Source organism: Bos mutus, chromosome 2 (assembly GCF_027580195.1).
Source record: "Bos mutus isolate GX-2022 chromosome 2, NWIPB_WYAK_1.1, whole genome shotgun sequence".
In the NCBI taxonomy this organism is placed as follows: Eukaryota; Metazoa; Chordata; class Mammalia; order Artiodactyla; family Bovidae; genus Bos; species Bos mutus.
Genome location: NC_091618.1, coordinates 94,520,943 through 94,809,300, shown reverse-complemented (window position 1 = coordinate 94,809,300; position 288,358 = coordinate 94,520,943). Strand labels below are relative to the sequence as shown.

Below are 288,358 nucleotides of genomic sequence, written 5' to 3'. Positions count from 1 at the left end.
TTTCCTGCTAGAATCAATATAAATATTGATGTAAATCAATGTAAATCACTCAAGGAAATAATTATTTGCCCTTCTGTTAAAAGATCTTTTGAAAAATAGACCTCACATTCTTGTCATTCTTAATTTTATCTCCAACTAAACTGGAGGCATTTCCATAAATGTGAATTCCAGCAGAAATATTTACATCAGTTATTATGGACAAATTTTACACATAGCATAAAAATAGGACTGTGATGACCAGGATGGCTTTTAGAAACTTGTGAAGCATTAAACAAACAAACAAACAAAAAAAACAACAACAACAAAATAAAAACCAAAGCTTTTTAGCAAATAGGCCTATCCAAATAGGAAGAAAGTTTTGGACCACGTGAAAACTTAAAATTCAGTACCTCTTGATGTCACATGTTTAAGATCAACAAATACTTGGCCTAACAAGAACATTTTTGGCCCTTCTAAATAAGTGAATTTATTACCATTCCTTCTAGCAGCTCTTATTATTGTTTATTGTGATTCAGTGTGTTTATCTGTTTATTGCTAGATACAAACTGCATTGTCCTTGCCCTTACATATCTATCACTTGCAAAATATATTTTGATTGATTTTGCATTCTATTCTGCTTTATGATGAAGAAGATACAGTGGTGAAGCTGGAATTGATGACCAGGAACAAGAAAGGCTGGGCTCCTCCTTTCATCAGCCAAGGGTCTTTGTTCTCTCTTCTAGGTGTCAGTTTCTTCTTTTGATAATGAGGGACTTTCAGGCAGCATTTCAGGTTTTTTTTACTGATCTAATAGTCTATGAACTTTTCCCCCTGTTGGGGAGTTAAAAGGTGGATGAATGTGTGTACATCTCTGCAGACAGGCTGCTTTTCCTACTGTAGCATTCATTATTGTTTGCCTCTCCTGGTACAAGAGATGAATGATGTTTAAGTAAAGATCTCCACCTTGCCAAATGACTGTTTCATTTTTGCTCTAGGCTGCTATCTTCTGTTTATTCTATATCATTTGAAATATTATCCATCAAGTCCACTTTTCCTTCTATTTAACTTGAATAAACTCATTTTTTTTTTCATGGATTAGAGAGGCTGAGTTGTTTTCATCTTTAAAAAACACTAAGTAAATTTCCAAGACTCAATACCATTAGCTGATATTACCCAAAAGAAAAACCATAAGTAAAATCTTTTTTACTTGTTTGCTTCTTCACTGTAAATGCTGATTTTACCACTGGATAAAATAGATAGCATAGCTTTACTTCTACATAGAAAACATATTTATGTAACTAAGTATCAATCATGATAGTAAAAACTTGCCAATACTTCTCTTTACAATACATTGTTTTCATATTTCATTCTTTTAATCATTCAACAAATACTTATTGAGGACCGACTTTCCCCTAGACTAGGATTGTAGCATGAAACAAAATGGACAAAGATATTGCTTGGGGATGGTTATATTATAATAGAAAGGGTAATATATTTGTCAGATGGTGATAAGCATTATGAAGAATAGCACAACTGAAGAAGAGAATAGTACTGAGGGAGTTGTGTTCCTTTTTTAAATGCTGAAGAAAGAAATCTCTAATAAGATGATATTTGACCAGATTCCTAAAGGAAAGAGAAAGCCAGGCAGACACAACAAAATGTATAAAGATTGAGGCATGAGCATTTTTGTGTGTCCCATGAACAGCATATGTGCAGGTAGGAAGTGACAAGAGATGAAATAAGGGAGCAAAATATGTGGCTTCCAGTCCCTAAAATATTTTGGATTTTACTCTGAGTGAGATGGGCTGCCAAGGCAGTATTTTGAGTTTGTAATTACATATTATACAAACAACTGAAATTAACCAACTATACTCAGCATTTCTACACATATGTACACAGGTATTCTTTAAATTCATTATGTGTGTGTGTGTGTGTTCAGTATGTTTTAAAAGCACTACTATAGTTGGTGAATGGAGAAAAGACTGTAAAGACTCAAGAGTATAAAAGGACATTAAGATGATGTACACAGAATATGCGGAATATGAGGGATAGTATCATGCATTCTTCTGTATTTGAACACAGAACACACAAATGCTCACAAATGCTTTAAAAATTTAACTACATGAATAAGTTACCTTAGATAAGTATGCAGCCTGATGATTTTGAAATTTAATGCTGCAGTTTTTAGAGAAGTTTTAGGTTTACAAAAATTAGGAAGGCATAGAGACTTTCCACACATGCATAGTTTCCCTCACCAGCATGGTACATTATTTACCAAGGATAAATCTATATTGACACATATAATCACCCAATATCCATAGTTCACCCTAGGGTTCACTCTTGGTGTTGCACATTCTATGGGTGTGGACAAATAGGTGATGACATATCTATCATTATAATATTATACACAGAACTTTCATTGCCCTAAAATACTGTGTGCTCTATTCATCTCTTCACCATCTAACCTGGCAACCACAGATCTGTTTATTATTACTATAGTTTTTCCTTTTCTAGGTTGTCATATAGTTATAATCATGGAGCCTTCTGTATCCTTTTCAGATTGGCTTCTTTCACTTAGCAATATACACTTAAAGTTCCTCCATGTCTTTGCATGTCTTAGCAGCACATTTCTTTTCAACACTAAATAATATTCTATTGCCTGTATATATTGCAGTCTATTTGTCTGTTCAATTATTGAGGGACTTAACGGTTGCTTTCAAGTTTTGGAGATTATCAATACAAATGCTGCAAACTCCACGTGCAGGTTTATATGTTGTCATAAGTTTTCAACTCATCTCAATAAATATCAAAGAGCCAGTTAGGACACATGCATTCCAATTGCTCCAACATATTCAGTTCAGTTCAGTCAATCAGTCATGTGTGACTCTTGGTGACCCCATGGACTGCATCACGCCAGGCCTCCCTGACCATCACCAACTTCCGGAGTTTACTCAAACTCATGTCCATTGAGTTGCTCATGCTATCCAACTATCTCATCCTCTGTCGTCCCCTTCTCCTCCCGCCTTCAAACTTTCCCAGCATCAGGGTCTTTTCAAATGAGTCAGCTCTTCCCATCAGGTGGCCAAAGTATTGAAGTTTCAGCTTCAACATCCTTCCAATGAATATTCAGGACTGATGATTAAGGATGGACTGGTTGGATCTCCTTGCAGTCCAAGGAACTCTTTCAAGAGTTTTCTCCAAAACCACAGATCAAAAATTCTTTGGCACTCAGCTTTCTTTATAGTCCAATTCTCACATCCATACATGACTACTGGAAAAACCATAGCCTTGACTAGATTAACCTTTGTTGACAAAGTAATGTCCCTGCTTTTTAATATGCTGTCTAGGTTGGTCCTAGCTTTTCTTCCCAGGAGCAAGCTTCTAATTTCATGGCTGCAGTCACCATCTGCAGTGATTTTGGAGCCCCCCAAAATAAAGTCTGTCACTGTTTCCACAATTTCCCCATCCATGAAGTGATGGGAACAGATGCCATGATCTTAGTTTTCTGAATGTTGAGCTTTAAGCCAACTTTTTCACTCTCTTCTTTCACTTTCATGAAGAAGCTCTTTAGTTCTTTTTCACTTTCTGCCAAAGGGTGGTGTCATCTGCATATCTGAGGTTATTGATATTTCTCCCTTCAATCTTGATCCCAGCTTGTGCTTCATTCAGTCCAGTGTTTCTCATGCATGTACACTGCATATAAGTTAATTAAGCAGGGTGACAATATATAGTCTTGAGGTATTCCTTGTCCTATTTGGAACCAGTTTGTTGTTCCATGTCCAATTCTAACTGTTGCTTCCTGATCTGCACACAGGTTTTTCAAGAAGCAGGACAGGTGGTCTGGTATTCCCATTTCTTGAAGAATATTCCAGAGTTATTTGTAAGGCCTCCCCAGACAGCCATTTTGCTTTTTTGCATTTCTTTCCCATGGGGATGGTCTTGATCCTTGTCTCCTGTACAGTGTCACGAACCTCAGTTCATAGTTTATCAGGTACTCTGTCTATCAGATCTAGTCCCTTAAACCTATTTGTCACTTCCACTGTATAATCATAAGGGATTTGATTTATATCATAACTGAATGTCCCAGTGGTTTTTCCCTACTTTCTTCAATTTAAGTCTGAATTTGGCAATGAAGAGTTCATGATCTGAGCCACAGTCAGCTTCTGGTCTTGTTTTTGCTGACTATATTGAGCTTCTCCATCTTTGCCTGCAAAGAATATAATCAATCTGATTTTGGTGCTGACCATCTGGTGGTGTCCATGTGTAGAGTCTTCTCTTGTGTTCTTGGAAGAGGGTGTTTGCTATGACCGTGCGTTCTCTTGCCAAAACTCCGTTAGCCTTTGTCCTGCTTCATTTTGTTCTCCAAGGAAATTTGCCTGTTACTTCAGGTGTTTCTTGACTTCCTACTTTTGTATTCAAGTCCCCTATAATGAAAAGGACATCTTTTTTGGGTATTAGAAAAGGTCTTGTAGGTCTTCATAGAACCATTCAATTTCAGCTTCTTCAGCATTACTGGTCAGGGCATAGACTTTGATTACCATGATATTGAATGGTTTGCTTTGGAAATGAAGACAGATCATTCTGTTGTTTTTGAGATTGCATCCAAGTACTGCATTTCAGACTCTTTTGTTGACTATGATGGCTACTCCATTTCTTCGAAGGGATTTTTGTCCACAGTAGTAGATATAACTATCATCTGAGTTAAATTCACCCATTCCAGTCCATTTTAGTTCACTGATTCCTAAAGTGTTGACATTCACTCTTGCCATCTCCTGTTTGACCACTTCCAATTTGCCCTGATTCATGGACCTAACATTCCAGATTCCTATGCAATATTGCTCTTTACAGCACTGGACCTTGCTACCATCGCCTGTCATATCCACAACTGGAATCTGCCCCAACACATTTTATACTGGTGTTTTTCATGAGGGTAAAAGAGGAGAGTGAAAAACCTGGCTTGAAATTCAACATTTAAAAAACTAAGATCATGGCATCTGGTCCCATCAGTTTATGGCAAATAGAAGTGGTAAAAGTGGAAGCAAGATCAGGTTTTGTTTTCTTGGTCTCCAAAATCACTGCTGACAGTGACTGCAGCCATGAAATTAAAAGATGCCTGCTCCTTGAAAGAATAGTTATGACCCACCTAGTCAATGTAGCAAAAAGCAGAGACAATACTTTACTGACAGAGATGCATATAGTCAAAGCTATGGTTTTTCCAGTAGTCATGAATGGATGTAAGAGTTGGACCACCAAAACTGCTGAGCACAAAAAATTGATACTTTCAAATTGGGGTGTTTGAAAAGACTCTTAATAGATCTTGGACAGCATGGAGATCAAACCAGTTGTTTCCAATGGAAATCAACCCTAAATATTCACTGGAAGGACTGATGATGAAGTTGAAGCTCCAAAACTTTGGCCTAAGTCAGAGATAATTTACTGGAAAATACCCTGATGCTGCAAAAGATTGAGGCAAAAGGAGAAGGGGGAGGCAGAGGATGAGACGGTTAGTTAGCATCACCTACTCAATGGATGTAAATCTGAGGAAACTCCAGGAGACAGTGAAGTACAGGGGAGCCTGGTGTGCCATAGTCCATGGAGTCACAGAGTCAGGCATGACTTACCGACTGAACAATAACAATGTTTTTTTAAATCATAATTTCAACTAAGATCTGTTCATTTAATTAGCAATGCTTTTAGTAAGCTAAGATGTATTGTTATTTTTAATCAGAAAATAATTTGATGCATACTATATGAACTAAAATATATTATGGCTAATGTATATGTATGTGTGTATATATATAAAAAATCTATTACATATATATATGTTGTTGTCGTTTAGTCACTAAGTCATGCCTGACTCTTTGGTGACCCCATGGACTATACAGCCCACCAGGCTCCTCTGTCCATGGGATTTTCCACGTATATATACATATTGGTACACAGAGACACATTACTTAGAAATATTTAAATATACTTGTGTGTCTACCAAGATTTTTAGAATGTTTTAAAACTTCACTTATTTCTCCATTCAGTCATTTTTTCCTTCTTAAAATACCTCACACAAATCTCTAAACACAGTGCAGGCTCAATTAAGGTAAATGATTAGCATTTAATCACATGCTTCTGAATATTTGGATGACACATTCACTCTCATCATTGTTCAAAAGGGAAATATCTTATTCAATATTTTGCCCACATAAAATTCATATGCCACTCAGAATGCCTTTAACTTAATCTCAGATTTTTTCTTTCCCAATTAGTAATAAAATTTACATCAAAAGGAGGATGGCAAAATTTCTACCCATCAATCATTTCCTAAGTTTCCCACCTCATAGTGTGCTTATTGAATGAAAGTATATACCCAAAAGCGCTATGAAAAAGAGCTAAACAAATGTCAATTATCATTTTCAGAAATGTCTGTTAAATTTCAACTCTGCTACCTAACTAGATGCATGACTCTGAAACATCCTTAAAGTGATTGCCTATATCTAGAAACTGTTTCCCAAACTTTCCATATGTTTGGGTCCTTCTTGTTCTTTATGTTTAATCTTTATTAGCTCCTCCTCAAGGAGAGGTTCCATGGTTCTTCAAAATCAATTAGTTTCCTCCTAGTATTCTTTCTTCTGGAATCCTTTTCTTTTCTTTTCATACCTTGTTGTAGTTCAAAGATATATAATTTTTTTAGCTTTCTTATAGGACTATAATGTCCATGAGTCTGAGAACCATGTCATTAAAAAAAAAAAAAAACACTGTATCTCCAACACTAATCACAAGGCCTGGCTCAGAATATTTGCCATTAAATGCTGTCATGATGACCAAATGAGGTTATTTATGTTAGAATGATTCACAAACATAAAAATAGGCAACTTTAAGGTGTGATGCTTATTTTGAGGAATTAAGCTTAAAATATTATCTCCACTCTGTTCTCCACCAACTACCCTCATTTTGAAGTACAAAGTGTGCATGGCCCCAGATCAATAAAAGAATGTGTTTCATCATTCTGGTCTTTGGCTTAAAATTCCAACGTGCAATCCTGGGAGAATACCAAGATCATGTATAGAATAGCTTTCCTAAAATGGGAGGTAGGGAGATGAAAGAGAAACGAGACCTAGTTTCAAAGCAAGACCACTGACCACCATTGCTTGTCCTTCTTTAGCTTTAATGACTTACGGGGGTTGGGGGTGTGGTTAGACTACAAATACCAGTTAATCTGAGCTTTCATGAACAAATGAAATTCATTCTGGTTTCTATTAATCTCTTCTACTTTGGAAATGGCTTATTATACTCCTATTTATATATGAATACCGTACATGTTTCCATTTCTATCTTGTCCAGATCACACTTTTTGGTTACTGCTTCAAACACTTTTGTGTATATCATAGTAGTGCAAAAGTATACAAGATTGAAAATCTTAAATATCTTTCTATAATTGTCAAGTGCATGGCTTTATTACTGAATCTCCATCAAAGATATATACACATAGTGTTGTTTCTCCTGTTAACTGTCATACTATTCGATACTAGTGCTGGAAGTTCAGGAATCTCAACTCTCCTTTACTTCTGCAAATTACTTCTATCTGCTGGCAATAGAAATGTTTTACACGATGTAGCAGAAAGAGGGAAAATAAAAGAAATTACCTAAACTACTATGATTTTGGGAAGTCAAGGGACAATTTATGGGAACAGGAGTACAACATTAATGATGGCTATCCCCCTTTAGGGTAACTTCCTCTGTTAAAATCATGTGCATCATTCACTATCCCTAACTGAACATACAGGAAGTTATGTTTACATTTATATTCCTATTTATATGTTGGCAGATGTAGATACTTTAGACAAAATTAAATGCATAATTTAAGGCAATGAAGCATAATTGAATTCTAGAAAAGAAGATATCACTTGTGGTTTGAAAGAATAGGCAATGCTTGTTCAAAATGATAGATGGTGATATTTAATTTGGAATGTCAAGACTCATGAGATCATAAGTGTATATCAAGAGGAGGAATATTCTAAACACATGAAATAAATGTCTAGTGCTTTCCTTTGGGGATGTACAAGCATTCAATTTAAAATATAAAGAAGAATAGAAATAAAGAAGGACATAAAGGTAATTTTAGTCTGAATACCAAAGTTATTTAACACGAAGAGGAAATGTGACATTTAAAGTAAAAAAGAAAACAACAATTGATCCCAGTATTTTGAACAATAAATTAGAACAATTAATGCTTTAGCAAAATCAATCCCACAGCTATGATTTAAAGTGAGAAGCAACCAGAAACAGAAAATTGAAATTTTCAACAATCAAGAACAGGGTCAGATAAGAATGGCTAAGAATAGTGGTTGTCCATATATTCTAAGACAGAAGAACTCCTAAAAGGTTTCTCACTAAGAATGTGAAGTTCAAGTTCAAACACAAGTAAAGATCAAATTTCATAAATTTGTTGAAATTTCTATATTCCCATGAAATGCAGCATTTAAATTTCCTATCAGTTGACAAATGACAGCAATTCAACAATTTTTATTAATTAAGACACAATCAATGCCAAAGCACACTACTGTGTTCTCAGAGAAACATACTTGAATGCACAAAAGAATGATACACAAGTTAATTGAGACAAGATGAGAAAAATGGAAACAGCTGTGGATGAGGAGTCAAGAGAGATTTTCTCACAAGTCAATATGCTTTTATGGACTTCAATTCATTATCTATGTTATAATAAGTACGGACATGCTGTTCCATGTAACTTCTTCCGTCTTTCTTAAATTTTGTAAACAATGATTCAAGAATTGTGGATTTCAAACTAGGTACTTAGATAGTTCCCAGCTATAAAATTATATTTCTACACATCTAGATTTTTACATGTTTTGAAATTTTTAAAATCTCCAGTTTTCTTAATTTTGTTAAATTTACTGATAGTTGGATTAAGTTTAATTGAAGTTTCATTGGTAGTATACACACATCGGAAAAATACTGAGTTGATTGTTTCTAATATTAACTTCAATCACCCCTTCTTAACTTTATTGTATTACAGTTGAAATATAATGAACTGCACAGATTTAAACTATATAGTTTGATACATATTTACAAATCAACATATCTGTGAAATGATTATCAAAATCAAGATAATGAAATACTGATCATTTTAAAAAGTTTCCATGAGTGCCTTTCAATGACTTTCTCCTGTCTACCCCACCCACTTTATCCCTAGGAAACCACTAAGTGTCTTTCTGTCACTATAGGTGTGCTGATACATTCTAGAAATTATATAAATGAAAACATGAAGAAAACATGAAGCTCTGAAGGGCTTCCCTCATAGCTCAGTTGGTAAATCATCTGCCTGCAATGCAGGAGACCTGGGTTCAATTCCTAGGTCAAGAAGATCCCATGGAAAAGGAAATGGCAACCCATTCCAGTATTCTTGCCTGAGGAATCCCATGGACAGAGGAGCCTGGCAGGCTATAGTCCACAGGATCGCAAGGGTCGGACACAACTTAGCGACTAAACCACCACTAAACATGAAGAACATAATTTTGGTCTAATTTCTTCACTCAGGATACTTATTTTGAGATTAATCTATGTTGTATCATGTTTTGAGAGGCCATTTATTTTCATTGCTGAGTAGTATTCCACTGTGTGGCTATACCACTGCTTGGTATATATTCACTTTTTTATGGACATTTGTTTGCTTCCAGTTTGGTGATATTATAAGCCTGCTATGCATACATCTATAAGTATCTGTAGTGATATATACTTGTAGTTTCACTTACAAAATGTGTCAGCCTTAGTTTTGTTCCTCTGTATGTAAGTTATTTACATATGACTGCTTTTAAGATCTTCTCTTTATTACTGAGTATGTGCAACTTTATTATGATGTACTTTAGTTTCTACCATAGTTCTTGTCCTTAGCATTCATTGAGAGTTTTGAATCTGTGGGTTTATATTTGTCATCAAATTGGGGGAAATTTCAGTTACTACTTCTTCAAATATTTTGTTTCCTGACCCTCCTCTCTCTCTCCTCTTTCTTCTCTATTCTTCTGAAGACTAATTACATCCATGTTAGGCAGCTTAAAGCTGTCCCACATTGGCACTATTCATTTTGTTTGCTTTATTCTCTGTCTCTTATTCTTTCCCAGTTTGGATCATTGATTCTCACATCATCAATTTCACTAACCTTTCCTACAATATGTTATCTACTATTAATGCAGTCTATTTTCCACCTCTCACTGTATAGTTTTCAACTGAAAAAGTCAAATTTTTTTCCAGTATCTTTTCTATAGATTCTTAAATGTTAGAAAAAATGAAATGCAGTAATAATGTTGTTTTATTGCCATTGTCTGCTAATTCTAACATTTCTGTCAGGTATGTGTCAGTTTTCATCCACATTATGGTTTGCATTTTCCTGTTCCTTTTTACTTTTGGTAATTTTCAAGTGGATAACAGAAGTTATTAATCTTACATTGTTGGATTTTGAATATTTTTGTATTCCTATAAATATTCTTGATTTTTGAGAGAAAATTAAGTTTGTTGTAAAGAGGTTAAACATTTTGTGTTTTGCTTTAAAGGTTTACTGGTCAGAATCAGAGCAGTGCTGTCTTTAAACCATGTTCTGTTTACTTACTGTGTCCAGGTATTCTTGTCACATGAAAAAATGGGGTGCATCATTAGCATGCCTAATGACTAAAAACTTATATGTAGAAAATCATAAAATCAGTGCTTTGGAAATGCACTTACCATGATAATGTCCACGGCGAACAACAAATGTCCAACTAGAATTAGTGCAGAATATGAATTTGCATTTATAAAAATAGATTCAAACATTTGCCTTGAGTTGTTAAATTTTCCACTATGTCTTAAACAAGATTCAGTTTGAAAACCACTTTTTTTTCTACACTCAGTTCAGTTCAGTTCAGTCGCTCAGTCGTGTCCAACTCTTTGCAACCCCATGAATCGCAGCACGCCAGGCCTCCCTGTCCATCACCAACTCCCGGAGTTCACTCAAACTCACGTCCATTGAGTCGGTGATGCCATCCAGCCATCTCATCCTCTGTCGTCCCCTTCTCCTCCTGCCCCCAATCCCTCCCAGCATCAGAGTCTTTTCCAATGAATCAACTCTTCGCATGAGGTGGCCAAAGTACTGGAGTTTCAGCTTCAGCATCATTCTTTCCAAAGAACACCCAGGACTGATGTCCTTTAGGATGGCCTGGTTGGATCTCCTTGCAGTCCAAGGGACTCTCAAGAGTCTTCTCCAACACCACAGTTCAAAAGCATGAATTCTTCGGCACTACAGTCAAATTTTGTATGATGAAAATTATTGCATCTACCATGGGCTTAGAAATAATATTACATTCCAGCTACCAAACTGACATCTTCAACACATTTATAAATGTTTTACAAACCATTTAAGCAATTTCAGGCATTTTTGTTTGGTTGAGTCATTACTGTGCACTTATCATTTTTGTGACACAAAGAGAACTTTGAATTTGGATGACAGATATTATTATTGGATTTTAGTTCAATGTTATAATTTGTAAAAACCCATTCATGCTTTTCTATATTTGATTCTACAACATTCAGAAATGCCATAATTTTCTTAGGTTGCAGACATCTGCATTCCACAGTCTTTTCATAATACTAGATTGTCTTTCTTGTATTTAGAGATAATGTTACTGGATACTAATGAGGCTTCAAAGAATTTTGTGTCCAGAAGTTCCCTTTATACCACTGAGAACTCTCTAGTGTTTTGGTAATAACAATGCAACTGAAACTAAGTTGACTGTTTTTCTTGGGGTATCTATCACTATGTTACTCTTATCCTGTTTGTTGAGTTTCTTTGTTTGTTTTGTTTTTAATCTAATGGCCATTCAAATTGTTATATTATAAACAGTTACCTGTGTGCTCTGAAACTGATTTCTTAAAATTTAAACAGTTACTTGATGAGGGGAGAAAAAGAAAATGCATAATTTTGGGGAGAACTGAGGTTACAAATGTTTAATATAGTTTGCTGAGTGTTGGAATTTTTATGACTAATCAGTTGCCCCATTGTTGCTTGTGATGTTTTTGTGCAATTATTACTAGATAATATTTCTCTGTATATATTTATATTTGTTGAAAGAAATTAATTTCCCATACTTACATAACAATAACAGCACAGTAATTCATATTAATGTTATTACATTATCATTTGTTCTTTTTAAGTTGAAATTATCATACGGAATACTGATAAATTTATGAGCCCACAAAAAATATGCATTTTGTGTTTGATTTGCCTATGTTTTTCATCTATAACTTACCTTTTTTATGCTGTTATTTTAAAAACTTGAGTTTTACAATTTAACACATCATTTTAATCATTTATTTAAGGTAACAGACGCCATAATGTTCTTTAAAGGTGTCAGCAAATTAGTTCCTAGAGACTGTGCTCTTTGCATTAGGTTGAATTGGTATGAATAGAATTAGATGACTTATTATCAATGAAGACACAATATATTTTTTTTTAAAGTTGTGCTTCTGCCAGGAGCAGAAGGACATTTCTCTGAGGCATTTTAGATTGCTTAATTCCATTGTGAGAACTCCTCAAGCTGTCCAGGGCACCTTTTTTTTTTTCTTTAAACATAGTTATAAAGTAACAGATGATATTGACAGAATTGAAAAAATAATACAGGCATAGAGACAAGCTTTGAGCTTTGCCCTGTGGGCTGGACCTGAGAAAATATTAACAGTATATGGAGGCAACTCAAAGTGTAAGATGAACAACAATATCAATGGAAAGCTCCTTGTGTTTGTTTCAGCATTAGAAAAGCCCTGGTATTAAAGCCAACAGGGAAGTAGCATCTTGCAAGAATCTATGATGAAACATTATCACAACTACCCCTGAAAAACCTGTAAGGTAAAAGAAAAAAGAATACCCACTGAAATTTAGAAATGATACTAAGTAAAAGAAGTTTTTCCCCACTAACTACAGAAATATCAGACTCAGTTGAAGAAAACAAGTTACCTACTGAATATGAAAATGGAGAGCTATTCTTTGATGCTATGAATTATAACTCTTAGGTGGTCCAAGCACTGATTTCTAGATCCAAGTCAGTACTTCTGTTTGTAGAGAAAGCTATTCCCTTGGGAACAGGGGTGGTAGAGGAGGTGATGACAGGGCACATATGTTCGTAGGTACATGTAGGTGTTTGCTGGGAGATAGCCTTCTGATATTTTCAAGTGCCCCAGCATTTCAGAGTGGTGGAGTATCAAACTGTAGGTACAAGAAAAGCACTTCAGAGGAACAGAGGGAAGTTGGATGAATGCCTACTGAGACCTGGAAATTTTGCTAGGAGATTTGCACATAAACCTTCCCTCTACCACCCCCCATTATAATTCTAGGAAGAGAATTTAACTAGCACATGATGAGTGAGTCCACAAACAGGCAATCAATAAGAAATGCTGGAGGACAATGAAGATATATCAGCTGAAATATTTGTTCTATGTTCATACAATTTTATATCCTTCCAAGTTGTTTTTCTTGTGTAAAAGCGATACTTGAACATTTCCAGAAATTCAAGGACTTAGGGAACATACATTCTCTAGGAGAATAATATATATCTCTTAGGGTAATGGGAGAAAAAACTCAGGATTTTCACTTCATCAAAGCAAAAGAATTCTCAAACTTAAGTTAAAAAAATGCAAACAGTGGACATTAAAAGCCATTAAAATCTCTTTTTCAGGAAACTTGAAAATGTGATTAACATGGAAAACAAAAGTAAACAGTTATATTTGAAGAGAAGACAAATAATAGAAATGGTTGTGATTTGGTCACAGTCATTTGGATACCAGCTTTCAAAGTAGGTTAACAAATACTGGGTAGAAAGATGAACAAAACCAAACTTAATAAATTTTATACACAATCAAAACCATAGGTGAAGGCAAAAGGCAGGTAGAATAACTGATGGTGAAGAAAGATAGAGAAGGAATGTATCAGAAAGCAAAAAAAGTTCCAGTAACTTATCCTCCCTCCTCAAATTCATGGGAAAGTACACAATAAATATGCTTTTGAAAGTAAAATTAGGAGAAGTACATAATACCAATATCACGGTAAGAGTGTTGAGGATATTCTAGATGGAGTACAGCAGATGATTGTAGGCTGAGAGCAAAATCTATTCAAAAGAACACAACATACAACCCGAAATAGAAACCAAAGGCCAGAGGCATTTAAATAAAAGAAGAAAGAAAATATGAACAATAACAAAACACATTTCTCTCCCAACAGAATGCTCCAGAGACCTAGGAACAGAGGAAATGAAGGCTGGCAAATGTGAGATGTAGTCAAAATGAAATTAATTGGCTATAACTCACCCTTACTCTCAGAGCAACAGACTGGAGAGCAGGGACCCAGCTAAAGGAGCCAGAACTGCCTGAGGTTGGAGTCTGACAGGACACCCCCAGAGTAAGCTGAGAGCTGGAGCCCAAGAATCACAGCAGTGCCCGTGACAAGCCATCAAGTATATTCTCTCTCATATCCATATTCTCTCTCAAATTATCACCTCAGAGCTTTAATATAATCAAAAGCTACAGTGGGTAAGGAGCATGATTCCTTAGAGCTCAAGAAATAGAGACCGTTTTTCAAGTCTATGATTTACTTTCCTCTCCACAAGTACAAAGGCAATCACTACTCTTTTGAGAGATGTTAGAAACAAATCAAAGAGACTCATCAATATCAACAAATTAGAAATCGAAATCAACAGGAACAATTTATATAAGACTGTTAAAATTAGTAAAATGGATATTTCTGGAGTGACTCAAGAAAAAAAAAAAAATCACATTCTGAAATTAAAGCCAGATCCTGAAATTCAAGAAGAGCAAAACAAAACAGAACAATCTTCATTACATACAGTTGAACCACTTGTAGTTCTTGTTTTTAGGATGTTAGCTCCTTATCTCATACCTCGTGCAACTGTTACCACAACAGATTGAATGCTGCATTGATTTTTTAAAAGTAAACTATATAAGCAGTAGAGAATTTTCAGTTAAAGGTTTTGGTTTTATGATTATGTTGCAGGAGATGTTATGTTTTATGAAATGTCTGGACCATCCAAAATCCAACTCCAAGAGTTAAGCTGTGCCCACCATCAGCCCTCACTGCACTATGTTAGTGACCTTCTAGTGGAGATGTCTATTCAGTTTCTTCTGTTTAATCCATATCCATCTTTATTTTGGGGGGTATTCCTTCCCCCCATTTTCTGAGGTTTCACATAATTAGTTACTATTAGGGAAGTGAGAGTGGGTGGAAGATGGCTATTCCCACTGTACCATTTTACAAATGAGGGATCTCCTTGATTAAGTCCACAAAACATTCTGTCAATGATCTCAGGGGGGGAAAACTAGGTTTTGCTAAATTCTCTGAAATCATGTCTCTGCAAATCTGAATAAGAATTTGGGAATTGACAGTCATAGGAGGAAAATAACGTGGCGCCTAGGAATGTTCTAAAATTCCTCTATCAAACAAATTATACTAGGTCTCCTGGGCATACATTTTAAAGATGAAAATAACTTCTCAAACAATCCTAACATCAGCTTCAGAGAAGGCTAAATAAGGACACTTTGTGCTTGGACTGAACCGGTCCTGTCTCTCCTACTCACTATGTGCATTGTCTTCCCTGAACACCTGATTTTTTGAGGGGGGAGAAAAATGGTTTTAAGGAGGAATAGGTAGAGAAGAACAAAATCTTTTCACTGATAGTTAATATACTCTGAGTAAATATACATTTATGTATTTTTAAAACATATACATGACATGAGTTTGCAATGAAAAATATTGAGGAACTAAAAAGTGAATAAAAGTATCCATCTGTTTAATGATTGCTTATTTTATTTTTGGTTATATATATCTATATATACACTTATCCATATTCATGTTTTTTTGATGATGCCTTCAGAAAAATTTTAGACTCTTCTATGTCTAGATGCTTAATCAATCAGTACCGTTAGATTGATATATTTCTTGACTGTAGGTATAAAAATATATATATGTAATATTTTTGTTTACTTACAGAGGTTTTAATTATGTCCTTCTTTAAAAATCTACCAATTAGAATGTTTCTATTTTATTTTTTAGTTTTATAATTCTTAGCTGAAAAATATACTAATAATTTTGCATTTTTCACAGACAGCTTTCAGCAATCTGAGATCATTTTACCGAACCAAGGAAAAGGACAATTCTATGAATGATTTTGTAGGTAGGTATATGGAGCTATTGATAAGGCCCTTAATGAGGCTTCAAAGGGGTTATTATTCAGAATTTAGCTTTGTTAGCTATTATTCTTATTAGTTGCATGCAGCCCCGCAGGGATAACTAAATACTTTTTTTTTTTTTCTCTTTTAAGGAAAGAACCCTGGAGTATATCGTGAGGAGTGGGGAATAGATTTAGAATGGAAAAGAATCCCATGTGATAGAATGTTATAGAACACATAGAGAAGAAAGGAGACTATGTTTAGCCATTAGGCTTGCTGCAAAAAAAGGAAAGAAAAGAAAATGCAAAACAAAGCATCAGGAGAAAAAACTAATCTAACAGTAGATAACCTCCTGGAATATCACTATGCTGTTACTGCTGCTAAGTCGCTTCAGTCATGTCCGACTCTGTGCGACCCCATAGACAGCAGGCCACCAGGCTCCCCGTCCCTGGGATTCTCCAGGCAAGAATACTGGAGTGGGTTGCCATTTCCTTCTCCAATGCATGAAAGTGAAATGTGAAAGTGAAGTCGCTCAGTAGTGTCCGACTCTTAGCGACCCCGTGGACTGCGGCCTACCAGGCTCCTCCGTCCATGGGATTTTCCAGGCAAGAGTACTGGAGTGGGGTGCCATTGCCTTCTCCGGGAATATCACTATAGGTCACTGCTAAAAAGCAGGGAGTAAGGAAACCGATTTGGATATCTGAATAATTTTTAGCATACTTTTCCTCATTTCTAGGTGCAAACACAGAGAGAGGCAAAGAGAGGAATTGTGTTTCAATGCTGCCAGTTAATAAGAGTATGGGGATGGTAAGCAGACCCAGGAAAGAAGACAATATTCATCACCCATTTTGCTGGCATCTTTTGGGTTCACTCTTACCGACATTTCCTTCCAACAGCTGAAGGAAAAGCTAATCTCCTCCGTCAAAAACAAAAAGCAAACAAACGAAAAACCATTTTAAGCCTCATCAAGAATATGAGCTGTAATGTGAAGGAGTTTATCCAGTTTCTTCTTGAAAGAAGCTTTTGGCAGACTGAGGATGGAGAACGTAAGAAAGGAGTGTAACACAGAGTGTCTGGAGGGGTTGGAGTGGGAGGGCAGCGTGCGACTGGGCAGAAAGGCAGGGAAAACACAAATTTGGATGCCAAATATAAACTTGGCTTAGATCTAATTTTGCCTAAGTGACACACAAAAACCTCACCCCCGGCACATGCAACATCTGATCACCTTGAGATGAGAAATTGCCTTAAAAAGGCACATAGATTCATGCATTAACAGAATATGTGAAGAGCAATTCTGCCCTTCTTCATTTATTTCTCATTATCCTAGAAAACCATGAGATCTTCAATTCAATCGTCTCTAGGCTCTATTTTACAAAAATGCATATTACATGGCATGCTTCCAGGGTCACAATTTCATTACAAAAGTTCTCTGATCTAGACTATCTGTAGAGATGTGGAGATTATAATACTATTGTAAATTCATAAAATGTACTCACCTACTTAGACAGACATAATGTACTGGCATTAACTCATTCTGATCCCAGAAGGAAGGAAGAGCTACGGAAAACATCATGTAAGCCAATTGGACTCAATTAATAAGCTATCTACATTTCTGTGGTTTTATCAATCTCTGATTGAATCTTTGAGTTTTGCAGTTTAAAATCTAGTTAGTACTTCTGTCCCCTATAGTGAAATAGATTTTCGAAGCCTGTAGAGGGTCTCTGGGTTTCTCATGTGGCTCAGCTGGTAAAGAATCTGCCTGCAATGCGGGAGACCTGGGTTCGATCCCTGGGTTGGGAAGATCCCCTGGAGAAGGTAAAGGCTACGCACTCCAGTATTCTGTCCTGAAGAGTTCCATGGACTATATCATCCATGGGGTCACAAAGAGTCAGACATGACTGAGTGAATGACTTTCACTTTCAAAGCGTCCCTAGAATGAATTACTACCACATTCCGTTGTCCAACCAATCTTCTATGATTCTGTCAAATCATCTGTTGGATTTTAACTTTTTATTATTCATATTTGTCTCACTACTTGTTCAGTGAATTATCTGACTTCAGTCCAACTTCTTCACAATTCCAATAAAAAGAGCTTGTATTTGCAATAATTATGGGAGGAAAGCAGAGGAAGAAAGTACCTGCAGCCTTGAACTGAGACTTCTTTAAACATATAGTTAGCAGTACCATAGAATAATACATGAGAATAAAAGGAATAGATTGCTCCTAGAACTAAGAAGTTTTTAGTTCTAGGATCCTTTTTGAGTTCTTTGAGTGCACACCTCGGTTTCCTCATGCAGCAAGACTTAGACACCAAATACAGTAAAAATTACAGCAGCCACCTCACATCTTGAACTTGCCTCTATTCCTATACACTAGGTTTTTGGTTTGAGGAATGAACATCCATACAATTGCCCAATCTTCAAATATAGGAATTATAGTTTAATTTCTTGGTTTCTTTCAATTTCCATATCCATGCAGAAATCATTTTGTCATTTCTAACTCCAACATATCTCTATAACCCAGCTCTTTTCTATTTTCATTTCCACTACTTTAGTTTGTATCCACCCCATCCCTTACTTAGGTTATTACTGATATAATTGCTTGTCAACTTAGCAAACATTTACTCATCCCTTCAGATTCATCCAGGTATTGCTTCTTCAGTCAAGTCTACTCCTGAATCCTTCTCCTCAGGGAAAAATGACCCAGCCACAAGTCTATTAAATAATTCAACATATTACAGTACGCTGTACCCTCATCATGGCTTTAATTTTCTCAGTTTCAGTTATCCATAGTCAACATAGATCTGAAAATATTAAAAGGAAAATACCATAAAAAAATTTTGTAGGTTTAAATAGAGTAGTGTGATGAAGTGTTTCACCCATCCCACCTACTTCATCCCACTTAGGATCCTCACCCATCAACACTGTCTGCCCCTGACAGCCAACCATTGCTGTCATTGTGGTTTATTGGTCCACATCATATATTGTTTGGAGGTCAAAACAGCATAACAGTATATCACAATGCTTACGTCATTCATCTCCCTTCATCTTAACATATAGGCATTTAATTGTCTTACATTATCACAAGAAGAAATGTGAGTATAGTACAATAAGATCTTTTGAAAAAAGACAGACCACATTTACATAACTTATATCACAGTATATTGTTATAGGTGTTCTATTATTAGCCATTGCTGTTAATCTCTTAGTGTGCCTACATTATAAATTAAACTTCATCATAAGTATGTATTATAGGGGGAAAAAAACATGATAAATATAGGCTTTGTTACTAGCCAAGGTTTTAGGCATCTACTGGAGTTCTTGCAAAGTAACCCCTGTGAATTGGGTCGGAGGGGAGAAACTACTGTATTAAAATTATTCCTGTGTGATTGCTCTCCACCAGTATCGAGCCCTATGAATTCAGAAACTAGATTTTACTCTTCTTGGGTTTTAACACAGTGCTTCATGGGTAGTAAGAATGACACAGCTATTTGTTAAGAGTATTTTCTACAGTCATTACAAACAAGGTATTTTTGCAGACACAGTCACTCTCCTTATCCATGAGTTGCACTTGCCAGATTCAATCAATTACTGACCAAATATATTTGAAAAATAAAATTCCAGAAAGTTTCAAAAAGTGAAGCTTGAATTTGCTGCATGATTACAACTATTTACATAGCATTTATGTTGTATCTATAACTATTTATATTTTATATTGTATTCATATTTTATTGTACTATAAATAATATGGAGATAATTTAAAGTATATGAAAGGATGTGCATAAGCTATATGCAAACTACTATGCTATTTTATATAAAAGATTTAGTCATTTGTAGTTTTTCATGTCTATGGGAGTCCTGGAACAAGCACCCTACAGATACCAAGAAACAACTGTACAATGGCTTTTAAATCCAGGTTTTCTTATTCATGTATATTGTTTCAAATACTTTTTGTATATCTCTTATTAATCCCTGCATTTTAATTTCTTATTTTTATAAGCTTCATAAGGAAAATAGTCCCTTAAAGTGAACTGTTTCATTATACAAACCCCACTGTACATCACAGTTTTGTTGACTCTCAGAAGGTGCCTGCTGAGGTATCTGAATGGGACAGTGTTAATAATCAACACTTTCAACCACTGTAAATTAGAACTAGCTCAAGAGAGAGAAATTGAACCTTAAAAAGATTTTTTACCAGAGAATCATCTGCTAAGAATCCATTTCTGGAAAATAATCTGTGATAATGAGAAAAAATAAATGAAGAAAAAGTGGGATGTGTGCTTTACTATTTTCAATTCTTTGTTTTGCTTTCAACAAGGTGTCTCTAATCCTTGCTGTGAATATTGTACATGCTGTCTGGGCCTCACACTCTGAGAACTGCAAACAAAATAATGCCAAGCCATGGCATGTCACATATGTAGGAAGAATAACCTAAATCATTAGCTTAAAGGCAATTACCTCTGGAGATCGTTCTGCTGAAAACAAAAGACACACTAATTTGTTTTACTATTTTGGACATACAAAGCTCTAAAAGAAACATTGCAGACTGAATAAACAAGCAAAAATAAGGTAAGCATTGACACATAATTTCAATTATTAGCCATCTGTGTGTTCAGACCCTAGAAAGAATGGGTTAGAGAATGCAAACTCCTTGACTGTCTCTAAAAAAAAAAAAAAAAAATACTAGGCTGCACTGACTCATAAAATAATGATTTTTTAAAGCCAAAAATGCCATGAATTTCAGTAGACTTGAGTGTAAGAAAACTTGTCATTTACAGCTTTAGCTTCAAAAACTTTTCTCCAAATCAAAGTAAGAAAACTCAAGCCTCCTTGTATCTCTCCACTTATCTTTTTCCTTTACAGTTCACAAATAAATTAGTAGCTATTAAACCTTTTTCAGTAGTTAATTTTGTACAATTGTTGCTTCACTGTACATGTCTCCTATAAATAAATGAATAAAATACATTAGAATCCACTCTTCTTACATTAAATATCTAAATAAAAGTATCCTTTTATCCCTTTGTCATTTCATTTTGTGACACAAATTATGCTATAAATCATACAATCCCAGAATACAATGAAGCATAGCTAATACTTTTGTGTTCAGAAACAGCGCATTTTTTAAATTAAAAAAAAATAGGAAATAATCTCAGATATGTCTTTTATAATGCTAATACCTTTCCATACTCGTTATAAAGGTCTAAAGTGGTGAAGTGAACTTCTTTTAGTATTATGTAGCCAAAATATAAGACATTTCAGATATTTTTCTTTTCCTGGTGAAGTGATCTGTAAAGATATGACTCTTCCAATTTATAGATCCAGGATGTTGATGGATAACTAAGCTGCCCAATAACTCACTGGAATCAGGCTGTTCTTAGCTGTCCTTATCTGCCTTCATGAACCAAAGCACAGATTGATGGTACATTGTTATGCGGAAGATACTGTTGTTCTGTCATCTATACACCATTTCTGTGAGAATAAAAGGAACTTCATGACAAAAAACCAAAATTATAATTCCACTATTATGCTGCTCATAAACTTTATCTCTGTACCCTGCAAAGAATATTTCTGTGCCCTTAACTTCCTGGATAATTTTAACACAAACATCTTTTTATTAAACCTGATGATGGAAATTTCCTTTTTTTATTCACCCCTGATACTGGCACACCAGCATATACATGTATAGAAATAACTGGGACATTGTATAAGATATACATTATGTATTATTCCTAATTTACATTTGTTCAAATGAGAAAACTACCACTCTAAAAGTTATGTAATGTGACAGACATCGCCAGGAATAGAAGTGGTAATCACAAGATTTGAATAAAACTCTTGTCCTTCTATTAGAACTGCACAGTCTAATATGACAACGGCACCCCACTCCAGTACTCTTGCCTGGAAAATCCCATGGACGGAGGAGCCTGGTAGGCTGCAGTCCATGGGGTTGGGAAGAGTCGGACACGACTGAGCGACTTCACTTTCACTTTTCACTTTCATGCATTGGAGAAGGAAATGGCAACCCACTCCAGTGTTCTTGCCTGGAGAATCCCAGGGACGGCGGAGCCTTGTGGGTTGCCGTCTATGGGGTCGCACAGAGTCGGACACGACTGAAGCGACTTAGCAGCAGCAGACACATGTAACTATGAACACTTGATACATAGCTAGGTTGAAATGAGATGTTTTAAAAGTGCAAAAATACATATCAGACTTTGAAAACTTGACATATAATAAACGTAAACTATCTCATTAATAATTTTCATATTGATTGCATGTAGAAACAAAAATTTTTGTATACTAGTTATAGAATTAAAATGTATCCTCCTCCCTGTGAATGCCCTGATGGCCACCCTGTCCATAACCAATTCCTGGGGTTTAATCAAACTCATGTCCATTGAATCGGTGATGCAATCCAACCATCTCATCCTCTATCATCCCTGTCAACTCCCACATTCAATATTTCCCAGCATCAGGGTCTCTCAAATGATTCAGTTCTTCCTATCAGGTAGCCAAAGTATTGGACTTTCGCTTCATATCAGTCGTTCCAATGAATATTCAGTACTGATTTCATTTAGGATGGACTGGTTGGATCTCCCTGCAGTCCAGTGGACTCTCAAGAGTTTTCTCCAAAACCACAGATCAAAAGCATACACTCTTTGGCGCTCAGCATTCCTTTAGTTCAACACTCACATCCATATATGATTACTGGAAAAATTATAGCCATGACTAGATGGACCTTTGTTGGCAAAGTAATGGCTCTGCTTTTCAATATGCTGTCTAGGTTGGTCATAACTTTCCTTCCAAGGAGTAAGTGTCTTTTAATTTCATGGCTGCAATCACCATCTGTAATTTTTGAGCCTCCCAAAATAAAGTCTGCCACTGTATCCACTGTTTCTGCATCTATTTGCCATGAAATGATGGGACCAGATGCCATGATCTTAGTTTTGTGAATGTTAAGTTTTAAGCCAACTTTTTCACTCTCCTCTTTCACTTTCATCAACAGGCTCTTTAGTTCTTCTTCATTTTCTCCCATAAGGGTGGTGTCATCTGCATATTTGAGGTTATTGAGATTTCTCCTGGCAATCTTGATCTCAGCTTGTGCTTTATCCAGACCAGCAATTCTCATGATGTACTCTGCATTGTAAGTTAAATAAGCAGGGTGAATATACAGCCTTTACATACTCCTTATTCTATTTGGAACCAGTCTGTTGTTCCATGTCCAGTTATAATTGTTGCTTCCTGATCTGCATACAGATTTCTCAAGAGGCAGGACAGGTGGTCTGGTATTCCCATCTGTTGAAGAATTTTCCAGTTTATTGTGGTCCACACAGTCAAAGGCTTTGGCATAGTCAATAAAGCAGAAATAGGTGTTTTTCTGGAACTCTCTTGCTTTTTCCATCATCCAGGGGATGTTGGCAATTTGATCTCTGGTTCCTCCACCTTTTCTAAAACCAGCTTGAACATCTGGAAGTTCATGGTTCACGTACTGCTGAAGTCTGGCTTGGAGAATTTTGAACATTACTTTACTAGCATGTGAGATAAGTGCATTTGTGTGGTAGTTTGAGCATTCTTTGGCATTGCCTTTCTTTGGGATTGGAATGAAAACTGACCTTTTCCAGTCCTGTGGCCACTGCTGAGTTTTCCAAATTTGCTGGCATATTGAGTGTGGCACTTTCACAGCATCATCTTTCAGGATTTGAAACAGCTCAACTGGAATTCCATCACCTCCACTAGCTTTGTTCGTAGTGATAGGCCCATTTGACTTCACTTTCCAGGATGTTTGGCTTTAGGTCAGTGATCACACTATTGTGATTATATGGGTCATGAACATCTTTTTTGTACAGTTCTGGAAAATCCCATGGATGGAGGAGCCTGGTAGGCTTCAGTCCATGGGGTCGCTGAGGGTCAGACACGACTGAGCGACTTCACTTTCACTTTTCACTTTCATGCATTGGAGAAGGGAATGGCAACCCCCTACAGTGTTCCTGCCTGGAGAATCCCAGGGACAGGGGAGCCTGGTGGGCTGCTGCCTATGGGGTTGCACAGAGTCGGACACGACTGAAGCGACTTAGCAGCAGCAGCAGCCTGTGTATTCTTGCCACCTCTTATCAATATCTTCTGCTTCTCTTAGGTTCATACCATTTCTCTCCTTTATTGAGCCCATCTTTGCATGAAATGTTCCCGTGGTATCTCTAATTTTCTTGAAGAGATCTCTAGTCTTTCCCATTATATCGTTTCCTCTATTTCTTTGCACTGATCACTGAGGAAGGTTCTTATCTCTGCTTGCTTTTCTTTGGAACTCTGCATTCAGATGCTTATATCTTTCCTTTTTTCCTTTGCTTTTCACTTCTCTTCTTTTCACAGTTATTTGTAAGGCCTCCTCAGACAGCCATTTTGCTTTTTTTCATTTCTTTTTCTTGGGGATGGTCTTGATCCCTGTCTCCTGTACAATGTCACGAACCTCCATCCATAGTTCATCAGGAACTCTATCTATCAGATCTAGGCCCTTAAATCTATTTGTCACTTCCACTGCATAAATATAAGGGATTTAATTTATGTCATACCTCAATGGTCTAGTGGTTTTCCCTACTTTCTTCAATTTAAGTATGAATTTAGCAATAAGGAGTTCATGATCTGAGCCACAGTCAGCTCCTGGTCTTGTTTTTGCTGACTGTATAGAGCTTCTCCATCGTTGGCTACAAAGAATATAATCAGTCTGATTTTGGTGTTGACCATCTGGTAATGTTCATAAAGAGTCTTCTCTTGTGTTGTTGGAAGAGAGTGTTTGCTATGACCAGTGTGTTTTCTTTGCAAAACTCTACTAGCCTTTGCCCTGCTTCATTCTGTACTCCAAGGCCAAATCTGCCTGCTATTCCAGGTGTTTCTTGACTTCCTGCTTTTGCATTCCAGTCCCCTACAATGAAAAGGACATCTTTTTTGGGTGTTAGTTCTAAAAGGTCTTGTTGGTCTTCACAGAAGCATTCAACTTCAGCTTCTTCAGCATTACTGGTCAGGGCATGGAGTTGGATTACCGTGATATTGAATGGTTTGCCTTGGAAATGAAGAGAGATCATTGTGTCATTTTTGGGATTGCATTCAAGTACAGCATTTCAGACTCTTTTTGTTGACTGTGATGGCTACTCCATTTCTTCAAAGGGATTCTTGCCCACAGTAGTAGATATAATGGTCCTCTGAGTTAAATTCACCCATTCCAGTCCATTTTAGTTCACTGAGTCCTAAAATGTTGACGTTCACTCTTGCTATCTCTTGTTTGACCACTTCCAATTTTCCTTGATTCATGAACCTAACATGTTTATTTTTTCCTTTTTTTTTTCACTATGTGGCTCTCAGAAAAAAATTTAAATTCCATACATCGCTCACATTTTATTTGTATATTTGAAATATTTGTATTAGATAACTTTGTATTCAGTAGACCATACAGACAATTTCTTAGTTGATTCTTTACTGCCTTTTTAAGAAAAGTAAAATATATATTTAAAAAGCAGATTGGTATTTTAGACTCAAACTTACAATTATACTCCTTTGTATATACAATAAGGCTGATCACACTTGAAAGAAATTCACTTTTCCAAGGAATGTGCTACCCAGTTTCATAGACACCTGAAACTGAAACTTCCCAGCTTGCAGACACAATACATTCTGCGCTCTGTGTAGGTGTCTTTTCCTCTGAAAGGATTTTACTCTGCTATACTATTGAATATCATCTATTCTTGTGAGGATCATTTGTGCTGCAAAGCTCTCAATGGCTGGATGCTCTGCATGCCTAGACAACTTCTCCAGATAATCAAAAGTGTTGGGAAATATAATCTCATCTTGTGGGAATGGCACAATCACAATCATTTAGTGGCTGATCTCACATTTTAGGGTACATAACAATGATGAGAGAATCTTAAGATGATAAGTTCCCAGGTTCCTACTCCCATTGTATTTGATCCACATAGTTTAAATGGCAGGCAAATATTCATTTTTCAGACTTCTCATGTGTTCCTGATGGGTAGAACCTCTAAATTATACTTTGGAAAGCATTTGTGTAGAGAAAAGGCTGTGTGTTCATTTGAAAGCAAGAATATAAATGTCTCAACAAATGGTGTTGATTTGGTCAGCAAAATCCAGCTCTTATTTTTATGTATTGTTTGTAAGACTATCTATATGTTTATATAGCCCCAGCAAAAATCAGAGTCATGTTAGGAAATAGAAATTAATCACAGATGGAGTGATAGTGGATACACAGGTTTCGAAGCTGTGGGTTGGAAATGGACAAGTCTTTTATAGTCTCTTAAATTCTAGTTTCATCATCTATAAAATGAAATCAAATTACTTTTATTATTATAAACTCTGTAAAATGTGTTATTAATTATTTAAAATTTATACACCAATTATAATTTAATTAGATAAGTATCTAGTAAGATCCAGTATGTAACTTTCACTGTAGCTTGAAGAAAATGCAATCTAAGGTAGAAATCTATCAGAAGAATTCCCTTGCAGTCCAGTGGTTAGAACTCTGTGCTACCACTGTAGGGGAGGCCAGGTTCAAACTCTGGTCTGAATCTAAGATCCCATAAGCCAAAAGCAAGGCCCCAAAAAACTCCAAAACAACATTCTGATATTTATTCAGACTATACATAGTGACAACTTTCAAATAATGAAGAGGAATTGGTATTTTGAAAATAATCACTTAACAGAGAAAACTGTTCTTTCTCAATAGAGAGAGAAGAGAAAGAGAGTCATTGTATTACATTATTTTGGCCTTATGATGGTAATTTATTGTTCTTTTGTCATTTGGCATTTACTGATATCATGTGTAAAATTCATACGAGGGTATTTCCGGATATTTCGGGGTATTCCGGGTATTTCCCAAAGCGATCCAACTTTTGCATTATTCTATAATCAGTTACCAAATTTTGCTATTTATTAAAAAAAATGTCAGTTGAACACTGAATTGACAAAGATGTGGCATGAGTATGATGCAACATAAATGACCAGTTTCCAATAATAAAAGATCAATACATACAACATAGAAAAATGTTGTTATTCCATTTATATTAATAATATCTACTAACCCATCTCCTTTCCTGTTTTATCCATCAAATCATAGGAGACCAGAAAATGGTAAAGTAAATGTATTAAAGCAATTCTTTCCCAAGCATTATTTTCAGGAGAACTGAGTGATCATAATGTGTAAGACATTTTACTAAATAAGTTATTATGAGAAAGTGAAAGTTGTAGTCTATGCTTTGCAATATAAAGACTGGCAAATAGAAAACCATTTGGAATATGATCAGCATTCATTAAACAATTGATGAATAAGTAAGCAATTTATGAGTTAATAAAAAAAAAATAAATGAACAAACAGAAATGTAGTGAAATAACTCTGTCCAAACAGGAAGAAGACAAATCCCTAACTACCAATGCAGTCTTATCAATATATATGAAACATTACTTCTCAGATGTCAAGGGCCTCTCCCTGTGGAGCAGGAGGAAGACTTTTGAAGGCTACGTTTAATTGTCATAGATTTCACTATGTGTGAATATTATTTTTAAAAGGCTGCAGACTTCTGTAAATTCAAAAAACAAACAAACAAACAAACTCTACTTGCCAGTTATGCAGGTGGAAACTGAGAAATAAGGAGAATGCATTTGGAATGTCAGGTTCACAATAAGAAAAACACTACTAGATAACACAAAATTTAAAAAAGATGAAAATCTTTCAGCAGGTAGATTTTCACTAGAGCAGAGGTATGAACAACAACATATCTCTGACATACCACTAACATTGTTATACCACTGACAATATTCAGTGCTTAAATTGACAAATTAGCTTTAATAGATATCCCACCAATATCCCATTCAGGAATAAGACTGATTGCATCAGAATAAGGCAAATGGGGAAACTAAAGAAAGGGGGTCCAGCATTTGTTGAGCTCTTATGTCCTAGACCCCTTTGTTCTGCTCTCTCAGTTAAGCCTGATACTAACTCTGAGAGTTATATATATAACTCTCATTTTTCAGCAAAGGAAATTGACCTCCAAGATCCCTAACTATCTAACAAAGCCATATGGTAAGTAAATGATGAAGTCAAAACCAGCCATCTTAAATCTTCAATTTCCTGTGCTTTTTCTTTTTAAGGAAGAATACTGCTTCAGGGCTAAATGAACAACTCCTGATGTCACTGATTATAGTTTAATTTCGATCCAATTAAAGGAGCTTCTGGTGTTTTCTAATGTCACATACCATACAGAAAGCAAATATCATTAGGAAGAGGACAATGGCCTAATGTTCAATCCAAATGGACTCTGCATTACTAAACAAGGTGGAAGTTCAAGGAAGATGAGTCTATGATATAAACAGAGTTTAATAATGTGGGCAGTTTGGAACATTCTATCAGAGGAGCCATCTACCATGCTGATCACATGCATTTCACTACAATGAATTAGAGAGGTAAGAGGTAAATAAATAATTAGCACTTTGGCCAGTCCCAGTGGGTTTTTCTAGATATATGCTTGTTTTGGTTTCATAGCAAGTTTGAAACTGTGAAAACAGCCATAGAGTGAAAAAGAACATTTAATTGAGTGCCCTTAAACTGTTCACATTCTGTTATATTTGCGCAGTCTGTAAAGAAAGAAGCTACTTTACTGAAATGAAAAAGAGCTTTGGAAGAAAATACAGGCATTTATATTCAAGAAGAAGAAAGACCAACTGCTCTGAGAGGGCAAGACTTAGAGGAGTCTTGATTTGGATAGGTGAGAAAAGCTACATAATTGATAGAAACTGATAGGGCTCTGGGAAGTCATATCTTTGGAAAGTAGACACCACTGTGCAGTGGATATTGAACCTCTGTGCAGAGATACCTGGAAATTCCTTTCCAGTAAGCTGAACTGAACTATTCTGGAACCAATAGAAAGTGCCGTCTATGTAAGCAAATCATATTCTGACTACACCTCCCCTCTGCAGTGTTATTCTTTTCCTTTTATCCCCACTCCTTTTTCTTTTATCCCCACTTTTATCCCCATTCCTTTTTCTTTTGCAATATACCTTGGGAACATCTCTGTTCTTGAGCTTTCTGTATTCCATAGGAATCACTCATTTACATGTTCATCTTCTATTTAATTATGAACTCTTGAGAGCAGTAACCATAGTTCCTTTCTTTACTCCTTTGATCTTCAATACCTGGAGCACAATGCCTGGCATGACTGGAGCATAGTACTTTCAGCCACCAATGTGGCCCACCACCATATCCATACAGACAGTCCTCACTAAAAATCAACTACTTGGTCCAAGGTCTGGGTCCTCCACCATGTCCCTCATTAAACTTTACACTCTCTTCATGTTTCCATAAACACTTTGGCTCCTGTTCTGCTGTCTGTCTCTTTTGTCTGTGGTCTCATATGATCTCCCTTTACATTTCATGCCACATCTATAATGATCTTTTTCATTTATATTCCATTCAGGTTGGTACTTTTGGCTTGAATTAGTTTTACTTTGCCCACTTGGGAGGGCAATCCAGCCTCATCCACCCTGAAACTATACATGAATTGACCCATAGATTTAGCATCAGTGACCAGGCTTGACTTATTCATGAGACATGACCAGACATATATTTAAGTGGCTCAGTCACGTCTGACTCTTTGCGACCCCATGGACTGTAGCCTACCAGGCTCCTCTGTCTGTGGGATTCTCCAGGCAAGAGTACTAGAGTTGGTTGCCATTTCCTTCTCCAGGGGATCTTCCCTATCTAGGGATCAAACCAAGGCCTCCTGCATTGCAGGCAGACACTGTACCCTCTGAGCTACTAGGAAAGCCCTAGACATACAGTTGGCACTCAAAAAAAAATATTGCTAAGTAAATATTTTAAATGCAGGAGGACTTATAAAGGCCAATGATAATATCATACAAAGAAACAGAAATTAAGATACATCCAGTTCAATAATGTGTACCTGACATCTATGAAGAAAAAAAATCTTAACAATCTCAAAATAATTTAAAATTTACTGGTCTTTCTTAATATACCAATTTAAGGGAGAAATTTAAAACACACACATACACACAAGGCAAGAAAACAAAATCTGTCATCATTTTTGAAGATTCCTATGCCCAAACACAGGGAATTACGATATGAATTAAACCTAAATTAGTTGTAATTTGCATGGGATCACAAAGCCTCATACACAATTCTCAGAGCTGTATACAGCAGCATTTCCAATAAGGGTGCATCAAGCTGATTTGGTTTCTAGGCTGCCCCAGTGCTTGTTTTGGATTTGTTCACACACAGATTCAGATGCATTTTAATCTCCATCTCAGCCCATATGGTCATCCCTTGAGCATTGAGAATAATTCTCAGGTAACAGTCACTCAGCTCTAAAACAAAAGTAAGAGCATGTCAGGCATGTAACTTATTCATCATTTCCAATATAGTAATTCATGAACCTCAGAGAAAATGGTACAAACTCTAGTGAAGCCCATTAATTTCCAATTCCATCTAATAGCAGGATCAAAAGCTGCTGCTTCTCCCAATGTGAGGGGCATGTACGGTGAGAGAATGGATACTAAGAAATGTTTTCACCACCGGGCTGGGGTAGGAAGCTTCCATCTGAGTAGGAGTTCAGGATCTGTTCTGTGATTTCTGTTGCTAGGCAACTGCTTCCTTTGTCTGCTTTGTTCAGAACAGTTGCTTTATTTATACTTGGTTTAAATGATGCAGATCATAATGTGAAATTATAAAATAGGGAAAATTTATATTAAAATTGTTCCAGGGAATTGGTAATTCTGTATGAAAACTAACGAATGTTGATGCAAATAAAGCTCCCACAAAAAAACCAAAGAACTCTAACCCAGTAGGTTCAATCTACCTGATACACTTTTGGAATAGACTATATAATAACCTAAAGTTAACTTTTGGTATCACCTATGATTGACCAAATCTGGGTTGACCAAAACCTGGGCAATACTTAAATAATATAAAGTACATCTTGAGGGCACTCTTTGGGAAAAAATACCATTTTAGTGTGAAATGCTGAAATAATTTGGAGATTAAAGTGTGTTCAAAATCCAAAATAAACTGAGAAACAAAGAAAAGAAAATATGTAATAAGGCTAATGGATACAGGAGAGGAGAGGTATATTCATAAACTTTCCACAACTTGAGGATCCTTGAAATATGTTTGTAATAAATTTTCCTGTAACTCTAATCTGCACATACTATAAGAATTGAACTAAATAATCTTCTTGATTGGAAAATATCACCTTTAATCTATTATAGATACGTTTTTTAAATTGTTCTGAATATATTATTGTAAATGTGATTTTTAGATGAAGCAAAAACAATGGATATGTTCTGCCCATGTTGTTACTTAAAATTTGCCAATACTTTAACTATTCATCCCTGTTCTCATTAGCTAGTTTTTTTTTTTCATTTTTTCTTCACCCACTAATAACAATAAACCATTTAATACCTACAAGGATCTGATGTTTTAACACTTCACAGATCGTAATTCATTTGATCTTCAAATGATCCTACGATAAAGTACTGCTACTATTATCATCACCATTGTTAGCACAAGAGGTGTGAAATGACATTCCCAGAGGTGTCCAACTAACAGGTGGGAGATCAAAGATTCAAACACACATACTCTGGTCTGGATTCCACCTGCTGAGGCACTAATTTATAAATTGTGATTTTATTTTCCCCCTGTGACATGATTTTGTGATTGACTATGTTCTCTCTTGGAGAAGGCAATGGCACCCCACTCCAGTACTCTTGCCTGGAAAATCCCATGGACCGAGGAGCCTGGTAGGCTGCAGTCCATGGGGTCACTGAGGGTCAGACACGACTGAGCGATTTCACTTTCACTTTTCACTTTCATGCATTGGAGAAGGAAATGGCAACCCACTCCAGTGTTCTTGCCTGGAGAATCCCAAGGACGGGGGAGCCTGGTGGGCTGCCGTCTATGGGGTTGCACAGAGTTGGACACAACTGCAGCGACTTAGCAGGAGCAGCAGTATGTTCTCTCTGGACAACTTCCTTGACTTGGGTTTTAGTAAAATAACCAGCTACTGTCTATCCCCATTTATTTTTGTTCTCAAGCCAGGTTATAAACATTATAAACTTTTGCATTCTATTTATAATAAGCCCTTGCTAAAAATGTGTTCCATTTGGGACTTCCCTGGTGGTCCAGTGGTCAAGAGTCTGTGCTTCCGATGCAGGATGTGCAAGTTTGATCCCTGGTCAGGGAAACTAAGATCCCACATGCCACGTGGCCAAAAACAAAAGAAATTTTCTTCAACTGAATAAAAATGAAAATGCAACATATCAACTTAAAATATTTTAAAAATTAAATAAATAAAATGTGTCCCATTCATGGTATTAATTTTCTTGTTTTTTCCACTGTTCCCTATGGTCTTGAGTTTTCCTGTTCTTACTGTAAACTAACATGCTTGCATACTTATGAAAACCTTCAGGCCCTTGGTTTCTCCATTATGCAGAAAAGTAAAAAAATAAATAAGAATTTAAACCACAATATATAAGTGCAGACTATGTGTGAAGTCTGTTAATATTGTAGCTAATGAAATTAAGCTTTTTTTCCTAACTTACACTGAGGTCTCAGTATGATTTTTTTTAATGCCTTCATATTACAAATTCTTTTTTAAAAAAAATTCTATCTCATCATTATTCCCTAAAAAAACAGTTTGTCAGATTTTTGAAGCAATAATAACTCTGATGTCATATGTTATCTGTTACTCTGATAACTATATAAACCTTGAATGTGAAGAAAGGCTCACTTTGATTTTACCCTAGGCAGAGGGAAAATAAGAATAGGAAAAGCAAAGAGATTCTGATGCTAATGGGATTTGTTGTTTTGAGACTAAATTTCAATAGAGGTCAATCTTGCTTTATTCTACATGCAACTGGAACCTGATAAGATTTTCATCTCTAAGTCAATAGTTCTCAAACCATGCTGTTGCTGCTGCTGCTGCTGCTGCTAAGTCGCTTCAGTCATGTCCGACTCTGTGCAACCCCATAGATGGCAGCCCACCAGGCTCCCCTGTACCTGGGATTCTCCAGGCAAGAACACTGGAATGGGTTGCCATTTCCTTCTCCAACGCAAGAAAGTGAAAAGTGAAAGTGAAGTCGCTCCATCATGTCCGACTCTTCACGACTCCATGGACTGCAGCCCACCAGGCTCCTCCACCCATGGGATTTTCCAGGCAAGAGTACTGGAGTGGGGTGCCATCGCCTTTTCCATCTCAAACTATGAGTCCTAGGCAAATAAAGAACTGTCTAAAGTTCATTGTGATCACTTGCTTCTTCATTGAATGGAAACGGAAAAGACAAAACAAACCAAGAGGTACTCGCCAAGATGAAAGGACATTAAATTTCCTTAAGGCTTGTAATTTTCATGAGATTCCATCCAATGTTATTTTAAACCACACAAAGCATATTTCAATCCATTTACAAAATTATAATTTTTAGGGTACAATTTTTCCCTATCAATAATATATTAAAATAAAATATCATTTTTATATATACTGTAAGAAAATTATTATTGCGCTTTAAGACTGTTCCTTGGAATAATTTGTTGTTGTTTAGTTGCTAAGTCATGTCTGACTTTTTATGACCCCAGGGACTGAGCCCACATATCCATGGGATTTCCTGGCAATAACACTGGAGTGGGACAATGGACTGTATTTTTATATAAAGTAATCATCTCAATAGCTTTCATAGTTCCTAAATAATAATACTTTTAAAAAGTACTAACTTTTAAAAATAATTTAAGTATAGTTGCCGTACAATGTAAGTTATTGGTGTACAATATAGTGATTCACAATTTTTAAATGTTATACTACATTTATAGTTGTTACAAAATATTGGCTGTATTCTCCATGTTTTAAACACATCCTTGTAGCTTATTTTATACCAGTTGGTTTGTACCTTTTACCCCTCTACTCCTGTGTTACCCTCTCCCCCTTCCCACTGGTAACTACTAGTTTGTTCTCTGTATCTATTAGTATGTTTTTTTGGTTATATTCACTAGTTCGCTGTATTTTTTAGATTCACATTTAAGTGATATTATACAGTATTTTTCCCCCTCTGTCCATATTATTTCACTAACCATAATGCCTTCCAAGTCCATCCATGTTGCAGCAAATGGCAAAATTTTATTCTTTTTTATGGCTGAGTAGTATTCCATCATATATGTATATAATATCTGTATATATACACATACCACATCTTTACTCATTTGTCTATTGATGGACACTTAGGTTGCTTCTGTATCTTGGCAAATAACGCTGCTATTGAGGTGCATGTATCTTTTGAACTATGCTGAAGTACTCTCAGCACAGGTTTGAAAATAATTTTGAAACATAGAGCATTTCAGAAGTGAGTTAATTAAAAACAAAGAACAGAGATAAAGTGGGCACTGTGAGCCCAGCAGGCCAACCTCCTGACAGACCAAGGATAGTGGACAGTTTTCATGGGTTAATAGCCAATGTTTATAGTCTCAGGACAAAGAAAATTTCCTGCAGGAAAGTTGGTGTTAGGTGATTAGTTGGGGCGTTTACTATAGGGTGTTTACTGGAGTGGGCATCTTTGCTTAATTGAGAGTCAGGAAGCTTGTTATTGATTATCAAGGGGCTTTTGCCAAGGTTACAAAGTGGCTCAGTCAGCTTCGGAGATAACTTGACCTGGGCTCTGCTTCTGAGGCCTTGCTGTAAGGCCTCATACGTGTGACCCCAGGCAGGACTCAACCAATTAATGGGCTTTTCTTGATTTTCATTTTTGTTTTTTCAAATACATAACCTAGAATGGAAGGACTGGGTCACATGATATTTTCATTATTAGTATTTTGAGAAACTTCACAGTTTTCCACAATGGCTGGAAAGCACAACTTACATTTCCACCAACAGTGCAGGAGGATTCCCTTTTCTCCACGTCCTCACCAAGACTTTGTATTTGTTATTTTTTATGGTCGCCATTCAGACAAGTGTGAGGGAAAGGATAGTAGAGCCTACCTTCAGGAGCCCCACAGCGCTGGGCGAAGCAGAGACTTCCTTTCTCTTGTGTGTGCTGCTGCTAAGTCGCGTTAGTCATCTCCGACTCTGTGTGACCCCATAGACGGCAGCCCACCAGGCTCCCCCATCCCTGGGATTCTCCAGGCAAAAACATGGAGTGGGTTACCATTTCCTTCTCCAATACATGAAAGTGAAAAGTGAAAGTGAAGATGCTGAGTGGTGTCCGACTCTTAGCGACCCTACAGACGGCAGCGTACCAGGCTCCTCCGTCCATGGGATGTAAATGCACACAAAATCTCATGTACATGGAGACCTAGGGCAAAAGTGGTAATCTGATGGCAGCAGGGGTCAGACCCACCTGCTGATCTTGAGAGGAAAGGAGTAGCTGCAGCTTGTCCTGGAGACAAACACACAAGCAGCAGCCTCATTTGGGAGCTCCTTTGAATGAAGACTCTGGGGCAGCCGCCATCTTGGAATCCTTCCTCTTGCTCATCAATGGTCAACACCTGGTCCTTCCCAACAGCCAATAGGCACCAGGGCTGGGAGCCTCAGGCCAAATAGCCAGCCTGGTGAAACACAGCCCAGCTCAGCTGGCAGAAAGTGAAACTGAAAGTATTAGCCGCTCAGTTTAGTTCAGTTCAGTCGCTCAGTTGTGTCAGACTCTTCATGACCCCATGAATTACAGCACGCCTGGCCTCCGTGTTCATCACCAACTCCTAGCGTTTACTCAAACTCATGTCTCTTGAGTTGGTGATGCCATCCAACCATCTCATCCTCTGTTGTCCCCTTCTCCTCCGCCTTCAATCTTTCCCAGCATCAGGGTCTTTTCAAATCCCTGTGCAACTCTTTGCGACCCATGTTCTGTAGCCCCCGCCAGGTCCTCTGTCTATGGTACTCTCTAGGCAAGAATACTGAAGTGGGTTGTTATTCCCTTCTCTGCCTTCTCCCGGGATCTTCCCAACCCAGGGAACAAACCAGGGTCTCCTGCATTCCAGGCAGATTTTTACCAGCTGAGTCACCAGGGAAGCCCCATCAGCAGAAGGGGTGCCTAAGTGCTTCCAGAGCCCAAGTCTCCGACAGAAGACCACTTCTTCAGGATTGAGAAAGGTAGCTAACTTACCACATACGTAAACATACAAATAAAAACTTAGGCCAAAATGAGGAGGCAGAAGAACATGTCCCGGATGATGCGACAAGATAAAACCTCAGAAGAGCTAAGTGAAGAGGAAACAAGCAATGGACTCAAGAAAGATACTTTTTTAATATATTGAAATATATATTTTTTGAATAAAATGTGTGATATATGTTATAAAATAATAGCTCCAACAATAAATGTATTTTTTAGTTCACAATGGCACAGAAAATACACAGGGTTCAATCAAAGAATAGGGAGATTTAGTACAAAAGCCTGTTATCAGGAGTAACAGTGTCTCAGTATTCACAGACAAGGGGTGAAAGTCACTCAGTCGTGTCTGACTCTTTGTGACCAGGCCAGAATTCTGGAGGCCAGAATACTGGAGTGGGTAGCCTTTCCCTTCTCCAGGGGATCTTCCCAACCCAGGGATCAAACCCAGGTCTCCCACTTTGCAGGCGGATTCTTTACCACCTGGGCGAGCCACAAGGGAAGCCCAAGAATACTGGAGTGGGGTAGCCTATCCCTTCTCCAGCAGATCTTCCTGACCCAGGAATTGAACCTGGGTCTCCTGCATTGCAGGCAGATTCTTAAACAACTGAGCTATCAGATACATTACTTATTTATATTTGGATCCATCAGAGGGCACAGAATTACATGAGATCCACCTTCATTTCAAACCACTTTTTATTATATGAGGTTCAGATTTACAGTGTTAAAATTCAATATCTATATGCCCTACAAAGTGAGGACCACCACAAGTCCAGTTACTGAATCACTATAAGTGTTAAATAATCAAAAATATTTTATCATACTGAGATGCAATACGTAATTCTAAATAGGGGCAGTCATACACATGTAACTGTTTAAACTGATACTATTTATGGGTTCATAATGAGGCTGTTCAAAAGGAAAAAGTGTCACTTGTGACGGATAATAAATTCATATTAGTTGAAATACAAGAAAAAAAAATCTTATCCTGGTGAGATTCATTATATTTGAAATATTGGTGTGACTATGAAATATGAATTCTATATCTGCTATTGCAACCCATTTTATCCCTAATTTTACCTTTTTGTCTAACTGGGAAAATTAGAGCGTCTATTGCTTTTTAAAAATTTTTCTAGCAGTTTTCTATCAAACAAATATGAGAATTTCATGCTAATTTTAAGTGCATACAATGAACGTTTATAAAAACAAAAAACTAAAACTCAATTCAGGAAATAATCTGTTTTTTTACACACTCTTTAACAGAATCCAAGATTTTGTTTTTGTCCACAAGCAAACTGCTTAGAAGTAATTATATGATGATCTTAAAGATAACTGGATTCCTCCTTGGAACATTGTTTTATTCTTTTTCCCTATTGTTTAGTTATAAGCTCTGTGCCTGCAGGATTTTTAAAACTTGGTATTTTAATGATTGTGGATTAAAGCCACAGCTATTTGGCACACAGAGAAGGTTTACTACATCGCAGGAGGTACCATCAGCAAGAACAGCAGGGGTGAGCTTTATTAAAGTACTTGTGCCACCCTTTGTCTATAAAATTCAAGCTGTTCTTAAACATTAGGCTTAGTGTAGGTTGCTTTCTAGAAGTGGAATTCTTTGCAGACTTTCGCATTGCAAGTTCTTGCCCTGGGCATGTCAGTGGATTTAAAACAAACAAAACAAACAGGAACAAAAGCAATAACCAAAAAACCCTCTTATTGATTCTAAACATTCTAATATTCTTTCTCTGTTTTCCATTTCTAATAAACATATGTTGTTGCATTTAAATGCAAACAGTAAAATTATATTTTAAAATACATGTTAACACATTATGTGCTTTTGCTCTATATCACATTTTTTGATCCAAGTTTCATACAATTTTTTAGTTTTAGCTTTAGGTTTAGCTTTTCTGATACTTTACATTCAATAACCCCTTTTTGTCATAATTAAGCCTGCTTTTAGGAGATGTTTAAGATGTTGGATAATAGCATCAATAATAAATGGATGGGACCCAATGATTTTTGATAAGCTTTTAGACTGACCAGTTCTCAAAGACTGGTTGGGTCTTGAGTGTTCATTAGACTGAAATTATCCTGAATTTCTAGCTTTAGCTTTCTATATCTTAAAGGTTCATGGCATTAAAGAAACAAGTTATTTTTGAACATTGTAAATTTTCTGGTGATGCTTTTGGATGGGTGCTTAATTTGGTATGTGGGGAAAAAAACAAGAAAATAGAAAATCAGAGAAACAAGATTGATTGTGCCAAATTCACCTTTTTTTCCTACCTTTATATAAAGTTCTTGGAGCATTAAGGGAGGAAGTGTCTGATTTGTCCTTGTGGATATCCATTAGAAAGCATTGTGTATTCAAGGGTTGGTTTTTGAATTTGCATTAAAGCGGTTAAAAAAGAAGAACTGGAGTAAAATGGTAGCATGAAGCACTTAAATAAAATTTAAAGAAGAATTTTACAATTCTTTAAGTTGTAAAGAATTTTCCACTTCTTTAACTCACATTTAAGTTTTTGACCTCATAAAGCTGAAAGGTAAATTACCAATCCACATCTCTCCCAGCCTAACCAAAAGAAGATGAGACTACAGAGTATTAGAAAATCCTTTGCCAAGAACAACTGGGGTTTGGAAGCAGTTTCTCATCCTCTTGCTAGAACAAAGCAGCTACAACCTAACAGAACTGAGATGCAATGGGAAACATCGGCCTTAGGTTAGTAGATTCTGCCTAAAGATTCCCCACTTCCTTGGTTCATATATCTTAATCTGTATACTGGTCAAAGAGCAAGAGCTCTTTCACTTCTTTTCTCTTGTCCTTTACCTTGTTTCCTAGTTCTGATTTTTTCCCTATCATTATTGGGACATCCCTGTAATCAATAGAACTTAAATTTGGTTTGAAGTAATGCGGCTTGAATGTTGAAAGATACATCATTTTACTTGCCAAGCCCTGAATTCTCACCTATCAAAGTGGTTCCTCTAAATGCCTGAAGTCAGCTTGTTTGAAATTATTTTACTTTGATTTTAGTTTCTCTTATCCTTTTGAATCTTAGTTTCCTTCCAGAACAAAGAGGTCACCTGCCCAGCTGAGGTGTTTCTCTCTTCCTTTTGCTTACTTTTCCCTTGAGCCACCATCCCCCTGTGGATTTCACTACCCTGTGTGGCTGACACCATGCCTACCAACAGGGAGCAACAGCAATTATGGAATCTGGTTGTGATAATTTTATTTTCCTGGAAGGTTATTAAAGGATAGCGATCTTATGTTTGTGTCTTGTTATCAGTAAAAAAAAAAAGTCTCTACTGCTTAGTTATATCTGAAGAATAAAATTGTATATGTATTTTATTCTTAGTCTCCCTAAGCAAGATAAAGTAATATACTAACAATAATTGGATACTCAACATGACTCTTAGCTGTAAAATGATAATGAGAATTAACCCCCTCCCTACAGTGAACAGGTAAGAAGGAATAGGGGAAAATATTACTGTATGATTATTGATTTGCCATCCCAGAAAGGCTTACCACAGTACATCTTATCTTTTTACATGACACCTTGAGGACTGACACAACTTCTGTATTTTCCTAGAAGAGCGGTTTTGAAAATTTTCCAGTGTCATCTGGACGTAATTGAAAAAGAGTCCAGATATTGAATCCAGCACTACCATATTCATTTAAAAGAAGCTGGGAAGGGAGACAGGTGAGCAGAGTTACAATTTTCATGAATTCCTTTTGACATTGGCAGACTGTTCAAATGTACTGCCTTCCTTTCAGTCACAAAACTTTCCTAAAAGTACACAGAAGGAATACACTCTGAACAGCAAAGAGAGTGGAAAGGAGTGATTACTAAAGGATAAGACTTTTAAAAACTCTAGAAGATACAAACCAGAGGCTGCTGCATGAATGCTAATGAGGTGGGGCCATGCAACTGTTGGTGACAACCCAGGAGAGGCTTGAGTTTCTAAAATTAGCAGGTATGTGAAGTAAAGTGAAGGTTTGTCTGTGAATTAATTGCATTGCTCAGGGACAGTGACATTAGGATGAAATTGAACACGAGCATACTAGTGATGGACAGTATTTACCTAATCAAAATATTAAAGTTATCCTCAAATTTCAGAGCCAAAATAGAGACACAGATTTAACTGTGTGATCAAGGATATAATATAATGTTAATTCCCTTGACAATGTAAACTTAGAAAAGAATAAAAATGGTATATGAAAAGGGGGAAGAAAAGAGAAAGAATTTTAGAGACACTATTATTATCATATTCAACATAAGGATGTCACTAAATACTTCAGTGATTAAAACAGTACATAGAAGTGCAATTATACTTTTTAAAGTACCTGGCAAACTCCAGGAGATGGTGAGGGCTAGGGAGGCCTGGTGTGCTGCAGTCCATGGGGCCACAAAGAGTTGGACATGACTGGGTGACTGAACAACAACAAAGCAATAAATACCAATAAAATAATAATATAACTATCAAACAGTGGGAAGATGAGAGAACAAGAAGAGAAGGAATAAAATGAGGTAAATTGTTAACTTTTAAGATGTAGTCAAGAAGTGCTGCCTGAAGTTGATGGAATAAAAAATTGACATAAAACAATGCTATCTACAAAGATGGGAGAAATCACGAAAAGAAACTAAAACACAGACTGTTAGAATGTTGCCTCAGGATAGGAACACTGGAGTTGGAAAAGCTGGTCTTAAAGGCATGATCTTGACTATAAACTCTTTTAGAATATTTGGTTGATATTTATTACATTTTTTATTGCAAACTAAAAATGTCAGACTTAACTCCGGATTTAGGTATAACTGTAACATGTCTTCTTCCTAAGCCACAGTTTCTCAGGTCAAAATGAGATAATGAAATAAACTGGTTAGCATTAGGCCTCTTACCTAAACATAAAACATTTGTCATTAATATGATTCTTCCCTTTATTCACATCATTTTCCTTTTAGGAATGGCAGGGTGGTTGGTAGAGAGGAAGAAATAAGTAATAAATGATGTGGTCATACATTCAGATGGTAATAACTAGTAAATTGGAACTGACTACTAGAAAGTAAATCCCAGATATTGGAAACCTGGGATCAGGAAAGTCTCATTCCTTCTATCTTGTGAAAACTTGTATAAAAATCTTACTAGTCTGTTCTTAAACTTCTCTGCCTGCCATTAACACCATTGTAGAGTTTTGGTTGCCCCAGGCAGAGATATGAGCTGGAAGTAAGCATTAACACAATAAGTCATAAAGGGTTATTGCACCTCCTTTTAATATCTAACCTGTGAAGCATGGAGAGGATTCAAGCCATTCTGATTCATTTCATATAATTTTTACACAGCCTACTAATAGGAGATGATATTTTCCATACTGCTTCAAATTTTAATTCGAAGTATTTTCTATTTATTAAAAAATAAACTTCTGTTGTTTTTTTTAAATGCATTGTTCTATTTAAGTGTAGCAGGTTTTGACTGGAGATGACATTAATTATAAGTAAGGCTAATTTAGCAGATGGATGGTGATGAGATACACGGAATCATCAATTGAGAGAAAAATACACACTTAGAGAAAAATGTGCCGAATGTTCACTGGACATTTGTAGGCTGTGTATCCAGTATCTTAAATAATCAGATTTAGAATACTATTATATTTATTAGGTAGTATCTCTTTATTAGGTAGTTTTATATATATATATATACACACACATACATATAAATATATGAGTTATGCTTATACATTTGTCCCCCCTTATCTGCTGTTTTGCTTTCATGGCTTCAGTTACCTATGGTTAATTAAGGTCTGAAAATATTATGAAAAGTTCCAGAAATAAACAATTCATAAGTTTTAAATTTCAGGCCAGGCCATTTTGAATAGCATAATAGAATCTCATGCTACCCTGCTCCTCCCACCTGCTGAATCATCCCTCTGTCCAATGTATCCTGCCCATTAGTTACTTAGCAGTCATCTCGGTTATCAGATCAGCTATTGTGCTATATCAGTGTGTTCAAGTAGCCCTTATTTTACTTAATAATGACCCCAAAGCACAAGAGTAATGATGCTGGCAATTTAGTCACACCAACAAAACAGTAAAGTGCTTCCTTTAAATGAAAAGCAGAAAGTTCTCTACTTAAAAAGGAAAACAAAAGCATATACTGAGGTAGCTAAGATCTGTGATAAGAACAAATCTGAACAAATCTGTGAATTTGTGAAGAAGAAAAAAGAAATTCATGCTGGAAGATGGTGGAGCAGGAAAATCCTAGGCTTGCCTCCTCCCACAGACACACCAAAATTACAACTGCATGTAAGCAACTATCTCTGAGAATAACCTGAAGACTAGAAGAAAAGATATTTTGAAACTAAGGATAAAAATAAAAAACCACACTGAGATGTTTAGGAGCAGTGGAAACCTGGTCTCGCTGGAACTCACACTCCTGGTACTGTGAAACACAGGCAGGAGGAATGCACAACCTCAGATGTCCTTCCTGAGGAGTGAGGGCTCTGCATTCCACATCAGGCTCCCCAGCTTGGGGACCTGCACTGGGAAGAGGAACCCCCATATGTCTGACTCTGAAAACCAGCAGGACTCGGGGAGCTGGCGGACTGTAGCAAATGCAGAATTTTTTCTGGAAGTTCACATGCAAAAACTCACTTGCTCCAATGACCAGTACAGAAGCAGCAGTTAACAAAGTGTCTGGGTCATGAATGAATGGAAATTTTTCAGCCTGAAAAAGAAGGAAATTTTGATACATGCTACAACATGAATGACATTAAGTACTAAGACATTATACTAAGTGATATAAGTCATTCACAAAAGGATATATACCATATGAATCTATTTAATAAAGTGCCTGAAATAACCAAATTCGTAGAGATGATTCAAGAAGAGTGGTGGTTAGGGGCTGGTGAAGGGAGAGGATCATTTTATTGTTTAATGGTTATGAAGTTTCAGTTTGGGAAGTTCAGGAACTGGATGGTGATGATGGTTGCACAATAATATAAATGTGCTTAATGTCACTGATTTATACACTCAAGTTTTGAGAATAGTACATTGTATGTTATGTATATGTATGTATGTTAGTGGCTCAGTTGTGTCCAACTCTTTGAGACCCTATGGACTGTAACCCACCAGGCTCCTCTGTCCTTGGAATTTTCCAGGCAAGAATACTGGTGTGAGTAGCCTTTCCCTTCTCCAGGGGATCTTCTCAACTCAGAGATCAAACCCTGGTCTCCTGCATTACAGGCAGATTCTTTACTGTCTGAGTCACCAGGCAAGCCCCATGTTATGTATAGTATATATAAGTATTTTATCGTAATTTTAAAAATTAAATTAAATTGAAAATAAAGCGTTTAGAGGGTATCTAAACATTATAAACATAAAATTAAAGGAATTTTTCTAAAAAGAGCATTTCTTTAAAATATAATATTTTAATTATTGAGGGGGGAGGATTTCCTAGGGGTCATGACAATCATCAATATTGTAGTTAGCACAAAATGGAAAATATGTTGCAAAACATATAAAAAGGAGCTAAAATGGACTTTTCGGAGGTGATTCTTGTTTTTAATGTTTTGCAATTATTGGTATAAAAATCATTAAAACTGAGGAAGTGATATTCCAAATGCACAGTCCCAAAAATAAATTGTAGATAGAAAGGCATAGCAAAAGCGCAATCTAGTCTAACATACATTTATAACTCTCAGAACTCCAAATTTTTAGAATGAATATTTATATATTTTCTCTCTGCTGGGACTCAGCCTGAGATGCTTGAGGACATTAAAATTTTTTTTCTTTCCTGAACATTCCTCTGTTTTATAATCAAAAAAATTGTTCTTCTATATAGCATGTAAAATTTTCTAACTTATATCAGGATACAATGAAGTTAGAACATAGTAATCTGCTACCTTTCTTTTCTAGTACATTACAATATCTCCTGAAACAAACAGTAAAACTTAATCTTGTACATCTAAACACTGGTGAGCCACAGTTTTGTGTAATCAACTTTATTGAGGTATAAGTTGCATTATACAAATTGAACCCATCTTGAGTGGATAGTTCAAGAGTTTTGTCAAATGTACACACCTTTTAACCACTAACAGAATCAAGATATAGGAGATTTCTATTCTCCCCAAATGTTTCCCCTACCCTGCCTGATTAATTCTAACCCTCTCTGTGGCCTGACAACCACCAAATCTCCTTTTTATAACCATAGATTTAGTTTTTAAAATACTTCAGGTGTGAGAGTATACAACATGTTCTGTTTAGTATCTGAGCTCCTAAGAGTAGAGAATTTTCAGGAAGAAGAACAGATGTGGTGGGAGGAAGTCAGGGATATTTGAAGGACCAGAAGGACTTGACTTGCTAGTCTGAAGATGGATGGGCTCCACAGGGCATCAGAGAAGATGGCTTTAAAAAGCTGAGAGACTCCAGTGCTGTCATACGACAAGGAAATGAGGGTGTCAGCCCAACAGCCTCAAGAAACTGAATGGTGTCAATGATACAAATGAGCTTAGAAGTAGACTCTCCATCAGGCAAAAGCCCAATGAGCCAACCAACACCTTGATTTTCTCCTTGTGTGGCCATGAGTAGAGGAATCAGTAACACTCACCTGAGCTTCTGACCTACACACCTCTAAGCTAATGTGTTTTTAAGCCCAAAAGCTTGTGGCAATTTGTTATAGCAACACGAGAAAACAAGTGTGATATGTAAAGCAAAAAGAAGAGAAATAATGATAATTGTAAGAGTATTTAAAATAGAAGAGGATAAAAAGAAATACTAAAAAATAGAAAAACAAGCCTCTTTGAAAGCACTCACAAAAGAGAAAAGACAGTGAGACTGATTTAGAAAACAAGAAGCCCACATGATTTTAGAAACATAGAATAACAATGCTAAAGACTTAGACTAATAAATATTAACATCTAGAGTTACTCAATATTATTATACTCAAGACAGGGTGATTTGGGCATAAGTCTAGAAAAAACAATCATTGGAACAAAATAGAGTCTGTAAATAGACACAAACATATACAAGGACATGTTTTATGATCAAAAAAAGTGCTGCGAGTTGGTGAAGAAACAATAGTCTTTACCAAAAAATGGTGCTCCGTCAGTTAAACATCTATTTAAAAAAAGAAAAAGTATAGCAAAACTTGGAGCATAACCTCAAAGCACGAATAAAAATGAATTAGAGACAGATCTTAGGTCTAAATGTTAAAGATTAAAAAAAGTAGCCACAAAAAGAAAATCCATGACCTTGGGTTAATAATCATTTTTCTTAAACAAGACACAGGAAGTATTAAACATAAAAGGAACAATTTTAAAGAATTTTTGTTCATCAAATGTTAAAATAAAAGAATAAGAAGAAAAATTGCAGACTTGAATAAAATATATCCAGACAATTGTCCAACATGCATGGGAAAGTATGCATAACATCATTAATCATCAAGGAAATGCAAAGTAAAACCAGGAGATAATTATACCCATCACAAAAGCTATAATTAAAAGAGCTAATGATACAAGGTGTATGCCAAGGAAAAACATCTAGAACTTTCATATGCTTTTGGCAGGAGTTTAAATTGATTTAACCACTTAGAAAATTGGGTGCATCTATATGTAAAAATTTAACAAGTCATACGGTTATGACTAGTGTATATGTTAGTCTTCAATAGAAAGTTAAAAAGTAATGCTAGAAATAAAAAAAGACAGTTAAAAGAAAATAATTATAAGTAAGTATTACAAACTACATTACAAAAATAAATTTGAAAAATAATTACTTCCTTAATCTAAATTGTGCATTTTTAAAACTGAATCAAGAGGATATTTTTGTCAATGCAATTAATTAGTGAAAGAAATGAGATTTAAGGATTGAAAGAAAAAAACAAATCTAATATTCATAGATGTTAGATGTTTAATCACAGAAAATCCAAAACCAAAACTAATTATAAAAATTCATGAGAAATTTCAGCAATGTCATCAGCTATAAAATGATATAAAAATTAATATATTTAATATGCCAGGAACAATTTTATAATAATTTTTAAAGTCTAACTATAACATAGCTATAAATAAGGAAATCAAATGTTGTCCATGTCCAACATCTAAAAGTATAATTAAAGTATTATTAGAGGACAAGAAAGATGAGAAATGTAACATTTTATGGAAAAAAATCAATATTTTGGAGTTGTTTCTTCCCAAGTTACTCATAAATTTAACATAGCTGCAAAAATGTTCCAGCAGAGTTTTTCATAAAACTTACCAAGCTATCTAAAAGGTATATAAAGAAATGCAAGAGTAGGCAAGACAATTTTTAAAAGTTATAAATAACACAAACTTGTCCATCGGATTTCAAATTTTATTGGCTAATTAGAACAATGTGGTTTCAGAGAACTGTTAGCCAAGTATATAGTTATGCTTCAAGATAGACTAGTAAAACACACACACACAAAAATTCATGGCATGTGGCATAAACACCCCTCTGAATATTCTGAAGGTGATTTTGGCAGAAGTGCTGTGCATCAGCAAGGAAAGGACACACTTTTCCAGTAAATGATGCTAGGACAACTGGTTCTCCATATGGAGAAGGATAAATTAGATACCTACCTCACACCATACTCAAAAATAAGTTCCAGATGGGTTAAATACCTGTATATAAAAAGCAAAACATTGCAACATTTATAAGAATATGTGTGAAAGCATCTTTGTGACATCAATGCAGAAAGATTACCAAAAAAAAAAGAGGGGGGGGGAATTATCCCATAAAATTAAGAGAAAATCAACAGTCTGAGAAAAATACTTGCAATGCATATAACCAATGCAATTTTGGTAGTCATTCTGCTTTAGAAATACAACATGTACACAAGGAGAGCTGTGAAGAATGTTAGATGCAGCATTGTTTGAAATAGTGTAAAGAAATGAAGCTTGGAAATAATATACACACATCCCTATACATACATGTGTATACACACATATGCACATGTAAGTATACATTTTATGATGCCAGATTTAAATTCAGTTTTACTTAAGACACTGTGTTTTCCACTTAGAATAGCGTGCTTAAGATGTGAACATCATTCAGTCATGTCTCTCTTTGTGACCCCATGGACTGTAGCCTGCCAGTCTCCTCTGTCCAAGGAATTCTCCAGGTCAGAATACTGGAGTGGGTAGCCATTCCCTTCTCCAGGGAATCTTCCCAACCAAGGGATTGAACCCAGTTCACCTACATTGCAGGTAGACTCTTTACCATCTGAGCCACCAGGGAAGATGTAATGCTATGTTATAAATTTGGATCTTTCAGTGCTTCATTGTATGGGAAAATGTTAAATCTATGCTAAGGTTGACTTAACTCATCAGTGGTGGGCCCAGAGAAGGCCTCCACGGATAGAAGAGCTCCACCACCAGGATGTCCTCTGGCATGCCTCCTGAACTCTGGAGTCTGGTAACAATGGAATTGCAGACTTTCTAGCTCTTTCTACAAGTGTTCAGATTCTTTCTCTGAAGTCTCATTCTTTTCAAGCCAGTTGATTTCATCAGACTTACTAAGAATTTTTGTTTGCCTTCTTTGTTGATCTTGCCTTGAAGTTTTTCATCATCAACGGCTTCTTTCATGCATAAGATTCAAGCAAATACTTGGAAAACACTTTTTTCCCCACTCTTTCTAAACTTTAGCTTTGTACTTCTCAGCTTTCTGGACCTTATGCTCCATAGCTTTCTTGCTCTTATAAGTATACGTATATGTACGTATGTGTATGTATTTCACTTCTTGGAGTACATATAGGATAAGCACACACATATCTATTTATATGCACATGTATACTCATTTGTATATATTTATGACAAAGCCATAAATTGTAATACTATATGAATTAACTAATCTGATTTCTATAATACTCACAATCTAAAAAGATACTTCTTAAATACATAGCAAAAGGGCAACAGACTTGTGGAGAGAAAGAAATAGATTTAAAATTTATGCATAATGTTCTACTTTCATGAAAAAATTGAAGGAAATTACATATTAACCTTTGACAAATATTAGTAGGGCATACTTGGATTCAGTTACACTTTATTCTGTATTTTATTATCATTGCTATTATTTTTAAAGTATCAAAATAAAAATGCTTTAAGTGTCAGGCTTCATCTCATAATTAATTTCCCTTGTGTATTAGATTTGGTAGTTTCTACTTCAATCAACAACTACATATAAAAGGTCTATCCTGAGCAACTTTATTTGCAAGGAGAAAACATTACATATAAAATATTATCTTCATTCTCAAGCGATACTACATCATTATAAGCAGTAAATGTCATGATCTGTGAAATACATATGACACGAAATGCAATGAAATGTGAATGTGAAATACAGATGCAATAGGGGAGAAGAAACTGACACAAATAAAGACAATTAAACATGCAAGAATTTGTAATCTCAAATAAGCCTCAAAAATCAAAGTATTTGATAAAAGCAAGCGAAGACATAACAAGATAAGGAAACAAGATAAGTTAGGGAAGTGAACATTACTAAGGTTTATTTAATGAGGAGCTTGATTTGGAAGGAGCAGATTTTGTATTCCGAAACAGTGAGAGATAACCAGGCATTTAGAAGACAGTATTAGAGACTAAATGGGCCTTGAAACTTGTCAGAGACATTATTAGTTGATGTGTATATATTTCTTACTTTGAACAAATTCAGTCTTTCTTTATTAGGCATTAAGTGTGTTAGTTGCTCAGTCATGTCGACTCTTTATGACCACATGGACTGTAGTCCACCAGTCTCCTCTGTCCTTGGGAATTCCCAGGCAAGTATACTGGAGTGGGTAGCCATTTCCTTCTACAAGACATATTCCTGACCTTGGGATTGAACCCAGGTCTCCTGCATTGCAGACAGATTCTTTACCATCTGAGCCACCAGGAAAGACCAGTCTTTCTTTATAATTGTACTGTATTTGATTGGTCCCACAATGGATGTGGCTCCAGAGAGGGTAAATTCTGGTATCGATTACTGTTGTCCAGGAGCTTCATCACTAGATATAGGATAGTGCAGAACGAGAACAAGGATGATATCATTAGGGCTTCTACTTGCTAATGATATAAATCTTGCCTAACTTTCTACTCCCCAAATCTCTTTCCCACTAGAAATACAGCTCTGTATCACAATGGAAGTTTTACACTTTCTTGATTAAGGAATTGAGATTATTCTAGAACACTACAATGTGCTTGAATTGGTCCGAGTATGTTTTTAGCCCCTCTGAGGCATGTGGGAACCTTCATTCGCTGACCAGGGATCAAATCTGCACGCCCTGCATTGAAGGCACAGAGACTTAACCATTGGATCACCAGGGAAGTCCCTGTCACAGAGTATGTTTATTACCTGATCTCTCCTTTTCCAGGGCATTTGTGGGTTTATATCTGATTTGGATATTCCCCAGGCCTTCAGAAGGTCTCCTACATGGTCTTCCTTAATTTCCTCACTCCCCACTCTCTGGTTTATACTTGATATGAATTTTTTTTTCATATACCTATGACTCTATATCTCCCAAAGAAGGTTGCAGATGCTTTTAATTGGAAACCAGACTGCCTGGATTGGAATATAAATTCTGTTAGTATCCATACAACCTGTGGCAAGTTGTTACATTCTTACATTCTTGGTTTCCTCCCCTTACAATAAAAGATGTCAGAGAATTTTTCTGAATATTAAAAAATTAATATTTGTTAAGCACATATAATAGAGCCTGGCGCAGAAAGTAATTAACTGTTTGCTGCTTTTCTATCTAATATTTCTTTTACATCTCTTCTGGTGACCTCCTACTGATTCTCTAGGAAGAACAGTCTATGTGTTTCTAGAGGGAAGACTCCACTTCTTTCCATAGGAGTGGGCAATGGACTGAGGCCTTACCTATTAGAGTAATTCAGTATTCTAGCCATAATATAGGTTTGGGGCTTGGCATCTGGTCCAATAAGGGGCAATGAGAGGGAAGGAGATTTTTGAGGGAGATATGGAGTGAAATGCTGAAAAATGGACAGGTGCCCCTTTTCTTTTTACATTCATGAAGTTGCGAAAGTGTAAAATGAAACTTACTGGTAGTTGTTTCACTATAACAGAAATAAAACTAGGACTGTATTTCTTATAACTTGTAAGAAATACTCTAATTCAAATACTTGGTCTAAAAGGCTGAAAAAGATAGCTGCCTTCCTACACTTAGTTAAATCACAAAATCCTTTCTCCTTAACATTTACAGGAAGAGTTTGGAGAAGAAATTGAGTAAATGTCTTATTCTTAATCTTTTATATATATATATATCTTATCAATCTAAAAAGCACTAATGAAAATAAATGTTCCTAGAAATACACATTTTCTCTCTCAATCCTTGCTAGTGATAACACCAAGCAGGGCTTTTGGCTAAAGAGCAAGGAATTTATCACAAAGAATAAATCTAATTATGAACAAGAAGTAGGTCATCTTCTCACCATTTGGTAATAGTTCATATATTAGGCATTATATTTGTTTAAAACTATAAGTAAGGTTTTATATCTCATTGCAGTTGATGAGACAAAAGCAATAAGTTCATAAGGTCTTCCATTACCATAGTCATAAATAACAAGGCACTGAGACTAATTGATGAATTTCATATTAGAAATAAAGGTAAAACCAGAAGAACGGAAAAGTTTGTAGTAAGTCTATCTAAATTACAGAGCATCCATAGATTGCAAAGTCTGATTCAGCATGAACATTAAAGAGATTCAACAAAAAGGTGATTTTAAGTATGTACTTGACTACACCTCAGTAAATAAACTGCTTTTGTTAGTGCTTGGATACAAGTTCTTCATCAGATAGGTTATTTTGTAACTGTTTTCTGCCATTCCACTGCTAATGTTTTAATTTTTACAGTGTTTTCTGAAGAGCATACATTTTAAATTTTGATAGCTTAATGTATTAGTTTTTCTTCTTTATGGTTCATGTTCTTTTGTTCTAACAAATATTTGCCTAAGGTACAAAAAGTTTTTATGTTTTGACTAAAATTGTTAGTTTGTTTTATATCTATTTATTCAAGTTAATTTGTATATAATGTGAAGTAAAAGTAAAAATGTACTTACTTTTGTGTATGAAAGTCCATTTATTAGAGTACCCTTTGTTCAAAAGACAATTATCTTTCCCTCTGAATTAATTTGACCCCATTGTCAAAAATCAATACACTTATATATGTGGGTATATTTCTGGACTTTGTTATATTTCATTGGTATATATGTCTTTTCTAAAACAATACTGTCTTGAATTCTCTTAGCTTTTTTTTTCTTGATATCTGATAGTTATCTAATTTATTTGTTAGTTTTTAAATTTGTTTGGTTGCTCTTGTGCTTTTCCATATGAATTTCATAATTGAGTGGTCAGTTTCTACAAAAACAATTTCAGGAAATAGGTTGATATTGCACTGATATTATAGATCATTTTGGAAGAAATTCAATATCTAAACATACTATTTTTTTCCAATCCCCAATCATGGTACATATTTGCATTTACTTGTTGTTCAGTCACTAAGTCATGTCTGACTCTTTGTGATCCCATGAACGGCAGCGCACCAGGCTTCTCTGTCCTTTATTATCTCCCAGAGTTTGCTCAAACTCATGTCCATCGCATCAGTGATTCCATCCAACCATCTCATCCTCTGTCGTCCCCTATTCCTCTTGCCCTCAATCTTTCCCAGCATTAGGGTCTTTTCCAAAGAATTGACTCTTCCCATCAGGTGGCCAAAGTATTATCTTCACAATGTTTTGTAGATTTTAATGGGTAGAAATCTCTAAATATTTCATCTTTTTGTTATTATTATAAAAAGTTTTGTTTAATTTAAATTCCCAATGACACATTATAGTTTTCAAATAAAAAATCTGTCTTCCTCTCCAGCTGTGATGTCTGTAAGTAGGTTGGGGATGGAGGTTAATGCACAATAGGAGGGACTGTAGCTAAATGCATAGAGAATTTATTTATAAATGCAGAACTAAAAAATAATAGTATATGAAGCTCATTATTATTTTCTATGATCTTTTATAAGTCTACTTTAAAAATGAACTCAAGAAAATATAACGATTTACATACTGATCTTAGGTATAATTCTGTGCCAAAAAATCAAAATGATCAGCAGTGATAGGTTAGTATATCAAAAAAAATTTAGAGTCTACATTATATCTCATTCAAATACAAGACTTTTAACATGTAAATAATACCACATTTATATTCTGCATTTTAGCGAGTAATAACATGTTTTAGAAGAATCAGCTTTCATATTTAGAAATTGATAATGAAACACCCTAAAATAAAATTAATGTAAAAATTATGCAATATTCTATCAGTACTTTGAGATAAAATTCTCATCAGTCTAGGTGTGAAATAAAGTTAAGTGGAATAAATATCATCTAACAGTTATAAGCTATTAATAATGTATCATAAAAGAGATTGAGTTCAGCAGAAATATCCCACAGAATAGTAGTGTCAATAATTATATATTTTATCTCTTGCAATGTAAATTTTAGTCCATCTAAGTATTTTTGGCTAATCTGAATTTCTTAGGTCTGGGTGTATTATAATTTTATTTTCTAGCCCATATGACTCCACACTATTTTTGCCTAAATAAGAAAATTACCTAAACTGTTCTAAAAACTAAGATTTGATTATGTCTGTATGAATATTATTATTTTGATTTAGGATGCTAGAGTTGTTGCTAGAGTTGTAAATCTAAATGTCATAAAGAAAATAGAACAAAATTATGAAAAAAATGAATAGATGTTTCACCGAAGGGAATACAAGATGAAACAAAGAACATCAAAAGAAGTTTGACACCATTAGCCATCAAGAAATGAAACTCTCAGTGAGCTATCACCACACACCTATCAGGATGACTAAAATTAAAATAAACAACAAATGCTGGCAAAGATAAATAGTGACAAAAACAAATGCCACTGGGAAATTCCAGAAAACTCACACTTTACTGGTAGTGACATAAAGGAATACAAATAGTCTGGAACATAGTTTAACAGTTTCTTTAAAAAGTAAACTTGCATCTACTGTAACTGTGTTTGCATTCACATAGGGAAAATTATTTAACAATTAAAAAAAACACTTTTGATTCATGTAATGACTTGAATGCATTTTCAAACAATTCTGGATAAAAAAACAATGCCTAAAGGTTACATATTCCATATTTCTATTACATTTTCATGATAGCAAAATTATACAACTGGACAACAGATTAATAGTCACCGAGAGTCAGAGATGGAGCAGACAAATAAGGAGGTGATGTAGTTCTGAAAAGGACTTCCCTGGTGGCTCAGATGGTAAAGCATCTGCCTATAGTGTGGGAGACCCAGCTTCAATCCCTGGGTAGTTCTAAAAGCTCAGCATGAGGGATTTTTGTGGTGATGAATATATTCTGCACCTTGACTATATAAATGAAATATATCTTATGCACTTAAAAATACACTTGTCACATCCATTTATTGAAGAAATATATGTATATTCAAGTATAAATTGAAAACTACATAAATTTTATTGATCTGAAGAGATAATTTGCCATATGGATTCTTTGCAATATTTTTGTAACACTGATGTTATGTTATGCTTAAAGTGGTAATTTGTATGTGGCATTGTTAGTTTTATTAATAGTATCATTCATATTAACAAAAACCATTCAGCTTTTAGTAAATATTTTTCCCAACTATTACAAATATCAATATTTCTTTGATGAATATCCATTCCATATTTATTCATGCTTTCTTCTGTATTTTTTGGGAGATGCATTTCCATAGGAAAATTGCTTAGGAAATAAGTATGTCCTAATTTTTAAAATATATTTGGAAATTGCCATTCAGTATAACTTGTCCTAGGACTTGTGCCATCAAAAATATGTGAATGTTTCCATTTATCCAATATTAGTTGACTTTGAGGAATGTCCACTAGCCAGGAAACTCACTTTGACATACACAGTGCTAACCATTATTGAGATAGAGACTAGGAGTATTCAAGTGGTGAAAACCTTTTTCAAGTTTGAATAACACAGAGTGAAGCAGAGAGATGTAAAGTGGGAATTTGCACTGTTTAAATACCTAAAGGGAAATTCAAGCCAAAATGGTGTAAAGTCAATGTAGTTTAAGGAAGGGTTGCTTTCTTCAAACAACAAATGCTTACATTGCTTCAGATAAGTTCATATAACAAAAAAATCATCTGTGTGTTATTGTTTCAAATTAGCAATGTGTTATATATTTTCAGCCTATATTTTCAGGAGCATAATTCTGATGAATTTAATTTTAGTGCCAAATGATTCAGCTGCCAGCTTACATTGGCCATGTCCCAATTCATCCCTCCTAGAGCTGTCTACATGTACCTGTAGGGCTAATGTCCTGCTTTGCTCCACATTAGACAGCAGGTATTTTCTGAAAGCCAAGAGATTTTGAAAGGGACAGACTTATTGTAGCTCAGCAAATCCCAGGGAAGACAGAAAGACACCAAACAAAACTCACTGGCTTCAAAAAATATCATCAAGACAACGTGTTTAATCCTTCAAATGTAGTAGACAATTTATTGATAAGAAGCTAGAGTTTGTCATTCTTTGTTTTGAACAGATACAGCAGTTTTGGCAGTTCAATCACATACAAATTACTTAGATAATCCAAGAAAATAAATTTTACACATACAAGTTGCCTTTACATTATTATGCTCTGAAATATAGTTTCAAGGAATAGAGAGTGACATGTAACTCATGAAGTTGTAAACACGGTCAGCTGGCCTTGGAATGTAATCTTGACTCAAAACATCCTTTTTGCAGCTATAACATTAACAAGCTATCACCTCTTTAATCTTCCTTTTCGTTATCTATAAAAGCCACAAGAAAACCAGCCTTACAGGGTTTTTGTTGTAATTAGAGATAATGTCATATATAGTGCCTGACCCAAAAGAAGTAAGGAGTGACTACTATTTAGTGTTTATCATAAAGTTGGCCTTGCAGATAACACCACCTAACAAGCTGAATTATAGTTAAACACTGCATTATCTATGTCTGCCCGCTAAACTGTGAGTTCCTGAGTGCAGAAATCATGTCTTATCTCTGAGCCCCATTATCTAATACACAGTTGTTACTCTGAAAATGTTTCCTGGGATCAAGGGGAAAATTCCTCAAGTTCCTAAAAACACCTTATATCAAGTGCATGTGAGTACGCTAAGCTACTTCAGTCGTGTCCGATTGCGACCCTATGGACTGTAGCCTGGACTCTGTCCATGGGATTCTCCAGGCAAGAGTACTGGAGTGGGTTGCCATGCCCTCCTCCAGGGAATCTTCCTGACCCAGGGATGGAACCAGCGTCTCTCACTACTCCAGCATTGGCAGGAGGGTTCTTTACCCCTAGAGCCACCTGGGAAGTCCATATCAAATTCAGGGATTACAATAATCAATTTAAGGATATGAATACAATGTTTATATGAGTAAGATAGACCACAGATTTTATGTAATTCAATTTACTTCTAGTGTAATATTTTATAAAGCCAATCAATGTATCAAAATAAAAGTTAATTTTTATCACTCATTCTTATATGTAATTATTAATATCTTGTAGTCTTACAAGTCAGAGCTTGAGAAATGTTTCTGAATTTAGTTGCATATGGGTAACTAAATTTCAACATTTTAATAATTTCGTGAACTACTTTTCATATATCATGAAGAAGCTAAGCTATATGTTAAAAAATCATAAAAGAAAAATATTTAAACTCTAAATATTACAAGAGAATGGAGAAAAATGATTGAGTATTGAGATTCACAGGTGAGAAATCAACCTTGACCTCCCTGTATTAATATTTCTCTTTAATGATGACCTAATGTAGATGCAATACTTTTGGCTAACAAACTGATACCAGTTGTAGTTAGTCCATATGAACATGTCTAAATACTATGTCTCTTTGTTTACTATTATATATTAATTATATTACATATGGCATAATTATAACATATTACTTGTTATACTAATATATAATATTTAACTATTTTACATGATGTCTATTGATTAGATACATTTTTCTTCTTACTATTATAAACTGTCTCCTATTCACTTGCCTAAATAATCAGCACAGACCTACCAAATGAAAGTCTGAGATCTTATTGACCCTCATTTACTTTTTTATGAGTTTTAATTTACTCATCACTTCCTCTATCACTTTATTCCTAACTGTTCATTGTATATGTGTCTGTCTATTGGTATTGTCTCTAGTTTATCTGCCTCCACTTTCCACCCTCAGTAAAGTCTGCTTCTTTTCCTGTGAGAGCTGAAGACAGCTCTCACAGTGCTGTCTTCCGTACCTAAATCCTAAATATGTCTTATGGTTTATATTTCCAAGGTTCAGTTATTAAGTTATATTTCAATGTGATGATTAATGTGATGAATTGTAGTAATGTATTCTTACATAGAAATGGCAGGTGACAATCATCCACATGAAGGTTATTCCTATGCATTTTCAAGTGACCTTGTAGAGTAAAGGTCATCCACATTGCTGAGTGTTTCAGGCTAGAGAAGAGAAGTTAGAACTTCATGTCAGTTTCACCATCTATTAAACATCATTTAGCTAGAAACACAGAAGTCATTCTTTCCTCATGTTTCTACATTCACACCATGTAGACAATCATGTAGGCTGTGACTTTTCTCCCACTTACATATTTCTTAAACCGCTTGTCTTCTCTCCCACTAGCTTCCCTTAATCAACAATCTCATCACCATACTTTGCCTGAATAGCCAACAGCTGCCTCTGTGGTTCCTGGTACCTGAGTCCTTCTGTCATCACATCTTGCAGGAAGACCCATCATGTAAACCACATCATTGTAGCATCCTTGTTCAAAATTCTGCAATGGTTCTTACCACCTGAAAGAGAAATTTTAATGTTTACTACATGGCTCTCACAGCCTTTATAATTCCACCTCCCCTTGTTCACCACCAGCATCCCCAAACTTTATGCTACAGGAATTTATAATTATTTGCAGTTTCCAAAGCACAATTCACATTTGCAGCAAAATCTTTGCATTGAGTATTTTTTCTCAGAAATACCCAAGCTGACTTATCAGAAAAATCTAACTCTTCTTTCAAATCTTAGATTAATGTTGCTTGTTCTGTGATGGTCTATGTTGTGCTTACAAATCAGCCTAATAGCTTCTTCGATTATTTTCCCACCTCTTCTCATATATTAGACTCATTATTATTAGTGTTTTTATAATTAGCTTGCCTATCTAATAAACTGCATACTTTCTTGTGGATGTGCTAAGTCGCTTCAGTTGTGTCCGACTCTTTGCGACCCTATTGACTGTGGCCCACAAGGATCCTTTGTCCATGGGATAATCCAGGCAAGAATACTGCAGTGGGTTGCCGTGCCCTCCTCCAGGGGACCTTCCTGACTCAGGGATCAAAGTCTCATCTCACACATCTCTTGCATTAGCAGAAGGGTTCTTTATCACCTGGGGATTAAATATTCTCATCACTGTGTTCCTACACACTAGCACAGTCATAGTACATATTGGATGGACATGCTCAGCATGTCTGACTTTGTGACCCCATGGACTGTAGCCTGCCAGGCTTCTCTATCCATAGAATTTTCTGGGTAAGAATGCTGCAGTGGGTTGCCATTTCCTCTTCCAGGAGATCTTCTCGACCCAGGGATTGAACCCACATTTCCTGCATCAGCAGGCAGATTCTTTACCACCTGAGCCACCTAGGAAGCTATTTAGTACATATTAGGAGCTTAATACGGAGAAGGCAATGGCACGCCACTCCAGTACTTTTGCCTAGAAAATCCCATGGATGGAGGAGCCTGGTAGGCTGCAGTCCATGGGGTCGCTAAAGTCGGACACGACTCAGTGACTTTACTTTCACTTTTCACTTTCATGCATTGGAGAAGGCAATGGCAACCCACTCCAGTGTTCTTGCCTGGAGAATCCCAGGGACGGGGAAGCCTGGTGGGCTGCTGTCTACGGGGTCGCACAGAGTTGGACACTACTGAAGTGACTTAGCAGCAGCAGGAGCTTAATAAATATTTATTGAGTGTATGAGTGCACTTCCCTGGTGACTCAGATGGTGGAGAATCCTCCTGCAATACAGGAGACCTGGGTTTAATCCCTGGGTCAGGAAGAGCCCCCTGGAGAAGGGAATGGCTACCTATTCAAGTATTCTTGCCTGGAGAATTAGTGACTAAATTATATTGCTATCTAGGGAAACAATAGTCTCTAATATTTGTCATTCAACATTATCTAATATATAATGTTTCTAATATTTAATATTATCTAATGCTTTCTATACTGGGAAATTTCCTAAAACAAAACAAGATAAAAAATACATTCATATATTCTCAGATGGCACTAGAGGTAAAGAACCCACCTGCCAATGCAGGAGACAGAAGAGACGCAGGTTTGATCCCTGGATCCGGAAAATCCCCTGATTTCCCAGGAAAAGGAAATGGAAACACTCTCCAGTATTCTTTCCTGAAACATCCCATGGACAGAGAGGAGCCTGGCAGGCTACAGTCCATAGGGTCACACAGAGTCAGACACCACTGAAGCAAGTTATCACTCACACAGGCAGGTTAACTCAGTTAATGTGTAGGTGCTACAATTACCTCTATTTTATAGATGAGGAAATTGAGGGAACATTTTGTGGTTTGCCTAAGAACCTACAGAAAGTAAATGGAAAAGCAAGTATTCAAACCCAGGCAATGTAGCTTTAGAAACCTCTCTCCCAACCACACCACTGTATCACTTTATAATTGGATATAATGTTACAAGATTTTGATTCTGCTTGTTTCTAGGCTTGTTTGATAAACATTTGGAGAGTCCACCAGGAGTTATTTGCAAGATGGATATTTTTAAAACCTAAAAATAAAATTAGGGAAAAATTTCTGTGTTTCAGATAGCATGGTGCCTGCCTTGGATAATAATTCCCCAGCATGGCCAATGAACTTGTGCTTGAGGGCCTAAGGAGAGAGAAACTCTAGGCTAAAAAATAAAAAGCTGTTTTTACACCAGGCACAAGGCATAAATAGTGCTCAGATGTCCAGATGAGAAATCATGGATTAGCATTTATCTCACTTCTGCATTGGGTACAGCATGGATTTGGACCGTCAGTAACGTAGGGTCGGGCTTCTAAAACTTTAACGCACTTGGTTACACCTGTGGCACTGTTTAGGTACAGGGAGCTTGTTCACAAAGTAACAAACAAACCCACATCATCTGCTTGAATCTTTGAGTTGATTTCAATTTCCAGTGTTATTCAGAAACAGCGAGAAGTTTTCCTTAAAACGTTAGCAAAATTTTGACAGTTAATATTTGCATGGCAGTTATAAGTTACCAATTCTGGACTCTGATAAACTAATTCTTTCCATGAGCACTTACTTTCTACCTTACAGCTTTAACCTAGACAGACAATGGAATCACTTTTGCTCATTTTTTCCCAAGCTATTGCATCCAAAGTTAGTAATGCATGGCAAATTTTAGTGAAGATTTTGCATGGTGAAAAACTTTTATATGTCAGAAATGCTTGCATGTCCTGTTATCCTTAAAAGTTCTTTGGCCTCCTCATAGACCATTATTTTTGTCCGGCCGCCCTTCTCCAGAGAGAGCCCAGCCTTATGTGCCTTGTTGCCTGCCTACTTCCCTTCCCCCACTCCAATTTCTCCCTTCTTACAGCAAATTACAAATTCCTTATCAGTGTTTTATGATAACAGTATGGCTATATTTCTTTGTTTTGTACAGAACAAATCATCCAAGTCCCAGACTTGCCCTCCCATCATAGTTGATCAAAGTATATCTCTCAAATTAGAATCAATAAGTAAATTTGTAAAAATTCCTTCTTCATAGATTCTCTTGTGGCAATAGTCCAAATAAATTTTTACCAAATCATCGATCTTAATTGTCAAATGAATGCATAGTACAAACCCATATGTCTCACTTTGCAAAGAAGAATTCCACTGGCTCTCACTCATTATTTACAGAGAAACTGTCTCTCATCTAGGCTTTAAAATTAATTTGTGTTTTTAATTGATTGATCTTAGCTTTTAAATAAAATATAAGCATTTTATTTTTATGTATATTATCATATATATTTAAATGTACCTGAATGAAAACTGTAACCACATACCAAATTGCTTTTATTTTTGGACAGTATTTTTCTTTTTTCTTCCTTTTTCCTTTAATCTTACTTACTCCTCTCTTTCTTCACGATATTTTTGAACCCATATTTTCACTCTACTTGTCTAAATACAAGTGACTGTCTTTCCGTATTATTCACTGGAATGGAATGGAAACGTAAACAGAACCATGTGTTTATGTACATACGCAGAAGAGGAGAGACCAGTCATCTTCTCATTCAGATACGTTCAGCACAGGACTCTACAATCTCATAGAGCTATAATTAAATAATTTTAGTGGTATCTATATTCAATATTAAAATTTATACATGAGCAGAAAGGTAAAGATCTACAAAATGACCCTTTTTCAAAAGCAATGAATTCATCCCCAAGTAATGCAAGCCGCAGTCCCCAACCTTTTTGGTACCAGGGACTGATTTTATGGAAGACGATTTTTCTACAGAGGAAGAAGGTGATGGTTCAGGCAGTAATGTGAGCATGGGGAGTGATGGGGAGCTACAGATAAAGATGAAGCTTTACTCATTCACTGGCCACTCCCCTCCTGCTCAGCAGCCCTGTTCTGATCAGGGGGTTGTGGACCCCTGTCTTAAAAGATTTCACTATACTTTGTGGTTTAACAACCAAAAATTAAAATTATTGGTTACTGTTAACTTTACTAGTAGAAGGCAATTATGTTTTCTCTTGGAAAGAAGCATTGTTTTAGAGATCAAGTTATTTACAACTATGTTGTGAAAAATGCATTTGGAAGACTCATTATGCCCTTCTTGTTCTTTTGTATTGACATTGCAAGGCAATGCAAAGATTTTTTCACTTCTTAATCAAAAATCATAAATAACTTTCTTAAAGTTAGAACATTATTATAAAGTCATAATGAGCCACAAGTATCATGAATTGAATGCAGTATGGTTTATTTAAAAAGTCCTCTGCAAGCAAGGTATCATTAATAACTCAGTAGGCACAGTGCCAACTAATCTCCGTGACCTAAATGGAAAAGGTATACAGGTTACATTGGGCTGTTAGAACAATGCAAAGGACTATGCTAATATGTCCAGCTATAGGATGATTATAGTAGTAATAATAGTGTTAGTCACTCAGTCATGTCCAACGCTTTGTGACCCCTTAGACTATAGCCTGCCAGGCTTCTCTGTCCATGGAATTCTCCAAGCAAGAATACTGGAGTGAGTAGCCATTCCCTTCTCCAGGGGATCTTCCTGACCCAGGGATTGAACTGGGATCTTTTGCACTGTGGGCAGATTCTTCACGGTCTGAGCCACCAGGGAAGTCCAAAGATGATTATAGGAGGGTTAAAGGAAGATATTAAAAAACAAAAACAAAAAAAAAACACCAAAATTGCCAGAGTCAAATTACAACTAATACAGCATGTTATATGAAACTGTTTAAATAACAGCCACCTCAGGAACGGAAAATAAATGTTTCCTCCTTTCACAACAGTAATTCATTTTTAAGAGAATAATACAGATAATCACTGGGTTAGTAAAGAATGTCTGACTTTATATCTCAATGCCTATTTTCTAAAATCTCCTGATATTGAATTTTTGCACAGAGCATGTCAGTGCTCTGTGTGTTGGGATGCTGGAAAGTAAACGGAACTGCTATGGACGTCTTTATAGGAATCTCTTGTTCCAGGTCTCAGCTTAGCCCTTGGTCTTTCTTTTCACAGTAGGAAAAATATTAATACTAACTGTGCTATCTTTGCCTCAGGGGCCACAAGGACACACCCACTCATTTGCTATTTATCCCTCAGGCGTCTTGCCAATAAATGCTCTGTAGTGCTGAGATCCTAACCTATGGTAACATTTTTCATTTCAAAGATGGAGTCAACAATACTAATCTGGAGAAAATTAAAGAGATGGGGACAGAAAAAATGGCGAACAGGTGTAATGAAAGTGAAGTATAAATGAGAGTAAACTGGGAGGCAAAGAAATTAAGTGACACAAAGTGTAAGAAATGGAAGATTGAAAAATAATGAAAGCATTAAAAATGTAAGGGCCACTGTTGAGAAAATATTCTCCAGGACCTTGAGGCTCTCAATTCGTCTTCCTCGCTCAACAAATCTGACCTGTCACTGGAAATCCGTACTCCTTTCCCAAAACTTTTTCTGCAAATGCTGAGGTCAGTAAGTCTGTTCTCCAATAAGATAAGGACATATACTCTTTGTTATTTCCATTTTTCACATATTACTGTTGGTCATGACACATGTGCACATGCACACACGCACAAACACACACACATACTCACAGGAAAGGAGCGTTTTTCATGAAGTTACATTAGTATTTTATAATATGCATTTGTGTGTAATTTTGACCTTAGGCAATTATGCAGAAGAAATACATTGAATGTAAGACAAATTTACAAGACAAACATAAGGTTAGTGAAGCTATTTCAGTTCAGTTCAGGTCACTCAGTTGTGTCCGACTCTTTGCGGCACCATGGACTGCACTTTGCCAGGCTTCCCTGTCCATCACCAACTCCCAGAACTTACTCAAACTCATGTCCATTGAGTCGGTGATGCCATCCAACCATTTAATCCTCTGTGGTTCCCTTCTCCTCCCACCTTCACTCTTTGCCAGCATCAGGGTCTTTTCAAATGCGTCAGTTCTTCGCATGAGGTGGCCAAAGTATTGGAGTTCCAGCTTTAGCATCAGTTCTTCCAATGGATATCCAGGACTGAGTTCCTTTAGGATGGACTAGTTGGATCTCCTTGCAGTCCAGTGGACTCTCAAGAGTCTTCTCCAACACCACAGTTCAAAAGCATCAATTCTTTAGTGCTCAGCTTTCTTTATAGTCCAACTATCACATCCATACACAACTACTGGAAAAATATTAGCTTTGACTAGATGGACGTTTGTTGGCAAAGTAATGTCTCTGCTTTTTAATGCTGTCTAGGTTAGTCATAGCTTTTCCTCCAAGGAGCAAGCCTCTTCTAATTTCATGGCTGCAGTCACCATCTATAGCGATTTTAGAGCCCAAGAAAATAGAGTCTGTCACTGTTTCCACTTTCCCATCTATTTCACATGAAGTGATGGGACCAGATGCCATGATCTTAGTTTTCTGATTGTTGAGTTTTAAGCCAGCTTTTTCATTTTTCTGTTTCACTTTCATCAAGAGGCTCTTTAGTTCTTCTTTGCTTTCTGCTGTAAGGGTGGTATCATCTGCACATCTGTGGTGATTGATATTTCTCCCAGCAATCATGATTCCAGCTTGTGCATCATCCAGCCCAGTGTTTTGCATGATATACTCTGCATATAAGTTATTTAATCACACCAAATTACATCTGACCTTTATCATTTATCCAAAGCAATGAAGTAAAATGCTCTTGTCAATATTTCTGTTTTATTTTCAGTTTTGTTCATGCAACTTAGTGTATTTCTTATACAGGTCAGGAAGCAACAGTTAGAACTGGACATGGAACAACAGACTGGTTCCAAATAAGAAAAGGAGTTGGTCAAGGCTGTATATTATCACCCTGCTTATTTAAATTATATGCAGAGTACATCATGAGAAACGCTGGGCTGGAAGAAGCACAAGTTGGAGTCAAGATTGCCAGGAGAAATATCAATAACCTCAGATATGCAGATGACACCACCCTCATGGCAGAGAGTGAAGAGGAACTAAAAAGCCTCTTGATGAAAGTGAAAGAGGAAAGTGAAAAAGTTGGCTTAAAGCTCAACATTCAGAAAACGAAGATCATGGCATCTGGTCCCATCACTTTTTGGGAAATAGATGGGGAAGCAGTGGAAACAGTGTCAGACTTTATTTTTTGGGGCTCCAAAATCACTGCAGATGGTGATTGAAGCCATGAAATTAAAAGACGCTTACTCCTTGGAAGAAAAGTTATGACCAACCTAGATAGCATATTGAAAAGCAGAGACATTACTTTGCCAACAAAGGTCTGTCTAGTCAAGGCTATGGTTTTTCCAGTGGTCACGTATGGATGTGAGAGTTGGACTGTGAAGAAAGCTGAGTGCTGAAGAATTGATGCTTTTGAACTGTGGTGTTGGAGAAGACTCTTGAGAGTCCCTTGGACTGCAAGGAGATCCATCCAGTCCATCCTGAAGGAGATCAGTCCTGGGTGTTCTTTGGAAGGAATGCTGCTAAAGCTGAAACTCCAGTACTTTGGCCACCTTATGTGAAGAGTTGACTCATTGGAAAAGACTGATGCTGGGGGATTGGGGGCAGGAGGAAAAGGGGACGACAGAGGATGAGATGGCTGGATGGCATCACCAACTCGATGGACGTGAGTTTGAGTGAACTCCGGGAGTTGGTGATGGACAGGGAGGCCTGGCGTGCTGCGATTTATGGGGTCGCAAAGAGTCGGACATGACTGAGCGACTGAACTGACTGACTGATACTGTATTTTCATGTCTGACAGACTGCACATTCTTATGTTTATTGATATTATCATTTAAAATATGGCTTCTCCTCATTTTCTTGGTTGCTTGGGAGAGTATTTTTTTCTTACTTTTATGCAGTATACGGTACAGTGTTCCTTAGTAAAATATTTTTAAAAGCTTTTTCTTTCTTCATATATTTCCAGGGTGTAGACTCAAACATAAATTCACAGTCTGATATTTGGTTTTATAACTTGTTAATTCATTGTTCTAGTTTAATAAGAATTTATTTGAATCTTAACATTATTTTAATTTGCATTTCTTCCAGTAGTAGAAAAAATCATCTTGTGGTGATTTACCTAACTGTACACCTGTTTTAAGTTATTCATACACTTTGAAAACTTGCTCAATCTAAAGCTACACTAACATAGACCATCTGGGAATATCATGAGAATACACAAGTAGATCAATAGAACAGGTTTGATAATCCAAAAATAAATTCTTACATTTGTGGTACATTGATTTTTCACAAAGTCATCAAGACAGTTTGATAGGAAAAAGCCGGACTTTTCACCACAACATCCTGGGACAGTAAGATATAACAATGCAGATATTTATCCCTATCTCATATCACGCAAACATTAGCTTAAAAGGATAACAGATTTAAATGCAAGAGCTAAACTGTAAACATTTTATAAGAAAACATAAAGAAGATATTTTCATGACTTTGAATTAGTCAAAGATTTCTAAAATATGATTAAAAGCATGACCCATAAAATAAATACAAAAAATTGAACTTCATAAAAATTAATAGCTTTCTTTCTAAGGACGCCATTTAAAAAATGAAAAGGAATAGGGAAAATTATAATTCAGATATGATAAAATTACTTGTGTATGTTTTTTGCTATTTGGTCACCAAGTTGTGCCTAACTCTTTTTGCAACTCCAAGGGCTGTAGCCTGCCAGGCTCCTCTCTCCATTGGATTTCCTAGGCAAAAACACTGTCAATTCAGTTCAGTTCAGTTCAGTTGTTCAGTCGTGTCTGACTCTTTGTGACCCCGTGAATCGCAGCATGCCAGGCCTCCCTGTCCATCGCTAACTCCCAGAGTTCACTCAGACTCACGTCCATCGAGTCAGTCATGCCATCCAGCCATCTCATCCTCTGTTGTTCCTTCTCCTCCTTCCCCCAATCCCTCTCAGCATCAGTCTTCTCCAGTGAATCAACTCTTCTTATCAGGTGGCCAAAGTACTGGAGTTTCAGCTTTAACATCATTCCTTCCAATGAACACCCAGGACTGATCTCCTTTAGAATGGACTGGTTGGATCTCCTTGCAGTCCAAGGGACTCTCAAGAGCCTTCTCCGACACCACGGTTCAAAAGCATCAATTCTTCGGCGCTCAGCTTTCTTCACAGTCCAACTCTCACATTCATACATGACCACAGGGAAAACCATAGCCTTGACTAGATGGACCTTTGTTGGCAAAGTAATGTCTCTGCTTTTGAATATGCTGTCTAGTTTGGTCATAACTTTCCTTCCAAGGAGTAAGTGTCTTAATTTCATGGCTCCAATCACCATCTGCAATGATTTTGGAGCCCCCAAAAATAAAGTCTGACACAGTTTCCACTGTTACCCCATCTATTTCCCATGAAGTGATGGGACCAGATGTGATTATGGGTAGGATTATTTATAGTCCTCTTTTATTTTCTGTACTTTATTTAAAAGGGGGTGGTTCTTGGATGTTTTATCTTCCAGGTATCATCTTTACAACTTGATATGTTACATATAAATGGCAGTTATCTATAAACCCCATAAATACAAGGATCACATTTTTTTAAATTATCAAATCCATAAATATTTCAGACTTGTCGGAGTTGCTTATTGAGAGGTTTTTGCTACCAGTAAATTCTCTGACAGTGTAAAAATACTCCTTAGTTCATTTAGCCACTAGGACATTTTATCCTTTGTTTAGGAGGCTGAAAAAATCATGGCCCTCTTGTACATAGTGATCTTATGCACCGATATCAGTATGTTCTCTTGGAGTAAAAAAGATTTGGAATGACAGACTAATTATAGCTCAAGCAGGCAGATCTCTTGGCTTCTGTCTCATCCGAGCAAGGATTCAAACCAACAGATTGGTTACAGCTCAAACAGATAGAACTTGTACCAGTCACCAATCAGGAATGGAAATGTATACTGGGTGCATGATCAAGGTCAATCAGGAAAGACGGCATGTCTGGGTACATGAAAAATAAGGCTTTTACATATTCATCTAGGCATGGACTGAGAGTTTTGATTGACAGTTGCGAATTATATAACAACAGACTCTACTGCACATCTTTCCCATAATTCAGTCTGTTATAATCAGATGTATGTATATATAGAATATTGATGAATGCTTAATGGGGCTCCTGGGTGCCTAAGGTTACTTGAGGACACAGCTGTGCATCCAGGGTACATGTGCTTGAATTGGAGAAGCCCCTGTGGTTACTTTGTACCACTGCATGCCCAGGGCACATGCTCAGAAGTTGGAAAAGTCTTTGTGGTTATTTTTCTAGCATATCTGTGAGCTCTCCTGGGCATGTCTAAGTGGGGATTAGAGATTCAGGTTGCATCCTTTTCAGCTAGGCCACTTCTTGTGCTTGGGCATAACTTCCTACCCAATAGAACCATGGACAATTTGAAGTGCTTTCTTAATTTTCAAACATATAAAAACTTCTAGTTACTTTTGTTGTATTGATTAATAGCTAAATTTTGCTATGATCAGAGAGCAGATCCTTTGATTTTAGTAATTTGAAATTTGTTGACCTGTTTCATGACTCAGTATCTGATCAAATCTTGTGAATGATCCATGTACTTAAATAGCATGAAAGTGAAAATGAAAGTCGCTCAGTCATGTCCAACTCTTTGCGACCCCATGGACTGTACAGTCCATGGAATTCTCCAGACCAGAATACTTGAATGGATAACCTTTTCCTTCTCCAGGGGATCTTCCCAACCCAGGGATCGAACCCAGGTCTCCCATATTGCAGGCATGTTCTTTACCAACTGACCTATCAAATTATTTTTTGTTCCTTTTTTTTTCCTGCAGTGCAAGGCCTTATATAAAGTCAGTGCATTTATTATAAATCTTACTTTTCTAATATCCTTAATAATTTGTGTCTATTTTTCAATTGATTACTGAAAGAGCTACATCGAAGTTTTCCATAGTAATTGTGAATTTGCCTATATCTTCTTTAAATTTATTAACTTTTCTTTATATAACTTAGTTTATATTTTAGGTCATTGTGGCTGAAAGTGTATTTTCTCATGATTAATGCCTTTAATCATCTTTGGAAGAGTTATTTTCCTTTAAGTCTGTTTGCCTGTTATGAATACAGCTACCCCTGGTTTATTTGGGGAAGCATTACTATGTTTATGTTTAGATACAGTGTATCTACTTTTATCCTTGACTTGCATGTCTTAGAAAATGCCTAGAGTTAAATTTTGTCTACTGTATAAGCATGTAATAGCATTAATTGACAAATCCATTATTTTATTTTATTTTATTTTATTTTTTTGTCATGTTGATAAAGTCTCTTTTAATCTGGAACACTTTTACAGCCTTTCTTTGTTTTTTATGATATTGTCATTGTTAAAGAATACTGCCCCTACTTTGGTTTTTTTTTTTTTTTTGACAGCTTTAATTTTTCAGCACTTTTTTTTTTTTTTATTTGATAAATTTAACGCCTTTTATTGCCATACCTCATTTTACTGTGCTTTGCTTTAGTGAGCTTTATAGATACATGTTTTTTTTTTTTTTTCCCCTTGTTAATTTTCTGTTTAGTTGATCTATCCATAAGTGTGAGTGGGGTATTAAAGTCTCCCACTATTATTGTGTTATTGTTAATTTCTCCTTTCATACTTGTTAGGATTTGTCTTACATACTGCGGTGCTCCCATGTTGGGTGGATATATATTTATAATTGTTATATCTTCTTCTTGGATTGATCCTTTGATCATTATGTAGTGACCTTCTTTGTCTCTTTTCACAGCCTTTGTTTTAAAGTCTAATTTATCTGATACGAGTATTGTGACTCCTGCTTTCTTTTGGTCCCAATTTGCATGGAAAATCTTTTCCAGCCCTTCACTTTCAGTCTGTATGTGTCCCCTGTTTTGAGGTGGGTCTCTTGTAGACAACATATGTAGGGGTCTTGTTTTTGTATCCATTCAGCCAGTCTTTGTCTTTTGTTTGGGCATTCAACCCATTTACGTTTAAGGTAATTACTGATAAGTATGATCCTGTTGCCATTTACTTTATTGTTTTGGGTTCGAGTTTATACACCATTTTTGTGTTTCCTGTCTAGAGAATATCCTTTAGTATTTGTTTGAGAGCTGGTTTGGTGGTGCAGAATTCTCTCAGCTTTTGCTTGTCTGAAAAGCTTTTGATTTCTCCTTCATACTTGAATGAGATCCTTGCTGGGTACAATAATCTGGGCTGTAGGTTATTTTCTTTCATCATTTTAAGTATGTCTTGCCATTCCTCCTGGCTTGAAGAGTTTCTATTGAAAGATCAGCTGTTATCCTTATGGGAATTCTCTTGTGTGTTATTTGTTGTTTTTCCTTCCTGCTTTTAATATTTGCTCTTTGTGTTTGATCTTTGTTAATTTGATTAATATGTGTCTTGGGGTGTTTCTCCTTGGGTTTATCCTGTTTGGGACTCTCTGGGTTTCTTGGACTTGGGTGATTATTTCCTTCCCCATTTTAGGAAGTTTTCAACTATTATCTCCTCAAGTATTTTCTCATGGTCCTTCTTTTTGTCTTCTTCTTCTGGAACCCCCATGATTCGAATGTTGTAGCGTTTAATATTGTCCTGGAGGTCTCTGAGATTGTCCTCACTTCTTTTAATTCGTTTTTCTTTTATCCTCTCTGATTCATTTATTTCTACCATTCTATCTTCCAATTCACTAATCCTATCTTCTGCCTCTGCTATTCTACTATTTGTTGGCTCCAGAGTGTTTTTAATTTCATTTATTGCATTATTCATTATATACTGACTCTTTTTATTTCTTCTAGGTCCTTGTTAAACCTTTCTTGCATCTTCTCAATCCTTGTCTCCAGGCTATTTATCTGTGATTCCATTTTAATTTCAAGATTTTGGATCAATTTCACTATCATTATTTGGAATTCTTTATCAGGTAGATTCCCTATCTCTTCCTCTTTTGTTTGGTTTGGTGGGCATTTATCCTGTTCCTTTATCTGCTGGGTATTCCTCTGTCTCTTCATCTTGTTTAAATTGCTGAGTTTGGGAGTCCTTTCTGTATTCTGGCAGTTTGTGGAGTTCTCTTATATTGTGGCGTTTCCTCGCTGTGTGTGGGTATGTAGAGGTGGCTTGTCAAGGTTTCCTGGTTAGGGAAGCTTGTGTCGGTGTTCTGGTGGGTGGAGCTGTATTTCTTCTCTTTGTTCAGTCGCGCTATGGGGAGGGAGGGAGGGATGCTGCAAACAAATGACACTGGCGCGCGCGCCGCAGTGCCTCAGCCACACTGGGTCTGCCCGCGCCACGCCACGTGTAGCCTCCCTGCCCACACTGCTCAGGCTCTAGGTTGTTCCGCCGGGAACAATCCGAGGCTGGGCCTGGGTTGCATGCACCTCCCAGGTCCAAGCCGCTCAGGTTCAGGCACTCAGGTAGTCCTCAGAGGCGCAGACTCAGTTGGGCCTGCGTTTTGTGCTCTTCCCAGGTCCGAGCAGCTCAGGTGATGAGGTGTTTGGCGGCGCCAATGCTGCGACTTATCGCCTCCCGCCACTTGGTTATCTGGGTGTAAAACCGCGCACCTTCTCAGGCAGATGTTGACCGTCCAGACCCCAATAAGTTTTAGTTAGCAAAGAAGCCAGTTTTATAGATAATGTCGCTCTGGGGCTGCGATTGCCCCCTTCCGCTCTGGCTGCCTGTTACCGGAGGGGGAAGGTTTGCAGCCGGCTACCTCTGTTTAGTCCTTTGTTCCAAGGCGCTGGCTGGCGGTGTCTTAGGTTAGGGCTGGCTTTTCGTATGGTAGATATCCCACAGTCTGGTTTGCTAGCCCAAATTATTTCGCTCAGATAGTGCTCAGGGTATTCAGGCCAGATTCTTACTCTCAGTGATGCAGCCCGCGCCACGCCTCCCTGCCCAGCCCCCGCTTGCTAATGGCGGATGCAGGCGTCTGCGCTGCTTCTCTGCTGGAGGAGTTACCGTAGGGCTGCAATCTGCGCAGTTTTAATTGTTTATTTATTTTTCTCCCTGTTATGTTGTCCTCTGTGCTTCCAAAGCTCGGCACGGATTCGGCAGTGAGAAGGTTTCCTGGTGTTTGGAAACTTCTCTCTTTTTAAGACTCCCTTCCCGGGACGGAACTCCGTCCCTCCCTCTTTTGTCTCTTTTATTGTCTTTAATATTTTTTCCTACCTCCTTTCGAAGAGTTGGGTTGCTTTTCTGGGTGCCTGATGTCCTCTGCCGGCATTCAGAAGTTGTTTTGTGGAATTTACTCGACGTTTAAATGCTCTTTTGATGAATTTGTGGGGGAGAAAGTGTTTTCCCTGTCCTACTCCTCCGCCATCTTGGCGCCTTCCCCCCAGACAAATCCATTATTTTAGAGCTTGTAATTTTAATCACAATGAAGTTAGGAGACCTGCCAAACAATTCCTGAGCTATGGAAGTATTAATTACGCCAAAGTGTGTTTAAATTGTCCTTTGTAACAAAATATAATACATTATTCACCAAAGCTATTTTTAAGGCCTACCTTCAGAATTTAATTAATCAGTTTTACAGTCTTATTACCTCTTAGCTATGACATTCTATTACATTTTTATTTGCACTGTATGAAGTATTGATGGATAAGAATAATGATTTTTTATTTAATTAAAGGAAAAATTACAGTAAAAAATGGGTACATATAGAAATACTTTTGAAATCATTTCACTTTTTAATACTTTCTACAGCTGCTGCTTCTGCTAAGTTGCTTCAGTCGTGTCCAACTCTGTGCGACCCCATAGATGGCAGCCCACCAGGCTCCTCCGTCCATGGGATTTTCCAGGCAAGAGTACTGGAGTGGGATGCCATTGCCTTCTCTGCTAATACTTTCTAACCAACCATATATCTTTTCCAAAATTATTCTTGCTCTCATTTTGTATACTAAACACTAACCCCTTTCATTGACTACATATTGTGCTAATTCTTGAAATTGCTAAGCCTTTCCTTTTATGTAGTTGGTTCATACTCCCATCCAATTTACAGGCAATTTTTTGCTAAACTCCATTTGAATATGTTTTATTACAATACAGATACAAATAAATGTATCCAACAGGGTTAACCTCAGTTCCTAAGTGTCAAAGTAATTTTCTTTCACAGGTGACTACATCCAGCATTTGAACATTGAAGATACACACAGGCCTGGCATCTCGGGTCATTTTAGTCACAGAGCTTTTTATACAGTCAGCAAAACTGTCATGGAACCTACATCACTGCTTGGCTTTGCTGTTTCCATAGATGCCTGAAGCACTTAGTAAATATCTCACACTAAATACTTTCCAAAGAATCTAATCTGTGACAGCAGACAAACTTGTAACTGTGCTTGTGCAAAATGGAATAAGCTCAAATTGAAGTTTCATAGAAGAACTTGAAGTGGGAGACTTTACCATCCACACAATCAGATCTGTTTCCACAGGAGGATGCAAAAGCTTAGAGATAAGGGGAAAAACTCAACAGAAAAAGCCAAAGGTTATAAACTGGACATGCACAGAAAAACAAAATGGACTTTAAAATGTGAAAATATGCTTAATTCCTCTTATAATGAAAGAAATGATACCTAAGACTGAGCATGCACACATAAAACAAACTGGCAAGAGTCTCTGCCTCAGGAGATGGGAACAAAACTGCTTAGTGAGAAAAGTACAGGAGTCCCACTGTTTACTACTCGTGCATGTGTGCCAAGTTGCTTCAGTCGTGTCTGAATCTTTGTGACCCTATGGACTGTAGCCCGCCAGGCTGCTCTGTCACGGGATTCTCCAGGCAAAATACTCGAGTGGGTTGCCATGCCCTCCTCCAGGGGATCGTCCCAGCCCAGGGTCTCTTATGTCTGCTACTGTCATACTGCACAACCCTTTAAGATGTCACTGGAAATGGATATGTGATTTAAAATTCAATACGAAATTTTTGAGTGGTCGGATTTTCTGGAGTTCTCTGAACATTTCTAGGTGTCCTGGCAGCTAATAACAGTTGTCTCTCCTAACAGCTAAGGCATTGTTTCTCATTTTCTTTATTCTTTTCATCACTTTCTCTCTTCTGAACAGCAGTTCAGTAATAAACATGGACATTTATTTTATTGAAAAACATAACATTTGTCTCTACTTCAGATAAAGACTTTAGTCATCGACTTTAGTCATCATTTCCTAATTTTTTTTTTCAACCACAAGCCTCTATCTACACGAGGTTAATGAATAGGAATATTTGAAGAGGTGATATGATGTGGTATCTGAGTTTGCCATCCAGGAATCCTCTGATTATCCATTACCTGTTTTTGGTTAAATTCATAAACTGTGTAATTCTGTTAATATGAACTAAAATATATTAGGAAAGCCAATATTTCTGCTTCTTTTGTTTATTTTTTAGAGTATCACAAGTATAGCACTTGAACCTGACAATAAGGATTCTGTCCTCTGATCTAGGATTAGTCATACTGGTATGATACTACTCAGTGCTTTCAAAAGCTAAGTAAATCAGCTCTTCTGTGAAAATTAGAAAAAGGAACTCTCTGTTCAAAGACAAACTGGATAAAAAGTTCCTCTCTGAACTGAGCAATTAGGTAAAAAGTTTCCCTATCTGGTAAGGAGCTCAGGGTACAACTTGGTATGTGTGCAGAGGGATGTCAGCCCCTTGGCCAGAGTACAAGCCACCCAACTCTGAGCAACGGGGCTGCCTTGGCCAGCCCAGGGATGGAGACAAAGGTCGGGTGCAGCTCAGAACTGTTATTCCACCTAATATAAGCTAACACCAGTTATGCCAAAGAAAACTGACACCTTGCCTGCCTTCACTTCGAATGAGCAGAGCAACAGAACCTATGTTAGAGAGGAATGAAAAAGAATTTTGGTTTCTCTGATAAATCAGTATATTTAAATAAATATAAATAAATAACCTTCTCCTCAAAACAGAGTAGTAACCCTATCTCCACTTAGTTCCTGTCTGCTAAATAAAGTCATCTTGAGCTTTACCAGAAACTTCTCTCAAGAAGCACCATTTTTCCTCAATTTTGGAGAGCTGATCTCTGAAAATCTCTGACAAGGAAAATAGCAGTTTCTATCAACAACTGGTTCCCATCAATAATCTTGTTATTGTTGTGGATTATTTTTTCAACACCTGAGATATTTTTATTTGGTGAAATCAGTACCTGTCTTGTAGACTTCTTTGAAAGCAAACTTTTTTCTTTTATATCTGAGTCTTGATAATTTTCATTTAAAAAATGGTGGGACAGTAAGAGTTATGAAATAGGTATGAAGCTTGATTTGTCATGTAATTATAATTGGGTTTCCCAGGTGGTGCTAGTGGTAAAGAATGCACTTGCCGGTTCCTGAGACATAAGAGATACGGGTTTTATCCCTGGGTCAGGAAGATATCCTGGAGGAGGGCAGGACAACCCACACAAGTATGGACTCCCATGGACAGAGGAGCTTGGCGGGCTACAGCCCATGGGGTCCAAAGAGTCAGACAAGACTGAAGAGACTTAGCATGCATATTATAACTACAATGGCAATCACATGCTACCATGCCAGCACATTTTGTCAGCTATCTTCAAAAATACAGAGTGCAACTACTTCTCACTAAATCCACAGCTGAATCCCTACTTCTTCTGTCAACATCTCCTGTATGGATTATTACAAACATCTAAATGGTCTCCCTGAGTTGTCTGTGCTCCTTATCAGTCTACTTTCAACACAGCAGGTAGTGTGATAATATTAAAGTGTAAATGAAATCAATGTCACTTCTTTGCAGAAAGTTGTCTCAATAAATTCTCAGTTCACATCAGTAAAATTCATATATGTGTGTGTATATACATATATATATATCCTTTCATCTGTTAATAGTCACTTAGATTGTTTCCATATCTTCTAAATAATGCTGCTACGAATATTTGGGCATATTATCTTTTTGAATTTGTATTTTTGTTTTAGTATTTTTGGATGCCCAGGAGTGAAATTTTGGGGTCATATGATAGTTCTGTTTTTAGCTTTTTGAGAGACCTTCAGAATGTAAACCTGAAGCAATTTACATTCCCACGGAAAGTGTGCCAGGTTTTCCTTTTCTCCACACCACCACCATTTGCTATTTGTGTTCTTTTTGATGATAGCCATCATCAAAAGGTGACATCTCATTGTGATTTCAATTTGCATTTCTCTGACACTAATAATGTTGAGCATCTTTTCATGTGCCTGTTGACCATCTGTATGTCTTCTTTGGAAAAATGTCTATTCAGGTCCTCTCCTCATTTTTTAATGGGCTTTTTTTTTTTTAATTGAATTGTATGATCTATTTATACATTTTGGATATCAACACTTTATCAGTCATATCATTTGGAAATATTTTCTCCCATTCAATAGATGTTTTCATTTTGTTGGTTTTCTTTGCTGTGCAAAAACCTTCAAGTTTAATGAGGTCCCATCTGTTTATTTTTACTTTTGCTTTCTAGCTAAATTGTTCTTGCTGTCTCTTGAAATCAAATTGCTAACCATGTTCATGTCTTGAGAATATGCCTACTTTCTGGATGCTTTCTTCTCACAGAGCTTCTGGGACCTCCTCAGGTCTTTATTCCAATGTCATTGCCTTAGTAAGCACTTCCTCTAGTAAGTGCCCCCTCTAGTACTTCCTACCATCCCTCCGACATTTTTATGTCTAGCAATAATCAGTGTATACAGATCTTGTGTTTAGTTGTTCAGTTGTGTCCGACTCTGCGATCCCATGAACTGTAGCCCACCAGGCTCCTCTGTCCATGGGATTTCCCAGACAAGAATACTGGAGTGGGTTGCCAGTTCCTCCTCCAGAGGATATTCCCGACCCAGGGATTGAACCCACTTCTCCTGTGTCTCCTGAATTGGCAGGCAGATTCTTTACTTTACCTATTTTAAGTTATTGTTTATATTTACAACAAAACAATACATGATTCTATAAAACATATTTTTGTTTGTTTTGGGTATTCAGTCTTCTGAAATGTATATTTGTTTAGGAAAGATATTTATTTCATTCATTGAACATGTACTTTCCTGAATTAAAAGAGCTACTTAATGCTTCTGTGTGTAATATTATCATTTTTAATACGAAGATAACAATTCTTTTAACCCATTGAATGTTTGTGAAGGTTAAAAAGAATAAAATCCCATAAGAATTGTCACTATCAGGAACATAGTAAGGACTCCATAAATACAATGTTGTAAGTATGATAATAATGATGAATGATTGTTTGTTACCTGATTCAGGGAATACTTAGCTGGATTTGGTCTCTTGAAATACACAAAACAAAATAAAAAGCTCATTGCCTATCCCTTAAAAACAGCTGGAACAACTAGAATCTGATGAGCTAAAGACTCACCATCAGGAGTTTGTTAGTATTGGCTGGTTATCCTACATTCATCAGGGAAGTCCATTTCAAATGCATAATTTGTCTCCTTCTCTACCTTGCTGCTTCATTTTATCATAATTCTCCTTCCTATATACACTGTCAAATCAAACAAATCATCTTTTGAAACAAAAGATTCTCCTTTCACACGTTTCATTATTCAAGCTGTGCAGTCTAAAACATAGAGGCAAACATTTTATTTTCTCAAGGCTTTAATTCTCAGAGGCAATTACAGCCGCTGGTCCCTGTTACCAAATCATCTCACTAAATATAACTTCTTTTTATAAGTTTTCCGTTTCAGGTGAATAAAAAACCACTTTCCCTTCCACATTATTGGGCTCTTATATATCCACACTCATTCTTATTGTTATCATCAATTGCATGTGTCTATTCTTTGCTTCACTGCTTAAAACTTCATTCTCTAAATAATTGGATATGATTGTTTTAGCAATTTAGTGATACTATTATTACTTTATCAAATAGGTTTACAGATACACATGTCAAAATTATTACTACCATTCTGCAATCAGCTTTATCTAAAGATTTACTAATTTTGAGGTACATTATCAAACAGACTGTCTTAAATATATTCCATATGAATTTTTATTGAACTTTGCAAATTAACTTTTCAAAATTTGATTTTAAAAACTGATCTTAGAAGCTGAAATATGAATATGGCCTATTTTTTCAGTAATTTTAGTCAACACAGTTCTAATATGCAAGGTAACAAAAAAAAAGTTACCTTGTTAACCCAGAAAAATGACGATTTTCAAAGTTATAATCAAAGATGGTTTTGTTTTTTAAAAAAATATTCTAGTGAAATAAACATTGCTAATATTTGTACTGTTAAAATTTAGTTGTACTTGAACCTTAACGCAAAGAAATGTATTTGTAGTTAAGCCAGTTTTTAAAATGCTTGCTATTTGAAAATAGATGGTGAATTCAGTGACTGAGTGCACTTGTATGCTTTCACTTATACTCATACTACAGTTACTTTTGTAGGAAAAGATTTTAAGGAGAAACAGAAAGCCCAAATTATCAAAGGAATAACTCTTTGATAAATTGCTCCCTTTTAACAAAAGCAGTATAATCTAAATACTCAAGACCACCAAAAAAATTTAAAACAGACAATAAGTCACATTTTTTGAAAACAGGATAATATTTAGTCTATGAATGTGCACAAAAATGACTATTTTCTTGTTGACCATTTTCATGAGAAATGCAATATCACATTTCTTTCTGAGTTTTTTAAGTGGTTATCCAAACAACAGTGTTGACATTTTCAAATTTTAGCTTGTGAGGTTTCGTTGTCATGATAGTGGTAGCTGCTATGTCTTACTACTTACAGATGGAAGCTACAGGATAAAGCTACACAAGCCTGGCTATTACAAAATGTGGTTACTGATACAGTTTGATTGGTGACATCATATAAGGTATCCATTAGGTTTTCTTTTGCAAAAAATTAATATGAAGTTAAATTTTTTTTCTTTTTCCTATATTAATATTATGCTTGCAAGATTAATGCACACTGTTATCTGTAGTCTGGTTCTTTTATTTTTATTACTTTATAGGATTTGATTGTATACATTTACCACAATTTATTTTTCCTTTCTACTACTGAAGGGCATTTGGGTCTTTTTATTTTTCAACATTATGGAAAATAAGATTGTAAATATTCTTTTACATGTACCCTGGTGTAAAAATATTCCTGAGTTTCTCTAGTGCTTATACATAGAAGAGGAAATACTGATTCTAGATATAGATAGTTCCAACTTTAATACATACAGCCATATTTTTCAATGAGGTTTTCTATATAAAAATGAAATAAATGTTCCTCATATTACTTTGCCGCAAACTCAACCCAAATTCTCAGCCCAATTAAAATACAATGGTCTTTTAAGTCACATATTTCTGTTTAATTTTTTGTTCTTTTCAGTTTTGGCATACTTCTGTGTTTAGATTTTTAAAAAATAATTTTACACTTTTACTGTATTTTAAAAACTATCTTAGATTCTCTGTGGTTAAGGATTCTAAACACAGGGAAAAGAATATAATTTAGTTCAGTTCAGTCGCTCAGTTGTGTCCGACTCTTTGTGACCCCATGAATTGCAGCACGCCAGGCCTCCCTGTCCATCACCAACTCCCGGAGTTCACTCAGACTCACGTTCATTGAGTCAGTGATGCCATCCAGCCATCTCATCCTCTGTCATCCCCTTCTCCTCCTGCCCCCAATCCCTCCCAGCATCAGAGTCTTTTCCAATGAGTCAACTCTTCACATGAGGTGGCCAAGGTACTGGAGTTTCAGCTTTAGCATCATTCCTTCCAGAGAACACCCAGGGCTGATCTCCTTCAGGATGGACTGGTTGGATCTCCTTGCAGTCCAAGGGACTCTCAAGAGTCTTCTCCAACACCACAGTTCAAAAGCATCAATTCTTCTGCGCTCAGCCTTCTTCACAGTCCAACTCTCACATCCATACATGACCACAGGAAAAACCATAGCCTTGACTAGACGGACCTTTGTTGGTAAAGTAATGTTCCTGCTTTTGAATATGCTATCTAGGTTGGACATAACTTTTCTTCCAAGGAGTAAGCATCTTTTAATTTCATGGCTGCAGTCACCATCTGCAGTGATTTTGGAGCCCCCCAAAATAAAGTCTGACACTGTTTCCACTGTTTCCCCATCTATTTCCCATGAAGTGATGGGACCAGATGCCATGATCTTCATTTTTTGAATGTTGAGCTTTAAGCCAACTTTTTCAGTCTCCACTTTCACTTTCATCAAGAGGCTTTTGAGTTCCTCTTCACTTTCTGCCATAAGGGTGGTGTCATCTGCATATCTGAGGTTATTGATATTTCTCCTGGCAATCTTGATTCCAGCTTGTGTTTCTTCCAGTCCGGCGTTTCTCATGATGTACTCTGCATATAAGTTAAATAAACAGGGTGACAATATACAGCCTTGACGTACTCCTTTTCCTATTTGGAACCAGTCTGTTGTTCCATGTCCAGTTCTAACTGTTGCTTCCTGACCTGCATACAGATTTCTCAAGAGGCAGGTCAGGTGGTCATAAATGAGTAAATAAGCAAGTAAAAAGAAAGGTTCCCTATTTATAACTAATATTAGGAAGGAAAAATATTAATATAAGGATAAATAGAAAATTACCTTTTCTAGTTACTGCTACACAACTTTTCTTTCCCTATAAAATTCTCACTTAACATCATGGGTAAGATCTGACTCAGAGGTAGACACACTTTCTTCAGGTCATTTTGGAAATCTTGATACTTCTGTAGGACTAAATAAAAGTGAGCTACTTAGAGGTCTGTGTGCAGTCCTACACATTTGATACTTTTTAAGATGGAAAGAGCAGCAGAGGATGCATTCTGGAAATTTTCTGATGACTTATAATTTTGGGAATTTATTTGTTCAGATTGTTAAATTCTATTCAAAATTGTCATAGTCTTCAAGACAGACCAAATAAAGAAATAAATCCCTGAACCCTATCTCCTGATATTAATGCTTTTATGTAATCTCTACCCTTAGAGTGTGGGCAGCACCTGTGGCTTGCTTACATAGAAAAACTGGAGGAAAGACAAAGGGATTTAGATAGTTACATAGATGTGATAGCACCTGTCTCTCTTTCTATTGCTGGCTTTAAAGAAGCAAGCTTCTTCCCATTGCTGTATGGCAGAAACTAACAAATATTGTAAAAATTAAAAAAATAATAATAATAAAAAGAAGCAAGTTTCCATTAATCCTACAGCCACAAGGAAAGGAATGTTTCTCACTTACCTTTTTCATATTACTTCTGAATAGCAGGGTTATTATAGTACATAACTTAATTATTATTCAAAGATAAGACAGACCCATATACTTCTCATTCAAGGGCCAGAGATCAAAAGAGTCAATTTAATTAGACTTTATTATGAAAATAGCACTCATCAATTATATTACATATTTTATGTTAGAAGCTACCATTGTGTTGGATGTAAAAGGAATGCAGATTAAGTAAGCGTTCAGTGAGCATATATCTAAAATCTTCCATAGGATGGTTGAAACAGTAGTTGCACATTCAATTCCATAGTTCTGGAAGAAAATGGGATGTAATTCACTATCAAATATATCCTCACTGGCATGGGAGTAACATATCAGGAAGATATGTTGTTGTTCAGTCACTCAGTTGTGTCTGACTCTTTGCGACCCCATGGACTGCAGCATGCCAGGCGTCCCTGTCCTTCACTATCTCCCAGAATTTGCTCAAACTCATGTCCATTGAGTTGGTGATGCCATCCAACCATCTCATCCTCTGTCATCCCCTTATCCTTCTGCCCAGCATCAGGGTCTTTTACACTGAGTCGACTCTTCACATCAGGTGGCTAAAGTATTGGAGCTTCAGCTTCAGCATCAGTCCTTCCAGTGAATATTCAGGGTTGATTTCCCTTAGAATTGGGAAATTGGTCTGGTTTGATTTCCTCATAGTCCAAGGGACTCTTAAGAGTCTTCTCCAGAACTACAGTTTGAAAGCATCAATTCTTCAGCATTCAGCCTTTATTATGGTCCAGCTCTCATATCTGTACATGATTACTGGAAAATGATTATCTGGAAGATGAGTATGGGGAAAAAAATGGTTCTACAGTTGGGCAAATAAGGGGTCACCTGTTTCCTGAGAACAATGAATGACAATTAAGTCACAGAATGAAGCAATCTGTTCACGTCATTCAGATTGTTTACATGGAGGCCTAGTACAAACTAGTTGCCAAATTCTTTGCATTATAATTAGTTTCCTCTTCTAGACTCAACTAAAATTATTCTCTGACCTGACTCTCTCCTTTATAGGTAAATACAAAAATAGTTTTCCTAATATCTTAAAAATTATCTGAATATTCTATTTTACATATTCTCTTAAAACTTGCATACTGATTTTGAAATCATTTATATACATGAATGCAAACATCTAAAATAATTATTTCTTCCATCTCAAAGAATATAATGTATAGGTCTGTATAGTCAAAGCTATGGTTTTTCCAGTAGTCACTCATGGATATAAGAGCTGGACCATAAGAAAGGCTGAGTGCTGTGATGTTTCCAAGTTGTGGTGCTGGAAAAGACTCTTGAGAGTCCCTTGGACAGTAAAATCATCAAACCAGTCAATACTAAAGGATACCAACCATGAATATTCATTGGAAGGACTGTTGCGAAGCTCCAATACTTTGGCCATCTAATACAAAGAGCTGACTCATTGGGAAAGACCCTGATGCTGGGAAGGATCGAAAGCCAAAAGAGAAGGGAGCAGCAGAGGATGAGATGGTTATATAGCATCACTGACAGAATGGGCGTGAATATGAGCACACTCTGGGAGATAGTGGAGGACAGAGGATCCTGGCATGCTGCAGCCCATGGGGTCTCAAAGAGTCAGACAGTCTGACTTAGTGACTGAATAACAACAAAGACATGCAAATATCTAAAATAATTATTGTAGTCTCTTTCTTCCATCTCAAAGAATATCATTTCCACATTTCAAACTTTATGGGAATATGTATATAGATATATATGTGTATATATATCTATCAGAAAAAATCAGGTCATTTTATTATTTTGAAAATATGATTTAGTTATTTTTAATGCACTGAATAGGCATGAATTCTAACATTAATTAAAGCAAGTACTTGGAATAGTGATCTGGAAATTTAGATTTTTAAAAAATTACTTTGAGATGGAGTTTGGTTGACTTGTTTTCTTGTCATCAGGCTTCAGATTTCCCTTTCAGGTTTTGCCAAGTCAGCTGCCATTAAGCACACTGAATACTCAGATAGCTCAGGAATGAGTTTCTTTCGAGAGAGCACACTAAGTTGAGGACTTAGTCTGAAAGAAAGTTAAAGTTAAACCTTTAATTAAAATTACAATTGGGGCTGGTGCACTGGGATGACCCAAAGGGATGGTATGGGGAGGGAGGAGGGAGGGGGTTCAGGATGGGGAACACGTGTACACCTGTGGTGGATTCATGCTGATGTATGGCAAAACCAATACAATATTGTAAAGTAATTAACCTCCAATTAAAATAAATAAATTCATATTTAAAAAATAAAATAAAATTACAATTATCTTAGTATGGCAAAAAAATGTCTGCCATGTTTATTTAACTTTTCACTGGATATAAATTAGACCAATTTACATGGTGAAACTGGGTGGAGATTGGCATTTGTCAAATGGCATTTGCCTAACCCAACCAGGATACTCAAGAGAATACATTGTATCTGTGCCCATCATCCCAGATATTGCTTAGAGTGGTCTATTAAATTCAATTTCTATTGAAATTTCAAATGATCTATATGACCTGGGGGAGACCAAGACATATACCACTGATTCTCTTTCCCCAGATGTGGGAAATTAGCTATATTATAGCAAAGTGAAAGTGAAGTCGCTTGGTTGTGTCTGATTCTTTGCGACCCCATAGACTGTAGCCTACCAGGTTCCTCTGTCCATGAGATTTTCCAGGTAAGAGTACTGGAGTGTGTTGCCATTTCCTTCTCCAGGAGATCTTCCCAACCCAGGGATTGAACCCGGGTCTCCCGCATTGTAGGCAGACGCTTTACCATCTGAGTCACCAGGGAAGCCAAAGGTAAGGCCCTACAAGTTAGCTATAAATTAAAATTGTAAAGCAGAAATTCTGACTTGTACCTCATCAAAGCTCACACAGTTGCAGGGATTTAACTATATATGGTTTGTGTATGAATATCAATCTATATGTGGTCTACATTGGTGCATCACTATGTTGAATCCCAAGGCTGAATGAAAGGGCCAATATATGAACATTTATTCCCTTGAGTGATGTTGAATAAGAATCAAGTTTTTATTTTCCTACAAATAATTATTTGAAAAATACATTTTGTTGCATAAATTTTAAATTCAAGTGATTTAACCAGTGAATCATTCATTATTAAACTTTAAGTAGTGGAAAATCTAAAATATTATTCCAGATGATTCTAACTTAAGTGCTAACACTCAATATTGTTTTTTCTTAAATTCCATCTTGGATTAGAAATCAGGAATTATTCCTCTGAAACACATACCTGATCCAAAAATCACCTCTTGATTAGCAAACGGCCAATATCAAAACTATTTTATTGTTTCAATATTTGCTTGTTCATAGTTTGCATTTTACCATCTTTCTTTAAATCAAGTTAATGCTCTTAAACGAAGCAAGAAAAGTAAAGAGAGGAAATAAACTTTCAAATAACATCTTCCTTTGGGGAACAGTTCAGGTAATTTGGAGTGCTTGATTGCAATGTTTGAGGAAGGAGACAATGTTGTGAAAATATAATGAGAGTTAAAAAGATCTGAAATTGCTGGCTGTTCTTTGGGGAAATGTTAGTGTTTTCCTTTTCAGGTAAGGGGAACCACATAAAGTGGTTCTCTTTTTCCTCCCTACTTTTCAGGAGAGAAATGTTACATCAATTACAGTATCTATATTAACCATTGCAATAATAATGTTTTTTTTTTTTTTTCTCACCTCTTATGCATTCAATCTTATTTGTATTTTATATCATTTTGTAAGCCCTATAAATTCTGATGGATGCAAAACTGTAAATAAAGTTTAGTGAGCAACATATTGGTTCCACTGAAATAAAAATTGTGAAGTCCTTTTATCCCATGTACATATTGGAAGAGTAAACTTCCTAAATTAAGTATCTGATTCCTCCATCCTTTTAAAATCTTTAAAAGTTGGTTTTCAACATAAAAACCCAACTTTTTTTGAGGATTATAATATTCATGAATGGGTCCCTATTTACCTCTCTAATTATCACCTATATTAATGTACTTCTCATGACCCAACATCTAGTCTTTCTGAACTACTTATATTTGAACACATAATATGTTTTCCAAACTGTATTAATCTATAACAGTGCTTCTTTTACTTCTTCTTTTCATTATCTATGTAATTTCTCCAAATCTCAGAAAATACAGTCCCAGTGTCCCTTGCTACAAAATGCTTTTCAAGATCCTCCCACATTGTTTAAACCCACCCCAATCCCAAACCTGATGAGTTGGATCACTTTCTTCCTCATTGTGCCCATAGTATCATGTATAGCTATGCTTCAAAACATTCAGAACACTGAATGTTTGAGATGCTTTTGTATAACTCTAGTGTATATCTTAACACCTACAACATGATAGGCACACAAAATTGATCAAACAAGTATTTACTGATTTGACTTTTAAGTTGATGGGTCTCTGTGGATATATCAACACTGCAGAAAATTTCAAACTGGATGAGTACCCAGAAAATTCATGTCAATGGACAAAAGGTGGCATAGATTATACATATGGTAAAATTGATTACATCATCTTCAAATAAGATCTTCCATATATAAAAGGCATGCTTGAGAACTTGGAAAGTATTAGAAGGGGGCACTGGGAAAAGAATCAAAGTAAAATATATAACCAATGGCTAAAAAATAATTTATGGATTCAGAATAGATTATTGGTATAAATACTGGTCATTCACAGTAGTGCTCCATTCCAACTTTACCAACATTAGATTCTCAGTGGAGAGGGAGACTACCCTCTTCAAGACTAACTGTAATGCATACTTTCCCAAAGGCTTCCCAGATGGTGCTAGTGGTAAAGAATCTGCTTGCCAATGCAGGAGACCCGAGAGATGCGGGTTTGATCCCTGGGTTGCGAAGATCCCCTGGAGGAGGAAACGGCAACCAACTCCAGAATTCTTGCCTGGGCAATTCCATGGACAGAGGTGCCTGGTAGGCTACAGTCCAAAGAGTCAGACATGACTAATCATCTGTGCGCAAGTACACACTTTCCCAAGCAAATTTTTTGTCCTCCAACTTGATCATCAATCATTATTTTATCCTCTAATAAGCGTAAAACTTGTGATTAATCCTTACTTTCGTTAAGAAACTATATATCTTATCACAGCATGCTACTGCTAAGTCGCTTCAGTTGTGTCCAACTCTGTACGACCCCATAGACGGCAGCCCACCAGGCTCTGCCATCCCTGGGATTCTCCAGGCAAGAACATTGGAGTGGGTTGCCATTTCCTTCTCCAATGCATGAAAGTGAAAAGTGAAAGTGAAGTCACTCAGTCGTGTCCGACTCTTTGAGACCCCATAGACTGCAGCCCACCAGTCTCCTCCGTCCATGGGATTTTCCAGGCAAGAGTACTGGAGTGGAGTGCCATTGCCTTCTCTGAGTGTCACAGCATAGATCTCAATTTACCAAATATCTGCCACAATGTCTTCTTTACTGTTAAATATCAACTCAGTAAGTCATCCAGAATGGAAAGTGTCTTATATTAAACATGAGTCATCTTAGTCAAAATACCACAGTTGGATGAGAGGGTTCATTCACATGTGCAAATCTAAATATTTTATTAATAAGTAAAGTTCTGAATAATGTGGAATACAAATCTTAGAATATAGTATAATAATACAGTTTCACACTATAAATTGTACGTATGGGGAAGTGAGAGCCAGTGAAGTCAAACCTTTACAGGGGTACAAAAAAAGTAGTCTATGATATCATTAATTCTCTTATTCTGTGCACTTCCCTTTTAATACAAATAGCTTATGAAACCAAGAAGCTATATCATCAATGAATAAGGGGAAGAGATAAAAGTTAAAAAAAAAAAAAAAGCAGTCATTTATTTAGGAAGCTTTAATGAAAAAGGAAGCCATATATCTCATACTTTAAAAATTTATATTACTGTAAGTCCATATCATTATAACAGACTACTAGTAAAAGACATGCTGTTACCTTTCCTTTACAAAAATAAACCTTAATGTAAGTGATATTTTCTGATTTTCCCTTCTCATTTAGTCAGCCACTGAAATATAATCTTGATCTTAATACAAGTCTCATGAGCCCATCTACGTGTCTGCATACTGTTCATTGATCATTTGGTTAAAATATTACAGGATTTATTTCTAAAATTAACTTCTAGGTCACAAGCTTTCATACATTTTAAGTGTCTATACGGCAGATAGTTTTCTGCCAACAAATACTGACACCAGCTTTTAGGTTACATACTGAAATGTAAATCCATTTTTGATATTTTTTTTAAGACCAAAGGATAGGGTTCTTACCAAGAAAAGTGACCTTGATATATAAGCTCAGATTCAGGACACTGAAGTTTTGGATGTTATTTTCAATCTATTTAATGAAACACTGCTTTGTTTTGTTTTTATCCTCTCTAAAGAAGTGGAAAATAAAACCTCATAGACTATGAGGCTTGCTCATAGACTAGGACAAAAATAAATTCCTAAAGAATAATTAAATAATGTGTTGTTAAATATGTTTTTTTACAAAGAAGGATGTTATTAATGAAAATAAATACTGCCTCTATTTTTACATATCCTGATACACTGGGAAAAAATTTTTGTTGAGACAATATTTCATTTGATACAAAAGGAGGAAAGAAGAAAAATTAGTGAGATACAATAATCCTCAAAGAAATCCACATCATAATCTATGGAACCTGCGAATTAGGCTACTTTACTTGGCAAAAGTGACTGGCATATGTGACTATATTAGGGACAGATATGGGAAGATTATTTCAGATTATCTAGGTGAGGCCAGTGTAATCACAACGGTCCTTAAAATTGGAGGAAGAAGGTAGAAGAATCAGAAGATATGACTATGAACAAAAGCACAGAGAGATGCAAATTTTTTGGCTTTGATGATGGAAGGAGAGGGCAATGAGCCAAAGAATAGGGATGGCCTCTAGAAACTGAAGACATCAAGGAAATTAATTCTCTTCTAGAGCTTCCAGACAGAACTTAAGCCCTGGTAACATATTGATTTTAGCCCAACGAGGCCTATGTCAAACTTCTACCTATAGACCATAGTATTATACATTTGCGCTACTGAGGCTTCAAGTTTGTAGTGTATGTGGATGTGTGCCGAGTCACTTCAGCTGTGTCAGACTCTGCGACACAGTGGACTGTAGCCCACCAGGTCTCTTTGTCCATAGGATTCTCCAGGCAGGAATACTGGAGTGGGTTGCCATTATCTACTCCAGGGGATCTTCCCAACACAGGGATGGAATCTTAGTCTCTCACATCTCCCTCATTGTCAGGTGAGTTCTTTACCACTAGCACCACCTGGGAATTATAACAGTGATAGAAAACTAATACAGGAAAGCTGGCCTTCCTTCTCCAAATGGAAGATTAACCATCAGGAAAGCTGGCCTTCCTTCTCCAAATGGAAGATTAACCATAAGTATTTATTACTGCTATTTTCTGAAACAATAGTAGAGGGATTTTCAAAGCATAGGAGAGTAAAAAGATCAGGAAAGGAGAGTGTAAAAAGAACTCCTTGAAAGTATGTTTAAAAAGCACACTTACCTTTGTTTTAATCAACTCAACTGGTTTTCAGAACAATGACAGCAAGGCACCTCTCTGTAGGAAGGTGATTAAGTGTCTTACCTGGACAATGTCATTGACTTTAAAGAAGTCTAAAGATACCAACTTCTGGTGAAGAGTTGAACCACATCACTGAAAATGGAAGTCGACAGACTTACTGCATACAATTGTGCAGAGTCTCAATAATCTTAAATTCAAAATATTAATAGATATTAGAAATAGAATATGTGCAGAATAAACAGTTAAAACACAGTCAAAAATTTGAAAGCACTAAAATCCTTCACTTATGATACAAGAAAAAGACTCTTAAAAAAAAAAAGGAAACCTTTAGAAAACAACAATAAAATGTTCTTAAAAATTAAGACTACTATAGAAGAATATCTTGGAAGATAAATGAAATCAAATAGATGCATATAGATGAAAGTTATGGATGATAAAATTAAGAAAATCTCCAAGAAAGTGGAGAAAAAAATACAAAGAGTTACATAGAAGAGAAAATAGGAGAATATTAGAAAATCATTCCAAGAGTTCTGACATCCAAATAATGAAGATTCCAGAAAGAAGGCTAGAGGAAGATGGAAATGAGTAAATAAAGGAAAAAGAACTTAAGAAAATTTTCCTGAATTTCCAGATTGAAAGTGCACAGCAAAATAGATTAAAATGAATGCACACTTAGGTAGAAATTTTGACATTTTAGAACACTAGGGAGGATTAGAATATCCTATTAGCTTTAAGAAGAGAAATCAGTTTTACACAAGGGACTAAAACTTAATGGTGTTAGACATCTAATAGCAACATTAGAGTCTAGCAGTAAAAGGAACAATGTTGCTGAAATTCACAAGGGACATAATTTCTATACTAGACCAAACTCTTAATTATTAGGGACAAGTTATCTTTTTTAAAGATATCAAACTTTCAAAAAGTTTACTTCTAGTTCCCCTACCTTTTTCTCCTGAGAAACGCCTGGAAAATGTGATTCATCAAAACTGAAAGAGTAAAGACTTCCCAGGCAGTCCAACGGTTACGACTCTACCCTTTCGCTGAAGAGGAATGGTTCCAACCTTAGTAGGAAACTAAGAAAGATCCCATGTGTCATGTAGCACAGCCAGAAAAACAAAAACAAGGAGTAAACCAAGTAAGCTATGTATTGATATAGAAACTGGGTTTCTATACCAAGAAAGACATGAATGGAATTCCCATGATTATAAAGGGAGATCCAAAGACGATAGCTGTGCACTAAATGGAGAAAGATTTACACAACTGAGCAGATTAGGATGTTTTGATAGAGATCATCAAGAAGATAACACTGTTCCAATATTTTATGTTTGAGGAATTAACAGGGAAATATTTATAATTGGGAAAGACACTATGGCTAAATTCGTGAGGTATGCCTGCGTGTGTTCAGTTGTGTCTGACTCTTTGTGGTCTATGGTCTGTAGCCTGCCAGGCTTCTCTACCCATGGAATTTTCCAGGCAAGAATACTGGAGTGGGTTGCCCTTTTCTCCTCCAGGGGATTGTCTCAAATCAGGGATCAAACATGCAATATGCATCTCTTGTGTCTCCTTCATTGGCAGATGGATTCTTTTACCACTAGTCCCACAAGTATAAGTATAAATAAGCAAAGGAAAAACACTCTACCAACTTTAGGGGGGAAAAGCTGTGAAGGATGAGAAAAATGATCAAAATATATGAATTCAAATGTAGTAGAACTTAAAACACTGCTAATTAATCTAGTTAAAAATATGAAAATATATAACAATATTGTAACTCTAGGGCAGGGTGTACATAGTAGGGGCTTCCCAGGTGGCTCAGTGGTAAAGAGTTTGCCTGTCAATGCAGGAGCCATAAGAAACATGAGTTTGATTCCTGGGTTGGGAAGATCCCCTGCAGGAGGAAATGGCAACCCACTCCAGTATTCTTGCCTGGATAACGCCATGGACATAGGAGTCCATGGGGATGCAAAGAGTTGGACATGACTGAGCAACAGAACATGCACATGTGTACACAGTAGAGGTGTGGTGAACAGCAAGTATAGAAGTAGAAATATATCTCCATCTACCACAATGTAAACAGATAATGCCCCAAATGGAAAATCCAGAAGCAACAGCATAGCAATAGAACCACCCAAGAAGGTAGGGACTCCTCAGCTTTGTGGATTTCATTTAATTAAAAACCCTCTAAGCAACCTCACTGAGAATCATTTTTATCAAGTGTAAAACAGGGATAATCTCCACCACGTAAAGTTGATGTAAAGATTCAATTTGCACAAATATGTGCAAATTTGTACACAAGTGATTGACTAGCGAAGCTGGGAAAGGATAAAGAGTAGTTAAATTGAATGCTGAATTTAATAAGTAATGAGGAAAGATAATGGGCCCTCCTATATCTTTTGTCCATTGGTCACACACAGCCTGAATATTCAAAAACAGCCATGATTTTGAGAAAATTCTCAGGTACGAAAAACCATAATTTGGAAAAAAATTCTACTGGATGATGCAGATCATCCTTTTTGAACTCCACTATGGCAGAATCTGTAGGAACATGACTTTGTGGATTAATTCTGTGAGGCACCAGAGACTTGAATATATGACGTATCATCAAACTCATCTGATCTAAAATTAGGAAAACACTGTTTCCTTGAAACACTATCAGAAAAAGTAAATGACCATTTTTCCAAAATGTGATTTGATATTTAAACAAAATTAGGAAAACTGTGTATTTGTCTGCTTTACTTACTGTGGCTTTTGAGACTTGGGTTCAGCAAAGGGTAAGATAGTCATGAAGCTTCTTCCAAGAAATGCAGGTCTCAAATGATCTGTATTAGTAAGTTCAGGTCCCATATTGCTGAAGCATCTCATCAGTAAGGAGCCAAAATAAAAGTAACCTTTGAGGAAAGGCTTGTAATGGACTGAATTATTGATTTTCAGTAGTTAAGAGTCTTATGATAGACCAAATAAAGCAATGTGAGTAATCAACTTTTGGGAAATAGAAAAAGGATGAGCATGCTATAAAAATTTAACCCAATCATATTTTGAAAGTTTAAAACAGTTTTTATAAAACTGAACTTGCAGTATTGAATACATAAGTTACTACTTTTGTAACCTAAATGACCTCGCACATTTAAATAATAATAAACTGCTTGCCAGACAATGCAATTAGCTTGATGCTAATTTAAATATGTACAACATAACTCAAACACAAATTCTGAAGTAGAGCTCATGGATATGCTGTGTTGTCAAGCTGAACTCTCTTCAAGGTATGAAATAGTAGAAACCTTCATTCAAATGGAATGTAAACCACCTTCCCCATAATCTCACTTTTCCTCCAAAAGAAATCACACTTTATGGTTGCATCCTATTTCTACAAAGTGTCTCTTGAGTACTGACACAACTAAGTACTTTCCAAAGTATTTAATCCCATATATGGATGAATTTAAAACAGCATAAGAATTTTTTCAAAAATAGTTAATGATAAAATATTCTAATTTTTAATTGAATACATATTTACAAAAAGTATCCACATATTCCTGAGAAGGATATTTAAATTGAAGATAGGCATTATCAAAATAATTGTATTTTCATTTACATTTTAATAAATAGAATGAAATACTTTACCATGAAAGAACTATCCATGAAAATACCATTAAAAGGGACTAGTCTCTATTAAAGTTGAATTATTCAGTTCAATGAATACTATATTTTGCTTTACAATAGTTGCCATATTGGTGGGCTGAAAATTATCTTGACTTAAGTTAACTTTTACTCCCTTTGATTTGAGCTCTTACAAATTCCTGAAATGGAAACATCAGAGATTTACCTTTTATTCAGTCAATAAAATGCGTAACTTTTCACTGCTAGGAAGACCTGTCCTGTACAGATTAAACAAATGTTACAGGAAATAACTTTGTTAAGAAGTCCTCCAGGAAGAAATATATGAAACTGAGATGACTTTGCTTGGAATGCCAGTGTCAAAAAAATCAGCAAAATGAGAAGAAAAAGCAATTCTTTATTTTTATCCAAATATATCAGACTTCATAATATAGTCTCAACAAAAATGTAGAGTCACCATATATCATCCAAACCAAGACATTATAAGAGTGAAAGGGAGTACTATTAATAATTACACAGGTACAACAAGTAAAAACTGGAACTCTCCTGGGTAAACCGGGACCAATGATCAACTTAGTAACAGGAGTTTAACTGCAATTACATGCAGAAATCATACCTTTCCCATATGTATGTGGGAAAGATAAAGGAATAGCAGTCACTAAGAAAAATTAATTTGGCAACAATGCTTCTCTCTCAATCATTCAGGTCTCTGTTTAAATATCACCCTCTCCCCCTTCCAAAATAATCAATTATTTCACCCAATCATTTTCCACTGTGTTAGTCTGCTTTCCTTCCATTAACTGATATTTTGACTCTGAAATAGTGTTATTTTTATCTCCCCTCCCCCCTCTCCAACTGATATGTGGTATTTGAATGAGCAATGATCACCTCTGACTTAGTCATATCCAAATCTATAGGAGCTAAAAATGCCTAGAACTTAAAAGACATGCAGAATTTCATTGCATGAATGATTGAATGTATTTGGAGAGTTTATTTTTGGTCCCATTTTCCCCTTGGCACCAAAACCAAACTCAAATTGGCTCTCCAAATTAAATTATGGCTTTTTAGTTTTAAGTGGTTGGACTAAATGATCTGTGCAGTTTCTTCCACTGATAATAAATATACTGTGCCCCTCGGGCCCCTTCTCGCTGTGCTACTATTTCATTTCCTGTATCCAGCAAATAAGAAATTTGGGGGTAAAGGGTTAGGTCAACCAGGTCTATTCACAGTGGATGGATGCCCAAAGTTGATCATTTTGCCAGTAACAATTCCCTGGTATATGTTTGCACCTGCAGAATTTGATTGATACAGAGGTAGCCAGAAGGTATTAATATTATTGTAGTCAATGATAGAATTGTTGATGTAATAATTTTCCAATATGAAAATCATCAAAGGATTGCTAAAAAGGGGGGAAATGGTGGGAGCCCAAACCAGCTATTAAGGATTTACATATTTATAAGGAGAAATAGATTAATTCTGGACAGACTTTAAGTACAACACCCAAAGAAGTTTTATAGGAAAGTCCATGATATTCCAATAAGGAGCACTTATAAATTTTCATTAAAATCTCTACATTCCAAATCTTTATTTCACCTGTATTCTTTTGAGGAATAGTTTTAATTCCCATTAATGAGTCATAAATATCAGACCTTTGGGTTAAAAAAATAGTACTGCTACACTTATTTTGGTAGGCCAGAGATCCAAGACACCAATAAATTGATTGTTTACTGAAACAAAACAAAGCAAAAAACTCACATGGGTAAAATATCTTCAAGTTATCTGATTTTAAATTCTCTCAGGTATGTACAAAACATTCTGTCTGAATTGAGTGACAGGTATGGGATAAAATAGGTTGCCCAGGTGAGGAAAAAATCTGTCCTGTTATAACAAATGCCACAAACAAGAAAATGGCATAAAATGAGAGACACAATTAGACATACATAATTTATGCATAAATATCTATCATCTATTTCATTGTGTTGTTTTGTCTACTCAAGGATTAATTATTGGTTTTTAAAATGACAAAAGTTCGAGAAAAAGAGTGAAAAATATTACCAATTCACTCAGCTTGAAACAGGGACCATTCATTATGCAATTTCACACAGATTCCAATATATTCAATATTACTTGGCCACTGACTATTACAATGACTCAGCATTTGTTCAGAGCTCATATTTAAATTAGATCATATACCAAAGAGATTTACAGACTTTAGTCCAGGAAAGGACCAACTCTCAAAATAAGCAATGTTTATTTTTTTCCCCAGTACTGGCAACTTTTAAAAATCATTAGAAATTGTCAGTGTATTAGTATGCTTCAAAATTTACATGTCAAATATATAATGGTTACATTTTTGCAGGGCCATAAGTAGCACATACTTGTGAGACTCCCTCATATAAAGTACAATTGAAAACCTTCCAGGTCCTTAAACAGCAGAAAACATTAAATCAGATTTTAAAATGACAAATAATTTAAGGCTAAAATATTTGGTATTAATAATTAATGCCAGAAGCTTTCCTAGCCTAATAAAGTAAACATGCACAAGAACTACAACTTTGAACAAAACATCACAATTTTATCAGATATATGTCTGTGTGTGTGTGTGTGTGTATATATATATGTACATATATATGTGTGTGTATATATAAAACTATGTGTACACACACATATATATAGTTTTATCACCCTGAAAGCTATCAACTCATGTTTGGCTTAATACATATGTTAGAAATATTGTGGATAGTACCACCCCTTTAAATATATATATACATTTTCCATAATATACAATATAAATATACCATATATAAATCATGCCATAAAACTAAATGCAAAATTTGCACATTATTGCATGCTTGATGTGATAATACATGCCCATTATTAAGAACTTCCTTCTGATGTCCTCCCTTTACAACATTTTCTTTCTGCGCAGTAGCAATGCTTGAAAAGGTAGGGTTCTCAAATATGCATATATGACTGGGAGAAAAAAATGTACCTTTCAAACTCCTTAGAGAGGATTACCTTATCAGCCAAATATTGGACTATTACTAAATCAAACAATAAATAATGCCTGAAGGGGTGTTTTGTTATGTGAATCTATCAGAGTTCATTTTTCTTAATTTTGCTGGAAGATTCCCTTCCATCCTGGTTGCTCCTGCTGCCATCTTTTGAAGCTTTGGTGGCAAATCAGCCACTGATTGGCTCATGGGATCAGACAACATTTTGGTGGTTTTAGATACCAGTTTTTCTTCTGAGTTGCCAGGAACTGAACTTATTCGTTGAAGTTTCATGGGCAAATCGCCCAAGCTGTAGGCTTTTTCAGAAGTTGTAGAACTCATTCTCAAGAGTTTTTTGGGAAAGTCTTCTCTTCCAGTAATTTTTTGCAGCTTAGATGGAAGTTTGGTACTAATGTCATCAAGTCCATCTAAGCATTCCACAGAGTTATGTCTTTCTTTGCTGTTAGTTATGGCTGGTGCTATTAAAGGAGATGACATAAGGAGCATTTCCTCCTGTTCTTTCACACTGTAAGGTGGGGTGGGGACTTCAAATGTTGCATGGAACTGGGAGTAATCAACTTTAAAGAATCCTTCTTCTAAGGAAATTACAGGGAAAAAACGATGACCCCAGAGAACTTCATCTTCGGTGTATGATGTTCGAGCTTGACAAGTCATCCCTGAAAGCAAAAAGAAAGTCTTTGATAAATTAGGCATAGTAGAAGCACACGTTCAGGCATTTTTCACAAAGGAATTCATTTTGCTTTCTTATTTAAGCTCTGGACTGTTTATCTGAGTAGACTGAACATAGAATATGTTCAAAGCTGTGGTGTTAATAACTTTGATACATATACTTTCTTCCCATAAAAAATGAAGGGTACATTTAGTGTTTACATTTGAAGGATAGTACGCCAAAGCATTACTAATTGTTTATTATCATAAACCAAAAGTAAAAATGGCACAGAACAGTGTCATAACGTATGTCTCTTCTGTAAGGAGGTAAGTGGAAAAAAAAATCACATAGTCATTTTCCATCATTGAAGAAGCAATATGATATATGAAACAAACAAACCTGACTTTGAATCCAAACTTTATGTCTGTGGAAACTTAAGGATATTTAGCTGAGTACAGCTTCCTCTTCTGAAGAGTAAAGCATAAAAAGCAATACCTATCTCCCAGGAATGCTATGAGTACGAAATAAAATCACTCATGTTGTTGTTTAGTCGCTAAGTTGTGTCCAACTCTTTGTGACCCCACAGACTGCAGCATGCCAGGCTTCCTTGCCCTTCTCTATCTCCTGAGTTTTGCTTAAACTCATGTCCATTGAGTTGGTAATGCCATCTAACCATTTCATCCTCTGTCACTGCCCTTTCCTCCTGCCTTCAATCTTTCCCAGCATCAGTGCCTTTTCCAGTAATCTGGCTGTTCCCATCAGGCCAAAATATTGGACGTTCAGCTTCAGCATCAATCAGTCCTTCCAGTGAATATTCAGAGTTGATTTCCTCTAGGATTGACTGGTTTGATCTCCTCGCAGTCCAAGAGACTCTCAAGAGTCTTCTCGAGCACACTTTGAAAGCATTAATTCTTCAGTGCTCAGATTTTTTTATGGTCCAAATCTCACATCTGTACATGACTACTGGAAAAACCATAGCTTTGATTATATGGAACTTTGTTGGCAAAGTGAGGTCTCTGCTTTTTAATATGCTCTCTAGGTTTATCATAGCTTTCCTTCCATGGAGCAAGCATCTTTTAATTTCATGGCTGCGGTCACCATCCACTGTGATTTTGGAACCCAAGAAAATAAAATCTGTCACTGTTTCTACTTTTCCCCACTCTTTTGCCATGAAGTGATGCAACCGGATGCCATGATCCTAATATTGTGAATGTTGAATTTAAGTCAGCTTTCACTCACATTTTTTCACCAGGTGAGCCCCAAAGTACTCATGCTGCTGCTGCTAAGTCGCTTCAGTCGTGTCCGACTCTGTGCGACCCCATAGACGGCGGCCCACCAGGCTCCCCCGTCCCTGGGATTCTCCAGGCAAGAACACTGGAGTGGGTTGCCATTTCCTTCTCCAATGCATGAAAGGGAAAAGTGAAGGGGAAGTCGCTGAAATGTAAAACATATCTTATAATGTCTAAAAATGGTTGCCTTTTATAAATGAGAGCATGATAAGCATCACAAGTATTTGCTAAATGAATAAAAGTTGAAAACATTTCTGTTGCATAATGTAAAGTTACTGTAGTGATTCCCATCTTCTGGACCTTTAAGGCCAGAATGAACTTTTGCTCAAGTTTTAGAAACCTATAAAATCAGTACTCTAGGCCACTGTGATGTTACAAGTTCTATTCTTGGTATAAAAGCTTTGGAAACTTGATGCTGCATATAAGATGTGAAATGTTGCTATTTGTATATTAATATTATGTTGCTTGGATATCATTTACCTTATGCTACTCTGATTTACTCAGCTCTGTTCTCATAAATCATATGTTAAGACTGAGTTACTGTTAATTCAGTCAACTTCAATATTCCTTTGTGAAAATTGGAAATATATGAATAAATTAAAGCCATAGATTTCAGTTTTATATTTATCAAAAGGTACAATTTTCTGTATCATTTGCAAAAGTCATTACTGTCCTCTAGCTTTACTATCAGACTTCTATTAAAGGCTATTAAAGTGTAAAATAAAAGATGAATTTTAAAAATGCATCTCTTCAGTAGTTAAGTATAATTTAACAAGTAATGACAGTCTTTCTTCTTTCATTTCTATTCTTTCTTTGCCACTTTATAAATAATTTCTATTGTGTTTAAGCCTGGAATAGTTTGGATAAAGAGATATTCCTTTTTTCCCCTGACTAGTAATCACACATATAATACTAAGAATGAAGATAAAAGGCATAATTCAAAAATCATATTGAAGAGAAATTAAATCCTTCACTGAAATCCTTCCAAAATCTTATCTTATAATTATTATCAGTTCTATATGGCCAGGAAATCAGTTGTTATGACAAATATATTGGTTTTCTCCAGACAGCTTTTAAAGAAACTTATGTAGAAAATAAATGCCCATCTCAGGCACTATGTGAGGTGCTCTCTCTCCATATTATCTCTAATCATCAATATTATCTTGCTAAGAAAATCTTCTTATGTCCATTTTAAAGATAAGGAATGTAGTTCTCAGATTAAATTTCTTGCCCTCCTAGTACATAGATCTAGGCAGCTGAAAAGAAAAGATGTCAGTATTATTCTAACTGATGTTTTTGTTGTTGTTTTTACTTTGCCATGATGTCTCTGTTATTTTAGTTAGGAACCTGATTCTAAACAACTTATCAATCTCACCGTTATGGTGTATATCTAATAGTGATCCAATATTAGTTTTCATAATCTTTATCATATCAAGAATAGCCCCCAGAAATATTTATTTATTTAAGCTGTGCTGGGTCTTTGTTAATATGCAGGTATTCCTCTAGTTGCCATGAGTGGGGGCCCCTCTGTAGCTGTGGTGCATGAGTTTCTCATTGCGGTGGCTTCTCTTGTTGTGGAGGGCATGCTGTCTTCAGCGGCTGTGGTGTGTGGGCTCAGCGGCTGTGGTTCTCAGGCTCTTGAGCACAGGTTCAATAGTTGAGGTGCACAGGCTTAGTTGTTCCATGGCATGTGGGATCCTCTAAGACCAGGGATAGAACCCGTGTCTCCTGCACTGGTGGGTGGATTCTTAACCACTGAACCACCAGGGAAGCACTCCCACCTCCAGAAATATGTACAGTGAAAATAACAAAATAGTTTAAAAATGATTTGTACATTTTATAGACATGCACACAGTAAGTAGTATTCTGTATTTCAAACATTTCTAGCCTCTGACTAAATATTTCATGACAAAAAATTATAGATCATCACTTATTTAAAATGATAAAATATATATTTCCTGATATATCTACTTGGTTTAATTTCAAGATGTTTAAATATTGAACAAACGACTTAGAAAAACAAATACTGATGTTCTTATCCATTAGTATCAATATAGGAATATTAAAGTGAGTTGCTGCTGCTGCTAAGTCGCTTCGGTCCTGTCTGACTCTGTGCGACCCCATAGACGGCAGCCCACCAGGCTCCTCTGTCCCTGGGATTCTCCAGGCAAGAACAATGGAGTGGGTTGCCATTTCCTTCTCCAATGCATGAAAGTAAAAAGTGAAAGTGAAGTCGCTCAGTCATGTCCGACTCTTCGCGACCCCATGGACTGCAGCCTACCAGGTTCCTCTGTCCATGGGATTTTCCAGGCAATAGTACTGGAGTGAGTGAGTAAATACCTTTTATTTGTTTAGTTTAAAAGTACCCTTTAATTTCTCTTTAAGAGCAATCATTCTCATGAATTCTTTATGAAAAGTTTCCAGTCTGGGGTATTAATTTAAATTAAAGAAAAATTATTATAAAAATATACTTATTAAGTGACAGTACTTCCCTTACAACCTCATTTTAATTTTAAAAACACACCACTGAAAATTGATAGTGGATGGGATTATCTGACAAGAGGGCAGATATAACTAACTCGGTATTTACTTTTGTAACATAGACCTGTGTGCTTGTCCTTTGATCACTATAAATGCATGTATATATTAACAGCTGAAGTAAATTCATATCATGAACTTTGTTCGATTATTTCTAACAATAGAGTACATACTGAAACAAAATTTGATTCCTATCATCATCTAAGCCCATATTTAGTGACACTTTTTTAACATTAGGAAAGGTCTATGAAATTAAAAAAATCAAAATTCTGTCTCCATTACTTATTATAATATACAGCATTGCTGATCCTCAATGCCTACCCTGAGTTGTTTATTATGAAGTTATCAGAAATCAGAGAGAGAAACTTAAATGGAAGGAAAAAAATAGGGAAATAAAATCTTGTGAAGATTTCACTTTGAGGAAACAGGACTGATAAGGGTGATGTGACATCTACAATGGAAACAGGTATTTCAATTTCAGATATTTGTTTGCATAAAAATACCTGTAAGCTTTGTTACTAAAATGCCGGTGGTTAATTCTGACTGAAAAAAAAAAAACGGTGGTAATTTTATTCTACTACATGAAGTTGACTTTACTTCCTTCCATAGGGAACTAATACTTGTGAGGCAACATCTTTATATAATTGAAAAATATATAAATTTGGCTGCCTAATACACTACTAAACAGCTTGTAGAAATCAAAGCTCTCTGAGCTTCAGTTTACTCTTCTACGTATAAGGATAACAGTATCCTCTGAGCTATTGAGAGTTTGAGATAAGTGAAGTGTCTAAAACAGTGCTTGGTATTACACATTGCTCCATCATAACTATTTATTTTAAATCATTCTGTGGGTGATCCTTTGTATTTATGTTTTTCCTAGACATTAGTGATAAATCATTATTATAACTGGACAATTTTGACATATTAGTAATTTGTCCCATATTAGTAATATAGAACGGAGAAGGCAATGGCACCCCACTCCAGTACTCTTGCCTGGAAAATCCCATGGACAGAGGAGCCTGGTAGGCTGCAGTCCAGGGGGTCATGAAGAGTCAGACATGACTGAGCGAATTCACTTTCACTTTTCAGTTTCATGCACTGGAGAAGGAAATGGCAACCCACTCCAGTGTTCTTGCCTGGAGAATCCCAGGGACAAGGGAGCCTGGTGGGCTGCCGTCTATGGGGTCGCACAGAGTCGGACATGACTGAAGTGACTTAGCAGCAGCAGTAATATAGGAAATTTACTTAAAAATTGCTAGGCATCACACCGCAATTTTCTTTTGAAATGGTGAATTAAATATCTGAAATATTTAAAATGCAGAAAAAGATATATTACTCATCTTCCCAATTTTTAGGGTTTCTCAACATTTTCCACCTAATTATCTAGAATAGCAGAGGAGACTAAGAGTGAAAACTTGCAGTATACTAAAAAGGCCTTGACAAGGTAACTGACTACAATCCACTATAAACTTTGGTAATGAAGGACATTTGCCAGCACTTTAACCTTTGTCTGTTCTTCTTCTGTTCCTTGGCGGGTCATGGTGGAAAGGTCTGACAGAATGTTGTCCACTAGAGAATGGAATGGCAAACCACTTCAGTATTCTTGCCTTGAGAACCCATGAACAGTATGAAAAGGCAAAAAGATAGGTTACTAAAAGAGGAACTCCCCAGGTCAGTAGGTGCCCAATATGCTACTGGAGATCAGTGGAGAAATAACTCCAGAAAGAATGAAGGGATGGAGCCAAAGCAAAATCAATACCCTGTTGTGGATGTGACTGGTGATAGAATCAAGGTCCAATGCTGTAAAGAGCAATATTGCATAGGAACCTGGAATGTCAGGTCATTAAATCAAGGCAAATTGGAAGTGGTCAAAATAGGAGATGGCAAGAGTGAACGTTGACATTCTAGGAATCAGCGAACTAAAATGGACTGGAATGGGTGAATTTAACTCAGATGACCATTATATCTACTACTGTGGGCAGGAATCCCTTAGAAGAAATGGAGTAGCCATCATGGTTAACAAAAGAGTCTGAAATGCAGTACTTGGATGCAATCTCAAAAACGACAGAATGATCTCTGTTCGTTTCCAAGGCAAACCATTCAATATCACAGTAATCCAAGCCTATGCCCCAACCAGTAACACTGAAGAAGCTGAAGTTGAACAATTCTATGAAGACCTACAAGACCTTTTAGAACTAACACCCCAAAAAGATGTCCTTTTCATTATAGGGGACTGGAATGCAAAAGTAGGAAGTCAAGAAACACCTGGAGTAACAGGCAAATTTGGCCTTGGAATACGGAATGAAGCAGGGCAAAGACTAATAGAGTTTTGCCAAGAGAACACAGTGGTCATAGCAAACACCCTCTTCCAACAACACAAGAGAAGACTCTACACATGGACATCACCAGATGGTCAACACCAAAATCAGATTGATTATGTTCTTTGCAGCCAAAGATTGGAGAAGCTCTATATAGTCAGCAAAAACAAGACTGGGAGCTGACTGAGGCTCAGATCATGAACTCCTTATTGCCAAATCCAGACTTAAGTTGAAGAAAGTAGGGAAAACTACTAGACCATTCAGGTATGACCTAAATAAAATCCCTTATGATTATACAGTGGAAGTGAGAAATAGATTTAAGGGACTAGATCTGATAGATAGAGTGCCTGATGAACTATGGATGGAGGTTCATAACATTGTACAGGAGACAGGGATCAAGACCATCCTCATGGAAAAGAAATGCAAAAAAGCAAAACAGCTGTCTGGGGAGGCCTTACAAATAGCTGTGAAAAGAAGAGAAGCAAAAAACAAAGGAGAAAATGAAAGATATAAGCATCTGAATGCAGAGTTCCAAAGAATAGCAAGAAGAGATAAGAAAGCCTTCTTTAGCGATCAATGCAAAGAAATAGAGGAAAACAACAGAATGGGAAAGACTAGAGATCTCTTCAAGAAAATTAGAGATACCAAGGGAACATTTCATGCAAAGATGAGCTCTATAAAGGACAGAAATGGTATGGACCTAACAGAAGCAGAAGATATTAAGAAGAGGTGGCAAGAATACAAAGAAGACCTATACAAAAAAGACCTTCACAACCAAGATAATCATGATGGTGTGATCACTCACCTAGAGCCAGACATCCTGGAATGTGAAGTCAAATGGGCCTTAGAAAGCATCACTATGGGTTTTCAAACTAAGATGGCGGAGGAGTAGGACAGGGAGAACACTTTCTCCCCCACAAATTCATCAAAAGAACATTTAAACACCGAGAAAATTCCACAAAACAACTTCTGAATGCCGGCAGAGGACATCAGGCACCCAGAAAAGCAACCCAAGTCTTCGTAAGGAGGTAGGAAAAAATATAAAAGAAAAAAAAAGGGACAAAAGAGGGAGGGGACAGAGTTCCGTCTCGGGAAGGGAGTCTTAAAAATAGAGAAGTTTCCAAACACCAGGAAACCTTCTCACTGCCTAATCTGTGCCGAGCCTTGGAAGCACAGAGGGCAACATAACAGGAAGGAAAAATAAATAAACAATTAAAACCCACACATTGCGAGCCCTATGGTAACTCCCCCAGTGGAGAAGCAGTGCAGATGCCTGCATCCGCCATTAGCAAGCGGGGGCTGGGCAGGGAGGCGCGGCGCGGGCTGCATCACAAGAATCTGGCCTGAATACCCCTAGCGCTATCTGAGCGAAATAATTTGGGCTAGCAAACCAGACTGTGGGATATCTACCATGTGAAAAGCCGGCCCTAACCTATGACACCGCCAGGCCCGCGCACGGAACAAAGGACTGAACAGAGATAGCCGGCGGCAGACCATCCCCCTCCGGTGATACGCAGCCAGAGCCGGAAGGGGACAATCGCAGCCCCAGAGAGACATTATCTATAAAACTGTAAGCAGGCTTCTTTGCTAACTAAAACTTCTTGGGGGTCTGGACAGTCAACATCTGCCTGAGAAGGTGTGCCAGTGCACACCTAGATAACTGAGCGGCGGGGAGGCGATAAGTCGCAGCAATCGCGTGCGCCAAACACCTCATCACCTGAGCTGCTCGGATCTGGGAAGGGCACAAAACACAGGCCCAACCGAGAGTATGCGCCTCTGAGGACTACCCGAGTGCCTGAACCTGAGCGGCTTGGACCTGGGAAGTACAGGCAGCCCAGGGCGGGCCACGGATGGTTCCCGGCGGAGCAACCTAGAGCCTGAGCAGTGTGGGAAGAGAGGCTACACGCGCCGTGAACGGGGGGCAGACCCAGTGTGGCTGAGGTACTGCGAACACACGCCAGTGTTATTTGTTTGCAGCATCCCTCCCTACCTCCCCTCAGCGTGACTGAACAAGTGAGCCTAAAAAAAAAAAAAAAAAAGTGTCCTCCACCATCCCCTTTGTGTCAGGGCGGAAACCAGACACTGAAGAGACCAGCAAACAGAAGAAGCTATAACAGAGGAACTGCCTTGGAAGCTACAGGCAATAGATTAAAACCCTGTGGTTACTACCAACTACATAGGAAGGGCCTATAGATCTTGAGAAATATAAGTCGGACCAAGGAACTAGCCAAAAATGAACTGAACCCACAATACTCACAACAAAACCAGAGAAAGTCCTAGATATATTTTTACTATTTGTACGATCATTCTTTCTTTTTTTTTAATTAAAAAAAATTTAAGTCTTCTATTATTCCTTTAATTTCCACTTTTATAACCGATTACTTTGCAAAAAAAAAAGAAGACCCTATTTTTTTTAAAGTAAACTTCATATATATATATATTTTTTATAATTTTTTGACCTTTTTTTTTTTTTTTTTCCTTCTTTTCTTTAACATTGTATTTTTGAAATTCCAAACTCTACTCTAGATTTTTAATTTTAGCTTTTTGGTATTTATTATCAATTTTGTACCTATAGTTTTTTTTTTTTATAATTTCTGTGACCCTTTTTTCTTTTTTTTTTTTCTTGTTTCTTTCTCTTCTTCTTTTAAACAACACTGTATATCTGAAATTCCAAATCTACTCTAGATTTTTAATTTATGCTTTTTGGTATTTGTTATCAATTTTGTACTGTATTTTTTTTTTTTTTATAATTTACGTGACTTTGTTTGTTCTTTTTTTTTTTTTTTTTTTTTCTTTTTTTTCTTCTTTTTTTTAACATTGTATTTTTGAAATTCCAAACTCTACTCTAGATTTTTAACTTTTGCTTTTTGGTATTAGTTATCAATTTTGTACCTATATTTTCTTTATAATTTTCACAGCCTTGTTTGTTTTTGTTTGTTCGTTTTTTCTCTCTTTCTTTTCCTTCTTCTTTTCTTTAACATTGTATTTTTAAAATTCCAAACTCTACTCTAGATTTTTAATTTTTGCTTTTATGTATTTGTTACCAATTTTGTACCTTTAAGAATCCAATCTTCAGTACCCATTTTTTCACTAGGGGAGCGAGATTACTGGCTTAACTGCTCTCTCCCTTTGACTCTCCTTTTTCTCCACCAGGTCGCCTGTGTCTCCTCCCTAACCCCTCTCTACTCTACCCAACTCTGTGAATTTCTGTATGTTCCAGACGGTGGAGAACACTTAGGGAACTGATTACTGGCTGGATCTGTCTCCCTCCTTTTCATTCCCCCCATTTATCCTCCTGGCCACCTCTGCCACCTTCCTCCTTCTTCTCTTCTCTGTATAACTTTGTGAACAACTCTGAGCGGTCCAGTTGTGGAGTGCACATAAGGAAGAGATTACTGAATAGCCCACTCTCTCCTCTATTGATTCCACCTCATCTCATTTGGGTCACTTCTAACTCCCTCCTCACTCTTCTCCATATAACGCTGTAAACCTCTCTGGGTGAAACAAGTTTCAGGGCAAGACATACCAAGCAAATTCTCCAGCAGCAAGGAACACAGCCCTGAGCTCCAAGATACAGGCAGCCCAAAGTCACCCCAAAACCATAGACATCCCATAATTCATTACTGGACATTTCATTGCACTCCAGAGAGAAGAAATACAGCTCCACCCACCAGAACACCGACACAAGCTTCCCTAACCAGGAAACCTTGACAAGCCACCTGTACAAACCCACACAGAGCGAGGAAACGCCACAATAAAGAGAACTCCACAAACTGCCAGAATACAGAAAGGACACTCCAAACTCAGCAATTTAAACAAGATGAAGAGACAGAGGAATACCCAGCGGATAAAGGAACAGGATAAATGCCCACCAAACCAAACAAAAGAGGAAGAGATAGGGAATCTACCTGATAAAGAATTCCAAATAATGACAGTGAAATTGATCCAAAATCTTGAAAACAAAATGGAATCACAGATAAATAGCTTGGAGACAAAGATTGAGAAGATGCAAGAAAGGTTTAACAAGGACCTAGAAGAAATAAAAGAGAGTCAATATATAATGAATAATGCAATAAATGAAATTAAAAACACTCTGGAGGCAACAAATAGTAGAATAACAGAGGCAGAAGATAGGATTAGTGAATTAAAGATAGAAAGGTAGAAATAAATGAATCAGAGAGGATAAAAGAAAAACGAATTAAAAGAAATGAGGACAATCTCAGAGACCTCCAGGACAATATTAAATGCTACAACATTCGAATCATAGGGGTCCCAGAAGAAGAAGACAAAAAGAAAGACCATGAGAAAATACTTGAAGAGATAATAGTTGAAAACTTCCCTAAAATGGGGAAGGAAATAATCACCCAAGTCCAAGAAACCCAGAGAGTCCCAAACAGGATAAACCCAAGGTGAAACACCCCAAGACACATATTAATCAAATTAACAAAGATCAAACACAAAGAACAAATATTAAAAGCAGCAAGGGAAAAACAACAAATAACACACAAGGGAATTCCCATAAGGATAACAGCTGATCTTTCAATAGAAACTCTTCAAGCCAGGAGGGAATGGCAAGACATACTTAAAGTGATGAAAGAAAATAGCCTACAGCCCAGATTATTGTACCCAGCAAGGATCTCATTCAAATATGAAGGAGAAAGCATCATTGTGAACAAAGCTAGTGGAGGTGATGGAATTCCATTTGAGCTATTCCAAATCCTGAAAGATGCTGCTGTGAAAATGCTGCACTCAATATGCCAGCAAATTTGGATAACTCAGCAGTGGCCACAGGACTGGAAAAGGTCAGTTTTCATTCCAATCCCAAAGAAAGGCAATGCCAAAGAATGCTCAAACTACTGCACAATTGCACTCATCTCACACGCTAGTAAAGTAATGCTCAAAATTCTCCAAGCCAGGTTTCAGCAATATGTGAACCGTGAACTTCCTGATGTTCAAGCTGGTTTTAGAAAAGGCAGAAGAACCAGATATCAAATTGCCAACATCCACTGGATCGTTGAAAAAGTAAGAGAGTTCTAGAAAAACATCTATTTCTGCTTTATTGACTATGCCAAAGCCTTTGACTGTGTGGATCACAATAAATTGTGGAAAATTCTGAAAGAGATGGGAATACCAGACCACCTGACCTGCTGCTTGAGAAACCTATAGCAGGTCAGGAAGCAACGGTTAGAACTGGACATGGAACAACAGACTGGTTCCTATAGGAAAAGGAGGACGTCAAGGCTGTATATTGTCACCCTGCTTATTTAACTTCTATGCAGGGTACATCATGAGAAACACTGGGCTGGAAGAAGCACAAGCTGGAATCAAGATTGCCGGGAGAAATATCAGTAACCTCAGATATGCAGATAACACCACCCTTATGGCAGAAAGTGAAGAGGAACTAAAAAGCCTCTTGATCAAAGTGAAAGAGGAGAGTGAGAAAGTTGACTTAAAGCTCAACATTCAGAAAACAAAGATCATGCATCCAGTCCCATCACTTCATGGGAAATAGATGGGGAAACAGTGTCAGACTTCTTTATTTTGGGGGCTCCAAATTCACTGCAGATGGTGCTTGCAGCCATGAAATTGAAAGATGCTTACCCCTTTGAAAGAAAGTTATGACCAACCTAGATTGCATATTCAAAAGCAGAGACATTACTTTGCCAACAAAGGCCCATCTAGTCAAGGCCATGGTTTTTCCAGTGGTCATGTATGGATGTGAGAGTTGGCCAGTGAAGAAAGCTGAGCACCAAAGAATTGATGCTTTTGAACTGTGGTGTTGGAGAAGACTCTTGAGAGTCCCTTGGACTGCAAGGAGATCCAACCAGTCCATTCTAAAAGAGATTGGACCTGGGTATTCTTTGGAAGAAATGCTGCTAAAGCTCAAACTCCAGTACTTTGGCCACCTCATGCGAAGAGTTGACTCATTGGAAAAGACTCTGATGCTGGGAGGGATTGGGGGCAGGAGGAGAAGGGGATGACAGAGGATGAGATGGCTGGATGGCATCACTGACTCAATGGACATGAGTTTGGGTAAACTCTGGGAGTTGGTGATGACAGGGAGGCCTGGCGTGCTGCGATTCATGGTGTCACAAAGAGTCGGACACGACTGAGAGACTGAACTGACCGACACAAATATCAGAAATTTCCAATTCAACAACATCATTTTTTAAAAATCTGGTTTCACCTGAGAATATTAATGTACAATCAACATCTGGATAATGACATTATAAACTGAATAACAGGAAAATGTCTATGATGGTCAGTCTGCAGTTTAGACAATGTGCTAAGACATAATTGATAAACTACTTCTTTTTACAATTATCCCAAATAAGTAACATCCAAAACGATGTTGGAAAAAAAATAGAATACAGAATCCAAGAGATGATTTAATGTAAACATAACTATGTTTTCTAAGAACATTATATATCATAGTATTCTTCCTTCTTGAAGGCTTTAACTTATGATATTCCTTCCCAGCCAAATTATTTAAAAATAATCCATGCTTGGAATCGTAATTACAAATGTCATTTGAATCAAAATAAATGCAGGTGAAAAGATACTATCTGATTGCGCCTCTTAACTTGCAATGCAACTGTTTGCATGTTTTAACCAGATTCCAGACTTGAACAAATGTGATGAAAATCAACACGAGCTCATCTCTGTGGAAACTGGCAAAGCAACAGATGCTGCTTTAACTGGAAATAGCTGGGACTTTTGAATCCTGAGATGAAAAACATTTTGTGAAAAAATGACTTATCTGTTCATTGATTCATGGACAAAGAAACTATATATTATTTTAAAATTTATTCCAAAGTCAGTGTTTTAACTTAAAATGATAGAGGCAATGTAGTCTAATCTTTTTATTTTTGACTTTTCTTTTTCCTGATTCTGCCTTTATATCACTAAGTTCATTTCCTTAACTAAATTGAATGTTCATTCAGATAAGAAGTATGAAAGCTTTTAAAGTAAAAATGGTAAAGTGAGTTGTTACCTGATAAGTCTTTAATTAAACTATCAGAATATTTCTAAGTTAGCTGTCCTCTGTCGCTTCTTCTGGACAGAGGTGATGCATACGTCACCTACATGCAGTGAGTATGTGATAGTTAAATACAGTATTACCACAGTCTAAGGTGAGTGGGTGCTGTGATGCAAAATTATCAAATAATCAATAACTTCTGCACAGTGGAAGCTTAACCTAAACCTTACTCAATATAGAAGTTATTGAGAGAGAAAGAGGGGTGGAGGGTTAGAAATTCTTCAGTAATGGTGGTTGTGACTGTGTTTTATCATGTGTGAAATAAAAAGAAAGACAAAAGCAGAACTCCTTTAAATAAGCCATGACATAATAATAATAATAAATAACATTGCTATAAGGCTTACTGTGTGTCAAATATCATTCTAATCATTTTTCAGAATCTTCACAACTCCTTAAAGAAAGTATGTGAACCTCAGCTCTACCACTAATTAACGTATGATCTTAAAAAAATCTACTAAATCTCTTAAACTTCAATTTCATCATATGTAAAATTAAAGACACTTGCTCCTTGGAAGAAAAGCTCTGACCAACCTAGACAGTGTAATAAAACCAGAGACATTACCTTGTTGACAAAGGTCCATCTAGTCAAAACTATGGTTTTTCCAGTACTCGTGTATGGATGTGAGAGTTGGACAAAGGAAGGCTGAGTGCCAAAGAATTGATGCTTTTGAACTGTGGTATTGGAGAAGACTCTTGAGAGTCCTTTGGACTACAAGGAGATCAAACCAGTCAGTCCTAAAGGAAATCAACCCTGAATATTCATTGGAAGGACTGATGCTGAAGCTCCAACACTTTGGCCATCTGATGTGAAGAGCCAGCTCATTAGAAAAGACCATGATGCTGGGAAAGACTGAGGCCAAGAGGAGAAGGGGATGACAGAGGACGAGATGGTTGGACGGCATCACCAACTCAATGGACATGAGTTTGAGCGAGCTCTGGGAGATGATGAAGGACAGGGAAGCCTGGTGTTCTGCAGTCCATGGGGTTGCAACAACTGAGTGACTGAACAAATGATTGCACCTCAATATTCTGAGAATTAAATGAAATTAATTAATATATATAATTAAGTTATATTTATGTAACTTACATGTATAATTAAATTATATATATATATAATTATAATTATAAAATATATATATAGCTTGTGCAATAAAAATTCGTCACTTTCATCCACAAGACTTACAGGCTATACAACTCTACAAACTTCATTATACATTTATACACACAGCTGAAATATTTAGCCAAGTTACAACTTTTTGATTCTTAATTCTATCCTGTTTGTCTATTTTTTCTTTAAATTGGCAGTGGTTTTTATAACTGAGTTGACTAATAGCTTAGCATGTCATGTGCTATGAAAGTGAAGTGAAAGTTGCTCAGTCATGTCCGACTCTTTGTGATCCCATGGATTATACAGTCTGTGGAATTTTCCAGGCCAGAATACTGGAGTGGGGAGCCTTTCCTTTCTCCAAAGGATCTTCCCAACCCAGGGATCCAACCCAGGTCTCCCACATTAAAGGCGGATTCTTTACCAGCTGAGCCACCAGGGAAGCCCAAGAATACTGGAGTGGGTAGCCTATCCCTTCTCCAGCTGATTTTCCCAACCCAGGAATCAAACTGGGGTCTCCTGAACTGCAGGTGGATTCTTTACCAACTGAGCTATCAGGGAAGCCCATGTGCTATATCACAAAGTAATTTCCTAGTCTGCCCTATGCACTGCTCTGAGGATTATTGAACAAGGTCTGTAGCTGTGCCATTCCTAAAGTACTTCCAAAATTTCACCCATCACCCAAGATGTAACAACTGTAAAGCTCACTTGGCATTCTCTGCATTCTCCCTATTGTGTTGCACTGAGCTGAACTCTAAAGGATAAAGGTTCTGGGGAAGCATATGATGTTTGGGGCTTTATCTTGTTTACAAAACATAAAGACCCTGTGTACACTGCTACTCAATAAGACTAAAGTCATGGCATCAGTCTCTTCTATGATATATGTTGCAAAGGTCCTAAGAATACATCATTGGCTTCCAGAATCTGCAGTTTTCAAAAAGATGGATGTCTTTAAAGCTCAGCATATTTTGATCAGACAGACTTTGGTAAGATGTTGCTGGCATACATTCAACCAAATATTATCCTCTATTATTTACAAGCACTTGGTCTTACACTGTGCTCACAGACATCAAATTGCTATTATTGCCTAAGTTAGGTCAAAGTCCAATAATTAAATAAATAAAAACAAGAAGAAAAAAACAATTATACTTGTTAGAGAATGAAGTGTGAATAGGACATTTAGCAATAAATGTTTAAAATGAATTACTTTAGATTTCTGAGTTCCCAGAAGAACAAAAGAAAATAAAATATGTTTTTATCCAATTCCAACAGAACAAAATGTTAGCTTCCCAGAAAGGAATATAAGTGCAGGTCCTAAGGGTCAATGGCAGATGGAATATATGATGCAGAATGCATTACCATACTGATGAAAATATAGTTAAGAGAATCAGGGTGATATTAAGTAAAAGGACATGGGTCTTGAATATAAACAAGACTGTTGCTGTTTTAACCACTCATTAGTAAGGCCTTGCGGAGAAGGCAATGGGTTTCCCATTCCAGTACTCTTGCCTGGAAAATCCCATGGATGGAGAAGCCTGGAAGCCTGCAGTCAATGGGGTCGCTGAGGGTCGGACACGACTGAGCAACTTCATTTCCACTTTTCACTCTGATGCATTGGAGAAGGAAATGGAAACCCACTCCAGTGTTCTTGCCTGGAGAATCCCAGGGACAGGAAAGTCTGGTGGGCTGCTGTCTATGGGGTCGCACAGAGTCAGACACAACTGAAGTGACTTAGAAGCAGCAGTAGCAGTAAGGCCTTGGGCATACTATTTTAATGATCTGAATTTTGATTACTAAAAAGAAAACAACAGTAATAAGGGATAATAATATATCAAGGATAATAATATTTATAAGGCTATTATGATTATAAGATATTATCTAGCTGATGAGTTTACCATATATCTGATAAAAATAAAGGTTCAATAATTGGTAGCTATTATCAAGTATTATTATTATTAGTGTTCCAACTAGATAAAGGATCATTTTATTTCAATTCTTTAGTGAACATTTCCTTAGAATCAACTCAAGGTAAATGAAATAATTTTCATCTTGTTTCTATTAATCTGATATATTCCAGGTTGTTTATATTTATCTAGAGTATGAGGAAAGATCTATTAATGCATACATAATAAAGTGAGTCAAGTCTAGCACAGTTAACCTGGACTGCCCTGCACTAATGTGACTAACTTTACTGCAGCAATAATTCCCCTCAAAATACAATTAAATTCTCTACTTTGTTGACAAGGCACTATCTTCAGCTCTCCACACTCACTTCATATAGAAGCACTGCAGATTTTAAAGGATATATTTTCAAATGATTATCATTCCTTTAACTAACTGGAAATGTTCAATTCTTGCATATCTTTTTCTATTTTTCCTTTACAGCATCTATTAAACATTCTTTCTTGCATATAGAATCAAAGCTAACTAAATCCATTCATGCTATTGTTTTCACCTGTTAAGATATGATTTTTAGCTTCTGAAATATCTTAATAGTATAGGTATAATGCAACCTAATTACTGTTAGGAATATACCAATGTATAGGAAAATACCCTATTAGACTGAAATCATAAAAGATACTTTTCAAAGGGAAAAATGTAATAGATTTTTAGCTTAAAAGAAAACAGAATATCTTTCAGATAATTCTGGAAGAAATAGAGGGAAACAATAGAATGGGAAACACTAGATATTTCTTCAAGAAAATTAGAGATACCAAGAGAACATTTCATGCAAAGATGGGCACAATAAAGGACACAAATGGTATGGACCTAACAGAAGCATAATGTATTAATTAAACGTGGCAAGAATACACAGAAGAATTATACCAAAAAAGATCTTAGTGACCTAGATGACAACAATGGTATGGCCGTTCACCTAGAGCCAAACATCCTAGAATGTGAAGTCAAGTGGGTCTTAGAAACATCAGTAGTAACAAAGCTAATGGAGGTGATGGAATTCCAGTGGAACTATTTAAAATCCTACAAGATGATGCTGTGAAAGTGCTGCACTCAATAGGCCAGCAAATTTGGAAAACTCAGCAGTGGCTACAGGACTGGAAAAGGTCAGTGTTCATTCCAATCCCAAAGAAATACAATGCCAAAGAATGTTCAAACTACCACACAACTGTACACATCTCACAAGCTAGCAAAGTAATGCTCAAAATTCTCCAAGCTAGGCTTCAACAGTAGGTGAACTGTGAACTTCCAGATGTTCAAGCTGAATTTAGAAAAGGCAGAGGAACCAGAGATCAAATTGCCAACATCCGCTGGATCACAGAAAAAGAAAGAGAATTGTAGAAAAACATCTACTTCTGCTTTATTGACTATGCTAAAGCCTTTGACTCTGTGGATCATAAAGAAACTGGAAAATTCTGAAAGATATGGGAATACCAGACTACCTGACCTGCCTCTTGAGAAATCTGTATGCAGATCAAGGAGCAACAGTTAGAACTGGACATGGAATAAGGAACTGGTTCAAAATTAGGAAAGGAGTACATCAAGGCTGTATACTGTCACCCTGCTTATTTAACTTATATGCAGAGTACATCATGAGAAATACCAGGCTGGATGAAGCACAAGACGGAATGAAGACTACTGGGATTAATATCAATAAACTCAGATTTGCAGATGACACCACCCTTATGGGAGAAAGTGAAGAGGAACTAAAGAGCCTCTTGATGAAAGTGAAAGAGGAGAGTGAAAAGTTGGCTTAAAACTCTACATCCAAAAAACAAAGATCATGGCATCCAGTCCTATCAGTTCAGTTCAGTTCAGTCACTCAGTCATGTCCAGCTTTTTACGACTCCATGGACTGCAGGAAGCCAGGCCTCCCTGTCCATGGCCAACTCCCGGAATTTACACAAACTCATGTCCATTGAGTCAGTGATGCCATCCAACAATCTCGTCCTCTGTCATCCCCTTCTTCTCCTGCCCCTAATCCCTCCCAGCAACAGGGCCTTTTCCAATGAGTCAGTTGTTCATATCACGTGGCCAAAGTATTGGAGTTTCAGCTTCAGCATCAGTCCTTCCAATGAATATTCAAGACTGATTTCCTTCAGGATGGACTGGTTGGATCTCCTTGCAGTCCCATCACTTCATGGCAAATAGATGGGGAAACAATGGAAACAGTAAGAAACTTTCTATTGGGAGGCCCCAAAATCACTGCAGATGGTGACCGCAGCCTTGAAATTAAAAAAAAAACTCTTGATCCTTGGAAGAAAAGCTATCACCAACATAGACAGAATATTGTAAAGCAGAGACATTACTTGGCCAAAAAAAGTCCATCTAGTCAAAGCTATGGTTTTTCCAGTAGTCGTGTACGGATGTGAGAGTTGGACTATAAAGAAAGCTGAGCACCGAAGAATTGATGCTTTTGAACTGTGGTGTTGGAGAAGACTCTTGAGAGTCTCTTGGACTGCAAGGAGATCCAACCAGTCTATGCTAAAGGAAATCAGTCCTTGAATATTCATTGGAAGTACTGATGCTGAAGCTGAAACTCCAGTACTTTGGCCACCTGATGAGAAGATCTGATTCACTGCAAAAGACCCTGATGCTGGGAAAGATTGAAGGCAGGAGGAAAAGGGGACAACAGAGGATGACAAATGAGGATGTTGCATGCCATCACCAACTCAATGCACATGAGTTTGAGTAAGCTCTGGGAGTTGGTGATGGAGAGGGAAGCCTGGTGTACTGCAGTCCATGGCATCACAAAGAGTGATACATGACTAAGTGACTGAACTAAACTGAATTGAATGGTGGAATTTAATCAACAGCTTGTCCATTGTCACATGACAAAGTATGTTGCAGTCTAGATATAAACTCAAACCTCCAAATTCAGAACTAGTCTTTTTATCCTCTATGATACTCTGCTCTGGTTTTCTTAAATGGATGACTTTCCTATTAGTTAAGTACTGTTTTCCATACATACTGCTTGGTTTATGCTATTTTGACTGCTTGAATTGTCCTCTACCATCTCTCTACCTGTCCAAATATGACGTAATTTCTCATATTTAAAGAGGAGAGTGAAAAAGTTGGCTTATAGCTCGACATTCAGAAAACTAAGATCATAGCATCCAGTCCCATCACTTCATGGCAAAGAGATGGGAAAACAGTGGAAACAGTGCCTGACTATTTTGGGGGGCTTCAAAATCACTGCAGATGGTGATTGCAGCCATGAAATTAAAAGATGCTTACTCCTTGGAAGGAAAGTTATGATCAACCTAGACAGCATATTAAAAAGCAGAGACATTACTTTGCCAACAAAGGTCCATCCAGTCAAGGTTATGGTTTTTCCAGTAGTCATGTATGGATGTGAGAGTTGGACTATAAAGAATGCTGAGTGCCGAAGAACTGATGCTTTTGAACTGTGGTGTTGCAGAAGCCTCTTGAGAGTCCCTGGACTGCAAGGAGATCCAACCAGTCCATCCTAAAGGAGATCAGTCCTGGCTGTTCATTGGAAGGTCTGATGTTGAAGCTGAAACTCCAATACTCTGGCCACCTGATGTGAAGAGCTGACTCATTTGAGAAGACCCTGATGCTGGGAAAGATTGAGGGCAGGATGAGAAGGGGATGACAGAAGATGAGATGGCTGAATGGCATCACCAAACCAATGGACATGAATTTGGGTGGGCTCCAGGAGTTGGTGTTGGACAGCAAGGCCTGGCGTGCTGCAGCTCACGTGGTCACAAAGAATCGGATACAACTGAGCAACTGAACTGAATTGAACTTGAAGTTAAGATCAGATGTCATTAATTCTATGGAGTCTTTCCTAATAGGATTTTTCTACTTTAATTTACTGTGTTTTAAATGTGTCTTATTTTCATGTTCATATGCACATATACAAAGATTCACATTGACAAGTAAGTGTATTAAATATCTCAATGACACACACACACATATATACATATACATATTGATCAATGATAATGTTTAACATTTATTAATTTGTTAAACATCTCCTTTCTGCCAGGCACTCTTCTAGGTGCTGAATTACAAGGTGTTATGGCAATGGGATGAGAGATCAACACTCTTAACCTCCATGTTTAAACCCAAGTTTTTGGGTACTTCCCTGGCAGTCCAATGGTTATGACCCTGCTCATCCACTACAGAGGGCACAGGTTTGATTCCTCGATGGGGAACAGGGTCCCATATGCCACAGAGTACAGCCAGAAAAATTTAAAACATAAATAAAAATAAAAGCACTTGTCTCTTAGGATGCAGTGGAATACTACATTTACATTTTCAATTAAAAAAAAATAATAAACCTAGTCTGAAAAATGACTAGTAGTCTACCACACAGTTCACACCCACTATGTGAACAAAAAACACATTCTGGGGTGAGGACAGACTTGTGCACACATTCAGCTATGTAAGGGCACAACCAATTGTACCTGAATTTAGGATACAGTTCCTTTTTATGCAGTGATAAGTAATGGAGAAATCACATATTTGATCCATTTTTATTAGGTATCTTATACTGTATATGCTCCCCTGGTGGCTCAGAGGGTAAAGCGTCTGCCTGCAATGCAGGAGACCTGGGTTCGATCCCTGGGTCAGGAAGATCCCCTGGAGAAGGAAATGGCAACCCACTCCAGTATTCTTGCCTGGAGAATTCTGCAGACAGAGGAGCCTAGTAGGCTACAGTCCACAGGGTTGCAAAGAGCCGAACACAACTGAGTAACTTCACTTCTTCCTTTTTGTTCATTCATTATGGTTACAGATAAATATTAGAGTAAGCTTCTTAAGAGAACTCTTTTACAACATAACATTGCTAATATCCAACACTGTGCCTGTATTGGATGCTTAATGCTTTCTTGGGAAGAGACAGTGAAAGGAATAGAGGAAAGGGACAAATGCGAAGGCTAAAACAGCAGTGCAAAAAAGGTCAACTTTTTGAATGAACAGAGTTCCCAATACACAGGGGTAATTTATTCACCACCAGGAAAGACTGTAGTCAAGAAAATGGAAGGGATATAACTGCAATATAGATACATATGACAATATTGATTACTTTCTATGCTTTTAAGGTGATGATCTAGTAATTAGTTCAACACATGAACTCAAAAATTCACTTTGAAACAACTATATTAAGAGCTTCATATTTTGATTAGTAAAGTAGGAAGGGGAAAATCTTAAAATATATTATATATAATCACTATGTATAATATGAATGATTCTTGCACATAGAAGCAAGACATACTCGCTAATAAATCATATTCAATGATAAGCAGTCATTTTTGTGAAATTATACACTGATAGATGTACAACTAGATACCTCTACTAGAGGTTAGATTAATCTGCATTTAACCATTAAGTATTATGATAATTAAATTACTTGACTATGTGACCTCTAGTTATAGCTAAAGTCTTGAGGAAACTACCCCTTGTGCAAATATAATTGATCACCTTAGAAAATGGAGACAATCCATTTTTATTGGATATTTGAAAACTTATTTTCCCTTTAATTCATGAGATTGACTTTTTATATAGGTTGCTATATCTTTTTGCATCACAAACTATGGCTATTTTTTTAACATCTTCTTTGGCAGAAATTCAAATACATTTTGTTTGCTTGCAGGCTTAGAACAGAGCCTGAATAAATATTTGCAATTCAGCGGTTGTGCTGGTTCTATGCTTTGCAGTAAAAGGTCAGAGAATTTTGCTTCTAATTTTGTTGTGGTTATTTACAGAGCCTTTAAATTAAAAATAAGTCCCTAAAATTTTATGAGAACTATTACAGAAGAGCTTTCATTTTAGGAGTGAAAAACACCACATCACAGTAATAATCACAAATATATGATATTCTATAGGAAAATGATTGGTTTGAACACATACACACAAGTCTTCTGAAATAATCTATTTATCTTCCATGACATAAACAGGTATTTAAAAGTCAAACTATTAAAGGTTTCCTTAAACTACATTGTTTCTCATCTCTATGAATAACACTTTAAATTATTTGAATTAAAAAAATAAAATCACTTCAAGTAAAAAGTCATATATAAAAATGCTAAGGCAAATAACATATGAGATGCGAATAGTAACTTCCTTAAATTGGCATTTTCAGAAGAAGCCAAACTCTGTAGCTTTAAGCTAAAATACAGCTCAACTCCTAAGGCACCCTAAATTTTTTCCCATGTTTTAAGTAAAAAATGATCTCTCTACAGCATTTCATTAATGAAGGGAACCAAGATATAGAGGAAAAATTCTCAACTGGTGACCCCCCACAGTGGTCCCCACTGGTTTGATGACCTTGTGGGGAAATTTTATCATATATATCTTTGCAGAAAGTTTTGACATTTATAAACAGAATTATTTATATCATATAAATGATGCTCGGTATATAATATATAAAACTATCTAATATTCAAATACTTATTAATATTACAAAGGTCTAAATTATGACCTAATTACCAAGGTCTAACTAAAGAAGAGAAAGAGAAAGCAGAAACGGCAAGTAAATTAATCCACTTAGAATATTAGGACCCAAGCTCTCTGGATAGATGCCCACTTAATGAAACATAAGATAGAATTAATAACTGGTAAAGAAGAGGCTCATTTTCTGACCATACATACCTACAGGTATCAATTTTTATATAAATCATCATCAGAAACTACATTCTCAAATATTCTACCAATTTTAACAGACTTGCAGCTATTGATGTTTATACTTCGATACATGACTTTGTGAACAAGATTAAAACAAGGATTAGAAAATAACATCTTACAGTTATTTTATTTCAAGAAATATTTTACTCTTCCTGATAAATATTCCTGAAGATAAACAAGGTTATATTTCTTTTGACTGACCTGAAAAATACATGAAAGGTGTATTATTAAATCCTCTGAAATATACTGACACAAAAGTATCCAAAGTTATCCTGAGACTGTTTCATTTACTAACTTATACCTTTATTTATCAAGAATTACAAAAAAAGTGAAATAAATTTGTCTACATTTTGGGAATACTTTAATAAAGAATAATAGAAATCTTTTAAACTAAATCAAAAGGAAGAATATTGGCAGTATTGATTTTTAAAAGAGGAAAGGGAAGTTGGTTGATGGGATGAGGTGTGGGGAGTAATCTTTGTTGCAGACATGTTATTATGATGTAATATACACAGTTTATAGCAATATCACCTAAAATTTATTGTACATACATATTCTAGTCTATGCTAAGATTTGAAATGAATTATTTTATTTTCAAAATTCATGTAAAGTTGTTGCTATCTCATTTTTAGCTAATAAACCTGCACCTAAAAAAAGGGCAAAAGATCTGAACAAACCATTCATCAAAGAAGATATACAGATGGCAACCAATCATATGAAAAGATGCTCCACATTATATGTCATTAAAAAATTGAAGAGTAAAATAACAACGAGATACCACTATACCCTTATTAGAATGGCCAAAATCAGGAGCACTGACAATAGCAGATGCTGATGGGGTTGCGAAGCAACTGGAACTCCCAGGCACTGCTATGGGAACGCAAAATGGTACAGCCACCTTGGAAGACAGTTTGACAATTTCTTCCAAAACAAAATGTAGTCTTACTATATGATCCAGCAATAAGTCTGTTACTTATTCAAATGAATTGAAAATTTATGTCCACACAAAAATCTGCACACAAATATTTACAGTAACTTTATTCATAATTGCCCAAACTTGGAAGCAACTAAAATATTCTTCAATAGATAAACAGATAAACAAACTGGTGTGTATCTCCACAAAAGAATACTATTCAGTGATAAAAATAAATGAGCTATCATGCCACAAAAAGACATGGAGTAATTTCAAATGGATATTACTAAGTGAAAATAAGCAAATCTGAAAAGTCTACATACTGTATGATTCCAATTATATGGCATTCTGGTCTGGAAAAGGCAATGATGGAGAGAGTGAAAAGATTAATCAGTACAGGGTTTGGGGATGAACAGCTGGCACACCAAGGTTTTTAAGGCAGTAAAACTATTCAGTGCTTACATGCTACATTTCAACCATTTTAGTCTGCCTTAAAGGTGAACCTAGGTACCATGATGCACATGGTGGGAAAACAAAACAAAAAAACTATTGACAGATACACTATCAAATCTGTTTTCTTTAACAGCTTCTAAATCTTTAATATTATAATTCACAAAGGGGTCTGAAACACTTAAAAAAAACCAAAAACATTACTTTTAAGGGTGGAATGAAAGGTCACATAATTGAATACCCTATTTTGCTGTTCTTACATTTGTACACTCTAATTATCCTGCTCACAACAGGCCTAGCCTATTTATGTAAGTGTAAATGGGCACATCTCTCTTACTGTGAGAGATAGTATACTATATTGTATCTCCACAAAATGAATGGAAGTAAGAAATAGGTGTATTTTCTATGTAGTCTAAGTTAATTTTCAGAACCTAAGTTTAAAGTCAAAGTTTCCACAAACAAAGATATAATTATGCAGCCATTCTTTAAAAATATAAACAAAATTTTCCCTCTGTAATTTTAAACTATCATTACTGCTTATACCATCTACAGGAGCTCCATTCCCTCTGATACTGACAGTTCTTAGTTATTTATAGGCTGTTCTCATGCTCTTTTTAATCTACTTCTTCCTTAAGCAATACATACTCTTTTTTTAATCTTTCTTCAGACATGAATTCTTTAAGTGCATATAATATCTAATAAACTGTGGAAGAAGTAGACCTTACTGTAAAGTATTTAACAAATAAGATCTAAGTCTAGGCCTGTTATGAGAACATTCTAGGATCTTAATGAATAAATGTTCCTATCATAAGAGAAAGGGAAATGTACATAGACTATTCATCAAGAGAAGCAGAAAGTAAACATTCAAAACCTCAATCTGCCAGAGGTGATTTAAGATGATACTCATGAAGCTTATGCTTCAGGGACTTCCACTAGGACACGTCCTTTTCATTTTCACATACTTGATTTCATCATTTTGTATTCCTTTTTCCTTAAAAAGACCTCCTCCTCAAATTATAAGAGCATCCATTGCTGCCTAGATTTGTACCCACAAAGTGCTATAACATACAATCAAAGTGACATGCTCAGTGACACAGACTGCATGCACAATTAAAAAGATTTTCCATTATCTTGGTGCAATTATTTTATAATTTATCTGTTCTTAGTATTTTGTAACTTTGGAAGGAGATTATGCATTCTGCATACCTTTTAACGACATTCCCTATTTCACCTCAAGTACATAACTTCTCTGTACAAAGTGCCCAAACATGACGTCATGTTTCCCCACCTCAGATCTAACTCAGAAATCAGCACCTGGCAATTAGCCTGAGGACTCTTCCTCACCATTTCCATTCTTTGATTTCATAGAAAATTTAATAAATGTTGCCTGTTATTAGTACTACTACTATTATCAAATTTCAATGTTTACTTTCAGGGACCAAGATCATATTGTACACAACTATTTTTATAGTGAAAGGTTAAACTCTCATTTCCTTGGAATGCTGAAAAACCACTATCTGACAAGGAGTATCTGCTGTTTTATATTGAAGGAAATTTGTACTTATCACCTGGAAAAAAAATGTGCTGCTCCACTCAGTGGGGGGTAATTGATGTGTTTAATCAAAGGTTGTGACACTGTCTGATAGGCTTTGCAGAAATCACCTTGACTGTTTCCTGGAGAAAATATCTGATCAGGGCAAGACAAAAGCAAGTAGACCAGTTGAGAAGCTGTGTTAAAAGACAATGACTGTGAGATAGATTGAAAAGATATTTAAGAGGCAAATTTAACAAGACTTGAAAACTGATTATATTTAGAAGGTGAGAAAGACGGGAGACCAACAATTTCATATTGTTAGAAAGATGAAGATGGATGGACATGCCATGAAATTTTACTAGTATTTCTCATAAGAAAGAGAAGATAATAATATCAAATTAAATCATACCCTTTTATTTTCTGAACTTTTTGATTAAATGTTTGACAGTTTTGTACCATCCTGCCTGCCAACTAAGAGTCCTAGCAGCCAGTAGCATGAGAAAAATAACCATCCTTATCTAATCATGTGCCATTAAACCAAGAACAATTACTTTCAACTAAGCTGTCTGTCCATTCTGCTAAGCTCAAAGGAAATGTTATGACCAAAATGTCACCTCAAATCTCAAGTTTCCATATCTAGCATTTATTTAATTAACTATAGCTTCTTTGTTTCACTCCTGATATGCTGACAAAGCACTGACTAGGTCTCAGCCAAGTAAATCAGATTAAATACACTGAATTTGAAGTACATGATGCACATCAATGCAATTGTTTTTCCAAGGCTCCTTTCTGGACAAATAGCTATCAATAATATTACAGTGATTTGGTGATATTTTAAAATATAATTTTTATAGAAGCCATTAACTTTCCTAAAATCAATAGAAATCTGTTGGCAAACAGCCACAATTTACTGCTTCTTTTCCAAGAATACAAGAGCAAAATAAGCCAAAAAAAAAAAAAAAAAAAAGTACTTTATTAAGAACTGTGACAAAGAAATGTATCTAAGGTAAGCTGAGCAATCTTAGCCTGAATAGCATAATTAAAGAAACTCAGAATAACTTGAGTTCAGTTCAGTTCAGTTCAGTTGGTCAGTCGTGTCCGACTCTTTGTGACCCCATGAATCGCAGCATGCCAGGCCTCCCTGTCCATCACCAACTCCCGGAGTTCACTCAAACTCACGTCCATCGAGTTGGTGATGTCATCCAGCCATCTCATCCTCTGTCGTCCCCTTTTCCTCCTGCCCCCAATCCCTCCCAGCATCAGAGTCTTTTTGAATGAGTCAACTCTTTGCATGAGATGGCCAAAGTACTGGAGCTTCAGCTTTAGCATCATTCCCTCCAAAGAACACCCAGGACTGATCTCCTTCAGAATGGACTGGTTGGATCTCCTTGCAGTCCAAGGGACTCTCAGGAGTCTTCTCCAACACCACAGTTCAAAAGCATCAATTCTTCAGAGTTCAGCTTTTTTCACAGTCCAACTCTCTCATCCATACATGACCACTGGAAAAACCATAGCCTTGATTAGATGGACCTTTGTTGGCAAAGTAATGTCTCTGTTAGGAAACATAATCTAAAACATTAACTTGTTTCAAAGAGGGAAACTGAGATACAAGAACAACTTCCTATAAAGGTGCCAGGCTCATCTATTTTTCACTTATAACACGATTCAATGTATAAGATGATTTCAACACTAGGAAAGTGAACTGGGAATGTGAGTTCAATGACCAACTAATTTGAACACAACCTAAAGCCTTGCTTTAAAGTGAAGACAGCTGTGGTCTTGTCTCAGGAATTTCACTCTCAGTATAGGTTTAGTTATATTTTGAGCTATGTCTTATTTTAATTGACAGTACTGGTTGTTATTAAAATATGTAAAGGGAACAGCCATCTGCTTCTCTCTTTACTGTCATTTAAAAATAAAGTCTGTGTTTCAAACCTTTATATCTATTCCAAGGTCCTTTCAGATACTTTTCAACCTTTGCTTACCTAGGCGAGGAAGTAAGTAACAGAACCTGGATGGTACGGCGGGTGATATGGTACCATTAAGCAGAGGCTTTTTAAAGTTTATTACTTTAGATCTAACTATTATACAAAATCTATTATATACAAGAGAGCATAATGGCATAACACATTTTTGATACACTGCATTGGTTAACTGGAGGCAGTGATCAAGACTATCCACAAGAAAAAGAAATGCAAAAAGGTAAAATGGTTGTCTGAGGAGGCCTTATAGATATCTGAGAAAAGAGGAGAAGTGAAAAACAAAGAAGAAAAGGAAAGATATATGCATATGAATGCAGAGTTCCAAAGAATAGCAAGGAGAGATAAGAAAGCCTTCCTCAGTGATCAATGCAAAGGAATAGAGAAAAACAACAGAATGGGAAAGATTAAAGATCTCTTCAAGAAAATCAGAGATACCAAGGGAACATTTCATGCAAAGATGGGCTCAATAAAGGACAGTAATGGTATGGACCTAACAGAAGCAGAAGATGTTAACAAGAGGTGGCAAGAATACACAGAAGATTTGTACAAAAAGGATGTTCATGACCCAGATAATCACAAAGGTATGATCACCAAGAGCCAGACATCTTGAAATGTGAAGTCAACTGGGCCTTAGGAAGCATCAGTTAACAAAGCTAGTGGAGGTGATGGAATTCCAGTTGAGCTGTTTCAAATCCTGAAAGATGATGCTGTGAAAGTGCTGCAATCAATATGCCAGCAAATTTGGAAAACTCAGCAGTGGCCACAGGACTGGAAAAGGTCATTTTCACTCCAATCCCAAAGAAAGGCAACGCCAAAGAATGTGATTTTGAAAATGGAGTCGTTATTGTTCTGGCTATTTACTTAATCTTCTAGGCCTTAATTTTAGCACAACTAGAATTCAAATGTCAAACTCATGTCATCAGTTTAATATGAAAGTTAGCAGAGTACAGAAATGCACTCAAAAATGTGTTCTTGAATCTAATATATTGTTAGATTGTACTAACAGATTCCATATTAGTATGCCTATATATGCTCTCTTACATATATAAGATATTATATATAATATGAATGTTATGCATAACATACTAACATACTATTAATCTTCTGATAGTCTGCTTGTATTTTCTAAAATGTGAATTACAGGAAAAATTTTTCTCCAAAATCTGATTATTAGAATCATTACTAGTGATATCAGAAAATAAAATTCCTTATCATAATTATGTTGAACTATATGGCTTATAAAATATGCTTATACTCTATTAAACATATTAGATTGGAATATATTATACGTGAGATAGCATCTATCTTAAAAACCTATTTGCTCACGAAATCTCTTAAATGCACTTGTTTCAATAAATTTGCAATTTTTTGAACATTCACAGGAAGCACCTATACACTTCTGTCTTCAAATTGTTTACTATCTCTGATCCTTGTGTCCTCCAACAATCACTAGTTTGTGAGACTCCTAGAAGTTTAGAGCTGTGACGAATTGTATTTCAATTAGGGGTCATCACAGGAAAGAGGCAATGGTCTCTTCATACTTGACATGCAGAGAGAAACATCAACATGAATGAGGCAGTTAATTTAGTAGAACACCTGTTAATCTGACTTAGGAAAATATCACCTTTCAAAGTCTTAAAGGAAATTTCTGAGTTACTGAAATTTCTAAGTACTAAGCCACAGAAAAGTGATAGATTTTATCAACACACAAGTCAAAAGGAAGGAGAGATCATTTTGAGAACTTCTTTGATTGAAGTATAAAAGAAATATATACTGCTAACCAAAAAACTAAGAAGCCAAAAAGAAGCTTATGTCTAGAACACTTTGCTTGCAGGAGTTAGGTTTTCTCAGCAAATCAAGGAAGGTATAAATTAAAAGATATGTTTATGATCAGAATGCGAAATAAAGGAAGATTTATTAAGTTGGAAAGGAGTGAAGGATTTGATTTGGCGAAAGGTTGTCATGTTAGAGAACAGAATGTACCAATAATAAAGGGAAATGAGAATCCTGGAGGCTCAGAAACACAGACACATAAAAGGAATGGAGATTTACACATTCTAACCTGTTCTTAAAAATGAAACTGTGTGAGATGACGAGAGGTCCCTAATCCATGTATGCTGTTTTTGAACAGTAACTACAAATATATGCAAATTTAGCAAGTTAGTCTGTTACATCAAGTGTGTCTGCTTTACATTAAAATGTAATTGCAGAAAATATCCCCCAAAACAAACACACACTTATATATATAGAAATACAGGTACAAATCAGTCAGATCAGATCAGATCAGTCGCTCAGTCGTGTCCGACTCTTTGCAACACCATGAATCGAAGCACACCAGGCCTCCCTGTCCATCACCAACTCCCGGAGTTCACTGAGACTCACGTCCATCGAGTCAGTCATGCCATCCAGCCATCTCATCCTCTGTCGTCCCCTTCTCCTCCTGCCCCCAATCCCTCCCAGCATCAAAGTCTTTTCCAATGAGTCAACTCTTCACATGAGGTGGCCAAAGTACTGGAGTTTCAGCTTTAGCATCATTACTTCCAAAGAAATCCCAGGGCTGATGTCCTTCAGAATGGACTGGTTCGATCTTCTTGCAGTCCAATGGACTCTCAAGAGTCTTCTCCAACACCACAGTTCAAAAGCATCAATTCTGCGGCGCTCAGCCTCCCTCAAAGTCCAACTCTCACATCCATACATGATGACAGGAAAAACCATAGCCTTGACTAGACGGACCTTTGTTGACAAAGTAATGTCTCTGCTTTTGAATATGCTATCTAGGTTGGTCATAACTTTCCTTCCAAGGAGTAAGCGTCTTTTAATTTCATGGCTGCAGTCACCATCTGCAGTGATTTTGGAGCCCAGAAAAATAAAGTCTGACACTGTTTCCACTGTTTCCCCATCTATTTCCCATGAAGTGATGGGACTGGATGCCATGATCTTCGTTTTCTGAATGTTGACCTTTAAGCCAACTTTTTCACTCTCCTCTTTCACTTTCATCAAGAGGCTTTTGAGTTCCTCTTCACTTTCTGCCATAAGGGTGGTGTCATCTGCATATCTGAGATTATTGATATTTCTCCCGGCAATCTTCATTCAGGCTTGTGTTTCTTCCAGTCCAGCGTTTCTCATGATGTACTCTGCATATAAGTTAAATAAACAGAGTGACAATATACAGCCTTGACGAACTCCTTTTCCTATTTGGAACCAGTCTGTTGTTCCATGTCCAGTTCTAACTGTTGCTTCCTGACCTGCATACAGATTTCTCAAGAGGCAGGTCAGGTGGTCTGGTATTCCCATCTCTTTCAGAATTTTCCACAGTTTCTTGTGATCCACACAGTCAAAGGCTTTGGCATAGTTAATAAAGCAGAAATAGATGTTTTTCTGGAACTCTCTTGCTTTTTCCATGATCCAGCGGATATTGGCAATTTGATCTCTGGTTCCTCTGCCTTTTCTAAAACCAGCTTGAACATCAGGAAGTTCACGGTTCACATATTGCTGAAGCCTGGCTTGGAGAATTTTGAGCATTACTTTACTAGCATGTGAGATGAGTGCAATTGTGCAGTAGTTTGAGCATTCTTTGGCATTGCCTTTCTTTGGGATTGGAATGAAAACTGACCTTTTCCAGTCCTGTGGCCACTGCTGCGGTTTCCAAATATGCTGGCATTTTTAGTGCAGCACTTTCACAGCATCATCTTTCAGGATTTGGAATAGCTCAACTGGAATTCCATCACCTCCACTAGCTTTGTTCGTAGTGATGCTTTCCAAGGGCCACTTGACTTCACATTCCAGGATGTCTGGCTTTAGGTCAGTGATCACACCATTGTGATTATCTGGGTCATGAATATCTTTTTTGTACAGTTCTTCTGTGTATTCTTGCCATATCTTCTTAATATCTTCTGCTTCTGTTAGGTCCATACCATTTCTGTCCTTTATCAAGCTCATCTTTGCATGAAATGTTCCTTTGGAATCTCTGATTTTCTTGAAGAGATCCCTGGTCTTTCCCATTCTGTTGTTTTCCTCTATTTCTTTGCATTGACCGCTGAAGAAGGCTTTCTTATCTCTTCTTGCTATTCTTTGGAACTCTGCATTCAGATGTTTATATCTTTCCTTTTCTCCTTTGCTTTTCGCTTCTCTTCTTTTCACAGCTATTTGTAAGGCCTCCCCAGACAGCCATTTTGCTTTTTTGCATTTCTTTTTCATGGGGATGGTCTTGATCCCTGTCTCCTGTACAATGTCACGAACCTCATTCCATAGTTCATCAGGCACTCTATCTATCAGATCTAGGCCCTTAAATCTATTTCTCACTTCCACTGTATAATCATAAGGGATTTGATTTAGGTCATACCTGAATGGTCTAGTCGTTTTCCCTCCTTTCTTCAATTTAAGTCTGAATTTGGCAATAAGGACTTCATGGTCTGAGCCACATTCAGAGAATTGGTACTCTTTGGATTCATTTTGAAGCATTTTAGAACAAGCTGTGTTGCTGGAAACCCATACTATCTATAACCTAAATACCCTAATTATTGGCAAGCTCTCATCAAAGAGAAACCGCTGTTCAAAAGTATCCACATGTATTTATTTCTAGTTAAATACAAAATTAGCTTTAACATTATCTCTGAAAAGCAAATGTTAGTGACAATTCTCAAACTATATGTGTGGAAACAGTTTTGTATCTGTGTGGCAAAGTTGGCCCCACATTAAGTTAAATTAGTAAAACTCCATGAACTTATATTGTAAATTAATTTCTTAACCAAATTTTCTTTATATAAATAAAAAGAAAGTAACATGGAGCTAAAAACTCTAAATATTTTATAAGTTTTGGAAAATTTCCAGATTTCCAATAACATTTTAGAAAAAAAAAAATCTGTTGTTAGTCAAATGCTATGTCCTCTGAACTTTTCTTTATGGATATTTTCACATATCTCATTAGGCAAAAACTATTCCTTAATTTTCTGTGCCCTTTCTAATGATTAGCTGTGCTCAGCTGCATATTTGACCCTCACTAAACAATTCATGGATCCTGAATACTAAGTGACCAAGGATGTCATGGGGAAATGAATCAGAGCCTCAGTCAAACACTCTCTCTCTTACTCTCCCCTCTAAGTTAAATAGAGGGGAGAATGCCTCCTCTACAACGTCAAAAACTAGGAAAGAAGTATTACCTAGGATGTCTTCAACAAAACAAATGGTGAGTGATTTCATGTTAGGTAATTCTACCACTGATCTTTAACTCTTAAAATTTCTATCCCAGTCCTATGTTCTTGGTTGAGTATGAATGTACAATTAAGTTCATTTGTAATACTGATGTCTAATGAAAAATATCACATGGGTACTTGGGTCCTGAGTCTTCATTCCCACGACTAACTCCTCAAAGTTTCTTAACATTTCTCTAAATATTTCAGTTATGTCATTAATACACTCAAACATTTAGGTATTGAGCATTATATTAAATACTAGGCACTAAATGTAAATAGAACAATAAAAGCAGTTTGATCCCCATCTAGTTGACACAAGAGTGTAGGAAAGAATAGATTTCTAATCACATTTCAATAAAATGTGATAACTTCCCTCTAGGCACTTCTGGAACAAAAGGCTGATGTACCCACCCAGGTCAGGAAAAATAAGGTCTCCCACAGTAGATAGTACACAGAGAAATGATAATGAAAAAGCAAATTGGGAGGGAGATTGTTCCAGGCCAAGAGATAGGAAAACTTAAATGCTGAAAGTGGAGGCCAGAAAACACACTGAATATATTGAATAAAACCAGTTATGGACAAACACAGACTATTAAAAATAAGGTAAGCAATAATAACATAACAAATAAGTAGGTAGTGACCAGGCCACAGGCTTCCCTGGTGGCTCAGATGGTAAAGGTACTGCTTTCAATGAAGGAGACCCAGGTTGATCCCTGGGTTGGGAAGATCTCCTGGAGAAGGGAATGGCTACCCACTTCAGTATTCTTGCCTGGAGAATTTCATGGACAGAGAAGCCTGGTAGGTTACAGTCCATGCAGTTGCAAAGAGTCAGACATGACTGAGTCATAGAGAGGCATTTCATAGACAGCCAGGTCATAGAGAGCCATGAAGTCATACTAAGCAGAGTGAACTTGAGAGAAACACAGAAGCATTGAAGAATATTAAATGTGTCACATACCTAGCAAGTGATCAATTCCCTTACAGATTTGTTTGATTTCCCTTTCAAAGGTCTCCTTCACATACATTTCACAGGATGGCTAGCACCAAATAATCCACATGACTATTTTCCCTTAAAGGAGCATCACATGTGGTTTACTAAAGCCCTTTCAAGAAGACTTTATTACCATCATTAGTTTCCAGTAGTTACTTTGACCTGCATCCCCTGGAAGGTTACCTATAAATCTGTTTTTTATATAAGGCAGTTTCTAGTTCACAATTCCTCATCTGGGTTTCTTGTGACTAGATTCTGCTTTATGGCTTCTATACATGAAAATGTATATTTATGATTTGTGTCATATGATTTAAATAGTTTCCCCATTTTGTAGATTGATTTACATATTTCTAACTTAAGGAATATCGCTGCAGGCCAGAGGTATACATTGAGTTTTTTTAATAGACTGTCCACTGATTTTATTTCAGTGATATCGCACAATGAACTCTTGACTTTTGAATAACTTTGAAAGGACTGAAAACTGGTACAATGTGACTTTGATGTCTATTACATTAGGTATGCAAATCTTTGTTAAAAATGAAAGCCTGGTATTTAATATTTAAGGATACCAAGAAATAAATATTAATAAAATTACTAACACAGTGATTTATTCTCAAGTATGAAATAATTTAGGGCCAAATAAACTCTTCTCAAATTCTCACTCCTTTAAAACCTAAGCAAAGAAATCAAATACTGCACACCAAAAATGCACTCAATCATTCAAGTATGTGAATACTTGCTTTGTGCACAATACTAAATGGTCATCAGACCAGAGATGAAAAAATAAGACAAAACCTTTGATTTAGGAGATCACAGCCTTATACAGAAGCAAAATTATAAACAGATACCCCACTAAAAAGCAATAGAAACAAAGCAAGACATATATGTATATATAGAAAGATAACAAATAAGGAAGTAACTGATACTGGTCATTGTGGGTGAGATCAGAAATATCATTCAGAAAAAGAGACATATGAACTGAGCTTAAAATATGTGGAAAAGATACATGATTAAAAGAGGAAATATAAGAAAAGGAATGGATATAATATATTCAAAGTATAATGAAGGCAGTAAAATTAGAGACAGATTACATGAGACAGACAGAGGCATTAGGATTCATGAGATTATCATATGTTAGGTGCTGGAAAAATATTTGTTGATTGAGGGAAAAAAAGCCTGAATAAATAAAACCATGAATTATCACTGGACTTTGTTCACTGAGTAGGTAAGAGAAATCTCTATGGTATCTCAGAGAAGGAAATGGCAACCCACTCCAGTATTCTTGCCTGGAGAATCCCGTGGACAGAAGAGCCTGGTGGGCTGCTGTCCATGGGGTCGCACAGAGTTGGAGATGACTGAAGTGACTTAGCATGCATGTATGCACTGGAGAAGGAAATGGCAACTCACTCCAGTATTCTTGCCTGGAGAATCCCAGGGACATAGAAGCCTGGTGGGCTGCTGTCTATGGAGCTGCACAGAGTCAGACATGACTGAAGCAACTTAGCAGCAGCAGCTATGGTATCTCAGTCCTCAACTTTACCCTGGCCTCTTTTTTGTTATCCTTGTTTTACTCCTTCAATGTTCCTTTCTATATCAACATTGATTATCCCTCATTGTATCACTGTCTATCTTTCAATTATGATTCATAAAGCTACATTAGTGTACACTAGTAAAAATGGATAAAAGTCAACTCAATGTTGCATATGCATGATTTATATGTCATACTTTCTATCAGTCCTATATCAATATTATTATGCAATATAAATTATTAAGAATAATCTGCTAAAGTTCCAAGCTGTCAAAAAATAAATACATATGTATCATCCACTTCATTAAAATAATATCCTTCATGTTAGAAAACAGTCCCAAGCTTCAATATTTTCACAAAATATTCAATGCCAAATTTGAAGACCCAACAACTGCTTAGTCAAGCAAAAAGCATTTATAATAAAATACTACAAACTGTATTTCTATTGCATCAGATTTTTTTATCCTATTCTTTATTGGTATGCTGTACACACAAATGCTGATACTTTTAGAAAGGATATTTTTACTATAATAACTTGAGAAATTAAAATGTAGCTTTAATAATATCTAATTAGCATGTTAATTAAAATAATGATTCATTTACTTTTATAAAATAACAGGTATATTCTGTTCCCATGGAAACATAGTATCCATTATTACAGCAAAATATTTGGAAGCTGTGCTACATAAAGTTTCAACTGCACTGGTTACAGTTCACCCTTGTCAATGAAGCAAAAGCAAATGGAAAGAGACTGAGTTTCGGGTTTATAATGAATGGACGGATTGTCTTGGATCCAAGTCTTTTACTATAAGCCACACTCACTATTTCATTTTGTCAATAACAGAAATTGAATAAAACATATTTAAATGTTATATAACTAGGTCAGTTAGAGTTGCTGAAATGTCCCAGTGGTTCAAGAAAATTATGAGACATAGAGACTGGAGATGAAAGCAAGTGGATACCTTCTTTAGTGTTGTAGTTTTAAATTCACATATTAAAAAAAAATAACCAGTCACTCATGTATGACTTATTTCACCTCAGATATTTGAAATCCTGCTCAGTTTCACTTGTAAACATCTGTGGAGATCGTGCTCCAAACCTCATACTAGAGTCAGAAAAATATTACACTGCACCTGTGTAGGTTTTGAAGGTTTTTGTGAAGAACAGCATCATTAAGTTTGACAAGTGGACTGTAGGGTATGTAGTGAGCAGTAGCAATAGCATGCCAAGGTGATCTAAGTCCAAAAATAAAAAAGTAGCATATAGCATTTGGTATACTTCTGCTGCCAGACAGATGCACACTTATTTGAAAAAATTAGAGCCTTCTCTTTTCCTTTCTTGGAAAGGTTTTGGTGCGCGCATTTCCATCCAGTGACTATAAGCTTCTGTGGGTGGTTTTGCTTTCTTGAAATCAGAAAGCCATCTCTACAAGAGTACAAGATATAACCAATGGGATTCTGTTTAAAGTACTCTGTAGAAAAATGATTTGTAGATAATCTGATTTTGAAATGTTATAGGAAAAATTTTTTTTCAATATATGTTCAACCTTTTAATTTTTACAGGAGATTATTTTCCAATAGTCAATTGCTCAGTCATCTGCCCATGAAATAATGTACTTCAAGGAAATAGTGTCTATGTTTTTGAATCATGCTTCCAGCTTACGATTCTCAATCTCATTTTAACACACAAAGAGCTTGGGCACTTTGAAGAAATAACTCATTCCGGGTCTTAAACAAGAAATGCACAAGGTGAAACTCGGACTTTTTATACTGAAAAACAAGAAACCTGTCAAAATCTAAAGTCATGTAAAAAGGACACAGGAAACAAGTCAATTTGGTTAGTACTGATAAGAGATGGAGGATTTCAGCATGAAAAAGAATAACAAGTACTATTAATAGAAACACTGAATGTACAAAAACCCATGAGCTCATAATGACACTTCAAAACATATCTCTCTATAGAAACAGATACAGACAGACACAGCTACAAAGAGAGAGAAATGCTCAAACAGAATAAAAGAGAAAAAATAAAATTTCTGGTTGTGATTGGAGGTAGCTGGAACACCAACCCTTTAGACAAAAACTGGCAATTAAATAGAAAATTAATATTCAGGGTGTTATGGAACGAATTTGTGTCCACTCAAAATTCATAAACTGAAACTCTAAGCCCCCATACCTTAGAATGTGACTATATTTAGAGACAAGGCTTTTAAAGAGGTAATAATGATTAAATGAGGTCACTAGTGTGGGGTTTAAGCCAATATGACTAGTGTTAATATATGAGAAAGGGAATACGAAAAAGGGAAACCAGCAATGCTGGAGCACAAAGAAAAAGCCAGGTAAGGGCACAGTGAAAAGACTGCCATGTGCAAGCCAAGGAGACAGAGCTCAGGAGAAACCAAACCTGCTGACATCTAAGTTTTAGACTTGCAACTTTCAGAACTGTGGCAAACAAATTTTTTAAAGTGTTGTTAACCACTCGGTAGGTGGTAATTTGTTATGGTCACCCCAGCTAACCCAACTAATACATTAGGTAACTAAAAACCTCTAGTCATTCAGGGCAAGTTTGCCTTTACAGTATCATTCCTGATAACAAATTATACAAGAAATTACAAAATAAGAAAATCACCACCGTTTTTCAATCCCAGATGAAATAATGATTCAGGCAATGATCATCAATGGATACTAAAATCATGAAAAAAGTTGAATGGAAATTAACAACAAAACAACCTGTCTGGGACCACCTTCATCCCTCAACCTGTCTCCATCACTAAAGTGGAACAAGCAGATATTACCTGTACCCTATGTGATATGACATTAATTACACAGTATCAGCTTTGAAATATTTTTGTCAAAAAGATAAACCTAAATTCAATTACATGTTTGGCTTTCACTTCCAATTCTCATAAAATACAACTATAGATGCAGGTACATATTTAGTAAGACCGTGAGGAAGCAGACAAGGTTAGAAAGTAAGACATTCTGCCCACTAATTGTTTTGCGTTTTTAATTAGGTGACTGGAGATAAGGGAGTGGGAGACTGGATTGTATATACAAGAGACCCTTTGGATTCTGGGGGTAAAAAACATCAGTGAGAAACTGATGAAATTCAAACAAAGTGTATAGTTTAGTTAATAATACTGCACCAATACTAACTTCTTCCCTTGGATCATTGAACTATGGTTATACAAGATGGTAACATTAAAGGAAGGAGGGTAAATGCTATTCTGCAACTTACTGAAATCTGCAATGTTCAAATAACTAAAATTATTTCAAATTTGAAAGTTAAAAAGAAAGAGTGACATACAACAAATGCAAAGTGCACAGTGTCCTTGCTTCCCAATTTGGACATTTAATTACAAAGAGACATTTTTTAAGACAACTTGTGTGTGTGTGTGTGTGTGTGTGTCTGTATGCATTCACTCAAGTCGTGCAACACCATTGACTGTAGCCCTCCAGACTCCTCTGTCCATGGGATTTCCCAGGCAAGAATATTGGAGTGGGTTGCTAGTTCCTACTCCAGGAGATCTTCCTGACAAATTGGGAAATTCAAAGATGAATTCAATCTTAGATATACTTAATTTTGTAGGTACGATAACAGCATTACGAACGTAGAAGAACAAATTATTTTGAAAGAAACAAATACAGATGTAATTAGAGATGAATGTCATGGTGCCAAGGATTTGACTTTTAAAATTCTATACGAAGTGAGAAAAGGAAAATTCATGATGATTTTTCATTGATATGGGTTGAATCTGGGGATAAGTATATGGGAGTTCATTATAACATACTTTCCACATCTGTGTTAGCTTTTAAACGGTTTATGTTCTGTAACCTCTGCTTGGTCATGCAATAAGAACAGAGTTCTGGGCTCACTCAGCCCTGACCCACATCAGTCACTGGCTATATATATGCTATTGAATCCCACAACTGCCTTATGACCAATGAGGACTGCCTGGCAATGTCTGTGCCTACTATGAGCCTGCAAGAGAATCTCACAGATATTAATAATAAAGAAAAGTTTTAGTAACTAAAACACAAGTGCTACAGGATTTTTATTAACACTGCTGCTGCTGCTAAGTCGTTTCAGTCGTGTCCTACTCTTTGCAACCCCGTAGATGGCAGCCCACTAGGCTCCTCTGTCCCTGGGATTCTCCAAGCAAGAATACTGGAGTGGGTTGCCATTTCCTTCTCCAATGCATGAAAGTGAAAAGTGAAAGTGAAGTTGCTCAGTCGTGTCCGACTCCTAGCATACTACCAACTTCCAAAAAACAAAATGTCAGATGTATCAGTCACATCCGTTGGGTTGCCACAACAAAATACTTCAGATGGGGTGACTTAAACAACAGAAGTTTATTTTCTAAAAACTCTTGAAGGTGGAAGTCCTAGATCAAGATACCAGCCAATTCAAATCCTGGGGAAAGCTCTCGTCCTGGCTTGCACACAGTCACCTTCTTGATAAGACCTCACATAGCCTTTTCTCTGTACGGGTGAGTGGAGATGGGGAGAAAGAGAGAGACAGAGAGAGAGAAATGTCTCTTTTCCTCTTCTTATGAAGCCACCAATCCTATTGGATTAGGGTCCAACCCTTCAGGACCTCATTTTAACCTTAATTACCTCATAAAGATCCTCCAAATGTAGTCATCTTGGGGTTCAGGGCTTCAACAAATGAACTTAGAGGGTTAAAATTCAGTCCATGGGGCTTCCCAAGTGGCTAAGTGGTACAGAATTTGCCTGCCAATGCAGGAGAAACAGGAGACGTGGGTTCAATCCTTGGGATGGGAACATGCTCTGGAAGAGGGAATGGCAACCCACTCCAGTATTCTTGCCTGAAAAATCCCATGGACAGAGGAGCCTGGTGGACTACAGTCCAAGGGGTCACAAAGAGTAGGATATGACTGAGCAACTGAACAATCCAGACCACAGCACATATCAATGGAATATTTGTTCTGACTCTCCCACCACCACCAAGGGTGAGGGGACAAACATCTCTGAATGACCAAGTGTGGCTCAGTGTTTTAATCTAGGAACATGAAGGGAGAAACAATTACATAAAAATGATTAGCTCACTCTCCAACAGACATATTAAATAAGAGAATTTCTTAGTTGATGAATAAATATGACTGGTTAACTAGGTTTTACTTTTTGTGAGTTTTCTTATTGCCCATTTTCTGAACCCCAATAGGATAAATGTAAAACTTGTTTGAGATGTGGATTGAATATAAAGTACAGAAACAACCAGAGAGTAAAACAAAGGTTAAAAAAATAAGACAATAGCATGAAATTAAAGGGGGGAGATTTAGCAATTAAAAAGCACTTCCCAATAAGGAAATCTATTAGAGCAGGGAAAGTTCTCCTGGGGGAAGTATCGAAGTCTTAAGAACCAAATCACTTCAAATAGATTAGACAAAATCATCAAAAATGGCAGTAAGAGAACAGTCCCTCAGGAGGAAGATAGGGGTGGGAGGTTGATTAGATAATGTAATAGAACTGTCTCATCTTTAAATGTCCATGATTCTAAAATTCTGTAAGATTTTTAGACAGCTTGATCACCCTGTAGAGACTTTAATTTCATTTTTTATGACACAGTTAATAGGTGAACAGCAGTGATCATGCAAGCTTGGCCTGGCTTGCTCTCTGGGGCTTGGGTTACTGGCACTGCACTAACTATAGCTCTAATGTAAACCTCAATGAAACCAATAATTACTAAGTAATCTCTGTGCAGAATTTCCATCAGTCATCTAAGGCTCATATCAGCACTGCTAATGCAGAATTATTGAAATTTAAATCAGAAGTGTTTATCCAACACTGTGATGAGATAAAGTGATTTGAGACTGCTTATCATGATTAAGGCTGCAGATTGCAGGTTATTATTAGAATGAAAAAGGAATATGCAGTAAATGGGAAGAAATCCAAACATGAGTTCTTATTATCTGGGGGAAGAAAAAGATTGTATCTTGAATGCAATTAATGCACTAAAATGACTGTAATAGGTGTTCTGTTTTTTTCTCACATTAGTCACTTTTATAGCTGAGGACATGCATAGATATGACATAATGCCTCAGGGCTAAATGACTTGTCAGGAGAACAAAAACAAAGTCCTGAGTTGTTTAAAATCTCTCATAAGGCTTTATCTTTAAGATATGAAACTATTATTAGTGACTAAAGTAAAGGTCGATGAGAAACTGCAATACGTATAAAAGAACTAACTCTGAACTACACTTTAAAACCATATATCAGAATATATCTACAGAATAATTATTCACACATATGAAAATGTCACTTCATGGAAGTTTTTCAAAACTTCCATAAACTGCAAGTTTAATGGTAGGTTATTTACAAAAACATTTGCTGATGTATTCATACTTTTCTATCATCTTATAACCCAAAGTTATAAAGAATACTGTCAATCAATACATATCCATTTACATTTATTAAATAACAGATATAATTTTTTATAGTCAATTTTTAGTGCTTTTAGGTTTGTAACAGTTCACACATACTGAATGATATTTGTGAATGTGCTTTTCTTCCCCAACTCTAATCTGATCTCTTTTGGCTTAAGACTCTCATTTATCCAAACACCACATTGTGTGAGATAGATAGATGATAGATAGGTAAGTAGATAGAGGGATAGACATATGCATATGTTTGTATATATCTATATTTGTATCGACGGCACACAGAGCACAGGCAGCTGCGATGGCGCACAGAGCGCAGCCAAGAAGAACTACCCCACGTCCGAGATCGGGGGCAGAAACCAGGAGGACCCCATTCCCGAGGCGCGGCGGCCAAGAGGAGTTACCCCATGTCCGAGGTCAGAGGCAGTGGCCGAGAGTGCCAGGCTGCGACGGCGCAGGAATGGCCGAGAGGAGCTACCCCACATCCGAGGTCAGGGCAGGGGCGGGGAGGAGCTACCCCATGTCCGAGGTCAGGGGTGGCAGCCGAGAGGAGCTACCCAATGTCCGAAGTCAGGGGCAGCGGCCGAGAGTGCCAGGCTGCGACAGCACAGGAGCAGACAAGAGGAGTTACCCCATGTCTGAGGTCAGGGGCAGCGGCCGGGAGGAGCTACCCCATGCCCGAGGCCAGGGGCGGCGGCCAAGACGAGCAACCCCACATCCAAGGAGCCATGGCTGCGCGGGCACAGGAGGGCCTAGAGGAGCTATTCCACGTTCAGGTCAGGAGGGGCAGCAGTGAGGAGATACCCCTCGTCCAAGGTAAGGAACAATGACTGTGCTTTGCTGCAGCAGCCATGAAGAGATACCCCACATCCAAGGTAAGAGAAACGCAAGTAAGACGGTAGGTGTTGCAAGAGGGCATCAGAGGGCAGACACACTGAAACCATATCACAGAAAACTAGTCAATCTAATCACACTAGGACCACAGCCTTGTCTAACTCAATGAAACTAAGCCATATCCTGTGGGGTCACCCAAGATAAGCGGCTTAAGGTGGAGAAGTCTGACAGAATGTGGTCCACTGGAGAAGGGAATGGCAAACCACTTCAGTATTCTTGCCTTGAGAACCCCATGAACAGTATGAAAAGACAAAATGATAGGATGCTGAAAAAGGAACTCCCCAGGTCAGTAGGGGCCCAATATGCTACTGGAGATCAGTGAAGAAATAACTCCAGAAAGAATGAAGGGATGGAGCCAAAGCAAAAACAATACCCAGTTGTGGATGTGACTGGTGATAGAAGCAAGGGCCGATGCTGTAAAAAGCAATATTGCATAGGAACCTGGAATGTCAGGTCATTGAATCAAGGCAAATTGGAAGTGGTCAAACAGCAGATGGCAAGAGTGAACGTTGACATTCTAGGAATCAGAAAACTAAAATGGACTGGAATGGGTGAATTTAACTCAGATGACCATTGTATCTACTACTGTGGGCAGGAGTCCTTAGGAGAAATAGAGTAGCCATCATGGTCAACAAAAGAGTCCGAAATGCAGTACTTAGATGCAATCTCAAAAACGACAGAATGATTTCTACTCGTTTCCAAGGCAAACCATTCAATATCACAGTAATCCAAGCCAATGCCCCAACCAGTAACGCTGAAGAAGCTGTGAACGATTCTATGAAGACCTACAAACCTTTTAGAACTAACACCCAAAAAAGATGTCCTTTTCATTACAGGGGACTGGAATGCAAAAGTAGGAAGTCAAGAAACACCTGGAATAACAGGCAAATTTGGCCTTGGAATACGGAATGAAGCAGGGCAAAGGCTAATAGAGTTTTGCCAAGAAAATGCACTGGTCATAGCAAACACCCTCTGCCAACAACACAAGAGAAGACTCTACACATGGACATCACCAGATGGTCAACACCAAAATCAGATTTATTATATTCTTTGCAGCCAAATATGGATAAGCTCTATACAGTCAACAAAAAGAAGACCAGGAACTGACTGTGGCTCAGATCATTAACACCTAATTGACAAATTCAGACTGAAATTGAAAAAAGTAGGGAAAAACACTAGACCATTCGGGTATGACCTAAATAAAATCCCTTATGATTATACAGTGGAAGTGAGAAATAGATTTAAGGGCCTAGATCTGATAGATAGAGTGCTATGATGAACTATGGAATGAGGTTCGTGACATTGTACAGGAGACAGGGATCAAGACCATCCCCATGGAAAAGAAATGCAGAAAAGCAACATGGCTGTCTGAGGAGGCCTTACAAATAGCTGTGAAAAGAAGAGAAGCAAAAAGCAAAGGAGAAAAGGAAAGATATAAGCATCTGAATGCAGAGTTCCAAAGAATAGCAAGGAGAAATAAGAAAGCTTTCCCCAGTGACCAATGCAAAGAAATAGAGGAAAACAACAGAATGGGAAAGACTAGAGGTCTCTTCAAGAAAATTAGAGATACCAAGGGGAACATTTCATGCAAAGATAGCCTCGATAAAGGACAGAAATGGTATGGACCTAACAGAAGCAGTAGATATTAAGAAGAGGTGACAGGAATACACAGAAGAACTGTACAAAAAAGATCTTCATGACCAAGATAATTACAATGGTGTGATCACTCACCTAGAGCCAGACATCCTGGAATGTGAAGTCAAGTGGGCCTTAGAAAGCATCACTACGAACAAAGCTAGTGGAGGTGATGGAATTCCAGTTGAGCTATTTCAAATCCTGAAAGATGATGCTGTGAAAGTGCTGCACTCAATATGCCACCGAATTTGGAAAACTCAGCAGTGGCCACAGGACTGGAAAAGGTCAGTTTTCATCCCAATCCCAAAGAAAGGCAATGCCAAAGAATGCTCAGACTACCGCACAGCTGCACTCATCTCACACGCTAGTAAAGTAACACTCAAAATTCTCCAAGCCAGGCTTCAGCAATATGTGAACCGTAAACTTCCAGATGTTCAAGCTGGTTCGAGAATAGGCAGAGGAACCAGAGATCAAATTGCCAACATCCGCTGGATCATGGAAACAGCAAGAGAGTTCCAGAAAAACATCTATTTCTGCTTTATTGACTATGCCAAAGCCTTTGACTGTGTGGATCACAATAAACTGTGGAAAATTCTGAAAGAGATAGGAATACCAGACCACCTGATCTGCCGCTTGAGAAACCTGTATGCAGGTCAGGAAGCAACAGTTAGAAGTGGATATGGAACAACAGACTGCCTCCAAATAGGAAAAGGAGTATGTCAAGGCTGTATATTGTCACCCTTCTTATTTAACTTATACACAGAGTACAGCATGAGAAACACTGGGCTGGAAGAAGCACAGGCTGGAATCAAGATTTCCGGGAGAAATATCAATAACCTCAAATATGCAGATGACACCACCCGTGTGGCAGAAAGTGAAGAGGAACTAAAAAGCCTCTTGATGAAAGTGAAAGAGGAGAGTGAAAAAGTTGGCTTAAAGCTCAACATTCAGAAAACGAAGATCATGGCATTCGGTCCCATCACTTCATGGGAAATAGTGGAAACAGTATCAGACTTTATTTTTCTGGGCTCCAAAATCACTGCACATGGTGACTGCAGCCATGAAATTAAAAGACGCTTACTCCTTGGAAGGAAAATTATGACCAACCTAGATAGCATATTCAAAAGCAGAGACATTACTTTGCCAACAAAGGTCCATCTAGTCAAGGCTATGGTTTTTCCAGTGGTCATGCATGATGTGAGAGTTGGGCCATAAAGAAAGCTGAGCGCTGAAGAATTGATGCTTTTGAACTGTGGTGTTGGAGAAGACTCTTGAGAGTCCCTTGGACTGCAAGGAGATCCAACCAGTCCATTCTAAAGGAGATCAGCCCTGGGATTTCTTTGGAAGGAATGCTGCTAAAGCTGAAACTCCAGTAATTTGGCCACCTCATGCGAAGAGTTGATTCACTGGAAAAGACTCTGATGCTGGGAGGGATTGGGGCAGGAGGAAAAGGGGACGACAGAGGATGAGATGGCTGGATGGCATCACTGACTCGATGGACGTGAGTCTGAATGAACTCCGGGAGTTGGCGATGGACAGGGAGGCCTGGCGTGCTGTGATTCATGGGGTCGCAAAGAGTCGGGGACACAACTGAGCGACTGAGCTGAACTCATACATAAAGATAGCAAGCTCCAAAATGCAACACAGATGAAGGGAAAAGTAAAAAACAAGTCAAAACTAAAAACAACTAATATATTTTCTTCTGAGCCAGTGATAATCATACTGTAGTTGAAAACTATTTTCTTACATGCACAACTTTTAAAAAATTCTGATCAATTCCCAACAATCAATATTCCCTTTTGCACAGTATGATGTACAGCAATTTTTACTCAGTGTAGCTTTTATATAGAATTTTTCTTTTTTTTCTTTTTTCTTTTTTTAAATTTTATTTTACTTTTAAACTTTACAATATTGTATTAGTTTTGCCAAATATCGAAATGAATCCGCCACAGGTATACCCACGTTCCCCATCGTGAACCCTCCTCCCACCTCCCTCCCCTACCCTCCCTCTGGGTCGTCCCAGTGCACCAGCCCCAAGCATCCAGTACCGTGCATCGAACCTGGACTGGTGACTCATTTCATACATGATATTATACATGTTTCAATGCTATTCTCCCAAATCTCCCCACCCTCTCCCTCTCCCACAGAGTCCATAAGACTGATCTATACATTGGTGTCTCTTTTGCTGTCTCGTACACAGGGTTATTGTTACCATCTTTCTAAATTCCATATATATGCATTAGTATACTGTATTGGTGTTTTTCTTTCTGGCTTACTTCACTCTGTATAATAGGTTCCAGTTTCATCCATCTCATTAGAACTGATTCAAATGTATTCTTTTTAATGACTGAGTAATACTCCATTGTGTGTATGTACCACAGCTTTCTTATCCATTCATCTGCTGATGGGCATCTAGGTTGCTTCCATGTCTTGGCTATTATAAACAGTGCTGCGATGAACATTGGGGTACACGTGTCTCTTTCCCTTCTGGTTTCCTCAGTGTGTATGCCCAGCAGTGGGATTGCTGGATCATAAGGCAGTTCTATTTCCAGTTTTTTAAGGAATCTCCACACTGTTCTCCATAGTGGCTGTACTAGTTTGCATTCCCACCAACAGTGTAAGAGGGTTCCCTTTTCTCCACACCCTCTCCAGCATTTATTATTTGTAGACTTTTGGATGGCAGCCATTCTGACTGGCGTGAAATGGTACCTCATAGTGGTTTTGATTTGCATTTCTCTGATAATGAGTGATGTTGAGCATCTTTTCATGTGTTTGTTAGCCATCTGTATGTCTTCTTTGGAGAAATGTCTATTTAGTTCTTTGGCCCATTTTTTGATTGGGTCATTTATTTTTTGGAAGTTTTGGCCACAGCAATCAGAGCAGAAAAAGAAATAAAAGGAATCCAAATTGGAAAAGAAGAAGTAAAACTCTCACTATTTGCAGATGACATGATCCTCTACATAGAAAACCCTAAAGACTCCACCAGAAAATTACTAGAACTAATCAATGATTATAGTAAAGTTGCAGGATATAAAATCAACATACAGAAATCCCTTGCATTCCCATACACTAATAATGAGAAAACTGAAAGAGAAATTAAGGAAACAATTCCATTCACCATTGCAACGGAAAGAATAAAATACTTAGGAATATATCTACCTAAAGAAACTAAAGACCTATATGTAGAAAACTATAAAACACTGGTGAAAGAAATCAAAGAGGACACTAATAGATGGCAAAATATACCATGTTCATGGATTGGAAGAATCAATATAGTGAAAATGAGTATACTACCCAAAGCAATTTATAGATTCAATGCAATCCCTATCAAGCTACCAACAGTATTCTTCACAGAGCTAGAACAAATAATGTCACAATTTGTATGGAAATACAAAAAACCTCGAATAGCCAAAGCGATCTTGAGAAAGAAGAATGGAACTGGAGGAATCAACCTACCTGACTTCAGGCTCTATTACAAAGCCACAGTTATCAAGACAGTATGGTACTGGCACAAAGACAGAAATATTGATCAATGGAACAAAATAGAAAGCCCAGAGATAAATCCACGCACATATGGACACCTTATCTTTGACAAAGGAGGCAAGAATATACAATGGATTAAAGACAATCTCTTTAACAAGTGGTGCTGGGAAAACTGGTCAACCACTTGTAAAAGAATGAAACTAGAACACTTTCTAACACCTTACACAAAAATAAACTCAAAATGGATTAAAGATCTAAATGTAAGACCAGAAACTATAAAACTCCTAGAGGAGAACATAGGCAAAACACTCTCCGACATACATCACAGCAGGATCCTCTATGACCCACCTCCCAGAATATTGGAAATAAAAGCAAAAATAAACAAATGGGACCTAATTAAACTTAAAAGCTTCTGCACAACAAAGGAAACTATTAGCAAGGTGAAAAGGCAGCCTTCAGAATGGGAGAAAATAATAGCAAATGAAGCAACGGACAAACAACTAATCTCAAAAATATACAAGCAACTCCTACAGCTCAACTCTAGAATTTTTATTTATTTGATTACATTAACTAGTTATTCCTTTTCATTAAAAATATTCTAAATTTATCATAAAAACATTTTTATTAATTATTAAATATTAATTCTTAATTATTTCTATTATAAATAATCTCAAGAAAGTACTATATACCAGGCAAAGGAACACCCTAATGAAATATATATTCTAATGGAAAGGGACACAAAAGATAAACAACTGAATGACATCATGCTAGAAAATAATAAGCTCTTTGAAGAACAATAGTGAAAGTGAAAGTCACTCAGTAGTGTCCAACTCTTTGTGACCCCATGGACTATACATTTAGTGGAATTCTTCAGGCCAGAATACTGGATTGGGTAGCCTTTCCCTTCTCTAGGGGATCTTCCCAAACCAGGGATCAAACTCAAGTCTCCTGAATTGCAGGGAGATTCTTTACCAGCTGAGCCACAAGGAAAGGAATAATAAAGCAGTGTGACTAATGGAGCAGGCATCCATATGTTAGGTGTCAAGAAATAACTCCCTGACGGACAGATGTGTAAATAAAGTAAGCAACGGAAACCATGAAAACATCTGGCAGAACCGGGGTTCATCAAAAGGACCATGAATGCAAAGGTCCTGGGTGGGTGTAAAGATGGCAATTATAAACAACTGTAGTTGCGGGGGCAGGGTGAGAGTCCACCATGACTGCAGGGCAAAATGCGAGGCAATGAATATTAAGAATAGAGTCAGGGAGACTGTCATGTGAACCTCATAAATTGGAGGAAGGATATATGGAAGACAGGAAGGGGATCTATAGCCAGTCAAATCCCAGGAGGGCTTCATATACACCTACGCTTAAGTACATAAGGTCAAAACTGGGTTGACTCACACATTTTCCATCTATTCAACTTTGATTCTTTCTGGTGAACAAGGTCATGTATAATAAATCTATAATTAAATTACAGAGAAGGACACTGTTGAAAGCTGACTCTACAATCAATATTAATGTCTAAGGCAGTTTTAGTAAACAAAAAGAGGTAAAGAATTGAATAAAATCCACAGAATCTATTTGTTAATACCGATTATTAATATAGTTCTTTGGGACAGAATTAGCTGTTGATACTTGTTAAATTCCTGAGAATTTTCTACAACAGAATTAATAACCATACATGTTCACCTCTTTAGGACTGAGTTATATTCAAAACATATATTTAAGAAGCTAAGGAGGACCTTTTCCTTAAGCAGAATGAAAACAAGAATATAGAAGAATAATTATATAGAAACATGGCTTCTATATAGGTGGCACAGTGGGAAAAAAAATCTGCCTGTCAATGCAGGAGATGCAAGAGATGAGGGTTCAATCTCTGGGTTGGGAAGATCTCCTGGGATAGCAAATGGCAACCCACTCCAGTATTCTTGCCTGGAAAATTTCATGGACAGAGGAACCTAGTGGGCTAAAAGACCATGGGGTTGCAAAGAGTTGAATACGACTGAGCAACTGAGCACACACACAGACATGACTCTAAAGGAAATGTTTATACTGAATAAAAGTCAAACAAATTAGGCAACTCTACTTTCCTATCTAACTACTGGGGCTACGGCAGCTATTCCTGCACATTCAACATGCCATAAATACACCAGCCTTGTCTCTGTGGAAGTCACGGTGCCTGCTTTTAACTGTCTTACCTATTTATGGCTGTGATCTTTTCCAGAATTGCTATCTGGCTCTAAAAGTATTTTGTTAAATTGCCTGGTTTACAATAAATCCTTTTGTTACCACTGTATTCCTAGGATTTGACAAAGATCTTAAAATGTTCCTGGGTGGTCACCTTTCACAATAATGCACATAACATTACTGATTATATATTTTTCACCCAAAGGCCCTGTAAAGCATTTCTACTGAGATTAAATTATAAAAGAAAAAGACCAAAAAGTGAGCAAAAATCATTTTATTAGCTTACTATATTGTGATCTCCTCCTTTAAAATACTTCATTTTTATATACAATTTCACCATGACCTGTACTATTATTGTACACCACGACTTGTACTATTATTGTTGTGTGTGTGTGTGTGTGTGTGTGAAGTTACTTGTCATGTCCAACTCTTTGCAACCCTATGGACTTTAGTTTGCCAGGCTCTTCTGTCCATGGGATTCTCCAGGCAAGTATACTGGAGTGGATTACCATTCCCTCCTCCAGACAGTCTTCCTGAGCCAGAAAATCGAGCCTGCATCTCTGGTGTCTCTTGCATTGGCATGCATGTTCTTTACCATTAGCACCACCTGGGAAGTCATACTATTGCTATACCTATATATTATATTAAGAATGATATATTTGAAAATGTTGCTAATAATTCATAAAATGATATTTGTCCCCTAGGAATGGAGATATGTCATCAATGCCAAAAGTTACTTAAGTACTGAAAACCAAGAGAAATCACCAAAATTAGTTTAAAAAGAAAAGTTATCTCTTTTAAAAAGAAAAGCTATCTCTTCTTAAAACATGTGTGTATCAGGTAATAATCTTGGCATAAATTTTGAGGAAGAAACAAGACAGGAGAAAATGTGTGCAGATTGGAATTGCTGACACCATTTAGAGAGAATAATAGTAAGTGTGCAGTGAGTGGCAACTCTGTAGACACCACAAGAAGTTGATTAATATATGCATTTTTATATATGCTGTGAGTTTTGACAATTTATCTGGGGCATGTAAACCCAATTTTGAAACATATTATTACATGGACAATGCATTTATCTCTGATGCAGTAGGGTATAATGTATAGTTCTTCATAGGTGAGGAAGGTGCCAGTTGACACCATTATCATTTGTAACTCAAAATCTCCCCCATTTCTAACATTTTGTTCTTAGGGTAAAAAGGTTGAATTGATAAGATCAATAACAATTTTTTTCATATTTCAGTTTCTACAGTGAAATCTGTTTCAATTTACTGGATGATGCCAACATTTAACATATTTTATTTCATATTTTGCCGAGATAGTCATAAAACTGACCCCAAATAATAAATTTACCTTGAACAGTGGCATATCATCATATCTATATAAAGCTATGCTCTTATTAGCAGTCACTGAAGTAGGCAAAACCAGGTAAGGAAAAGGGAAAACTGGAGTTAAATTTGGATCCTAATAGAAGAAAACTCTGTCAAATAGAATGTGGAATCAGAAAATGGAAACACAACTCCAATCTATGATTCTGAAAAAAAAGTAGAGCAGATCTCATAAGACATGGATATCCTGCTCTTCAAAAACAGACTTCATGGATGGTAGGTTCCTATCTAGTAATCTTCAAGAAGAGGCTTGAGGTTTGCATTTGGAAAAGACTGCTGTGCCAGGTAGAAAGAAAGTGGGGCACGGCTGCAAGCTGGTTACTAATGAAGGCATATAGGCTAGGAATAAAACAAAAAACACGGGACAGCAGCCCCTGCTGACACGAAATATATAAAAAAAAAAAAAAAACTCTTTAGCCATTCAAAATAATGCTTAGGGGTATATTCCAGATACTTACTCTCTATATATCCTGGGTTAATAAGTTAACTTCAATTGCTTACTAACATCAATTCCCGCATCTGAAAAAACAGAAATGACAATAATAATAATATCTAGCTTGTCTCTATTGCTGGGATTAACAGAGACACTGAATGAAAACCATATAGGAGACACATAGAATGTGCTCAATAAACTTTAGTTTTGATTATTATTAATATACATAATATCTATAAAATGAAGCTTTTATTGCCCTTTTTCCAGCTTCATTCACTGACTATGTCATATGTCAGGCAATCTGATTGCCATATGATATACCAAAATAATCTGTAGATAAACTATTTTAGTATCTCTTGATCTGGTTATGGGAGAACCAAATAAATCAAAACAAACTTTTGTAGAGCCCAAATCAACTGCCAGTGTTGTACTGTGCCTGTAAGAATGAGAAAACAGATCTGTCAATGTTTAAAAACAAAAAATTCTTTAGTCTGAAAAAAAGGGAGTACCATGGAGACAGAATCACTGACTTACCATGAAATCAATATCCTACAAAAAATGTGAAACAACTTCAGAAAGTTTCTCATTTCTAACAGAATTCAAAAGATTCTGTGGCTTTCACAACAGAATGGTTATAATACACTAGGAAAACTTAGACTGAATTTTTTTTAAACATTTATTTAAAATTAAAAATATATATATAGCTTATTCACTCTGTTGTATAGCAGAAACTAATACAACATTGTAAAGCAATTATACCCCAATAATAAAATTTAAAAATTTAAAAAACCATATATATACATATATAAATACACATATGTGTATATATATGTATATTACCTTTTGTCCTTACACTTCTTTTTCAATTAACAAATAGGACAAGTTCAGTATGCCCCACACTATGAAAAGGCAGTTTGTCAAAATTTCCTTGATTAAATAAGTGCCTGTTTGGTTGTACTGAGCTTTTGATCACCATTGCATTAAGAGATCAATTTGAGTAAAGTTTCACCCTTCTAATATTGATTCCTCTCATTGAGGGTGATGACATTCAAATTTTCTTTTGTATAATACTCAGTCAATAGGCATTTATATAAGGAATAAATAAATCCCACTCAGTGATATTTGTCATGCTCTTAGAATAGGTCCTAAAATTTCAAGTTGATTCAAGATATTTTTGGTAAATTAAATCTTTTTCCTCTTACAGAATTTTCTACTTAATTGTCACTAGTAAGAAAGGCTGCTGAGTGAGACTTCCTTTGCCCAACAATTGACACCTAGGGAACAAACAAAAACACCAAGAACGTTTTTAGTAGTTTTAAAATTTTTATTTTAAAGAGAACTTAAAGCAACAGGGACCACACCTTCCTTCCAGGCTTATTAAGTGTGGCAGCCACTGTACACGCTCCATCAATTGTGTTCGACTCTTGTGTGATCCGCATGGACTGTAGTTCGCCAGGCTCCTCTGTCCATGGGATTTTCCAGGCAAGAACACTGGAGTGGGTTGCCATTTCCTCCTCGAAGGGATCTTCCCAACCAAGGGATTGAACCCATGTCTCTTACATCTCCTGCACTCGTTAGTGGATTCTTTACCACTGCACCACCTGGGAACTGGATGAAATTCCACCAGTCTTTGTAGCACACCTGCAATTCTCCTTCTCATATCCTTTTTCACTAAGACAGCTCAAAGCACACTGAAAATTGCTTCTTTCCTGGACATACTGAAACGGGAGCATGGAGCAACTCATGGCAGTGGGACAAGAACGGACAAGACGTGGTAGAGCAAGGGCTCATGGTTAGTTGATGGAGGCCAAAGGGAGACAAAGCTGCTGCTCTCCAAGGAAGTGATGGAGGGGCTTGAAACAAACTTGAAAACTGTCCCCAAACATTCTTGTCTTCTTCATTAGCAGAGCTCCCAAAGAATAAAAGCATAGGAAATCACTTTAGAGGCATCACCCTCTGCTCCCTATAACACTTCATACACCTGTCTTATTTTTCAGATCCATTTTTATATTTTCTTGTTTTAATTTATTTTAAATTATAATTATAGTCATTTTATAATGTTATATTAGGGATCTAATTAAAAACTTCTGTGCAGCAAAGGAAACTATAAGCAAAATAAAAAGCCAGCTTACAGAATGGGAGAAAATATTTGCAAATGATGCAACTGGCAAGGGATTAATCTCCAAAATATAGTAATAGCTCATACAGCTCCATAAAAAAAAAAAATCAAAAAATGGACAGAAGACCTAATAGACATTTCTCCAAAGACATATAGATGACCAAAAGGCACATGGAAAGATGCTCAATATCACTAATTATGAGAGAAATGTAAATCAAAATAACAGTGAAATATCACCTCACACTGGTCAAAGGCCATCACTAAAAAATCTACAAACAATAAATGCTGGAGGGGCTGTGAAGCAAAGGGAATCCTCTTACACTGTTGGTAGGTATGTAATTTGATACAATCACTACAGAGAACAGTATGGAGGTTCCTTAAAAAACTAAATAGAACTACCATATGACCCAGCAATCCATTCCAGAGCATATACCCAGAAAAAAAACACAATTCAAAATGGTACATGTGCCCAGTGTTCACTGGAGCACTATTTACAATATCCAAGACTAGGAAGCAACTGAAATGTTAATCAACAGATGAATGGATAAAGATGTAGTACATATATATAATGGAATATTCAGTTCAGTTCAGTTCAGTTCAGTTGCTCCGCCGTGTCTGACTCTTTGTGACCCCAGGAATCACAGCACGCCAGGCCTCCCTGTCTATCACCATCTCCCGGAGTTCACTCAAACTCATGTCCATGGAGTCAGTGATGCCATCCAGCCATCTCATCCTCTGTCACCCCTTCTCCTCCTGCCCCCAATCTCTCCCAGCATCAGAGTCTTTTCCAATGAGTCAACTCTTCACATGAGGTGGCCAAAGTATTGGAGTTTCAGCTTTAGCAGCATTCCTTCCAATGAACACCCAGGACTGATCTCTTTCAGAATGGACTGGTTGGATCTCCTTGCAGTCCAAGGGACTCTCAAGAGTCTTCTCCAACACCACAGTTCAAAACCATCAATTCTTCGGCACTCAGCTTTCTTCACAGTCCAACTCTCACATCCATACATGACCAATGGAAAAACCATAGCCTTTACTAGATGGACCTTTGTTGGCAAAGTAACGTCTCTGCTTTTCAATATACTATCTAGGTTGGTCATAACTTTCCTTCAAAGGAGTAAGCGTCTTTTAATTTCATGGCTCCAATCACCATCTGCAGTGATTTTGGAGCCCCAAAAATAAAGTCTGACATTGTTTCCACTGTTTCTCTATCTATTTCCCATGAAGTGATGGGACCAGATGCCAATGGAATATTACTCAGTCATAAAAAAGAATGAAATAGTGCCATTTGCAGAGATATGGATGGAACTAGAGACTCCCATACAGAGAAAAGTAAGTCAGAAAAGAGAAAAATAAGTATCATACAATACCACTTTTATGTGGAATCTAGAAAAATGATACAGATGAACTTATTTGCAAAGCAGAAACAGAGACACAGAGGTAGAGAACAAATGTAGGGACACCAAGGTGGGAAAGAAAGCAGGGGGGAGATATCGAATGATAGGGAAATTAGTATGGACATATTTACACAACTATGTATAAAATAAATAATTAATAGTAACCCAGGCTTCCCTATAGCTCAGCTGGTAAAGAATCCACCTGCAATGTGGGAGACCTGAGTTTTAATCCCTGGGTTGGGAAGATCCCCTGCAGAAGGGAGCGGCTATCCACTCTAGTACTCTGGCCTGTAGAATTCACAGAGTCAGATACAACTGAGCGACTTTCACTTTCACTTCCAATGGCAACCTACCATATAGTATAGGGAACTCTATTAAGTGCTCTGTGGTGACCTAAATAGGAAGGAAATCCATAAAAAAAGGGGATATATGTATAACTGATTCACACTGATATACAGCAGAAACTAATATAACATTGTAAAGCAACTATATTCCAATAAAAATTATTTTTACAAAATAAATAAAAAGGTAAAAAATTCCACAGCTTGTCATTTAACACTTCCCTGTTCTACCTCTCTTTTGATCATGCCTTTCAGAAGATCTGGGTATCCCCAAAAGACTCTTCCCTGGTAGCTCAGTGGTAAAGAATCCTCCTGCCAATACAAAAGATGTGGGTACAATCCCTGGGTCGAAAAATCCCCTAGGAAAGGAAATGGCATCCCACACCAGTATTCTTGGCTGGAAAATCCCATGGACAGAAGAGCCTGGTAAGCTTCAGTCCATGTGTTTGCAAAGGGTCAGTCAGACACGACTTAGGGACTAAATAACATCAAAAAGGCACTTAATTCTTCCAGCATGGCCTTTCCCACTCACGTCCCTCACTTGAACTCAGGTGTCAATCAGCCTACAGCTGGGTTTAAGTGAGCTTTTAACACTTAGAGTACTGCTTGGAACATAGTAAGTATACAGCCAATGTAATAAATACATAAAGATGGAAAAAATGTTACCAAGGCTCTATCCCACACTGAAAGACACCTAATCATTCTATTTCCACCCTGGGCAAGAAAATGCAAGAGACATACATTCTAAATTTTTGGAATAGTGAAAGGACCACCTATAAGCAGTGGGAAATAAAATATTTTTATTCTGATAAAATTTTATTAAAGGGTGAGACCAAAGCCCTTTCCAGGAAAGTAAGTTTAATATATTTATCTATTATAGTTTCTTTTACTGATCTAATAAATAACTTAGTCACAATGAGCTCAAATAAATATTTAAATCACATTATTATCTAGTTAATTTTGGCTTGATTTTTATTTTTTAATTCATGGGAACTTTACATATTTTTGAATATTTTTCAAACAGTAAACCTACTTTTATAGTATCATTTAATAATTTTTTAAAAATAAAATGATTTGAAATGCCAAGTTTAAGATATGCTGAATCTATTTCTGGGTCCTTTGTTCCGATTAACTTTTCTGTATATTCTTATGCTCAGTTCAGTTCAGTCGCTCAGTCATGTCCGACTCTTTGCATCCCCATGGACTGCAGCATGCCAGGCTTCCCTGAATTATTATGCTAGTATTATTTTAAGTACATAATCTCTTAATTTCACAGACTGTTTTTACTGGCCCATATTTTAGCCTGTCTAGTAGGCTTCCCTGGTGATCCTATGGTAAAGAATCTGCCTTCAATGCAAGAAACCTGGGTTGGATCCCTGGGTTGGGAGGATCTCCTGGAGGAGGGCATGGCAACCCACTCCAGTATTCTTGCCTGGAGAACCCCCATGGACAGAGAAGCCTGGTGGGCTATACAGTCCATGGGGTCACAAAGAGTCAGATATGAGTGAGTGACTAAGCACACAGTAGGACATGCTTTTAAATATGCCCTTGTCTTATCTGTTTCTCTTATACTTTGACCCTTAATGTAGAGAGTCTCAATTACCTTTAAAATCATATTTATACACTACTATGTATAAAATAAATAACTAATGAGAACCTACTGTATAGCACAGGGAACTCTACTCAATGCTCTGGGTGACCTAAATGGAAAGGAAATCTAAAAAAGACAAGATATATGAATACATATAACTGATTCACATTACTATACAGCAGAAACTAATACAATATTGTAAAGTGACTGCTGCTGCTACTGCTGCTGCTAAGTCGCCTCAGTCATGTCCAACTCTGTGCGACCCCATGGACTGCAGCCTACGAGGCTCCTCCATCCATGGGATTTTCCAGGCAAGAGTACTGGAGTGGGGTGCCATTGCCTTCTCCATGTAAAGTGACTATCCACCAATAAAGATAAAAAAAAAAAAAAATCAGTGCCCTGCACATATAAATGTGGCACTTAATTTTGGAAAAATTATAATACAGAAAAGTAAAATAAATTTTATACATTATATACATGCACATGTACATATATATAGATATATTTTTCAATGATGTGGAATTTCATATTCACTTTGTGAAATAGCTGATGTTATCTCTTTATAAAACTTCATACAAAAGTATAAGAACTTGTAAAACTAGGTATGTAATGCCAGTTCCTTGAGTACCAGGTAAAAATAAAGTATCATTTTATTCTAGGAAATATGTTTAATATTGCTCTATATTAGTACATAGTCAAGAAGGTTTTGGGTTTCAGTTTAAAGTTTTATTTAAAAAAAAAAAAGATACCACTGACCCCACTGCTTCTGATGGAAACATGGTGAATAAAGAAAAATCCCAAGCCAAGACTTTCCGTGGTAGATCTTACTGAAACAAAAACCTGACAATTCTGCCCATCCAATGCTACTTATTTTCAGCCTTGTATGAGTGTTTCAGATAATTGCTTGTGTAGACAATTCACTTTGCCTCTTAATTTATTAACTTGATTTGCCAATGTAATTAGCTTACTCTCTAGTCTAGCACTGTTTAGGTGATATCATTCCCTCTTTTCAGTTTTCTGACTTTTGAAACGACATTCTCATCTCTCAGAGATAACAGGGAAACCCCTCTAACCCAATCTTACTTATTTGACCATGGAGACCAGGAAAAAGAACTGGGTGATTTTTCAGGAGTTGCAGGTTTTCTTCCTACTGCCTCTTTCTGCTATGTGGTCAGATGCCCACTCTGAAGAGAGTTATCTGCAATGCTTGGAGTTGCTCATAACTAGTGAAATAAGCTGATGGGAAACCATGAAATAGCCATTCCAATCGCTCAGTCCAACAACAGTCACATCACTGTGACCAAGGAAACGAAATAGTGTTGTGTTTTAGGCATTCCATACCATTTACCAATTTTAGTCACTTCACTTCAGTTCAGTCGCTCAGTCGTCCCGACTCCTTACGACCCCAAGGACTGCAGCAGCCAGACCTCCCTCTCCATCGCCAACTCTCGGAGTTTACCCAAACACATCTCCACTGAGTCGGTGATGCCATCCAACCAATTCATCCTCTGTTGTCCCTTCTCCTCCCACCTTCAATCTTTCCCAGCATCAGGGTCTTTTCAACTGAGTCAGCCCTTTGCATCAGGTGGCCAAAGTACTAGAGTTTCAGTTTCAGTCCTTTCAATGAACACCCAGGACAGATTGATCTCCTTTATGATGGACTGGGTGGACTTCTTACAGTCCAAGGGACTCTCAAGAGTCTTCTCCAACACCACAGTCCAAAAGCATCAATTCTTTGGCATTCAGATTTCTTCATAGTCCAACTCTCACATCCATACAAGACTACTGAAAAAACCATAGCCTTGACTAGACGGACCTTTGTTGGCAAAGTGATGTCTCTGCTTTTTAATATGCTGTCTAGGTTGGTCATAACTTTCCTGCCAAGGAGTAAGTGACTTTTAATTTCATGGCTGCAGTCAACATCTGCAGTGATTTTGGAGCCCCCCAAAATAAAGTCTGCCACTGTATCCACTGTTTCCCCATCTATTTCCCATGAAGTGATGGGACCGGATGCCATGATCTTCGTTTTCTGAAGGTTGACCTTTAAGCCAACTTTTTCAGTCTCCTCTTTCACTTTCAAGAGGTTCTTTAGTTTTCCTTCACTTTCTGCCATAAGGGTGGTTTCATCTACATATCTGAGGTTTTTGATATTTCTCCGGGCAATCTTGATTCCAGCTTCTGCTTCATCCAGCCCAGCATTTCTCATGATGTACTCTGCATATAAGTTAAATAAGAAGGGTGACAATATACAGCCTTGACGTACTCCTTTTCCTATTTGGAACCTGTCTGTTGCTCATGTCCAGTTCTAACTGTTGCTTCTTGATCTGCATACAGATTTCTCAAGAGGCAGATCAGGTGGTCTGGTATTCCCATCTCTTTCAGAATTTTCCACAGTTTACTGTGATCCACATCGTCAAATGCTTTGGCATAGTCATTAAAGCAGTAATAGATATTTTCCTGGAACTCTGCTGCTTTTTTGATGATCCAATGAATGTTGGCAATTTGATCTCTGGTTCCTCTGCCTTTTCTAAAACCAGCTTGAACATATGGAAGTCATGGTTCATGTATGCTTGAAGCCTGGCTTGGACAATTTTAAGCCTTACTTTGCTAGCATGTGAGATGAGTACAATTGTGTAGTAGTTTGAGCATTCTTTGGCATTGCCTTTCTTAGGGATTGGAATGAACACTGACCATTTCCAGTCCTGTGGCCACTGCTGAGTTTTCCAAATTTGCTGGCATATTGACTGCAGCACTTTCACAGCATCATCTTTTAGGATTTGAAATAGCTCAACTGGGATTCCATCACCTCCACTAGCTTTGTTCATAGTGATGCTTCCTAAAGCCCACTTGACTTCATATTCCAGGATGTATGGCTCTAGGTGAGTGATTACACCATCATTATTATATGCGTCATGAACATCTTTTTTGTACAGTTCTTCTGTGTATTCTTGCCATCTCTTCTTAATATCTTCTGCTTCTGTTAGGTCCATACCATTTCTGTCCTTTATTGAGCCCATCTTTGCATGAACTGTTCCCTTGGTATCTCTAATTTTTCTGAAGAGATCTCTAGTCTTTCTCATTCTATTGTTTTCATCTATTTTTTTGCACTGATCACTGAGGAAGGCTTTCTTATTTCTCCTTGCTATTCCTTGGAACTCTGCAATCAGATGGTTATATTTTTTCTTTTCTCTTTGCTTTTCATTTCTCTTCTTTTCGCAGTTATTTGTAAGGCCTCCTCAGACAGCCATTTGGCTTTTTTGCGTTTCTTTTCTTGGTGATGGTCTTGATCCTTGTCTCCTGTACAATGTTATGAACCTCCATCCATAGTTCATCAAGTACTCTATCAGATTTAGTGCCTTAAATCTATTTCTCACTTCCACTGTATAGTCATAAGGAATTTGATTTAGGTCATAGCTGAATGATCTAGTGGTTTTCCGTACTTTCTTCAATTTAAGTCTAAATTTGGCAATAAGGAGTTCATGATCTGAGCCACAGTCAGCTCCTGGTCTTGTTTCGCTGACTGTATAGAGGTTCTCCATCTTTGACTGCAAAGAATATAATCAATCTGATTTCAGTGTTGACCATCTGGTGATGTCCATGTGTAGAGTCTTCTCTTGTGTTGGAAGAGGGTGTTTGCTATCACCAATGCATTCTCTTGGCAAAACTCTATTAGCCTTTGCCCTGCTTAATATGTACTCAAAGGCCAAATTTGCCTGTTACTCCAGGTGTTTCTTGACTTCCTACTTTTGCACTCCAGTCCCCTGTAATGAAAAGGACATCTTTTTTCGGTGTTAGTTCTAAAAGGTCTTGTAGGTCTTCATAGAATCGTTCAACTTCAGCTTCTTCAGTGTTACTGGTTGGGGCATAGACTTGGATTACTGTGATATTGAATGGTTTGCCTTGGAAACGAACAGAAATCATTCTGTCGTTTTGAGATTGCATCTAAGTACTGCATTTTGGACTCTTTTGTTGACCATGATGGCTACCCCATTTCTCCTAAGGGATTCCTGCCCGCAGTAGTAGATATAATGGTCATCTGAGTTAAATTCACCCATTCCAGTCCATTTTAGTTTGGTGATTCCTAAAATGTCGACATTCACTCTTGCCATCTGCTCTTTGACCACTTCCAATTTGCCATGGACCTAACATTTCAATTTCCTGTGCAGTATTGCTCTTTACAGCATTGACCTTGCTTCCATCATCAGTCACATCCACAACTGGGTGGTGTTTTTGCTTTGGCTCCATCTCTTCATTCTTTCTCCAGTTATTTCTCCACTGATGCAGCAACATATTGGGCACCTATGTTCATGACCTGGGGAGTTCATCTTTTAGTATCCTATCTTTTTGCCTTTTCATTCGGTTTATGGGGTTCTCAAGGCAAGAATACTGAAATGGTTTGTCATTCCCTTCTCCAGTGGACCACATTCTGTCAGACCTCTCCACCATGACCTGTTCGTCTTGGGTAGCACTACACAGCATGGCTCATAGTTTCATTGAGTTAGACAAGGCTGTGGTCCATTTGATTAGATTGGTTAGTTCTCTATGACTGTGGTCTTCTGTCTGTCTTCCCACTTCTGGAGAAGGTTAAGAGGCTTATGATGGGAGAGACTGACTGAAGGGGCAACTGGATCTTGTTCTGATGTGTGGCTTCATGCTCAGTAAGCAGACTTTATTTTTTGGGCTCCAAAATGACTGCAGATGGTGACTGCAGCCATGAAATTAAAAGACGCTTACTCCTTGGAAGAAAAGTTATGACCAACCTAGACAGCATATTAAAAAGCAGAGACATTATTTTGCCAACAAAGGTCCATCTCATCAAGGCTATGGCTTTTCAGTAGTCATGTATGAATGTGAGAGTTGGACTATAAAGAAAGCTGAGTGCCGAAGAGTTGATGCTTTTAACTGTGGTGTTGGAGAAGACTCTTGAGAGTTCCTTGGACTGCAAGGAGATCCAACCAGTCCATCCTAAGGGAGATCAGCCCTGGGTGTTCATTGAAAGGACTGATGTTGAAGCTGAAACTCCAATACTTTGGCCACCTGATGCAAAGAGCTGACTCATTTGAAAAGACCCTGATGCTGGGAAAGATTGAAGGTGGGAGGAGAAGGGGACGACAGAGGATGAGATGGCTGGATGGCATCATTGACTCAACGGGCATGAGTTTGAGTAAACTCTGGGAGTTGGTGATGGACTGGGAGGGTTGGCATGCTGCAGTCCATGGGGTGGCAGAGTTGGCTGGACTGAGAAACTGAACTGAACTGATATTCAGTAAATCTTTAATCCAATTTTCTGTTGATGGGTGGAGCTGTGTTCCTTCCCTGCTATTTACCTGGGGCCAAAGCATGGTAGAGGTATGAAGATAATGGTGACCTCCTTCAAAAGATCCCATGCATGGACTGCTACATTGAGTTCCCCCAACCCTGCAGCAGGCCACCTCTAACCCCCGCCTCTACTGGAGACTCCTGGACAGTCACAGGCAAGTCTGAAATAGTCTCTTGTATGGTCACTGCTCCTTTCTCCTGGGTCCTGGTGCACAAGGTTCTGTTTGTGCCTTCCAAGGGTCTGTTTCCCAGTCCTGTGTAAGTTCTGGCAGCCTCTATGGTGGAGTTAATGGTAATTGCCTCCAAAAGGGCTTATGCCATACCCAAATCTGCTGCACCTAGAGCCCCTGTCCCTGTAGCAGTCCATTGCTGACCCATACCTCCACAGGAGATGTTCAAACACTGTTCTGTCTCCGTCTCTGTGGGGTCCCTGGATCCTGGTGCATATAAGGTTTGCTTAAGCCCTCTTAGCATCTCTGGCGGGAATGGGGTTTAATTGTAAATGCGAATTCACCCCTCCTACCACTTGCTGGGGCTTCTCCTTTGCCCTTGGACATGGGGGTATCTCCTCACATCTGCTCCAGTGCCTACCGTCTTACTGGGGTTTCTCTGACCTTGGACATGGGGTATCTCCTCACTGCCAGTCCAGTGAAGCAGTCTTATAATAAGTGTAAGCTTCCCATTTGAATTATGATCTTTGGTTCAGCTCTAAGAAGTACTAGTTTAACCACTGCTGCTTCTGCTTCCTGGTAAGAGCCACTATTTAAGGCCAGCTCCACTAGGACCGCTCGGTGATTTGCAATGCAGCTGTAGGTGATCATCATAATGGGTGAGCTAATGAAGGAAAAGCTCCCAGCACATCTAACTGCCCGGGACAGTCTTGGGGCGGTGACTGGGGTGGGTTTTACCCTTTGACAATGGTGTAATTTTTGTCACAAAGGTCAGTTCAGTCAGTCAGTTCAGTTCAGTTCAGTCGCTCAGTCATGTCCGACTCTTCGTGACCCCATGAATCACAGCCTGCCAGCCCTCACTGTCCATCACCAACTCCCGGAGTTCACTCAGACTCATGTCCATCGAGTCAGTGATGCCATCCAGCCATCTCATTCTCTGTCGTCCCCCTTCTCCTCCTGCCCCAATCCCTCCCAGCATCAGAGTCTTTTCCAATGAGTCAACTCTTCACATGAGGTGGCCAAAGTACTGGAGTTTCAGCTTCAGCATCATTCCCTCCAAAGAAATCCCAGGGCTGATCTCCTTCAGAATGGACTGGTTGGATCTCCTTGCAGTCCAAGGGACTCTCAAGAGTCTTCTCCAACACCACAGTTCAAAAGCATCAATTCTGCGGCACTCAGCTTTCTTCACAGTCCAACTCCCACATCTATACATGAACACAGGAAAAACCATAGCCTTGACTAGATGGACCTTTGTTGGTAAAGTAATGTCTCTGGTTTTGAATATGCTATCTAGGTTGGTCATAACTTTCCTTCCAAGGAGTAAGCGTCTTTTAATTTCATGGCTGCAGTCACCATCTGCAGTGATTTTGGAGCCCAGAAAAATAAAGTCTGACACTGTTTCCACTGTTTCCCCATCTATTTCCCATGAAGTGACGGGACCGGATGCCATGATCTTCGTTTTCTGAATGTTGAGCTTTTAAGCCAACTTTTTCACTCTCCACTTTCACCTTCATCAAGAGGCTTTTGAGTTCCTCTTCACTTTCTGCCATAAGGGTGGTGTCATATGCATATCTGAGGTTATTGATATTTCTCCCGGCAATCTTGATTCCAGCTTGTGTTTCTTCCAGTCCAGCATTTCTCATGATGTACTCTGCACATAAGTTAAATAAGAAGGGTGACAATATACAGCCTTGACGTCCTCCTTTTCCTATTTGGAACCAGTCTTTTGTTCCATGTCCAGTTCTAACTGTTGCTTCCTGACCTGCATACAGATTTCTCAAGAGGCAGGTCAGGTGGTCTGGTATTCCCATCTCTTTCAGAATTTTCCACAGTTTATTGTGATCCACACAGTCAAAGGCTTTGCCATAGTCAATAAAGCAGAAATAGATGTTTTTCTGGAACTCTCTTGCTTTTTCCATGATCCAGCGGATGTTGGCAATTTGATCTCTGGTTTCTCTGCCTTTTCTAGAACCAGCTTGAACATCTGGAAGTTCATGGTTCACGTATTGCTAAAGCCTGGCTTGGAGAATTTTGAGCATTACTTTACTAGCATGTGAGATGAGTGCAATTGTGCGGTAGTCTGAGCATTCTTTGGCATTGCCTTTCTTTGGGATTGGAATGCAAACTGACCTTTTCCAGTCCTGTGGCCACTGCTGAGTTTTCCAAATTTGCTGGCATATTGAGTGCAGCACTTTCACAGCATCATCTTTCAGGATTTGAAATAGCTCAACTGGAATTCCATCACCTCCACTAGCTTTGTTTGTAGTATTAAACCAATAGTCAGGGCAATTCATGCCTGTTCTCATCCTTAAACGTTGGTCTTGTTAAGAAGTGGAATGGTCTTTGAATAAATACTCTGAAAAAGGTTTATCTTTTTGATTGCAACTCCCTCACCTTTTTTCCAATCCAAATACCTTTGTAAAAAGCAGTCTGATTACTAGATAAGGAAATTTCCCCCAATAATTCTTTTCTTGGCCACCTCCTGGGTAGTGATTAGGACCACAGGATTGAGGAGTTATACAGACCTCTTCTTTGAAACTCTAGGATTCCATCCTATCATTCCTGCCCATGATGCTGCTTCTTTTTCCCCCTAACAACAGCCTCAGGCCAGAGTGGCAGGTAATTTCCAGGCAAGTGCGGGTACCTGGTCAAAAGGTAGCTGATGAGATCCACATGAAGCAAGGAAGGTATTAATGCATCTCAATAAATTTTATCAAAATGCCCTTATTCTTCTTGCATTGGACACTCTGTATGACAGGTCTGGATACATGGAGATGGTGATTAGAGAAAAGGTGGATTTACAGTTCGTGGAACAGGATACACTGATTTTGTCAGTGTACAGAGAGAGGAACAATTCCAGCCCTGGGAGGGGAATCACCTTAGAATTCAGGATGTACAGAGCAGGGAGAGACATTAATAATCTCTCATTGTTACAAAGCCACTCTGGAGTCTTCTTTACAAAAAAAATTAAAGAAAACATCTTGATACACTCTCTCAAAAGGTAGTAAGCTGGTTACATTTAAAAGACTCCTAGATCTGCCATTCCTCATTAAATGATGATAACCCTGACTTGATCTCCAGTCTCTACAACTTTATCGAAGGCAATAAGAAGCAAGAAGTGTGGCCCCTGCTCCTGCAGCTATCATGTAAAATGCCTTTCAGCACCTCTAAGTGTTTCCATTCCCATCTGTCTCGCTTGGTTTTTACACATGATTGATGAATGCCACCTGGCCAGGGGTGTAGTCAAGTATGATAGATCTGACTGACTTCCTTTAAGCAATCCTTCTAAAGGGGTTGAACTGGACTTGGGGAACCTAAGATTTACTAGCTGGCCAGGAAGCCACGTGGGAAGTATCTCTACCCTCTGTCCCCTGATTGATGTATATTACCCTTAGGTAGAAGAACCATCTCAATTAACACCCTCTTTCCAGGAGCACCATGTATGTCTCTAGGACTGCACTATTTCTGTGGAAGCCAGACATTAATTTATCTATAAATTACTTTGGTTTGATTTTACCTCAGGAGTGGTCAAAAGAGCCCTTCAAGTGTTTAAGGAAATACTACCAGTGAATCATAAATTCTCAGATAAATGTGGAGGTCTTTGGGGATTGGACAACCTTAGTTACTAATAAATGACTGACTTGTGGTATATGCAGTCATTGGGTGGTCATCCTTAAAATTGGAGCCATCCAATTAGAAAAGATGCTAACATACGTGTCCCTGACTTAGCTGAAGTTACAAGGGATACTATTTTGTACACAGAAGGTATTTGGGTCAGTTTCAACTCATTGGCCAGGACTGTTATGGAAGACTGTCCTAAGTATCCTTCTTTCAGATCAAGATAGAACAGATGAAATCCCTAATATATCTCTCCACCTACAGTAATTCCTCTGAAAAACAGAAAGGTTAATGAAGAGACTACCCTATTTTGAGTACAAAATAAGTCAACTTGACAAGACTTCTATTTCATCTTCAATGTTCTTCAGATCCTTCTAGGTTTTCACTCCTATCCAGCTACTGACACCATTTCAACAATAAAGCCACCCAGACTGCAGGTGCAACCTCCAGAACACAGGAGGAAATTATTTTGCCCCAGAGGTCCATTACTTCCTCTTGACCCCTCGAGTCTGTTAAGACACGGTTTGTACAAAATACTGCACATTCATACCTATTTTTAAAAGTCTTTTATCAGTTATTAAATCCACCTCTTTGGTACACATAAATATAGATTATGCTTTTCACATGCATGCATATTCCAACTGCTGAAGGGACTTCTTAGAAAATCATTTATTTTTTCTCAGGATTCCATTTTTTAGTCCTTCAAAGTATACAGAACCCCCCTTTGGAATTTTATATACCTCAATCTACCTATTTACTATCTTTGTCTATATTTGCTTTTTGTCAACTTAAAAAAAATCAATTTCTTATTTTCATGTTTTGAAATCTGATTTGGAAATGAACTTCAGGAAGAAAATCCACTTGCAACTTGGGAACTGCCTAGAAATTTCTATTAAAATATAGGAAAACTCAAATGATGTAATAATGGAAAATTGATCATGTATAATTATTTTATATTATAACTTATTTATGTTTTAATACTAAATAGGTATTTAATATTTAATACTAAATATTGGCAAGCATTCCTCCAGCTGGGAACACAGATTTGAGTGAAACTGATCCAGATCTGAACCTCAGCACCACTGTTGGTTAGTATGTGCACACAGATAAACTCCTCAATTTCCTCTACTTAGCATTATTCATCAATAAAGTGTAAATAATATCTACTTCACAGAGTTGGATGCTACCATACTTGCATGGTACCTGGATTTACTCATCACAATGGAGTTTATCTATTATTATCTCATGAAAAATTCAGCAGAAAATTTATCATGAGAATATGGTGCAATATGATTTCTCCTTCACTCTTATTTACTTGACCTGTTCTCTACATTACAATATTGTGAACTATCCACTAGACAATCTAGAAAGGCAGAATTTTTGCAAATAAGGACCACGGAGGAAAATAAAGAAAATTCTGTGTGACTGGCAAGCAATGCACAAGACATCATATCAGAAATAGCTCTGCAGGAAACCTACTGATTACATTTCAGCTAAAACTGGCACTTTTCAGTTAAGTCGAAACCCTAATAACTATTTCCTTAGAGATATTATATGTCTTTGAAGTAGGTATTATTTTCACTATTTTATAAACAAAGTGAATTTGTCTTGTCTGACTCTTTGTGATCCCATGGACTGCAGCCTACCAGGCTCCTCTGTCCATGGATTTTTCCAGGCAAGAGAACTAGAGTGGGTTGCCATTTCCTTGTTCAAAAAATAAAATGTCTTGAGGACAATCATGCCGAATAAAATTCTAGCCCCCTATATTTTTAAATAGCCTTCATAACCCTAAAATAAACATTTCTTAGAAATGCAAAAGCTTTAAAAAATATCTTAATATAGAATGCATTGAAATACTAAGACACTATGATAACTCTTAGATTTTGTAACCTTTCTGGTGTTTTTATTTCTTTCATGCAATTCAAAAATTATACTTAGAACAATTTTCTATAGCAACAGCAGCATTATTTATTCATCTACAAGGTAATCAGCATTATTAACTCATTTTGTGTTACACTTCAGTTCAAATTTCACTATTAATCTTGAATACACTGCCTTTCCATGCCACAAAATAGCTTTATTTCTATAGGCATCTTGTTAACAAGATGCTCTAATTAACTGTTTTCACTCTAATTTCAAATACATGACAGAAGAAAAAAGTCAGCATACCTTCATATAAAAGAATATAGTTAGTAGCCAGAATTTAAATCATAGGTTTTTTAAGTTAAGATTAAAGAGATACAATAATTTAGTTAAAGAATGAAGGATAAATTCATGATAAAGAACCTGTGATACAGATTTTCTTAGTTTTTCTCTGAAGCTTGCTGCTCAGAAACACTATGGAGATATGCAACTGCAGAACTGGCAAGAGAACTGAAAGGATATATAAGGATAACAGAACCAAGTCTCAGCAGGGACCAGAACACCAGTAGCAAAACTCAGCTCCCTCCCCCAGCCACACTGAATAACACCTCCCCACGTGGCCACTCCTCTTTTGCCCCCACCAGCACTTTCTATAGACAAGAGTCCTAGAGGCACAGTGCAGCTGAAGAGCTGTTGTCAAAAACAAGAACTCTTTTAAAACCCTGATGACATCACATAATGAGTAGCAGATTCTTTCATCAAAGACACATATAAACAGCACACTAACCCTGACTGAACTAGAGTCAGAACCAAATAGCCAGACCAGGAGAAAATCCCAAATCAGCGGGATACAGATCCAAACTGCATTCACACACACTAAGAGAACAGGGCTAAGACTAATTTTGGAGGTTCTGTTTTGAGTAAACATAAATAAAAGCTATGGGATCGACAAATAATCATAAAAATTAAGAATAAACTTGCTACACTTAGAGTTAGTTATTCTTAGTGCGACTCTTACTAGGCTCTTACTATTTGCCAATTATGCTTTTAAATATTTAACACATAGCCACTTATTTAATCCTAATGACAATCCTCTATAGTAAATGGGATTTTATATCTATCTTAGAAATAGGAAAAATGAAGCCACGTAACTTACCAAGTTAAGGTAAGTGATTTATGCTGGGTCAGGCAGTGAGCACAAGTAGGCAAAAGAGGGATTTAAAACTCAGGCATCTGACTCCAGAGTACACAGACTTAACATTAACTTTATTTGATACATCTAAGGATTTCAAGAAAGTGAGAACATCTACCACAGATTCTTAAAACACTACTGGGTGCCTACTCCAAATCAAGTGGAGTCAAATAGGCAGGAGGCTCTTAAGGACAGGAAGCTCAATGGAGCATGCTCCTCTGGTGGGGATGATACCAAAGGTCCTGATTTGCACAGCCATTTTTCAATTTGGCTTTTGTATATAATTTTCACTTAAAACATAATCTATACAATAACCCAAAGCTTCTTCCAAAGTCACCAGGGAAAAGCACAACAGTAAAACTAAAATAGCTTTTCTATAGGACTTAAATATATTTTTTAAAATAATTGGTTAGTGTAATAAAAGAGTATCAAGAAAAAATAAAAACATGCCAGAAGTAGAAAATAAGTGAGAATGAACAAGATATAAAAGAAGTTGGCAGAAATAGGAAGAAAATACAAAGTATTCTAAATACTGAAGCTCAATTAAAATCCATATTGAAGCCAATAGGCAATAAAAAGCAGAATTAAAAACTGAAAATAAGTGATCTAGAGGAAAAACATAAATACTTTAAACATAAACAAAAAGGTCACTGAAAGAAAAGCTATTCAATATAATAAATGATTGACGTGGGGGAAACAGAATGGCGGGAGGGAGGCAAACGAACACATCCATTTCTGTCCCTTCACTCAACAGATATTTTTCCCCCCTACGACTATTCAAAACCTAAAATTCTTTGCCTCTAAAATCATACCCATATTTTTATAGAACTCATAAATTGAAAGAAGCTGATCTTTTACCCTCACTTTGCTTGAATTTTAGTGAAGTTCCAAGGATTATTATAGAAAAAGCTAGAACAAACTAAGATGTGTTCAAAGTTTTGGACAGTAAATTTCCCAGAGCTGGGGGTGGGAAGTACCTGAACCTATAGATCAAAAAAAGTCTCTGAAGACTAGGCAAGCATAACACAAATGAAACAATATGTACACATTTTCTTGACCTTTTGGGGTTTCAGGGGCAACGAAAATAAGCCTTTTACTGTAGAGACCAGATATTTGCACTGCTAATCCCCTGTCACTTTCACGACTAGGTGACAAAAATGTCACCTCTTTGTTGACTCTGTCCTGACTATCCTATTTAAAATTACAGTCTACTCTCTACTCGAGCCCACTCTGCTCTGTTTTTATCGATGTTAAGTGCCTAGCACATAATAATGTATGATATAAATTCTTATATATTATCAGGATTCATGAAGGTGTCCAAGTTAAAAGAAGAGTGGGGTGTTTGAATCCAAAAAGGAGAGCCTTGGAAACATCTAGAACCTGATTATACTACTGGCTTCTCTATGCATCCCCTTCTTCTCCACCACCCTTCTACAAATTTGTAAAAACATACATACAATCCTCAAAGACTCCAGTCTTACATGTTGAGCCCTGCTTCTTTCCCACCCCAGCATACACTATGGAGTGCACACACACACCCCAACACACACAGTCTGTTCCTTAGCCACGTTTGGTGTGTGCACACCAAATGTTAAGAAACATGGTTAAACTTCGAAGACTCCTAGACAAATATTCAACACTTTAATCATGTGAACTCTTCCCAAACACATCTAAAATTCAAGGCAATCTCAATCAAAATTTCAACAAAGTTTGTGTGTGTGTGTGTGTGTGTGTGTGTGTGTAGACTTTTTCAGGTTGATTCTAATGTCCATCTGGAAGAAAAACTGAAAGAACAGCCAAGTGGGATAATAAGGAAGGCTAGCCTTTTAGATATAAAAAAGTACAAATGTACAAAAAGTTGTAGTCATTAATATAGTGTTTTCAGTGCAGGAATTAATAAAAAAAAAAAACAAAGAATAAAGCCCATGAATGTCTGTACTTAAGCATCAAGATAAACTATGACATTTGTTGCAACTTCGTTTAATGTTAAAATATAATAGAGACAATCTAAATGTTCAACCTAGGGAAGATTATTAATTATCATACACACTACAAAATATAGTGTGTAAGAAAGAATGCCTGTAATATTTTCTTTACGAGAGAAAAGCAAATTATACTATATGTATGTACATAAATATATGTACAAACACATATGTACATGCATATACATACATGCATATAAAATATGCTCCCATTTTTATAAAATATTAACACTCAAACAGAAACAATAACAAGATTAAATGTACTTGCATTGTATACGTGCACATGGCTAAAAACATCAGAGAACACACTAAACTGAACAGTAAGGTTTGGAAAAGCAGGACTTGACTTTTTATTTTAGGGTTCTGTGTTATTGGAAATTTTAAACAAAGAACATATTTCATGCTTTGCTTTTGTAATTAAACACATATCTATACACGTATCATGGCATCAAATTTCAGGATCTTTGAAGAATATCCATTATCTAACTGAAGTCTTACATCAACTTTGTGAAACACAATCATACATGTTAATATTCAATTTCACAAAATTAGTAATGAAATAAAAAATGCTCCATAGAAGACAATGGGAATGCTTAGGCACTGGAAAGGTGACAGCTGACTTTATATGTGAAGCCAGGTGATACATCTCAGTAGGTACTCAATGACACAAATAAAAGACATATTTCTAGGGACCAGGAACCTAAACATCTAATTTGAGGCTTTTTTGTAACCTATACCCGGGCAGGTGAGTCCTTTCTAGACACTCCTGAACAGGTTATATGACTTTTGATCAGAATGCTACAATAAAATAGGCTTGAGAATGGGTCTAGAATAGAAAAGACTCAGCAAGCTATCACCACAGATCCTAAAGCAAGTATTCTGATAAGAATTCTTTATCTTTAAAGGAATAGTTTACACAGTTGAATTTATTGTTCTTCCTAATAAATATATTTGATGACTCTTAAGTACTCTTATGAACTAAATTTTAAGTGATAACAGTAAAAAACACTAATAGGGTATTCAGTGGTTTACCCAGGTAACCTACTTTAAATGATGTCTGCATAAAGCCATTCTACTGTTATATATTAATAGTATCTTTTTCATAATTAAAATCATGAAGGAAACTTTAACACATTATTTGAACTCAGTGACTCAAAAGTTGGAGAGCAACACAGACTACCATATTAGCTTTTCAAGTATTAAATTCTTTGCCTTCACTTAATGGAAAAACATGGCCCAGGAGTATCAAGTGAGTAAGGACAAAAAGATGTCACTTCATTGAGCAAGGTGGTTAGCATTTAAAAGACACAAAACAAATAATTATGTCAACATTTCAGTGAAATCACTGAGACAAAATAACCAAGGCAGCTAAATGTGATACTTTAGTTCAGTTCAGTGGTTCAGTCCTGTCTGACTCTTTGCGACCCCATGGACTGCGGCACTCCAGGCCTCCTTGTCGATCACCAACTCCCAGAGTTTACTCAAACTCGTGTCCATTAGTCGGTGATGCCATCCAACCATCTCATCCTCCATCATCCCCTTTTCCTCCCGCCTTCAATCTTTCCCAGATCAGGGTTTTTTCCAATAAGTCAGTTCTTCGCATCAGGTGGCCAAAGTGTTGGAGTTTCAGCTCCAACAACAGTCCTTCCAATGAATATTCAGGACTGATTTCCTTTAGGATGGACTGGTGGGATATCCTTGCAGTCCAAGGGACTCTCAAAAGTCTTCTCCAACACCACAGTTCAAAAGCATCAATTCTTCAGCACTCAGCTTTCTTTCTAGTCCAACTCACATCCATACATGACTACTGGAAAATCCACAGCCTTAACTAGATGGACCTTTGTTGGCAAAGCAATGTCTCTGCTTTTAATATGCTGTCTGGGTTGTAACTTTTCTTCCAAGGAGCAAGTGTCTTTTAATTTCATGGCTGCAGTTATCATCTGCAGTGATTTTGGAGGCCCCCCCCCAGAAAAAGTCTGTCACTGTTTCCATTGTTTCCCCATCTATTTGCCATGAAGTGATAGGACCAGATGCCACAATCTTAGTTTTCTGAAGGTTGAGTTTTAAGCTAACTTTTCCACTCCTTTTTCACTTTCATCAAGAGGCTTCTTAGTTCTTCTTCGATTTCTGCCATAAGGGTGGTGTTATTTGCATATCTGAGGTTATTGATATTTCTCCTGGAAATTTTGATTTCAGCTGGTGCTTCATCCAGTCCAGCATTTCTCATGATATACTCTGCATAAAAGTTAAATAAGCAGGGTAACAATATACAGCCATGACGTACTCCTTTTCCAATTTGGAACCAGTCTGTTATTCCATGTCCAGTTCTAACTGTTGCTTCTTGACCTGCATACAGATTTCTCCGCAGGTCAGGTGGTCTGGTATTCCCATCTCTTTAAGAATTTTCCACTGTTTGTTGTGATCCACACAGTCAAAGGCTTTGGCATAGTCAATAATATGTGATACATAAATATTGTCTAAACAACATAACTGGAAAAAACTTCAGTTTTTCCCTTTTTCATGATGATACTCTGCAGGATTTTTTATATCCATGGAAATCCACAGTTCTATTCAGTATCTACCTGATTTGGCATCTTTTCTTTTTGTATTGTATATCCTGAGTGCCATTCCTAAAATGAGTCTTTTTTTGTAAATCTTCTACCTTAAAGATAAATTCAAGTCCTTCAGATAACCTCACATGATTATGTAATTCAGCACTATGTCACCATCTTCATTCAGACACTCAACATAATTTGCTGTTTAATCCATAATCTATGTTATGCAAGTGACAGTAAGAGAAATGGCAATGAAAAAAATCTGCAGTTTTGTAGAAAATAACATCAGTCCAGGGTTTGTGAATTAGTCTGCAAGGATATTCCAAAAGATGCCCTTCCTTTAGAATTTGTGTTACTGTCATTCACACTCCAATGGGGAAATCCAATTCCTCAAAATCCAATTTCCCAGGTAGAAATCCAATTACTTAAGTCATTCCTTACTCTGTAATGATGCTTTGGGCTCCACACTGATTTAACAGGGAGGATGAAAACAAAAGCACCTCACAGAGAAATGCAAAAGCAAAACACCAGGGTTTCTTTTATGACTCCAAAGGGTCTGCTTTTCAAGAGTCTACAGGACAAAAAGTATCAATCATAATCTATTTCATCTAGACAGGTGGCAAATCAGTATTATAAAGCATTTAAAAGACTTTAAGCCTATTAGATCAGCTCTGTAATACTAAATAAAAATATCCTTAAGAAGCTGAAAGACTTGAAAAATATGAAATAAAAAAAATATACATGTAGATAGGAAAAAAAAAAAACAACCTGAGTCTTAGCATTTAAAGTTTCTGAAACATTTATAAAAAGTATAATAAAAAGTATTACTACATTAGAATAGTGAAATAGCCATAGGAAATAATTTTAAGTGTTGGTTGTCCACTAAATGACTGTGTATAAAAACACACACTCATTATACACATATATATACACACACATATATAAATATATTAACATGTAGTATATAATATTCACACATATTGATAAAATAGGCAGCAAAATATAATTTCAGCTTCAAAGACACAGTTTGACTTGATTTTTGTTTTCCAAGGTAAAGATTATAGATTCATGATCTCCAATTTTCCTTTAAAAAAAGCACTAATTTTCCTCTAAAACTGTAGAAAACATATAATTGTACACACCAAGCCATTTAAAGGAGAAATGGGAAAGTCAACATAATAGGCCTTCTTAGGCACAGAACTTACAAAGAAAAAATGAACAAAATTAAAACAAGTTACACACAGATGAAACAAAACATATGTTTAATAAGTCTGAATATAATCTAGTATAGATATATGGTGTCGACCAAAGTTATCTACTGAATAGCACTGATTTGTGACAAGGTACGTGCATGTACTGTTCAACAAAGCAAATTCATTTGCTAAGCTTAAAATACAGGCTTCATAGAGAAAAGAAAATAATGATTGTTTAAAGAGCAGATTCTTCAAAAATGGTAGTTTCAATCAGATTATATAAAACTATTTGCAAATGTTACTAAAATGATGGCTTCCTTGATGAAGCATCCTGTGCAACATTTTCTACCTATAACAGCAAGCAAATTTGGAAAACTCAGCAGTGGCCACAGGACTGGAAAAGGTCAGTTTTCATTCCAGTCCCAAAGGGTTCAAACTCTGTACAATTGCATTCATCTCACATGCCAGCAAAGTAATGCTCAAAATTCTTCAAGCTAGGCTTCAAAGGTACATGAACCATGAACTTCCAGGTGTTCAAGCTGGATTTAGAAAAGGCAGAGGAAACAAAGATCAAATTACCACCATCCACTGGACACAGAGAAAGCAAGAGAATTCTAGGAAAACATCTATTACTGCTTTATTGATTATCCCAAATCCTTTGACTGTGTAGATCACAACAAACTGGAAAATTCTTAAAGAGATGGGAATACCAGACCACCTGACCTGCCTCTTGAGAAATCTGTATGCCTGTCAAGAAGCAACAGTCAGAAGCGGACGTGGAACACTGGACTGGTTCCAAACTGGGAAAGGAGTACGTCATGGCTGTATATTGTCACCCTACTTATTTAACTTATATGCATAGTACATCATGTGAAATGCCAGGCTGGATTAAGCACAAGCTGGAATCAAGATTGCCACTCAGATACACAGATTATACCACCCATATGGCAGAAAGTGAAGAGTAACTAAAGAGCCTCTTGATGAAAGTGAAAGAGGAGAGTAAAAAGCTGGCTTAAAACACAACATTCAAAAAACTAAGATCATACCATCTGGTCCCGTCACTTCATGGCATCCAGTCCCATAACTTCATGGCAAATATGTGGGGAAACAATGGAAATAGTGACAGACTTTATTTTGGGGGGCTACAAAAATCACTGCAGATGGTGACTGAAGCCATGAAATTAAAAGATGCTTGCTTCTTGGAAGAAAAGCTATGACCAACCTAGACAGCATATTAAAAACAGAGACATTCCTTTGCCAACAAAGGTCCATCTAGTCAAAGCTATGGTATTTCCACTAGTCATGCATGGATGTGAGAGTTGGCCTATAAAGAAAGCTGAGCACTGAAGAATTGGTACTTTTGAACTGTGGTACTGGAGAAGACTCTTGGGAGTCCCTTGGACTGCAATAAGGTCAAACCAGTCACTCCTAAAGGAAATCAGTCCTGAATATTCATTGGAAGGACTAATGTTTAAGCTGAAACTCCAATACTTTGGCCACCTGATGCAAAGAACTGACTCATTTGAAAAGACCCTGATGCTGGGAAAGATTGAAAGCAGGAGAAGGGGATGACAGAGGATGAGATGGTTGGATGGCATCACCGATGCAATGGACATGGGTTTGAGCGAGCTCCGATAGCTGGTGATGGACAGGGAAGCCTGCAGTCCATGGGGTCACAGAGAGTCGGACACAATTGAGCAACTGAACTGAACTGACCGATTACAGACCTGTGTCCCTGGCTTACTGCGATTGCGAGTGTCATGATGGCTAAAATTGTTTTATACTCATTTTTATATCCCATTACACAGTGGCTGGCATAAAGTTTGGGTATTAGGAAAGAAAATGATATATTGCAAGTATTCTTTTATAGGAAAAGAACTAGGCTTTTTTTAATAGATATCAATATTTCATCATCCATTTATATTCATGGAATACCTACTACATTTTGAGTATTGTGCAATTATTTATTTCACTAGAACTGGGCACAAAACTACCTCTGATGGAAAACAATGAGAATTCAGATGATTTTCTTATTATTCAACAATACTGAGTGCTTCATATCAGTGAAAATTTTCATCAAAAATCATCACGTTATGGTAATTATCCTCTAATTTAAAAAATATTAAATGTTATATAAGTAATGATCACACTCATTCATGAATGAGACCCAGTGTGATTTTGAGGGCAAGCTGCCATTTGGCAGGTTAATCCCCTTTGCTTGGAAATGAAAAGAGAGAATGTAGCTCTGAGTGCTCTTCTCTTAGTTATATTTATTCCTGGATCTCTTTCTCTCCTCCACTCAGTCATACTGCAACATATTGCACACTGCTTTAACTTGGAACAAGTACCAACTTCAAAATATAATTTGGAGAACCTTAAAAATAGACTGAACATATCATGACAAATCAAACATTTTGAAATAACATTGTTGGCAAGGTGGTTTTAACTTAAAATGGAAAATGTTAACATTTTGCAAGAAGGTGAATTATTTTTCTTGGCAGATGTGTTTTTAAGAACATTGAAAGGAAATACTAAATAAGAACAAAAGTTTCTAAAGTCAGTTCCCTTAAAGGAAATAAAAACATCAATGAGAAATGACAATAAAATATATATTCTCTCCTATATGACAAAAACAATTCAATCTGAAGAATAGATTCCTATCAATAAAGCAACAGAAATTCTTACTCAAGGGCCCAGAATGTGAAATTACGTATTAATCTGATTTTTCCAGTCAGATGTGAACTGTCAGCTCCCAATTCAGCAAAACCAAACTTTCCTCATAGATTAGTTTGGAGGCATTTCCAGACACCTCCACGTTACATTGCTGGAAGTGAACATATACCAGTTCCTGAAAATAGCAAGGCATTTGCTTCAGGAAAAAAAAAAAAATTACCATAAAGTCTGGGCTCAGAATCTACAGTATGAATGCCTAGAGGCATTAAATCCAATTACCTATATTCAATTCATGACCATCTCTCATGCTGCTATTCACTCACATTTATTCATTCAATCAACAAATATTTGTTAAATGCCAGACTCCTTGCACTAGCTGGTGAACTTACAGACATATGTATTAAAGGTTAGTCATCAGTTTCTGGAAACTTAAAATTCCAGTGTAGCTGCCGTGGTGTGTGTGTGTGTGTGTATGTCTGTGTATCTGTGTCTGTATGTCTCTGTGTGTTTTTAAAGGAGCTATCCAATAGCCAATACTTGGCAAACCCCGAATTTGAAAAGTTTAAGGTGATAAATACTATATGTTGCAATACCCTCATTCAGAAGATTTCTGTTTATAGGTTTTAAACCACAGATATTGCATTCTGAAATCACTTTAGAAAACTTCATGCGGGTAAAAATGTTAAAGATTGAGGACTGTGTGATTATGGTAAAGTCACACAATCACATTTTTCTGAATTTTTATGGTAGAGTATAGTCTTAGAAATCATGATTTAAGAAAGACATGAAAAGGCAGAGCGCTAGAGCAACATTTTCATCTCCTCGTTTTCATCTGCTCAGATATATGCATGCAGTTTCCAGCTTTCACCATAAATTGATGAGCATGTGCCTGGAAGGCATAATCCTGATGGAGTTTATGCAGTTGCCTTTGATTACTTAAAACGACTCAATGTCATCAGTGGATGTTTTCCACAGAGCAAAATGAGGTGGTGGAAAGCAGACTGCAGGTATTGAACTGCCGCAAAGAGAGGGGGAAACAGTGGAAACTCACCAATATAATTCTTATGATGTGACTTGCATTTTTCATTAGCTCATTTATTTCCCCAAGTACTCGCAGTCTTATTTTCAAGGGCCATGGAATGAATCCTTAGAAACTATACTATTTTCTGAGGAAAGAAAAAATTAAGTCAGCCTGGTGCCTAAGTTTAAACTGACCATTTTAAGAAGTATTTCCTAAAGTTCTACTTAGTACAACCCTGGGTTTTCATTTTCAACAAAATTTCATTTTATTTTTAATGCCCCAGTGGTTCAGTTGGTAAAGAATCTGCAATGCAGGAGACCCGGGTTTGATCTCTGGGTTGGGAAGATCCCCTGAAGAAGGAAATGACAACCCACTCCAGTACTCTTGCCTGGAGAATTTCATAGACAGAGGAGCTTGGCAGGCTATAATCCATGGGATTATAAAGGGTCAGACACGACTGAGCAATAAACTTTTACTTTTCTGAAAATTTGTGCTATGAATTTGTAGTAGAGATTTCCTTTCTCTTTCCCCTACCTCTATGATTTTATTTATAATCATAAATGGCAACTTTCTTCAGAATGTTTTTTTAATATAAATTTATTTATTTTAATTGGAAGCTAATTACTTTACAATATTATATTGGTTTTGCCATACATCAACATGAATCTGCCACGGGTGTAGACATGTTCCCCATCCTGTACCCACCTCCCACCTCCCTCCCCATACCATCCCTCTGGGTTGTCCCAGTGCACCAGCCCCGAGCATCCGGTATCATGCATCGAACCTGGACTGGTGATTCGTTTCACATATGATATTATACATGTTTCAATGCCATTCTCCCAAATCATCCCACCCTCGCCCTCTCCCACAGAGTCCAAAAGACTGTTCTATACATCTGTGTCTCTTTTGCCATCTTGCATACAAGGTTATCATTACCATCTTTCTAAATTCCATATACATGCGTTAGTATACTGTATTGGTGTTTTTCTTTCTGGCTTATTTCACTCTGTATAATAGGCTCCAGAAGATGTTTTTCTGTTCAAGTTGGTTGAAGTGTGTCTGACAGCACAATACAGTTAATATTTTTCATGAGGGTAGTCATGTTTAAAAATACACGGATAACTGAAAGAGAAATAAATAAACAAGGCCAAACATTCTGTGAGGCCATTTTCTGCCTTTGCCCTTGGCTATGATCAAAATACAGAATGATTCTCCGGGTCAATACAATCACCCATCAGTTATGAACTGATTTAAACAAAATCTGCACTGCTCCAAATAGATTTTTTTTTTGAATTTTCACTACTAAAATAAGTGTGATTAAATGCTAGAAGCAGAATTCTCATTAAAATAACTATATGGGCTCATAATTAGTCTGTCACAGCCCCATGGATTCTCACAGAAGACAAGGAATCCTTGATCAAGGACAATTAACTTTATTACTCACAACAAAATCAGAGGTAAAAGTTTCAGCATAGCTGCTTTAGTTCTCGAAGCCCCAAAACCCACAAGGTAACCCAAAGGTCTATGTGGAGCTTGGACATGCAGTGGGACATGTTAGCAGAGAGGAACCCCAAGCTCAGGGAATCTGCTCTTACATGCAGTTCTGCCCAGAAGGAAACTAAGTCTAGTTTAGGACTAAAAGGTGCACCCCTGGGATGTGTTTCCCTACTTTGCAGAATCAGCAGCTGCATATCCTAAGAAGGAACATAGGGAAAGGATGGTTTGGCACACTGTGCAAGACATGGAAGATGTCAAGGGGACCATGGTGGACTGCCAGGCAACAGATCTGACAATTGATTTGCATGCACCTACAGTTGTAAAGTCCCATAAACTAAAAATTAAAAACAAACTCATAGAAAAAGAGATCGGATTTGTGGTTATATGAGGTAGATGATGGAGGGAGGGGAAGTGGAGGAAGGGAACCAAAAAGTACCAACTTCTAGTTATAAGATAAATAAGTAGCACAGATGTAATTTACACCATGGTAAATATTATTAGCATTACTATATGTTATATATGAAAGTTGTTATATATGAAAGTTGTTAAGAAGTTAAATTCTAAGAGTTCTCATCACAAGGAAAAATTGTTTTCTATTTCTTTAGTTTTGTATGTTTACAAGTTGATGGATGTTCTCTAGACTCGCTGCTGCTGCTGCTAAGTTGCTTCAGTCGTGTTCAACTCTGTGCGACCCCATAGATGGCAGCCCACCAGGCTCCCCCCGTCCCTGGGATTCTCCAGGCAAGAACAATGGAATGGGTTGCCATTTCCTTCTCCAATGACTTGCTGCTGCTGCTGCTGCTGCTGCTGCTAAGTCACTTCAGTCACGTCCGGCTCTGTGCGACCCCATAGACGGCAGCCCGCCAGGCTCCCCCCGTCCCTGGGATTCTCCAGGCAAGAACACTGGAGTGGGTTGCCATTTCCTTCTCCAATGCATGAGAGTGAAAAGTGAAAATGAAGTCACTCAGTCATGTCCGACTCTTTGCGATCCCATGGACTGCAGCCCACCAGGCTCCTCCATCCATGGGATTTTCCAAGCAAGAGTATTGGAGTGGGGTGCCATTTTCTTCTCCGAATGACTCACTACCATATGTAAAATAGATAGCCAGTGGGAATTTGCTCTATGACTCAGGGACCTCAACTGGAGCTCTGTAATAACCTAGAGGGGTGGGATGAGGTGGGAGGTAGGAGGTAGGAGGTAGGGTCAAGAGGTAGGGGACATATGTATAACTATGGCTGATGTATGACAGAAACCAACACAACAATGCAAAGAAATTATCATTCAATTAAAAACAAATTAATTAAAAAATAAAAACCATTTCATGACTTACGTAAGTCAAATCATGATGCTGCACACCTTAAATTTATATACTGCTATATGTCAATTTACATGTCAGTAAAATCTGACATGTCTGAGGAGGCTTTACAAATAGCTGAGAAAAGAAGAGAAGCTAAGGGCAAAGGAAAAAAAGGAAAGAATATACTCATTTGAATGCAGAGTTACAAAGAACAGCAAAGAGAGATAAGAAAGCCTTCCTAAGTGAACAATGTAAAGAAACAGAAGAAAAAATAGAATGGGTAAGACTAGAGATATCTTCAAGAAAATTAGAGACATCAAGGGAACACTTCATGCAAAGATGGGCACAATAACAGAGAGAAATGGTATGGACCAAACAGAAGCAGAAGATATTAAGAAGACGTGGCAAGAATATACAGAAGAACTATACAAAAAAGATCTTCATGACCCAAGTAACCATGATGGTGTGATCACTCACCTAGAGCCAGACATCGGGAGTGTGAAGTCAAGTGGGCCTTAGAAAGCATCACTACGAACAAAGCTACTGGAGGAGATGGAATTCCAGCTGAGCTATGTCAAATCCTAAAAGATGATGTTGTGAAAGTGCTGCCCTCAATATGCCAGAATTTGGAAAACTAGGCAGTGGCCATAGGACTGGAAAAGGTCAGTTTTCATTCAATCACAAAGAAGGGCAATGCCAAAGAATGTTCAAACTACTGCACAATTGCACTCATTTCACATACTAGCAAAGTAACGCTCAAAATTTTCCAAGTTAGGCTTCAATAGTACTTGAATGAAGAACTTCCAGATGTTGAAGCTGGATTTAGAAATGACAGAGGAACAAGAAATCAAATTGCCAACATCTGCTGGATCATAGAAAAAGCAAGAGAATTCCAGAAGAACATCTACTTCTGCTTCATTGACTATGCTAAAGCCTTTGACTGTGTGGATCACAACTAACTGTGGAAAATTCTTCAAGATATGGAAATACCAGACCACCTGAACTGCCTCCTGAAAAACATGCATTCAGGACAAGAAGAAATAGTTAGAATGGATCATGGAACATTGGACTGGTTCAAAATTGTGAAAGGAGTATGTCAAGGGAAGAGCCAACTCATTAAAAAGACCCTGATGCTGGGAAATATTGAAGGCAGGAGGAGAAGGGAATGGCAGAAGATGAGATGGTTGATGGTATCATCAACTCAATGGACATGAGTTTGAGCAAATTCTGGGAGAAGGTTAAGGACAGGGAAGCCTGGCATGCTGCAGTTCATGGGATCGCAAAGAGTCAGACATGACTGAGTGACTGAACAGCAACAACAGAATAACAAATATTTTAGATCTAGAAATCTAAAATATGTAACAATGTAATACCAAAAAAAAAAATAGTTCAAGAAAAAATTTTCCAATTCTATTATAGTTCCAGTTTACCTTCTGAAGAAGCTGTACAAGGATAGATTTTATTTGTTCCTTAGGTTAATTTAATCTTAGGGCAAAACATAGAATCTGGACTCTAATTGAGGGTTAAGGTTTTTTTAACTATTTATTTATTTATTTATTGGTTGCACTGGGTCTCTGTTGCTGCTCAGGAGCTTTTCTCTAGCTGTGGCAAACAAGGGCTACTCTTCGTCGTGGTGCTTGGACTTCTCACTTGGTGAGAAGTCTTCTACTCTTCTCACGTGGTGGTCTTGATGCAGAGCCCATGCTCTAGGATGCACGGGCTTCAGTAGTTGCAGCACGTTGGCTCAGCAGTTGCTGCTTGCGGGCTCTAGATGGTGGGCTTAATAGTTGTTCATGGGCTTAGCTGCTCAGTGGCATGTGAAATCTTCCTGGATCAGGGATCAACCCGTGTCCCCTGCATTGGCTGGCAGATTCCTGTCCATTGTGCTACCAGGAAGTCTAATGGGGTTAAGAAAAGTTCAATGTATTTTTTGTTGAATGATTAAATAAATTATGTCCGCCATTTGTTTCATTCTATTAGGCACCTTGCTGATTTAACCAGTTGCATCTGGGGTACTTTCTGCTTGAATCACCGTCCTTGGCTGTGATAAAATGTGACTTGTTACTGTCAACTAATACTGAAGACTTTCTGGTCTCTCCTTGGATGCCCTTGTTCCCAGACCCTTGCTTTAACTCTCACTTTTATCTCCCTCAGAGTTTTTAGATCACTACTTCATTTCTGTTCTCCACAGCTGTGGATCCTTACTTACTGTTCTAACCAGCTCTGAACACTTGTCCATATTGTTTAAAAGAGTGAATTTCTTGGTCAAAGTCCATTTTCAAAATGTGATTCAGTTAGCTACTAGCTGTATGAACTCAGACAGGCCTTGTAGTCTCGCTTTGACTTACATTTGTTAAAATGATAATAATAATATAATCTACCTCATGAAAATTAAATGAGGCAAACCATGTGCAAACAGTTCACAGAACAGGCTAGATCCAGAAAGTTCAATGAACAATAAGAAACTTTATTTTTTTTTCACATGCTAGCTTCCAAAACTAACTTTTCTGCACCCCTTCACCTCTTTCCTGGACAAAATGTGGGGTACATCCTTTAGATTTTTAACCATTTTCAGAAGTTAATGAACTAGCAGTTCTTACGTATTTTAAGATAATAAAATTTTAATATTTATTTTTAAATTATGAAAGCATGATAACACACAGGAGCCTTGGAAAAAACAGAACAAAGTGATATATAGTTCTACTATATATTACAATTATTTTTAAATAAATTAAGATATTTAGAGTTTCAATATCAAACTCTCAAAAATTCATAGAGTGAATAGACAGAAAAGTAGAAGGATATAGTAGATCTGAAAAGCACTATAAACCAATTCAACATAATGAAGATTTATATAACTTTCATACAACAGCAGGGTACATATTCTATTCAAGTTCCCATAGACTATAAACCAGATTACATTGGAATATTCCCCAGGGCATAAAACAAGGTACAAACCTTTAGACGATGAAATGTTTGCACCTTCTTTTATGCCCCTGGATATGTTCTAATGTCTCCTAAGACTTCAATCTTAACCAATTAAACCTGCAATACTTCCCTAAATCAGGCACAACTAATGATTTCCAAAGGCTGACAGTGCAGGTAGGACTTATCTTTTTTCCCTGTGTTTTCTCCTCCTCCTCAAAGTTTCACCTTCTCCTCTTAACCTCTTATCACTGGACATCTTCAGACTATCTAGACTGAAGAAGAAGAGGAGAAATAAGGATAAAATCAAGGTCTTACTTAACTATTGCTGTTGAAATCCAAGTACTAGTTATCTTTATTGGAGTATTTTCCTGACTTATTCAAAGATCACCCTCTAACCTTGCTGGAGTCCTCCCCCCTACCCCATTCCTTAGGCAACACGAGCAAAAACTCCCTGGCAGAACCCACCAGATTCTTATCCAACTCCTGATGTACACTCCATAGAGCTCTTCTCTGCTCGCGCCACCACTTTTGGAAGGATATACATTTGGAAACATGCCTTCTAACTGGAAATTCATAAAACCAAACCCCAGAATCTTAGTCATCAAAAATAAGGAAATACTCTTACATCTTATGGGGCTTCCTTAGTGGCTCAGGGGATAAAGCGTCTGCCTGCAAAGTGGGAGACCTGGGTTAGATCCCTGAAGACCCCTGGAGAAGGAAATGGCAACTCGCTCCAATACTCTTGCCTGGAAAATCCCATGGACAGAGAAGCCTGGTAGGCTACAGTCCATGTAGTCACAAAGAGACATGACTGAGAGACTTCACTTGCACTCTTTTCACTTGCATCTTATGATAACCCTTATAAAGTTGTTTGGTTTTTTTGAAGGGAGAGGAAACTTTCTACAAAGCACATAACCTCACAACAAAATGATGGTGAAAAATGAAGACAAATGAAATAGCTAAATGTTAATGTATCTATCATCTTACCTCACTAATCATTCATTTGGAAAGCCTCAGAGTCATTTAAGAGTGTCAGATTCAGGACAAGTATTAAGAAGAATAATGAAAGAAAGTGGAGGAGATAATTGAAGTTCATGCAACAATATAAGTAGGGAAGCATCCACAGTGTCAGAAGAAGGTACAACTGATATCTGGTGTCTCTTGCCCTATTCCCTAGTAATTTGGTTGTCAGAGTAAGATTCACCAAAATTAAGGTTTGTTCCACACATGACTATATTACCTGTGATGACAAAATATACATTCTAGGGTATCTTTTGGAGAAGGCAATGGCAACCCACTCCAGTACTCTTGCCTGGAAAATCCCATGGGCAGAAGAGCCTAGTAGGCTGCAGTCCACGGGGTTGCGAAGAGTTGGACATGACTGAGCAACTTTACTTTCACTGTTCACTTTCATGCATTGGAGAAGGAAATGGCAACCCACTCCAGTGTTCTTGCCTGGAGAATCCCAGGGACGGGGAAGCCTGGTGGGCTGCTGTCTATGGGGTCGCACAGAGTCGGACATGACTGAAGCAACTTAGCAGCAGTAGCATGGGCAGGGTATCTTTTTAGTTCTCTGTATTACTTTGAATAATTTGGTCACCCTGTCTTGAAAGCTGTACTATTTGCAGACTTTTATCAAAGTACTATCAGATATATGTCTGTTCAAGAAAAGGAGACAAGGTCATGCTTCATGATGACAGTCATATTTATGATGCCTTCCCCTTTTCTGTAATAAAACAGCTGCTTGTTACTAAACATACTGAACGGAATCTGATTCCTATGAATTTCTAAAATATTAGAATGTATTGTTAATAATATTCTTATTAGATAACTCTGATTACAGTAGTATTCATTTGTTCACTTAATTTTTGCTTCAAATGCTCTCTGTTGTAAATCTTTATTCTCTCCATCACATTGTCTTTAAATTTTCTTCTGCTATCTACCCATTTATTTTTGAATATCCAAAGCCTTTTCTATTTGGGCTCCTCAGTGTCAATACTGTACATTTTTCCACAGAATGTCAATGAAGATTTTATATTCAAGAGGACAATGTGGAATACCTGGGTAAATATACACATCTATAATATTGAGAAAAGATAAATAAAATTGTTTTCCCTATTATCTTGTGTGACTGTGTTTTGTCAAGAAGAGTTTACATTTTAATAAAATAATGATATCTATCATTTGAATGGTGTTTTGTATATTTCAAGGCAGTTTTGAGTGCATTATCTCAGTAAGCAGAGCAGACTTCTATTGTCTTCTGTTAAGTCTATTAAGATCATAATATTTAGAGTTAGTATTTTCCAAAGAAAGTAACTCGAGTTTCCAAGATCCCTTTGCTTCTCTAGTTTCTAATAAAGCCCTGTATAAAACAAACTACCACAATTAGGATTCCTTGATAACGTAAATATGTATCCTTAGTGTTCTCTTCATATAAAAGCCTCATGATATTCCAACAAACAAATTCAAAGCAATAGTGGGTTTAATTTCCCCTGGGGCCACTGTCTTCTTCATTTTAGGCTTAAGCTGCTTACTATTAGCCCCTAGGTACATGATAACTTCTGGACTTGCTGGTTAGAAAAACAAATCTAATATACAGAAATTCTTGTACTTTATCTCACTGCAATATTATACAGCTAAGAAAAATATCAACCACAAAATCCCTGAGTTTTCAGCAAATTAAGGGTTATGAAAACAATATAACACAGAACTACCAATAATAGCAAAAGTTAACATTTATATCAACACATTCTTGACCACGTGGCAAAGGTTTCTCAAACTCTAAAATTGAACTTCAGAGTGAGAATCACAAATAACTCTGAATCAAGAAAAGATAAGGTTTTTAAAAAACACTCACATCCACATCAAGGCAAATTTTGGATAACTTTTTTTTTTCTCCATGATATTCACATTTTTCAAGGAAAGAGCATGCTACCTTACTTTTTGAAAATTATCCCTTCGAATATATTTGACTAGCAATCTTCATATTTGAGTTGAAAAATACCTCAAACTCAGCCAGTGATATCTTTTCCTCTGTCTTAAAAATGATAGCAATACTAATGTCAAAAACATAAATATATTTCATTAATATTTTTAAAATAAGAACATGGGGCCATGCAAAACGCTTGTCTATTAGAAATGTCACTAGCCATCTCAAAATTTTCCATCAATATTTATATAAAAGACCATGTTTGCTAGCAGACAAGCTGTGATATCAAAGGAATGAGAGAAAATGACAAAATATCCAATTAGGTGCAAGAAAACGCTATACAGTAAATTGCTTCTTCTGCAAAATGAGAAGAGACTGCCATTTTCTCAGTTGTAGTGGTATGATACCACAATTCAAGTTCCAAAATACCAGTAGTCTGTGGTACACACCAGGACCACTCATGAATTCATATTCAGTCCCTGGGTCTGGAAGATCTCATGGAGAAGGGAACAGCTAACCACTCCAGTATTCTTGCCTGGAGAATTCCATGGACAGAGGAGTCTGGCAGGCTACAGTCCATGGGATTGCAAAGAGTCGAACATGACTGAGTGACTAACGCTATTCGACTAACACCAAAAAGCATCTGAATACAATACTCTGGGATAGTTTTGTAGTTTTCATTATATCTTCGCACTACTTCTATTTTGCATAGTACACATTATGGATGAAATATATGTAACTTTATTGATCTTACTTATCAATAAAGCATATAGATATGTGATATGTATGTTTCTTCTTAATCATTCTGATTGACCTTCTTTGCTCTATCTTAAATATTAGTTATCTCAAAGGCTCTTCTCATCTCATTTTTCATGCATATTTTCACAGCAATATCAGCTACTCTATTTGTTAAAATTCCAAACTGAAAAAATGAGTGTGGATGAATGCCTGAGTCTTTCCCTGAACATTCTTCCCTCCACTGAAGGAGGTTTGTTTTTTTGGTTTTTTTTTTGCCAACAACACAAGTGTATTTTGTAATACATTACAAGGAAGGGTAAGATTATCATCGTAATTGTCTAATATCATTTAGTTGGAAAGCATCAGGGAATGAGAGTTAGAGTACTTGAGATGACTGTCAAAGGATGTATGGCTTTTCAAAAGGCAGAGATGTAAGAAGCTATGTTCTACTTAAAGGGAAATTTGTGGAAAAATGAATGCAGAAGGACACAGGGTAAATTCAAGGAACTTGAGAAGTACAAGTGGGGGAAGTGTGAATAGTGGGGGAAGTGTGCCTCATTTATCTACATCTAAATCAACCCAGATATGGCTTTTGTGTTTATTAAGCTCCTTTCATGAGAATTGGACTTAGGGAAGTTTGAGAAAACAGAAAGAATAACAAGAGGTAAACAAATATCTCTGTAATGCGTGGAGCAGTCATATTCGTATCTTCTTCCTGGTTCCCTAGGGTTTCCAAGAGGCAGCCAATGGTTGCTGTGATGTGTTGGGGCATGGGAGGGAGGCAAAAGGAGAGAAGAACAAATAAGGTGACACAGTCCCTGGTGCAGGGCAGCTCCATAGAGATACGTTAATATTCTACTGAAGTTTAACACACACACACACAAAAAAAAAAACAGTGAAAAGAGTAAATAAGAGAAAAATACATAATGAAAATCAATTTTTTTTCAGAAAGATTGCTAGGAAATAGAGCCATTAGTGACTGCTGGAGCTGGAAAAATGAGAGGAATACAATACAATGTCAGCAATATTTTATATCATAGAAAATGCAAGGACAATGAGATGGAATCTTAATTCCAAAACAGAATACAAAGAAAAAAAATTTTTTTCCTCCATTTTCCAAGTATGGAAATCTTTTTCATCTTAATATATGGTTTATTGTCTTTAAATTGATATATATTCTTTAGAGTAGCAGAAAAATATTTATTGAAAGATTTATAAAAAGCCAAGTAATATCATTCACTGTTACCACTTGATATCTCAAGAGTCCTGTATGTTGTACAGTAAATGAAATTTGAAATTAACAAATTGATATTCTCTGGTTTATATTTGAAATATAACTATTAAATCTTCCGCTTCCCTTATAATGTGCATTATACTAATATATTATGGCTAATTCATTTTGGTTTGTTCTTCATCAAAAAAAAAAACATTTTATAATTTAGCTTTTAGAATACTGTACTAAACAAAAGAATATATGTATTTTTCTTGATCAAAATGAAACTCTTTTATGATAACACAGTTTTATTAATGATGCACAGCAATTTGGCCAGGGTAATAAATAAATAAATAAACAGAGGAATCCTGACTATATATCTGCATCTCAGTGGTATAAAATAAAATAGCACAGAGTACTAAGGAACAATTTGACTGACTTAAAATAACCTGAGGAATGACATTTCATTCCTCATATAAAATGGTGCCCAATAACCAATGGCTATAGTTTTGGTGGATGACATCATTGATCCTGAAAAACATTTCTCATGTCTACTGTCTCTGGCCCCATAAATGAGTGAAATATTTATGTTTGAATAACTTTTCTTTGGAAAGGACCTTTAGTATCCTTATGTTCCCAAGGGTCTATGAAGGAAAATTTAATAACTTTCTCACTTCAGTTCTTAAAATAAAGGAATAAAAAGTAAACACTGAATTTTCTAACTAGTAATCATTTCAGTTCTGAATATACAGAGTCAAAACTGTATTTCAAAAGTTTCCACCCGATTTCTAAAATAGGTTCAGTCTGAGTGAGAACAGTGATTCAAATACAGTCAATCTATTACTTTAGAAGATAATATTCATATCACAACAAGGGATCCCAAAGAATTGATAGCCATCAATTTCAAGATTGAGACCTTGAAAGGAGATGGTGACATTTCTAGGTTGGTCCAAAAAACTGTGGAAAATTCTTAAACAGATGGAAATACAAGACCACCTTACCTCCCTCCTGAGAAACCTGTATGCAGGTCAAGAAGCAACAGTTAGAGTCAGACATGGAACAAAGGACTGGTGCAAAATTGGGAAGAGAGTGTACCAAGCCTCTATATTGTCACCCTGTTATTTAACTTACATGCAGAATACATCATGTGAAATGCCAGGCTGGGTGGAGCACAAGCTGAAATCAAGATTACTGCAAGAAATATCAATAAATTCAGATATGCAGATGACAACAGCCTTTTGGCAGAAAATGAAGAGTAACTAAAGAGCATTTTAATGAAAGTGAAAGAGGAGAGTGAAAAAGCTGGCTTAAAACTCAACATTCAAAAAACTAAGATCATAGCATCTGGTCCCATTGCTTCATGGCAAATAGATGGGGAAACAATGGAAACAGTGACACACTTTATTTTCTTGGGCTGCAAAATCACTGTGGATGGTGACTGCAGTCATGGAATTAAAAGACACTTGCTCCTTGGAAGAAAAGCTACCACAAACCTAGACAACATATTAGAAAGCATAATAGCTGATTTTTCAATAGAAACTCTTCAGGTCAGACAGGAATGGCTGGACATACCTAAAGTCATGAAAGAGAAAAACCTACAACCCAGATTAATATACCCAGCAAGGATCTCATTCAAATTTGAAGGTGAAATCAAAAGCTTTACAGACAAGCAAAAGCTGAGACCAAATCAGCTCTTCAACAACTGCTAAAGGATCTTTTCGAGACAAGAAACACAGAAAAGGTTTATAAACTTGAACCCAAAACAACAAAGTAAATGGCAATGGGAACATACTTATCAATAATTACCTTAAACGTAAATGGGCTGAATGCCCCAACCAAAAGACAAAGACTGGCTGAATGGATACAAAAACAAGACCCCTATATATGCCGTCTACAAAAGACCCACCTCAAAACAAGGAACACATACAGACTGAAAGTGAAGGGCTGGAAAAAGATACTTCATGCAAATGGAGACCAAAAGAAAGCAGGAGTAGCAATACTCATATCAGATAAAATAGACTTTGAAATAAAGGTCGTGAAAAGAGACAAAGAAGGACACTACATAATGACCAAAGGATCAATCCAACAAGAAGATATAACAATTATAAATATAAATGCACCCAACATAAGAGCACCACGGTATGTAAGGCAAATACTAACAAGTATGAAAGGGGAAATTAACAATAACACAATAATAGTGGGAGACTTTAATACCCCACTAAGACCTATGGATGGATCAACTAAACAGAAAATTAGCAAGGAAACACAAACTTTAAATGATGCAATGGACCAGATAGACATAATTGATATCTATAGGACAATTCACCCCAAAACAATGAATTTCACCTTTTTCTCAAGTGCACACGAAACATTCTCCAGGATAGCTAACACCTTGGGCCATAAATCTAGCCTTGGTAACTTCAAAAAAATAATGAAATCATTTTAAGCCCCTTTTCTGATCACAATGCAGTAAGATTAGATGTCAACTACAGGAAAAAAACTAATAAAAATACAAATATATGGAAGCTAAACAATGTGCTTCTGAATAACCAACAAATCACAGAAGAAATCCAAAAGAAATCAAAACATGTATAGCAATGAATGAAAATGAAAAGACGACAACCCAAAACCTATGGGATTCAGTAAAAGCAGCGCTAAGGGGAAGGTTCACAGCAATACATGCTTACTTCAAGAAAGAAGAGTTCAGTTCAGTTCAGTTCAACCACTCAGTCATGTCTGACTCTTTGCAACCCCATGAACTGCAGCACGCCAGGCCTCCCTGTCCATCACCAAGTCCCAGAGTCCACCCAAACCCATGTACATCAAGTCGGTGATGCCATCCAACCATCTCATCCTCTGTCATCCCTTCTCCTCCTGCCCTCAATCTTTCCCAGCATCAGGGTCTTTTCAAATGAGTCAGCTCTTTGCATCAGGTGGCCAAAGTATTGGAGTTTCAAAGAAACAAGAGAAAAATCAAATAAATAACCTAACTTTACACCTAAAGCAACTAGAAAAAGAAGAAATGAAGAACACCAGGATTAGCAGAAGGAAAGAAATCATAAAAATTAGGGCAGAAATAAGTGAAAAAGAAACAAAGGAGACTATAGCAAAAATCAACAAATCTAAAAGCTGGTTCTTTGAGAAGATAAATAAAATAGAAAAACCATTAGTCAGACTCATCAAGAAAAAAAGGGAGAAGAATCAAATCAACAAAATTAGAAATGAAAATGGAGAAATCACAACAGACAACACAGAAATACAAAGGCTGATAAGAGACTACTATCAGAAACTATGTGCCAATAAAATGGACAACTTGGATGAAATGGACAAATTCTTAGAAAATTATAACCTTCCAAAACTGAACCAGGAAGAAATAGAAAATCTTAACAGAGCTATCACAAGCACAGAAATAGGAACTGGAATCAAAAATCTTCCAACAAACAAAAGCCTAGGATGAGATGACTTCACAGGGGAATTCTACCAAAAATTTAGAGAAGAACTAACACCTATCCAGTCAAACTCTTCCAAAAAATTGCAGAGGAAGGTAAACTCCCAAACTCATTCTATGAGACCACCATCACCCTAATACCAAAACCAGACAAAGATGCCACACAAAAAAAGAAAAATATAGGCCAATATCACTGATGAACATAGATGCAAAAATCCTCAACAAAATTCTAGCAAACAGAATCCAACAACATATTAAAAAGATCATACATCACGACCAAGTGGGCTTTATCCCAGGGATGCAAGGATTCTTTAAAATTCACAAAGCAATCAATGTCATACACCACATTAACAAACTGAAAGATAAAAACCATATGATTATCTCAAAAGATGCAGAGAAAGCCTTTGACAAAATTCAACATCCATTTATGACAAAAACCCTCCAGAAAGCAGGCACAGAAGGAACATACCTCAAGATAATAAAAGCCATATATGATAAACCCTCAGCAAACATTATCCTCATGGTGAAAAATTGAAAGTATTTCCCATAAAGTCAGAAACAAGACAAGGGTGCCCACTCTCATCACTACTATTCAACATAGTTATGGAAGTTTTTGCCACAGCAATCAGAGAAGAAAAAGAAATAAAAGGAATCCAGATTTGAAAAAAAGTAAAACTTTCACTGTTTGCAGATGACATGATCCTCTACATAGAAACCGTAAAGACACCAGAAAATTAGTAGAGCTAACCAATGAATACAGTAAAGTTGCAAGATATAAAATTAACACACAGAAATCCCTTACATTCCTATATACTAACAATGAAGAAACAGAGAAATTAAGGAAACAATTCCATTCACCACTGCAATGAAAAGAATAAAATACTTAGGAATAAATATATCTAAAGAAACAAAAGATCTACATATAGAAAACTATAAAACATTGATGAGAAATCAAAGATAACACAAAGAGATGGAGAAATATACCATGTTCGTGGATTGGAAGAAATAATATAGTGAAAATGACTATACTACCCAAACAAAGCTAGTGCAGGTGATGGAATTCCAGGTGAGCTATTTCACATCCTAAAAGATGATACTGTGAAAGTGCTGCACCCAATATGCCAGCAAATTTGAAAAACTGAGCAGTGGCCACAGGACTGGAAAAGGTCAGTTTTAATTCCAATCCCAAAGAAAGGCAAGGCCAAAAATTGATCAAACTACCACACAATTGCACCCATCTCACATGATAGTATAGTAATGCTCAAAATTCTCCAATCCAAGCTTCAGCATTACGTGAACTATGAACTTCCAGATGTTCAAGTTGGTTTTAGAAAATGCAGAGGAATGAGAGATCAAATTACCAACATCTGCTAGACCATCGAAAAAGCAAGAGAGTTCCAGAAAAAACATCTATTTCTGCTTTATTGACTATGCCAAAGTCTTTGACTGTGTGGATCACAATAAACTGTGGAAAATTCTGAAAGAGATGGGAATACCAGACCACCTGACCTGCCTCTTGAGAAGCCTGTATGCAGGTCAGGAAGCAACAGTTAGAACTGGACATGGAACAACAGACTGGTTCCAAATCGGGAAAGGAGTACGTCAAGGCTGTATATTGTCACCCTTCTTATTTAACTTATATGCAGAGTACATCATGAGAAACGCTGGGCTGGATGAAGCACAACTGGAATCGAGACTGCTGGGAGAAATATCAATAACCTCATATATGCAGATGACACCACCCTTATAGCAAAAAGTGAAGAAGAACTAAAGAGCCTCTTGATTAAAGTGAAAGAGGAGAGTGAAAAAGTTGGCTTTAAGTTCAACATTCAGAAAATTAAGATCATGGAATCCCTCCCATTAGTTCATGGCAAACAGATGGGGAAACAGTGGCTGACTTTATTTTGGGGGGCTCCAAAATCACTGCAGATGGTGACTGCAGCCATGAAATTAAAAGACACTTACTCCTTGGAAGGAAAGTTATGACCAACCTAGACAGTATATTAAAAAGCAAAGACATTGCCGACAAACGTCCATCTAGTCAAGGCTATGGTTTTTCCAGTAGTCTGTATGGATGTGAGAGTTGGACTATAAAGAAAGCTAAGCGCCAAAGAATTGATGCTTTTGAACTGTGGTATTGGAGAAGACTCTTGAGAGTCCCTTGGATTGCAAGGAGATCCAACCAGTCTATCCTAAGGGAGATCAGTCCTGGGTGTTCATTGGAAGGTCTGATGTTTAAGCTAAAACTCCAATACTTTGACCACCTGATGTGAAGAGCTGACTCATTAGAAAAGACCCTGATGCTGGGAAAGATTGAGGGCAGCAGGAGAAGGGGATGACAAAGGATAGATGTTTGGATGGCATCACCGATTCAATGGGCATGCTGCTGCTGCTGCTAAGTCACTTCAGTCATGTCTGACTCTAGTTTGGGTAAACTCCAGGAGTTGGTGATAGACCGAGGGCCTGAAGCATTGCAGTTCTTGGAATCGCAAAATGTTGGACACAACTGAGAGACTGAACTGAACCGAACCCAAAGCAATCTATAGATTCAATGCAATCCCTATCAAGCTACTAACAGTATTTTTCAGAGAACTAGAACAAATTATTTCACAATTTATATGGAAATACAAAAAACCTCGAATAGCCAAAGCAATCTGAGAAAGAAGAATGGATCTGGAGGAATCAACCTGCCTAACTTCAGACTATACTACAAAGCTACATTCATTAAGACAGTACGGTACTGGCACAAAGATAGAAATATAGATCAATGGAACAAAATAGGAAGCCCAGAGATAAATCCACACACCTATGGACACCTTATCTTTGACAAAGGCGGCAAGAATACACAATGGAGAAAAGACAATCTCTTTAACAAGTAATGCTGGGAAAACTGGTCAACCACTTGTAAAAGGATGAAACTAGAACACTTTCTAACACCATATACAAAAATAAACAAAATGGATTAAAGATCTAAATGTAAGACCAGAAACTATAAAACTCCTAGAGGAAAACATAGGCTAAACACTCTCTTACATAAATCAAAGCAGGATCCTGTATGACTCACCTCCCAGAGTAATGGAAATAAAAGCAAAAATAAACAAATTGGACCTAATTAAAATTAAAAGCTTTTGCACAATGAAGGAAAAGTGAAAAGCAAGGTGAAAAGGCAGCCTTCAGAATGGGAGAAAATAATAGCAAATGAAGCAACTGACAAAGAATTAATCTCAAAAATATACTAGCAACTCATGAAGCTCAATTACAGAAAAATAAACGACCCAATCAAAAAGTAGGCCAAAGAACTAAATAGACATTTCTCTAAAGAAGACATGCAGATGGCTAACAAACACAAGAAAAGATGCTCAGTATCACTCATTATCAGAGAAATCCAAATCAAAACCACAATGAGGTACCATCTCACGCCAATCAGAATGGCTGCTATCAAAAAATCTATGAACAATTAATGCTGAAGAGGGTGCAGAAAAAAGGGAACCCTCTTACACTGTTGGTGGGAATGCAAACTAGTACAGCCACTATGGAGAAGAGTGTGGAGACTCCTTACAAAACTGGAAATAGAACTGCCATATGACATAGCAATCCCACTGCTGGGCATACACACTGAAGAAACCAGAATTGAGAGAGACATGTGTACCCCAATGTTCATTGCAGCACTGTTTATGATAGCCAGGACACAGAAGCAACCTAGATGTCCATCAGCAGATGAATGGATAAGAAAGCTGTGGTACAAATACACAATGGAATATTACTCAGCTATTAAAAAGAATGCATTTGAATCAGTTCTAATGAGGTGGATGAATCTGAAGCCTGTTATACAGAGTGAAGTAAGTCAGAGAAAAACACCAATACAGTATATTAAGGCATATATATGGAATTTAGAAAGACGGTAATGATGACCCTATATGCGAGACAACAAAAGAGATACAGATGTAAAGAATAGACTTTTAGACTCTGTGGGAGAAGGTAAGGGTGAGATGATTTGAAAGGACAGCATTGAAACATGTATATTACCATATGTGAAATAGGTCGCCAGTGCAGGTTCGATGCATGAGCCAAGGCGCTCAGGGACAGTGCACTGGGATGATCCTAAGGGATGGCATGTGGAGGGAGGCAGGAGGGGGGTTCATGATAAAAATCACTACAATATTGTAAAGTAATTAGCCTCCAATTAAAATAAATTATTTTTTTAAAAAAGCAGAGATATTACTTTGCCAACAAATGTCCACATGGTCAAAGCTATGGTTTTTCCAGAAATCATATATGGATGTGAGACCTGGACAATAAAAAAGGTTGAGTGCCAAAAAACTGATGCCTTCAAACTGTAATGCTGGAGAAGACTCATGAGAGTCCCTTGAACTTCAAGGAGATCCAACCAGTCATTCCTAAAGGAAATCAGTCCTGAATATTCATTGGAAGGACTGATGTTGAAGCTGAAGTTCCATTACTTTGCTCACCTGATGCAAAAAGCCGACTCATTGGAAATGACTCTGATGCTGGAAAGAAGGAAGGCAGGAGGAGAAGGGGACAACAGAGGATGAGATGGTTGGATGGTATCACTGAATCAATGGATATGAGTTTGAGCAAACTCCAGGAGATGGTGAAGGACAGGGAAACCTGGTGTGTTGCAGCCCGTGGGATTGCAAAGATTCGGGCAGAACTGAGCAACTAAACAACAACAACAAGTTTGGTCCAGATACTTAGCGATTGGTCTTAATTTCATCTATCCTAAATATGACTCTTAATGGCTGAATTGCATTCTTTATAATTCATTTTTTGAATCGATTCCTAACCCTTAGTCCTTAGAATGTGACTACATATGGCAATAGGAACTTTAAGGTGGTATGAAGTAAAATGAGGCCATTCAGTTCAGTTCAGTTGTCACTCAGTAGTGTCCAACTCTTTGTGACCCCATGAATCGCAGCACGTCAGGCCTCCCTGTCCATCACCATCTCCCGGAGTTCACTCAGACTCATGTCCATTGAGTCAGTAATGCCATCCAGCCATCTCATCCTCTGTTGTCCCCTTCTCCTCCTGCCCCCAATCCCTCCCAGCATCAGAGTCTTTTCCAATGAGTCAACTCTTCACATGAGGTGGCCAAAGTACTGGAGTTTCAGCTTTAGCATCATTCCTTCCAAAGAAATCCCAGGGCTGATCTCCTTCAGAATGGACTGATTGGATCTCCTTGCAGTCCAAGGGACTCTCAAGAGTCTTCTCCAACACCACAGTTCAAAAGCATCATTTCTTCAGCGCTTAGCCTTCTTCATAGTCCAACTCTCACATCCATACATGACCACTGGAAAAACCATAGCCTTGACTAGATGGACCTTTGTTGGCAAAGTAATGTCTCTGCTTTTGAATATGCTATCTAGGTTGGTCATAACTTTCCTTCCAAGGAGTAAGCGTCTTTTAATTTCATGGCTGCAGTCACCATCTGCAGTGATTTTGGGGCCCAGAAAAATAAAGTCTGACGCTGCTTCCACTGTTTCCCCATCTATTTCCCATGAAGCGATGGGACTGGATGCCATGATCTTCATTTGAAGTAAAATGAGGCCATTAGGGCAGGCTTTAATTTAATCTGACTGATGTCCTTATATGAAGAGGAAATTTGCACACAGAGACCTGGGACGACTGCAGACAGATGAAACACTATGTGAGGACACAGTGAGAATGGCCGTTTGCAAATCAAGGACAGAGACCTCAGAAGAAACTAAACTTGCCACCTGGCTTTGGACGTCTAGTCTGCAATGCTGTTAAAAAATAAATTCTTGTTTTTTATTCTATCCAGTTTGGGATATTTTGTTACGGCATCCATAGTAAACTAATACTGATAATTTTACCATGCATCTTTACCATTTACACGAAATTTACCATTACACAGTTTATTTAATCATCATATATTCTCTATTAGAGAACAATTGACAACAACATTTGGAGGAATGTTTCACTTATACTATGCTGCGTTGTACTATCTGCACAGTAGATCACAATCCAGTAAAGCTCTCCCCTTCCTAGTCCTTCTCTTCTTCCTCCTATCCACCACCATTAATCACTCCAACAACAGCAAAATGTAACTAGCATGTTATAGGCACTATTCTAAATGCTTGACATACTGAATCACTCAATTCTCATGATTCCACAGTTACATTTATTTTTAGGATCATTTTATTAACTGAGAAATAGACACAGAGTGGTAGGTAACTTGGCCAAAAGTACAAACTTTGGCAGTCAACTGGGACTATATTTTACATTACAGGGTTTAAATAGTATTCTGCCTTTTAGAAAGTTTATTTGCTGTCCATTTTGGTTCAATTATTCTCCTTACACAACCTGAATTTTTATTACAGAAGTCATACCTGTTTTCCACTCAAAAGTTTTTTTTCTTTTATATAATACCAATACCTTTTTGGTTCAGATAGATAAGCTAAATAGAATTTTTTTCCAGTTTAGCTGATGCTGCTGCTGCTAAGTCACTTCAGTCGTGTCCAACTCTGTGCGACCCCATATTCGGCAGCCTACCAGGCTCCACCATCCCTAGGATTCCCCAGGCAAGAACACTGGAGTGGGTTGCCATTTCCTTCTCCAATTCATGAAAGTGAAAAGTGAAACTGAAGTCGCTCAGCTGTGTCCAACTCTTCATGACCCCATGGACTGCAGCCTACCAGGTTTCCAGTTTAGAAATGGTCATAAATAATATTTCTGTGGTAAATGAGAACTTTTAAATATTAAAAATTGTTTGAAAATCCTTGGTAACAGTACCAGTTGGAAAACCAAATTACCCTTGCCACAATTATTGATATATCATTAAAGTAATACCCTAAAATTTAATGACGTATATTATAAACTTCCAACTTCATCTCCCAGAAAGAAAAAAATAAAACTTAGATTTTAAAGTTTATAAATTGGAAAGAGTATCACACTCTTCCATCACTTGTTCATAAATCCAAGTTGAATTTCATTATGATATGTTTGAGAAATAGCTTTCTCCACTTAATTCAATAAAAGCATAGTAATCCAAATACATTTTAAGTCTGTAGCATGCACAGAATTTAAACTAGGCATTAAAAAAATAGAATAATTGAAATAATTATAAATGAGTTTCCTGTATGGGAGAAAAAAAAAACACAGCGTCTCCTGTAGTTGAGAAAAGTAGAGTAGAGGGTTACTGAGTGCAGATATGACTCCATCACTTTATAGCTGTGGGACATTGGGCAAGTTATTTAACCTCTCTGTGCCTCATTTTCTTCTGCTCTATGTGGAAAATCATAGTGTCTACTTGATAGAGTTTTTATGAGGATTTAATAAGTTTACATTTATATGGCACTTAAAACTGTGATTTAGTCACGGTATCGTCTATGTATTTTTTAAAGACATGGAAATATTATAATTTTGTGGTTAATCCAGGAAGTTAGTGTTGGCAGAAATATATGTACTAAGGAGTCATTCTCTTACTATGTCATGAAAAAACAACCTGTTTCCTCGTCTCCATCTGATTCCAAGTGAAACAAAAAGACCAAAAAACAAGGTATAGATCTGGGAACATTATTTAAGCTCATTTTTAAAAAACTCACTGGACTCATGCAAAATGCACCGGCAGATGAGATTAAAAACGTTAACATCCATGACTATCCCAATGCTACTGAAATCCAAGCCCGTTGCTTTACAGCCACCTGGGAGTGTTTCTTCACCAAAACATGCTAAATTCACTCTTCCATGATTTAAATGTGGAGCTCTTCATTCAAAAGACGTATGAAATTTTGGCTGAAGTAATTTTAAGCTTTATTCTCTTTTTGTATCTTCACACACCCTGGCCAACTAAGAAAGTAAACAAAATAAATAAGGATTCTTTGTAGATGATTGATCTGAGTAGAATACTGTAAAGAAACTATCTCTCTTCCCAATCTTTCACTGAGGCAGACTGCAAGGAAACATTTTATTAGTTCCCATGCATGGCACCAGACAGGCAGCTGGGGACACAGTTTTATTAGCAGATATTTTATCATGTCTTTTTGCCTCCAATTTTCTAATCTATAAAATATATGCTGGAGGTGAAAGAATCGTGTGTGTGTGTGTGTGTGTCTGCACAAGCTTTGTAGGAATATGAATATGCTATGTTTCATAACAGTTTAAAATGGATGTTTCACCCATTTGCAATCATGTGTAGAGTAAATAATTATGGCTAATGCTTATGACTAACCTAGACAGCATATTAAAAAGCAGAGACATTATTTTGACAAAGGTCTGTCTAGTCAAGGCTATAGTTTTTCCAGTAGTCATGTATGGATGTGAGAGTTGGACTATAAAGAAAGCTGAGTGTCAAAGAATTGATGCTTTTGAACTGTGGTATTGGTGAAGACTCTTGAGAGTCCCTTGGACTGTAAGGAGATCCAACCAGTCCATCCTAAAGGAAATCAGTCCTGAATATTCATTGTAAGGACTGATGCTGAAACTCCAACACTTTGGCCACCTGATGCAAAGAGTTGACTCATTTGAAAAGCCCCTGATGCTAGGAAAGATTGAAGGCATGAGGAGAAGGGGACGACAGAGGATGAGATGGTTGGATGGCATCACCAACTCAATGGACTAGGCTCCATTTTTGAGTTTGAGTTTGAGTAAACTCCAGGAGATGATGATCGACAGGGAGGCCTGGCATGCTGCAGTCCATGGGGTCGCAAAGAGTTGGACACGACCGAGCAACTGAACTGAACTGACTGAACATTTGTCTAGTACTTATCTTGTCCTGAGTATCTTAAATACACTAACTCATTTGATTCTTCCAATATCCTTCTAAGATAGGTATTATTATCATCATCATTTCACACATAAGGAAAGTGAGGGATATAAAGGATAAGGAATTTGACCAGAATTATATGGTAAGCAGATACCAGAACCACATTTAAGCTAGTATTCTGGCTCTATAATTATTCTTCTCAAGCACTACAGTGCTTCCTTAAACTACCTTATCAAGTAACACTTTCCAATAATCACAATGCACATGAGCAAGAAGAAGCTCCTAAAGTATCACAAATAAAACAGCAATATACTTAATTCAATTTCACTGACAGGGCAAATAATCACAATAACATCTTTAAAGGCACAAAGAATTATACACTCACTTGAGAAAACTTTGCAGAACTCAAAACCACTGAATGTTCTCCCCAGTGGTACACACCAGTTCACTGTTGTTAGTCTGACCCAATAAAACACTAAATAAAAATAACTGAATTCATTAAGTCTTTACTGAGCTCCCACTAGATATAAGGTAGGCAAAGTGGGAGAAATAAAAAATCACAGATGTGCTCCACACTTAGATCATTAACCTCTACCCATAGATATAGCAACAGTAAATAAATTACTAGATAGTTCAGAGGAATAAAAGTATCCAAATATTTATTTTTTTCCCTTTAAGATCTATTTTTGTCCTACCATATCATCAGTAGCCAAGAAGCAAGTCAATAAAAAGCCAAGACCTTGCATGCTGTTGAATTCTACCATTTCAGTAATTAAAATGCACATTAGTTAAGTATAAATTTCTAAACAGTCCTCATGGATAATCCATGTTTCTGTATTTCTGTTTTATTGTCATGCTACTTCTTTTTTTATCTCTAGACTGCTTTTACCATCAGCAAAAGACTAAAATTCAAAGGTAAGACTTCTTTGGAAAACTGTGAGTGATGTTTTAGTACTAATGTAGCACGTGTAATCTTCATGTAAATAATTGAACACAAGATTGTAAGGCAAAAGTTACAGTCATAAGGCTCAGTGTTGTACCAGGGTGAAATGATTTCTTAGTGCTGCTGTAACTATCACAAATTCAGTAGTCCAAAATAAATGTATTATCTTACAGTTATGTAAATCAGAAATCTGAAATGAGTGTCTCCAGGCTAAAATCAAGGTATCATCTAGGCTGCATTGCTTTCTGGAAGCTGTAGGGGAAAATTCATTTCCTTGATTTTTTTCATTTTATAAAAATGATTATACCTTAATTCCTCGGCTCATGACCCCTTTCCATCTTCAAAGCCAGCAAGGGTTGGTTGAGTCTCACAAATCATCAACTGACACTGACTCTTCTGCTTTTCTCCTCATTTTAGGACCCTGGTGATTATACTGGGCCCACCAGATAACTCAAAATACTTTCCCTAATTTATTAATTTGGGGTGGGGAATAAAAGGAGAGATAGCTTTATTAAGGAAGTTGGAAATCATGGAGACTCACCCAAATTTAAAATCAGCTTGTTAACAGCTTTCATTCCACCTTCCACCTTAATTCCCCCTTGCCTTGTAGTGTAACATTTAATTAGAGGCTCTGAGAGTCATATGTGAACATCTTCAGGGGGAAGGGCTATGAGTCTCTCTACCAAAAAAGGCCAGTTTTTCTCTGATATTGAGAAATTATTCACACTAATCTTTCTGTTCCAAAAAGAGGAAATCCTAAAGGAGAGCTTCTGAATAGACGTGCATAACATGTAATACATATGGATAAAACAAGAACATCATCACTACAAACCTCCTGTAGCCCACACCTGAGAGACTGTGCAAACCAGAACTCAGGTTCTCTTACTGGACCCATCCCCTCTCACTCCAGCTAACTCACTTCAGCAATAATCAGGTTCCTCTCCTCCCTCTTCAATTCTGTTGCCTGGGACTAAAGCCCATCTACTTTTGGCAGGTTGCAAAGAATCAGGTAAGTCAGTGGTAAAGAATCTGCCTGCCAATGCAGGAGATACTCCAGTATTGCACTCCAGTATTGCATGGAAAACTCCACTGACAAAGGAGTCTGGGTGGCTACAGTCCCTGAGGTCACAAAGAGTCCGACATGACTGAGCAACAAGGCATGAAAGAGTTAGACAAGACTGAGCACGCACACATTTACTATTACCAGGTTTTTCCTCTTCCAACATCTTTCCCACTGATGACAGTCAGTTTCTATGATGGTAATCCTGTTATAACCCCTTTGATTAAAATAGTTCTGTATCACTGTGGGATAAAACTAAATCATTTGTGAAAATAATCTGTCTCAGTATCCAGCAGTCAAATCACTTGACACATAATCCTATCGCAACATATACACACATACATGTGCACAAACACATACATTCCTCTCCCCAAACTGAAATAATTATGCCCAGCATGTGCCAGGCTGTCTCCTGCTTTTGTACCTTGTTTTCCCTTTTATAAAAATCCCTTCTTTGTGTGCCTCAAAAAGTCCTTTTAGTAATTCAGTTCAAATAATTCCTCATGAGTGAATTCCTCCCTGGCCTTCCCAAAGTAGGATATTTCCTTCTCTGTATTCCCTTATATAATAGGATATACTACTCTAGAGCTTCCCTGATGGCTCAGAGGTTAAAGCATCTTCCTGTAATGCGGAGACCAGGGTTTGATCCCTGGGTAGGGAAGATTCCCCTGGAGAAGGAAATGGCAACCCACTCCAGTATTCTTGCTTGGAGAATCACATGGACGGAGGAGCCTGGTGGGCTACAGTCCACGGGGTCGCAAAGAGTTGGACACGACTCAGTGACTTCACTTTCATTTTCACTACTCTATTAGTGATATTATCATGTTGCACTGAAATATGTGTTCCCACATCTCTCTCTCTCTCTCTCTGTCTCTCTCACATACTCACACACATATTGCTCTCCTCTTTCTGTCTCTTTTCCTCTCTTTCTGTCTCTCTCATTTCTGTTGCTCTCTGACTAGAATCTCATCCCTTCAAGAGAAAGAATGGTACAACCATCATTTTTAATCTATCCAACATGTAACTGAAGCATCTGATGGTTTTAAATAAATATTGCTGAAATAAAAGTTACTCTTTGATTACTGTATTATATATGTAATATCAGTTCAGTTCCAGAGAAGGCAATGGCACCCCACTCCAGTACTCCTGCCTGGAAAATCACATGGATGGAGGAGCCTGGAAGGCTGCAGTCCATGGGGTCACTGAGGGTCAGACACGACTGAGCCACTTCACTTTCACTTTTCACTTTCATGCATTGGAGAAGGAAATGGCAACCCACTCCAGTGTTCTTGCCTGGAGAATCCCAGGGATGGGGGAGCCTAGTGGGCTGCCATCTATGGGGTCGCACAGAGTCGGACATGACTGAAGTGACTTAGCAGCAGTTCAGTTCAGTCGCTCGTCATGTCCAAATCTTTGGGACCCCATGGACTGCAGCAGCCAGGCCTCCCTTGTCCATCACCAACTCCCAGAGTTTATTCAAACTCATGTCCATCGAGTCGGTGATGCCATTCAACCATCTCATCCTCTGTCATCCCCTTCTCCTCTTGCCCCCAATCCCTCCCAGCATCAGGATCTTTTCAAATTAGTCAGCTCTTCGCATAAGGTGGCCAAGGTATTGGAGTTTCAGCTTCAACATCAGAACTTCCAATGAACACTTAGGACTGATCTCCTTTAGGAGAGACTGGTTGGATCTCCTTGTAGTCCAAGGGACTCTCAAGAGTCTTTTCCAACACCACAGTTCAAAAGCATCAATTCTTCGGTGCTCAGCTTTCTTTATAGCCCAACTCTCACATCCATACATGACTACTGGGAAAATCATAGCCTTGACTAGATGGACCTTTGTTGGCAAAGTGATGTCTTTGCTTTTTAATATGCTGTCTAGGTTGGTCATAACTTTCCTGCCAAAGAGTAAGTGTCTTTTAATTTCATGGCTGCAATCACCATCTGCAGTCATTTTGGAGCTCCCCCCAAAATAAATTCAGCCACTGTTTCCACTTTTTCCCCATCTATTTGCCAATAAGTGATGGGACCAGATGCCATGATCTTCGTTTTCTGGATGTTGAGCTTTAAGCCAACTTTTTCACTCTCCATTTTCACTTTCATCAAGAGGCTCTTTAGTTCTTCTTCATTTTCTGCCATAAGGGTGGTGTCATCTGCATATCTGAGGTTATTGATATTTCTCCCAGAAATCTTGATTCCAGCTTGTGCTTCACCCAGCCCAGCATTTTGCATGATGTAATCTGCATGTAAGTTAAATAAGCAGGGTGACAATATACAGCCTTGACGTACTCCTTTTCTTATTTGGAACCAGTCTGTTGTTCCATGTCCAGTTCTAACTGTTGCTTCCTGACTGCATACAGGTTTCTCAAGAGGCAGGTCAGGTGGTCTGGTATTCCCATCTCTTTCAGCATTTTCCACAGTTAATTGTGATCCACACAGTCAAAGGCTTTGGCATAGTCAATAAAGCAGAAATAGATGTTTTTTCTGGAACTCTCTTGCTTTTTTGATGGTCCAGAGGATGTTGGCAATTTGATCTCTGGTTCCTCTGCCTTTTCTAAAACCAGCTTGAACATCTGGAATTTCATGCTTCATGTATTGCTGAGGCCTGGCTTGGAGAATTTTGAGCATTACTTTACTGTGTAAGATAAGTGCAATTGTGCCGTAGTTTGAGCATTCTTTGGCATTGCCTTATATATGTAATATATAATTATTTTATTATACTAACTTATTATTAGTATTTAGTTACCAGGTCACAAGTGCTGAGACACATTTTGAAACAATAGAAGAGAACAGTCTTATGGACTCTGTGGGAGAGGGAGAGGGTGGGAAGATTTGGGAGAATGGCATTGAAACATGTAAAATATCATGTATGAAATGAGTTGCCAGTCCAGGTTCGATGCACGATACTGGATGCTTGGGGCTAGTGCACTGGGACGACCCAGAGGGATGGTATGGGGAGGGAGGAGGGTTCATGATGGGGAACACATGTATACCTGTGGCAGATTCATTTTGATATTTGGCAAAACTAATACAATTATGTAAAGTTTAAAAATAAAATAAAATTTAAAATAAAAAAAGAAAAAAACTCAAACACCTCATTATAATCCTAAATTAGAAGAATACATGGAAGTGTCCAACTCCTTTGGGAGTCAGACTTTGGAAGCAATTTGAGAGATATGCTAATCAGTGCATTATTCTAACACTGACTCTGAGAACTAGCCTGATAAGTCATCAAGTATTTAAATTCATTGAGGTGCTAGTTATCTCATTGGAGATGCCATGTTAGAGAAGCAGACACCTTGAGCAACTTCAGGTCCCAAAGTATCATCCAGGATGGTATCCTTTTATCACTAATTCCTTTGCACAAAGTCTACAGAAACTACTTCCAGGCTAGAGGTAAGTAATCAATCTCCAACTACACAATGCAATGAATGATCAACATATTGTGATGTTCCTTGTGCTACATAAGAAAAAGTAAACCATCAATGAATTAGTATTGTTTTTCTTTTCATTTCAGAAGATAAGTAATACTATGCTTTACTAGGCATCTACTTTTTGCCAAGCAAGTATTGGATTTACATATATTTAATCCTTATGATGAGGCTTCCAGGGTGGCTCAGTGGTAAAGAATCTGCTTGCAAATGCAGAAGACATGAGTATGATCTCTGGGTCAGGAAGATCTCCTAGAGGAGGGCATGGCAACCCACTCCAGTATTCTTGCTTGGAAATCCCATGGACAGAGGAGCCTGGCAGGCTATGGTCCATGAGGTCGCCAAGAGTCGTACATGACTGAAGCCACTGAGCCAACACACATAATGGGATGGATCCAATCCTTATGACATCTCACTGAGAGGAATATTATCTTTCACATAGGAAGAAAGTAAAGATTAGGGCATTACACTAGCCCCTGTTGCTAAAGTCACAAAGCTTTGGTCCCCTCCAAAGACAAGCCCATGCTCTTAAACTGTAGGCTTTCCTACATTCCCTGAAACAAAGGAAAAAAGAAAATATAAACCTCTCTTAGACTACAGAGAAGGGAGAATATCTCCAGTCTCAAATACATAAGGAAATTACTGCTCACCAAAAGAGACCAATGTACGCATACATGTTATAATGATTAAATAATAATAATTAAATAAAGTTAATCTCAGCTACTAAAGCTGTTATATCATTTATATGTACTTAATTGTACTTAATTGTCTTAAGGGAAAACTACCAATTTTAACTCTTAAGTCTTTATAATAGGCTTTATATTTACTTAATAGTACTTAATTGTCTTAAGGGAAAACTACCAAGTTTAACTCTTAAGTCTTTATAATAGGCTAAAAGTTTGAAAGAGGTTTAGTATTTTAAATTGTCAAAAACATCACTCTCAAACTTCCCTGGTGGCCCAGTAGTTAAAATCTGCCTGCCAATGCAGGAGACACAAGTTCAATCCCTGGTCTAAGAAGATCCCACATGCTGCGGAGCAACTGAGCCCGTGCACTACAACTACTGAAGCCTGCATGCCTACAGTCCATGCTCTGCAACAAGAGGAACCACCACAACTAGAGAAAACCCACACACAGCAACACAGACCCAGAGCAGCCAAAAATAAACAGATAAATAAGTAAAATAAAAACCAATACCCTCTGAGTGATACTGCAGAAAGCACTTCCTACACTAGAGCTTTAGTCTACCAGATAAAAATTATAAAATAGAAATCTGTCATTTATTCTTGAAAGCAATATTTGTTGCTTTGCTTTGGCCTTAAGTATCTCAGTTCTACACAGTAATCTTGGTAACAGCATAGTAATATGGAAGCTGTAGCTGATCATTAACTATATTTTAACAAAAAAAGAATTACTCAGTTCAGTTCAGTTCAGTCGCTCAGTCGTGTCCGACTCTTTGCGACCCCATGAATTGCAGCACGCCAGGCCTCCCTGTCCATCACCAACTCCCAGAGTTCTCTCAAACTCTCGTCCATTGAGTCGGTGATGCCGTCCAGCCATCTCATCCTCTGTCGTCCCCTTCTCCTCCTGCCCCCAATCCCTCCCAGCATCAGAGTCTTTTCCAATGAGTCAACTCTTCGCATGAGGTGGCCAAAGTACTGGAGTTTCAGCTTTAACATCATTCCTTCCAAAGAACACCCAGGACTGATCTTCTTTAGAATGGACTGGTTGGATCTCCTTGCAATCCAAGGGACTTTTAAGAGTCTTGTCCAACACCACAGTTCAAAGGCATCAATTCTTCGGCACTCAGCTTTCTTCACAGTCCAACTCTCACATCCATACATGACCACTGGAAAAACCATAGCCTTGACTAGACGGATCTTTGTTGGCAAAGTAATGTCTCTGCTTTTGAATATGCTATCTAGGTTGGTCATAACTTTCCGTCCAAGGAGTAAGCGTCTTTTAATTTTTTTGAAATTTATTTTTTTTCAAAATGTGATCTCTATACTGAGACTATAAAATATAGTTGTAAAAATTTTTCAGAAACCTTTAGCTTTTAATTAATCATCTTGTATAAGAAGACATAAAGTTATTTCAAGAAAGATTTAGAAAATAACACATTTTACAGATTATCACATTTGGTGTCTTTCTTTTAAAATTTGTGATTATTCCTTTTCTTTATGAAGAATAATTAAGAACAAACCAATGAACAAAGTAAACTATATCCATGAGTTGGCATGCAGGGAACAGAGTTGGTGAAAGAAGCGGTCCACTGAGTTAGTTTTTGGTTCTCTGCCATTAAAGCTCCATATTCACACTGATTTTTATTGCCTATGATTAACAGAAAGGCAATCTCTTTTCTCTCTTTAGTTTCCTTTTGTCAACTTAGTCTGTTCATTAAATTTAACAACTGACTCAGAGCAGCTATGATTGAAATATTCAGCACATTTATACAAAAAACTTTTATTCTTTGAAAGAGCAGGACTAAAGGATATACTTCAAAAGAAAAAAATATTTAAGAAATGAAACACTCCTAAAGTCCAATATATTTAAACAGAATACACCAAACAATGGAAGTGGGAGTAGAGTGGTTACTGATTCAATTAATAAGGTTATCGCTTTTCAACATCCTTCATCATGCAGAGGAATAAAAAGTATCAGGTCACTGGCACAGAATGGGACAGGAGGGAAAAGTGAAATAGAAATGATAAAGAGGATTTGACAAAGTGACAGCAAAGAGGAAGGTAAGTAATGACTTTCACAGGACTGTTGATAGTTGTCTGGCATGTACTGGGTCAATAATATTTGACAGCAGATAAAATCAACCTGGATAAACTAAGAAATGCACATGATATTGAATAAAAAGGAAAAAAACAGAATATTTGCTTAAGTTTGACACATACATGCACATACTCATACTCACACAAAGTCCAGGAATACATAGTCAAAGGTTAATTACAAGGCTTGGACTGCAAGGAGATCCAACCAGTCCATTTTGAAGGAGATCAGCCCTGGGATTTCTTTGGAGGGAATGATGCTAAAGCTGAAACTCCAATACTTTGGCCACCTCATGCGAAGAGTTGACTCATTGGAAAAGACTCTGATGCTGGGAGGGATTGGGGGCAGGAGGAGAAGGGGATGACAGAGGATGAGATGGCTGGATGGCATCACTGACTCGATGGACATAAGTCTGAGTGAACTCTGGGAGTCGGTAATGGACAGGGAGGCCTGGCGTGCTGCGATTCGTGGGGTCACAAAGAGTCGGACACGACTGAGCGACTGAACTGAACTGAACTGATTGTGATTCAATCGATATATTCTCAGTGAAAACTTTGAAAAGATACTACTTGCACAAAAAATTTTTATTTATGTGCATTATGTATGAAGAGGTGTTTTCAAGCTGGATTTACCATTCTGATCATTCAGACAAATTTAGCTTATGCCTCAACTGCATCTTTCCAATTGGATCCTGTGTGTGTGTGTGTGTGTGTGAGAGAGAGAGAGAGAGAGAATTGGTTGAGGAGACTTCTGAAAATTTTTCTTTGGAATATTTAGAAACCGAGTGATTGGTATGTGTGATGTCATTTAAAAATAGAACACCAGAACATAATTCTGCTTTTCTGAAAACCTAATTTTTCTAAATGTGGAAGTTGTTGTTCAGTCGCTCAGTCGTGTCTGACTGCAACAGCAAGGACTGGAGCATTTATTACCAATACTACTGCTACTGCTAAGTCACTTCAGTCGTGTCTGACTCTGTGCGACCCCATAGACGGCAGCCCACCAGGCTCCCCTGTCCCTGGGATTCTCCAGGCAAGAACACTGGAGTGGGTTGCCATTTCCTTCTCCAATGTATGAAAGTGAAAAGTCAAAGTGAAGTCACTCAGTCGTGTCCGACTCTTAGCGACACCATGGACTGCAGCCTATCAGGCAACTCTGCCCATGGGATGCTACAAAACATGAATATATAGGACAAAAATAAATGTTTAATAATCTGCAGAACATCGCTAAACATTTAGTACTGCCATCTTTTTCTGGTATTATCAGCATTTAACTATAGTAATTTTTTAAAACTAATATTGTACATATTTCTATATTTGTCTCTCTATATTTTTTTCTTCAGTTAGACTAAGATATTTATTCAATATAATCAAGAATAATTTTGTAAAGTACTTATCTGTCCTTTCTGAATCATACTGTAGAGATACGATCACATAATTGAAAGAATGTTTCCTATATTAGGTATGGAAAAAACATGTTTTACCAAATATTAGGTATTACCAAATACCAAAACATGTTTACCAAAATTAGTAATTTACCAAAAATACTTAAAAATGTCTGAAATCTTCAGCTTCAAATATAATAAATTTAATTCAATCAGATCAGATCAGTCGCTCAGTCGTGTCCGACTCTTTGCGACCCCATGAATCGCAGCACACCAGGCCTCCCTTTCCATCACCAACTCCCGGAGTTCACTCAGACTCACGTCCATCGAGTCAGTGATGCCATCCAGCCATCTCATCCTCTGTCGTCCCCTTCTCCTCCTGCCCCCAATCCCTCCCAGCATCAGAGTCTTTTCCAACGAGTCAACTCTTCGCATGAGGTGGCCAAAGTACTGGAGTTTCAGCTTCAGCATCATTCCTTCCAAAGAAATCCCAGGGCTGATCTCCTTCAGAATGGACCGGCTGGATCTCCTTGCAGTCCAAGGGACTCTCAAGAGTCTTCTCCAACACCACAGTTCAAAAGCATCAATTCTTTGGTGCTCAGCATTAATTATATGTATATCAGTATGTTACATATGCTTCTTTATCATGACTGATAGTGAACAACTGCTTTTATTCAAGCTCCTTCCCAATCTACTCACTACACTTCCAGGCAGAGGGGGATGAGAAAGGAAATCTTGAGACAGTGAAACAGCAGAAACCCTAAGAATTCCTTTCTCCCAAATTCCAATTAAAAGTGCTCATAAAATGCTCAGTTTGAAATTTGTTATGGACTAATAAGAAAAAAGCAAGCTCAGCATTTTGAAGGGAATATCCTGCCTCATAGATAAGGCAAGTGTACCAAAATTCTATTATCTCCATACTTCCTTGTACTTTTTCCATTTCCCAAGATTGCCAGGATCTTCAGTCTTGTCCCCTCTATATTCTGTGTAATTACTTATTGTTCCCTCTATATTCTGTGTAATTACTTATGCACAGTCATTAACTAAAAAACTTCTATACACATTCAAAAAGACACATACTGAATTCCCTCGACTCTAAAATGAATACTGTGCCACAGTGTTGCTGTTGAGTTGCTCGGTCATGTCTGACTCTTTGTGACCCCATGGACTATAATCACCAGGCACCTCTGTCCAAGGTATTTCCCAGGCAAGAATACTGGAGTGGATTGCCATTTCCTTCTCTAGGGGATCTTCCAAACCATGAGATTCAATCTGAATATACTACCTTGCAGGTGGATTATTTACGACTGAGCCAACAGGGAAGACAGACAGACGGATAGACTGAGTGTCTGAAGATAGATAGATAGACACCAGACAGATAGACAGAGTCCCTGAAGAACTATAGACAGAGGTTTGTAATACTGTACAGGAGGCAGTGATGAAGACCATCCCCAAGAAAAAAAAAATGCAAAAAGGGAAAATGGTTGTCTAAGGAGGCCTTACAGATAGCTGACAAAAGAAGAGAAGCTAAAGGCAAAGCAGAAGAGGAAAGATATACCCATCTGAATGCAGAGTCCCAAAGAACAGCAAGGAGAGATAAGAAAGCCTTCCTCAGTGGTCAGTGCAAACAAATAGAGGAAAACAATAGAATGGGAAGGACTAGAGATATCTTCAAGAAAATTAGAGATACCAAAGGAATATTTCATGCAAAGATGGCCAAAATAAAGGATAGAAATGGTATTGACTGAAAAGAAGCAGAAGATACTAAGAGGTGACAAGAACACAGAAGAACTATAAAAAGAATATCTCAATGACCGAAATAACCATGATGGTGCAGTCACTGGCCTAGAGCCAGACATCCTGGAATGCGAACTTAAGTGGGCCTTAGGAAGTATCATTATGAACAAAGCTAGTGGAGGTGATGGAATTCCAAATTCTAAAAGATGATGCTGTGAAAGTGATGCACTCAAATGCCAGCAAATTTGGAAAACTGAGCAGTGGCCACAGGACTGGAAAAGGTCAGTTTTCAATCCAATCCCAAAGAAAGCCAATGCCAAAGAATGTTCAAACTACCACACAATTGCACTCATTTCACATGCCAACAGAGTAATGCTCAAAATTCTCCAAGCCAGGCTTCAACAGTATGTGAACCAAGAACTTCCAGATGTTCAAGCTTGATTTAGAAAAGGCAGAGGAACCAGAGATCAAATTGCCAAAATCCATTGGATCATTGAAAATGCACAAGAGTTCCAGAAAAACATTTATTCCTGCTTTATTGACTATGCCAAAGCCTTTGATTGTGTGGATCACAACAAACTGTTGAAAATTCTGAAAGAGATGGGAATACCAGACCACCTGACCTGCCTCCTGAGAAATCTGTATGCCTATCAAGAAGCAACAGTTAGAACTGGACATGATACAACAGATTGGCTCCACGTTGGGAAAGGAGTACGTCAAGGCAGTATTGTCACCCTGCTTATTTAACTTATATGCAGAGTGCATCGTGCAAAATGCAGGCTGGATAAAGCACAAACTGGAATCAAGACTGCCAGGTAAAATATCAATAACCTCAGTTATGCAGATGACACCACTATTATGGCAGAAAGCAAAGAAGAAGTAAGAGTCTCTTGATGAAAATGAAAGAGGAGAGTGAAAAAGTTGGCTTAAAACTCAATATTCAGAAAACGAAAATCATGGAATCCAGTCCCATCCCTTCATGGAAAATATAAGGGGAAACAATGGAAACAGTGACAGATTTTATTTTCTTGGGCTCCAAAATCACTGCAGGTGGTGACTTCAGCTATGAAATTAAAAGGCACTTGCTCCTTGGAAAAAAAACTATAACCAACCTAGATAGCCTATTAAAAAGCAGAGATATTACTTTGCCGACAAAGGTCCGTCTAGTCAAAACTACAATTTTTCCAGTAGGCAGGTATGGATGTGAAAGTTGGACCATAAAGAAAGCTGAGTGATGAAGAATTGATGCTTTTGAACTGTGGTGTTGAAGACTCTTGAGAGTCCCTTGAACTGCAAGGAGATCCAACCAGTCCATCCTTAAGCACATCCTGGCTATTCATTGTAAGGACTGATGTTGAAGCTGAAACTCCAATACTTTGGCCACCTGATGCGAAGGTGTCACTCACTGGAAAATACCCTGATGCTGGTAAAGACTGAAGGCAGAAGGAGAAGGGGACGACAGAGGATGAGATGGTTGGATGGCATAACTGACTCGATGGACATGAGTTTGAGCAAGCTTCAAGAGCTGGTGATGGACAGGTAAACCTGGTGTGCTGCAGTCCATGGGGTCACATGGGTTGGACATTCCTGAGCAACAGAACTGAATACCAGGACCAAGGAAGGCCTATTGTCTTACATAATGACATTAGTAAAAATGTATTTTAATTAAACTAGTATATTTTATAAAATCTATTTGATTATTTTTGATGTTTACTTATAAAATATGCTGTAACCTCAATCTTTTATTTTTTAGCAGTAGTAACTATTAGAAAGGAAAATAAAAAGAATTTATGTATTTAAGAAACTTTAATCTAGAAGGAGATAGATACCCAAATCTGTGAAGCAAACTGCCTTATAATAAAGGAATGTGATACAAATAACATAGATGAGTGGTTTAGCAAAAAACTTTTCTGCAAAATACTGGCTCTTGAATACCAAGATAAACTGACCAAGCTCCTTTGAATTTTTTTTTAATTCTATCCAACAGGAAGGACACTTTTCTGTGATATACAAAAGTATCATAGAGAAGACAATTCTTTTATCCTAAAAGAAATAAAAGTAGCAAAAAAAATTTAGTGTGAGGTTAAAAAAGAGGAATAGCCTCATGGGCTATTTATCTGAATTTAATAATTAAAAAGTGCCTAGTTATTACATTGTCATTATAAATGCTAAAAATAAGTGACATCCTTAAAAGCTAACCATGGTTTAGAAAAATTACTCTGCATTTGCTTTTGCTAATATGTTCAGAATTCTAAGTCTTTCCCATGTATTTCAGAATTTCTCCTACACATTATGTATAAAATTGGTAATTTTAAATCAAGTATATGTTTTCTGTCACCTGTTTATTATAGTGTCCCCACCTGATTTCACAATTTCATCAAAATATATGCCCCATTATTACTACATTAGTTTTTGAAACACTGAAAGCATCTGATGCTTCAAAAATAAATATTTCTCATTGCCATATTTAAAATGGATTACCAACAAGGACCTACTAGCACAGGGAACTCTGCTCAATGTTATATGGAAGCCTGGATGGAAAGGAGTTTGGGGGAGAATGGATACATGCATGTATATATGGCTGAGTCACCTTGCTGTTCACCTGAAATGATCACAACATTGTTTGTTAATCAGCTATACTCCAATACAAAATAGAAAGTCAAAAAAAGTAAATATTTCTCCAATAAAAATCAACCTAAATAATTAAATCCTAAAATAAATCAAAGATGTTGCAGGGAATTATATTACTTATTTCTCAATGTAAAACTGTGTGTGAACTCAGTAGTGTCTGACTCTTTGCATCCCCATGGACTGTAGCCCACCAGGATCCTCTCCCCGTGGGACTTTCCTGGCAAGAATACTTGGCAACCTAAAGAGTGGGTTGCCATTATCTTCTCCAGAGTATCTTCCCAACCCAGGAATTGAACCCATGGTCTCCTGCATCTCCTGCACTGGCAGGCAGATTCTTTACCACTAGCGCCACCCAAGAAGCCTCAAATATAAAACTAAACTGACCAAATTCTCTTATATTGGATATTTGTATTATTTGGGTATAATAAAGATTGGAATATATATAAATATTTGATAAAAGTCTTAAATTTACCTATCTGATCATAAATGACTTTGTTAAAACACTGAATCAATGCAAGTGGAAAAGTGTAACCTTATTTATTCAAGTGCTGTTCATCCAGTGTTGGAGAGGAAATGAAGCAGAGTTTATATACATGGAAATTAGTTTCAATCTGAGAGAACTAGTTCTACTCTGTAAGATTTACTTTGAAGCATTTGCCCTGGACCAGAATTTTTTTGTTTTTTTCATTTTGATTATATGTGTCATTTCAGACATGCTTGAAAGCAAATTATGCTTGGGAAATGTTGATCAATATACTTGTAAGTGATTAAAATATTAGTTTACTAACTTTTTAAAATTTAATAAAATAGAGGAAACCAATACCCATCCTTGGCCAACTTAATATGACAAAAAGTACATTTGATGAACTTTTTTTGCAGCTCATTGTGATGCTATAAATGAAAATATGAACCTTTAGGAAAGGACAGAGATAAAGAAAACCCTCTAGCAATTATGCACTGGTGGTATTAACAATCGCACAGTAAGTATAAAAACAGCTGAAAATTAATGAATTTTTATCTAAAAAAAAATCATTCTATGACAAAGTATTAAAGAAAAAAAGTAACATAATGACAACACAAATGTTTTTAGCAGGTATATTAAAACATGCTCTCAAGTATGAATAGCAGACATTCAATCACTTTAATAATGCTTTAAAACATTTAAAAGTATATAAAAGAAAAATGTGCAACCCAAAGGTAAAAGTCTGAATTATTAAAATGATATTAAAATACTAGAGATACCCACATTAGAAATTAAAGCTGTTAATTGAAACATGATTTCAAATAACTCAACTCAATGGTTCTTAACATGTGGGAGAGAAATGAATTTGACAGCACCATGGATCTGCTCAAAACTGAGAAGTATTCCAAAAAACCTCTATCATAAAATCTCTACCAAACTCTACATATCTACTCTCCAAATGCATCCCTTAAACTACACCAAATTCTTATTTTCAGAATCACATGTAAGTTAACTACCTAGTAAAGTGGCCCACAATCCAAAAAGCTGCCAGATTTAACAGCCATCCCTCAGACACACTCTTAAATATCATCTTTGATGCTATCTAATTATCAAAGAAGAAAGAAATCCCATGGTGCTACGTTTAAAAGAAATACAGTGAGTTCTTTAAGGAGGTGATTATATTTTAAAATCAAAGACTACATTAAAATAAATATAAACAAATTAATATAAATTAAAAGTTAATTTCAATTGCTGAAATACACCACTTACCCCTTAAAAATGTAGTAACTTTTAATCCAGAGCATATTCTTAGATCTCATGCTAACTTCACTGTCTCAATCTATTCACTGGAATTTGCCACCTGACATCCTAGAGGCTGATGAATCAGTTCAGTTCAGTCGCTCAGTCATATCCGACTCTGCGATCCCAGGGACTGCAGCACACCAGCCCTCCCTGTCCATCACCCTGGAACTTACTCCCAGAGCTTACTCAAACTTAAGTCCATCAAATTGGTGATGCCATACAACCATCTCATCCTCTGTCATCCCCTTCTCCTCATGCCTTCAATTTTCCCAGCATCAGGGTCTTTTCAAATGAGTCAATTCCTCTCATCAGGTGGCCAAAATATTGGAGTTTCAGCTTCAACATCAGTTCTCCCAATGAACACCCAGGACTGATCTCCTTTAGGATGGACTGGTTGGATCTTCTTGCAGTCCAAGGGACTCTCAAGAGTCTTCTCCAACACCACAGTTCAAAAGCATCAATTCTTCAGTGCTCAGCTTTCTTTATAGTCCAACTCTCACATCCATACATCACTACTGGAAAACCATGGCTTTGACTAGATGGACGTTTGTTGGCAAAGTGATGTCTCTGCTTTTTAATATGCTGTCTAGGTTGGTCATAGCTTTTTTTTCCAAGGAGCAAGCGTCTTTTAATTTCATGGCTGCAGTCAGCATCTTCAGTGATTTTGGAGTCCCCCAAAAATAAAGTCTGTCACTGTTTCTGCTGTTTCCCCATCTATTTGCCAAGAAGTGATGGGAACAGATGCCATGAATTTGTTTTCTGAATGTTGAGTTTTATGCCAACTTTTTCACTCTCCTCTTTCACTTTCATCAAGAGTCTCTTTAGTTCTTCAATTTCTGCCATAAGGGTGGTGTCATCTGCATATCTGAGGTTATTGATATTTCTCCCAGCAATCTTGATTCCAGCTTGTGCTTCACCCAGCCCGGCATTTTGCATGATGTAATCTGCATGTAAGTTAAATAAGCAGGGTGACAATATACAGCCTTGATGTACTCCTATCCCAATTTGCAACCAGTCTGCTTTCCATGTCTAGTTCTACCTGTTGCTTCCTGACCTGCATACAGAATTCTCAGGAAGCAGGTAAGGTTGTGTGGTAATCCCATCTCTTTCAGAATTTTCCTGAGTTTGTTGTGATCCACACAAACGCTTTGGCATAGTCAATAAAGCAGAAGTAGATGTTTCTCTGGAACTCTTATCCTTTTTCAATGATCCAACAGATGGTGGCAATTTGATCTCTGGTTCCTCTGCCTTTTCTAAATCCAGCTTGAAAATCTGGAGGTTCATAGTTCATGTACTGTTGAAGCTTAGCTTGGAGAACTTTGAGCATTACTCTGCTGGCATGTGAGATGAGTGCAATTGTGTAGTAGTTTAAACATTCTTTAGCATGGGCTTTCTTTGGGATTGGAATGAAATATGACCTTTTCCAGTCATGTGGTCACTACTGATTTTCCATTTTGCTGGCATTGAGTGCATCACTTTCACAGCATCATCTTTTAGTATTTGAAATAGCTCAACTGGGATTCCATCACCTCCACTAGCTTTGTTTGTAATGATGCTTCCCAAGGACAACTTGACTTCGCATTCCAGGATGTCTGGCTGTCTGGCTCTAGGCCAGTGATCACACCATCATGGTTATTTGGGTCATTGAGATCTTCTTTGTATAGTTCTTCTGTGTATTCTTATCACCTCTTAGTATCTTCTGCTTTTCAGTCCATACCATTTCTGTCCTTTATTGTGGCCATCTTTGCATGAAATGTTCCCTTGATATCTCTAAATTTCTTGAAGATATCTCTAGTCTTTCCCATTCTATTGTTTTCCTCTATTTATTTGCACTGATCACTGAGGAAGGCTTTCTTACCTCTCCTGCTGTTCTTTGGAACTCTACATTCAGATGGGTATATCTTTCCTCTTCTGCTTTGCCTTTAGCTTCTCTTCTTTTCTCAGCTATCTGTAAGGCTTCCTCAGACAACTATTTTCCCTTTTGCATTTTTTTTTTCCTTGGGGATGGTCTTGATCACTGCCTCCTGTACAGTACAGGAGGCTGATGAATGGTATATCAAAAACTACAAAATACTCCAATGATTTTCAAAGGAATTATAATAAAGCTGAGTGCTGAAGAATTGATGTTTTTGAACTGTGGTGTTGGAGAAGACTCTTGAGAGTCCCTTGGACTGCAAGGAGATCCAACCAGTCCATTCTGAAGGAAATCAGCCCTGGGATTTCTTTGGAGGGAATGATGCTAAAGCTGAAACTCCAGTACTTTGGCCACCTCATGGGAAGAGTTGACTAACTGGAAAAGACTCTGATGCTGGGAGAGATTGGGGGCAGGAGGAGAAGGGGACAATAGAGGATGAGATGGCTGGATGGCATCACTGACTCGATGGACATGAGTTTGAGTAAACTCTGGGAGTTAGCGATGGACAGGGAGGCCTGGCGTGTTGCGATTCATGGGGTCACAAACAGTCAGACACGACTGAGCGACTGAACTGAACTGAACTGAAATTTAAATTTGGAAATATCATTTAATACAGTTCTGAATTAATAAAACTATTTTTGAGAAAAAAACTTCAACACATTTGTTTAACTGTACAGGTCAAATAATTATAAACTTTCTGAGCTTTTTTAGACACTGAGATTGGTAAAGGGAATAAGGCTTTGAAAGATGCCACTACCATTTCTGATCTAGCTTATAAGAACTGGCCTTTCAAAATAGAATTTATGGATAATAATTCAGAATGATTCTCAGCTTTCACATTGCTCTGATTTTCTGAGGTAAAGCTTCAGTCAGTTCAGTCACTCAGTTGTATCCGACTCTTTGCGACCCCATGAATCACAGCACACCAGGCCTCCCTGTCCATCACCAACTCCCGGAGTTCACTCAGACTCACGTCCATCCAGTCAGTGATGCCATCCAGCCATCTCATCCTCTGTCGTCCCCTTCTCCTCCTGCCCCCAATCCCTCCCAGCATCAGAGTCTTTTCCAATGAGTCAACTCTTCACATGAGGTGGCCAAAGTACTGGAGTTTCAGCTTCAGCATCATTCCTTCCAAAGAAATCCCAGGGCTGATCTCCTTCAGAATGGACTGGTTGGATCTCCTTGCAGTCCAAGGGACTCTCAAGAGTCTTCTCCAACACCACAGTTCAAAAGCATCAATTGTACGGAACTCAGCCTTCTTCACAGTCCAACTTTCACATCCATACATGACCACAGGAAAAACCACAGCCTTGACTGGACGAACCTTTGTTGGCAAAGTAATGTCTCTGCTTTTGAATATGCTATCTAGGTTGGTCATAACTTTCCTTCCAAGGAATAAGCATCTTTTAATTTCATGGCTGCAGTCACCATCTGCAGTGATTTTGGAGCCCAGAAAAATAAAGTCTGACACTGTTTCCACTGTTTCCCCATCTATTTCCCATGAAGTGATGGGACTGGATGCCATGATCTTCGTTTTCTGAATGTTGACCTTTAAGCCAACTTTTTCACTCTCCACTTTCACTTTCATCAAGAGGCTTTTGAGTTCCTCTTCACTTTCTGCCATAAGGGTGGTGTCATCTGCATATGTGAGGCTATTGATATTTCTCCCAACAATCTTGATTCCAGCTTGGGCTTCTTCCAGTCCAGCGTTTCTCATGATGTACTCTGCATATAAGTTAAATAAACAGGGTGACAATATACAGCCTTGACGAACTCCTTTTCCTATTTGGAACCAGTCTGTTGTTCCATGTCCAGTTCTAACTGTTGCTTCCTGACCTGCATACAGATTTCTCAAGAGGCAGGTCAGGTGGTCTGGTATTCCCATCTCTTTCAGAATTTTCCACAATTTATTGTGATCCACACAGTCAAAGGCTTTGGCATAGTCAATAAAGCAGAAATAGATGTTTTTCTGGAACTCTCTTGCTTTTTCCATGATCCAGCGGATGTTGGCAATTTGATCTCTGGTTCCTCTGCCTTTTCTAAAACCAGCTTGAACATCAGGAAGTTCACGGTTCATGTATTGCTGAAGCCTGGCTTGGAGAATTTTGAGCATTACTTTACTAGTGTATGAGATGAGTGCAATCGTGCGGTAGTTCGAGCATTCTTTGGCATTGCCTTTCTTTGGGATTGGAATGAAAACTGACCTTTCCCAGTCCTGTGGCCACTGCTGAGTTTTCCAAATTTGCTGGCATATTAAGTGCAGCACTTTCACAGCATCATCTTTCAGGATTTGAAATAGCTCAACTGGAATTCCATCACCTCCACTAGCTTTGTTCATAGTGATGCTTTCTAAGGCCCACTTGACTTCACATTCCAGGATGTCTGGCTCTAGGTCAGTGATCACACCATCGTGATTATCTGGGTCGTGAAGATTACCTGGATCTTTTTTGTACAGTTCTTCTGTGTATTCTTGCCATCTCTTCTTAATATCTTCTGCTTCTGTTAGGTCCATACCATTTCTGTCCTTTATCGAGGCCATCTTTGCATGAAATGTTCCCTTGGTATCTCTCATTTTCTTGAAGAGATCTCTAGTCTTTCTCATTCTGTTGTTTTCCTCTATTTCTTTGCATTGATCGCTAAAGAAGGCTTTCTTATCTCTTCTTGCTCTTCTTTGGAACTCTGCATTCAGATGCTTATATCTTTCCTTTGCTCCTTTGCTTTTAGCTTCTCTTCTTTTCAGAGCTATTTGTAAGGCCTCCCCAGACAGACATTTTGCTTTTTTGCATTTCTTTTCCATGGGGATGGTCTTGATGCCTGTCTCCTGTACAATGTCACGAACCTCATTCCATAGTTCATCAGGCACTCTATCTATCAGATCTAGGCCCTTAAATCTATTTCTCACTTACACTGTATAAGTAAAGCTTAAAACCAATCAAATGCTTTATGTATGTTTTTTCTTGCTAAAGTACATTTTCTTTTCTACCAATTAAGGGAAAATAACAAGGAAAGTGAGGGTCTTCCCAGGTAGCGCTATTTGTAAAGAACCCACCTGCCAATGCAGGAGACATAAGAGACACAGGTTCAAGCCCCGAGTCAGGAAGATCCTCTGGAGGAGGGCATGGCAACCCACTCCAGTATTCTTGCCTGGTGAATCCCATGGACAGAGGAGCCTTGTGGGCTACAGTCTATGGGGTCACAGTCAGACACAACTGAAACGACATAGCACAGCTTATCACAAGGAAAGTAAAAAGTTAAGATTACCATTCATCATACTGTCAAAAACCATACTCAAGAACAAAAGCAACCGTTAGTGTAGATTTTATATTTCTGTGTTCCAACCAATCCAAATTCCATGATGTGTTTTTAATACCCATGAATTGCACATTAGAGTTTTCTTTATTCCAGGAGTATGCAACAAATTAAAAAACAACTGAGAAACTATTGCCTATTACTCTCAGCTTTTATTTCTTGTTCCCTCTCTTTACTCAGTGTCCTATCCCAGGGAGAATATAAATATAAGGATAGGGGATAGGGAATTAGACTGATCTGCTGAATATATTATTTGGCATGTGAAATACAAAAACACCCTTCATCTTTGCAAGCAGTTTTCAGAATCTTTTATTTCTGCTTAGATTTCTCCCTAAATCCAAATTTCCAATACAGATGATTAGTTTATGTCAATTTTGGTTTATGACCTCACTCAAAACCAGTCATCTTTCTCAGTATCAATATATGTATTTCCAGCATCTTGATAGATTTCCTTTCACTTCTACCTTGGCCTCTATTTCCCAGCACACATGGGACTAAATGTCTACAACCCATGTAGTTTCTCTGCTTATTTTCAAACATAAACAAGGGAAATTCAAACTAATATATCATTTCTGATACTTCTTAAAAAGTCACCCTTTGCATGAAGACACCACTAATTTTGTGCTCCAAGTTCTTTACATAGTAACTGGTATAGTCTACCTTGCTAGCACCAATTTCTCCTCTAAGGATTAGAGGAATCCAAATCCTGACCTCAGTGTAAGGCTATGGTCTTGCCATTGATGAATAACATTGTCGAGTACCTAGAGTCTACTATCCTCTTAAAAAGTGTTTGTTTCTTTTCTACTGGACTCTCAGAATACTGTGACCATGTTGGATGCAGCTGACACCAACACTAATGAGTAACAGTGGCTTGATAAATGGCCCAAGGTATGACAGGTTCTACTTTATGGAATACACCACCTCTCAATTCCCAGAGTTGGGTCTGTCCTGTTCTGCCTCCCTATCACTATCTTTTCAGCTATCTGACCCCATTAACTTTAAACTTTCCTACAGAAAGTTTTTACTGACAGTTAGCCTTATACAGCACCATTCCACATTCACAAAAATCCCTCAATATTATTATTATTACTTTCATTACTTCATTTCTTATATTTAAAACATTTGTAATTTATCTCACGTATGTGAGGTACAGATTCACATTTACTTTTTTCCAGATGACTGTGTACTTGTTCTAGTGTTATTCATCAAAAGTACTGCATCATTTATCAAAAAGGCCTGTTTTCTGTGTCTGTGTAGAAGAGACATCCTAGTTGGTCCTCCTTTTTCCATCTTCTGAACAAATTAATTTTAACAAACAACCTTTAAAATTTATCTTCTTGAGGCTTATTATCTATGAAAAGAAATGTAATATTTATTTTATCACAAATTTATTACATCAATCAAATTCTGCTAGCATCTTCAAAAGTTTGGCTTCAGTATTTTGCTCTGAGGAAGCTGTCATCCGAAGACTAGAATGGGGGAAAACAAAACTACTTCTAATAAGTTAGTTAATGAAAATTACAGGATCTTTATGGATCCTTATGATTCCTGACTTCCCCGGATTCACTGCCTCCTCAATACTTCAAAGCAATAACAAAAACAATATTGTAAGATTAATCAGTCACGGAATGAATAAAATCATAAAACACAAGCCCTTTAATTCAGAAAATCATCTAATTAGCAACGGTACAAAATAATTACTCTTAATAATAATCCTTAAAAATAATAAATAGTCCTTAAAACACTGCAGGCAAGAAAGACAAGGAAAAAAATTAAAAAACAGAGGCAAAAATTCCTGTTTCTCAGTTCCTTCAATCTGTCAAATATGCTGCTTCCAGTTTCCAAGAGCTGTGCTGGAGCAGAATTTAGGACTAGGAAGATTTCCACCAACATGAATTCTACCCATCCTTCCAAGAAATCTCAGTGACACAAATTTTTAACAAATTAGTTAGGCGCACAATATCTGGAATTTCAAAGAGAACTGTTGAGACAGCAATGAATTTCAAAGATATGAACTAATGGAGAAAGCGTAAGAAAGCAAAAAATGCTATATCCTTTAGAGAAAGATAAAATATTGTATTCTAACACACATATACGGAATCTAGAAAAATGGTCCTGAAGAATTTATTTACAGGGCAGCAATGAAGAAACAGACATAGAGAATAGACTTATGAACATGAGGACAGGGGAGAAGAGGGTGAGATGTATGGAAAGAGTAACATGGAAACTGACATTAAAAGAGAAAGCCAATGGGAATTTGCTGTATGGCTCAGGAAACTCAAACAGGGGCTCTGTACCAACCTAGAGGGGTGGGATGGGGAGGGAGATGGGAGGGAGGTTCAAAATGGAGGGGATTACATGTATACCTATGGCTGATTCATGTTGAGGTTTGACAGAAAAACAACAAAATTCTGTAAAGCAATTATTCTTCAATAATAAAATAATTTTTAAAAATGTTGTGGAGATTCCTTAAAAAACTGGAAACAGAACTGCCTTATGATCCAGCAATCCCACTGCTGGGCATACACACTGAAGAAACCAGAACTGAAAGAGACACGTGTACCCCAGTGTTCATTGCAGCACTGTTTATAATAGCCAGGACATGGAAGCAACCTAGATGTCCATCAGCAGATGAATGGATAAAAAGGCTATGGTACATATACACAATGGAGTATTACTCAGCCATTAAAAAGAATACATTTGAATCAGTTCTAATGAGGTGGATGAAACTGGAGCCTATTATACAGAGTGAAGTAAGCCAGAAAGAAAAACACCAATACAGTATACTTACTAACACATATATATGGAATTTAGAAAGATGGTAACAATAACCCGGTGTACGAGACAGCAAAAGAGACACTGATATATAGAACAGTCTTTTGGACTCTGTGGGAGAGGGAGAGGGTGGGATGATTTGGGAGAATGCCATTGGAGCATGTATAATATCATATATGAAACGAGTCGCCAGTCCAGGTTTGATGCACGATGCTGGATGCTTGGGGCTGGTGCACTGGGATGACCCAGAGGGATGGTATGGGGAGGGAGGAGGGAGGAGGGTTCAGGATGGGGAACACATGTATACCTGTGGCGGATTCATTTTGATATATGGCAAACCCAATACAATATTGCAAAGTTAAAAAATAAAATAAAATAAATTAAAAATAATAATAAATTTTTAAAAAATGTTGTATCTTTTGTAAATATGTTTAACACTGAGAATTGTAAATTATTGAATTTCCCCAGTATGGAACTCAGTTTAAAATTTCATCTCTTATTGTAGTACTTTTCCAGAGCCAGAGATAATAATAAGTCTGTAGATACAATCATAATTATAAATTTCTTTTAAAAGACCTGAATTTATTACTGAAAATTTCTGCATTAAACTACCAATAGAAGAATAATATGAGTATGCAAAATTTATTAATAGTTTCAGCATTCATAAAGCTTCCCTTCTACCCATGTCTGCAGTAATTCATATAACCACAGAATGTTGGTATCAGTATAAGGAGTCTATTACAAATGTAAAGAATATCAAAGCAATTAAACAGAATTTAGATTTTCAGCTAAAATAATTTTGCTTTAATTATAATGGCATTTATGCAATCTATGGTACAATTTACTGAAAGTTATTGAAAAGGCAAAGGCAAAGAGATCTGGAGTTTAATTAAAAGTGACAGTTTAGGCTTATTCCAAATAACTTCTTATAAGGAACTTATCTAGTTCAGCCAAGAATATTAATAACCTATGAGTAGCTTAGTAACCCTAGTAGATACAACGATAAGGTCAAACATATATTAAGCTCAGTTTCTGCATTAACAGACACTCCCTATAAAAATGAGAACATAAAAAAATAGATTATTTTAACTAAATATTTTTCTTTCTAATTTGAGTAACAGAAAACTCTCTAAAACCAATCTCATTTTCCTGGAGGACTGAATTTTCACATAAGGGCAAAAGAAAATTTGCAACTCATACCCATCTTAAGTTTCTTATCACATATTCTTTCATAAGAAATAATAATTTATCACATGAGAAATATAGTCAGATCTTTTAAAATATGTTACTGCTTATTTAAGAAGCTAGAAACTTCTTAAGGGTCAATTAAAAATAATGTTTAGAATGAAAATGGTTAAATTGGTGAATGCAGAGATTTCCACACTTTCTATCTTCACTGCTCCCTTCCTGCTTCAGTAATTTTTTTCTTTACCTTTTTATCCAAAAGAAATATCTGCTTGTTCTGTTCATTAAGTAGTTAAGTTCAAACAACTTACTAATTATTTATGCCCTTAACAACTTAGTAGTCATTTTAAAAACTAATTCAAAAGAAAAATAATATTTTATTTCATTCTTAAATAACCACAGTTACTACTGGCATGTGTACACCTGTTTGGCACCATATCATATCTCAAATCCTAGAATCACTTTGACTATCATCACCCCCATTTTCTGTTACACATTAATTTTCCTTCTCGTAATAGCTCTCGTAATATCACAGCACTGTCAAAAACCTATAGTTCACAAATATATGACATCATCAAAAGTAATGTAATGCAGTCTGGTGTTGAAACTGAACTAACTTGAGCATGTAGTTTGTAGGGTGTAAGGGAAATGTTACTGTATTTTCCTTGAAAATTTTAAATATTCCATAGCCCCTGTGAGTTCAATGGGAGTGCCTGTGGTTTAGAAACCACAGGGCTAAGGATGCTTTAGGATCACAAAAGCAAAACTCAATGCTGGGGCTTCAATGATCACATTCATTTCGAGAATTCCCTGTCAGTCCAGTGGTTAAGACTCAGGGTTTTCACTGCCCTGGGCCAGGGTTTGATCCCTGGTCCGGGAACTAAGATTCCACAGCTACGTGGCCAAAAACAAACAAAGAATCATTCATTTCAAAACTATTAATTTTATGTAGCAGGATATCAACTGAACTCAAGTCAAAGATCACAAAGGTGATCAATGTATACTGAGTGCCTACATACAGGCTGCAGCACACGAGACACAAGGAATACAATGAAGCACCAGGCAAAAAAAGTCACTTCCCTCCTGCACTTTACATTCTAGCAAAAACAACTAATGCCAAATATCTAAAGAAATGTTCATCATGTCATTTTATTTGTGGTAAGGGCTACAAGGAAACTGACAAAGAGCATAGGCTGGCTTGAGAATAAATATGGGTGGAGGGAATCAAGTTACTTTAAGGGATACAAGAAGTCCTCCTTAAAAGAGATAACATGTGCGCTAAACTCTGAAGCAGTGATTTTTAATGGAAGGTGAGTCTGCTTCCCATGGGACATCTGGAAAATTTGAAGACATTCTAGCTGTTGTGACTGGGAGGGATGCTACAGGCAATCTAGTAGGTAAAAGCCACAGATGCTGCAAACATCCTAGAATACACAGCATAGCCCACATGTACTACACCCTGACAAAGAATTATCTGACCCCAAATGTTCACAATGCTGAGAAGCCTTTACATAGGTATGGGTGTGTGTGTGTGTGTGTGTGTGTGTGTGTGTGTTTGGGGTTGGTGGGGACCAGTGAGCATTCCAGGAAAAAGGAACAGAACTTACAAACTCTTAAATAGTAAGAATACAGTACATCCAATGGCTTCCCTGGTGGCTCAGATGGTAAAGCATCTGCCTGTAGTGCAGAACACCCGAGTTCAATCCCTGGGTTGGGAAGATACCCTGGAGAAGGAAATGGCAATCTGCTACAGTTCCCTTGCCTGGAAAATCCCATGGATAGAGGGGTCTAGTAGGCTACAGTCCATGGGTTTGCAAGGAGCCGGACATGACTGAGCGACCACACTTCCACTTTCATAGTACATCCAAAGAACAAAGAGAGGGTTTGCACAGATGGAGGCCAGTGTAGACAACTGCAACAATTCTTAAAATTCACTCAAGAAAGTTAGAGGAAAATGTAATGAAAAAGGCTGTTCTGCCTAAATAATCCAGTAGCTGTTATTTTAATTATTCAAGGAAATATCAGGCAGTATATTATGGCAGGATTCAACTTTACCTTCTGCTGTAAAATGAGACACAGTAAGGAAAACACTGATCTACACAAAGGCCTACATGGTGACTAAATGGCTATGTCATGGCTTGTACTGGCCTCTGAGCAACTGTGAGATTCTATAGTTGATCAAGCATAACTTTGGTTTTTGTTCAAACCAAAGAACCTGAAGGGACAAAGAGAGGAGGGCATTTTATAATCAGAGACACTTTCACCCTTTAGCTTCCATTTAAAATAATTACTTTCATTACTTTTAACATTGATATTTCTTTTATCCCAGAACATAATTGATATAGTTACAGTAAACTGCTGCCATTTAGTTGCTAAGTTGGCCCAACTCTTTGTGACTCCATGGACTATAGCCCGGCAAGGTCCTCTGTCCATTGGATTTCCCAGGTAAAAATACTGGAGTGGGTTTCCATTTCCTTCTCCAGAGGATCTTCCCTACCCAGGGACTAAACCCAAGTCTCCTACATCTCCTGCATTGTAGGTGGATTTTCATACTTAACTCAATGACTTAGTAAACTGACAACAGAAACTGATGCCACAACTGAGTACAGAGAGACTAATTTATTTAAATGGCATTGAAGAATCCAGGTAGGATCCCCACCAGCAGGCCTCCAGGATTAGAGTCCCTCTAACCATAGCCCTTTGTGGTATCTCTTGACAGTTTATATACAAAATCCTATTTGTTTCTGCAAACAACTCTTGGATATAGGAAACAGTATACATCCTCCTGCACAAAAAATAGAAACCAAGTTCCCAGGAGGTGAACTGGTTTTGCTGGGGTACTTATGTAAACAAGTAACCATCATATCCTCAAACATTATTACATTACTTATTACAAATAACTGCCTCCTTCACCTTCAACCAGGCTTAAAATTCTGGCCTATTCTCTGAGACACATGTGGATACATCACCTATACACACTGGGTAAGACTGAATGAACCTCTTCTAAATGTTCGTTTCCAGATTAATCTCACCAAAATAACAACCTTTTAGAAACAGACACAGCATTTGATATTTGACACATAATATTAAAGGTATTTTCTTTCTCACACTAAATCAGATCAGAGCCTTGCAAAGCAATTTCTTCAGAAGGCCCATTTGTTTCCTATTTCTTCAGTAAAAATCACCAGCTAGTGGTTTAAGCACAAATTTGTTATCTTAGATGTCTGGAGGTCAGAAATATAAAACCAAGAAATGGTAGGACTGAGTTTCTTCTAGAGGCTCTAGGAGAGAATCCATTCTTTGCCTTTTGTAGCCTCTAAAGACTGCCTACATTACTTGGTTTGTGGCCCCATCAACCTAGTCTCTACTTCCATCAGTTACAAATCTTTTTTCTACCTCCTACCTTCCTCTTTAGCCTGTAAGAGCACTTGTTGTGATACTGGGTCCATCTGGATAATTCAGGATCATCTCACCATCTCAAAATACTCAAGTTACACATCTGCAAAGCTCCTTTCAATGTGTAAGGTAATATTAGTATATTCACAAGTTCTGTAATGCTGAGTATCCTAAGAAAGCATAATAAAACAATAAAAAATATTGAAAATATATAAGGATGGGAATACTATGGAGATTATGAGTTTTTCCAAATAAATATTATGATTATTTAAATATTATGAAAATTGCAAATTTCCCCACTTAAGTCTAAAATTAAGATTCTGATCAGCATTCTAGAGAGTCTTTTTTTAGAAACTGATAAGCTGATCTAAGTTTTCAACCCACACAGTGAAGTCAACAACAATAAAAAACAAGCAAGTAGTCACAAGTGATATAACTTACTTACATTTTAAATATGGGCAGAATAATCAATATTTATTTTAGAAATGCATACAAATATGATGAAAATAAAAAAACTGCATGGTATTGATACACATCATTTCAGAACAGTAATTTCCTTGGGGGAATAAGGAAGTGGAAAGAAGTGCAGTTAGATCTTAGCAACTTGTATTTTTAAAACAAAATTTCAAACATTTCAACTTGCAAACAAATGTTAAGACTGAGAAGTGGACACACAAATGTTTCTTCTAACCCATATGTTTGAAATATTTTATAAATAAAATTCAATTGAAATAGAACCAATATGAAGAAGATCCTTGAAGTATATTGCAAAAGGAACTGGCTCAAATGGAAAATTGCTTGGAACCACGTTAACATCAAAAGTACAACATCCTTCTGGTATATCTGAAATTCATCGTAGGCTAAACACTAGACTGGAGTGCAGTTCAACTGTACGAAGGACTAAGAATTGACATTAGTGTCCCAGAAATCTGAGTTTGTTCCAAAATTCATCCCAATTTCACACAAACCTAGACTTTATAGCCATGAGACTCATTCTCGGTTGGCTACAGACAGCAATTTTATAAAAGAGCATTTAATGGAAGGATTGGGAGCACCATCTGTTCATGAGTCAGCAAAACCAGGGAATTTCTGTCATCTGTTTTAATTCTTTGCTTATGAGCCTTGTTTTCTGTTGTCAGAGGCCTCCAGGGCCAACTCAAGAGTCCAATCTTCAGTGTAAGCTGCAAACTTACAATCACTAAGCATAATGCCCTGAAGAAAAAGCTAAAAAAAGAGCTCTCAAGACAATTTAGAGGTACTCTTTTACTTAAACCTGGGCTCTCAAGTAGTTAAATTGTCTCTTACATGTTCAGTTTATTATTTAATCCAATTAAAGAATTAGCATTTGTTTCATATGAAAAAAAGATCCTTTTTCCTTTATCACATTTCGCCTATTGTCCAAGATTACAGTCCCTCCAGGGACACCCAATAGTACTAAGCAAAGTTCTAAACTTGGCTAGAAGCAGCTTGGACATCACTACCTCTTGTTCTTTGCCTTTAATTTGTACTCAGTTGCATTTCAAATACTATGACTTCTCTGGAAGTCAAACTTGATATAAATTCTGAACACTGTTGCTGACCCAGTGCCATCCTCCCCACACTAAAATAATCCTTGTTCTGAAATTCTAAGGGATCCCCCGCCAACATCCCTGCAAAACCACTCAACTTAAATGTAGGGACTAATTGTCAAAAGATTCTCTATTGTCAAGAGATTTACAAAAATGCCTGAAATTAAGGAAACTTACTTAGTCAAGATTATGTTCAATAAGCTTGAAATGCTGAGCATTTCTCTAACTTTAAGCATATAATTTTTAAGGAGGCCATCAAAATCAGAGATTAAAACTAAGCTTGCAAAATATACTGAAGTATCCAAATCTTTCTTCTATTTGATACTACATAATAAGATCTCCCGTGAAGGGGGAAAAAGCCAAAATGTGCACATTTGTAAGTTGGGAGATACAGACATGAATATAAGAAGTGAAAAAGGGCAAAGTTTACTTGATTGAGTGAAAATTATATTTTAAGTTCCTATTCCTATTTTTGATAGTCTAGAGGCACTATTTCTGATAAAGGAACAGCCTGAACCAGGTGTCGCAATACTAAACCTTCTTCCCCCAAAATATTCACTTCACTTATTATACCGATCTGCTGCTCACAAATACAAAATCAGCAGCTTTCTTTAGTTGCTCATCCAGAAAGAGCCAAAAAAAAAAAAATGAGGAATGGAAAGAACATTCCGTTGCATTCAAATATGTTGATTTATATTCTTCATTTGTAATACTGTATCTATTAATACATTGTATTTCACTCTAAAAAACCCACATTTGTTCTGAAAATATTTATATAATGCCTACTTAAAAGTATCTCTTAAATTCATTATTAATGTATTTGTAGTAGCCTGTCAAGTTATCATTTTTTTTTTACTTATTTAATTTGAAAGGATAGGGAAGCCTAGATTTGTTAAGTTTTATAACTTCCCAAGATTACACAGTTTCCCACTAAATCTCAGAAAAAATCCTCTTACACACATCTTGGGTTCTTTCTACTATAAATTTCTTAGAATTTACAAATTTGAACCAATTCTTTTATCCTAAATATTAAATTAGACTTAAAAGAAAGGTATTTGCTCTCTTATACCACACAGCACATTTGATAAAAATGGCACTGTGAACATACAACCATCTATAGAAGCAATTTTATAGAAATCTAGTGTAAGGATTCCCAATATGTAAAATATGAATTCATTTATTATTCAATGAATTATCAAACATGAGTCACAATTACACTAGAGGATATCAGCCCTTGAGTACATAGTACAGTGTTAGTTTGAAATTTTAAATTACATACATATAAAGTGCTTAAGATAGAACTTTATATATAGGAGGTTATTAATATATATGATAATTGCTACAATCACTATCATTATTATCATTTATATTCATAGATAATAGTTAACTCCCTTTTTATTGAATTAAGTCCCATTGTTTGTGCACTAAATGAAGAATATAAAAAAGTATAGAATAGAGGCACTATCTATATATAAACATGAAATTTCTATCAACTTGAAGTAAGGAAGACAGATTGTATTCTAGGATTGATCAAATGGTGATAATAAGAAGGCATGTATCATATATGCTATTTACACAAAGACATAAACTGTCTGGAAATCCAGGAACCATAACAGAAAAATACTGAAGACCACTGGAATAAAAGTAAACAGTGAAGGTCCTTAAAGTGACATCTTTAAGGGGAGATGATGTGGAAGAACAGTAACACACTTAAAACAGAACTGGTGACAGAGTCTTCCAGATACCTATAGCTATATTAACTATCCCCAATTCACAGATGAAGAAACTCTGCCGCTGCTACTGCTAAGTTGCTTCAGTCGTGTCCGACTCTGTGCAACCCCATAGACAGCCTCCTACCAGGCTCCTCTGTCTCTGGGATTCTCCAGGCAAAAACACTGGAGTGGGTTGCCATTTCCTTCTCCAATGCATGAAAGTGAAAAGTTCTAGGAAGGTTTAATTAATTTATCTGATATCAAAAAGCTAGCAGAAACTAGAGGTAAACTCCAAACCCAAACTATCCAATCTATCTCACTAACCTTTAGATGAAATCATATTACATTCTTTATATTCCTTTTGTGTAACTTCATTTCTGTGTAAACTTTAAAGCAATAGAGAATATATTAGTCTTGATTCTACATCAAACTAAAAGGAAAAATGAGTTTGTGAGAAAAAACATGAATGAGAACCTTAGAATGAAATGTCTATCTTTGCGCTCAGGTTTTATGAACATAAAATGCTGACCATAGAGACAAACAACCTAGTAAACTCTAACAAAAATTAAAATAATTTGAATTGAGTAATTTTTCTGGCCACAAATATTCACAGGGAGTCTTAACATTTCTTAGCATGAATCTTAGGCAGAATAATATTTGTAAATGCCTGAAATACCAGATTAAATAAAATATTCAATAATTTAATGTTTAGCATAAAATTTCAAAAAAAATCCTATGTGACAGATTTTGTCACAATGAAAATTAGGTAATATTTTGAATTAAATGAAAAATCAAGAATCAATAATCTAAGCTTTCATCTCAAGATGCTAGGAAAATACTGTAACTCAACCTCAAGAAGAAATGGAAAAAAAGAAAAAATAATGTTAAGAAGAAATCAGTAACAAAATTGGCAGATACAGAACAGGGAACCTCAACAAAGTCAACAGTCTGTTTTTTGAAAAACTTTTTTAAGTGTTGAAAAATCTCATGCAAGACTGATGAATAAAATATAGAGAAAATACATATTTCCAGTTATAGGAAAGAAAAGGGAGCTATCATTATAGATTGAAAATATTACAAAGGTAAAACATAGATATTATAAGCAACTATGTACCAATAAATTTGACAACTTAGGATAAATAAACAAATTTCTTAAAAATATAACTGACAAAACTGATACAAGAAAAAGTAGAAAATCTGAATAATGATATTACTGATAAAAAAAAATTAGACTTGCAATTAAAACCTACTACAACCTAAAGTTTTCTTTAACAGATAAATGGATTAAGAAAATGCAGAAGATAGATGAAAATGATGTGACTGATGAGGGCTTAATTTCCAAAATATACGGACAGCTCATGCAACTCAACAACAGGAAAACAACCAAAAAATGGGCAGAAGAGTTAAACAGACATTTCTACAAAAAAGACATACCAATGGCTAAAAAGCACAAGCAGAAATGCTCAACATCACTAATTATTAGAAAAATACAAATCAAAGCTACAATGCGGTATCACCTCACACCAATCAGAATAGCCATGATTAAAAAGTCAGTAAGTAACAAATGCTAGAGAAGGTGTGGAGAAAAGGGAACCCTCCTAAACCGTTGGTGGAAATGTAAGTTGGTGCAGGTTCCTCAGAAAGCTAAAAATAATTTCTTGATGATCTAGCATATACCTACTCTTGGGCATATACCCAGACAAAACTGTAATTCCAAAAGATACCTGCATTCCTATGCCCACAGCAGCACTATTCACAATAGCCAACCATGAAAGCAGATGAATGGATAAAGAAGATGTGGTACATATATACAATGGAATACCACTCAGTCATAAAAGGAAAAAAATGCCATTTGTGGCAACATGGATGCAACTAGAGAGATTATCATAGTAGGTGAAGTAAGTCAGAAAGAGAAAAACAAATAGCATATGATATACTTACATGTGGAATCTAAAATATAGCTCAAATGAACTTACCTATGAAACAGAACAATCATACAGACACAGAGAACAGATTTGTGGTTGCCCAGGAGGAGGAGGATAGAGGAAGGATGGACTGGGAGTTTGGGGTTAGTAGATGCAAACTTGGAGAAGGCAATAGCACCCCACTCCAGTACTCTTGCCTGGAAAATCCCATGGACGGAGGAGCCTGGTAGGCTGCAGTCCATAGGGTCACTAAGAGTCAGACATGACTGAGCGACTTCACTTTCACTTTTCACTTTCATGCATTGAAGAAGGAAACGGCGACCCACTCCAGTGTTCTTGCCTGGAGAATCCCAGGGACGGGGGAGCCTGGTGGGCTGCCGTCTATGGGGTTGCACAGAGTCGGACACAACTGAAGTGACTTAGCAGCAGCAGATGCAAACTATTACATATAAAATGGTTCTCACAATTATATTACAGTTATAAAAGATATTCAACCCACTCTAGTATTCTTGCCTGGAGAATCCCATGGACGGAGGAGCCTGGTGGGCTACAGTCCACATAGTCGCAAAGAGCTGGACACGACTGAGCGACTTCACTCACTTATGAAAGATATTAACATCAAGAGAAGCTAGGTGATATATAAGTGGGAACTCTCTATATTATTTAAGTTTTCTGTAAATATAAAATTATCTCAAAATAATGCATCTTAAAAGAAAGCATATGACAAATTTCATGGGAAAAGGAGAAACTATGTATCATACTATTGAAGTAAATGTATTAAAAAATTTTGGAAATAACATCTGAATAATGTAATAAAATGTAATAAAATTTGTTATATATTAATATTAATGCCAATTTTTTTCCTTTCCCCATCCCATCCTTTCAGTAGTCTCAGGAAGCCTTTTCCACCTCTATTTTTTTTCCTTTTTCAGATACAGTTTTCAAAATGCCATTTTAAATTTGTGAGTCAAAGCCATTCATGCGGTTAAAACAAACCAAAGAGAAAAAAAGAAAAAACTCACTGGAAATTAAAATTTGGGTGAAGGACAAGGCATTTATACTACCGTTCTGAGTCCAGAACTAATACTAAAATGAACATGATTTCTTATCATCCTAAATTCAAGAAAGAACAACAATATATAAAGAAATAACATATGAAATAAAGGAGACATTTTCTCAAATGTTAGTGTCAACAAAAACTTAATAAGCCAATTTTGTCATGCTATTTCTAAGTGGTTTCACATCAATCAGAAAGGCTGCTATTAATAAACATTATATAAATAAACATTTATGGGGCAGTTTAATTGATATAACCTGCACTGAAAGCATGGGGAGCTGTCACATTATTGGCCTTTGACTTCATAATTACAGTTTTAACAATGCATTACAAAGAATATTTCAATAGCTCGAAAAGTCTTGCTACAAAAACTATAGTCATTATATTATAATTCACTAGACAAAATTTGTGTGCAATAAGAGAGGATTAAAGTCTTCATTGAGGTGAATAATAACACTAATCAAAATAGGATTGCTGTTTCAGGACAATATGTGGTACATAAAAACTGTTCAGTGTTACTTATATTAAGCTGTCTCATATACTGATTGGTTAGATCTATTAAATGTTTGGGCTTCCCAGGTGGCACAGCGGTAGAGACTCCACCTGCCAATGCAGGACACGTGAGTTCAATCCCTGAGTTGGGAAGACCCCCTGAAGTAGGAAAAAGCAACCTGCTCCAGTATTCTTCCCTGGAAAATTCACAAACAAAGGAGTCTAGTGGGCTCCATGAGGGCGCAGGAGTCAGATACGACTGAGCACACACACACACACACACACACAAGATGTTTTAGACACAATTTGTCATGTTTCACGTATGTTTTATTTCTGACTGCCATTCATCCATTAATGATGTTTTTGTTACAAAAATGTTAATCTTCATATAGTCATATTAACAATAGCTTTCTTACAGAGTTCTAACAGTTTCAATAGAATCCCAAACTTTCTAACACTTCATGTCTTACTAGAACAATTAGTATTTCAATTTTTCAGTTAAGGAAACCAATGTATTTAGTGATATGAAGGTTTACAGAGGATCTTATAGAGTAACTATTTGAGAAATATTTGGACCTAACAAGTAATACGTATTTGAGGAACCTGAGGAACTTACAAATGGTAAATATTCAGAAAAGGCTTCTGGTTAGCCATTACTATATGGATGGAGGAGCCTGGTAGGCTGCAGTCCATGGGGTTGCTAAGAGTCAGACACAACTGAGCGACTTCACTTTCACTTTTCACTTGCATGCATTGGAGAAGGAAATGGCAACCCACTACAGTGTTCTTGCCTGGAGAATCCTAGGGACGGGGGAGCCTGGTGGGCTGCCGTCTATGGGGTCGTACAGAGTCGGACACGACTGAAGCGACTTAGCAGCAGTAGCAGCAGCAGCATGATTACTATTATTAGCATCAAATGAAATTTCATATTTCCTCTTCCTCTAGTTAAGGATATACCAAATAGATAAATTTTAGTAAACTAATATTTTAAATCATAAAGTTTAAAAGCATTTCCATTTCAAGTTTTTCATATCCTCCTATTAAGCTTCATACTTTTTGTATAACTTCCATATTTCTTAAATTTATTCACACATATTTTGTAGTTTATGTGGTAGTTTATATTATTATTATGAATGGATTTAATTTTCTCATCACATTTCTCAATTTGTTATTGGTGTTGCAAAGGAAAACTGCTGATCTTTATTGGTATTACTCTTTTAATGATAATAGTCTATTTTAAAAGAAAATTAATCTCAATTTCAGTACACTAATCCATTGTTTCTGTATTCAAGATTATTAAAACAGAACCATTTTGCTTGCACAGTTGGTTTAAGAAAGAATTAACTGAAATGAAAATTAAAAAGCTGTATTTCCATAAATGTATTAGAAACAATTCTAGTAGATGTCACAGGCTGAATTGTGTCCCCTTCAAATTCATACACTGAAGTTCTAATTAACCCCCAACACTTCAGAATGTGTCTGTATTTGGAGATAGGGCTTTTAAATGAGTAATTACATTGAAAAGAGATCATAGGTGGGTCCTGCGTCAGTATGACTGATGTCATAGAAAGAAGAGATACAAGAGGCAGACACAGAAGGAAACCATGTGAAATCACAGAGAAAAGATGCCAATCTGCAAGCCAAGGAGAGAGAAGCCAGAAAAAACTGAGTTGAGACCTTGATCTTGGTCTTCTAGCCACTAAAACTGTGAGAAAATAAATTTCTATTGTTTCAACCAACCAGTCTGTGGTACTTTCTAAGGCAGCTCTAGCAAACTAATATAATAGAAGCAAAAAATTCAGAAGTAACTTGTTCTCATTTCAGAAGAGAGATATCAGTATCAGAGAAGTCAAGTTACTCTGCCAAGGTCAAAACACTAAGGGGAAAAAAAAAAAAAACCAACAGTATTCAAGCACAGTTTAAAATACAGAAAAGCAAATGATAAAATATCTTGGGTTACAACCTTCTGAGATGAGGGTTATAACTACATTCTTGTAGAGTTTAACAATTTGGGGTTATGCCTATGCAACATATGACAATCAGATGCAACCAAAGATTATTTTGCTTGTTTGCTCACACAGCATAGTCATAGAACATTGAGGATGACAGAAAACTGGGTACCATCTGAGGGGCTGGCAAGTTAACAACCTTTATGAACTATGATAAAGCAGATCTCCTAAAAATTTTGAACAAATTCAATTTTCCATGGACACACAGATGAGCTGGCTACAAATTTAGACATCTGAGAAAACTTTAAGTTTGGGTGGAGGTCATTTGGTGTCAACTAAGAGAAACCTATATGCAGGTCAGGAAGCAATGGTTAGAACTGGACATGGAACAACAGACTGGTTCCAAATAGGAAAAGGAGTACATCAAGGCTGTATATTATCACCCTGCTTAAGTAACTTATATGCAGAGTACATCATGAGAAACGCTGGGCTAGAAGAAACACAAGCTGGACTGGCGATTGTTATGAGAAATATCAATAACCTCAGATATGCAGATGACACCACCCTTATGGCAGAAAGTGAAGAGAAACTAAAAAGCCTCTTGATGAAAGTGAAAGAGGCAAGTGAAAAAGTTGGCTTATAGCTCAACATTCAGAAAACGATGATCGTGGCATCAGGTCCCATCATTTCTTGGCAAATAGATGTGGGAAACAGTGGCTGACTTTATTTTGGGGGGAGCTCCAAAATCACTGCAGATGGTGACTGCGGCCATGAAATTAAAACACACTAACTCTTTGGCAGGGAAGTCATGACCAACCTAGACAGCATATTAAAAAGCAGAGACATTACTTTGCCAACAAAGGTCCATCTAGTCAAGGCTATGGTTTTCACAGTAGTCATGTATGGATGTGAGAGTTGGGCTATAAAGAGAGCTGAGCACCGAAGAATTGATGCTTTTGAACTGTGGTGTTGGAGAAGACTCTTGAGAGTCCCTTGGACTGCAAGGAGATCCAACCAGTCTCTCCTAAAGGAGATCAGTCCTAAGTGTTCATTGGAAGTTCTGATGTTGAAGCTGAAACTCCAATACTTTGGCCACCTCATGCAAAGAGCTAACTGATATGAAAAGACCCTGATGCTGAGAAGATTGAAGGCAGGAGGTGAAGGGGATGACAGAGGATGAGATGGTTGGATGTGGATGGCATCACCAACTCAATGGACATGAGTTTGAGTAAACTCCGGGAGTTGGTGATGGACAGGGAGGCCTGGCATGCTGCAATTCATGGGGTCGCAAAGAGTCGGATACGACTGAGCAACTGAACTGAACTGAAGTGTATTTGAAAGGTCTTTTATTTATCAGTGAATCTGTTATTTAGTGGTCAGTGGCAAAATTCCTAATCAATAATTTATACAAAATTAATAGCTTCCATAAGAACAGACTGACATCTATGTTGACATGAATTTACCCTACCATTGCCCATTCCAACCAAAAACAAGAACAGTGATTCTCATTATGCAGTGCATCTGGTAATTTTTTAAAATGGAATGAGAACAATTCCTGCTACTGTTGAATAGTGAAAATATTAACAGTTTCTTTTTCAATGAGTCTGGTCAGTTAAAACCTGTATAGTGCTTTGCAAGCCAATTCATTTTCACCACCAAGTGAGGGAAAAGTCAAGCAGCTGACAGAGAACTGTCAATTTATTCATTTCTATAGTATATTTACCATGTAAAATCACATTAAACAACTTGTGTTTCCCAGAATATCAGTCTTCTCACTGAAAGTAAAATTTAAAAGAAAAATTTGAATTTTATCACTGCTTCCTGAGTAGTAAAGGAAGTATGTAGTAAAGTAGTAAAGAAGTAAAGTAAATATGTAAATCGTATTTATTCTATTTCCCTAATACATCTGAATAAAGGAGTATAGGTGTCTAAGAAATTTGTCAATCAGTGTATGACTGATAGTTTTTAATGCACTCATATTTCTTCTAAATTAGATCTTACAACTGGATGAATTTAGTTCTAAGATATAAGACACAGGGTACCAGGCATCCTAGAAATGTAACACAGTATTGCTTCCTTACTTGTTTTCACTGGATAATATCCTATACCTCAACAACTGGAAAAGAAAAACTAGCCTCTGCAGATAACCCACTTGTACTTTTCAACTTCTCAGTTCTTAAAGGTGATAATCAAGGTGAGCGATCACACCTCTAAGATGCCAATGCATTGGCTTCCCTGGTGGCTCAGATGGTAGACAGTCTTCCTGCAATGCAGGAAAGTGAAAGTGACGTCACTCAGTTGTGTCCGACTCTTTGTGACCCCATGGACTATAGCCTACCAGGTTTCTCTGTCCATGGGATTTTCCAGGCAAGAGTACTGGAGTGGGAGTGGGCAATGCAGGAAACAAGGCTTTAATCCCTGGGTTGGGAAGATCCCCTGGAGAAGGGAATGGCTACTCACTTCAGTATTCTTGCCTGGAGAATTCCATGGACAGAGGAGCCTGGTGGGCTACAGACAAGTGGTTGCAAAGAATTGGACACATCTGAGCAACTAATACTTTTATATTTTACAGAAGTTTTATTTGAAAGGCCACTGTACCTTTAGTGCATGAAAGAGAATAAAGAAAAAAAAAAAAAAAGGACAATCGATCTATCAATTTAAGCTGATTTTGAATTAGGAGTGACATTATCTTTTTAAGTATTGCTTAAAAAGATATCACATATAGGCATATATGCGATAGTTACGAATTTGGTTATGAATTCAAGTGGAAGAAAAGTCAAGATATAAATTTAAAACAATCAAAATAATATAATAGGCTTATTTCTTGTCATAAAAGGGTCACAGAAAATTCTAACTTATTCATGTATTATATTTTGAGGTGGTAGGTGGTAGAGGCAAGGAAGCTTAATGATCTCTAGGAATATACTCGGAGAAGGCAATGGCAAGCCACTCCAGTACTCTTGCCTAGAAAATCCCATGGATGGAGGAGCCTGGTAGGCTGCAGTCCATGGGGTCGCTAAGAGTTGACAGAACTGAGCGACTTCACTTTCACTTTTCACTTTCACACAATGGAGAAGGCAATGGCAACCCACTCCAGTGTTCTTGCCTGGAGAATCCCAGGGACGGCAGAGCCTGGTGGGCTCCCGTCTATGGGGTCGCACAGAGTCGGACACGACAGCAGCAGCAGCAGCAGCAGGGATATACTAGAGTCCCAGGGAGGCATATTTTGTCTAGAAAACTTGAAGAAAAACTGAGTTTAGTGAGAACTGGACACTAAGAAAATGCTCCCTGACCAAGCCCACGTGTTCATTGAAGATTAACTGTTTTCCTGCCTTGGGCACTGGAATCTTTTACTTTATTTTCCAAAGTCATGGTCCTTGGTATTTGGCTCTATCAAACATCTGGTCTTCCTCTGGGACTCTATAGTGTTTTCGGCTCAATCAAAGTCTTGCCATTTCAAAGATCTACAGCTCTAAACCCATTTCTCTTGAGAAATTACATTCACAGAGGGCTATTTGTCCTTTTCAAATTCAAGCAATAACCTCTTCTTTCACTTGTCTGGAAAGGGCATGAGATGGCAAGGCTGTTTACCTGTAGTGATGGGGGTAATGTAAGAAGAGTTCAGACTTTTAGAAATATTAATGCGGTGCCTTACCACCCCACTTTACCCCTCCACTCCACCCCCCATTTTCCCACAATAGGGATAGAAAACATATTATATTCATTCTTCCCTAACGGAACCACAGCAACAACAATTAAAAGAAAAACCTGGACACTAGTTTTCTTCTTAAAAATATACCTTGTTGCATTAATTTTATAAGAAAAAATAAAAAAATAAAGTAGAACACTAATTGAATTTTCTCAATTTCCTTTTCAGTAATTCTTTAGCCTTATGTTTTGTAACTCTTCTAGTTGGCAAACCATTCTAAAAGAACTAGAGAATATAGCTTTAATCACACTGATAAATGAGTACAAGGAATAACTGTTAACAGCTCAAAAGGTATACATTTTATAACAAATGTAATACTGACCTCTCAAGAGAAGCATTATTTTCAATTCACTTCTTAGTAGACTATAAAGTACAACTTTAAAGTGGATTTATGTAGTGAAAAAGTACTGTAAGCTTGGTATGTATCCCCTGCTGCACAAAAATAATGTTCTGGAGCTTCCCTCATATTCCAACAGCAACAGCAGGAAGTAGTTTGCTTGCTAGAAGTTCTTACTGCCATTGTACAATGGGCAGACTCAATTATATTGATATGATCTGAACAGCAAGCAATTATTGCTCATTTAGATAAAAACACTGTCCATATAACTATGATCTCATAAGACAGGCGATGTATTTCATGAATGATTTTCCAGGAAGTTATAGCAAGAAACATGTGAGAGAAGAATTTGGTGCTTATTAATTTTCTATGTAGCTTCAGCCATCTTTATGAACATTTTTGTGCTCACTGTCATTTCCTTTCAAAATACATACATTTCAAATACATATATATGTGTGTATGTACATCCTTACCACCAGTAATAATATAATAATATCATTACATGTCTTTATAATATTAGTACATGTCTATCTATGAATCAAAAATTTTTATAAATTTCTCTAGTAGAATACCAGTTAATATATTTTATGGTATACATTTTATAAATAAAATAAAGTTCAGAGGGACTTCCAATCCTGGGAAGACAGAGTAAAACTTATCCCTGTGTCTCCAGTTAAGTACAACTAAACTCCATAGATGTTATATTTAAAGCAAACATAAGAAAGAGAATAAGGCAAAATAGTGGTAGATCTCAGGGCCCAAGAAAAGACATAGTAATTAGTTCACTGGATTTCCTTTTTACTTCATATATATTCCAGACTTGGAACAAAAGAACTCACAACTAAGAAACACCAAAGGGCACAGACATAAAATGCCTCAACAAAAGTTTGCTCCCTCTAGCCAAAAGGAAAGAGAAAGGACAGCCCAACAAGATGGAAAGCTATTAGGCAAAAATCCTACTCCAGTCAAACACCACACAAAAACCTTCGACCCTTACCTCACCCACACCAGCAAGTGTCAAGTGGGGAATATAGATTTCCACCCTCCCCTGACTATAACAAAGTAGCCCACTTCTACTGGAGGGATCTCAGAGAAGACTGAGCAGGGAACTCCTGCCTTCTCTCTTGTGTTGGTGGAGACTGCAGGAGGAATCTGAATGTCTATAACCAACAGGCAGTAACAAGGTATCCCCCCAGTACCGTTATGGCAGTGTCAGAGGAGGCCTGGTAGAGAGACAGAAATTTCTCCATAACCATGTCACACCCCTCCACCTCTACAGTCAGTGGAGGCCACCTGTGGAGAAGTACGGTGGCTTTGCTATACCTCCCCAACAGAGAGATATCAGCAGAAGCTGAGTAGAGGGCCAGAATCCCCACTTCTGCTCAGCAGTAAAGAGGAGACTCCAGGGTCAATGGAGGCTGAGTGAGAACCTAAATTTCTGCCGCCATCTTGCCGTCTTCCATCCAAGCAGAGTCAGAGGAAACCAGCTAAACCAGAAAGGTTAAATGAATTTCAGAGACCCATAAAATGTCCACTAGTCATTCCAAGAACCAGGAAGGCCTCAAACCAAATGATAAAATGCAACCAATAGATGCCAAAACCAAGACGACAAAGATGCTGTTAATTATTTGAGAAAAAACTGAAAGCAGACTTTCTAAAAATGCTTTAATGAGCAAGTGTAAAGCCACTTGAAGTAAATGGAAAAGACAATCTCATCAAACAAATAGAAGATATAAAGATAAACAAAATGGAAATTTTAGAAGTATAAAACACAATAACTGAAATAATAATTACCAGGGACACAGAGGGACATTAAATAATGATAAAAAGCCAAACCACCAAGAAGATATAACAACCCTAAATGTGTTCATACCCAAACAGCAAAGATGAAAAACATGTGAAACAAAATCTGACAGAAATGAAAGGAAAAGTACACAAATTGACAACTATAGTTGGACACTCAAAACCCCCTTTTTGTACAGTTGATAGAACAGTTACACCAAAACTAGGAAGGATACAGAATAAGTTCAAACATCATCCACCAACAGAATCTAATCAACATTTATAAAATATTCCACTAACGAACATCAGAATGTACATTAGTTTCCAATACCCACAGAACCTAGAACAAGGTAGACCATAAAATAAATCTCATCAGGTTTAAGAGAGCTGAAATCATGCAGCATGAGTTCACTGACCACAATGGAACCAAATCAAGAATTAGTGACAAAAGATAAAAGGGAAATCTCCAAATACTTGACAATCCAACAACATACTTCTAAATAATTCATAGGTCAAGAGGAAATCTCAGAGGAAATCCAAAAAAGCACAATGAACCGCATGAAAATGAAAAAAAATAACATACCTGGTGGTGGGTTAGACTCTAAGTCATGTCTGACTCTTGTGACCCCCATGGACTGTAGCCCACCAGGCTCCTCTGTCCATGGGACTTCCCAGGCAAGAATACTGGAGTATGTTATCATTTCCTTCTCCAGGAGATTGTTTTACCCAGGTATCAAATCTGTGTCTTCTGCATGGCAGGCAGTCTACTGCACTACAGGCAGATTCTTTACCACTGAGCCATCAGGGAAGCCCCAAAACATATTGAAAAAAGCACAACACAGATAAAGCAACACTAGAGTGAAATGTATAGCACTAAATGCATATGTTTGCACAGAGGAGAGGCCTCAAATAAATACTCTAAAATCCTACTTCAAGAATTTAGAAAAAAAAAAGTAAAATAAGCCCAAGAAGCCAGAAGGAAGAAACAATGAAGTAAATTTAAAAAAATGAAATTAAAAACATGGACTTCCCTGGTGGTCCACTGGTTAAGAATCTGCCTGCTAATACAGGGAACACAGGTGTGATCCCTGTTCCAGAATAATTCCACATGCCACCGTGCAAAAAGACTGCACCACAGCTACTGAACCTACTCTCTAGAGCCTATGAGCCACAACTAGAGCAGCCCCTGCTCACCACAACTAGATAAAGCCTATGCACAGCAAGGAAGATGACAGACCTTGTAGACATTAGAAGGCTTATAAGAGAATGCTATGAACAATTTTACACAGAAATGTTTGACAACTCAGATAAAATGAATTAATTCCTTAAAAAAACATAAACTAGCAAAATAGAATATGAGATAGAAAATATGAACGGCCTTACAGATATAAAGAATTTAATTCCTACCTAAAAATCCCCCAAATAAAAAATTTTACTGGAAAATTCTACCAAACATTTAAATAGTAACTAATACCCATTTTACACAATCTCTTCCAAAAAAAAAAAATGGAAGAGGAAGGAAGTACTCACAAATTCATTTATAAAGCAAGGCTTATCCTGATACCAAAACAAAAACAGTACAAAAAATATCAATATCCAAGCTTCTCTGGTTGCTCGGTGGTAAAGAATCCACCTGCCAATGCAGGAGACACGGTTTTGATCCCTGATCTGGGAAGACGCCACATGCCTCAGGCAACTAAACCCATGTGCCACAACTACTGAACCTTTTCTCTAGAGCCCAAGAGCCACAACTGCTGAGCCACGTGCTGCAATTACTAAAGCTCGCACGCCCTAGGGCTTACACTTGGCAACAAGAGAAGCTATCCCAATGAGAAGCCCTCATACTGCAACTAGAGAGTAGTCCCTGCTCACTGCAACTAAAGAAAAGCCCAGACAGCAATAAAGACCTAGCACAGCCAAAAAAACATTGTTTAAATAAAGAAAGAAAAATACACTATTAACTGTCATGTTAATTTTAAAAAAATATTGATATCCCTCATGAATATAGATGCCAAAATTTCTAACAAATATAAACAAATAGAGTTCAGCAACATATAAAAAGTAATTATAAACCATGACCAAATGAGGTTTATTCCAAGGATGCATAGCTCTTTCAATATGAAAAAATCAATCAATATGATCTACCACACTAGCCCATTAAAAGAGAAAAATCACTGCATCATATTAATTGATGCAGAAAAATATTTGACAAAATTTATGGCACCATCAAATTTGTTGTCTGTTGAATTTCTACTTCTTGGCTCAAAGATGGCCATCTTTCTGCTGTGTCCTCACAAGGCAGAAGGGGCAAGGGAGTGCTCTAAGATCTCTTTTATACAAACACTTTTCCTGTTCATGAAGGTTCCACCTTAAAGGCCCTCCTTACTAATATCATTGCATTGGGGATTTAATTTCAATATATGAATTGGGGGTGAGGGGAGGAAACATAAATATTCAGTCTATATCAAGGTATAATATTTTAAAATCTATTTTTTTAATTTTTTAAAATCTATTTTATCCCTATATACTAGAAATGAACACACAGACACTCAAATTAAAAAAAAAAAAAAAAAACATAATACCATCACAATCAATAAAAAAGAAAATACTTGGGAGTAAATCTAACAAAACATACACAGGATTTGTGTCCTGAAAAATTATTAAGTGCTAAGTGTATATATCAAAGAATATCTCATAAATGGGGAGACATACATTGTTCCTGATTGGAAGATTCAAAATTGTAAAGAAGTCAATTCTCTCCAAAATTGATCTATAGGTTCAAATTAATATGTTTCAAAATCTCAGCAAGGTGTTTTATAGACATGATAAAATTACTCTAAAATTTATATGAAAAGGCAAAGGGACTAGAATTTCTAAACAACCTTGATAAAGAACAAGGCAGGAAGAATCTGTCTACCTGATTTGAGACTTACTATACAACTATATAAATAAGACTATTTGGTTTTGTCAAAGCAACAGATACATAGGTCAGTGGCACAGAGTAGAGAATCCAAAAATAGATCCACACAAATACGTCGGACTCACTTTTGACAAAGGTGCAAAAGCAATTTGATGGAGGAAAGATGGCACTTTCAACAGTGCTAGATAAACTCAACGTTCATTGGCATACATGGAAAAACGAACCTTGATTTAAATCTTACACTATTACATGTTAAATGTAAAACTAAAAACTATTAGAAAAAAACAAAAAACATTCTTTGGGATCTAGGGTCAGGGGAAGAGGTATTAACTTCACTCGGAAAACATAATTCATAAAGTGAAAAGTTGGTACATTGGACCTCATACAAATTAAAAAATTTTACTCTCTGAAAGACCCTGTGAAGATGATAAAAAGATAGGCTACAGACTGGTTGAGGATATTTGCAAACCACATAACCAACAAAAGACTTGTGTCTAAAATATACAAAGAACTTTCAAAAATCAACATAAGCAATCTATATAATAGTGATGGAAATATTCTGTATCTTGACTATTCCAATGTCATTATCTTAATTGTGATGTCATGTTTATAGTTTTGCAAGAGGTTACCATTAGGGGAAATGAGGTAAAGGGTACATGGGATCTGTATTACTTCTTAACAAATACATGTGAATTTGCAATTATCTCTCAAGAAGTTTAAAAAATTCAGGCTCAAAAATACTGATTCTGAAAGTAGCTAGAAAGATGCCCTAGCTTTTTCTTATGAGTCACTCTGCCTGAGTTAATCAAACTTAGAATATGGCTGTTCCTCAGTATCCACAGGGAATAGATTCCAGGACCTCTGAAGAGACCAAAATCTGAGAGGTTGCTTAAGTCTTTTATATAAAATGGGTAGTATTTGAATATAACCTACCTATATCCTCCCCTATACTTTAAATCATCTCTGAAGCACCTGTAATATATAATACAGTATAAATGTTATATAAATAGTTATAAATACCATGTACATGGTATGGAAATAGTTGCCAATGAGTGGCAACATTTTGCTTTTTGGAACTTTCTGGAATTTTTAAAAAATATTTTCAATCCCTGGTTGTTTGAATCTGTAGATGTGGAACCCGTGGATATAGAAGGCCAACTGTAGAACACAGAATCTGAACAAAAGCTTGAAATGAGAGAAGTAATCAGAAAGCAGGGTTGACTGGATCTAAAACAGGCAGATCAATCAGCAGAAAAAGTCAAGTCAGAAGCAAAACCAAGAATAGGAGATCTAAGTCAAAGAGTAAAAGCAAAATGTTAAGTTTTCTGTCTAGACTATGGGAAAGACAGAAAGCAGAACATTTAGAAACAGAAAATTGTCTGGGAGTTTCAAATATTAATACTTGGCTACACTGCACTTGATGGCACATGCTTCACTTTCACTGGTTCAAAGCTTGATTCCTACATAACAAAACTAACTCTCCTCCTCCAGCACCAATTTGGATCAGAAATCAATTAATAAATATTTATGCAGAGCTTACAAGAAATATTTAGTACTTGGGAAAGGTATTACATAAAATCTGTCCTGAAGGATTTAAAAATGTAATAAGAAAACAGTACAAAATTGTTTATTATAAGTAAACCATTATGAACATTAAGTTCAAGAGTAAATGGGTCTCTGGGCTAGCACATTGACTGTTTCACCACTTACAAGTTATGTTGTTGTGTTAAGGCACTAAATCATGTCTGACTCTTTGGTGACCTCATGGGCTAGACTGCAAGGTTCCTCTGTCCATGTTATGTTCCAGGCAAGAATACTGGAGTGCATTGCCATTTCCTTCTCTAGACGATCTTTCCAACCCAGGAATTGAACCTTGTCTCCTGCAATAGCAGGCAGATTCTTTACCACTGAATCAACAGAGAAGCATTAGTTATTCACCTTTGCACAAATTTCTGAACTTCTCCATTAATAAAATTAGAATATTTTGAATACACATGGTTTTATAGGGATCAAATGAGATATCAGATGCTGATTACTTATAAAAATTAAATAAAAACCAAGTCTAAATGTAAATCTTGTGTCTCAAGTCGATAATATAAAAGAAAAAAATCATCAGGTTAGAAGATATTTGACTAAAGCTCATCTTTTGTATTCTGTAATTTAAATTGCCTTACAATCTTAAAAAACAAATAATTACATCCCTTACATTTTCATCTTAATATATAATGGTGTGCTATTTGAAAACAAATGTGCTTTTTTTTTCTGTGCTTATGAAAGTTGTGACTTTGCCCAGATCCACATATTCCAGACTCATCCTAACCAAATTGGAAATATATACTGGAATTCCTAATGGAGATATCAAATAGAGTTCCATTATAAATTTGAATAGAAACTTATAGAGAAAATGGTCCTTATGAGGCACAGTCATAATCATAGGACAATTAACTGAGTCCTTGACTTTTCCTAATACTTCACTCAGTACTATAAAGAAGCAAAGAGGTATTCACATTAATTTCTAAGCCCTTTTATTGGCATACTTACTCTATTACATATTGATTTATGGCATTTAGATTCATTGTTAAAAAGTCAAGACACTTTTATTGTCATATGCCAAAGCCCATATTTGTAGATAAATGCTTTTTTAATAGATCACTTTAGCAAAAGTGAAACTATTCACTTAGCAAAAGTGAAACTCTCTCTCTCTATATATATATATGTGTGTGTGTGTGTGTGTGTGTGTATGTAAGGTATGCATTCATGCAAAGTCACTTCAGTTGTATCCAACTCCTGTGACGCTATGGACTATGGCCCACCAGGCTTCTCTGTCCATGGATTCTCCAGGCAAGAATACTGGAATGGATAACCACAAATAATTTAGTGCATACAGAAATTTTGTTTCATGACAAAATACAAATGAAATATTCCAATCTATAATGTTAATATAATCATATACTTTTGGCAAAGCATTATTTTCCAAATTTATTTTAGAAAATATAAGGCATCTGAAGACACTATCTTGCAATACAATCTTGCAATACATAGATGGCTTTATTTCTTCCTTAGGAACACACTTAACCTGAAATCAGTAATTCAAAGTCAGCCCTTTGTGACTTTAATTTCAAAAGACTGTAAAGTGAGTTAAATAGAATCCACAGGTGACATACATGCTTCACGTTTTATAAGAAGCAAATCTCAATTGTACAATAATATTGTACATTCTTCAACTTTATTGTTGATACCAAGACTACTGTTCACATTTACTCTCAAAGAGTCATTTGCATCACATCTTCTCCCCCAGCATCTCACTCTGATTTGCCAATTATTTGTCTTTTTTTTTTTTTTAACCCATTAAACAAATCAAGTTTAGGGTTCTGTGTTCTCTTCTACTTTGGGACTGGAGAGGTTTATTTAACTAATCTCGGTTTTACTCTGTTTTATTTACCTCTGTACCTTTATTTCATTGTTCTTTTCTAGTTTAAGTTCAGTTCGTGATGTCTTTTTATTTGCTAATAGATACCATTAAGACTACAAATTTAGACACCAAACAGGATTTAATTTGTGGAATTCTTGGTCATTTTGAATCAAACAGTCTGTAAATTTAGTGTGAATTATTTAAACTCAAAATGTCATAAAATAAATTGCTGCTTGTTTAATTTTTGCATTTTCTAAACTTTTTAAATTTCCAGAGCTATAGATTGGGGTTAGAGATGTAAAAAATATATCTTTTGCTTTGAATTTCTATTTTTATGTCATGGTTGCAAGAAATGTGGTCAAATGAGTATCAATTTTGGAAATACTGTAGATTTGTCAAGTTTTCCTTGTATTTTGTAACTTTTTTCTAATATTTCAACGTTTTTAAGTTTCTTCCACTTATTACCCAAGAGGTTTAAGCTTTATCTTCTGGTAGACTGGAACTTTTAACAATTGTTTTTCTATTTGATGCATTAGACTCTAAATTACACATTACTTGAGTTTTTAAAAAATCATTGAGTTCATTTTTCTTGGTGTATCTTTGCCTATTCATCTGCTGTAATAGCTCCATCTCCCTAATTGAGCTTTCTTTGTCATTTTAAGTATCACAGAGCTAGGATATACAAACTAATCCAAGAGTTCCTTTCAAACAGAAAACGCACCTCTGATTTATCACTTTGGAGTCTTGAGGGTTCGATGAGGTTTGTCTGTCTCTTCCCTCAGTCCATGCCAACATCATCTTTCTCTCGGTCTCAGAGGAGAAAATTCTCACTTAACCTAAACAACTGTTCTCCCAGATGTATCCAGGTTACAAGCACCGAAATCAAGCAGAAGGGCAGAGGCACCCACATGGACCACCCCTTAAGCAGACTGTCTTCAAGAATTCCTGTTTATCACCCTCCCTAAGGGGAAAAAAATTTTGTGAGGTCCATTGGGAGCAATTTGCTCTGAAGCAAATTTCAGTTTCGACTTCTGTGGTTTGAATTTCTCTCCTCTGATTTCTCCCTTATTCCATTTCGTTTGTTTTACATACTTTAGACATTCATCAAAGTGACTTATTTACTGACTGTATCCTTTCTGGCTTCTATGATTCTTAAATGGACTCATTTTTTGCATTTACTTTTTCTGCCATTTCAATGAAATTTGGGCTAAACTCACATGTTAAACCTGCCATCTGAAACGGCAAGTCAATACTCTAAGTTGTGTTTCCAGCTATACTTTTCCACACAAATAATTGGAAAAATTTTTGCTCAACTTTTCATCCTATTCTACCTACTTCCATAGAAGAAGATTTGAATGGAGAAATGAAGAATTAGAATTTTTAACACATTAATTAATTTTTAATTAATTCCTTGTCACCCATTTCAAGAAGACAGGAAAAAAAACTGCCTAAGGTGTGGGGGTATTGAGCAAAATGTTTCTTACAATATTGGAAAATAATATTGCAAAGCTAAACCAAATATATTTTTATTTCTATACAGGATAGTTTGAATTAAACTTATCAAACAAATGTGACATGAAAGAGGTTCATGGAGTAACCTAGAGATAATCAAGCAGTCCAGCATATTATTCATTAGCAAATGAACATGTGCTGGAGGCAGCCCACTAGGGCTCGTATCTCAAAGACATCACTGATCAGCTGTGTGACTGTAAGGAAGTTACTTAACCTCTCTGACAATTATTTTCATCAACTATGATAACAGTGTCTACCTAATTAGGAGGTTTAAATAATATATGAAGACACAAAATAAGAATTACTCTAAAATAGTTGCTCAATAAATATTTCTTAAAATTATTAAAAGGTAGAGACTTCCTTGGAGATCTACTAATTAAAAATCCATGTTCCCAATGTAGGGGGCAGGGGTTCAGTCCTGGTCAGGGAACTAAGATCCCACATGCCACACGATATGGCAAAAAACAAAAAGCTGTGTTTCTCAGAAAGCACAGAGATGGCAATGCCTGGAAATCCGGACCATATATCCTTTCAACCTGAATTATTTCGGTTACAGGATTCCCTGGAAAGCTATGTCATAGTGAGAAAATGTTGAGTTACTCTGTACTCAATCCTTCAAAAGCTCAAGAAAAATGACCAAAGCGCTTTGTCTTCAGCTTATTTGCAATTTGTTTTTACTTTCTGTCTGGTAGTAAATAAAGCCAGAACTGGTAGATTTGGCCAATTCAAAATATATGGTTTTAATTTCACGTTCTATGCCATAGTAAAATTTTATATTGATTTTATATGAGGAACTTCTCTTTTTTTTTTTGATTATATAAAATTTTCACACACACACACAAAAAAAGATAGGAAGGAGATTAGAGTCAGTACTAAAGCAGACTCAAGCAAAAACTACCATCTGTAGCAGGAGGACTTCTTAAAACCCAGGGGTGTCTTCTTACCCAACTGTCAACACCAGGAATTATGCCAAGGGGACAGATGCTAAAACTGGAAAGTCTCATCTAGGGCGTGACATCAGAATTCTATGATTTCTCTCTAAAAAAGCATCAGTAACAATGGCAACAAAGTATTAAGAAGAAAACAAAAGCACATTTCATAATGAAAAATGCCTTCCATTAGTTATACTACTAAAATTTTGTTAACAAAACTGAACATACTGGTTTGTGGGATGGGAAGTAAAATCTGGATTGAACTGGTTTCCAAGAGACCAGGAGGTATTTTTTTTTAATCATGGGTGACAACAGGGAACATATGATCAACCAGCAATATAATAACAGAAGCCATTACTAAAAATAGTTTCTAATGACAGCACAGAGCTGAAGAAAAACAATAAGGAAATCTCTCCTGCTGTTTTAACAACACAAAGATAGAGACCTGATAATGAAAATTGATAATTCAAAGACAGCTTTCAGCATGAAAAATGAAAAACAATCTATAATTAATACCATTACACTGGGGAATTTATGATCCAGAAGCACAGACAGCCTTTAGTAAAACCTATTTCATGCTCATTCAAGTATTTTGAACTTGATTTTTTACTCCCTTTAGATTTTCATTCTATCAGAGGAGGAACTTGGCTTTAAAGGTTTCATAGTCTTCAGCTGTTTGTCAATCGGGCTAAATCTGAAAGTATACTTGATGAGCAGGGCTTTATTTTCTAAAGCATAAGCTTGCAAACTTCAAGTGCCAAGCAGGTAACATGGATGAGTGAGGCCAACAGTATGAGAACTGTGGGAACCAGGAGAGAGAATGGCCCAAGGACAGAAGATGAGTGCTGTTCAGCTGGGTGTGATAAAGCAAGCCTGGTGTAGTTAAATCTCACTTTCCAAATAAAATTTTGAAATTCCATACTTCCAGGAGAAAGTGAAGGACAGAGAAGCCCAGCGTGCTGCAGTCCGTGGGGTCACAAAGAGTTGGATAGGACTTAGCAACTGAACAACAACACATCTCTTTGAATCTCCAAGTTACATAAGTGTTGTTGTTTTTTAAAAAAGAAATACCAAGAATTATTTTAAAACTATGGGCATCATATACATCAATGAACTAAATCCAACACAGGTTGCCAGATGGTGATCTCTTGAAAGGTCTCAAATTTAAGTAAACTCAAAAAGATAAAGAAGGCTGTTTTGTTTGGGAAGTATGATACGGCCATGCAATCCAAATATCATACGACTTTTTACATGAAGATAAAGCCTTATGATTTGTAAATTCTGTTCAGTTTTTGTAAATAAGAGATATAAACTAGCTAAGAAAAACTGGATTATAAAGCACCCCAATGTCAGAAGTAATTCTAGATTTCTCAAGAAATGAAAGGGAAAATGAGAGAAATCTGTTATTTCTTTATTTCTAAAAGGTAAGAGAACAGTATACATTTCGACTTGTGTTTTAGGTGGGAAGGAGCACTAATAATAATAATAATAATCCAGTATGGCTATTAACTTATTTAGTGTTTCAGAGGAAAATAAAATCATTAATAAAGCCTGTTGTAATGAGCTATGATGGGCTTCCCTGGTGGTTCAGACAGTAAAGGATCTGCCTGCAATGTGGGAGACCCAGGTTCAATCCTTGGATTGAGAAGATTCCCCGAAGAAGGGAATGGCCACCCACTCCAGTATTCTTGCCTGGACAATTCCATGGACAGAGGAGCCTGGTGGGCTACAATCCATGGCGTCTCAAAAGAGTCGGACATGACTAAGTGACTTAATATGACCCACTGAAGACAACTCTATAAAAGAGAATCAAATAAATAAATTTTCCTTTCTCTTTCAATGTATGAGAAAAAACAAACACCAATAAATAACCCAAAGAAAAGAATTAATAAAAGAAGTGCCATAGGTGAATATTTTAATTAAAGAAGTACCATAGGTGAATATTTTGTCAACTTCAAATTTTACTTCACCCCAGGAAACCCTAATTATCCACTTGTATTTCATTTCATTCTAAGGCAAATTGATAAGGAGGTTTTCTTCTCATCAGCCAGTGTTTTCTATTTCTACACCTCACTGCTTCTCATTTCTACTTAGAAAAAAACTCACATACATGCCTGTAAGACACAATACCACCTTAGTCAACTGCCAAACACAAATGAAAATACTGAATTCTTTCCCAAATATCAAAATAAAGGCAGAAGGAACATATCTGTCAAAGCATACACTGCAGCTTATATCTTGAAGTATTAGCCTAAGTAGGCCAGTATATTTTTGTGTGCATTCTCCCCAAGACTGAATTTTGAGGCCTTGTAAATTAAGAGGTTTTCCACTCTGGCAGGTGAAAATAAGAACACTCCCTGTCAGATCCCTCTAACCTTTTTCAGTGGTTCTTTCCCTCACCTGAGGTAGTTACCATGCACATGAGTCTGAAGACAGTAGACCTCAGCAGATCTCCTAAAGTCTGTCTCTGTGCAGCTCTCTCCTCTGGAATATTCCAGCACTTTCATCTCTCTGGGTTCCCAGCGCTTCCCTTTCACTCAGGGAAACCCCCAGGCTCCACCTGCTGCTCTCTCCCTGCAACCCTGTCAAGCAGGAGCAGTCCACAGGCTCACTTCACTTGTTTCTTGTCTCAAGAATCAGAGCCTCTCCATGTTTAATATCCAATGTCTTGAAAACTGTTGTCTAATACAGTGTGTTCTTTTTTAGATGTTTCAGGCAAGATAATATACTTTGTCTCTGTCAATCTATCTTTGCAGGATGATGATGATTTAGTAGCTAAGTCAGATATCTGTTTTTTTTTCTTTTAAATGTATAGTTTTAAGAGTAAGAGTCTGACCCAAAAAAACAGATATCTGACTTATATTGTAAAGTAATTAACCTCCAATTAAAATAAATAAATTTATATTTTTAAAAAAGGAGTAAGAGTCTGTTCTTTGCTCCCCACATTCATTATTCTTTACCATTTCTATTGCTTCAGTAAATATACACTGTAAATCCTCAGGCTTGGCACAAGCAGAATTTAATCTTTAGGTCTTTTCATTTTGTTTTGTTTCTTCATATTCAGTACCAGTGACCCTGTCACTTTCTCCCACTTCTTATGGCTTTGAGGATCTCTTACTTTTATGGGTTTTGTTGTTGTTGTTGTTGTTTTTCCTTTTTTGGCTATGCAGTGCAGCTTGCAAGATCTTAGTTCCCTGACTAGGAACTGAAGCCTGGCCTCCCACAGTAGAAGCTCAGAGTCCTAACCACTGGACAACCAGGGAAGTATCCAGCGCCTATTAGTTTTGAAACAGTCTCAAGTTCTAGACATTAAAGTGACCTGCACTGAGAGCTGCAATAACTAAGTTTATGACTTATTATACCAACCAGTGAAGTTCAGGAAAATCTTATATAGTTTATAGCAACAAGAGAGAAAGAAGCACAGGAAACAGAAACTCCAAGAATTATTCAGTAGACACTGTGAATTTTCAAAGAGCAATGCCATACACATGGTACACACTGGCGTAGGACATTCATAGAGACACAGTAGCCTTCTTCTAATAGTCAAAAATCATAACTTAAAAATCAGAATTGAGCTTATTTACTTCATTGTATCCAATTAGAAGGATAGAGCTAAAATTCTTAAGCCAAACTAGAATATCTTTCTATGAAACAGTCCAGGACCTGTCACTTAAAATCAAAATTTCACAGTTTTCTTTTGCTTCTCCTAAAAGATAATATGGGGGGGAAACTGAGTGATACACATTGACTTTACAAAATGTAACTTTGACTATTCTGAAGAAAATAAATATAAAAATGTTAAATAAATGAAGCCATCTATAATAATATACAAAGAAAAACAATTCTCAGAGCAATTGGCACTGTGTCTATATAAGCCAAGTTTCACTTTTGAAATGGATTTCTTAATATTCAAAGACATTTTGTACTTAAATCAATAATTCAAGCAAATTAAGTTAACTACATCCCAGATGAAAACAAAATAATGTAGGATTTTACTAAGCGTATTTCCAGGGTCTCCCTTCATGTTTGGAGAAAAACTGCCACAAAATTAGGCCTCTTCTTACCCTGGAAGGCTGATTGCCTTATAATCTCAGGTGGTTTGTGTCAACAACAACACAGATTAAGATACTCACTCCTGTGACCTGGAGACAGACAACAGCTGGGTGCAAAGTCCAGTAAGCTGAGGCCAGAGCTATTACTGACTGAACGTAAACAGAACCTGCTTAATGAACAACCTGAATGCCAGGTGAACAGGAAAAAAAAGCTTCCTTTTTCTCTACTTAATTCCTTTCAGTTCACTCTGTTGGCCCCTGATTCTTCAATGAATGACAACATCTCAATTTCCATGGAAAGAACTGTATGTTTGCTGATCATGACAATTCACTTTTACTATTAAATGGCTCAGTCTTGTCTAAAATCAAACATCAATGTCACTTTTTTTTTCTTTTACTCCAAACAAGCAGGCATGTGGTTTGATCCTTCCCTCTCTCCATCACCTCTCTCACCCTTTTCCTACCTGCTGGTTCTGCAAAACTGGAAAGGACAGTAGGAGGAGGGATTAGAGGCAGAGGAGCACAACACTGACAGCTCTTTAGTTTCACCTTGTTTAACACAAGTCGGTTGTCTCGGTAAGCTGGCTGGTTTAGTCTCTAAATCTGTATAAGGAAAGTAGATTTCAAGAAACGAAATGTCTAAAAATCAATACTAAAGCTTTTACTTGCTTGCTTTTTCCAATATCATGGTGGTGAAACTTAGCCTCTGTTTTCTAGAAATGCACTAAACATCTGATTTATTTTCCACTTTTAAAATGAATCACTCATAGAAGCTAAATGTGTTTTTGTACTTTCTATCCTTGATTAATCCCTGATACTTTCAAGTGATCTGTAAATAATACATGCTTTTGAATGATATCTTGCCAGATTGTTCTTAGCAGGCCTAGAGCTACACACTGAATTTTGATGGGCAGTTAGTGAAATAATGCAAAGAAGGCAGAAATGAACAGCTAATGAGCTACTTGGGATGCCAGCCTGGCACTGCATCCAAGAAAAACTTCAAACCAAGTGGTGATACAAAGGGAAAAAAAATTGATGAAAGCCACAAATCTTTTTGAATCCTGTTCCAGAATATGACCCTGTAAGATGTTTTTATGTTTCTAAAGAGTCCATTGAAGTCTACCATTGTCTTTCATTTATCTAAACACCAGTGGGTAAGAAAAGTATGGACTGATATGAAGAAAAGGAAGTAAGGGTTGAGAAAGAGAAAAGCCCATAAATACTATGCTAATTAGGAAACAATGACAAATTCCATAGCAACAAAATTGTCCTGGGATACCTAGGACATTTTGAAATTTAAAATACAAACATATGCAAAATTAGACACAGCAGAAAAACTCACTTTCTGTCAAGCTTTATCTCTACAAAGAGTTTTAGAATGGTAGGAAAAATAATAAAGTATACTGCCAGCACTTTTTAAACTATTAGGTAGGTATCTTGGCTTACCTTACAAGGTTTAAGTAGAAACTTTAACTTATAAAGAGCAAGATTTTCATTCTAATATTTTTAATGTATTTTTAAATTTATTTTTCATTATAGGATAATTTCTTTACAATGTTATGTTGGTTTCTGCCATACAACATGAATCAGCCATAAATATACATATATCCCCTCCCTCTTCACCCTCCCTCACAACACCCCCATCCAATCCCACCCCTCTAGGTCATTACAGAACACTGGGCTGAGCTCCCTGGGCCATACAGCAACTTCCCACTAGCTATTTTACACATGGAAATGTATATATATCAATGCTACTCCCTGAGTTTGTCTCACCCTCTCCTTCCTCACTGTGTCCACAAGTCTGTTTTCTACATTTGTGTCTCTATTCTTGCTTTGCTAATAGATTCATCTGTATCATTTTTCTAGATTCCATATAAATGTGTTAATGTACAATATTTTTTTCTTTCTGACTTGCTTCACTCTGTATAAGAGGCTCTAGGTTCATCTACCTCAGTTCAACTGACTACATTCGCTCCTTTTTACGGCTGAGTAATACTGCATTGTATTGTTTAATCTAGGGACTTCCCTGGCAGTCCAGTGAAGACTGTGTACTTCCAATGCAGGGGGCACAGGTTTGATCCCTGGTTGGGGATCCCACATGCCACAAGGCACAGCCAAAAAAACAAATAAAAGCTTAATATTAACTATTTGATTTAATCTAAGAAATTATGCACTGCTCAAAATATTCAATCTCTAAAACTCTTCCATGGGTGATAAGAGTCGGAGGAGGTTTTGGCCCATGCAATGGAGAGAGAATCTGCTAGGAAATTTCCTCTCTGAATATGATATATAAGTCTCACTAGGACAGAGCTAGGACAGAGCTCTGTTAGCCTTTCCTCCTTCCCCTTCTTTCTGCTTGTAACTTTAAATAATGTCTAAAAGTGAGGCAGCCATAATGGCCACTGGCAGGAAAGACATATGTTAAAGATGGCACAGCAAGAAGAAAGAAGGTATTTGAGTCTTCAAGCAGTCTTTGAGCAGCTGGACCAGCCTGTCTGCCAGCTTCTGAACATCTTGTTAGAAATGAAAAATAAAGCTCTAGCTGTTGAAATCACTGTTGACTGGATTTTCTACTATTTGCCATCAAATGCATGCCTAATTCATTCAGTATTATTTAGTACTGCAAATATACATCAAGATTTCTGAGTTAAGGTAATTCTGATTTTAAATTATTTCACTGTAGTTTATTTTATAATAAAACTTATTCTTATTCATTTGTGTTTTAAATGGATTTACATAGTCTCTAGGATTCCCAGGTAGCACATTGAAGGAAATGGCAACCAACTCCAGTATTCTTGTCTGGGAAATTCCAAGGACAGAAGAGACTGTGGGCCACAGTCCATGGAGTCACAAAAGAGTTGGACGTGACTAAACAACAACAAAAAAATATAGTCTCTATTGCTCTCTACATGTAGCGTTTTGGTCCCAAGTCCATGATTTTCACTGATGAGAGGTCAGAATAATTAACCTTTTTTTGTCAGTCATTTTATGCCAATATGATTTATTGGCAGTGGCTTATAAAATGATAAAGCTACTGAAAAACACTTTCAAAAACATAGCATTACAGAACAGGAAAAAAAAAGCCTAAGTCAATTAGGAGTTACACATAAAATATCTAAGAATGCTCTGAACACTGGATATTATATTCAAGTTCATGGACCAGTTCAAGAACTTAATTAAAGACCATGTCTGACTCAGTTAAAGGAAAGCTCCTTACTCTTGTTAGAACTTTATGACATTTTACAGCACTTGCAAATAAAAAATAGACGAAATTCCTCCATGTATAGTTACCAAAAGATGCTTGCTCCTTGAAAGGAAAGCTATGACAAACCTAGACAGTGTATTAAAAAGGAGAGACATCACTGTGCTGACTAAGGTCTGTATAGTCAAAGCTATGGTTTTTCCTGTATGGTTTTCCATCACATGTACAGATGTAAGAGTTAAATCATAAAGAAGGTTAAGCACCGAAGAATTGATGCTTTTGAATACTAGTGCTGGAGAAGACTCTTGAGAGTCCCTGGGACTGCAGGGAGATCAAACGAATCAATCCTAAAGGAAATCAACCCCGAATATTCATTGGAAGGACTGATGCTGAAGCTAAAGCTCCAATACTTTGGCTACCTGATGCCAAGAGCCAACTCATTGGAAAAGACCCTGAGGCTGAGAATGATTGAGGGCAGGAGGAAAAGGGGGCAACAGAGGATGAAATGGTTAGATAGCATCAATGTACATGAATTTGAGCTAACTCTGGGAGAGATTGAAGGACAGGGAAGCTTAGCATGCTGAAGTCCATGAGATCACAGAGTTGAACATGACTGAACAACAACTGAACAATGACAACAACAATAAATTTTGGATATAATTGTTCCAAACTGGAATAAATAAATACTATTTTCAATTCATTTTAATCATGCTAAACCTGCACTTGTCAATTAAAAACCTGCTGAAACTGAAGAAGGCTTCATTTCTGCCACTCATTAATAAAATTTCATTGTAATTTCACATAAAGGCTTATCGTCAGTCAATAGTTTTAGAGCATTAGTCTGAAGAAATTGGTATATATTACATATGTTAATAAGTTATTGAAAAATGAGTTCAACTAAGACCTAAGGATTTTGATGATAGCAACAGCAAGTAGTCATTTTACTGGGTGGCCCTTAAGTCCTAAATATACTAAGCACAATCACTACATTATCTTGTTTTAATATTGTTAGTTTAATACCCCCCATACACACACGAAGAAAAAGAGATGGGAAAATCTTTTACCTTCATTTTACCGATGAAGATATCCAGGCAGAGGAAAATTAATCAACTTTCCTAGAATCAATGTGAATAACAGACAGCATATAGTCTTTAAAGTCAGGCAATCTAACTAGATTTGTTATTTCCATTCATCAAAATCATTATATTTTATACATTATGGCACTTAATAATTTCAAAAATATTAATTATCCTTGGCCTTAGCAAAAACCAGAACAAGGAGTATTATTCATATATTGTAAATAATGAAAATTTTATTCAAGGATCTTATTTGACTTGGCGATGATAACATGGCCATTTAGGGGCAGAACTGGATTCTGACTCAGCATTCTAGCACAGTAACTGGCCACACTGGTAGAAGACTACTCTAAATGTCACTTGAAAAAGTTAATACCACACATAATGTCTGCACTCTAGATTTCAATATAATCAAACTGTTAGTGTGAGAAATCATGTAAAAGAATCTACAGTATTCTGTAAACACATAAACATTCAGCTTTTGAGTAAATTTGATTTATAATCTTTCCATAAATTAAAATAATCTTTGGGTTATTGGCAGATCTGTGTAGATCACACCAAACAGCTAAAAATGGAAAGTTTAAGAGTATTGTCAAGGGTTAATGAAACAAATAGATTGGAATATTGGGACAGACATAAACACATTACTATATATAAAACAGATAACTAAGGAGCTACTGTATAGCACAAGGAACTCTATTCAATACTCTGTAATGATCTCTATGTGGAGAAGGAAATGGAAACCCACTCCAGTGTTCTTGCCTGGAGAATCCCATGGACGGAGAAGCCTGGTAGGCTGCAGTCCATAGGGTCGCACAGAGTCGGACATGACTGAAGCTACTTAGCAGCAGCAATGATCTATATGGGAATAGAATCTCAAAAAGTGTAGGTATATATATGACTGAATCACTTTGCTCTACACCTGAAACTAACACAATATTGTAAATCAACTATACTGCAATAAAAATTTTAAAAAGAGGAGAAAAAGAGTTAATGAAATAAAGTTTGACAAAAGAAAATTAAGTCAAATATTACTAGGGAAAAATAAAGGAAGCAAAACCATATAAGTTTATGTTTTCAAACAAGTGGCACAGGTGTGGGGAGAAGTGAAAAATGGAAGACACAGTGAGTTTGAGGATGTTTTACTATACAGAACTTCAATTTTGCAAAGCATGGTCTAGGCATCATCCCTTTGAATTCTTAGAATAGGAACTGAGAGGTAAGTGGAGAAGGTATTATTACCAATTTTAAAAACAGGAATTGTTCAATGATATCTTCCCAAAACACACAGGTAGTTGGTGGAGGCTGCCAGATACAAAATGTAGAAAGTAGTAAAAGACAAGTTTCTAAAAGAGAATTTTGGAAGGAAAAAAAAAAGAAAATAAACATTTATTGTCTGACCTGACCAGTGAGTGATGGCGGGAATACAGTCAAAACCAGAAAAAAATTCAAAGATTTCATTTAAAAAGAAAAAAGTAAAAAGGCTCTAGTTAATATTATTATCAGTGAAGTTTTATTTCTTGAAGGAGATTTTGAATGTCTAAGAAAATTATTTTTGAAATATGAACCATTAAGCTGCAGAAGAATCTCCCAAATGAAACACTAAAAGTCCAGATGAGTCATAAAAACTCTTTCAGAGTTAAGTAATATTTCAAGTCTCAGCTCTGCATTAAAGGTACATGTGTAGGTTAAACATAAAATGTAACATTTTACTTTATAAATAATGTAAAGTGAAACATTACATTTATAATATAATACTGGAATAGAATTTACTTTAACCCATTACATCAGGTTTAATTTGTTCAGCCAGTTAAGCTTCTCATCATCCAATTTGAAATGATACTCTATTCAGTATCATTACATGATACACGTATTTCCTTATGTGTTCACGTAAAGGAAATAATCCATTCCTAGGACTGTGACTGCTAGCACAATTCCAAGAAATGAAAAATGTGAGGGAAGGCATTTTTCAACAGGTTATGTTCTAACCTCACTTTTGCTTGCAGAGTAAAAACCACTGCGTAGGCAGGAACTGTGAAAGTGAAAGTGAAATCACTCAGCCGTGTCCGACTCTGCGACCCCATGGACTGTAACCTACCACACTCCTCCATCCGTGGGATTTTGTATAACAACTTAAATTTCAATATGGCAACACACTGAAAGAAAATTCTTGACTCTAAGGAGAAATGAACTTTTCTATATCATTTTTCCTGAGATCATTTTGAATAGTATATTATTCAAAGAAACATGGCAGAATTTACCTATATTCAGCACTCACTGAACTTAATTATTCTTAATATAGCAAAGATCAAAATAATAATAGCATCATTTGGTTAATTTTAAGTGTATTCATCAGAAGACACATTTGTACAGACACACACATCAACATTTTGTAAGTTCAGACACTCACAGTATCGTCTTAGATGTTGTCACTTATAGACTAATTTCCATAACTATAAAATTACAATTTTTATCTTCACACAAAGCATTTATCTAATTTTAACACATTTAAAATTTCTGAGGTTTTAGTTTTCATCACAGAGTCATAATTTTATTTCTTAAAGAATTCTGAAAGATAAGGTGAAGGTGAAGCCGCTCAGTCATTCCAACTCTCTGTGACCCCGTGGACTGTAGCCTACAAGGCTTCCCCGTCCATGGGATTCTCAAGGCAAGAATACTGGAGTGGTTTACCATTTCCTTCTCTGAAAGATAAGTGGAGCACAATTCAACAGGGCTCTCTAGGACTTAATTTTAAGTTATACAGTACAAATAAACATTTCAGTGGTTCAGAGAGCAAATAATCTGCCTGCAATGCAGGAGACCCGGGTTTGATCCCTGGGTTGGGAAGATTCCCTGTAGAAATATTTTGCCTGGAGAATTCCACGGACAGAGGAGCCTGGTGAGCTACGGTCTATGGGATCACAAAGAATCGGACATGACTGAGCAACTAACACAGAGGATTTCTTTACACAGATCTAAAAAAGGTTTTTAAATTCCGATTCTAATTTGACATTTTTGTTTATATACCACACTATAGTAGGTCTTTAAAAAAAAAGATCACATTGAAGACAAACTCATTCTACATATCTAATTTAAACAATAAGTTTTTGCAGCAAATATTGATGGAAAATAATAATTTAGGACTACTTATTTTAACTAAAGTATTTAGCATCTCTCATTTGATTTCCAAAATTTACAAATCATATTGATGTAAAGCATTTTTCAAAAGGTAAAGGAATTCAAACCATATCCATTTTATTTATCTTTCCTCTCCCAGGAGGTTCAAAATGAACAAAGAAAACAATGAAATGAGAAAGACAATGTTAATTGATATATACACTACTATTATTTTATACATCATTATTCAGAGACCTTTAGGTACAAATCTGACCGTAGCACTCTCCTGCTCTAAATACCTGTTATACCTTCTGTTTTCCCTAACAAATTGAAGTTCCAGCCCTGAGATCTATCCACGACTTCCCAATACTTTCCCAGCTGTAATTTCTGGGCTTATTCCACTGCATACATCTCTCTCTTTAGTCCAAATATGAATTTAGAAAATCTCATGCTATATAGTCCCTGTATTTTACACCCCTAAGTCTGCAATTTCCTCATCTTAAGTGTCATCATCTTCAGACATCAAATTTCATCAGGGGCAATGTGAAATTTTACATACCTCAACAAGACTTTTCAACAAGTCTTTCCCAATATGTTGGCCAAAGTGAAAGTGAAAATTGCTCAATCATGTCCAACTCTTTGCGACCCCATGGAATTCTCTAGGCCAGAACGCTGGAGTGGGTAGCCATTCCCTTCTCCAGGGGATCTTCCCAATCCAGGCATCGAATCCAGCTCTTCCACACTGCAGGCAGATTCTTTACCAGCTGAGCCACCAGATGCATTTTCAAACTTCCCCTAGCAACAGATTATCACTTCTCATCCAAATTACTGCTCTAACACCCTAATTGATCAACCCATCTTTATTTTTTTCTCCTGCTTAATACTTTTGATAAATTCAGCCAGAGTGATTTTTTTCCTAAAATGTAATTATGATCACATCATTCTTCTACTTAAAAGCCATCTGTGGTTCCTCATTGCTCAAAATAATTAAGTGCAAACACATAAATGTCTTAAAAGTGCTACATTTTCCAGCCTTTATTTTTCCAATACCATCTCCTGAAACTTCTTTATTTCTCCATTACCCCATATATCATCTGCATATGATATTTTCCTAAAGGACATCAACCCTGAATATTCATTGGAAGGACTGATGCTGAAGTTGAAGCCCTAATACTTTGGCTACCTGATGAGAAGAGCCGATTCATTGGAAAAGACCTTGATGCTCAGGAAGACTGAAGACAAAAAGAAAAGAGGGTGGCAGAGGATGAGATGGCTAGATAGCATCATCAACTCAATGGACATGAAACTGAGCAAACTCTGGGAGACAGTGAAGGACAGGTAAGCCTGGTGTGCTGCAGTTCATGGGGTCGCTAAGAGTCAGACATGACTTAGCAGCTGAACTACAACAATAACCCCATATATACTCTATCTCTAACCATGTGAACATCACTCAATACCTTAAACAAAGCAAGTGTTCTCTGTCTGTTACACTTGAGGTCTTCCAAGTTTGTTCAGTCTTCCAGTAGTACTCTACTCCTTCTTAGCCTGGCTAACTCCCTTACCATTTCTAAGCATAGGTTGTAGCTTTGAGACATCTCCTACTAATTATACCACTAACGGTATATTTCCCAATTTACATTACTCTCACTGCCTCGGTAAGTGTTAGTTCTCACTGGATCATGAATTTTGCCAACTGGCATCCTCAGACTTTCTTATTCATCACATGTACTCACTGCCTGGAACAGTGCTTGAAATACACAGTTACTTAATACATAGTTATTGAAAACATGAATGAGCTGGATAACTATCAGTCATATTGTATTTATCCCCAAAAGGACTTTGCAGTCTGTTCAAGACCAGGCCTATTTATAAGGCATGCATCTCCTGACTGACCTTCCCCTCTCCTCAGCTGGGCAACTAGTTGACCTGATCAAAAACTAAAACTCTAGTAACAGGGAGAAAATCCTTGACATGTCTTAAAAGATACACAATCGCCATCATTATTAATTATTTTGAAGATGGTAAACAAGAATTACATTTAAGTAAGTGAATCATTGTTGGTAATGAGAAGAAAGCCTGAATAAGACTCAAAGTGCGAAGATATATTCCAGACTCTTCCATCAACTTGTTCTCAAAAGTCAGGCAAGTTATTTTACCTCATAGAATCAGAGTTTCCATTTTCATTTCAACTAAAATATCACTAAGGTGTACTTTATGATATTATCATTTCAATTCTATTAGTTTTTAAAAATAATATATGTGCCCTGTTTTCCTTCCTGTCAACTTTCTCTGGTTTTGGTAATATTATGGCTTCTAGTGTAAAGAAAAGAAAGAAATACACTTCTTCAAAGCTGAAATAGCATATTAGACTAACCAAGCATATCCAAGCCAAGGAACATATGATATTGGGCAGATATGATTAAATGACCAGTTCAACTAAGATACAATATTTTAACTGATATCCACACAACTGGTCTAGGAGAACCTGGAATATATAAAAGCACTCTATAAAGGTTAGGTCCCTTCTTTAGTAATGTTTTAGACATATTTAAAAGATAAGCAAAATTCAGTTTGTTAGACTGAATTTAAACACTAATAAATAATTGAACAAAAAACAACAAACCATCAATGTATTACATTAAAAGTTTAAGACCAAAGTCTGTCCTCAATTTTGGCAAACAGGCCTTAAAAACTCAAGACTCCTAAACTTTTTCATAAGGGATTATGGTGAGTCACTACCATTCTATAATTTACAGGCTATAAAATGTTAAAAGCTTAACTAAATGAAGAAAATAAGCCAAATAAGCTTAACAAACCTTTGCATTTAATGCATACAAATTAAAATGAAGGTAATGAAGCACATTTGAAAAAAAAAAGCCACTGGGAGAAATGTAGAGCAAAGCAAAACTAGAAAGAAACAGATAACACATGTTAAAACATTTTTGGAACCGATAATGCTAATCTGAATAAATACACACATACAAAGAGGCTACATCATTTTCTCTCTACATTCTCTAAGCAGTGCTGCCAAATACGGAAGGATCAGAGCCATTTCTGGGGAACTGCTGAATCAGGAGCATGAGTCAGAAAGTAAACCCTTCGCACTGAAAAAGTAATAAAAACGGTGCTGGAAGCTTATACATATACATTCTGTTCCGAAGGTCCAATCCTTCCCTAATTATCAAAGCTCTTCCCTTCCCAAAGTTACCCCTTCATATTGTACATTTGGAAGAAAGATTTCCTCTCATGGACTCAGATTTTTGTCTGTATCTAAATGTTGAGATATGCTACAGAGTTAATACTACATGTGCCTAAAAAGGGATCTGAAAACTAATGTCATTAAGTTTCCAACTTTTTTAAATGACAAGAAATCTACAGTAAAAACAAAATCAAACAAAATAAAATAAAAGGTATAAATTATAATAAAAATTATTTAGAGGTGTACAAAAAGGTTGCTTGACAGATATTTGGAAGACAAAGATGCATTTTTTTCAAAAGCCTTTAAGATCAAATCATCCAGACATCACTCTTTGAACTACACAGCAGGAATGATTGTAACAAGAGCTACTCTCAGGCTCGTGAGTTATTTTTGGCACAAGACATTCAGAAAATACACATCATCCATAATCAACACAATGAAGTTTAGGCTCCAAAGGTAAGTCATCTTCGGACAACAAAGAAGGAATTGTCCTCCTTTTTCTCCTGCCCCAGGATGATAGCTTCTTGGTTTTGTAATGGCACTCTGTTACCATCATTTATGACTAATAAAATACAAGCTTATGAAATAACTCCATATATTTTTATCTTATTCAACATTCATTATCAACTGCAACAGTAACAACAGCAGCCATGATTTTTCACTTGAACTGCAGTTCTGAGCTCTCCGCTATGAGCTGAATGGGTTAATGATCTCAGCTCTTCCAAACAGAGCCTAGGACAAAGAAAACTAATCAAAGTGAAGCAACAAAAATTGGGTCTAGAATCCTTATTTGTCAAGATAAACTCACTCCATCTGAATCTCAAATCTTACTCCCTCATTATCCATTTCCTATTTTAACTTTCTCTTTAATCTCTGCAATTTCCACAAAACTTACCCCAGAAAACAAAGCCCTCAAATCTTTAGCTTTAATGATTAACAGCCAGGGTTAGTATTAATGTAAAATTATGAAGGAAAAAAAAAAACAAGTCCTATTGAACTTTGCAGTAAACATAAAGATAATTCCTCTTGAAAGTGAAAGTGAAAGTGAAGTCGTGTCCGACTCTTTACAACCCCATGGACTGTAGCCTACCAGGTTTCTCCATCCATGGGATTTTCCAGGCAAGGGTACTGGAATGGGTTGACATTTCCTTCTCCAGGGGATCTTCCCAACCCAGGGATCGAACCCAGGTCTCCTGCATTGCAGGCAGACACTTTACCCTCTGAGCCACCAGGGAAGTCCAGTATTAGCTTTACACAATTTCCATTGTACCCAATGTTCTATTCCAGATTTTATAGAAATAATACAGTTAAGTAGATGGGGCAGAAACATAGGAGTACTTTCTCCTGTGATATTAAAGGAAAATAATTCTAATTTAAAAAAATGAGTTTTGTTCGCTGGTTCTTTATAGGTTCTTTAACTATATATAACCAACTCTGAAATCCTCTCTCAAGACAATGAGTCTCCGCTCCCGTACATATAGGTGTAAGACCTGTTCCCACAGTATAATTAACACTAACATTTGAAAGTTGTCGGCCCTCTTCTGGTTTTAAAGGAAGGTTGGGTCCAAAGGTCTGAGTAACAAAGAAGAGTCATTTATGAAAACTGGAACAGAAGAATCCTTCCATGTAATCGGGCTTAATAGGGGAGGACTGAGTACATATGCCCAATAAGTATGATTAGCACCTACCGTGGTAGTTATCACAGATAACATAGCCAAGAACAAGGCAGCCAAGGTCAAAGCTGTCCCTGCTCTTTGACCAATGTTTCCCCTTCAATGGTCAATTTCTTCAATTGACCCCAAGTGGGCCGTGTGGCTTTGTTGGTCCTTGGAGCCTGTTCCAAGTAGTTGCAGATTGTCAGTCTTCTTATCCCCATCACTGGCGGCTCTCCAGGAGGATCGATGTCAAACTATGTCCTCTTCCGTCCTTTCTTTGACATGCCTTCCTGGTACCCAGTGGTGTTGTCCATCATCAAGTACTGTCACTGTCCTCCAGTCTCTCGGCTGGAATTCCCTGAGTCTTTTGGCACCGTCAAGAAAGCCTTGAAAGCTCAGGTCCCTGTTTGGGCACCAAATGTTGGGACCAGCCCAACAACGAACCGACCTGAGGGAGCAGTGCCGCAGAAGAATAAAGAAAAATAAGACTCAGAAATAAGGTGGGGACCGGGGGCTGAAGACATTCACAGGCATAATTCCTCTTATGAAACAGTAAATACTGCATGCATTAAATACTTGCATGCAGTGTTCTGGTCAAGCCCATATGTAGTGATTTCAGTGATCGGAATACTCTCCAGCAGTGAGTGGCACTAACACTGCTGTTTGGCATTTATATTACATCTTCACACAATGTTCTACAATAGCTATCACATCTTGTTCTTCGTTAAGATGATGAATAGCAATGCATTTTAATTCATACTCCTGATTTTCACTGTTTTCCACCCACATTCATTTGCATTTGGCTACATTGATCAGCACAGTCTGAGTCGACACAAAGCTTCATCTCTGAAGACTTCAGAAATTTAAAGAGCTATGTTCTCTTTCATTAGTCCTTCGTATTTCAGTTGAGTAATTAATTCACTAAATATTTGTGGCTTTACTAGTTGCTGGATTGAGGAGTTCTCAAACTTTAATGTTCTTAATAAGAATCACGGGGGAGCCTATTACAAATGCAAATTACAAATGCAAACACCAGATATTTGAACACTGTAAGACTAAGTGAGGGCCCCAAAGTCAGTATTTTAATAAGTATCCCATGGGACTCCAATGCAGTCAGTCCCAGGACTCTACCTTGAAAATCTCTGAAAATTACCTGAAGTGTAAATCTTGATGTTCCTTGTCACTGGACTAAGCCACATCTTCATCAAAACTGTTTTCCCCAATTACAATCCCTCACGCTTACATTTTAACAATTAGCTATGTTATCTATAAGGTTTGCTGACTTCTTTATTGTGCTGGCTTCCCAGGTAGCGCAGTGGTAAAGAATCTGCCTGCCAACGCAGGAGACACAAGAGATGCGGGTTTGATCTCTGGGTCCAGAAGATCCCCTGGAGTAGGAAGTGGCAACCCACTCTGGAATTCTTGCCTGGAAAAGTCTCGTGGATAGAGGAGCCTGATGGGCTACAGTCCATGGGGTCACGAAGAGTCAGACACAACTGAGCGTGCACATATTACTACTACTACTTTACCATATCCCTCATATGCAAATTGTGACAAATATAGTGTCAACCCTTCCCAACTCACCTTAGCCTCAGTAACTTACCCATACCACCCTCCTGCACAACAAATGATAAACTTCATTCTAAAACACTGAGGATTGTATTAATTAAATATTCTATACAAGATAGGAAAATAATAGAGAAAGTAACATATGAAAATATTCTTCTTATGTATTTTTGAGGATTCAGCGTTGATAAAGGCAGAATATGGAAAACAGTGGAGTAACTCCAATAATGAGTTGAGAAGACCTATTCCACCACCAATGAAGCAAACTTCCACATTATATTGAAGCAGGCTTCTAGGAGGGCTTAATTAACATTCCTGACTGTGAATTTGGGTGACTAACCATCCCAGTTTGCTCAGAGCTCCTATAGCACTGAAAGCTACATGCCTCAGAAAACCTTTCAGTTTCAGATTAGTGGGGTTAGTTATCCTACTTCATGCCTCACTGTTTAGGCATTAATTTTTTAAAGTCCCTGGGAAAATGTTTATAATAGCCTATCAAAAGAAAAAAAAAGATTTTATTTAGAAATTATTCATAAAAATTCCCTTATATTTTAAAAAGAATCCATGCTGAATTCTATTTCGACTCAACAAATTATTCAAAAGCTATCTCTAAAAGAGAAAAAAAATCACAATTAAGAAACAATAAATGTCAAACAAATATATAACCATAGAAGTTACTTGGAGGGTACTTTGAGATTTCCAAAACATATACATCCATGGGTCTCATGTGGCAAGATAAGTCTTCTGAAATACCACTTACCTTAAAAGGCAACTGCAACCTGGGAAGGAATAGGGAAACCAGAAAATAAACAAGACATCCCTGATTTAGGTCCTGAATACAAAAGGGACAAGGAGCCCACAGGCTAATGATTCAGTACTTTCAATGAGGAAGGATGAATAAAATTTCCAGTAGTCAAGAGGGAGCTACATCATTTGCAGTAACACTAGGGGTTTGCTGAACACTATCTTTGGAAGGATCATTAAAGTGTAACTATTAATTACCACCAATAAAGCTAAATATTATAGACTCATTCACAGAGGAAAATTGTAGGCACATCTCAATTATTCACAAGTTGAGCTTCTGCTCTGTGATTTTTTTCATTAGAAAATTTCCAACTGTTTTTCACTAGTAAGGAGAAGTCAGTGGCTTCTTCATGCTGTTTGATTTATTTTTCTCAATTTATCTTATTGTTTCTCTGTCTCAGCTTCTTCTAAATAGCCAGAGGAACTTCAGTGGGAAAGATTCTGGAGCTGATTTTTCCCATTCGTGTTTAATCATAAGTAACAACTTTGGAACCAGAGGCCTTTTTCATTACTTTCAACAGTTATATAGTTGTCTGAGTCAGACAATTTCACGCAGGAACCAATTATCTCTGGTCTGGCCTATTGTAACAGCTAATGACTGGTCTGCCTCCGGTTTCAGCCCCACTCAATCCATCCTCCACCTGCAGCCAGAGGGATCTTTCGATCCCGCAAATGGGATTGTGGCATTCTCCTGCTTCAAATCCCTGGAGGGCTTTACTACTTGTAGAATGAGGTTCAAATCACGGATCAGGGATAGGCTCATCTCCAGGCAATCCCCCTCCACCTGTCCTGTATCCGGACCACATAAAACGATTTGATTCTAACAAAATGAATTCTCATTTGCTGTTCCTTGGGCTGGAATGTCCAGCTGTCCTTACCCTCCTTATGACCTTCTGCTTCACCTTCCTGTCTCAACCCATGCTGTGTCCCCTAGGGGGCTTTCTCAGACTGTTTAAGAACAAATCCATCAGGAACCACTACTCTTGGCCTATACTATAGCATGACATACATCTGTTTGAGCACACATTGCTAATAGTCAATTTCGTTCAACTTCTTTCTCCCTTTGGACTGTGGGCTTCCTCCTTTATCACCTTTGTAATATCTTACACCTACCATAGGGGATCCCCAGGTGGCTCAGTGGTAAAGAATCTGCCTGCCAATGCAGGAGGTACAGGAGACTCAGGTTCGATCTCGGGGTCAGGAAAATCCCCTGGGGGAGGAAATGGCAACTCGCTCCAGTATTCTTGCCTGGAGAACTCCAAGGACAGAGGAGCCTGGTGGACTACAGTCCATGGGGTCACAAAGAGCAGGCATGAACGTACACCTACCATAACATGAATCATCAACAAGGATTTGTTGATTAATTTCCTATAAGAAAATAATGTGTGACTCAGAAAGCAAGCTTATAAATAGAGAGCAACTCTATTAAAATCAGTTAAAAATAACAAAAAACAGATTAGAAGTGTTTATTGGTATCTACTACTTTTTGCAATCAATGATATACAATTTGTGATATAAAAAATATAGCCTCAAAACAAAGTCCTTAATCAATCTTGGCAGTTTACAGTTTATCTCGAGATATTAATAAAGCACATGGGAGATGAATGTGAAAAATACATACATGTATATATAATAAAGAAATTATTTTGATAATAGTATACAGACTACTAGGGATAGAGTTTTTCAAAATAATGTTCTAATTATATAAGCAATTTATACATACAATAAATTGCAAGCAAAATGAGCAACAGTATCTGAGAATTCCTGGAATAAAATTCATAGTCAATAAATACCATAATTTCAACCTTGCTAGTAATCAATTAGAATAAAATGATGTCAAATTGGCAAAAATAAAACTGATTATAATATCCATTATTGGCAAGGGTATGAAGAAATGGGAACCTTCATATCCAGATGTAAATTGGTGTCAACTTTCTATATAGCAACCCTGAAATAGATGTTAAAAACAAATAAATACATATGTTCCTTTACCCAGGAATTTCATCTCTAAGAATTAATATAAAATAGTAAAGTTGTAATAAATTAAATCTATGGCCTATAAGGGTCTTTATCTCAATAAAAAGGAAATGGCTAAAAATTCTAGAGTAGGAGACAGATAATAAAAATTCAAATACATACAACTGGCATACAATAAAGTCATTAAGATGAAGGGTGTAGAACCCTAATTTGACATGCTGCTGCTGCTGCTGCTGTCCAACTCTGTGCGACCCCATAGATGGCAGCCCACTAGGCCCTGCCTTCCCTGGGATTCTCCAAGTAAGAACACTAGAGTGGGTTGCCATTTCCTTCTCCAATGCATGAAAGTGAAAAGTGAAAGTGAAGTCGCTCAGCCGTGTACAACTTTTCACGACCCCATGGACTGCAGCCTACCAGGCTCTTCGTCCATGAGATGTTCCAGGCAAGAGTACTGGAGTGGGTTGCCATTGCCTTCTCCGTAATTTGACAGGAGAGATGTTAAACACATATTATACAATAAAGAACGTTATAAAACAGCACATGTTTAATAACAATATATCTGAATACAGACACTTGAAAGGTCAATGACCTATACATTAACTGTACAGTAGCTGAAAATAAGACTAAAGTCTTTATTTTGCATATTTGTATTTTTAATTTTTTTCCTATAATAAGAATGCATTTAACAGCCCTTTCATAGTAAAAAATAAAACAGCATTTTAAATGAGTTATTAAAGGAAAGCACATGGACTATAGAGTCCAGGGAAAACTAAACAAATATGGCAGTTCTCATACCATGTAAGAGAAGAGAGAAATGCTGTCCTAGGTAATGAAAACGGTATTATCCCAGACATAGGAGCAAAAGGGAGCATCAGTGTATGGACATTACAGGAAGCAGAGCAGCCTAATTTTCTCAGGAAGGAACACAGGCACTTTGATTGGCAGTCATTAGGGCTTTTTGAGGACAGGTTTATTATGATAGTGTTGAAGCAAATTCACCAAGCAACCATTCAATGCACAGTCTCCATGTAAGCAAATACTAAATCCATTCCTGAGACAACTACTGTGATTTAGAAGTGAACTTAAAGAGGAAGAGTTGAATTAAGAAACATCACTAACAGAGAGCAGAAGCCAGTTACCGGCTCTCTCGGAGCACTTACAACTGCTGAAGCTCTATCCAGAATCCCTTTCAAAGAAAAAGGATTTGCTTTACTCAAGGTACTGTGTTTGGGCTTAAAAGTCATCTTCTCATTGCAGCCTACCCTGACTTCCCTACAACTCTAATCCCTCTTGCCTTTTTTTTTTTTTTTTCCATAGCATTTATTTTCTAACATTCTAAATGAGGCACTTCTTCATTTTATTGTCTCATTTCCACATGTGATTATAACAGGAATTGTGTTTTGTTAACTAACATGTCCCCAAAGTCTAGAATACTGTTTAGCCTGTAACAGGTATTCAATAGATATTTGTGAAATGATTTAATTTGATAATTTTTAAAAAGGAAGAAAGGGGAAGAGATCTTGGATAAAACAGTCATGATTAAAAGGGACAAACTTTCCAGATGAGGATGTAATTTGAGGATAAGATGATTACTTGGTATTTAGACAAGTTGACTCTGAATCAAAAAAGTGACATCTGAGTAGAAGAATGTCCTGGAAACTGATGGCATATATAAGGCCAATGAGAGACTTCATGGGGCTTCCCTGGTGGCTCAGGGGTTAAAGCATCTGCCTGCAATATGGGAGACCTGGGTTTGATCCCTGGGTCGGGAAGATCCCCTGGAGAAGGAAATGGCAACCCACTCCAGTATTCTTGCCTGGAGAATCCCATGGACAGAGGAGCCTGGTGGGCTACAGTCCACAGGGTCACAAAGAGTCAGACACAACTGAATGAGAGACTTCATAGTAGAAGTTTAGTCGCTAAGTCGTGTCCGACTCTTGCGACCCTATGAACTGTAGCTTCCCAGGCTCCTCTGTCCATGGGATTCTCCAGGCAAGAATACTGGAGTGGGTTGCCATTTCCTTCTCATAGCTGGAGATAAGAGAAATAACAGACTTGAAAGTACTTTGTGGATTCATTAAAAAAAAAAATCAAGTAGTTTGATTCAAAAGGAAAGGAGGGAAGGGCAGCGATCCAGGAAAAAATTATAGGGAGAGGCAGTCATACAGGTTATAAGGAACAACTGGAAAATAAAAATTAGAAGAAACAAAAAAGAAGGAGAGAGAGAATGTGGTGTCTCTGAATTCCAGAAAGAACCTTGAGTATAAAGGAATAAATAATTGGATTATGTTTTTTCATGAAGAACACCCTGGAACACGTTTGAGAGAAATGAGAGTCAGTTATTTTAAGTATTAGGTATGATAAGTATTGGCATTTGAGTCACAGATAATAAACATAATGATAAAGGAGATGGTTTTGAAGAAGAATAAAGATATTTTACTCACAGACACCAGCAAAGAAAAAGAGAAGATAGTTATGAGAAACGGACAAAGAGGGCAAAAAAAAAAAAGTATCAAAATTGAAGCATCACATTCTTTTTGATAGACTAGGTGGAAAGATGGTACGCTAAGGCACAGGACAGCTGGGACTAGGGGCATGGAAAGAGAGAAAAGGGCTAAAATAGATCCCATGGGGACAGAGCCTGGGAGTGCAGAAAAGACAATTAAGAAGACTGCCAAATAGCAGCGGAGAGCAGATTGAAGTTTGAAAGCATCGAGTTCTAATGAGCCAAATCTGCAATGCTGTTTGCCGCTAGCAGTGCTCTCCCTCCTGGGAGAAGCAGCAAAGAGAGCAAGAGTTGGAGGTAACCTATGTTTAGAAATTTGCTGTGTGAGCCAAGAAGCAGAGGTTATTCATGAAGAGGTGGATGTTCTGTTCCTTGAAGTGAAAGACCAGCTCATTAGAAACAAGCAAGGCAGCATCCCTGAACCTGATCACTGAGGAGTATTTCCAAGGAGGTGGGGAAAGTAATTATTTGTGAGTCTTGAGCTGGAAGCTGAGACTCAAGGAAATGAGAAAGCTTCTAATTTTCCACCCCCCTCCTCATCACCACCACCACTCCCACTGTGACTACAGGAAAGAAAGAGGCAAAAACCAAATGACATCAGAAGATCCTCATCAGAGGATTGCAGCCAAGTGAGCAATGGTGTGCCTGTGCTGGGGGGTAAAGGCTGTAAGTTTAGTACTATTAATACAAAAACTGTCAAAAGTTTAATACATTCCCTAGGCATTGGGGTCACTTGTTTTTAAGTAAACTGCATGCAATCCAGTTTATATGAAAAAAAGCTTTTTGTCAGTTATATAGAGTTTGAGATTACTAAATTACTACTCTTAGCATTTCAATGCAGGCTTTGCTTTTGAATCAAATCCCAGCACTTGCTGGAGCAATGCAATATAATCCTCTGTCATGTAGAGGTGCCCCCCCACCTCTCTGACTTCTCACCCCACACTCTACATTGCTCACTCTATCCTAACCATCCACCTCCTTCTTTTAGTTCCTGGAATCAGTTAGGTTGGTTCCCAACTCAGGATCCTTGTACCAGTTGCTTCTCAGCTCTGCTGTGCTCTCCTCCAGACAGACCTAGAAGGTCCTTCTTGACAGGCAAGTCTCCACTTTGGTATCTCCTTCTCAGAGAGACCTTTCCTGACTGTCAACCTAAGCCTGGGAAGCATGCTTTATATTGCCAGAATTTCAAATATTTTCCAAGTACAGAGCATGTATTCATATATTTATCTAGTGAATGAATGAGTGATTTAAAAAAATCTTAGTGGTTTAACGTTAAGTATGATGAAAAGTTACATTGAGTAAACAGTCACAAGCCTGTGAAACAAACAAACAAACAAAAAAAACACTGGAGCTAAAATGGTATTACTGATGTTCAAAACATCCCCAAAGATCATATTTGCCTTATTCTAAGCAAATAACTATTATGAGAAAGTATTATGAATGAAAGGATAAAGGAGGAAACATCCTGAAAAATGAATCTAAATAAGCCTCAGTATAATTTTAAATGATCATATGGACATAAGAATGTTTATGATATTTTTACCAGACTCAGGAAGGTCTGAGAATATAGACAGATTTTACAGAGTTTGAACAGTACATGATTTAATTAGTTAGAGCATATACACAAACAAAATATCAAAGTTTCCATGAAATAACATGTATAAATTATGAGTAATGTTTTGCTGTTTTTCTTGCTATACTGGATCTAGAAAACAGGCTTAGTTAAGAGGTTAAGAGGAGGTAGACTTTATTCTTTTCTCCATGAAAGGCGATCTCTAAATAAGAAATTCAGTTTCCAGTCAAGTTTCCACATTTTCTGTGGAAAGTACTCTCTGCCAGTTCATTATTTTTTAAAAAAAAAGGAGAAGAGAGAAATTGTTTAAATGAAATCTACAGTCCTCATGAATAATTTAATGTTACAAAACTCCAAATTACTTTATGTTGAATATCATTTACTAACCATGATCCTCTGAAATCTGATGGAGACACTTCAGTCAAGAACACATACGAGTATTTTAAAAACAGTCCGCTTCAGTATTCCCTTAAGATGCCCATGTAGAAGGCAAAATTTGAAAGAACTAATGAATAAGGAAGGCTTGGACAAATCCAAGTTGAGAGACATTAAATACCTGGCCTTTACACTTCAAGTACATCAAGGTCAAGAACACAAAGTAAGGTTGAGGAACTATTCCATCTTGAGACTGAGAAGACAAGTAAACAAAGAAGGGCGTAATCCTTAAATTGATGTTGAACCAGGAAAAAATAGCCATGATGGAAATTACGAGAACAACTGAAGGTAGCGTATGAGCTAAGTAATAGTACTGTATCATTGTCTAATATTCTGATTTTTTTCTTAATTATATTGTGATTTTGTAGAAGAATTTTCTCATTCCTAAGAGATACACACTAACTAGAGATAAGTAGGGAAAAATGGATGAATGGATAGATAGGTAGACAGAAATCACTAGTGAAATGTTTCTGAGACCGTCAAGTGAAACAGAAACTTCACTGTGGCAGTGATTAGAATAATAAGCAATTAATAAATAAAAACCAGCTGTGTCAAAAGTAGAACCATATGCTATAAAAACAAATCAATAAAAACCATCTGCTGTTTAAGCGCTAACAATATATTATTACTTCAATAAATGAGGAGAATAAAACTTAAATTTAAAGATTTCTTGAACTAGAAGCTTTTACAGATTGGTTTCATCATTTATCAATATATTTTTTAAAATATACTATCACATGATTTCAATTGTAAGTTAAAAATCTAGAGAATTTAAACCATAAAATTGTCCACAGAAATCAAATTCCAGATAAAGATTGATGAATTAAGTCTTTACTCATTGTCCTCCAAACCTTAAATTTTAAAGTGAAGCACTAATGTTAACAAAATAATAGTAATACAACAAGTAGCTTCAAGGTGATTATTATATCTTTCTCCTTTCAGAGAGAAAAAAAGAAGTTTATAGAGATTAAGTATCTTGCCGACATTTCAAATATGTATTATCTAGCAGATGTATAATATTACAATGGCTTGCCTCCCCCTACTCCTTAGACAAAGCTTTATGTCAAGGTGGGAGATTCTTTCCTTTTGTAACATCTACCTTGACATAAGGCTTGAATGCATCTATATTATTGCCAATGTTATTAAAACTTTCAGTGCTATAGTTTATACATAATAACTAGCACTTTAAAATGACTAGAATGATATTGCCAGAAAAAAAGGAAAGTGAAAATATTTCTGCTTTCTCACTATTTGTAGCAAGGATAAAACTCAAGATAGACTGATAGATATAACTATGTAGATATTCCATTGTTAGTCTCAAGCATCCAGCAGATTGCGAACCAACTGGCAATGCTTAGGTCCCAAATAATACACTCTGATTTACTGTTATTTTTCTTTTGCCAACCTTGTTCTCCTCAGAGAGTAGCAAATTGTGAGTATTCGCAGCATTACCAACATTGCATCTTAAAGAATAACATACAGCACACAGCTAGCTATAGCAAAGCAGAAAAGGAAGAAATTTTCTTTTTAAATATTTTTTTGTCAAGGTTCAGCTGGGGAAATCTACTGACCTACTTTGAAATTAAAATGCTGCTTTAGCACACGCGCACACACACATATACATGTACACACAGGGAATTTTCCACTGAGGTTGCACTTAGTAGCATATCAAAGCTCTATCAGTGACACCCAAATCACCATCTCTAAGGCAAGAATATGCCTGCTGAGTTCAGGCTGCTCACTAATTGCCCTGAATTTATTTTAACCTTAAACCTTTTAAAAAATATGATTATAGGAAATCCAACTCCACAATTAAACTAGAACATCATAATCATTTCCAGGAGTCATCTCAGTTCCCTTTTTTGTCTTGCAGTAAGTATTTCTGAGTTAACATTACACATGCAATCATCACAACAATAAATCTTCATTTTCAAAGCAGTATCAACTGAATGTTACAAAGAATAACAGACAAATCATTACTTCCATTATTGCAAGCTGAGACATTTAGCCCAATCTATGAGAGGTATTATGCATGTAATATAAAGTTATTATGGAATAAAGAAATTTGATGGCATAGCTATGTTTTTACTCACCAGTTGTTTCCACAATGCCTTCTAGGATGACGACAATCTCGAACTGTTCACTTTGCATGCTTCGCTGAGATAGGTCATAAAAGGGGCTTTTGGCATCGATCACGTGGCAAATCGTGAGGGGGGAAACAAGAAAAAGTTGATCTGCCCCTGTACTAAAACCTACATCCAGTTCAAGTTGATCAAGGGGAAGGAACTCACCCTCAGGTGTCTGCCGAGACTAGACAAGCACACAGAAAAAGAGAAGAAATCACCACTTGTACTGAAATTTGCAAGGAAGCCCAACAGTAATTTACATTATTGCCAACATTCTGCACTATCAATCATCTGCAACAAAATCCAAACAAATCATTATGCGGCTATGTTCTAGCAAATGGGCCGAAATCCCACATAACTCATGTGGAACATACATGCATTATTTATAATATACGACTTACTATAATTACCAGTCCCTAACTCATGAGCTTTGGAGAAACGCCTGGTCCAACAATGGCTGTTAACACAAACTGTGGAACTAACTGTACATGTGCTATGGCTTGACATAAATCACTAAATGATAACACACTGCATGCCAGATGTTTCTTCCTCTCAAAGCATATAAGTAGGCAATTCTTATGGAGTTAGTTAAAGATAAAAGGTTGATCATAATTTAAAAACAGATTTACTGCATTATTACAAAACAAGCATAATAATTTATTTTTCCAGGACATTTGAAAAGTAATAAATAGATATAAACTAGAATAGTGAAGATGTTATCATATTAAATAATGTTATGTACACAACAGCTCACATAATAAAAATAAAAGCAGATGCTGTTAACTAGTGGTTTTCGAACTACTACTAAATAACTGCATTAAAGTTGTTCATTTCTCTACCTATTTAACGAATTGTAAAAATAGTGAAAATTTATGCTCAAATGAATCTAAGTCAAAATGTAGTTTAAAATATCTATATTAGACAAACTTGTAGCTTACTAAAATTTTTATAAGACAGTGGCATTCAATAAAAATCACTGAAAAGGTTAATTCAACAAACTGCTTACATGGTGAAAAAAAAGTATACACATGATTATAAACAATTAGCAAGCCATGAAAATAAACTTAATTCCCTTTTCTATTCATTTTCCATATCTGGTCTTTGCATATTCGTATTCCTTATCTTACTTACAAGGACCACAAAAGCAAATATTTAGGTTTACATGCTGATGCTGGTAAAATAAAAGCTGGGTTAAGCAGTTGCATACAGAAAAATCAGGGTGGAGGGAGGCTTGCTGCTGGTCAAATGGGGTTTGGAAGAATCCAATATATTTTAAGAGACTCTTTGCAAAGCTAATTTAATAAACAAAACAGACTCCATAACACTGATCTGTCCAATGAATCAGTAGATTGAAGACAGAGTCTTTACTCTTAGAGTTCCAGAAAAGACAGAGGTTTTGTAAATGAGCTTGAAAACACTGAGAACTATGGTATATAGTGAGCTGCCCTCCACAGCAAAATAGAACCAAGACTTTAAAGTTGGTGACAAATTGTTACAGCAGCAATTGCAGATTCTTAAAAACAAAGCTACTCATTTAATGAAGCTACTTTGTAATTAGTGATACTCAGGAGTTTTGAGTAGGAAAAACATCCAATGAAAAGACAGAGACTATTTTTCTTCTCTGCCCTAGGAGTAGTTGATTAAATTTTTAAAAAGAAGAAGAAAATGACTACTGACAAGGGAAAAAAAAACAAACAAACAGAAAAACCTGATGGTGCAAAAATAAAAACAGCAGCTCTAACAACCAATGTTGGAGAAAACTAATCATTTCTAAGCCAGCAGAACTTTCCAAGTATACAGTTGTATAGTTATATTGATTATGTAGCAAAATAAAAGCTAAATACAAAGCAAAAATAAAAGCAAAAATCCTGGGTCATTGTTCTCCCACCTACTAAGAAACAGGTGCTATATAAACACAAGGTGGTATTCTGACATTTCTAGTTAATATCAGAATTTAGGTCATTTTACCAACTATTCTAAGCTCTGCTTTTCCTGCAGGAAATAAAAATATTCACAAATATAATTTTAAGCTCACTTTCCTATTCATTTTAAAATAATTTCCCCCAAAGAACATATATTTTTCTTACTTTTATATAATACACCAAGACTGAAATTCATCTCCCTCATTCTTATATTTGTTATTTATACATGTGCCTCATTCTCAGAGTAAGCTATTAGCTTCATATTCTCTGCTCATTCTACAACCCATGAAAAGAAGTGGCCTACAAACAGACTGGCTATCAGGAAAATGCCAACCTAGAACAAGAAATAGCTTATTTTTAGCAAGGCAGTTAATTCATATATAGGTAATTTACACTTAAATATGCATGAATCTATTTCATTCAGACTCCACATTATCTTCTGATTTTAAAAATGTGTTCCATATACTCGAAATTATGCCTATACCCTCCTCCAAATGCTTTATATCCTAAGTCTTGGCAGAAACAAAATTAACAACTGCATTTATTTTGTGATACTATAGGGAAAATAATACTTCATTTCACTGAATAAAGTTTTTCACAATTACATCTTTTTTAGATAAGTGAAATTCTCTACACATTCATTGGAAATTATTTCCCAGTGGGTAAACCTAAACCTTTATTTAAATGACTCTGCAGTACTACATATATCCACAATTTTATCTTTCAAGTCTTCTTCCATTTTGTTTGGTTAAGAGATATTTCAACTATCAATATGCTTACCTCACTAATTTCTGTTTGCTTCTGTGACTCTGTAGTAGACTGGGAAGCCTATTAATCACTGTGAATTAAAAGGAAAGCTTTTCTATTTAAAGATTGGGAAGAGATTGGCAGGTGCTTGTAGAACTGGAATTGTTTGAAGTCAGAGCTCCTGGCAAGAGCAAGGTTATCTTATCAACGCTCAGCCAAATACAATATTCCAGAAACTAATATATGCCTACCAAATATATCTTTAGAAGCAGGCACATTCTATTCTAGGCTTACAAGGAATTATAATCCAGGATTTTCTAATTCTGGTGCAATTCTAGAGATTTTCTGGAGCAAGGGGGGAAAAAAGCCTATGATAGTTTTAAGTTTCTCAACTTGTATAACTGGAGTTTGAGAACTATTCCTCAAGGAATTGTAATACATACATGACAAACACAAAGAAAAAAGAGGATTTATGTATATGCCTTTATAAAATTAAACTGTGATCTGTACCTTGAGTATGTAATAAATCAGTAGCAATAATATTTCATCTATTTCTAATAATCTTATTTATATAACAATTACTGCATTTCACTCAGAAATGTTGATAATAGGCAGAAAAAATTTAGAGAAAAACCTATTTAACCTTAATTTATTATGTTATCTTAAGAATTTTGATAAAAGAAGAATCTTTCATTAGTAAAGCAGTTTGCACCTAGTCTATGTTGTATCTTTTAGCTCTATAAATTATACCTCCTAATTCCAAAGGGAACACAGAATCATGATCATTTTTACATAAAAATATGTAAAGAGATACAGTCAAAATCAAAAAATTAATTCAAAATACCTGCTAAAGGTTAAGATTAATGTGGTAAATTATTAAAATTTCTGAGGTTGACTTTACTTGATGAAATAATCACTTAAGAGTCTTGAAACTATTGGATGAATAAGTGGGGGAAAGGTGGAATGAAAAACAGCTCATGGAAAATTAGTTAATTCTTTAAAATTTAGAACATAATTTGAAAACACTAGGACCTCAGAATGACTTCCATGTAACTTTTATTTTCAGTTGTATAGAATAACTTTTCGAAAGGAAATAAAGATCTCTTTGAAATTTTAAAGCTTTTCTGGCTGGTTGCATATAGAAAATTCTGGGAATTAAGAGAAAAATCAAGGAAATCTAAGGCATAAAGTTTGTTTAAATTTATTGTCCAAATAAATTATAAGTAGAATATCATAGATATTTGAAATTATTTTATACAATTTAGATTTCAGCAATAAAGTTATTATTTGTAATAAAATATTATTATTGAAATATACTATTTCTGTTATATATCCTTCAGTTAGAAGTCACATGGATTTACGTCTAGAACTTAGGGTTTGTGACTCATTTTATAGTCACAAGTACTAATTTCAAAGAAGCAGCTAATGTCAAATGACTTTGAACTCCCTTAGAGTCCAAAAAGGCCTGCAAGATAATCAATTACAAATTCTATAGGTGAAAAAAGAATCAAAAGTCATAGATGCTTGGAAGGGATTATCGTGGTCACGTACTTTACAAATATCTTTCTTATTATAGTGAAAGACTGCTGAGTACATATCCAAAGACACACACACATACACACACAGTGCTCTGGGATACAGTTACAACTACCCTTGGCATAACCAGATCCACGTTTGTTCATTCCCCTTCTGGGAAATTTGTGGTCAGTTGACCACATTCATTCAACATGGACAAACTTCACCAACACAATCAATCTCTTTGCTCTCTTTCTCCCATCTCTCTAACCCATAACTGTGCTATAATTTTAACTGTTGTGACCTTTCCTAGCTCAGAATCAAGCAAGGGGAATCTGGGGAAAAAAGAAAAAAAACATTTAATCACTAACATCTGACATGTGAAATGCACCTTTATCATATTCTAAGACTTGATCTACGCCTCTACCACCTTTCACACGTCTCCATTGGAAAAGGCAATGAGGGCCAGTGGTTCAGAAAGGAAAAGAAAACAAAGCAGGTGAAGATGGAGAGGGTGGCTCTTCTTGCCTACCATCTCTCCCCTATTCTATCTGAAATTTCACTTCTCTTTAAATGGGCAATGTGTGTGTCTATGTGTATGTTGAATATATGCTGAAGTTAGAAAATTACACGCAATGACATCAGGGTACCATGTGGAATCTAAAATTAGGAAATGAGCCAAAAGCAGGTACAAAGATAAAGAACAACAACGTCTTGTGACTCAAAGCTGTTCTGGCAATGGTTTTGGGATCAGACCAAAATTAGAGTCAGGCAGAGGAAAGTATGGACCTAGAATTTCATCTGGATAAACTACAATTGTACATTTTTTACTCCTTAAGTTTGAAATCCCATCAATATTCAGGTGGAAAAAATATGACCAACATCAAACCTAAAATAAAGATTTTTTAATGCTAAGCCAATTATCCCATAAAAATATGTTCATTTTTGTGAAAAGAAAGTTAACTTAAAGAATGGAATGTAATTTATCTTGTAATAAATTTTTGTGAGGCTTTTACTCCATTCAAATGAAAGAACAGCTTTATAATTCCTTGGGGACTTTTTATGGAATTTATAATAATAACTGTGGATGGGATTTGTAACCCTACTTACACATTGTCCTCCTACTCACCAAACACCCTCAAATCCATCAAGTGTTTTTCCCTGCTTCTCTTCATTTGTTCTTACCTACTGCTGTGTATTTGTGGGTCTTTGTGCCCTTATTTCTGTTCATGCTGTATTCCCCTAAGCACAAGCCACCCTGTACTTTGCAGGAACCATATTAAAAATAAAAAACAAACAAAACAACATATTACTATTATTTAAAAGAAGAATAATTATAGTCTTTAAAAGGAACCCAAGTTCTATACCTATTACAGAATTATTGTACTTGTGTCAGAGAAAGCAAAGCTAGGCTAAATACGAACTTTACTTTTTTAATAAGACATAATAAACCCACCTAAAAAAACCTCACTGACATTAAGATCTAGCCCAAGAGTTCTGGGGTACTCAGTCCTAGACTCCTTGAATCTTTTTACTAGCCACATGTATAATGTTCAGGATAAGAGTGTTTTTTTTAATAGATATTCATTTGTGAATTATTTTATTTAAAAGAGATGACTAATAATCTCAAGATTAAAACTAAAGTGCAAACTGGCCAAGATCAACTGGGGAAAAGAGTCAGTCATATAAAATAGGGTCATATAGAGTCAAAAATCATAATGACATTTAAGTGCAAGGTATAGAATGAAGACAAACTAATAAATATATGGAAAAAAATCAGGAATTATATGGTCCAGGAATCACTGTGGCTAAAAGATTAAGACATATGAAGAGAATGAAGAGCTTATTAGTTTTGCAGGTTCAATTTTGTTTCTTATAGCATCTTCACTGGATCACAATCATATGAGGAAACCAGATAACATCCAATTTTGAGTATCCATATAAATGGAGAATAGAAAACATGACTATAAAAATAATATAAGTGATATATTAAAAGATAACTGGGAACCATTACTTTTCACCAACTGAGAGTTTAAGGGTTACATAGCTGACATCCTAGGAAAGAAAGATGATGACTATTTTCCATGAATAAAAATATGAAAAAATAAAATTATATTTCCATGAGAAAAAAATATCTTTACCACTTAATTTTAAATTATGTATCTAACAATAGTTGATTTTATGCTTACTTTATGTAAACAAGGTTTGACCGAGTATCTATACATACACACACATATACAAATGCATACATGTAAGTATAATGGCTTCTTGACAGTAAGTGTGCAAGCTCTTACATGATGCATCAAAAAGTTTAAATCTTTCCCTATTAAGATGGAAGTCTAGGGCAGTCGACCATTAGTATTAGATTTGTGGGAAGGAGTGAGATTTCCAAATCCTTTTAATCCAACACTAAATTACAAGGTCCAAAGTATCAACCATTAGTCTCAACTCCCTAACTCAGGCATTTTTATTAAAATTTTAAACTGGATGTTATGTTAACTTAACACAACTGTGCCATTCATTAGTTCCTATATTTTAGATTTCTTAAAAAAGACAGCTAAAATAAACTGAAAATTCAAAAAAAAAAAAAATATGGGGATGAAAAGAGAAAGACCACTCATCTTAAAAGAGCTTCCTATAGCTGTATTTATAATAATATTATAAATTTTAAAGAATAATTTCCAATTATATTCTAAAATTTTTATTTAATCTACTTTCATTTTTTCCTAAGTAGAAAAGGACTGATCACTCCAAGCACACAGTTGGAAGATCTATATTTAAATATCAAAATAAATTTCAGTATTTGCAAGCTCAGAAGATAGGAATAGAGTTGAAATAAAATTTGCTTTCATGTAAGTTAACAACAGTTAATAATTAAGCAGAAAAACTATAAAAAAAACTTCCATCAAGAAAGAGAACCCCCAAAAATGCATGAAAAACCTCACAGTGGTGAGGATTAGAAAGCCACATGAATGTTCTTACTGTCTTTGCAAGAATAGAAAGCGCTTTACAATCATCAAATAGAATTCTTACATTAATGTTTACAATAGGCTTTACTCAGCAAATAAGAAAACAGCAATAGAAAAAAATACAAATGAAATTAAATTAGGTAATAGGAAGAACTCATACAGACTATAATAACTATTGTTAAATATTAAGCTTTTGTTGCCTTAAAAATCTATGTATTTCTTTGTATTAAAGATACATAAATTTTACATTTAAAATCTCAAACATGGGTTAAGAAAAGAAACTGAAATGTGTAACAATATTTAATAAGATGTATAAGACTAACATCAAAATATTATTGCTTTAAGCTTTTGGTATAGCTTCACTTTAAAAATATAGTTGGCTGCTTTGGGTCACTTCATCTCAGTCCCTAAGAGAAAATAAGAGTCATTTACTAAAAGCAAATCTTCCCTCTAATTTTGCTGAATGTTATCATTTTCCCAATAAAACATGGCTCCTTTTTAATGAAGTCTAAGGAAATGACAAGAACTCTGAGAATTCATTTTAGTCACCATGGCTACTGGACAAATCAACTTCAAGCAAACTACAGTAAGCGACTGGATGAAGAGTTGCCACTCATCAACCCTCTCCCTTCACAAAAAAATCAGGACAGAATTTCATCATAATTTTGTTTAGATATAAACTGATGCCACATGCCAATCAATTTTACTTTTAACCCTGACATGTTCCCAACATATCAAAAGTAAAGAATTTTAATAGTATACATATTGTTTTAATTAGATGTTTTTAATCACCTTGTGTTAATATAGCACCTTGCTCCAAATTTTCCAACACTAGAAAACTATTTTTTTAATAAAGACACTTCTTACAGTACATGCGCTACATGGTCTCATGCAGAAAAATCACTATCAGCGTCCTGAATCACTAGAGACCCAGGGCTTTAGATTCACTATAACTTTGTAAAAAGCAAAAACATAACCAAAACATGCTATGTATATTAATTCTATTTATTTCTGACTTCTGATCAATCTACAAACATCTAAATATGTTTCCTTAAAAAGATATGATTTAATAAATTATTTATATGTTTGAAACACTAGAGAATAGCAATAACTGACCTTTAAGGTCTAATTTTTAATTTCTAGTAGATCAATCAATATGGTAAACTATTCTTCAGTAAGAATCTCAAAGTGACACACAAACATGGCTTCCACGAGAGACTTTTGCAATATATTTACAAAATGTGCCCAGTACACCTAACCTAAAAAAGAGGCTATGTATCTTGTTCTATACATAGAAACAGGCACATACAACAAACATGTCTACAGCATGTTTAGCCTGATCCAAATATCTCAGTTCAAACAGTGGTCCATAGCAGGATACACTAAGTTAAAATGTTTTAAAAATTACATGCAGCTCGTTGGAGTTTTATAAAGAATATGATCCACTCAAATTACACAATTATCTTAATTAACATATACATTGGAACTAGATTAAAAATTTTCCAGAAAGCTACACACAATTTGTTTATTTACTGTCTATAGCATAGGAAGTATATGCATATGATGTGAAGTGACAGGACAACTGAGCTACTTTAATTTAACACAATCCTGAGCAAGATAGTCAAAATTGATTAGGGCAAGACCTTATAAATGAATGATAAAAATAACACAAGAGCCAAACTTTTTAAAAGCACGCAGTTCTACTTTAACTGCCATGTAAACTGAAGCTGTATAAAACCATATAGACCTGGGACATAGAATTGAAATTTCAAAGGTAAAATGTCAACCTAAAATTTTTATTAGTGCTAAAATTGTGAATGTGGCTATGGCTTTCTATGCAATGTCAGATAAATTGTTGAGATTGTATTGCAGTCATCTTTCTCAGTTTATGAACATTTGAAAACTAAGGAGAATCCTTCAAAAAGATGAACTATAAATAACACACAGAGAACTGGGCTTGTATCCCTCACTCTAATTGGGTTAGTGTGCAGAGTGGGCTTCTCTCCTTGTTTGTAGTGGTGCCCTCTAACGACTAGATGGACCTTGCTTTAAAAATCACTCCAGAAGCGATTTCTTTTTGCATTTACACGGCTGTTGGTAGGAAGTAATCTTCTTTAATAGGTACTAGGAAGTTTCAGGTGAAATCTGTAATCGACAAAGGCTTCATAGAAACAAGCAATTAAGAATAAAATTAAAGAGACTGCAGGAAAAGCACTCAGCTTGCACAGAGTACTTCTCTAGGATAATACTTAGTAAAAATAAAAATTGATAACAACCAGGTGTTACTTTTTTCACTTTATAAACTGCTTCTCCCATCTGTGTACTTGTTAAAAAGATAACCACAGAGTTATTGGGCCTGAAGCAATAATCCACTTGCTGGTACTACTAGGGAGGGGGAGGAGGAGGAAGAGAGAGAACTACAAATAAATAAATAAAGCCTTAGGTGAAAATTGAGGTAAGTTCAGCACCTTTTGTCTTCAGACTAAAAGCCTGTTCAGTTTTACTACTTCAAGTTTACTGGAATCGTGTACTGACAACAAATTCAAAGCTCTCTAAATAGGAAAAGAGCCAGGGTAGGAAGAACAGGGCATTCCTGTACCTCAGAAGTCCAGGAGCCAACACCACTCGGTAAGTGTTATTAGTCCTTCAGAAAGCGATACAAGTATGTCCGATGAATATAAATAAGAATAAAACAAACAACTGCAAGAGAATGGGTGGGAAAAGAACAGAACTGTCGATTGTACTCTGCCCCATCCTCCACCCCGAAAAAACAAGTTTGCCTGTAGCGTAAGACAGACTAGGAGCCTGAAGGTAGCTCTCTAGTGGGTTAATTCCCCCGAGCGTGGGGAATGGCGGCCGCCAGGTGGGGAGGGGGAGGACAGCACTTACTTTGAGCAGCTTACAGCGGATCTGCGCGGAGACCATGTGGCTGTTGCGCAGGTTGCCCACTCGGAACATGAGCGTGAGTTTCCCGTCCCTCATAGAGATCACCGCGTGCTCGCTAAACATCAGGGTCTCCGCGCGCTTCTTGGGCTGGGACATCTTGATGAACATACAGCCGATGAGGAAGGCGTCCACGATGGAGCCGAGAATGGACTGGAAGAGGAAGAGGATGATGCCCTCGGGGCACTTGTCGGTTATGTAGCGGTAGCCATAGCCGATGGTGGCCTCGGTCTCGATGAAGAAGAGGAAGGCCGAAGGGAAGTTATAGACATTGGCCACGCAGGGCGTGTAGTTGCCGACGTGGGCTTTGTTCAGGTCGCCCCGAGTGTAGGCGATCACCCACCACATGGACGCCATGAAGAGCCAGGCCACTGTATAGGTGAGGATGAAGATGAAGAGGTTCCAGCGCCACTTGAGGTCCACCAGGGTGGTAAAAGGTCCGAGAGGTAGCGGCTCGTCTCACTGCCCAGGTTGCCGTGTTGGACATTGCACCGGCCGTTCTTGTCCACGAACCGCTGTCGCTTCTTCTTGGGCACAAGCTGCTGCTGCGGGCCCTGGCCCGGCCCCTGAGGCTGCAAGCCCGAGCCGCTGGACGAGGTGGTCACTACCTGGTAATCGTCCCCAAATTTCCTTCGGAGTGCAGACATAATACGGAGGGGCGAGCCAGATTCAAACGCGAAGCGAAGGCGCAGGAGCCGAGCGCTGCAAACCAGCACCAATAAGGAGGTGGGGGCGGGAGAGAAAGGGGGGACCAAAACCGGCGCGCCTGGGGTGGGGGGCGCACCCGGCGGTAGCTGCGGTCTCTGCCCCCCGCAGACGTCTCTCCTCCCCTGGGACGGAGGCTTTCTCTCCACGCTGAGTCTTAAAACCGAAAAAAGTGTTCTCCCACACTCAAGGCAGGAGGGCTGCGAGGACCACGAACCCAAGCGCGAATTCGCCTCCAAGCTTTTCCAGGCTTCTCCTCTCTGCCCCCACCACCGGCATCCCGGGGGCCACCTCTCGCCTTCTCACAGCCCCCTGACTATCCTGCCGCACTCCCAAACTGACTGCTTTAAAATTAACGAGTTGACCAGCGAGTTCCTCCCCACCGGCCAACTCACCGGGTTGCCCAAGCAGCACTACCTGCTCCGACCAGACCCTCCCCCCCCACCCCGCCGCTCCCAGCTCGCCCGTCCCCCCCACCCCCCGGGACGGCTGCCGGCTCCCTCCGGCGCTCCCGCCTCCTATCTTTTGGCCCAAATCCCGCCCAAAGGCATCTCTGCCCGGGCACGGGTGCAGCAGCCCCTACCCACGTCCTCCCGGCTCAGAGTCCCCTCTCCGGACTCCAGAGACGCGTCCGCCTGCCGTCCGCTGGCCGCGGAGTTTCCACGGGCGCCACCAGGGCCCCCCCGGCCGCCCCCGCGCCCGGTAGAGGTGGCGGTGCGCTACAGCCCGGCACTCACCCTGGGGGAGAGGGCAGGAGGCGGCGCCGCGGGCGGCAGCGGCCGCAGGGCCTCGCACTCTGCCCTCAAGGCTCTTCTCGCCTCCACTTTTCCCGGCGCACCACGATGGGCGCCAACGCCGGTCCCCCAAGCTCCGCGCCTTCCTGGGGGCACCGCGCGGCCCCCACCGGGAGGATCCTGGTGCACCGGGCACAGGAAGACTTGGGAGCGGGACTCGAGGGTTCCTGGGCACCGCCGCGCTCTCCTAGCTGCCGACAAAGGTGCTGCTGAAGGGGGTCTGAGCTTCGGGATTCGGGTCAGACTCTCAGGTGAAATACCAGCGCCGCTCCAGCTTTTCCTCGGCTTCACGGCGCCTGCCTTTTTCCTCTTCCCTCCCTGGCCCCCCACTCCCGGTCCGCGTCTCTGCGGCCCGGGTGGGAAGGAGCGAGGCGCGAGCCGGGGGCGGCGGGAGAGTGGTGTGTGTGCGGGTGCTTGTGATCCGCTGCAGAGCCGCGCTAGCCCCGCCTGTCCTGCTTCCCCCGCTGTTTCACCAGCCTGAATTGCACCTCCGCGCCTCAGTTGAGCCTGCAGTGTCTGGCAGCTCAGGAAAAAGCTAGCCCCTCCAATGAGATGCGACTCTAAATCTGCTCCCCAAAGCTAGCCAACTCTTCTTCCTCGTCCCTCTGCATCAGGCAGAAACCCCCCAACAAGCAGGAAAGGCTTCTCTTTGAAAGGGGAGAAGTATAATGTGTCTGTATAACTAGGGCTCTCCTTTACACGGATGCCTGGGTTTAAGGATGCACCATAAAGAGAGACCGCAACTGGCTTCGTGATAAACCTGTTCAGAACTCAGAGCTGCCAGTAGCAGAGGGGGCTCAAGATGGGAACAGAAGAGACGGGAGACACTCTTAGGAGAGCTCACAGTCCTGCCTGAGAATGGCTCTATCAGAAAGGCTCAGAATGTCCGGAGTTAATGTGTGGCTGTAATTGAAGGATGAAGGCTGGATTGTAACAGCCCAGGCCTGGCAGTTAACTTAATGGAAGGGCAAAGTGCAGAAATAGCTAATATAGCGCCCATGTGGAAACATCAGTTTGTTTACCACATTTCATGTT

General features: G+C 37.0%; 1 protein-coding gene across 1 annotated transcript; it reads right to left on the bottom strand.

Moving 5' to 3' along the window:
- Positions 1–93,934: 93,934 nt before the first annotated feature.
- Positions 93,935–286,485, bottom strand: KCNJ3 (potassium inwardly rectifying channel subfamily J member 3). The gene is given in 4 exon segments (XM_005896461.2): positions 93,935–95,094; positions 275,696–275,912; positions 285,771–286,261; positions 286,264–286,485. Coding segments are annotated over 4 exon segments (1,503 nt in total). The 5' UTR covers positions 286,472–286,485; the 3' UTR covers positions 93,935–94,507.
- Between the last annotated feature and the right edge of the window lie 1,873 nt (positions 286,486–288,358).